The sequence below is a fragment of the Corythoichthys intestinalis genome, chromosome 10 (genome assembly GCF_030265065.1).
Source record: "Corythoichthys intestinalis isolate RoL2023-P3 chromosome 10, ASM3026506v1, whole genome shotgun sequence".
NCBI lineage: Eukaryota > Metazoa > Chordata > Actinopteri > Syngnathiformes > Syngnathidae > Corythoichthys > Corythoichthys intestinalis.
Window position 1 is genome coordinate 27810703 of NC_080404.1, and position 288358 is coordinate 28099060.

At 39.3% G+C, this 288358-nt stretch overlaps 7 protein-coding genes across 14 annotated transcripts; 3 read left to right on the plus strand and 4 right to left on the minus strand.

Moving 5' to 3' along the window:
- Nucleotides 1-23368: 23368 nt before the first annotated feature.
- olig3 (oligodendrocyte transcription factor 3) lies at nucleotides 23369-24867 on the minus strand. The gene has a single exon (XM_057848907.1). It carries the CDS (start codon nucleotides 24750-24752, stop codon nucleotides 23853-23855), a length of 900 nt encoding a protein of 299 aa, XP_057704890.1. The 5' UTR covers nucleotides 24753-24867; the 3' UTR covers nucleotides 23369-23852.
- Nucleotides 24868-70175: 45308 nt separating this feature from the next.
- Nucleotides 70176-91026, minus strand: si:ch73-52p7.1 (uncharacterized protein LOC100321084 homolog). Of its 3 annotated transcripts, none has more exons than XM_057848910.1 (2): nucleotides 90958-91026; nucleotides 70176-79114 (listed from the first exon to the last, which is right to left on the minus strand). In XM_057848910.1, exon 2 carries the CDS (start codon nucleotides 79071-79073, stop codon nucleotides 78351-78353), a length of 723 nt encoding a protein of 240 aa, XP_057704893.1. In that variant the 5' UTR covers nucleotides 79074-79114; nucleotides 90958-91026; the 3' UTR covers nucleotides 70176-78350. The 3 variants fall into 3 exon arrangements, with proteins under 3 accessions (XP_057704893.1, XP_057704892.1, XP_057704891.1); XM_057848909.1 differs by lacking the exon at nucleotides 90958-91026 and adding an exon at nucleotides 83678-84153; XM_057848908.1 differs by lacking the exon at nucleotides 90958-91026 and adding an exon at nucleotides 83182-83545.
- A 7975-nt stretch (nucleotides 91027-99001) lies between these two features.
- Nucleotides 99002-134568, plus strand: LOC130923052 (uncharacterized). The gene is made up of 7 exons (XM_057848456.1): nucleotides 99002-99229; nucleotides 108333-108456; nucleotides 108950-109131; nucleotides 114894-115087; nucleotides 126727-126886; nucleotides 129626-129741; nucleotides 129814-134568. The coding sequence occupies exons 1-7, from the start codon at nucleotides 99163-99165 to the stop codon at nucleotides 130117-130119; spliced, it is 1149 nt and encodes a 382-aa protein (XP_057704439.1). The 5' UTR covers nucleotides 99002-99162; the 3' UTR covers nucleotides 130120-134568.
- A 10946-nt stretch (nucleotides 134569-145514) lies between these two features.
- il22ra2 (interleukin 22 receptor, alpha 2) lies at nucleotides 145515-153557 on the plus strand. The gene is made up of 6 exons (XM_057848799.1): nucleotides 145515-145644; nucleotides 145734-145848; nucleotides 149199-149377; nucleotides 149463-149620; nucleotides 153233-153387; nucleotides 153478-153557. Exons 1-5 carry the CDS (start codon nucleotides 145581-145583, stop codon nucleotides 153380-153382), a joined length of 666 nt encoding a protein of 221 aa, XP_057704782.1. The 5' UTR covers nucleotides 145515-145580; the 3' UTR covers nucleotides 153383-153387; nucleotides 153478-153557.
- A 2619-nt stretch (nucleotides 153558-156176) lies between these two features.
- Nucleotides 156177-223694, minus strand: map3k21 (mitogen-activated protein kinase kinase kinase 21). 3 transcript variants are annotated; one of them, XR_009064610.1, is made up of 12 exons: nucleotides 222042-223694; nucleotides 172675-172855; nucleotides 172457-172605; nucleotides 172185-172360; nucleotides 167690-167930; nucleotides 163706-163828; nucleotides 162143-162223; nucleotides 161521-161671; nucleotides 161342-161439; nucleotides 160409-161188; nucleotides 158734-159073; nucleotides 156177-157446 (listed from the first exon to the last, which is right to left on the minus strand). XR_009064610.1 is itself a non-coding variant. In XM_057848135.1 (11 exons), the coding sequence occupies exons 1-11, from the start codon at nucleotides 222832-222834 to the stop codon at nucleotides 158790-158792; spliced, it is 3057 nt and encodes a 1018-aa protein (XP_057704118.1). In that variant the 5' UTR covers nucleotides 222835-223694; the 3' UTR covers nucleotides 157474-158789. The 3 variants fall into 3 exon arrangements, 2 of the variants coding, with proteins under 2 accessions (XP_057704118.1, XP_057704119.1); XM_057848135.1 differs by lacking the exon at nucleotides 156177-157446 and having other exon boundaries at nucleotides 157474-159073; XM_057848136.1 differs by lacking the exons at nucleotides 156177-157446; nucleotides 162143-162223 and having other exon boundaries at nucleotides 157474-159073.
- A 2589-nt stretch (nucleotides 223695-226283) lies between these two features.
- On the plus strand, nucleotides 226284-249022 carry pcnx2 (pecanex 2). Its single transcript, XM_057848325.1, has 40 exons — nucleotides 226284-226779; nucleotides 227713-227918; nucleotides 230539-230656; nucleotides 230755-230791; nucleotides 231207-231601; nucleotides 232288-232485; nucleotides 232608-233063; nucleotides 233135-233321; nucleotides 233416-233557; nucleotides 233647-233783; nucleotides 233858-233936; nucleotides 234025-234160; nucleotides 234360-234502; nucleotides 234618-234771; nucleotides 235435-235467; nucleotides 235532-235703; nucleotides 235792-235902; nucleotides 235980-236071; nucleotides 236143-236252; nucleotides 236738-236849; nucleotides 236989-237081; nucleotides 237196-237346; nucleotides 239319-239460; nucleotides 239529-239706; nucleotides 241315-241423; nucleotides 241526-241655; nucleotides 242228-242286; nucleotides 242399-242614; nucleotides 242678-242931; nucleotides 243000-243233; nucleotides 243680-243783; nucleotides 244320-244464; nucleotides 244847-245077; nucleotides 245165-245322; nucleotides 245405-245521; nucleotides 245682-245863; nucleotides 246132-246298; nucleotides 246371-246445; nucleotides 247201-247377; nucleotides 248599-249022. Exons 1-40 carry the CDS (start codon nucleotides 226627-226629, stop codon nucleotides 248752-248754), a joined length of 6249 nt encoding a protein of 2082 aa, XP_057704308.1. The 5' UTR covers nucleotides 226284-226626; the 3' UTR covers nucleotides 248755-249022.
- A 1796-nt stretch (nucleotides 249023-250818) lies between these two features.
- Nucleotides 250819-283024, minus strand: rgs17 (regulator of G protein signaling 17). Of its 4 annotated transcripts, none has more exons than XR_009064636.1 (7): nucleotides 282868-283024; nucleotides 279992-280320; nucleotides 266458-266588; nucleotides 257653-257721; nucleotides 257336-257588; nucleotides 256562-256882; nucleotides 250819-256492 (listed from the first exon to the last, which is right to left on the minus strand). XR_009064636.1 is itself a non-coding variant. In XM_057848327.1 (7 exons), exons 3-7 carry the CDS (start codon nucleotides 279992-279994, stop codon nucleotides 256694-256696), a joined length of 645 nt encoding a protein of 214 aa, XP_057704310.1. In that variant the 5' UTR covers nucleotides 279995-280148; nucleotides 280253-280320; nucleotides 282868-283024; the 3' UTR covers nucleotides 250819-256693. The 4 variants fall into 4 exon arrangements, 3 of the variants coding, with proteins under 3 accessions (XP_057704310.1, XP_057704311.1, XP_057704309.1); XM_057848327.1 differs by having other exon boundaries at nucleotides 250819-256882; nucleotides 279992-280148; nucleotides 280253-280320; XM_057848328.1 differs by having other exon boundaries at nucleotides 250819-256882; nucleotides 257336-257567.
- Nucleotides 283025-288358: the final 5334 nt, after the last annotated feature.

Sequence of the window (288358 nt, forward strand, 5' to 3'; positions counted from 1 at the left end):
ACCTTTTCGCTGAGGGAGTTAGTTGGATCATCTTCAAAATTGGTGAGACTGTTCAGGAGACATAAGAGATCTTAAGTTTTGAAAATGGTGCATTTTCATTCACGGGTCTGACCTGGGCGTGGTGCCAAATTCGGCCATTTTTTCGGCAAAATGACAAATTCAGTAAATGACTAATAGTTCCTTGACACAACGTTCAATCTTTTTCATATCTGGTATGTATGTGCGGTATCCCACCCTTAACACGAGTGCATTGAAATATTACCCATTAGGCCTAGCGCCCCCTAGTGAGAACAGGAAATGCCTTTTTTTTACGAGACAGGTTCCTCCTTCAAGGGAAAAAAATCTGTTGACATTAAACCTGCATCAGCGGAGCCTTAAGACCTGTGTTCAGGTGCCTGATGAAAAATATTGAGGTTTCGTTGAAGCGGCGGGGTCCAAACAGGAAAGTGAAAATGACCGTCAACAATTTGTCTCGCAAAAAACTTTGAACAGTCATAACTCAGCAGATATACAACATTTCTGCGCCAAACTTCCCGTGCTTGTTGAGAGTCATACCCTGAAGGGTCTTGTAAGGGTCATTTGCTTCAACTCTACAGTGCCAACTAGTGGCGACAGAAAGGAGTTTTAAAACAGGCCTTTCCTATTGGGTTTTTTCAACGTAGAGCAATGAAATTTGGGGAGTCCATACCTTATGCAAAACTGTTCCAAAAAGTCTCTTGCACCCATTTTCCAAATCAAACAGAAAATCGGGTATTTTGGATTGAATGTGAAATTTTTATCCATTTGTAGTACAGTTTACATTTGGAGGCCTGAACATGCACGAAAACTCACCAAATTTTGCACATACATGTGGCTTTGCGTAGATTTCGATAATCTTGCGACGTTACCAAAAAATGTAACAAAATAGCTCAGTGGCGCCCCCTTGAATTTTTCAAAAAGGCGTTTCCTCTTAGGTTTTTTTAACGTAGAGCAATGAAATTTGGTGAGTCGATACCTTGTGCAAAACTGCTCTAAAAAGTCTCTTGAGCCCATATTCCAAACCCAACAGGAAATTGGGTATTTTTAACGAATGTGAAATTTTTATCAATTAACAGGGTGCACATTTGAGACCTTGTCACAGAGGGAGTTAGTTGGATCATCTTCAAAATTGGTGAGACTATTCAGGAGACATAGGAGATCTAAAATTTTCAAAATGGTGCGTTTTTATTCATGGGTCTGACCTGGGCGTGGTGCCAAAGTCAGCCATTTTTTTTGGCAAAATGACAAATTCAGTAAAAGACTAATAGCTCCTTGATACAACATTCAGTCTTTTTCATATCTGGCATGTATGTGCGGGATCCCACCCTTAACACGAGTGCATTGAAACATTACCCATTAGGCCTAGCGCCCCCTAGTGGGACCAGGAAATGCCTTTTTTTTTAACTAAACAGGCTCCTCCTCCAAGGAAAAAAATATATTCACCTGAAACCTGCATCAGGGGAGCCATAAGACATGTGTTCAGGTGCCTGATGAAAAATACTGAGGTTTGGTTGATGCAGAAGAGTCCAACAGGAGAAGTGAAAATGACTGAAGCCATTTCGTCTCACCACAAGTTTTGAACAGTCATAACTTCTACAACATATCTGCGCCAAACATTTCGTGCTTGTTGAGTCATACTCTGAAGCAGAGGTTGCGCTAGACTTTTTCGTTGTCTGTCATTTTGACTGACAGGGTCATAAAAATCCGGTCATAATCTATTTTTACCCGTCACTTAAATTTTTAAAACGATGATAATGACATTGTGGTGACCCTTTGTTTGGCATAATTCACCTTCCGTACTTGTGTGTCCATTTGGCCGAGCGCGTTACCGGCTACGACAGTCACGTGACAGAGACACTTATTACATTGCATACCGCTTCAACATATTCAATAGTATTTAGTTTTCATTCATTTTAAATTATTATTCTGTCCGAACAAGCTCAACAGAGAATCCACACCGTGCCATCACACATCAAGCAGATGAATATGTAACTTTTTCTCTGCAGTGACAAAAACAGCTGACTGTGGCCCCAGTAGGTAGGCTACATATGGAACAATGAAATTAACAGTTCACCTGCTGTGGCTTGAACGTAGTCTCACACTTTCCTCCTGGTGCGCATGGACTTGAATTGCATGCCCGCTTGTGCAGTCCCTGTTTTTTCACCTCTTTTATCAACACCATCGTCGTTTTGGGGCTTTTTGAAGAAACTTCGGACACTCAGTTGCCTTGACATTTTTCAGAGTAAGGCCAACGACGTCATGCATCAAGAGAGACAATAGCTAATTAATATGCTCACTCGCCACCCTCTGGTCTAGGGTGTGAATTGCAACCGGTCAAAATGACGGATGGACTTCAGTTTTTTCCGTCACCGTTTTTAAAAAAATCGGTCAACGACGGAAAATATTCGGTTAACGCGACCCCTGCTCTGAAGGGTCCTGTAGGGGTCATTTGCATCAACCCTACAGCGCCAACTAGTGGCAATAGAAAGTCACTCATTTTTCTAATATGTCCAGTTCGTTTCAGGTTGGTCATTGTAGTTTCAAGACCTTTTGAAATACTTATTTTACGGCCCATGTCCACATGTCTCTGTCTGTTGCCGTGACGACCCTTTATTCGCTCCTTTTTTGCAGTACTCTCTCCAATAGGGGTTTTTATGTCTTAGGTGTGTGAATGTAAAGAGGCGACTTTCGAGCATGTTAGGTTCTAATGAGATGATTAGAGAGGACGATCTGCCACCACCCTGACCTGCACACTGTCCGAGTTGCGTGACGTCCGAGTTGCGCTAGATTGCGAGGGCCCGTTCAGTCCTGCTTGCAGGCCTAGTTATTATTATTTTTTAAAATTTTATTTTTCACTTGATTCATTCATACAGTTATAATTAATCGTAATTGAGACCTGGAGTCCAAATATTTTTGATAATTAAAACAAAACCAAAAAAATGTAGACATAGATTGGGTCATATAGGCCACAATATTAACATTGGGTGTACAAGTTTGATGTACATGACCCAAAATCCTATGTCCACTATGTGGATATCAAGTCTTCATGGGGTTAATTTTTTGTTCATTTTTTTAAATAGTAAAAATGTGTTAAGGCTGACATTGAATTGCACGCTGAGAAAAGGATAAAGAATTATATTAAATCCAGCTTTATTCATGACAGATACAGTTACACATAAATGAAATGTGTACTAAAATTTGTCCAGTTGGAAAATAACCATGATTATGAAAAACACATTCAAGAAAATATTACCAAAAAGAAATTACCAAACAATACTATAGTACAAATAAAAGTGTAGTGGAAAAAAAAGGAAAAACATTCTTTGTCTCGTATATTTTTTTTTTTTTTTTTTCCCATAACAAAATCTATTACTGTTTTTTCTGGACTGCAAATCACACTTTTGTCACAATTTGGCTGGGCCTGTGACTTATACTGTAGTGGAGTGGTTCTTAACCGGGGTTCGATCGACTTAGGGGTTCGGTGAGTAATACTCAGGGGTTCGGTGAAAGTTGAGAAAGGCAGAGCCCTATTTTGTACGGTGACTAAATCTAGTCAAAGTAGTGTTTTAGACCAGATTTTGGACCGGTTTTCCCTTAATTTACAGACTTTAAAGTGATCCCTCGTTTTTCACGGTTAATGGGGACCAGATCCCGCCGCGATAAGTAAAACAGCGAAGGAGCGCATCCCCCCTCCGGCCCAACTTTTTTTTGTGTGTGTGTGTTCAATATATTTATTCAGATTTAGCATTGGGAAGAGATACATATAAGACGTGTTTTTTCATTTTTTTTTCCCCACCGTAAAATTATTATTTTTTATATATGGCAGAAAACACTCAGGTGACTTTAAGTTCCGCTGTGAGACCCACAATTTGGCCAAATTTCACATTTGTCCTATACGCATGTGTCATACATCATTGGAATGCTTAAAATCTGGAGGAAGAAAATTTTTTAACATGAGGGCATTTAAAAAAAAAAAAAAAAAAAAAAAAAAATTGAACAGAAAAATCCTAATTGTAGGTGAGCGCATGAGAGAGCATAATTAAAGACGCCATGATTTTAACGAGATATTATCGCGTACTTGCCTCTTTTCGATCCAAAAACGCCATGTATCATGTATCACCGAGTGTCAAGACACAGATGTGAATGGCCACAATCTGATTTTGGGAGAATTTTATGGTTGAAACATGGTAATATAACAACGGTCGCGGTGCAGAAATCTGGAGTCTCTTATTTTAATATATATTTTTTTTAAAACAATTTTGACTTTTGTTTTGTGATGCATGATTCTTGGCACAGAAGTATTTGCGCACACGAAGAAGAGCGCAAGGGCATGCGCACACATGAGGAAGAATGCATTTTTTTCCAATGAGGAAATCCTGCAGCTGAGAGAGACCGAGGGGAAAGCCTGCGCGCACATTTGTTGCATATGAAGCATCCACGGAGTCAACACCAGTATATAACACCTTTTTGTGCTGTTTATCGTGCGTTTTCAATTGTGGTTGAAAACTAAGGGCAAGTTAATGTGATTGTTTATGATGATGTGCGGACACTAACTTATAAAAGCTAATCGTTTGTGTGGCTTGTTATTGCTGTATCAACAGCTAGTTATAAACGCAAATTTGAATTGCTGTTTTTGAAGATGAAACGGATTTCATTTCATTTGTAGTGGAGGTTCATTCTACAAGATGTTCATGAGCAGCTGAATAAAATCAACAAATCACACGGACATCTGTCATCGTCATTTTGGAGCTTATTTCGCTGTCCAGCTACGACTTAGCTACGTCTCGACGAGGACAGTACAATGGCGCATAGTACATGTTTTACATGTTTTAGATTCCGATTTACTAGAAATTTGGTTTACATCGCTAGGGTATTAACAGAACCTGTGCGTAAACCGGGGACTTCCTGTACTCTGTGACCTGGGCTGGCCGTGAATGAATTAATGGAGTTGATAACTTTTGAATAGACGTCCACTGTAGTGACCACTGTCCCTGAAAGGATTGAAGTATACGTTGACCCTAACAGTAGTACTATTGTTAATGAGTCAATGGTTATTGCTATTTCTTTGCATAAAGTGTGACAAATTGTACATGGTTTCAATGCTGTAAACACATCCTACAATATCGCTCTCTACCTTCTCATTTCTTGATTTCACCGGCTCGCCCAGCCTTGCCTAGCCTGCTGTGTAATCTGCCATTAGCCTGGTGCCCCTGGCCCACGTTCAGCTGGCGGTCAATGGCGTACGCTATTAAAGAAGCTGCCAGGTGGACTCGGTCACAGTTGGTGCTTTTCATCAACGTCAACAACACACTGACAGCTTGTTGTTGCTGTTGGAGAGCAAACAAACATGAATAAGACGCATGCACGCATCAGCGACATGCTCAAGAAATTAAAGATTTCAGTTTTTGTGTGTGTCGTGTGTACATACAGCGATATGAAAAGTTTAGACACCCCAGTTTGAATTCCATATTTTTCGAACTATGGTGTAAGTCGCACCTGAGTCTTACCAGCCAAAAAATGCATAATGAAGAGGAAAAATCAATATGTACAGTATAAGTTGCATTTTTGGCAGGCAACTTATCAGAAACGTAGAACGAACAATTTGCTTTAAAATAATAATGGTAAAATGGAGAATAACGGGCTAAATAAGCATTGGATAACATTCTATTAACAGTTTTTCAGATAACCATAGCCTAAAAAGAACACAACATAACAACGCAGAAGCTGCCAGAGTGGAAAAAAACATACCAGTAAGTTGCACTAGAGCAGTAGTTCTTAAACTTGCTAAAGGTACCGAACCCTACGGGTTTCACAGGTGCATTCACCGAACCCTTCGGAAGTCATAATAAAGCCATTTTATACGAATTCATAGCCTGGCAAGCTAACATCTAAATTAATTTCCGTTCAAATATCTTCCATATTTCTAATTGACTACAAATAATTTTGCTTTTTCTGTTGATTTTCACATTGGTAAATGAAATTAAACAAATTTCATTTCACATCGTTACCTTTTTTGTTTTCTACATTTTCATTTTATTGTCGCATCCTTGCATCACATTTTCATGGTGTAAAATGATGCAATTTAAAAAAAAAAAAAAAATCTACACGACAAGGCTAAATTACCGCATAATGGTTAAAACTGCTGACTTTTTAAACCTCCCTAACGATATTTTATGCCACCGGAGTTAGTTCGGCTCTTGTCATTGACTCATGTCACACACGGCGGTGTGCAAGTTTCGGCTCGTGGTTCCCCTCGTCCTGCTCGGTGCTGGGGATGCAGCTGGAGAATGAACGCCAAGCGGTTCTTCCAATCTTTTTTGCCTTTTGAAAACGAAAAATCACACAAAACTACCCCGACTCATGTCACACATGGCGGCTAGGGTGACAGCCTTCCTACCCCACCACCATGAAACTACCCGCCAGGTTCAGAAACTGTCTGAAGGTCCGATTTTTAATAAGTTTCCCATGTCATGATAATGCCTTTCTGTCCACTATATAAATTCTGCCTAGCATCAAGTGAACACACAAGTATTACAAGTAAAATTGTTATCTATGTTACTGCATTTGTTAAAGAGCCACATTTTAATTCCAATGATTCTTGTTGATGATACAACAAATGAATGTGCAAAAAAGAGCACATTAGTTGAGACAAATGTTATTTTCTTGGGACATAGCCTGCCTAATTTGATTTGATTTGATGTGATCTAGAAATGCCACTGCGTGTCTTTATATTTGTGTTGGCATGCCAGCTCCGGGTCTGGCAAAGCACTGCGCAACAGTCTTTCTCAGCAGGAGGAGTGTTGTGACAAAATGAAACACATTTCTAAGGAGGTTGAATCCGTGCTCAAGCCAAGAATGGACATTGAAGATAAAGACATCACATCTCCTCTTTGTCAAAAAAAAATAAAAAATTGTAGGGCTGTCAAACGATTAAAATTCGAGTCAACCACAGCTGAAAAATTCATTCATTCATTCATTCATTCATATAATCGTAATTAATTGCAATTCAAACCATCTCTAAAATATGCCATATTTGTAAATTGTTGGAATGGAAAGATCAGACACAAGACGGATATATACATTCAACATACTGTACAAAAATACTGTATTTGTTTATTATAACAATTAATCCACAAGATGGCATTAACATTATTAACATTCTTTCTGTTAAATCAGGGGTGTCCAAACTTTTTGCAAAGGGTGCCAGATTTGGTGTCGTAAAAATTTGGTGGGCCGACCTTGGCTGACGTTTTTTAAGTAGAACAATTAGGGCTGTCAAAATCATCGCGTTAACGGGCGTTAATTTTTTTTTTTTTAATTAATCACCTTAAAATATTTGACGCATTTAACGCACATGCCCGCTCAAACAGATTAAAATGACAGCAAAGTGTCATTTTCACTTGTTACTTTTGTTTTTTGGTGTTTTTCCGCCCTCTGCTGGCTGGATTTTATGGGTTTCAGCACTTTCAGGCTTCAGCATCATAATTATTATTGACATCAACAATGGCGAACTACTAGTTTATTTTTTGATTGAAAATTTTACAAACTTTATTAAAACGAAAACATTAAGAGGGCTTTTAATATAAAATTTATATGACTTGTACTAACATTTATCTTTTAGGAACTACAAGTCTTTCTATCCATGGATCGCTTTAACAGAATGTTAATAATGTTAATGCCATCTTGTTGATTTATTGTTATAATAAACAAATACAGTACTTATGTACAGTATGTTGAATGTATATGTCCGTCTTGTGTCTTATCTTTCCATTCCAACAATAATTTACATAAAAAATATGGCATATTTTATAGATGGTTTGAATTGCGATTAATTAATTTTTAAGCTGTGATTAACTCGATTAAAAATTTTAATCGTTTGACAGCCTTAAGAACTGTATATTTAAGCAAATTTTAGCAAGCCATTCTCTGCGTCACATTTGCTTTATTTATTTTTTTTCCTTTGCGGTGTTCTCTTTCAACTCCCGGGCTCTTGCGAAATACTACTGTGAAATAAACTAGCTTCAAGTTGCTTCAATTTCTCTCAACGTATCTTCCCTGTAATCTTGTCGTACATGTCAGCGTGTCTTGTTTGGTAATATCACCTCACATTGAACTCTTTAAAAACAGTGACTGTTTCTTTGCAAATGAGGCGGACACAGTTGTTGCGTATTTTAGTGAAGAAATAGTCCAATTTCCACCTATCCTTGACGCGTCGGCCATCACAGTCAACTTTCTTTTTTTTTTTGTTGATTGTCGTCATTTTAGAAAATTGGGAGCAAAGGGTCACATGGGGTAATGTTGCTTAGAGTGCTGCTGCCTTTTAGTGGGTAAATGATGAGTAGTATTTAGTGTGTAAGCTACTTCATATGCTGGTAGCAGTACTGCTGACCAACTTATTAAGTCTGTGTGCGGGCCAGACGTTATTGATTTTAGGACAGACGCTGGGGGCCGGATGAAATTTGACCACGGGCCGCATTTGGCCCCCGGGCTGTGTTAAATGGATCCACAAATAGAAAGACTTGTATTTCTTAAAAGATAAATGTTAGAACAACTTATAGTAATTTTATATTTAAACCCCTCTTAACCCTTTAACACCTAAGCCTATTTTGGCCGAATTTGCATGCATTTGATGTTGCCTTTATATTTCAAAGAAAAAATTGTTTACAATGGTCAAATTGGGTCCCTTTTTTCAGGACACCTTGAACTTCATGTCTAAACTGTTTTCTTCACTGACCAATTATAATCCACATTTTGGACCCAAAAAGACAAAAAAATCCCAAAATCTTTTTTCAAAATTTGTAATGTTGACGTCCCATTGACAACCAAACATGCTCGACCAACCGTTTTGAAGCTTGATAATATTTATTCAACTTGTTAGGATAAACATTCATTAGAAAAAAATAAGATTGTATAGTTTTATGTTTGACAATTCAACACAAACAGCAGGTATGGTCATAGGCGTTTTTGGCCTTTACACATACTATGGTCAAAACAGTCTATATAGTGTGCAAAATAGTGACAAAAAAAATGTGTATATATATCATCTAACACAAAAAGGGTTAGGAAGATATCTCTTTGTGAAGTTAGGTGTTGTACCCATCACCTTATCAAAAGTATATACGTACATGCAATCAAGCTTCTCGCACACACATCTACATAAAAATTGAAAAGATTATAGTGAAGAAAAAATATATATAACATTGAAAAAAAGTATTAAAAAAAATATTGACAAGTAGTTCAATTCAAAATGTTCAGGCATGCGGCCCAATAAAGTTTTTTTGCGCACTCAATAAAGCTTCTTCTTGAACAGGTCACGGAGCTGCGTCACACACAACGTCACACAACTTACTCTTTCACCGTTTGCGCTCTACTGTCACTTCTACTCGCCGAGACGCCGATTAATCAGAGGAAAACAACGACAAATGCGACTCATCTTCTTCCTTGAGTTAATGAAATAATGCATTAGCTTGTGCTAAATGTAGTTTTAGATTCATTCTGCACGTTTCAAAGTCGCTCGCTCAAACCAACCGGTGTTGTGCATTTTTCGGCACGACACTGGCCGCTGCTTGCTTCGCATGCCTCCCTTTCAATAGTTGGCGCCTTGCTCGCAAATTTATTAAAAATGATCACAATCGGTTCGTCCTTCCTGACATCACAACGACTCTTGAGATAAGTAGTCTTTTGTGCTGCTTTCGCTTTTGAAAAAAGACAAGAAATGATGGAAATATGGAGATGGATACATGGTCCATGCAGCGTTTTAATGCATATTTATGAGTGCAATAAAACTATAAAACTCAAATGACATTATCTCCCGTTTTTCTTGGCCGATTGACTTCAAATAAAAACTGGTGTGGACATCAACTTCTGCACTTTCAAACCAGACCAACCAGCAGCACGTGGGTGATGTAATTACAGCGTGACGTAGCTTCAAAGATGATATGCGTAGACGCGTCGTTGCCGACGCGTTCGGTGTTAAAGGGTTAATGTTTTCGTTTTTATGACATTTTTAAAATTTTCAATCAAAAAATAAACTAGTAGCTCACTATTGTTGACGTCGCCGAGCGGTGACGTCACATTGGCTCCCTGCCGTTCTTCCACAGTGTGTCTAACTACGTAAGGTAGTGATTGAAATACACCACAAGGTGTCAATGGCGAGTTTTAAATTACTTAGAAATCAAGCCAATGAGTGTGTTTTGTCCCTCGACTGATGCCGTAGTTCCCTGTTTCCATTGTACTTCACGGTCATTTGAGTGTTGGCTTCACAACATACGAGACCTCTGATAGTTTGTATATTGTGACTAAATATTGCCATCCAGTGTATTTGTTGAACTAAACGATTGAAGCGCTCTTCTTTTTGTGAACATTTTTTTTTTTTTTGAGATAGGAATATTACTTTTGATGTGCTTTCACTAAATTATACTTATGTTTGTTGTGAAGGAGTTGCCGAAGCTTATGCCAGTAAACTGCGCTGTCCAATGAACGGCTGTATCCACTTGCCTTTGCCTCTGAGCTCTCAATGTGCAAAAAACGGCGTCATTGTAATCTGTTTAAGGCAAAGCATGAGCGGGTCATTCCGCGCATGCGTTAAATGCGTCGAATATTTTAACGTGATTAATTTTAAAAAATTACCGCCTGTTAACGCGATAAATTTGACAGCACTAATATTTAGGCTAAGAACTGGTACAATTAAATAGAATTGGTAAGTTTTCAGTGATTCTGAAACCTGTTGTCCGAAATACAAAAGGCAATTTAGCGTGTTCTGTAAAGTTAGTGTATAATTTTCCATCAAAATGTCTCATTATCGGTGAGCTTTTCCGGAGCAATTCGCAAATTTGTGAATAGCGAACCGCAAATGTTCAGGGGTTCACTGCACAGTACTTGTTTTTTAATGGACCCCAACAGCTTGTTATTAAATATAACACATATCCGCTACTACACACGCACACATGTAAACAAATCATCCCTCCAATGAGATTGTTGAACCACATTTATCCTTGTCTGTTTTTCTAGACTCATTATTCCCGAGAGACTCGTTGCGGCCGACATATTCCAAACATGCGGTGGCCAGAGATCCACACACGTGCAAGCACGCATACACACAGTGGCGGTTGAACATTGTTTGACAATGCAGGACAGTTGGTTTTGAGCTGTTTAGGGGCAGTTGGAGCCTCACAGGGAGCCTCCAAACTATAGAGGCGACGGGCTGGCACGCCGACAAGCGCTTTCCCAGAGCACGTTTACGACTAAATGCTGAACGCCATCTGTCAGTCACTGTAGGATGAGAGCACTGATCACACACGTCCGCATACACATATACACGCGTGCTTCCGGTCTGGCTCAATGCGCGTCCATCACAGGGAAGTTGGATGAATCAAAGCGTGGGGCTGACTTGCATATTGAGAGCGACAAACAGTCTGTTCATCTGCATGCTTTTCATTAATAACTTTGACAACGACACGTGTTAGGTAACATGAGGAGCTTGTTTTGTACAGGATGTGACAAGGTAGAAATTTGTCATGTTAAGTGGAGTAGCTATCATGTTATCTAGTAGTAACATGTTGACTTTTTTTTTTAAAGATATCAAATCAGTCTATTTTTTATTGTGTAAGAAAATAATTAGCTTGAAATGGCTCACAATATAAAGTAGTTAAAAAATGAAAAAAATTTTTTTTGCCTATTTGAAAATGAGGTCATTTAGTGTCCGAAAAATCTTTTTATTTTATTTTATTTATTTTTTTATGGACACACCTTTCAGTTTAAAGGCATATATAATGCTATTGCTTTTGATTGTTCACGAATTTACTGTAATTTTGGTGCGACTATTAGGCCACACCCACAAAATTCATCAAGAAAACTGTACCGATTCACATATAGACCCCACTCACATGACGTCACAACCACGCCTCCTCGCCATATTGTCTGTCAGGTCATCGTGTTTACACATTACTGCTACGTAAATTCCTTCTATTATGGCGTGTTTTTCTGCTCGTTAACATTAATAATTATAATGGTGAAGGCGTGTGTGGCGGTTGGTTGCAGTAACAGAGAAGATAGACGGAGAGACTTGAAATTCTACCGTATTCCGAGAGACCCGGAGAGGAGAGCGAGATGGACTGCTGCAATTCGATGAGAAAACTGGGCACCAAACGATCACCACAGATTATGTAGTAGTCATTTTATATCTGGTAAGATGCATTTAATATATATTTAGAGGGTTTTGGGCTGACAACCACAATTAAGATCATTGCGAGGCTAATCGCCGACAACATACAGTTTCAAATTCAAGATGCTTATTTCTTCCGCCATCATTATATTTTGAATAATATTTAGCTGGTACCAAGTGAAAGAAGCTGGTCTCGTCTACGGATCATCAGTTAAACAGGTCTGTCCAAACCTTTTGCAAAGGGGACCAGATTTGGTGTGGTAAAAATGCAGGGGGCTACTTTGGCTGATTTACATAGAACAATATATTTAAACAAATTTTAGCAAGCCCTTCTGTGTGTCAAATTTGCTTTATTATTATTTTTTTTATTCATAATTTCAACAATCTCGCCTTTGTGGCGTTCTCTTTCGACACTCGTATTCGAAATACTGGTGCTGTGAAATTAAACTAGCTTCAAGTTTCTATAATTTCTCGCTGCGAATCTTCCCTGTAATGTTGTCGTACATGTCAGCGTGTCTTGTTCGGTAATATCACTATCGCGTCACATCGAACTCTTTGAAAACCGCGACTGTCTCTTTGCAAATGAGGCAGACACAGTTGTTGCGTGTTTTATTGAAGAAATAGTCCAATATCCACCTATCCTTGAAGCATCGGCCATTGCAGTCAACTTTTTTTTTTTTTTTTTATTGATTGTCGCCATTTTAGAAAATTGAAAAGGGTCACACGGGGTAATGTTGCTTGGAGTGCTGCTCTTAAAGTTTTTCAAAGTTTCGTGAGAATAGGCTGATTTTGTGTGTGTGGACATGATAGTTGTAGATATCAGGGTAGCAGATGTCAGGCAGAGAGGGCGAAGACAGCGGGTCGAAAAACATCGATTTAGGCATCAAATATGGATCTGGCGAATGGATAAACTGAAGCTTTTCCGCATAACGCCTTTTATGCAACGCAGCCAATGAGTTTACAGCATCTGAAAGCACCGGGGCTTCCATGAATTGCACTATAAATTGCACGACAAATTGAAACCATTGAGAATACAGATACACAATGACGGACAATATGGCAGCCGGATACAGCGACACGTCATTCTGTGACGTTGTTGAGTAGGGTCTATAAGCCGCACTGGACTACAAGCCGACTACTGTTGTCATGATACCAAAATGTTCAATTCGGTATCGATACTCAAAACAAGAAAAACTTTTCAAAACTACATAAATTAAAAAAAAAAAAAATAATTGAAGGGATCCACGGATAGAAAGACTTGTAGTTCTTAGAAGATAAATTTTATTATGAGTTAAAATAATTTGATATAAAAACCCCTCTTGATGTTTTTGTTTTTGTACAACTTGTAAAATTAGTTTAAAGAGTAAGTCAGCATTGTTGTTGACGTCGCAGGGCGTTGACGTCACATGGTTATAAACATGTAATCTGTTCAACCCTTTCAATTTGAACCCGAGAGGAACATTAATGAGCATGACAGCCCTGTCGATATTTCCCGAAACGAGCAGCAAAAGCAAAATGAACAGGAGAGACAAGTTGAGAGTAGGAAATAAATGGTGTTTTGCCAAAATGTGCTACAACCGGCAAAACATCCTACAAGAGGTGAATTTGACGCCCAAAATACTACCCTACGCTTTCAGCTTGTTTTGTTTAGATGCATAAGGACAGAACATACTAAAGATGCCTTAAGAAAATAATTAAATGTAATAATATCAAATAAGGGTGGTTTAAATATGCTACGTGACTAATGTGGTCAACAGATAATAATCTGCTTTAAAGCTACTACAAGAAAACAATGCTTAAAAGTATGAGAGGGAAACACCTGCAAAAAGTATTTTGAGGCAATGAAAAGGTAATAAAGACTCAATAAGTATATACATAGTTAATATTCAGCACTTTTGACTGATAAGCACATGTGTTGGATGTCTCGCAGCGTAAAAGGAATTGCAGTAACCCAGTAGTATTCGTCGAGTGACAGTGACAATTTACGTCATCACCCCGAGTGTCCATAAAACATGGCGCCCTCCGTAGGTCAAAACATGTACTAACTTTTGTAGATTTTTAAATAATTGGCAATATATGTGTTTCTAATAACACATTTTAGTAAAAGAAAACAATTGTGGCTTATTAAGGCCTACAAGTCTTTAAGTGAGGTTCCCTTTAAATGGTTTGAATTTTTTTTTTTCGCCATTAAAGATGATAGACGCGCAATCACATGCCTCTTAAAAACTACGTTAAAACCCTTTGATCACCAACAAATGTCCAATTCATTTGAACATTCATTCGCTGCCACCCTCCCACTTCAAAGGGATTGGATGTCTAGCGCCATCAATGGCAGCCAAAGAGTTAACAAGGAAAATGCAAATAGAGTATATCCTCCCTTACTATAAAGCAGGGGTCCCCAAACTAGGAAGAACCTAGAGCGGGTTATTTTGTTATTATCTATTTAATTAATAGTGTTATTATTATTATTATATTGTATTATATATTATATTACATTGTATTGTATTGTATTGTATTATATGATAGTATTATTTGATTTACTTTTGTTCCGTGAAGAATCCAGAAAGGGTTATTTGATTGTGGCTTTCTGAAAAACAATAAATTTTTACATTTAGGCACTCCTGCAATCGTCACATTTTTTCTGTTACAAACTGACCCCGGCCCCTAATCAGAGAAGGGAAAAGTTAAGTGGCCCTCATAGGAAAAAGTTTGGGGACCCCTGCTATAAAAAGAAGTGCTAAATGAAGTTTACCTGACAAAAACAAATTTTTGGTTGTGCAAAAACAAATAAGGAATGGCAAATTAATGAGAGCATTGATACTCTTCAATCAAAAATCGTATCCAGATACAATAATTCACCATCAAAACATCAATACTTTTCTCTACTTTTGAGAAATGTACTAAAGCGATGGAGATCATTGGCTTGTATAAAAAACTATACATAAGCCGCACCTGGACAATAAACAGCACTGGACTATAAAGAGTGGCTTATAGCCCAAAAATTACAGTAAATTATTTTATGGCTACTTTCACCGATAATTTTCTGGATTAGCAATTTAAAATATAAAGGACAGAAGGACAAATATTTTCTACACGTTTTCTGCATGGGTTAACTGCCACTCAATTTGTGAATTATTGGTTTTGTTAATTCAATACACTATTAAGCTTTGGGTCTCTTTGGAGTAAAAAATTCAACTTTTTTCTTAAGACGATTTAGATGAGCTGCCACTTTTACTCAGATGGTTAGAAATAAGTGGTATTATTAATGAGCAAATAAATCAGATGGAGAATTATAAAAAAGAATTGTAATAATAATTAGGAGTGGAAACCTCTTGTTACCGCACGATACGAAACAATTTGCAATACAAAGCTCACGGTACGGATGATCTGACAATATGGCGATACAACAAGTATCGATACATTGTTGAATATCCTAGAATGTTTTCCTGACCAAACAACTAATAAACAGAAAAACAAGCTTCTGCTGTGAATTGGAATGAGTTTATCACTAGTAGACGTCCAATCCATTTGAAGTGGGAGGGTGGCAGCGAATGAACATTCGTTCATTCGCTGCCACTTCAAACGGATTGAACGTCTATGGCCGTCAGTGGCAGCCAATGCCAGGCAATGAGGTAAATATGGGCCATTTGAGGTCATTTACCTGTTGATTTTTAGTTACTTTCCGTTAATTTTGGGGTATTTTATGGGTCACTTCCTGTTTATTTTGAGAACAGGAAGTGACCTGGGAATCACCCAAATGAATACGCAGTGACTCAAATTCAACAGTCAATGACCTGTAAATGAAAAGCAAGTGACCTGTAAATGCCCCGAAAATCGGACAGAATGACTGCGAATGCTCTGGTGTCGAATGAACGAACGTTCCCAGTCTAAATGGATTGGAGTCGAGTACCGTCAATGGCAGCCTTAGAGTTCACTGAGACGCTATTGTGGTGGAAGATTTTGATAGCAACTTGTTGGTTCCTTTTTTTTTTTTTTTTTTTTTTTTTTAAACATTGACACCTTTGTAAAACGATATCTCGATTCTGGGCATTAGCATATCGATAACCTTTTGGGATACAATGTATCACGATATATCACCATTTCGATATTTTGTCACACCCCTCTAATAATAATACCGCTGCATTAACTTGAATTTCCTGTGCATCGTACAGTAACAAACTTGTGTCTCTCAAGTGAGAAAATCAATTTGTGACTTTGATGTATGAGTTGCACTTTTGGTCACATTTATGGCCCAACTGATTGATTACTGTTGACGCGTGAATGAATGATTTTGATGTTGCAGCTGCCGTCTTTAAGCAACATCTTGGTCTTAAATAGCACACTTTGTGATCTATAAATAAAAAGACACCACATATTTTGTAGGACATCGCTTGTTGACATTTTAATTTGTTTTTAATGGTTTGAAATCCAAAATGCTTATAAATACACTGTAGTGGAGTGATGTGACACTTTATTATTATAGCACTTCATGTGCAAGCCTGACATCAACAACAACAGTAGAAAACAAGTGCACTATCCCCTTACTTCCCGCGACCCTGTCTTGGACAAAAGGCAGTGTCAACAGCACCATGCTAACGGTGCAATTAACATGCAAATGAGCGCTTGTCGCTAATGGCAATGGCGACGCGCTCTTATGATGGAAATATGCTTCCCATTTTGGCCCGTGCGATTTTAACATTAGTCAGCTGAGCGTGAGGATGGGGGGCCGGACTCCCGAGGCCTCCCCTAGGGCGGAGGCAGGTGCACCGGCCCCCTTGCGCACACACACACTTGGGACGAGCAGGCGGTTGTAATCAGCCTGGTTCAGCCTGTCATCCCGGTCAATAAGTTATCCCCTCAACTGCTTTTGTTCTAGGCCGCTGCCTCTTTATTCACACTCAATTCACTTTCTCCCAATGCCCTCGGGCGCACACACACAGCAAGTGGACCAATAGCAGATGTAAATCCACACACACAATTATGTGTGTGCATGGTCATGTTTTGTTAGGGGAGCTAGAAAGAGCAATATAAGTTGCACATTGGCTTACAATTCCTAGCGACAATGTGGTTAAGATGAGTTTTCACTTTTTCTTTTTTTTTTTTGTCTTAACGGTTTATATTAAAAAAAAACACACACACACACCCCATAAACACCTGGCATCCACTTACATGGACATCACATTTCGGGTCATGTAGGCCACAATGGCAATATCATGTAATCAAGTGTGGCCTACATGTCTCAAAATGTGATGCCCACAAACTGTTAATTAATCATTATTATGTTTAAAATAAATGAGTAACCTTAGACATTGACAGATTGTTAATAAAATCAAAATGTTAATGAAATTAAAAAGAATAAAACAAAAACACTGGTTATAGCCTCCAATGACACTCTAAAGTTTATTTCATTGTTTTTTCCAAGTATTTAACTCATTGCCTGCTATTTCTCATAGAAGTCCAATTCATTTAAACTGCAAAGACTGGCTGTAAATGTTCATCTCATAATGCCATTGACTGCGCGAGACACCCAAACCATTTGCTGCCAGCCTCTCTGTCACAATGGGTCGTGGGTCTCGCATCATTCAATGAGTTAAATGAGTGCTTTATCACGGGTTTATTGTGAACAAATATTTCAGTTAGGAGAACCAGTTATGATGGCATTAAACTTCACAACAGCCAATATTTTGGCATATAGGATCCAAACAAAATTGGGGGTATTGCACTGAATAGCTGAAGAATGAAAGCCTCTCGAGCACACAACTTCATTTTTGTTTTAAATTTTGTTTTTAGCAGTTTTCAGCTGATTTTTCTTTGACTTTAGGATGCAAACCATGAATTTAATATTTCTGAGGTTAGGGTTTATTACCAGGGGTGAAAGTGGTTAGAATTTCTTGCCGGAACTCCCAGACGTGAAGGTCGCCACAGAGCAAGATTTTTTTGGGGGGGGGGGCGGCTACTGAAATGTAAAGAAAACTGTTTTGGTCAGTTATTTCTATAACACATACAAAAACAGATTTTTATTCAAAATTGTATTTTTTTCAATGATTTACAAAATAAAAGTTAATAAAATACAGCTATAACCCCAATCTCCAGCTCCTAATTTTTATTTTCCCTCATTTCCTCACATACTAAATAGCCAAATCTCAAATTTAACTACTTAAGAACATGTGATGTGTATTAAAATCGAAGATAATGTAAACATTTTGTTGTTGTTTTTTAATAATAAAAATATAAGTAACACACATTAAGAAAAAAAAGTACTAATGACATATTACGCAGAGTGAAATGGAATATATTTTGAAGATCACGCAAACATTGACTTTTTTAAATCATAAAGGAAATGAATAAGTAGCCTAACATAAATGAACAAATTTAAATCCAAAGTGCACATTGACAGCTAAGATGTTCTGAACCTCCCCATCAGAGCATATAAAACTAAATATGACAAATAAGCCTCCTTAACTCTTTGCTTGCTCTTAAAGATTTGATCCATTTTCTGTTGCATTGCCCTTTAAAAAATTTTTTTTAATGCTGTTTCAGAAAACATGCACATTTGAACCAATCAGAGCTAACTATCTCTGGTAATCACATGTCAGTATGTCAGCCAATTGAACGGATAAATGAGTCCAGGTGTTTTGCTCTCCGCGTGCATTCGCACATTGACGTGACTTGTCATCGTCAGACTCTGATAACTGCAGCAGCTGGGGAAACCTCCATGCCGTCCGTGGAATAAAATAAAGAATATTGGTGGAAACGGATTACACGGCACAAGCACTTTATTATGCTTGTTGTTAACACTTGTGTATGTAAATCTGATGTTGGTAGATTGTTTTCTTCTTGCAGATGAAATGCATGTGTGGCAGTTTTGTATTTTTTTTTTTACATAGCGTTTTGACAGTTGCCATCATATTTTCGGAATCAAAGCACCGTATACAGGAACAGCGTTCCGGCCCTGAATCTTATACCGGAACTGCGTTCCAGCCCTGAATCTTATACCGGAACTGCGTTCCTGACTGTTCTGGCCCACTTTCACCCAGTAAAATTGATTGGTGGTTTGAAATGTTTTTCTTGAATTTATATTGATTCCCAACCGCCAGTTATTTTAACTTCTTACTGTTTCTCATAGCTTTACAACTCCTAGTAAAAAATTGGACGGTGGATTTCCATGTGTCCAATCAGTTTTTAGCCACTGTTGCCGTGTTAATCAAATCTGCCTTTCTTTTAGGAATTGTAGGAATTAGTAGTCTGTGTCAATTACGTGTACGTTTAGACATACAAGTGTACAACTGTATCTATAATTGGATTTTAAATGTACTACAAGTGAGATATCTGACGTCTTCATCCTCTAAATCAAGGGTCTTAAAACGGGTCCTCAAGGGCTGCTGTGGATCCTGGTTTTTCTTCCTACCGATCGAGCGCAGACAGTCTAATCAATTAAATTTCTGCTAAAACAAGCAGCACCTGACTTCAATCAACTGATTGCACTTGTAAGACACCAGATAGGTGAAAATGTCATCTTGCGGGTCGATTACATGGTGATTCTGCGACACCAAGACGCAACGATAGAGTTGCGGAATGGCCTCGCATATACATGGTGACAGCAAAAACGGAAGGCGAAGATGCAAACTTTTTATTCCAGCCTCCAAAGCGGAACGATTTGATTGCGGGCATTGCTCCGCAACCCTATGAATGGAACGCTATAACGTCAGCTCTCGCACACGTAACTTAAGCATGCGCAGTCGCTGATAGTAAACATTCAAAACAGTAAACATGGTGGAAGCTCGGCTTTAAATTACTGTTTTTATACCATTTTTAATCCAATTATAATCTATGTTCGCATTTTTGTGCCTTATGAAGCAAAAAAAAAAAAAAAAAAAAAACAAACGCATGGAAGCCATTGCTTCGAGTGGGCGGAAATGTCTTCCTGGCTGAGAAGGTTGTTGCCACGGAAGTGCATCATTGGCTGTCACCTTGTAAAACTGAAATACGGCCTGGAATGAATCATTTTTAAGTGGAATTTCCACATTGTTTGAATGTAGACGGAACCATGGTGAAACCATGTGAATGTAAACATGAAATTTGTTGCGTTCATGGAGCATCACCATGTAAACGGCCCGTTGTTTTGTTTTGTTTTGTTTTGTTGCAATGAAATCCTGTACCCACTATGTGGAATAGTTTGGAAACTCTTGCTCTAAATCAGGGGTGTCCAATCCAGTCCTCAAGGGCCACAGTGGGTCCTGATTTTTGTTCCTACCAATCAAGCACCAACAGTTGAACCAATGGGGTTTCTGCTAAAAAAAGCAGTGCCTGGCTTCAATCAAATGATTATACTTGTAAGACACCAGATTGTTAAAAAGGTGTCGTCTTGTTTTGTTGCAATGAAATCCGGCACCCACTGCGGCCCTATGTGGAATAGTTTGGAGACCCTTGCTCTAAATCCAGGGTCTCCACACCGGTCCTCAAGGGACACTGTGGGTCCTGGTTTTTGTTCCAACTGATCGAGTACCGACAGTTTAACCAATGAAGTTTCTACTAAAACAAGCAGCACCTGACTGCAATCAACTGATTACACTTGTAGGACACCAGGTCTATTGGTGCAAAGGTGTCGTCTTGTTTTGTTGGAATGAAATCCTGTGCCCATTGTGGCCCTATGTGGAAGAGTTTGGAGACCATTGGTCTAATAGTCATTTAGAGCAGTGGTCTCCAACCCGGTACTCAAAGGCCCGATGTGGGTTGTGATTTTTGTTGCTGCCGATCCAGCACAGATAGTTGAACCAATGAGCTTTCTGCTAAAACAAGCAGCACCTGACTGCAATAAACTGATTGTACATGTATAACACCAGATTGGTGAAAATGGGTTGTCATTTGTCTGGTTGGATTTAAATCCTTCACCCACAGTGGGCCTTTGAGGACCGGGTTGGAAACCACTGAGTTAGAGCAAAAGCTCATCTAAAGCTCAGGTGTCACATCCGGGCCCGCACGTCATTCTGCGTGGCCAACAAAAGCTAATCATATGCATCAACTTCATGTTTCTTGGTAAAATAGGAAAATTACAGATTGCCATAACTTTTTAAAACATTATAATACGTCAAGCATTTCTAATGCCAATTCTCCTATTCAAAAAAATAATAATTCATGGGGAAAAAAAACTTTTTACAAGCTTCTGATTTTTTAAACCAGGGTGTTACTGTACATGTAATATGAGGTGATCATACATTTTTATGGTTTTGCAATAATAATGGGAAAATGTCTACAATGTGGCCTTTGACAAAATGAGTTTAAAAACCCTAAAAAGCAAAAGTTATATTACAATTAATCGTAAACACACAAGAGAATGTCAGTTTTTGTCATACAGTTACATGTTGTTGTAGTGCAATTTTGTATTAGTGGTATCAATGACTGTGGTATGAAAATGGTGTTAAGGCCAGTTTAAGTAATTACATCCGCTGAATGTTTGGGATCTGTACCAGCTAATGAAGATGTTTTATTGTAGCATCATTACACGCTTGCACTTGTTTGTCTTTTCACCTGAATGCCGGCGTCCATAAGGTACCCTCATTTACATACATGCCTAAAACATGCGTGCGACATTAGTGTGATTTGCATACGCTGACTGTTTAGTGTCCTCGGCACCCTCGGTGAATGTAACACGGGCGGCCTTCGCAGTTGTTGGCCTCCTAATTAGGCGGAATTAAGAAGTATTCCTCAGCCCATTGAGGAGTCCATTTGCTTTGAAAGGCCAGCATAATAAACCTTAAGTCATTACTAAGCAGCTTCCCTTGACAACATCCTCCTCAGTGTAGTGCGCTTAAAAGGCCGTCGGAGCTACCCGCCTATTTACGTCCCATCTGCCAGCACACACACACACACACACACAAACACACGCAGGCGACTCATTCCTAAAGACAAAACCAGCAGCAGAAAATGAAGTCTTTCACTGCTTCTCAACTCACAGAAGGCCTCCTGTCCTTCTTCTGCCTCCCTCTATTATTTCTCTTAATCTTCATTTGCATGAGCCCCCTGTACCCCCCCAACAGAAATGTGTATAATCCTCTGCTTTTTAGCATCGTGTAATCCCACCACCTCTCTGTGATGTCATTCTCCCCTTCTGGGTCCCACATGAACAATTAGCTTGTAATCTTCACAAACATACATTCTGTCATTGCAGAGATGAGACATTGGGGGGCAGGTTGGGGGGAGCGCGGCACCCATGGGACCTCATGGACAAAACACTCTGCGCTCCCTAAGGTGGATCAACCCTCCAACTGGGTTGCATTCATGTAAATCTCCCTTCCCTTATTTTGCATTTCAGCTGAGTAAAAAAAAAAAATGAACCAAATGGGCATTTTGCAGTTGTTATGAGTTTTATTTGTCCTCTTTTAGCATAAGATTTTTATTTCGTTTCATTTTTTTCCCAATATAATCATGGTGCTTTGCATAAAAAGTACAATTTAATTTCAATATTACGCCTATGTAGAATTCACTCATTTGTTTATTTATTCTAATTGTTACTATTGTGGGTTATAAAATTTATGCTTGCTCGATTTTCCATTTATGTGAATGTATGTTATGTTAATGTTTAAGATTTTCTTGTTGAAAATATTGAGAGTATTTTTTTCACGAACTTTATTTTTATTTTATTTTATTTTATATGAACATTTTAAAACTTGAAAAAACATGCTGAGTACTTGCAGAAGAAAGAAACCAAGAAAACTTTTCAGTAAAATAAATTAATTTAGTTTACCTAAGTGTAAGATTTAATAAAGTAGGCCTGTACCATATTTGCAGTGTGTTCTATTAAAAAAAAAATTTTTTTTTTAAAGATTATTATTAAAGACAATGATATATAGTATGTCATTTGATTAGAAACATTTTCAAAGTCTCATCAGATCTAATAAATTATGTCTAGACCACAAAATCGCATCACTTGAATTCCACACTGCAGGCCCAAACTTTTAAGGATGATAATTGCAGGTTTTAACAATGTGGATGTATATGCATTTTGCAGGCATAAGTCCAAATTAATGAAAAGCATATTCAACATAATAGTGTCATTTTGTTGAAATATGTCATGCTTAAATGTTCCCACATAAAAGAGTAAGACATTAAATGCGATCCATAATTTTAGTTTTATTGAAATGTCATCCAGATCCTCTGGGTGATAATAATAAATATTTCATCAACAATGTAAAAAAATAAAGACACACAGTCTCTGGGCATAACAAATTGAGCAACATGCGCAACAATATGAGAAAACAATTCAGATGCTTGTACAAGCCACTAATGAAAAGTTAAATTATAAAATCATAAAGCCAGTGTTTCCTACATTTTTGCAAAGGGAGGGAAAATGAAATTTCAATGGGGGAACTCACTTTTTTTTTAGTGTAAATCCTTGGTACAAGGCACAAAGAGCATTCTTCATTTTCACAAAATAAAGAGAACGGAAATGTTCATGCACATTTTTTTTTCTTTTTAGTCTGTTTTTTTGTTTTGTTTTGTTCGACCTTCAAGTTTGAAATCATCGGTCTTTAGTGTAGCACGAGTCCTTGGTACAAGGAGGGAATCAACACATATTTTCTCATATGGACCCAACAAGAAAACAATTAACATGCACGAATCCGCGCTCGTCATGCCCTCAAAAGTCCTTGGAAATGATGGCCGAATTTCGGTATCATTTCATGCCGTCCTTGGCCTCCCCCGTGAGTCTCGTGAGGCCGGAGGAGGTGATGGGGATGTGGGTTGGAGGAGGAGGGGGAGGAGGTGGAGCAGGCGGCACCTGACAGATGGCGCACGGACACGGCAAGCCGGCCCAGTGCTGGAACCCGGAGCCCAGCTGCAGGCTCGGGGGCCCGGCGCCCGGGGAGCCTTTCATCATGGGGTGCGGGGCCCGGATGGAGGTGAGCGCGGGAAGGGTGGACGACGTGGTGGATGTCGCGGAGGACGACAGGCCGCCGCCCAGAAGCGGGTGGACCTGGTGTGCGGCCGCCGCTGCGGCTGCAGCAGCCGCCGCCGCGGCCGCCGCTCCAGGATGCGTCACCGTTCCGCAGTGGAAGGCCGAGTGTTGGCCGCCGTAGATCTCGCCCACCAGCCGCTTCATCTCGTCCAGGGAGCTGTTGAGCATGAGGATGTAGTTCCGGGCCAGCAGCAGCGTGGCGATCTTGGACAGCTTGCGCACGGAAGGTCCGTGCGCGTAGGGCATGACTTCGCGCAGGCCGTCCATGGCCAGGTTGAGGTCGTGCATGCGCTTGCGCTCGCGGCCGTTAATCTTTAAGCGCAGCTGGTACATCTCCTCCTCGGTCACCTGCTTCTTCAGTTTGAACTTGTTGCTTCCTCCTCCTCCGCCGCCAACTCCGCCGCTGCTGCTCTCCACCGATGACGAAGATGAGGCCGACTTGGACTCGGACATCTTGCCGCTCTGCGTGGAAGACGAGACGGGGTGGTGGTGGTGCAGGTGGGCCTGCAGGTGCGGGTGCAAGTGATGGAAGTGGTGGCTAGGGAGGTGCTCTCGGAGGAACATGGCATCCATGTCCGGGGATGAGGCTCTGCTGCTCGGGCTGGAGTCTGAATTCATTTTATGGATTGGCCTCCGAGGCTTCCTCCCCTCTCTCCCTCTCTCTCTCTTTCTCTCTCGATCCCCCCCTTTCTCCTTCAACGCTCACCTGCGCGCTTTAACGCAGCAGCTGTGTTTCTTGTCTTCCCGCCTGTATGGTGGCTCCGTGAGGTGTCACTGACTATTTATATGGGCAGCCACACAAAAGCCGCTTTGCTATTCATAACGCCTTGTTAGGAAGATGACGCGCCTCCTCTTTTTTTAAAGAGGAGGAGGAGGTGGCGCGCTTTGACTGTCCCACTGACCGCCGTGCGCATCCATTCAGCACCATTGTCAGGACACTGTTGGGGGACGCAAAGCTCCCTCCTCTACTTTCATTTTCACGCAAACGTGCACATTTTCTGATCTTTTTGGGGACAGGGATCAATGTGCAATTTTACGCATGATGGTCATGCACAAAAATTTTGTTTTTCTTATGATTCGTCCTATTGAACAAATCCTCTAATAAACTGAAAATGTTGAATAAAGTAGACTGCACTGCATAACCAGGGGTGTCCATTCACAAAGGGCCGCATGCAGGTTTTTATTCCAACCAAGGGCGTAGGTTTGCACAGGGATGGTAAGGACATAACACTACCAACATTTCAGGATGCTCAACTTGTCCCCACCAACTTTTAAGCAACCTTATTTGCATTATATATGTATATATAATGACTTGAGTTATATATGTAATTTAGAATGTCTTCCCAAATGTAAGAATAGAATTGACCCTACCATTATTAAGTGATTTGCATTATGTTCAGACTTACAGTTACATCTTTTGACTTGCTAAATGTGCCAGTCCATTTTTTCCCCCTCAAACGCACGTTTGGCTGATGACTTGACCCCCAACACACGCACTCACATCCCTCACAAAAATGCAACATGTCGACAACATGCCACCTCCTCCGCCCCCAGCGAATTTTTTTCGAGCAGTAGCAGCCACTGTAAGTAATCTAAAAAGAAATCAATGTTGCAGAGGTGGGGAACACACTACTAATTTTGCAACTAAATTTTGGTACTAAAAGTCCGACCACAGAGTTAACATTAAACTGAGAATTTGCTAACCTGAAAAATACAATTAGGAAGCTGTTAATTTACGGAACTTTTTTTTTTTTATCCCTGACTACAATTTTTTTCCCCAGTTATTTTTAATTTCTTTATTTAGACACACAATAGTTGAGTGGTCTTAAGACAAATGTTCATTTTTTTGCATTCCTGCATAGTTTAGGGATGATTAACGTGTGTGTTAATATAATTTATGTTCAAATATTGCAATATAATTTTGCTAATAAAATCCAGATATTTATTCTGGACGTTTTCAAAATGTTTTAGTAATTTTTCAAAACAAAGGTCTGAATCGAACGGTTTATCACCTGAACCAATACATATTAAAGTATAAGTCAATACAGATTTATTTTGTTTATCACCTGAACCAATACACATTAAAGTAAAAGTCAATACAGATTTATTTTGCATTGATAATTTAGCCTATCAATTAGGTTCATATTCATGAGAATTGTAGCCCTGACCCCCGTTCACCCAATCTGTTTGGTCTTACTAATGTCCTGTCCCCAGCAAAAAGTGGACACGTAGGTTATGCGGTTATATTGTCCCTACCAACGTTGAGACCAAACCTACGCCCTTGATTCCAACTGATCAAGAGGACACCTTTTCAAATCTGGTGTCTTAAAAGTGGAATCAGTTGTTTTCAGTCAGGTGATGCTTGTTTGGCCAAACTCTCAGTGCTAAAACCTGTACTACAGCGGCCCATGAGGACTGATTGGACAGCCTTAACCCTTATAGGGCAAGTGACAAAACTAACGAAATAAATTAATTAATAATAATAATTATTAATAAATTAAAAAAAAACATTTTTTAAACTTTACTTGACTTGACCTCATAAAGAACTTGTGTCCACAGATGTAGACATCAAATTTTGGTCATGTCGGCCACAATTGGTGCAAATGTAGCCAATAATGTGATGTCCATGCAGAATTAATACATTGTTATTACAAATAATTCTGTATTTATAAAATACTCACATATGAATTAATCAAATGTGAATGAAAACAAAATTAGTAAATGAATAAAATCAGAAATAGACTATGCCCCTCAATGTTATAGTTGATGTTTTAATTTGTCATAGATTATGATTGAATAATTTTGATTTTTAATATTTAACTCATTGGATGCCATTGACAACGACAGACGCCTCCATTCATTCAAACTGGGAGGCCTGGTTGTGATTACTTATGTTTCAGCGCCTATGACAGTGCTAGACGTCTAATTCCACTCAAAATGGATTGGGCGTCTTGCTCCGTCAATGGCAACTAATAGGTTTAAAGAGTGGCTCACCCTCATTGTGTGTATGATTTTGATGACTGTATTCCGTCCATTATGTGACTGTGTAGCCTTCAGAGTGAGAGACATCATTATAAAAGGTCAAGGCTCCTTTCCAGGCATTTTGTAGTTTTTATCTGATATTGTGTGACACAATGAATTTTTATTGTTTTTGTGATCAGTGAACTGAGATCTGCATTACAAGAAAGATTTTATTCTGTTTTTAATGATTGGTTTTAATACGAGTTTCACTTTTTGAAATGATTGAAACAATTTACAGTTTTCTAATTGATTATACTATACTATTGTTAAGAGTACCTGACAATGACCAGAAGGCAAACTCCAGCACCCTCGTGAAGATAACACATACTGTACGTCCCATCGCTCTCTTTTTCCATCTGTCTCTCCTTGTCTATCTCATTCTGAACATCCATTTTAATCTAATCTATGTATGAAGTAGCCTCTGGTGGTGAGGTACTTGCAACCACAGGGTGCATGTAGAAGAATGAAAACGAGTGGCAGCGATACTGTGCACTCTGCTGGCCATATGGCAGCATGTGGGCGTGAGTGCCGTGACCTGCCATACCCCCCTCGTCTGTATCGTCCTTCTATAAACCTTATTATTAGGCCTCAATCTTATTTGAATGGCACACCGGGGCCACAAAGTACAACAATGACTAATTGTCCGCCGTGTTATTTGCTTGCGTCTCAAGATTTGAGATCAAGTCATGTTGAAAAAGTGGGATTATGTTTAAAAAAAATAAGCTTGTTTTTTTGCTCATGTAAAGCAGTGGGTTTCACTCCTCTCAAAACCATTGGGACCAATATTCAATTTCAAAAGATGGGTTGTAGGCCTAAGTGATCTTTTAAAACAAGGCAGAGTTTTCAATGTTATGGTAAACATGTTTTGAATTGGAAATTTAAAGGATTTCAAAAAAATTTTAACACACATTCTTATCAAGTATTGAATGATGTAAACTATTTACTGTAGGTTTTTTAATTAGTAGTTAATTCATATTTTTTCTTACTTGCACCCATCTTATTTAATCAAAAAATAACATTTTGTGAATTTATTTTCTTCATTTTATTTTATTTTTTTACTTTGGGAAAAACAAAAAGATGGTTTCACCATGTTTATCAGATTCAAAGAATTTTAAAAAATATATATTCGGCAGGAACAATATTTATCACTAGAGGAGCACATGCAGAGAGCGCATACCCCCGCCTAAGTAGCCAAATTCAAAGCCAAAATATATTTGTTAAGTATGAAACAAGTTATAAAATTAAATTACCGTATTGGGCCGAATATAAGACGGTGTTTTTTTTGCATTGAAATAAGATTGAAAAAGAGGTGGTCGTCTTACATTCGCGGTCTAGACATTATACCAATTCACGATGCTAGATGACGCCAGATATCATTGAAGCGATGTTCTGTTATGACAGCTCTCAGCTACTCTCCCCAATCACGACGCTAGATGGCGCCAGATATCATTGAAGCGATGTTCTGTCATGACAGATCTCGGCTACAAGTTAAACCAGTTTGCATTATTTTATTGCAATGTTTTTCCTTATTCAGATTTGTTTCAAGACTACAACTACAGTTAGACTTCACTTTGATGGTTAATGCAGCTATTGCGATTTTGTTGTTTACATTTCAAAAACCATTTACGAATGTGACTGCACTTTACATATTTAAATGTTCAGATATTAAGATTTGAATAAGGCAAAATAACATGCTTTTTCTCCCAAATATATTGTTATAATCATTTGTTTCAGATGTACTGTAATTATTTTCTGTATAAAAATTAATTTGGTGTTCAAAAAGTCTGTTCTCAAACTTGAGTCTTGAAAAAGAAGGGGTCGTCTTATAATCAGGGCCGTTTTATATTCGGGCCAATACGGTAAAAATAAATGAAAATGTATTTTCTGACCTCTGTGACCTTTGATATCATTATCTCAAAGTGTAATCACGTCTTCCGCTGTATATTGAAAATATATCCTGCAAGTTTGATAATAATCCCTTAATTCATTCTTGAGTTATCTTGAACGCAAACATACAAACAAACAGTAGTACAGGACCAAATAAATAACCTTCTGTAGGTTTTACTTCCAGTGTCATGGCTCGAGTTAAATTCTTTTCAGTTTGTGCCCAAGTGTTTTTTGTCCATGTGATTAACCATTGCTTTTACCTGTTGTGGCCTGCTCCTTGTGTCTTGACCTCTTCTATCAACCACCTGTGTCTCATTGTCTCTTTACCCCATATCTGTATTTAAGTTCCCCATGTGCTGTCTGTTGTTGTTTGGTCATTGTCTATCCAAAGTGTTTATCCGGGTGTCGATTCCATTCCAGTGTCTATTTCTTCTCATTCCTGTTTAAGTAAGTTTTGATACCTTTGTTAGTACCCTGAGTTTTGTTTGCTTTGCTGTTTTGGATTCCCTTGACTTTTGTTTGAACTTTGTGGGGGGGGGGGATTGTTATTTTTCATCAAAGTATTTTTGAGTTCTCAAGAAACCTTCCTTTGCGTTCTTACTGCCTCCTTGTTTTCCTGCGTTTGGGTCCACTTCATCCACGAAACCTGACAGCCAGGAGGACGCACAATGGATATTTTTGTTTTGATTTGAATTTTGTCTGGAAGTAGTGTAATTGTAAATGATGTGGTATGATATATATTTGCAGTTAAAAAGAAATAAAAACATGCAGGATTAACTTTTTTATTACTAGAAAAACTGCATGTTTAAAACGTTTTGCATCACTCATGATAGCAGTGCTTGCTCAACAGACCAAAAATGAAAGTCCATTTTAAAATGTTTAATATTGTTATTTTGCAGTCATTTACAATGGTGGCAGATAGTTAGTAACACAAGAATTGAAGATGTTTATTTATTCTACTAAGTGTTTTTCCTCAAATTTACATTAACGGAGAACTGAAAATCAGGGCTGGTATTGACCGCTCTCAACAAAAAATCCCAAATCCGCTACCCCAGCCAGTCCTAGACTGAGACTAGACCAATGCATTACAAGATTAACTCATTGCAGTAGTATACAACATGTGAAAAAATAATATATACAGAAATAATAATCACAGATCTTATAAACTTTGGTCAAAATGCATAAAACTCCATGAAACAGAAATTTTATTTTTTTTGTTTAATTTTATTTAAATTAATGATCATTCTAGATATTTCCGTCGAGATAAAGCGTCCAACTAATTTTTGAGTCTGACACACACCATGTGTGTTTAAAACATCCCCCTATTTCCATAGCTGCAGCTGGTGTAAAAGTGTTGTACAAATAAACTTAACAGTGAATGTTAACTCAGGTTTCATATTCAGATGATTATTTAATGATCTCCAAATGCATGCAAAACTGCACAATTTATTGTCGCAAATAATAATATATTGAAATTAACATTGAATTAAAGTGAATGAAATGTTTCCATATTGAGATAGCACATGATCGTTTGTGTGTATGTGTGTGTGTGGTGAGGGCAGCGGCAATGGCGAAGGTTTACATAGGGACGGTAGGGACATAACACTAGCAACTTTTCAGGATGCTGAAAATTGTCCCCACCAACTTTAAAGCAACCTTATTTGCATTATACTCTATATGACGGAAAACACTCAGGTGACATGAAGTTCCGCTCTGAGATCCGCAATTGGGCTAAATTTCAGAATCGTCCTATATGCATGTGTGATACATCATTGAAAAGCTTAAAATCTCGATTTTCTGGGTGAAGAAAAATTTTGAACAGGAGGGCATTAAAAAAAAAAAAAATTAAACCGCTAAACCCGAACTCAAAGTGAGAGCATGAGAGAGCATAATTAAAGACACTATGATTTTAACGAGATATTATCGCGTACTTACGTTGTTTCGATCCAAAAACTCAGTGCAGCAAGTGTCGTGTGAATGGCCTCAGCTGGACTTTTTGGGGATTTTATGGGTGAAACACGGTAATATAACGAGTCGCAATGCAGAGATCGCAGACATCAAGGAGTGGTTAAAAGTTTTTTTTTTCACATATTTACCCTTTTAAACGTTTTTTTTCCTTTTTTCAATTTTTCTTTGGATTGATTATCATCTAAAATATCAGGGGAAATGCGACAGTACGAAAAAAGATACAATTAAGCGGTAGTTATGATGTTTTTCTGTGACATATTTACAGAGACTTTTTTTCATTGTGACGTAATTTGTTTAAAATTTTAATGTACACAAGCGAATAATTTTATAAAGTATCTTTTAAATTAAATATTAGACATCAAATAATGATTCTAAGCTGAAAATGATACATTTCGAATAATATAATTTCTTTTTATGGCTGGGTAGAAACAAAAGCGGTTGCGCGGTGTCTGTAAATGGGGGTCTGCAGGGTAAAACTGAGAAATTCAAAATAGTTTGGGGGCTTATTGCGCCATGAACCTGCTATGGCAGCATATAGACATATTGTTCTATCAAACACAACAGTTGTTTTGGCTTAAAATTCAGCAGTTTATTTTAAAGAGGACTGCAAGAGCAGGAAGTACTTTTTCAGCATTGCCTGTGTTTTCCGCCATACAGTATATGGGTAATTCAAATGGTCTTCCCATAAGGATAGAGTTGACCCTACCATGACGAAGTGAATTATTTTCCTGACGTTCAGACTTAGATTTACCTCTTTTTTTCCACTTTTTCCCCTTCAAACACACATGTGATTGACTGATGACTTGCATTTATTTAAAATGTATTTATTTTCTACTTTATTTAAAAAAGATTTTAATTTGCAGTCTATACAGACATTTTTAGATAATCATACATTCATCATATTCGAGGTGAAAAGTTTAAATTTTTTTGTTCAGTTTGGCTGTGGACGAAAGCAGTGGTGTTATACCTAAAGGAAGGCTCCATTTTTATTTATTTTTGTTATACCTTGACTAAGAGGGTTTTTTCATTTATTTATTTTGACAAATTGCGGAAAACACAAGACTGAAAAAGCAGTTTCTGCTCTTGCACTCCTCTTTAAAAGAAACTGCTGTATTTTAAGCCAAAACAACTGTTGTGTTTGATGGAACAATATGTCTATATGCTGCCATAGCAGATTAATGGTGCATTAAGCCCCCGAACTATTTTTAATTTGTCCGTTTTACCCCGAAAACCCCTGTTTACAGACGTTGCGCAACCGCTTTTGTTTCAACCCAGCCATGGAACGAAGGTAATTAATTATATTTATTACTCAAAATGTCTGTCGTTTTTAGCTTTGAATCTTTAATTGATGTCTCATATTTAATTTAAAAAAAAAAAAAAAAGACAAAAAAATTATTCACTCGCATATGTTAAACTTTTAAACAAATTATGTCACAATGAAAAAATGGCGTCTGTAAAAAAGTCACGGACATCTACCTTATAACTATCGCTTAATTATACTTTTTTTTGTAACTGTCGCATTTTTCCGATATGTTAGATGATAAATAATCAAGCAAAGAAAAATAGGAAAAAAAAAAAAACATTTAAAAGGGTAAATATATGAAAAAGAAAATCTCGACCACTCCTTGATGCCTGCGATTTCTGCATTGTGACCCTTGTTATATTACCATGTTTCACCATAAAATCCCCCAAAAATCCAGCTGTGGCCATTCACAGCTGTGTCTTGACACTCAGTGATACATGCGACATGGAGTGTTTGGATCGAAACAAGGTAAGTACGCGACAATATCTCGTTAAAGTCATGGCGTCTGTAATTCTGCTCTCACCTCCAGATAGGGTTTTGCTGTTTAAAAAACTTTTTTTTTTTTTTAAAAAAAGGCCCTGAGTGTTTTCCACCAAACTTCTTGGGCAGGGATGTTGTGACAAATTGTTTTTTCTTCTCCATTTCATCCTGTGTTAATGTTCAGTTTAATATTCTTTTAAACCCCTACATTTTCAATGTTTTACTCTCTGAGTTTTTAAATCCAGTTAAATTTAGTATTAAGTATGACTGGGATGTATGCATGGATGGGGTGGGGGCGTGAAGATACTGTACGTGTGCGCGTGTCTTAATTTTGATTAGATGTATTGGGATTTTATACTTTGATCAAAAAAGGTTCAAATGTCAGCAAAACTGGAAAATTCAGTTGCGGTCACATAGTGAGGTCTTCTTTTCATAATTTGGCATTAAACATGCCTGAAGATGACTGTAAAGTGCTTCCTGAGGGAAAACCTTATTCAGTTGAATTGTTGCTGTTTTGTTGCAGCTGGGTGAAGCAACAGCTCAAACACATTTCCCTCCGTCTGTCAGTCCGTTTGTCCGTCTGTCCACTTCACACCCTGACCCATGACACTTGAAATTATAATAAAGTCTGTGGTCCCGCGTGCTGCGCCATGAGATCACCCCGCTAGAACAGTTCAAAAGAAAGAAACACGCTTTGACGAGGCCCTCATTGTTGGCCCAACCCTAAAAAAAAAGAAGGGCCCTCCTCATAAAGGTGCGAGAGCAAAGCGGCGGGCCCGCCTTTGCTCTCGCCTGGTGGCATTTCAAAGTGTCAAGCTTTGAATACCAATTGCTTGAACTGGACATATGTGGATCCGCTGTAAGCCTGCTAATCCCGTCCCCAAGTGTTCCTTTGTGTGTTTGTGTGCACGGGGGAGCCTCGCCGCCCCCTGAGAGAAAGTGTTCCTAATCCGGCCAATGTGTGTCAATGAGGTGTGTGTGAGGAGGCTATCAAGTTGTGTGGAGAAAGTGCCTTGAGAGATCATTTACTCGCACAGAGTTTGTGATGCCGATAAAAAAAGGAACAGAACATTATGAGAAGAATGCCATTCTAGCTTTAAATCTCACTTTTTCTGATACCAACAGAAAATATTTTGGATTGACACTTCTCTAGGTGCTGCTGTTTTTCTTACCAACAGAGTTCAATGCTATTTTTCTAAAAAGTATATCAAGAACGAAAATATCTGCAATGTGACCAAATCTTCATTACCCGAGGACTCCATGTGAGCATAATTAGAAAACAAGTGCTGTGAACATGTTCTTTAAACGAGCTAATAACCGTCCTGGGTGGGCTTCGCATCCCACCCCAACCCACCCGGCAACCAGTATGCCCACCCCCTCTAACGAGGAGTGCAGGCTGTAAAGTGTGAATGGACGACGACTAACAGTAATTATTGGTCAAATGGTATCGGTGAAACATCTTCCAACCGACAGCATCCTGATGCTTCTTTCGAGATGTTTGGAGGTCAAGGCCACAGTGGAGATCAGGTCAAGTGTGCATTGCTTCCAAAAGTACACAACAAGTGTTAAAATATCTTTTTTTTTGCTTCAATACATAGAAATTAGGAATAAATTTCCCATGAGCGTTTCATACCTTTTAAAGTTTTTGTGATATTTTCACTTGTTGTTCAACTTAAATTTGAATCTTGTACGCACACAATTAGCACAACAAAATGAAAATGCTGTGATAAAATTAGACCCCTAGGCTATGAATACAAAATTTTAAATGGGTAAGAATCAGTCTAATCGAAAACATCATTTTAGATTTTCTGACGATTTCCTCTTACTCATTTTGGGCGGCAAAAATCATTACAACAAAAGATACGGTACATGTATTTAACAAGAAATAAAAGAAAAAGTTTTTTTTTTTAAATTCTTTAAAAAAAAAAAAAAAAAGTTAAAGATAGAACTACTATATAAGTATATGGCAAGAAATACTAAAGTACAATAAAAATAAGATGCATTTGTTATTAATATAAAATAAGTGGAAAGGATGTACAGTATGCGTGGAAAATAAATTTGATCATCCGCCCTGCGCTCCGTCACGGGTCGCTGGCTGGGCGCCGGTGTATCGGCGGGGTGTCGCCTGCACCGGCGGGGGACCCTGCCTTGCCTGGGGCTTGGTGGGCCGCTGGGGGTCCCGTGGTGTGTCGTGCCGGTTGGGGGGCTGCGGCTGTGGCTCGTGGCCCGGGTGGGCGGGTGGGGGTGGGTGTAGGCGTGGGGTTGGTGATGCGTCCCCTCCTGCCATCCCTGAAGGCCGGTTGATGGGTGCGCGGGTGGCCCGGGGGACCACCCTGGGTCCCGGGGGGGGGACGATGGCTCCTTTGCTGGGCTGCGGGAGGAGGGATGGGCTGCGCATGGCCCCCCGCCCCCCCCCGCCCGCCCTCCCTCCCCGGGCTGGCTGGGTGGGGGCCGTGGCTCTGGGTTGGCGCCCGCGCGGCTTTTCCGCCCGTCTGCGTGGCTGTCGCGCGCCCGGTGGGGCCTGCGTGCTGCTGGGTGTGGTAGGGCATGCTCTGGTTGGGGGTCCCGGTGCCGGGATTGGCGATGCGGCGGCGTAGGGTTGGTCGCCAACGGGCTTACACTCATAAGAGATTCACACGATTACTGGGTTCTAGATCACAGAACTGATTTGTGTACACTCTACCCCTTTCAATCACCTAGCTTATAGACACCCCCACCCCCATTCTCCTCTTTCACTGGCCAATAGGCCCCCACATGGTGTAAACCGGAAATACATCTCGCTGACGATAGCACCAGCATGTTAGTAACTAGTTTAGATGTTCAATGTATTTCTAGTTGTTGTTTGTGTATGTGTTTCTTTTCCTTCTTCTCTTGTATTTCTTTTCTTCTGTCCCCCCATAATCCCTTCCTGTTCGCTGCTTTGTCATAATAAAAAGGTATTTTGAATGATCACAATGGGAGTATGTCAGACTCTCAATGTGAAACATTAAAACTGTTCAGAATCCGGGCACTTAGACTTCCATTCTCTGTGTCAAACAGCTGAACAGGACAGGTTTAAAAAAAAAAAAAGAAAATAAATTTGAGTGTGCTATACCGTGAGGAAAATAAGTATTTGAACACCTGAGAAAATCAATGCAGCAGGGATTTTTCATCACTGCTCCAAACAGATCTTCTCGAGATCAATCAGGTTTTGCTGTCACTGAGAAACACAAAGTCCAAGCTTCTTCTAAAGATCTTCTATTAGGTTTAGGTCTGGAGACTGACTAGGCCCCTCCAGAACCTGGAAATGCTTTTTAGCCACTCCTTGGTTATTCTTGCTGTCTGCTTCGGGCCATTGTTATTTTGTACCCAGTCACGACCAATTTTCAATGCTCTAACCGAGGGAAGCAGGTTATAATAATAATAATAATCATGCATTTTATTTATCACGCACTTTACATTTGAAAAACAAATCTCAAAGCTCACATTGCCAAAAAAGAAAAAAAAAAAAAATAAATAAAAAGCCTAAGAATAAAAGAGTAAAAGCAAAACAGACACAAGCACAGATAAAATCAGATACCAATCAGATAAATTCCACAAGATCTCACAATACATGGCCCTGGTCATCCTCTCCTTAATACAGTGCAGTCACCTAGTCCCATATGCAGAAAAACACCCCCAAAGCATGATGCTACCACACCCATGCTTCACAGTAGGAATGGTGTTCTTGGGATGGTACTCGTCATTTTTCTTTCCCCAAACACTACTAGTGGAATTAAGCCTAAAAAGTTCAATTTTGATCTCATTTGACCACATGATTTTCTCCCATGACTCCTCTGGATCATCCAAATGGTCATTGGCAAACTTAAAACGGGCCTGGACATGTGCTGGTTTAAGCAGGGGAACCGTCTGTGCCATACATGATTTTATAACACGACTTTTTAGTGTATTACCAACAGTAACCTTGGAAATGGTGGTCCCAGCTCCTTTCAGGTCATTTACCAGCTCCTCCTGTGTAGTTCTTGGCTGATTCCTCACCATTCTTACGATCATTGAGACCCTACGAGTGAGATCTTGCATGGAGCCCCAGTGACTGGCTAAACATGACTGTCAATCTCCCAGAGACAGTCATGTTTAGCTTCTTCCATTTTCTAATAATTGCTCCAATGGTGTATCCTATATCACCAAGCTGCTTGGCACTCTGTCCAGCCTTGTAAAGCAGGGGTCCCCAACCTTTTTTGCACCACGGACTGATGTGATATCGGCCTGTTTTTTCATGGACCGGTGTTCTGCCAAATTTTGCACCCTTATAAAATTTGGCTTCCAAAGCTTTTGTGGCGGTGAAAAAAGCCCTTTTTTATATTCAGTTGGACTCTCAACATTATCCAACAGTGCTCAAAAACTATTTACATCATAAACATACATGTGCAACACGAAAATGGCGTAAATTAATGCCTAACGACGCGGCGAAGTCATAAAGTGAGAGAGCTGCATGCAGTTGTTGTGTGCAGCTAACATGGCAAACGTAAGTTAATATCTTTAAAGAAAGTTTGAAGTGTGTACTTTGAAATCGCCGCATTCGTGGTCATTTTTAATGTTACGCGCATGCCAAATTTGTCAGAACACCGGCAATGTGCAGCAGAAAAATACAGCAAATATAAAATAACATTTGTTTTTAGCCCCGTCGTGTTAAGTGCAGGGAAAATACAACTCACCCGCTGAATCAGTGGGAGGCCTGAGCTTGTCTCGTTGAGACGAGATGGTCCCGAGATGGGAGAGTGAGAGAAGCCCACTTCACAAAGATACGATGGTGGAAATTGTAGCACAGTTTTCAGTGTTGTCCTAGCGATGTCAGGATATTCCGAAATGACTTTAATCCAGAACCTCGGTAGAGCTGTCGTCTCAAACGTATGTTTAAGGTCGCTCTGATGTGCGATCTCTACAAGCTGATATTCATGTTGCGCAGACATGCTCGAATCACTCGGTTTATTCACATACGGGTCACGAATCCACTCCTTCGCAGTTCTTGGGTCTTAAGGATTGGGAAGTAGCATAGATTTTGTTTTCTTCGAGGTTGCAGGCTCATCAGGTTCCCTTTTCCCCCGTAAAAAAAAATCTGTCCAAAAAAGTCCGTTTTTCAGTCATTCTAGTGTGGGGGCTAATTATTTCCGGGAACAAATGTGATGGGCGACGACCTACGTCATACGTTATTATCGAGGCCAAGCGCACATAGATATACAAAACAAGTTATACTGCTAACAGTCCAGTCAATGCATTTCTATGACGACCTCCTATCCTGTAGTTGTATATCTAGAGTAGACAGGATAATTGGTGTGTTAAGCGGCACAGGCCAAAGTCAATTGGCCAGGATGCAGTCGTTAATAAATTATTTATTATTACTGCGCGGCCCGGTACCAAATGCGCCACGGACCCGTACCAGTCCGCGGCCCGGTTGTTGGGGACCCCTGTTGTAGAGTTCTAAAATTTTGTCTCTGGTGTCTTAGGATAGCTCTTTGGTCTTGACCATGTTAGGAATTGGAGTCTTCCTGATTGTATGGGGTGGACAGATGTTTATTTGCAGCGAACCGCCTCAAACAGGTCAAAAAGTCACTCTAAAAGTCCAACTCCACTCCAGTTATTCGTTGGACTTTTTAAGTGTGACTAACAGGTCTTTGTGGCTCACAAATCCAGCTAATAGACAGGTGTTCAAATTTTTTTTTTTTTTTTCAACAGTATAATATAATTGTTAAAAAAATCATACACTGTGATTTCTGTTTTTGTTTTCTTTAGATTGTCTTGCACAGTGGACAAGCACCTACCATGAAAATCCCAATCATGTCCATCATTTCTAAGTGGGAGAACTTGCAAAATCGCAGGGTGTTCAAATACTTATTTTTCTCACTGTATCGGGAAATTGGGACTAAATTGCAATGAAATTGTGTGTGTATACTGTGTGTGCGCATGTGTGAGAAAGCGAGAGTGACTGTGTTGAACTGTAATTATGTGCTTGCATCAGACTTTGCCTAAATTGCAAATGTAAAAAAAATGCAAAAATACATTAAAAAAAAAAAAAGTCAAACTAGAAATAAAAATACAATTGAAATGAATGCAATGAAATGAAACAATTTTTAAAAATGTATACAAAATTCACATAAATACAACACTGCAGATGCACCAAATATTTGTGGGGAAAAAGAATTTGAAAGTCATGCACGTCATCCTTTATCTAAGCAATTTTCCAGAGTTATGTCTCAATTTGATATGCCTCAGCAAATGAAAAGTTTCTATCAAAAATCAATAGCTCATTTTTTCCCTAATATATTTAAATAATTTGACTTAGAAACTTGAGCTAAATGATACCCATAGCAAAGCAAAATTGAAGATGGGATCTTGTTCATGTCTCATTTACATCTCTGAGAAGTGAATCAGCAATAATCGAGACCAGAGTGGTTTTCTCATTTTTCTCATATTTGTCTTATGAGAAGTCTCATAGTTAGCATAACATGAGAAGGTCTTGAGAATACTTCGACTGACACGATTTTTCAATAAAGTCTCACAGTTGTCTCCTTTTAAGAGCTCACCAAGAGACAACTGTGAGTACTTGTGTTGATCTCAAATGCGTCTAAATTTTTTCTCCTTACTTAGAGTCACGATCTCAGCAATGTCTCAGTGAAAGATATGGATGAGCAAAGTATTTTATTTCTTAAACTTGCCTCAAAGCTGCCTATTTTACTGATCGCACGACCCTATATTGTGCCAGTCACAAATATTTCTCAATTTGATCTCCTTCCAGTCTGCAATTGCTCATTTTGGGTTTTCAAGATTCTTTCATTGTAAGAAAGAGTAGTGTCTGCTCTGACATGTCCAATCACATCTTAATTAATCTCATGCCAAAATCCAAGCAAATATTATAATTGGTCAAATAATTGAATAACTTCTGGTTTATTTGGTTCATCTTGTTCAATGTAAAAATTAAAGATGTGAGCGAAAATTCTGCGCCGAAAACTATCGGCCGCTACAAATGCATGATCGTTTTTGGTTTCGAAGACCGAACGTTTACCATAAAATAGTGTGAAGAACCTTAGTCCTCTTGTTTGATGACGTAATCAAAACAGGCTACACGCTGGCTGAATTTGTCTCGCTAAAACTACTAGCTCACAGGCAACATGTCTGCGATTTGGAAGGTTGTTTTTTTTTGCAGTATCAAAGAAATATATAAATTATTAAAATAAAATGAATTTGCTAAATCGCTGCTAAACGCTTTTTCTGAAGTTGCTTTCCGTTGATGTGGCGCGTGCGTGGCTCAGTGGAAGAGAAGTTGTTACCTAACCAAGAAGTTGTGGGTTCAATTCTCCCTCCTGATGAATTCTTCTGAGTCTCCTTGAGCAAGACACTAAACCCCATGTTGCTGTGTCACCAGCAGGTAAATGAGGATAAAGTATCAAAGTGCTTTGAGTGCCTGAAAGGTCCTATACAAGTATAACTTCCTTTTCAATTAAGAACATTTCTCAATTATTGCACCAATCTGGTTTTGTCAAATCACTCTCCTTTGTCTCAATAATGTATTTGCTCATTTTGACTCATCACTTCAAACTCAGAAACAAATAAACAGAGAATGAGATAAATTTGAGATGAGATTGAGTAACAGATGAGTAGCACATTTTTGTTATGGGTAGTTTTGGGGTTTTGTATACTTTAAAGATAGGTTTTATCGGAAGAAATCAAAGTCAAAATCTCCAACAGCATATGAAGGAAACCAGTCAATCTGACATGCGTGATTCGTCACAACACATCATTTACCAACTACAGCGAAAAATAAGACTCGAAAGAAGTTTTCCCACCGACGCGTCTCGTGTGAATGCAAGTTGAAAGAGAAAATATCAAGCAGACTTTTGTCTTGTTTCACGGCGAGTAAACAAATCTTTCAGATTAAGCGCCAGCCTTTTAATTAATGATGATCAAACCGTGGGGAGCTTGTTAATCACACACCTCACAATCGTCCCCACTATTGAAGTCCTAATTGATATTTGCGGCGCTCGGGTGTTAATTAGGCACAAAACAAGTCAACGGGACTGGAAAGAAAAGGCCTTTGCCATTGAAAAATACTTTGATGCAAAGAAAAGAAAAGTCCGTGTACTGTAGTGTGAAATTGAGTTTTATGTCCGACTACCAGATTTCATGCCTTGAAGTGGAGCCTTTAAAAAAAAAAAAAAAAAAAAAAAACACGATCCGCACACAGTTGTACGCACTCATGCGTTGATGAGCTCGGCCTCATCCCCTTACCCGTCTTAAATCTTACATGTTAATCTCCCCTCGCCCCCTTCTCCCAGATACACAAACATGCTGTTCTTTCAGAGAGCAGCCCCGGCCCCCCAACCCTCATTTTCTGCTCATGTGCACCCATTGCGAAGGGCCCAAGCGGACACAAAGTGACGCAGGGAGACTGGAGGATGGGAGGAGTCGGATTGTGCTCCCCATAAAAGGAGAGTTAAAAGGAGAACCCTGTTTCAAATATGCTGGCTGGCTGCTTAAGTGTGTGTGTATATATGTGTGAGAAAGTGAGAGCCACTGTGTGGAACTGTAATTGTGTGCTTGCATCTCAGACTTTGCTTAAACATTTGAGTGTGTGAGACAGAGTGTGCAAAGAACATTGTGCAGAAATTGCCTTTGCGAGAGTGACAGAGCGACAGAGAAAGTGTGTTGAAGATACTGTAGACCAGAGGTGCCCAATACATAAGGGTGTAGGTTTGCATAGGGACAGTTGGCATATAACACTACCAACTTTTCAGGATGCTTTAATTGTCCCCACCAACTTTTACGCAACCTTATTTGTAGGAGTGGGAACCTCTTGGTACCTCACTATACGATATGATTTGCGAAATAAAGCTCACGAAAACGATGACCTGACGATATGGTGATACGATTAGCAATACATTGGTCAGGAAACCATTCTAGGCTATTCTACAAACAACTAATAAACCGAAAAACAAACTTCTGCTGTGAATTGGAATGAATTTATCACTAGTAGACGTCCAATCCATTTGAACTGGGAGGGTGGCAGCGAATGAACATTCGTTCATTCGCTGCCATCCCTCCCACTTCAAACGGATTGAACGTCTATGGCCGTCAGTGGCAGCCAATGCCAGGCAATGAGGTAATTTTGGGCCATATAAGGTCATTTACAGTATGGCAAATAAGTATTTAGTCAACCACTAATTGTGCAAGTTTTCTCACTTGAAAATATTAGAGAGTTGTCAACATGGGTAAACCTCAACCATGAGAGACAGAATGTGGGGGGAAAAAAACCCAGAAAATCACATTGTTTGATTTTTTATTTGCAAATCATGTTGGAAAATAAGTATTTGGACCTTGAAATGCTTCTTATGAAGCCACTCCTTTGTTGCCCTGGCTGTGTGTTTGGGATCGTTGTCATGCTGCGTTGTCAAACTGCGGATAATACGCATGGAATGAATAGAGCACAAACTATTAGATCGGACAAACAAAAGTTTTGTCAAAGGCTGAAAAATAGTGACACCAACCAAGGGCGTAGGTTTGCATAGGGAAGTTATGGACAAAATACAACTTTTCAGGAATGTCAAATTGTCCCCACCAACTTTTAAGCAACCTTATTTGCATTATATAATGTTTTGTTATATTGGTCATTTAGATTTTCTTCCTATATGTTGCAACGATAGAATTGACCCTACCATTATAAGTAGGGTTGTTCCGATCAATGTTTTTTTTGCTCCCGATCTGATCCCGATCATTTTAGTTTGAGTATCTGCCGATCCCGATATTTCCCGATCCGATTGCTTTTTTTTTTTTTTTGCACCCGATTCAATTCCAATCATTGCCGATAATTTTTCCCGATCATATACTTTTTGGCAATGCATTAAGAAAAAAATTAATAAAACTCGGTCGAATAAATACATTCAAAATACAGTACATAAGTACTGTATTTGTTTATTATGACAATAAATCCCCAAGATGGCATTTACATTATTAACATTCTTTCTGTGAGAGGGATCCACGGATAGAAAGACTTGTGACTTTGTATATTGTGACTAAATATTGCCATCTAGTGTATTTGTTGAGCTTTCAGTAAATGATACTGTAGCCATGCCCCAATGCATGATGGGAAGTGGAACCATGACTGTGCGTAGTGCTATCAATTGATATATCTTCTCTGCGTTGGGAAATAACTTAAGGTGTTAAGAAAAAGATCATTTGCTACCTTGCTTCCCCACATTGCTTCCCATGATATTTCTAATCATTGGGAGAGGGATTGTAATGCTTTAGCCAATTAAAAAAAAGGTTCCAAAGGCTGCCAAAATTCACTCTACTCATTTTACACTGCCTTTGATCTCTCTTTATAGGTAAAACGGCGTCATTACAGATTGAGCGTGACAATACGTGGGTGGGTCGTGCAGCGCATGCATTAATTGCGTTAAATATTTTAACGTGATACATTTTTTAAAAAATTAATTACCGCCGTTATCGGGATAAATTTGATAATCCTACCTTAAAGAGCATACGACACCAGAAAAAAAGTCTTAAATGGCATTATTATGTGAATTAGAATCATATTTTGAGACGATTCGACCATATACAACAATTTAGCAAAGCGCAGATGACGAGAAATGAGTCTTTTAATCTGCCGGTTAGCCACGCCTACAATTATAGGGCTTTAGCGTCCCCAACAGGTGGATGACGTCAGCGGTAGACTAGGCTCATCGGTTTTACTATTCAGCCCATTGAGGGGGAATTGTTCAGAACGAGGAAAACGAGACGAAGAGAGCTGCAAAATGTCATTGTTTCAGTCTCTCTACTCCCAATATTTTTACAGGATATTCTTTTTATCCAAGTATTTTCCCCAATAGCTATATAAATGGCTTGAGAAGGACCCGTCAGCCCGTCGAGGGGGAACTATTCACAATGAGGAAAACGCGACGAAGAGAGCGGCAAAATGTCATTGTTTCTGTCTCTTTACTTCAATATTTTTACAGGATATTCTTTTTATCCAAGTATTTTTCCCCAATAGCTATATAAATGGCTTGAGAAGGACCAGTCAGCCCGTCGAGGGGGAACTATTCACAATGAGGAAAACGCGACGAAGAGAGCGGCAAAATGTCATTGTTTCTGTCTCTTTACTTCAATATTTTTACAGGATATTCTTTTTACCCAAGTACTTTCCCCAATTGCTAAATAAATGGCATGGTCATGACAAATAACTTGTGCTAAATGGAATATAAAATAATAAAAATCCATTTATCCAAGACGACATGGCAAAATTACTCCATAATGGTCAAAACAGTCGACTTTACCTTTACTGTCACACCTGCCGAACGATATTTTATGACACCTAAATCGGACATATGTCATTTCCCTTCCCCGGCTTCGGAGAATGTAAACAGACCAGAAGGAGTGACAGCTAGCCGACATGCTAACCCGAACCGAGGGATGTTTCAAAGTCTTCGAAGTGGAAAATCACACATAACTAGCCTGGATTATTTGACATGACGACCCGGTTGTCGAGTTTCTTTGCGGATCGGCAAACCGCCCGGCGGAGAGCAATTTACAGTTCGTTCCCTGGAGGAGGGTGGCTGGAATTGTTGTGTAGCTAACGCGCTAACAGCTAACTGCTAATGAGCATGAGGATAGCTTTTTACATGCCTATTAATGATCAAACGTAAGTAGTCCTTTATTTAAAGGAATTTTATAGTGTTTACTTTGTAATCACTGTATTCGTATTTGACATAATACAAAACAAGATGTTTACTCACTTCCTTGTAAGTCCAATGGTCCCACAGTAAATATCCACGGTGAATGGGAACCTTTTGAAACTCCAAAAAGGCGCATACGCCTCTCCCGCATAAAGAATGATTTTTCTGCAGCCGTTTGGCTGGCGTGATGCAAAAAATAAAAGTATTAATCCGCAAAATCAGCTGAATCCTTCGTCCTCATACACAACAGTACACTGTAGCGTGAAGAGGACGTCTTCTACCGTACACGTCACAGCGCCCTCCTCCTCAATGCGAGACCGAAGCCGGAAGTCACTCATTTTCCTGGCGCGGGATTCAAAAAACTAAATAAATATAGCGATCGCTTCCACACACATCCAAGCGGTCCATATCATTCAGGAGCATAAAATACCGCGTGTATTATGAAATAAACATGCTTTTTCGTGTCACAAGCACTTTAAGCCTAAACTAAAGACTCTGGATGAGTGTAACATATTATGTTTGTAACGTTAAATACAATTAGAAAACGATTAAATTAAAAAATATATATATATATTTAAAAAAGGCATGGCCGATATTTTTTTGCCGATTCCGATACTTTGAAAATGACGTGACGGGATCCCGATCGATCGGGACATCTCTAATTATAAGTGAATTATTTTAATTATTTTCTGACTGACATTAACACCCTTATCACTTGCTGAATGATCCATGTTTTTTTTCCTCAGCGCACATTTGATTTGATGACCTCAGACAGAAAAATACCGAGCTGAAAATAAGACTTGTTTTAAGCAAAAAGCTTCTATATTTAATCTTTTAAAAACTTATTTGTCAGAAATGTTCTTAATTCAAGAACAGATATTGTTCAAAACATTATTTGAAAGCATTTTTTCTTGATTTGGTGAAAAACGACCGACTTTTAGATTTTTTGGCTTAATAAGAACAAATGGTAATATTTACTAAAAGTAATTCGAAGAATCTGACACATTCATCTGTTAACTAGCCTTTAAAACTCAAACAAGATGAAGAAAATTATTCGACTAGATTTAAGAAAAAATATCAGATTAAGATGTTATAATGTAAATTTGCAGTGTGAAAGTTGGTATAAATCAATACAGATTTATTTTACATTAATCATTTAGCCTATCAATTAATTAGGTTCTTATTGGTGAGAAATGTAGCTCTGACCGCCGTACACCCAGTCTGTTTGCTCTTAATAATGTCCCGTCCCCAGCAAAAAGTGTACATGCAGGTTGTGCTGTTACAGTATATCGTCCCTACCAATATTGAGACCAAACCTACGCCTTTGACACCAACACCACTTAACATGGCAGTCTGTTTTTAACTCTTTGCCAATAACAGGAAAATACATTGAAAATTGATACACGTTTTGCATTATATATACTTTGACGATATAACCTATCATAAAGTCGTTCTTGTCGCCGTCATCGTTCAAGCTCCTCCATGCCACTGGCAGTCTTCTCTCATACCAAGATTATCTTGCTTTTTTGTGAAAAAAAGCCAGACACGAAGAGTAAAAATTACACCATCCTTTATCATCTTTAATTCTTCGGAAGTTAATGACGCACCTAATATGATTTGTGCAATTGGTGGTGGAAACACATGACATTTTTGGTAGTGTCGCGACGGTAACAATTCTGCCATCGGTACTGATAGAGCACTAAAATGACATCGTATCAGGAAGGACTAGGAAAAAGCTACACACGAGAGAGCCTGTCACCCTTCCCAAGATGATAGACATCCAATCGTGTAGCATCCAATCATCCTGCCTACTGTTAGGGGCAGGAGGGGATCCCAGAGCAGACAAACAGGTTGTGGCAAGTAAAATTTTATTGGTGAGCACAAGTAAGAATGTGGCGGGTGTAGGTTGCTCTGCTTGGGGTAGCTGAGCTGGCGTAAGACATGGAAACTCAGAAGGAGGCAGGCGTGGAATCCGACAGGGAGCGCGCATAAAACAGGATCTGGGGCGAAAGCAAAGTAGTCGTGAGCAAGTGATCAGAGATATCATGTGGGAATGTGAGAAGCAACTGACGACGAAACCAGACGAGTTGATCGGGCGACGAGGTGGTACTTCCACTGAGGGAGATTCTCTGCACTTGTGGCTGCACCACCCGTCTGACATCCAACCTGCAATCAGATGAAAATGTACACTCCTGCCCAAGGCGTGCTAGGTCTCAGGAAGGAGGGGCAGAGGCCTTTACACCTTCTATTGTGCTGTATCACTAGGAGAGGTCCAATCCATTTGAAGTGGGAGGTTGACAGCAGATGAACACACTTTCATTTGCTGTCAGCCCAGCCACTTCAAATGAATTGGACGTCTAATGCTATAATAGCAGCCAGTGTTGTTAATAACGGCATTAGCGTGTGGCAGCATTTCTAACGCCGTTATTTTTTTTCAGTAGTGAGATATCTAATTTCTTTTCCCATCTTTGCAACGCTATTACCGTGTCAGAGGATGTTAAGTGGCACGTCACTACAATTTGGTTACATGACAAGCGAGTTGTCTAATTTTGTCACAACTTCCTGGAAGAGCGCAGTGGGGGGTGGGGGGTGGCACTGTTGCAAATGCAATGATGATTGACTTGGTCGCTCGGAGCATTAGCATAGCATTCGTGTTCTCTTTAGCATTAGCATTTAGTGTGGCGAGCATCATCTTAAACTCTCGGACAACTTTTTTTTTTTTTTTTTTTTTTTTTAACATACAGTTTGTGGCGTCCAGGTGGGTACAATTAAGTGAAAATATTGTACTACCAGCTCAGTATGCATTATCATCACCAAGATGGCATTGTCCTTGTAGACAATATATATATTTTTTTAATCACCAAAAATAGTCGCTTGCCCTAAACTTTTCTTGAAAGACGTATCCATGAACCTTGTGTGATGTTCTTTAATCAAAACAACTAGAGCAAAGATTGGAGAGGCAGGAGATTCAGAGTCTCACCTGCATATTGAAAAATATACGGTAAGTACTGCATATATGGCGGAAAACACAGACAAGACTGCACTCCTCTTTAAAATAAACTGCTGTATTTTAAGCCAAAAGAACTGTTGTGTTTGAGAGAACAATATATCTATATGCTGCCATAGCAGATTCATGGCGCATTAAGCCCCCAAACTATTTTTAATGTGTCCATTTTACCCTGGAAACCCCCGTTTACAGACATCGCGCAACCACTTTTATTTCAACCCAGCCATAAAAACTAAATTAATTATATTTACTATTCAAAATGTCTGTCATTTTTAGCTTAGAATCATTAATTAATGTCTAACATTTTGTTTAAAAAAACAAAAAAAAAAAAACGACTTTAAAAAGTTATTCACTCGCATACTTTAAACTTTTAAACAAATGATGTCACAATGAAAAAAATGGTGCCTGCAAAAAGTCACGGATAACTACCTCATAACTATCGCTTAATTGTATTTTTTGTTGTTGTTGTTATTGTAGCATTTTCTCCGATATGTTAGATAATAAATAATCGATCCAGACAAAGAAAAACTGAAAAACGTTTAAAAAAGTAAAAATATGCATTAGGCTTTATCATGGAGTTAGCGGGGGTTTATTTAGTCCAGTACTTCTCAAATGGTGGGGCGCGCCCCCCCAGGGGGGCGCAGAGCGATGCCAGGGGTGGCGCGAGTGACCTCGGGGAACATGCTTTTTTTTTTTTTTTTTTTGGCCGTACTAGAATAAAGTGTACTTGCACATCCACTCCGTGGGTGGCAGTGGTGCTCTCATTTTCAAAGTGCGTGCAGTATTTTTTAAGGTAAGCAAGAGCACACGGAAGAGACTCATGTAGAGCTGGACTCACGCTGCGACCCACTGTCTTCTCCGGTTCTCACGTGTCCAGCCGAGAAGTGCCGTTTTCGGCTTGGGATCGTCACGACCACCGCCCTCACCTACGGTTCTCCCTCGGCCGCCGAGAATGCGCTTTTTTCGGGCCGTTTGCCTTTTGGCTTTGACTTTCAATATAGTGGGAAATGAGGAAAGACCACTGTTTGCTGAGTCTAAAAATGATTATCGCGGAGTTTCTGAAGCCAAATCAGTTAAGACGCCACTTAAAGACATTAGACCTCAATCTCATTGATAAGCCGCTTGATTGTTTTTCAGCGAAAACGTGCCGAATATTCCCAATTGTCACAATCGTCCCGCTTTGTCAGTGTTATATCAGTAAACCAGTGATCACTGTGGTGAATCGGCGAAAATAAAAACTTTCCTTCTGTCCAAAGACACTTTTTTCCCCCTTCAGTTTTGTTTTTTTCGGTCAAATTTTTTTGGCATGTTGTCTTGAAGAGTAAATGTTTCTAATCAATTTGAATTTGTTATTATTTACTGATTTTATTTTATTTTTCAGTATCAAATGGTCAAAAATGTACCTTGAGTGTATTTTTACAGTTTGGATGTCACTTTTTTATTTATTTATTTATTATTTTTTACTTCAGGCAAATTGATACGCGTTAAGTCTTTTCTGTTACAAGCAAAACAATGTTAATAAAGTTATACTTTATTATAAGTTGATCTATGTTACTTTTTTCTTTAATAGAAAAAAAGGACACAATGTTAGGCTGAGGCGTACTTATAATAGTACTGTTTACAGTGGCGGCAGAGAGTTGGGGGGGGCGCGAAACATTTACGTCTTCCTTGGGGGGGCGTAACAGAAAATAATTGAGAAGCACTGATTTAGTCGTTGGAGTTGATTTGAACAAATTCCGTGCAGTTTGTCAGTTATTTGTTAGTTTCAGGGCTCCGGGGTGGCTAAGCTAGCGCGAGTCAATGGTGGTGAAATCAACTCCATCGACTAATTAAACCCCCTCTAACTCAAAGATTAAGCCTTATGTGAAAAATGTAATTACATGTGATGACATTTTTTTGTCATTTTTATGTTGAGGCAGCAAAAGGAGAAAAATTGGTAAAAAGTAACTGATAAGTTACTTTTAAAGTAACTTAGTTACTTTGATAATAAAGTAATCGGTAAAGTAACTAGATTACTTTTTTTGGTGTAATCAGTAATCAGGAATTAAATGACTTTTTTAAGTAATCTGTGACAACACTGGGTACGGTAATGCTATGTCATCCTTCCCGTACCGAACCACTTGGTGGAAAGGTGGCTAGTGACACTAAATACCTAAAAAAATGTGGCTGAAGAAGTGAGTTAAAGTGTGTGACAGAGAGAGGGAACATGATCCTCAGAGTGCATGTATGAGCGTGAAAAAAGTGTGTGTTTGAAATAGAGATCGATGTTCCTGCTACTTGGGCGACCACATGGCTTCGTCCTCTAACAATAATTGATGAGAAATTAACTTTGAAGTCAATACTTCCTTCTGATTGGCCTGTTTGCTTTTCGGGGGTGTTGCTTGACCAATTCCCCAGCACGTCACTTTTTGCAAAGCAACTTCATAAAGTCGCGGCTAGCTCTCTGGGAGCTAACACTTTAATATTTATGCGTCCGGAATCTTGCGTCGGCCTTTTTGCGACACGCGTGGCACACGCACGTCCGGTAGTAAAACGACACCAGGCGCCAACGACATTTTTCAAGTTTGTTTGACACATTTAAAATGCTAATAAGCCCTTTATTATGTGCTACATCAAATGCAAATGTTGCGTTTTACTGCCGCCGAGTTGGGTCCGCGTCGGCATTTGCATATCTTATGTCCGTCTCCTTCGCGTGCGCCGAGGAAGCGGGAGGGGGCGGGCGTGCCGACTCCTAATAAATAACATTAACAAGGCGCCTCCGATAAACGAGCCCCAGTAACACCGCCCCATTAACGAATGCGATGCGGCGGCCCGTTTAAACGTCGGCGTTTGACTCGGCCGGCATATGGCGCGCAAAGAGAACGACGATGCTCGCTGTCGCTGTGCGCAAATGTCACGGTTGAGCAGAAGGAATGGAAAAAAAACTAATTTAGTGGCAGACGCTTTATGATGTGGAGGAACTTGTCTATTTAGGACCAACTGGCGTACGACTGCAACTTGTGTGAGAGAGGAAAGTGTGTGTGTGTGCAGTATCTCCAACAGCAGTCAAGAGCATAGTTCAAACTCTTAAGCTTAATGTTTTGCTAAAAGTCTTAATCAGCACCCTTGCGGGGCTGTTAAGAGAATCGGGCGTAAACATTCCATAAAGCGTGTCATCATATTTTGCCCGTTATGGCGCCGCCATTGGCCGCCAAGGCAATACGTTAGGAATACGAGCGGCAGTGTGCTGACACTTGGAAGCGTCTGTCCTTTATCAGCCGTTTGGTGTTCTCAGGTGACTCGACACGCGTACCATCTTTAAAGGCAAGGGAGGCCTAATAGCAAGCGTTAAGAACTAAGCATTTGCCAATTGTGAATTACGTCACTGTCTGTATACCTAGAGAGCAAAAGTTCAATTTTATGATGATATTGATTCTCTGGACACCGATATCTGCTAATATTACAATGTCTGCGACGATATGATATATTGATCCAGATCGATTAATTGTTACAGCTCTACTAAATAGGAGTATATACAGGGGTGCACATAATTTTTTTGCCCAGGTTCTCAGAGGAGGACCTGGAGATGTGACTTGGTCCTCATTGAGCTTGAGAGCTGACCCGCCTAATGCGATAAATTTATGATAAGCTTTACTTAGAGCCAATTAACTTTAATTGATTATATTAACAATTAATGCCTGATTAACATCAACGGGCACAACAAAATTGCCATTACTTTGAAGTGAAATGTAAAGAAATAAACATGAACGCACCAATTCAAAATAAAGGGCATTATGCGGCTCCCACATTAACTCCAAGCCTTTTTAAAAGTGGGATGTCCTCCTCATAAGACCTCATTGAACGTGCATGTTTAGCTTTGTAAAATACGAGCAAAAACACGTTTGTCAGTGCACGGCGCTGTTTTCATTACCTTTATTCCGCCACTTGTCCATAGGGCGAGTACGGTGCTGTCTGACATTGATAGTTTGCTTAATTGCCACATGCTCTCTGTTTTTTTCGTGCTTTTCAAAGTTTGGATGGCTGAAATTCTTTGACCCTACATAAAATGCGCTGCTCTTATCGGCGACATTGGGATTCTCACGGCACATTTTGTACCGCATTTCCGTGCGAGCATTATTTACTTCTAGCCATGGTACCTCCTGCAGCAACTTTTCAGCTAAAGTCCTTTTTTCGGTAGCTCCGGTGACGTCTCTGTCGTCTGTCTGTCTTTTGACGGGAGTGGGGGAACACGGAAGTAATTACTCAGTGTGGCCTGCCTCTTCGACATTTTGAGGAGTTATTTTCTCGTGTCCGCTGCAAATACAGTGGTCAGCCATCGGTACGCAAAAGCGTATGGAAACCGTTGAGGGCCAGCGTGTTTGTCTACGTCCAGTACGCATGCGTGCATGTGGACCACTTATGTGCACCCCTGAGTATATAGTAGAACTCAGTGGTGGATCCTGGTCTTTCAATAAGGGGAAGCTCAAGATGTGTCCACCTGTGAGTGCTTTGTGATGGTGGAGGGGTTTTGCGGCACCCGCTCCTCAGTAGGGAAAGAAACTAGAGTGCCAGAAGTTACGTCTCAAAACACAAGCAGCTACAATAATTTTTTATTTTTTTTTTTATAACCACCAGAAATAGAAGCTCAATTTTTCGCTTGTTGTTTTTTAACAAATCAAGTGTCGCTAGGATTATTACGAACAACTCATAATAGTTATTATGTTATATATATTATTATTATTATCATCAACTCAGAACAACAGAATAAAAATTGAAAAATGCCTCCAATATGACAGGATCACTGACTCGCTCATTTCGCTGTCAATCAAAAAGGGATTCAGCCTCAGAGAGATCATCCAATCATCATGCAGAGAAACAGAGGGTCCGGGCCAGCTGAGCCCCACCCACTGCCCATAGACCCTCAGAGATGCACAATGTCCGATGGGCTGGATAAACCCAGCCTTTAGCTCAGGGGTGCCCAAGTCCGGTCCTCGAGAGCCCCTATCCAGCTTGTTTTCCATGTCTTCCTCCTTTAACAAACCTGAATCAAATGATCAGCTCATCAGAAAGCACTGCAGAAGCCTAACAATGATCCTGATTATTTGATTCAGGTGTGTTGGAGGAGGGAGACATGGAAAACAAGCTGGATAGGGGCTCTCAAAGACCGGACTTGGGCACCCTGCTTTAGCTAATGACTCGTCTCGTTTCGCTGGGGACGCACAGTGTCCACACTTTTAACCCTTTAAAACCTGAGTCTATTTTTTCCGAATTTGCATGTCTTTGATGTTGCCTTCATATTTCACAGAAAAAAAATGTTCACAATGGCCTGGTTGGGTCCCTTTTTTCAGGACACCATATTAATTAATTAATTATAATCAACATTTTGGACCCAAAAAGACAACAACAACAACAACAAAAACTTATGTTTGGGTCAAAATTTGGAATATTGATGTCCGATTGACAACCAAACCTGCTCAATGAAACGTTTTGAAGCTTGATAATATTTATACAACTTCTTAGGACAAACATTCAACAGAAAAAAATGAGAATGAATAGTTTTATATTTGATAATTCAATAGAAACAGCAGGTATGGTCATAGGCGTTTTTGTCCTTACTACATACTATGGTCAAAACAGGTTGTATGCAGTTGACCAACGGTGCAAAATTGTATATATATATATATATATATCTACACACACACACAGTGGGGAGAACAAGTATTTCATACACTGCCAATGGGTTTTCCAGCTCAGAGCAATCACCACTGGTAGAACTACTACGTGGTTTCTAGAGTCAGGTTATAGTAAATCATCGTCTCAGGCTTATCCAAATCAACAAGACCTTTAACCCTTTGTAGAGCAAGTGATTATTTTTGGTCAGTTAAAAATTGGGCATGTCCAGAGGAGAGATAGTGAGTATATTGGCAATAGAGGACATGAAGGCAGTTGGTATGAGAGTAATGGATGCAGAGGACAGGGTTCGCTGGAGACAATTTATTCACTGTGGCGACCCGAGAAGGGGAAAAGGAAAGGAAAAGAAGGACTTTTTTTTTTGTTAAAAATATATGTTTTAAATATATATACCGTATAAATAAAGTTGTAAATAATACCATGTTAACAAAAGCTGAATTAATTAAATTATAATGAATAAAAAGAAAAATACATACTGTTTACGGTCCCAAGCAACACTCTAAACTTGATTTTTTAAATTTAGCTCATTGCATGCTTTTTATAGACGTCAATTCATTTAAACCAAGACGACTCGCTGCGAAGGCTCATATTTCAGTGCCATCGAAAGTGCAAGACATCCAGTCCAATTTGACTGTTCATTCGCCCTACCCAGTCAAAATGGATTGGACGTCTAGCGCCATCAAAGTCAGCCATTGAGTTCGATGAGCGCCCAGGAAGGGTTTAAAAAAAGATAATTGCATGAAAGGTTTAAAACTAGTGCTGTCAAATTTATCGCGTTAACGGGCGGTAATTAATTTTTTAAAAAATTAATCATGTTAAAACATTTGACGCAATTAACGCATGCACGGAATGACCCGTTCATGTGTTGCCTCATACAGTTTACAATAACGCCGTTTTAGCACCATTAGAGCGAAAAGGCAGAGAAATGCGAGTGGAAACAGGCGCTCTTGGACCGTGCCTTTTATTGACCTAAGCTTTGGCAACTCTTTCACAACAAATGTAAGTATTGTGGCGAACGACGTGGGGAAGAATGACAGGAAAGGATCTTTTTCTTAACACGCTTAATTGAACACATCGCAGAATTTCTATATACCATTTGCAGCCACCACTGACAGACATGGTTGCCCAACTTCCCATCATGCATTTGGGTGGAGCAGTTTAGTCACTACAGTATCTTTTAGTGAAAGCACAACAAAAATAATATTCCTATCTCTCAAAAAAATAATGTTCACAAAAAGAAAAGCGCTCAATGCGAAGAGAACTGGCATTCCCAATCAAAATAGCTATGCAAAATACACATAAAAGTTACTCAGACTTTGCCTTGGCTAGATGTGTAATTAATTTCAGGGGCAGTTTACATGGCGACTCTGTGACATGAAGACGCAATGACTGTGTTGCGGGGTTGCCTCGCGTGCATATGGTGTCGGCGAAGAGGGAAGGCGAAGACGAAAAATTCTGAATCCTGCCTCCAAAGTGGAAGAATTCGATTGCGGGGAATTGAGGGGGACTATCTCCGCATGCATATCAAAGGCTCCTGCGGGGCGACACCGCGCCGATAACGTCAGCACTCGTACACATCACATTGGGCGAGCGCAGCGGTGCTACTAAACATCAAAAATGGCAAATATGGCGGGATGTCGGCTTTAATTGACTGTTTATTTAATATTTTTAAATTAAACATGTTGAATGTTTCCATTTTTGTGCCTTTTTGAACAAAAGAAGAATGCCATCGCTTCGATTGGGCAAGCATATTTTTTTCCGGGCTGAGGAACTTTGGTGGGGTCGAAGTGCATCATTCGCTGTCGCCATATAAATCTGCATTGACCCCTAGGGCCTGGCATGAATACTACATCGTTTTCATGCAGAATTGCAACATTGTTCGAATGGAGACGGGCCCATATAAATGCAAACATGAAATTTTTCTTCTTCTCGGAGAGTCACCATGTAAACGGCCCCTAAAACTCGCTATTGACACCTTGTGGTGTATTTCAATCACTACCTTACGTGGTTAAAGACAGTGTGGAAGAATTGCAGGGAGCCCATGTCACGTCCCGCTTGGCAATGTCAACTATGGCAAGCTATTAGTCTATTTTTTGATTGAAAATTTTACAAATTTTATAAAAACGAAAACATTAAGAGGGGTTTTGATATAGAATTACTATAACTTGTACCCAAATTTATTCTACTCGTGGATCCCTTAAACAGAAGGAATGTTAATAATGTTAATTCCATCTTGTGGATTTATTGTTATAATAAACAAATACAGTACTTACTGTATGTACAGTATGTTGAATGTTTATGTCCGTCTTGTGTCTTATCTTTCCATTCCAACAATAATTTACCAAAAAAATTGGCATATTTTAGAGATGGTTTGAGTTGCGATTAATTACGATTAATTAATTTTTAAGCTGTTATTAACTCAATTAAACATTTTAATCGTTTCACAGCCCTATTTAAAACACAAAATTATAAAATGTGAGTAACTGTAAACTGAGAGCATCATGTCATTGTGTCACTTCTGGTGTCAACCACTTGGGCACTAGGTACAGTAATTAAACAGATGCACGTACTACACAAAGAAGACTACTAAAATGGCAAAGTTGCCCTGGTTGTTACAATTTTCAAGTACAGTGGTACCTCTACATACGATCGCTTCGACACACGAACTTTTCGACATCCGACGTAAAATTTGACTCGCCATTTGTTTCTACATCCGACGACATGCTCGAAATACGACGACAATGGCAGCACCGCAGACGAATGCACGGCGGATTTTCTTGTGTGACAAATCAACACAGGTTTCAGAAAAGGTTGGTACAGGTGGTGAAACAAGGAAAAAGTTGATGCTTACCTTCGAAATGAAGATGCAAATGACAGAAAAATATGAGCGTGGGGTGGGCATCCGTGAAATGGCTCAACAATACATCTCCACGGTCCTCCTCCGACCATCGTTCGCCAGTCTTTATAAATTAAGCTGACAATTCTTATTGTCTCCAAAGAAATCGCCAGCTTCGCCACGTTTTCATCATTTCTTTTACAACTTATTCAACACAAAACGCCTGCTGTCTGCCGCAATTGATGGGTGTTCTCAAGAGAACATTCAAAGTGAAAGTGAAACTCAAGCTCACCGGTCTGTCTCTGGCACGTGAGCCCCGCGGTGCGTTCAGGTACACAAAAAAACGTCTGCCTTATTAGAACCTGATTCGTTACACTATTACAGGAATTATTATTATTCTTTTTATTACATTATTCCAATTTTGATTTATAATTTATTTGTTTTGCTACGTGTAATTGCCATTTGTAATAGCACCAGCAGTATTTTTTAAGGATTTAGTGCAGGTTTTTGGGCTGTGGAACGAATTAATGGAATTATAATGTATTCCTATGGGAAAATCCTGCTCGACATACGACCATTTCGACTTACAAACAAGGTCCTGGAACGGATTAACTTCGTATGTAGAGGTACCACTGTTATTATAGTATTAGTATAGTACAAATTCTATCTGTTTGGCTGGCCCTTCCTCCAGTGTGAAGATGCAAATACTTTTGTGGTTGTCTATTTCCTCCCACCGCTCCTCCCTACGTCTCGCGTCTTCTCCCTCTTCTCTCTTACGCAAGCTAATCCGCTCCACAGCCGTGAAAACTCTCCATGAGGGACACATGACCCGTTCTAATAGGACCGGTGCACCATGCGCGAACGCACAATCCCTTGAGACACACACATTTGGCCCCACACTCACAAAACGCACACACACACTTTATATTATCTTTCATTTATTCGCACACCGATGCAACACACACTCACCTTATCCCTCACTTACTCACATATAGAAGTGACTTTTAGGGTTATCACAGTGATTTGTTTGGCAACGTTTTTACTCGGAATGTCCTTCCATTTTGATCTGGGTTTGCACTTTGCAACAGTAGGGCCTCCAGACATTTTTCACACGGGTGGCCAGATGGGGACACTTAAAATCTTGGAGTGGCACACCAAAAGTAAAAGCCATATTTTTAGGATATTATTATACCTTTGTTGCTAAACTGACCACTAGAAAACTATCAGAAAGACTTGAAGGGAACCTCTGACCTAAAGACTTGTAGGCTCTAATAAGCCACAATTGTTCTCTTTTACTAAAATATTTTATTAGAAACTCAGAAAATATTGCCATTCATTTAACAATCTATAATATTTAGTACATGTTTTGGCCTACGGAGGGCGCCATGTTTTTTGGACGCTTGGGGTGGTGACGTACACTGTAAATTGTCACTGTCACTCAATGAATACTACTGGGTTACTGCAGTTCCTTCTACGCGGCGAGACGTCCAACACATGCGCTCATCAGTTAAACGCGGCGAGTACTTACTACGTAATTGTGTTTTTATGGAGTCATTTATTACCTTTTCATTGCCTCAAAATACTTTTTGCATGTGTTTCCCTCTCATACTTTTAAGCATTGTGTTTTCTTGTGGTAGCTTTAAAGCAGATTGTTGATCTATTGACCACATTAGTCACGTAGCGTATTTAATCCACCATTATTTGATATTACTACCTTTAAGTATTTTCTTATGGCATCTTTAGTAAGTTCTGTCTGTATGCATCTAAAGAAAAAAAGCTGAAAGCGCACAGTTGTTCAGTACTTTGGGTGTCAAATTCACCTCTCGCAGGACGTTTTGGAGGTTTAACACATTTTGGCAGAACACCATTTTTCCCCCCTACTCTTGTCACGTCTCATCCCGTCTTTCCTGTTCATTTTGCTTTTGCTACTCGTTTTATGAAATATCGATAATGCTGTAATGCTAATTAATGTTCCTCTCAGGTTCAAATTGAAGTTGTTCATGCATCATGTAACAATATCATACTGTACACTTTTTCAGCATGTTGTTCTCTATTGTATTTTTATTTTAAATTGCCTTTCAAGATGACATATGTCTTCTTGTCAGGACTGGACTCAAGGCAGGACTCAAATGCAGAGTTTTCTTGTTTAACAAAAATGTATTTATTTTACAGTATGGCACAACAAAAGGTCACTCCACTGTGGGAGGCAAAAATCTTATCATAAACACAAAGTAACAAATTAACTCAGAAATGCTTACAAAATATTCACAATCAAAAGGCAGGTTCTTCAACAAAAATTCACTTCACAAGGAAGGCAAAAATACTATCAAAAACAAAGCAGCAAACAAACTCAAAAACCTTACTAAATTCTTCAGGACTAGGTTCACGTGGTGGCTTTGGCTTTGGACGATAGCAGGCTGGAATGACACGTCAGCGGACGAAGACACTATGGCACAAAAGAAAGGGGAGAGTGACTATATATACACACAGAAGGTAATGGGGAACAGGTGGAACCTATTAGTGATTAGGGAGGAAGGGCAAGTGCTCTGAAACATGGAGGGAAAGACTTACAAAATAAAGCAGGAAATGACCATGACACGACAAACCTCACCACGGTGTGACACTTCTATGTGTTGGATTTTATCAAGTAAATTCCCCCCCCCCCCAAATGTACTCTATGCAACTTATATATGTATTTTTCCTCTTCGTTGGGCATTTTATGGCTGGTGCGACTTATACTCAGGTGCGAATTATAGTCCGAAAAATACGGTAAGTGCACGATAATATCTCGTTAACATCGTGGTCTTTAATTATCCTCTCTCATGCTCTCACCTCCAGTTAGGGTTTTGCTGTTTAAAATTTAAAATCCCCTCCTGTTCAAAATTTTTCTTCCCCCAGAAAATTGAGATTTTAAGCTTTCCAATGATGTATCACACATGCATATATGACAATTTTGAGTTTGGCCAAATTGGGGGTCTCAGACCGGAACTTCAAGTCACCTGATTTTCCGCCATATATACCGTATATATGTATAATTTTATACAAAATGGATGGGGGAAAAAATCACTTATTTAAATTGTCATAAATAATAAAGAATTAAAAATTACTAACAACTAAAATTTTTAAAAACCATGAGTAATAAAATAATAATTAATTATAACTTCAAAAAATAAACTAAAACACATTGTAATAAATGAAGAAGAAAAAAGAAGTATAAAGAAAATCAAATAAGTGTGGCCCATGTGTATTTTGTCTTGGGAATTTTAGTTAATTTATTGAGTTGAATTTTTATTTTATCACAGACAATTGTTTTAGGTTGTTTTATTTACCTGACGTGTTTTGGCGACTACTTTCATCAGTGTCATCAGAGGGACACACATGTCAGGTACAGTAAATAAAACAATCTAAAACAATTGTCTGTGATCAAAGAAAAAAATCTAATCTATAAGTGTAGACAAAATGAACTCAATACAACGATTCATTTTTTTATCTCATGACCTCACATTGCTTATCTCTTTGGCTGCCTTTGATAGCAATAGATATTGATCGATCGCTTCCAGCACCTCCCAGTTGAAATGGACTGGACGTCTATTGCCCTCAATAGGTGTTTTCAATGTCAATTTCCCTCTTCTACTAACTACCACAACACATAATCTGTGACCTGGGCTGGCAGTGAATGTGTAAAGTAAATGATAATTTATGAATAGATGTCCACTGTAGTGACCACTGTCCCTGAACGGGTTAAACAAAAGAACTACTGGCAGATCCTGACATATCTGAATAAAAGCAAGAATAGAAAGAATCATTTATTTGCTTTATATAACTGGAATTTTAAAACATAATCTGACTCGGAGTAGTGCAACAAAAACTCAAATGTTATATTGGTGTAATACAAACTTAATGGCAACTGTTACTAAAAAGCCATCCCTGATAATGATTACCAAGCAATACAGTATGCTTCACAACAGTTTTATTTGCCTGTTGCATTACTGTGTTTTTTCAAAGTCACGGTTAGTAAATCGCTAGATTTTGCCATAATCGTAAATTCACTAAGCTCGCCCCCCAGTCGCAAAATCACACAGTAATCAACCCGCACATACCGTATGTATGAAAATTTACAGGCAGACTTTGGACACATACAGTTGCTGCAGTTGTCCAGCTTCAACAGATGGCTGACAGCTCCCCGGACAGGCCTGCGAGGTGGCGGCAGGGAGCATGGATTGGGGGGGGTGATGGAAAACGGTCAAAAGAGGAGAGCTAGGAGGTGGGGGGATGATAGCCGCCTCATAGGAGGTTGACAGGGTGGGCAAGGGAAGGGCGGGGGGAGACATATGTCCACAGCTAAGGATTGTGCTGACAAGCTCTGTTTACATGCGAGATCACTTCCACAAACATGAGGGAGGAGCGCAACAGAGGCGAGTTTTTAAACTTTGAAGGAATACGGCAGTTGCACGTTAGAACAAAAACTTGGCTGACCTTATAGTGCATGGGATGACAGATGTTCCCAAATGTGTATTTCGGAACACCTGATTAAAACTCAAGGAGTTTTTCCTTTTGAACGGAATCAGAATTTTAGCCAACAGTAATAGCTAAAATGACTGATTCAATGCTGCAGTTTTGAGTCATCAAAATCAGTTCTTCTTCTTAGAACCATTTATACTGTACTATACAGACGGATGGCAGCAAATGGTTGACCTGAACATGGCGGCAGCGTTTTCAAAACATGAAACTTCATTTCTTCTTTCTATTTTGATCAGGACTCACTGAGCAGATAGTAGAGCATATGCCGATCATAGGTTGACCCACAAAAAAAGTCCTGAAACCATGCAGGTATTCTGCCATTTTTTGATTGAAACAGTCATTTTATGATCATTTCCTAAAACACTTCTTTGAGATTTTGTCCATTTACTAGCAAATACAAACTCGGTGTCATGTATAGATTGGCATCGCTACATTGCAAAAAATATAAATGTTGGTTGGTGCTAGGCATGTGCCGGTATGGTATTCTGACGGTATGATAACCTTAAGCCAAAATATCACGGTTTCACAGTATTGCAATTACAGCTCTAAAGTGTGTTACTTTGAGATATCTGGGTTTAAAAAATAACAAAAAACTAGTTTCCATTGAACATAATTTTTATTTTTCAAAACATATTAGCAAATTGGAACATAAGTATAATGTTATGTTAAAATAAAAAAATATATGGCGCAAAACACACACAAGACTGAAAAAGCAGTTTCTTCTCTTGAAGGTAATTATATTTATTATTCAAAATGTCTGTCATTTTTAGCTTTGAATCATTACTTGATGTCTCATATTTCCTTTAAAAAAATAAAAAAAAGACTTTAAAAAAATTATTCACTCACATATCTTAAACTTTTAAACAAATTAAGTCACAGTGGAAAAAAATGGTGTCTGTAAAAAAGTCACGGATATCTACCTCATAACTATCGCTTAATTGTATTTTTTTTTGTTACTGTCGGATTTTCTCCAGTAAGTTAGATGATAAACAATCAGTCCAAACAAAGAAAAAAATGTTTAAAAGGATAAATATATAAAAAAGAAAATCTCGACCACTCCTTGATGTCTGTGATTTCTGCATCGCGACCCTTGTTATATTACCATGTTTCACCCATAAAATCCCCCAAAATTTCAGCTGTGGCCATTCCCAGCTGTGTCTTGACACTCAGTAATACATGCTACATGGAGTTTTTAGATTGAAACAAGGTAAGTATGTGATATCTCGTTAAAGTCATGGCGTCTTTAATTCTGCTCTTTCATGCTCTTACCTCCAGATAGGGTTTCGCTGTTAAAAAACAACATTTTTTTAAATGCCCTCCTGTTCAAAAATTTTCTTCCCCCAGAAAATTGAGATTTTAAGCTTTCCAATGATGTATCACGCATGCATGTCGGACAATTTTGGAAAGTTGGCCAAAATGGGGGCCTCAGAGCGCAACTTTAAGTCACCTGAGTGTTTTCTGCTATTATATATATATATATATATTCTAAATGAAAATAAATGCACTCCTTTGGGTGTGCCTCAGCCCATAGCGACAGCTCAACATTTTTACCATCAGAACAAAAATAATAATTTTCCATAAAAAGCACGTGTGTATGACTCGTATCATGTTTACATGATACACACACTCGCTTTCTCAACACAAACAGTTGTCAGAGAGAAAAAAAACACATTGTACCACCGCTAGACACACTAACCAAGCTGGAGTTAACTCTCGTAGCTGGTGGGAAACGTTCATGAGTGTTTACTAACGTTTAATTTTGTATAAATGCGAAATCCTCGGCAGCCACCCTCCACAAACATGTTTTACATGTCGGTTGGGTAGGTTAGCATTGCTACCGAGGCAGATTTACACAACGGTAAAAAAAAAAATAAAAAAAACGTATTGAAACCAAAACGGATAAATCGTTCAACTTACAAGAGTAGAGATGACGGGAACACGCTCTCATTCCAGCAGAAATATGATCAAAAGAAATGCTTTTCCGACGAACCGCTGCAACCCAGCCATCCGCCGTGCCTTCGTGATCTGATATTTGGTCCTCCATGCAGGAAAACGGTGAGAAGTGAGTCCAGTTTTTCTCGCCCTTTTTTTTTGTCGCAGGAGACACTGTTGCACCCGGTAACACAACAATGCACACCCATATTTTCTTTCTAATACACCGAAGGAATTAGGTTAGCACTACCACACGTTACAATCCCCGTTGAGTCTGCCGGAAGGATATTGCCAGCATGGCGGGCTAGCCAAACAGTGACGTAGTACGTCCCATTCCCTATTAGTAGTTGTGAGACGTTTATGCTGCATTCACAATGCCAATGCAAATTGCTATTTGTGCTCCACACATATTTTGGTAAGTTTTCTTTCTTTTAATGGCAATTATGTTTCTCTTGTTGTATTTTGGGTAAGATATGTACAGAATGTACAGATGTATGTTATACAGTAAAGGCAAGTGGACACAGGCGTTCTTTGGACCGCGCCGTTTATTGGCAACTCCTTCACAACAAACATGCAGTGGGGAGAACAAGTATTTGATACATTGCCAATGGGAAAACTCATTGGCAGTGGGGAGAACAAGTATTTGATAAACTGCCAATGGGAAAACCCATTGGCAGTTTTGTTAAAAGTGGCGTTTAGTGAAAGCACAACAAAAATAATATTCCTATCTCTCAAAAAAAAAAAAAAAAAAAAATGTTCACAAAAAGAAAAGCACTTCAGTCTATAGTAATGAGGCCTTATTCTGACACACAGTTCAACAACAATGCAAAATGAACTGGCATTCCATATCAAAATAGCTATGCAAAATACACGTAAAACTTAGACTTTGGTCACTCTATTTTTATTAGTTATTTTTATTATTATTATTATTATATTAACTACTTTTGATTGAAAATTTTACAAATTTTATTAAAACGAAAACATGATAATAATATAATATAAAATTACTATAACTTGTAACTATAACATTTATTGTTTAAGAACTACAAGTCTTCCTATCCGTGGATCACTTTAACAGAAAGAATGTTAATGCCATTTGTGGATTTATTGTTTCAATAAACAAATACAGTACTTATGTACAGTATGTTGTATGTATATATCCGTCGTGTGTCTTATCTTTCCATTCCAACAATAATTTACAGAAAAATATGGCATATTTTATAAATGGTTTGAATTGCGATTAATTGCGATTAATTACGATTAATTAATTTTTAAGCTGTAATTAACTTGATTAAAAATTTTAATCATTTGACAGCCCTAGTATCATTTAATGAAGACATAAAGGTCAAATTTTGGCAAGACAAAAGTTCTGTCGCCGACAGAAAGTAGTGTGAAAACTGAACAAAAAATATACTTCAAATACAAAAATATGTTACATAACATAAGCGAATTAAGTAGTGGTGCTGTGAGATCCAAATTTAACATTTTGTATGACTTCCATGGGCTTCGGCAAGGATTCATACAGTATATTGATGAAGTCACAAGGAACATCAAAGAAAGCAGTCATGCATGCCTCCCAGAGTTCATCAACATTCTTGGGTTTCGTCTTCCATGCTTCCTCTTTCATCCTGTTCATGTCTGTTGACTGGGCTGGCCAGTCCTGGAGGATCTTCATCTTCTTTGCCTTGAGGATCTTTAAGGTAGAGATTGAATTATGCGATGGAGCACCGTCCTGCTGCAAAATTTGTCCCTTTTTATGGTTAGGAATGTAAGAGGCAGCTAAGATTTGTTGATATTTCAGACTATTTATGTTGCCTTCCACCCTGCAGATCTCTCGTACACCCCCATACTGGATGTAACCCCAGACCATGATTTTGCCACCACCAAACTTCACTGTTTTCTGAGTGAATCTCGGATCTATGCGGGCTCCAGTAGGTCTCCTGCAATATTTGCGCCAACTGTGGTGTAATTCAATGGAAGATTCATCTGAAAAATCCACCTTTTGCTACTTTTCCAGCGTCCATCCGTTTGACAGGCTGTGGGCCTTGGCAAATGCCACACGGTTTTTTAATTGTCTGCACCCTGAGAGATCTGCATATGAGCCATTTCTGAAACCAATTGAACAATTAAAAGTCAGGTTATTAAGTGTTGTTAATAACGGCGTTACAATATAACGGCGTTACTAACGGCGTTATTTTTTTTAGTAGTGGGTAATCTAATTAATTACTTTTCTCGTGTTGGCATGGCCGTTACCGTTACTGAGGACGGAAAGGCATGCACTACTATGCGTTATTATATTGGTCGAAAAGTCTGAGGGAGACGGACTCACCGAGACGACAGAGCAGTCAGGAGTTGGGAGGAGGCAAGAAAGTTGTGACGCCGAGCAAACGCGATGCTAGGTAGCTCCAATAATACATGTTGTAGCCGATAGCCTACAAACTACGCCCGCATGTTATGGTAGATATGGTAGACATGGTAGATATCACATATACTGTATATAGATATAACTAGATGCAAAATGACAGACACGGCACTAGATGCGTTAGTAAACAGCCGCCATCTTAAAGCAGTAGACTTTTTAGGACGGCTCTGTTGTAGAGAACCTTCCTAGCGAACCTAAGTAACTTTTTATCTAAAATACTTCTAAATCGGCAAAATCTTGACTTGAATCTATCTTTAAATGATGAAACAGTTTTAAAACTTTCATATGTCAAAAGTAGAGAGAAGTGAACTAATGCAATAATGGGAGCAATTTTAACAACTTTTAACAGTTGATTCAGGGTAAAGGGTAAATCAGGGTAAAGAATTGGGCTAGGGCCAATTGTCCTCAAAGCCCTTTAAACTTCACATTGTGACCTTTTTTTTGTTTGTTTTTTGTTTGTTTTTGTTTTTTTGAGGGAAAAAAAAAAAAAGTAATTATCACCAATTACTTTGCCAAGTAACTAATTACTCTTACATTCAGGTAATTGAGTTACTAACACAATTTTTGGGAGACGTAATTTGTAACTATAATTAATTACTTTTTTTCAGTAAGATTAACAACACTGGTTATTAACAATTGTCTCTACCAAATGGATAAGCGACAAGACCTTTGTCAGGGATTGTACTTCACAGTAATCAGCACATGTCTAGTTAGTGCTTTGTCAGTCGGGCAGAGCCGTAAAATCGCACGGAAAAGTGGAGTTCCGCAAGTTGCAGTGCTCCATCTGCACCCAAAAGACCCGACAATGAGGTGAACATGTCACTGCCTGAGCCCAAACAGAGGGATAGAGAACGGACAAGGGGGTGGCGGCTGAGGGGGGAGGACCGAGGAGGGACACATTAACAAGCTATAATCTCAACTGCCTTATCCATAATGCATTGTGTGGGCCAATTTACATGGTGCTGTTCCCTCTGGGGGAAAGGAGATAATCCATCATGTTACTTTATTAGCTCCCTCACACTCTCGCTCACTCACTCACTTTCTCTCTCACGCACACACATTGCGGCATATTTATCTCTCCCCGTCCCTCTGTTTTGCCACTGCCGATGCTTCAAACCGCTGCTGCCTCGATAAAACATCTCCGAGGCCGGTCGGGCAGACGGAAACTGGCAGGGTGGTGCCGTTTTTTTTTTTTTTCTTTAAATAATGATAACATCGTTGTAAAATGTGCTGCACGTCCGCAGGCGGTTTGAGTCGCCGCACATTCACAGTCTGGTCTTACTTTGCATTTTGTCATTCCTTTTCGTTGATTTAGTGAACCATTTAAATGTTTTTGCTCCTTTTTAATCAAATATGGTTGTCAGTTGAATTACTTTTGAAATTTAAAATAATACATTTTCTAATGTTATTCTGGTCAAATAAACATGAATTTTGTATATTTTGTCATAGTTTAAAAATGTGCTTAATCTTGAGACTTGCAATATAAGATAGTGGGTCATATAATTTACATTCGGAGAAAATTTAGGGCAAAAAATTTGGGTGAGATTGGCATAACAAGCATGTTACTTTGCAATTTGTCATTTTCAATTGTCTTCAACTGATTTCAAAATATAGATTGTGTTGAGGTCAAGCAAAAACATTGCTATCGGTTACTCATAAGTCGTTATTTTACTTGAATTTCTGTCACATTTGCATATTTTGTTTGACTTATTTTCCATTTAATACAGCTGTTTATTAAAATAAAAATACATTAGTAGTTACTTTACTTATCGTCATTAACTATTGACCTCCTCAATGTTATGATTTTTATTTTTAAAAAGCAATATACCTTTTTTAGTTTTTAATGTGCTTTTGTTATGACTTGAATTTCTGTGTATTTTTATGCAACTCTAATATTTGTTTAGTCTTTTGAGAACACTCGTAAGTATATTACAATGATGCCTTTTTATTTTCTTGTAAAATTCCTACTACTTGTTTTTGTAATTTTAGTTTTAAATGTAGACTGTATTTCAGGGCGACTTTAATTCGAAACATAGCGTATATTAAATCAGCTCCTGACGACCGCGCCATAAAAAATGCTTATTTACTATTTGGAAGTCATTTAATTTGGCAGAGTTTACAGCGCAGAGGCAAGTCCAGTTAAATTTGATTGTGCCACACTTTTTGAATAATTGATACTCAGACAGCTGGAGCAAAGATTACGACGAAAAATCCCGCTCCTTCAGAAATGTTTAAATTTTTGATGGTTTATCCTGACGCAAGCTGTTGTAGTCGAGCGTAATGATGTTAATTTACTCGCCTATCATTTGTTGGTGATTTGTTTTGTTTCCTAATGAGTTGTGCATTACTGTAATGTCAATTAAAATAGGCAAGTTAGAAGCAAAAAGATGAGTATTTTTCATCTTGGAAAAAAAGTGACAGCTGACATAATTTCCGAAGAACAGAAGTCTACGTGCAGTGTGTGTTTGTCCCTTGTGAATACAAGCTTTAGTCCACAAATTTATTGCCCATGTACTCACAAAATAAGCTTGTGTTTGCATTCATTTCTTACAAAATATCTCAACTGTAACGGTCGGTAAAGGTTTGTGCACACATAATTAGGGTTACATTAGTTTGGAATGTTTCATTTGACTAGGTTTAAATTTCATTTGTTGCTCCAAATTTGTTTCAGTGTTTTTGACTGCGGCCACGAAGGACCCAGCATTTAGCCGGCCTAACATTAAATCATTAAAATCAACACTGAAAAGCGCATGTGTAATTTCAATTGAAAATGAAGGATGTTTTTACTGTAATTATACTCAGTAAATTTAAGAGTATTCAAATCCGGCCCCCAAAAGTTCCACTTTGGTCTCATCCCTCCAGAGAACAGTATCTGAAAACCTTCGTGGTTTGTCCACATGGTTTTTGGTATACTGGAGTCAACTCTTCCTGTGCTTTGGAGTCAGCAGGGTGGTGCGCCTGGGAGTTCTTGCGTGGAAGCCATCGTTTCGCAGTGCGTCTTATTGTCTGGGATGAAAACTGAATACCTTCCTATGACATGTCCTGTCGTCAGCTTTCACTCGGGGATTTTTCTCCACCTTTCCCTTCAAGTATCACACAGCAGTTGCAGACAGTAACCTCTTTCTACCACGCCCAGGTAGCGTTTCCACTGTGCCTTTAGCTTTGAACTTGCGGACTATGCTCCCAATAGCATACACACGAATGTTTTTTTTACGCAAGGGTGCGTGACGTCACCATCGTAAACCATAAGGGGGTCAACATAGAAGCGCGCACGCATACAACCCATGCTTGTACTGCTTGTTTTCTGCCGGTAATCTTTCAAAAAGAAAATGCCAAGTAAACACTGTTGCTATGGAATTTGTTGAAACGACTCTAGACATTACGACCGTCCACATATGAAGGATATTTTCTTCATATGTTTTCCGAAGCCAAAAACTCACAGGGGAAAAATGTCAGCAACATTTTTTTGGGCATTTGTTGGATCCATTGCCTGTCACAGCCTGCTCCAAAGAAGTATGCCATTTTGATATTTTTTAGCATCGCATTTTGCCTTGCGGAAAAAATTAAAATTTTTGTACTTACTGTAATGGCCCGAATATAAGACGGTGTTTTTTGCATTGAAATAAGATTGAAAAAGTGGGGGTCGTCTTATATTCGCGGTCTCGACGTTATACCCATTCTAGATGGCGCCAGATATCATTGAAGCTATGTTCTGTCATGACAGATCTCAGCTACTCTCAAGTTTAACGAGTTTGGAGTATTTTATTGCAATGTTTTTCCTTATTCAGATTTGTTTCAAGACTACAGTTACAGTTAGACTTCACTTTGATGGTTAATGCAGTTATTGCAATTTTGTTGTTTTATCACAATAGATTGGTTTATTTACATTTAAAAAACCAGAAGCCATTCATATACGAATGTGATTGCACTTTAGTTTACATATTTAAATGTTCAGATATTAAGATTTGAATGAGGCAAAAAAAACATGCTTTTTCTCTCAAATATATTGTTATAATCATTTGTTTCAGATATACTGTAATCACTTTCTGTATAAAAAATAATTTGGCGTTCAAAAAGTCCTTTTTTCAAACTTGAGTCTTGAAAAAGAGGGGGTCGTTTTATAATCGGGCCAATACGGTATATATCACAATGGTCATGTAGGCCCATTTTCCTAAAATACAGATATTTAAATAAATTAGCCATGTTTGACCTTGATCTTTTTGTAGTTAGCCAGTTCATGCATACACGTAGCCCCTAAATTTAACACGTTTATATTTTCTGTTGTAAACAACCTTAGTAAGGAGGCAGTGTAAATAAATCAATAGAATTAAGATTTGTTATTAATGAAAAAAAATAAGTGTTCGTTGGGTGTAGCTGAGTAGCATTTGCGATCGCTACACAAAAATAGCAATATAAATTACCCCCAAGAACGGTCAGAGGCGTAAGACAACCAGAGGATATAATATATAAGAAAGATGGGGCATATGGTGGTAAAGGATAGCTCGTTGAAACAGGAGAATGTCATTTTCATTGGCGTAAGGCAATGCACACAAGAAAAAGGTGTCGATTAAAAAGCTACTGTACCTCTGGATCTCTTTTCCCCATCTTTTTCAGCCCTTGACACTCAAGCCATAGCTTTAACTGAACATTTATATGTTCTTCCACATCTTTACCAGTTAATTTGGCACCAGCGACATCATTTTCGGAAGAAGTTTCGTTAGGTTTAGCTCAGTAAACATCTCGTTCGTACGGTATGTACATGCATCTAGCATGGGGGACAAATGCGAGTTCGACCCCCCTGGCAACAGTTGCTGACGTCTTGAATATTAATGAGCAAAGGTGACGTGTTACGTGTGGTATGCTATTGTGTCTCTTGACATTTTTAGTCCTTTCATTATCTTTTTATATCCATACCCTTCCTTATGAAGTGAAATGACCTCCTCTTTGAACTTTTTTGACCATTCCTTGGACTTCACCATGTTGTAAAGATGTCATTAACTGCTAAGAAGAGCCATGTGTCACAGTCCTCTTAAATCTGCTTAATTGCTGCTCATTAGGGTTCCGTTCACATCTACAGATGTTTTCATCAGCTGTTTGGCAACACCTGATGGAAACCTTTGTTCTAAAGAGTGGTGGACTTGAGGGGTTAAATAATTTTGTCAATGAGGTAATCACAGAAGGGCAATTAGTAATGGGAATATTCGCAAAAATATTTTTGTTATTTGAGTTGTATTTGTCTATTGGATGTCATTATAAACAAGATGAGAAATGAATGTCAAGTTTGCAAAAACACTTATCCACTGTGGGGGGTTGAATAATGTTGAACATAACTGTATAAAGAATGTGTGCCTACTTTTGGCAAAGTAAGCAGTGTAATTTTGTTGTGGTTTTTAACATTATTTTGCTCATTATCAGAAGTCTGAGAAATATGCGATACTTAGAGCAACCATCTTTCCCTTTTCACTAGCATTACCAAGGTTGGATCAGTTGGTACATATAACTATTGAATCCAGAGGAGGATTATCACTCCCTAACCCTAATCAAATAATATCTATCGTGAGCATTGATGTCTTTTTTTGATTTGATAAGTATTTATTGTCATCATCATTGGTATCATTGACAGTTACAAGATGTGATATGATTAACCCGAAGAAAAAAGAAAAAACGAAGAAAAAAGACGAGGGCTGACGGGAGAAGCAAATGCTTATCAAGTCCCGTCCCCTTTAACCAAGGACGTACAATCAATACATGGTAGAGTAGGCATTGTACATTGCGTTACATGAGCACATGAACTTTCTTCCCAAAAGTCATTGATTGACCGTAACGCTTGGGTAATGTTGTCGATCAATTGTGAATTTTCTTCTTTAGTCATTTGCATTCATAAGAGTACCGTAGTTGAAACGTATTACTTTTTGTAATTTTCTATTTTAAATCCTATTCAATAGTAACTATCCAGGGCTGTAAGGCTCATCTGATTCCGTTCTGGTCAGTTCTGTAGGCCAAAAACATGTTGGGTTTTGCTTTTGCAGTGCTTAACTCTCCAAAAGGGTTCAATTTAACACTGTAGTATCATTAACAACTTATTAACAATTCATCAACCACTACTATCAACTCGTGAGGTAATGTTTTACACCCCGAAAAGATGTATTTTAATGGCTTCTGTCGTGGTCTCATATAAACACCAGAAAAGGATCACAATGTAACTTGATTTGTCACTTCCGATTTTGCGTTGAAGTCTTTGTAAACCTAAAATGTAATTTGAGCTAGTTGTGTGTTTTCTTTCTTTCTTTCTTTCTTCTTTTTTTTTAAGAACACTCATTTTTATATTAACCCTCTGATACATGAATTAAGAAATCTTTGGTCAAGATTCTTTTTTCCTTGATGTGTTTTTAATTCTTCTTAGGACATGAAAATAATGTTCAATTCAATTTCAAAAACATGATTTGTCTTCATGAAGTTACACTGGACCCCATGCACCTGCACACTCAACACAACACAATGTAAATTTAATATAAAAAAATGAATGTATTGTGACCCATTGATCTCTTTTATGCTTTTATAAACATTTCAACCATTTTTGGGAAATTTCAACACTTGCAACAGAGTAGGCACAATGCATAGCCCTGAACAAGAAAACCAATGAAACTTTTTGTTGTGACTCCTACACCTAAGCACCAATATCTTTGTTGTTGTCTGGCAGCCACTCATCATCACTGAAGCTGGACGGAATTTCCTAGGCTATTCTGTAGAATGCCTTATTCATTGCTGCTTTTGAAGTCTACAAAATAAAATAAAATGCACATAGTAATGCCAACTACAGCTAAGATAAAATGCATATAGTAATGCAAACTACAGCTAATCTGCACAAAAATGTATATTTTAAATTCACTGCTTATAAATATAACAATTACATACTAATAATTAAGACAGTCATAAAAACAGTGACGCAGTTATGTAAGACGTGTTCAAAAATATACAGGGGGATGCCTGATGTCCACTTCATTAGACACTTAGTTATTCATAAATTTCTATATATTATACACAAACATTTAATTTCCAGACAAATATTATCTTTCCCTACATTTTACTGTATATCATAATATTTAGTTTTACCACTGTAGCTCTTCCGGCATAGAAGTATTGTCGGATATGCCAGTTGTAGTCGACAGGGGTGGCAGATTGTCGGCTATCTTGAGCCCCTTTCACACATGGTGAAACACCGTGAAAATCCCGGGATTTAAACAGGCAGCCCTTGTATGTGAACGCAATTTCCAAGGTCGGCTGACAAGGAGATTACGAGGACATTTCACAGGTATCGTCTTTGTATAATGCCTGTGAAAGTCCCGGGATGAGGCTTATGTGAAAGCAAGCGTTAAATTCCCGGGTCACAGCACGATGGCTGATGACGTAAATATCATGGTTGGCCGATGGCCACTTCCTCTTTCTTCGCAGACAAAAAGCTGGAAACAAACATGGCAATTGTCACCATAGCAAACTGGAAAAAGCTAAATTAAACTGAAAACATAACAAAATTTAATTGCTATTGAATTGTAGAACCGAGGAAGCGAGTCCATCGTCCATCTTTGGAAATGTGTGATTTATTTTGTTGCCGATGTTCGGGTCCGCAACTGCGGAAACAAGGTTGTACCTCAAAGCAGAAAACAAAGGAGGGATGCGTTCAAGTATTTATTAAATACAAACAAAAATACGCGCTATTTCGGAAAAAGGGAAATAACACAATGGGTCCATGACAACAGGTCGACGGGGATCAATAATGCTAACCTAGTTAGTAGGCAGAGAGCTGATAAGAGAACAAAAAAATACACTCAAATACCAGCACAACATAGGGGATTTCAAAACAAGGGCGGTAGAGGTGTCGAATGGCACCCAGCAAGTTAATATCTTGGCACCCTCTTCTTGGATCGCCTGGGCTTAAATAAAGTCTTGATGGGCTTGAATTGGCTGCAGTTATGGCATCGGGAACGCTCCCAAAACACGATTTGACCAACATTGTGACAGCCGATGCCGACCAAAAATGACGTAATGTCCGGGTTATAAAATCGCACCAGTAGCCCAACACGGGACAAGCCTGTATAAGTGTCAATCCAACGTCATTACCGGGATATCTCTACATGCGTGAAAGCAATGACACGAGTAAATCCCACGTCACCTAACACCCGAAATTACTGGGATATTTTTGTGAAAGGGGCTTTGGATTCAGAGGATATTTACTTGCAGTAACACCAACTGACCACTGAATTGACCTCCATAGAGTATGGCAGCAGGGACCACTCTTGAGGTTGTTATGCAGTTTAACCATAGAAAACAATGCATTCAAGAGAACAGTACGATTGAGTAGCTCTACAATGTAGTGACCACTGTGCACCAGAGGGTTAATTTCATTTACAAAAAATGTTTGAAAAATAACGACATGAGCATCTCTTTATGAACATTTTAACCAGTTGTAATGGTAGACGGTTAAGTGTTTGGGCGACAAATAATTTTAAAAAAGATCACCAATGTAGTAAACAAGGCAACGTTCACATTTTTTAAATTTATTTTTTAAATTAATTTTCGGGAAAAAAGAAATCTGAATCGGAAACCCTTCTTAATCAAGGTTGAAATTCAGAGCCCGTTAGATAGAGAAAAACATGTCCACAAACACGCAGAACTTAATGGGGAATATGAAGTCATGCTAACATTTTTATGCAAGCAATTTAAACAGTCAAAATGTTTTCAAAAAGATAAATGTTCACAATGGTAAACACACACGCACACATGGAGTGACAGTGCTGAATCAAAATCATTGCAATTGCAATGACTCCGGTCTGGTCTGGTCTCTGTGCAGCGTTTAGTATCACAAATAAGTAATAATTTGCTAATGGTAACATTATGTTGAGTCAGTTTAGGGGCAATTAAAGTGAGTGATATTTACATATGCCTAATGAATCACCGGCCACGGCAGTCGAGGCCCTCGTGAATATTCATGCAGGCATTTCTCTTTCCTCACACCCCCCGTCTCCCCATGCCGCTCTGCCACCGTTTATAAACTGAATTATGGCTGATTTGCCCTTTTCAAAAGACCAACATGGCCGCGTCGCTCGCAAGGAGGCTCACCGACAATAACGTCTGATGATAAACTCGTTTTAGTGGCTTCGAGACGGGCAAATGCGGGCCCATTTACAGCTGGGGCCGTAATGAACGTTAATAAAGTCGAATTGTGATGGCGTGGCGTATGAACGCTTATACAGACATGGCTTCGTTTGACCTGTCAGGTGCGAGATCAACAGGCGGCATTAGCGACCATTCATGTTGAGCACATTTGTCATGCTAATGTGTGCGTCTCTAGCAGCAGGTGTGTATGCTTACACGGGTGTGGGACATGACCGAAGCAGAGGCCATTTGAGCGGATTAAGAGTAAGAAGCTGGGGACCAACTCCCTGGACTGGTCGTTGGTCAATCATAGGCCACATATTATGTCAGTCAATGACAGGGGTCATTCTGTAAACTGCACAAACGACAAACTGGTTGTCAGGGAGTAGCAGAGAACAGAGGAACGGACAAAAAAGCTTGCATGCATGTTGGAGGAAGCCTGAGAACCCCTAGCAGAACCAAAACTCAGCCTTGTGAGGCCTACTTGCAAACCACTGCGCTGGTTTAATTATGGAGAGGGCTGCGTTCAACCTCGCGTGCATCTGCTGCCATCTAGTGGTGTCTTTAGGTGAGTGACACATTGCAGGTCATACATTTTTACCATGGGTGAGCTAAGAAGGTTGTCAAAGTAAAAAAAAAAAAAACTTCAGTTATTTTATAATCAATTTCATCCTAATGAAGTAACCAATTGTTTAATTGAATAACTAAACCATCGATAAATGTAGACTATGAAATTATTTTTTGTGACGTTACTTTGGTACGACAGGTTGGGGGTTCAAATCCCGGTCAGAGCCTGGAATGACGTATGACAAACCTTTGGTCTTCAAATTTCCACATAGGGCCACAGTGGGTGCAGAATTTCCCTCCAACAAAACAAGACCACACCTTTTTACCAATCTGGTGTTTTATAAGTGTAATCAGTTGATTGCAGTCAGGTGCTGCTTGTTTTAGATGAATCAACATTACGTTAAAAGGTCTGTGCTTGATCGGTATGAACAAAAACCAGGACCCACAGCGGCCCTCGAGGACCGGTTTGGAGACCTCTGCTTTACACTCACTACATCAGGGGTGCCCAAGTCCGGTTCTCAAGAGGCCTATCCAGCTTGTTTTCCATGTCTCCCTCCTTTAACACACCAGAATGAAATGATCTGCTCATCAGCAAGCGCTGCAGAAGCCTGACAACGATCCTGATTATTTGATTCAGGTTTGTCGCAGGAGGGAGATGTGGAAAACAAGCTGTATTCTTCAAACTATGCAGAATTGTAATTTCATATAAAATCTTGATGATATTATCCCCAAATGGTATGAAGGAAAAAAAAAAATGAAGATCTAAGTACAACAAAAGAACAATTGGCAAACTCGTATAGCAAAAGTCTGCTAGCTTAAACGCTATAAAATGCTTTTTTTTTTCAGTTCTCTCAAAAAAATCATTCAAACACATATTCCCACAAAAAAAAGGCTAAATATACCTATAAACTAGGGATGCACGATATCCATGTTTTGAAACCGATATCGATAACTTCCTGCTCCCCAAGGCCGATACTGATATGATAACCGATAATATATATAATTTTTTAATGTATATCAATCAGTCAATATCGTTGCGATGTGTTCCCCTGAACACTGAGCACTGATCTAAAACAAACATAAACCCAACAGATATTGTGCTTTGTCAGCAAATAAAACATTTGGTGCAACGGGAAAAGAGACTTTTGTGGTCTTGGTCCATGAAACAACTTTGTTAGCCTGGCAATTATAGAACAGCAAGCCTATCAATAACCAAAAGGCCTCTCAATAACTTGTAAACACACAACTTATAACACTGTAAAATGCAAACATTTGCTAATTGCCATAGAAAGGTTTATACGTAACTCAGTGAAGGAAAAATACGGCCTCTAGAACAGTAACAAAACTTTGCATACTGGCAAAACAGGAGTGGAAACAAACGCACACATCCCAATCCGACACCAAAAATATTATTAAAAGGACCGATAACATATATTGTTATTGGATTTATTGAGATGACGTCCTAATTCCTATTATCGGACCGATAATTATCGGACCGATAATTATCGTGTGCCTTTACTATAAAATAAACTACGAAAGCATAAAAAAATTAACATCAAACAAAAACTTACCTTTTGTTGGTCTTAACAGGGAGCAGCTGAATTCAGCCATGTTAGATGAGTTATGTCCTATTCACTGTTGCCACTCGAGGGCAGTGTACCCACCCAAATCAATAAAACTAAATGCAAACACTTTCAAAACTAACCATTACAACACCATTCAAATTAAAAGAGTACTCGGAGCAGCAAAAATTTGATTCAAAGCTTTTTTTCTAATCAAATTACTCGAGTTAATCGATTAATCGTTGCAGCACCAGTTGCAAGGGCGTAGATTTGCATAGGGACGGTCGGGACATAACACTACCAACTTTTCAGGATGTTCAAATTGTCCCCACCAACTTTTTATAAACCTTATTTGCATTATGTAATGAGTTTAATTATTAGATGGACTACCCATATGTTGTAAGGATAGTATAGATAGAATATACACTACCACTATTAAGTGAATTATTTTCATTATGTTCAGACTTACACGTCCCCACTTCGAAGAGAAAAGATATTAGGTTTTTTTCGGCCAGCAGCAGCCACTGTAAGTAATGTAAAAAGACATCAATGTGGTGGGGAAAAAGCCACTAATTTTGCTACTGAAACTCCGACCTGCATCAGAGTCGAATAACATTAAACTGTGTGAACTTGCTAACCTGTAAAACTCGAGTAGAAAGATGAAGCGTCCTCCTGTATGTGTTTTCTACGGTTAACTTTAATTCAACTGTGCATTTAGTACATTTATTCATTAATTAAAATGTATTTCTTTTCTACATCATTTAATATTTTTTTATTTGTAGCCTATGCAGACATTAAATAGAAAGAAACACTTTTTTTTTTTTTTTTTTTACACTCTCTACCCAGTTGCTTACTAGCTGGTAGTTTAGTTTTTAACCAAAATCATGAGATGGGGTTGGATGTCCCAATTTGGATTGAGATGGTTGTCCCAAAATCAACAGTTCGAAAGATTCAAAGGATTTTTATTGTCACTGTACAGGGCACAGTGTAAAATACTTAACTTTTTTGCAAGCTCGCAGGTTATTGTTGTGGTCTCAGCCTGTTTCATTTCGAGTTACCAGAAGATGCAAAACATTTGTTTTCAAATCGGCTTGAAGGTGTGTCATGACTGTGTCATCTTACACCACAAGACAGGATTGTGAATCTGAGTATTGCGATTTAGATTGTTAAAGCCATATTCTGTTTTTATTGGATTCCTGGAGAACAGTTAAAAAATGGAAAAAAAAAACAAAAAACTTGTCAATGGCAGTGAAGATTCAAATTCAAATTGATGAAAATATTCATCAATAGATTATGGCAGTAAATGAGTTCACTTGGCTTAATTACCACTTTAAAATATGGCTTTTGGTTAGACCACACCTTTGTCAAGGTAACGACCGCTGCATGTTTGCCCTGTCTGAAACAAGGACGTAGGTTTGCATAGGGACCGGAGGGACGTAACACTACCAACTTTTCAGGATGCTCATTTTGTCCCACCAACTTTTAAGATACCTTATTTGCATTATAACAGTTCAGTTATGTAGGACATTTAGATTGTCTTCCCATATGTTGTAAGGATAGAATTGACCCTACCATTATTAAGTGAATTACTTTCATTATGTTCAGACTTACATTGACGCCTTTTCACTTGCTGAATGTGCCAGTCCACCCCCCGCACCGCCCCCCCAAACGCACATTTGATGGGCTGATGACTTGACTCCCCGGCCCCTCCTCCAGCTACGCAGACGCACACTCAACTCTGACTGAAATACAACATGCTGCCTCCTCCACCCCCTTCGAAGAGGAGGGATATTAGAAGTTTTTTTTCAGCAAGCACAAGCCACTGTATGTAATGTAAAAAGATGTCAATGTTTGTGTCTCTGAAAGTCCGACCTGCATCAGAGTTAGCATATCATTTATCTGTTTGAACTTGCTAACTTGCAAAACTATATTCATGAGAAATGTGGCCTTGGCCCCCGTTCAGTAATCTGTTTGGTCTTATTAATGTCCTGTCCTCTGCAAAAAGGGTACACGCAGGTTATGCTGTTATATTTTCCCTCCCCTACCAATGTTGGGACCAAACCAACACCCTAGGTCTGAAAGGTGTAAAAATCAGAATTGTTGTTTTCTGTCTGTATCAGATGTTTATGTTTGAGGTCATATCTTCGCCACAAATGGGAGTTGACTGTATTTACAAAGCGTGCGTTCAGTCTTCACTCGGTTCCCTCTTGTACACAAAGCTGACGTAGATAACTGAAGTTTCCGGCAGCTTTGGCAAACACAGGTCAGGGAACGGCAGTGTGCCGTCGCTGTCGATATGAGTTTGTACCGTGTACACCTTGACGCCCGCGGCACCGCCCCGTAGCACAGAACCGTGGATGACGCCTAGTCGGGCCTGCTCGTGGTACGCCGCTCCCCGCTCCCGGCCCAGGACAACGTGCTGCTCCTGTGGCGCCTCCCGCCACCTCCACCTGTCCGCTTCAAAATGGAGATCATTGTCGCTCTCGGGCTCCATGTTCGTTTGAGGCATGAGCGGGAAGTTGATGACGCTTAGTTGCTCCAGGTGCTGCACTGCAAAGTGACCCTCTGAAGAGGGCACGGCACTCTCCCGGGAACCGCCTCTGCAGTCCATCAGGGTGAGGTGGAGAACCTCAGAGTTGTTGAGGAGGCGAGCGGCGTTCCAGGGTGACGTGTACCACACGGTGAGACGGCGCATACGAAAGACGGGCGAGGAGTATGGCGTCGGGATGGCTTTGCATCGGCAGGTGGCCAGCGACGCCATGCTGCAGGCTTCTGGTTCCTTGCTGCACGCATAGTAGTAGAAACTGTCTTGCGTCACGTATGCCAGACGCATGTCCGATCTCTGCGGCGCCACCGACACCCACAGTAGGACGCACAGCAAGGGCGCCGGAGGGCCTAGAGAGGCCATCACTAATGTGGTTGCGGCTCTGTGACCATCTCGGCAGATGCCTGGATAAAGATGAAGAAAAAAATTGTTCTAAAAAATTTTTTTTTGAAGGTGAAGAAAGCATTTTTTTTTTCATTGTCGCCATATTTTGAATTATAGCATTCCTATTAGTGTATTAACAAACAAACAGACTGAGAGTCTTTCTCTTTCCAAAAGTTGTTACCATACTCAAGTTTGCACTGACATCTAAGTGTCATTGCACTGCTAATGGCACAACATATATTTATTTATTTATTGTCATCATCATCAGTATCATTGACAGTTATAAGATGGCGTTGTGATATGATAACCCGAGGGGGAAAAAAAACGAAAAGACAAGGGCTGATGGGAGAAGCATATGCTTATCAAGTCCCGTCCCCTTAGACCAAGGACGCACAATCAATACATGGTAGAGTAGGCATTAAACATTGTGGTAGCCTACATGAAGAAGCTTTTTTTTTTTTTTTTTTTCCTTTACATGAAATGTTCTTCCCAAAAGTCATTGATTCGATGTAATAGGTAAAGTTGGCAATCAATTGTAAGTTCATCGATTGGGGTCACATGCATGTCACAAAGTAATATACAGTGCCTTGCAAAAGTATTCGGCCCCCTTGAATCTTGCAACCTTTCGCCACATTTCAGGCTTCAAACATAAAGATATGAAATTTAATTTTTTTGTCAAGAATCAACAACAAGTGGGACACAATCGTGAAGTGGAACAACATTTATTGGATAATTTAAACTTTTTTAACAAATAAAACACTGAAAAGTGGGGCGTGCAATATTATTCGGCCCCTTTACTTTCAGTGCAGCAAACTCACTCCAGAAGTTCAGTGAGGATCTCTGAATGATCCAATGTTGTCCTAAATGACCGATGATGATAAATAGAATCCACTTGTGTGTAATCAAGTCTCCGTATAAATGCACCTGCTCTGTGATAGTCTCAAGTTTCTGTTTAAAGTGCAGAGAGCATTATGAAAACCAAGGAACACACCAGGCAGGTCCGAGATACTGTTGTGGAGAAGTTTAAAGCCGGATTTGGATACAAAAAGATTTCCCAAGCTTTAAACATCTCAAGGAGCACTGTGCAAGCCATCATATTGAAATGGAAGGAGCATCAGACCACTGCAAATCTACCAAGACCCGGCCGTCCTTCCAAACTTTCTTCTCAAACAAGGAGAAAACTGATCAGAGATGCAGCCAAGAGGCCCATGATTACTCTGGATGAACTGCAGAGATCTACAGCTGAGGTGGGAGAGTCTGTCCATAGGACAACAATCAGTCGTACACTGCACAAATCTGGCCTTTATGGAAGAGTGGCAAGAAGAAAGCCATTTCTCAAAGATATCCATAAAAAGTCTCGTTTAAAGTTTGCCACAAGCCATCTGGGAGACACACCAAACATGTGGAAGAAGGTGCTCTGGTCAGATGAAACCAAAATTGAACTTTTTGGCCACAATGCAAAACGATATGTTTGGCGTAAAAGCAACACAGCTCATCACCCTGAACACACCATCCCCACTGTCAAACATGGTGGTGGCAGCATCATGGTTTGGGCCTGCTTTTCTTCAGCAGGGACAGGGAAGATGGTTAAAATTGACGGGAAGATGGATGCAGCCAAATACAGGAACATTCTGGAAGAAAACCTGTTGGTATCTGCACAAGACCTGAGACTGGGACGGAGATTTATCTTCCAACAGGACAATGATCCAAAACATAAAGCCAAATCTACAATGGAATGGTTAAAAAATAAACGTATCCAGGTGTTAGAATGGCCAAGTCAAAGTCCAGACCTGAATCCAATCGAGAATCTGTGGAAATAGCTGAAGACTGCTGTTCACAAACACTCTCCATCCAACCTCACTGAGCTCAAGCTGTTTTGCAGGGAAGAATGGGCAAGAATGTCAGTCTCTCGATGTGCAAAACTGATAGAAACATACCCCAAGCGACTTGCAGCTGTAATTGGAGCAAAAGGTGGCGCTACAAAGTATTAACGCAAGGGGGCCGAATAATATTGCACGCCCCACTTTTCAGTTTTTTATTTGTTAAAAAAGTTTAAATTATCCAATAAATTTTGTTCCACTTCACGATTGTGTCCCACTTGTTGTTGATTCTTGACAAAAAATTAAAATTTTATATCTTTATGTTTGAAGCCTGAAATGTGGCGAAAGGTTGCAAGGTTCAAGGGGGCCGAATACTTTTGCAAGGCACTGTATATTCTCAGACATCTGTCTCTATCTGGGCACTGCATAATCTGGGTATTTCAGATGTAATATTTGCACAGTTACATTGTAGCATTTTTGCACTGTTAATATGTATGCACAAACTGTCATTTGCACTATCAGGTCAGCCTTCTGCTTCCTTATCTGAGTACTGGAAATTATCATATACTGTTGCATTCTATTATATTACCACTACATCACCACTTGCTGTTAGACACTTATTCACATTATTCCCAATCCGTGTTTTTATACAACCCTTGGCAAAAAGTATGGAATCACCAGTCTCGGACAAGCACTCACTCAGACATTTTATTTTGTAGAACAAACTCACGTAAAAAGCTTGAAAAAATACTTTGTTCAAAAGTGCAACTCTTTAGCATTTAGAAACACTAAAAGAAATGAATAAAAACATTGCGGTGGTCAGTAAGGGTGTAACGGTACATGTAATACTATTGAACCGTTTCGGTTTGTGGAGCTCAGTTCGGAACGGACGTGTACCGAACGAGTTTCTGACGTAATAAAACCCTTACTTTTCGAGGCTGTTAGTCGATCGGGTTACAGTTTCTTTGTGTAGATTATATTTACTCCGTCTTCTCTACTATAATGAGGACCAACACGGTAGGACAGTATAACACAGAAACATCAACGGCGCGACAACGTGGCTGCTGCGAGAACGCAGTGAAACGCGGGCGTTAGAGTCAATCAGCCAATGCACACCAGTTGCAGTGCGGCTGCATGTTAGATGCGTCCCAGAAGCGGCTCAACGCGACGCACGCGAAAAGAACGGCAGAGTTTATTATTTGACGTGAGACTCGGCCGTCCTGCGTCAATACTACTACCGGTAGCTAGGATCGGGCCGGAAGTCACTCGTGTAAAAATACGGTGGATCCGTTCGATTTTCAAACTAATATGCAATCGTAACCTACTTTTTGAGTCCATCAGATCTGTTGAGTGGTAGATCGGGGCACAGATGACTTGTGTTTGTTGATTTACTGCTGTCTTCTCTGCTATAATAATAACCAACACAGCCCCGTGTTCAATACAAAACCCTCCTACCACAACAAAGCAAGTACGAACTAATATTCACATAGGAACTAAAGTTATACAACATAAAATATACAATATAAATGAATACTACATCACATTTGTAAAATATAAACACATAATAAAATAAATAATAGCCCATTTAAATAAAATAAATTGAAATGAGCTAAAACACCTGTAATTAAATAATAAGAATAATACACACATCCTGCTTACACAATTAAATTTACTGATTTCTGTGTGGCGCTTTAACTTGAGAAAATCCACCAATAAAGCTTTTGAAAACCGTTCATAAGAAAAGTTTCATTGAGGCATTTCATTTGTAAAATACATGTTAAAATCTTTGTCATTGGGATTGCTTTTCTCTTTAGCACAGGACTTCTTTTTTCTTCTTTCTTTCAGAAAGAAAGGTGACCAATACACGGGTCTGAAACGCAAATTGTTGTTGGATTATCTTTAAATACCTGCTACTTTTTGAGCAGGATTCTAGCTTTGTATAGGCTAAGGTTCCTATTGCTGAAAGCACAAAAGTGTGTAATAAAAAACTAGCACATTTATATTTTGCACAAAAGTGTGTAATAAAAAACCAGCACATTTATATTTTGCATTTTGTTTTCTTACTGTACCGAAAATAAACCAAACTGTGATCTCAAAACTGATTTTTGTGTACCGTTACACCCCTAGTGGTCAGTAAATGTTACTTTTATAGAGCAAGCGCAGGGAAATATATATGGAATCACTCCATTCTGAGGGAAAAAAATATGGAATAATGAGAAACAAAGAAATAACAGTCAAAACACATCTCTGGTATTTAGTAGCACCACCTCTGGCTTTTATGACAGCTTGCACTCTCTGAGGCATGGACTTGATGAGTATTCTTCATCAATGTGGTGCCAATTCTCTTCGATTGCAGTTGCCAGATCATCCTTGCAGGTCGGAACCTTGCTGTGGACCTTTTTTTTTTTTTTTTCAATTTCCACCACAGGTTTTCAATAGGTTTGAGATCTGGGCTATTTGCAGGCCATGACATTGACTGGATGAGTCTTTCTCCAAGGAATTCTTTAATAGGTTTAGCTCTGTGGCCTAATGCATTGTCATATTGGAAAATGACAAACATATTTTCAATAAGAAAGCTGTCTAAAATTTCAATGTAGACTTGTGCATTTATTGAAAATTTAACCACAGCCATCTCCCCAGTGCCTTTGCCTGACATGCAGCCCCATATCATCGAGGACTGAGGGAATTTTGATGTTTTCTTCAGGCAGTCATCTTTGTAAATCTCACTGGAACAGCACCAAACCAAAGTTCCAGCATCATCACCTTGTCCAATGCAGATTCTTGACTCTTGACACTTTGTCCAATGCAGATTCTGGACTCTTGGCTGCCACTGATGACGAAAGACATCTCGTCCATTTCAAATGTATGTCTATAGACATCAATGGTAGGCGATGAGTTACAATATAGATTGCGATTCTATTTCTGTCAATGGCAGCCAATAAGTTATTACTGTTGCTTTTATGATACCAGTTTTATTGACTGACACTTTGTATGTTAAGTGGACTCAAATGGATTGACAGCGCATGCTTTGACGTTGACAAAAAATAACTTTGTGCAAATGGATTTAGTAATGGTTTGAAAAAAAAGCATCCTTAAAACCATCATATTTTAGATTCAACTATGCCAAATTGTCTTGAATCATTTGGAAAAAAACAGACTACTGCTGGCAACTTTTGTTCAAAGGAGGATTTTCTCGTTTTCTTCTGTCTCAAACTAAGGATAACAGATGGCACAAGCAGTTAAAAAAATTGTAAAAAGAATGAAAGTTTGCAACTTGGCTTTGAATTGCGTTGATGCCGACAAGAACAGCTGCAAGTGCGCAGTGAACATGAAAAGACATTAGTGTGGATGTGGTAGGAGTCTGGAAAGGAAACTAAGACACTGCAAAGTAAGGATGGATTACTACAACCGCCATGGCATCTGTTTTCATTGCAATTTTGTTTTTTTCTTGTGTGTGTGTGTGTGTCATTTGTCCATTGAAAACATGGACGACCGAGCTAAAATCTTCACCTTCAACTCTTCTACATTTAACGACATTTTTAATTTAACAATATATCGTCTATGTGTTGCTTAATTGTTTGAATTCAAATTATAAAATATATATGTATTTACTTAATTTTGACTGCAACTGGATGTGCTCTTCCTAATCAGTAGCACACATTCATTTGACTCCATTTACTGAAATGAAGTGCTATACTTTTCATTATTTTTCATCTCAGTAGTCTTTAATGAAGGCTTGTGTGTAAAATTTTCCATCTACAAACAATCGCAATTTAATGACTTCCCATGATTTCAGTCAGGCTTCTTTGAAAATTCTGACTATATCATGTGATTTCCAGTAAGTGGTGTTTCATCCAGTGGATGCTTGGCACAAGAGCATGTTTCTTAGTCGTTTAATATTCTCGCTTGCCAAAAAGTGGGACGCTGTGGAAACATCTGTTCTCAATCAGGTCTTTTGCCACTACTGTGCGATGCCTCGCTTTCTAGAATACGGCAAACATTAAAAAAAAAAAAGAAAAAAAGAGGCCTGCCGTGGAGCAATATGAACACCTGCTCACCTCATTAACTCTAATTCCTAAAACAATTACAATAAGAAAATAAATGCGTACAGATACTGAAATATTCGATGGAACAATGGGAAGCTATTCATAATGGTAATTTATAGCCGCTTATACAAAAAGTTTAGACTGTTATGAATGGAAAACAGTGCAAATTGTGTATGGATTGCTTCTCTTTATGAAAAAAATGATTTGAATTTCTGCATGCGTGAGAATTTTGGTGTGTGTAAAATTCCAAAGTAGAGTATTTATATTTGGAACAATATATTACATAAAAATGAGAGGATGAGCATTTGGACTTTTTTTTTTTTTGATGAGCACTTATGAGGATTAAAAAAAAATTGTACTAAAAATGCATATTGCCATGAATTAGTTGTACAATTTTTCAAGAAATGAATACATATTTTTTTAAAATAGAAATGCATTGTTTACTTCTGCTATTTGTATGGTGTTTTTAGCACATTGTATACCGTATTGGCCTGAATATAAGACAGTGTTTTTTTGCATTGAAATAAGCCTGAAAAAGAGGGGGTCGTCTTATATTCGTGGTCTAGGCAGTATACCCATTCACGACGCGAGATGGCGCCAGATATTATTGAAGCGATGTTCTATCATGATAGATCTCAGCTACTCTCCCCATTCACGACGATAGATGGCGCCAGATATTATTGAAGCGATGTTCTGTCCTGATAGATCTCAGCTACTCTCATTATTTTATTGCAGTGTTTTTGCTTATTCAGATTTGTATCAAGACTACAGTTACAGTTAGACTTCACTTTGATAGTTAATGCAGTTATTGCAATTTTGTTGTTATATCACAATAGATTGGTTTATTTACATTTCAAAAACCCGAAGCCATTCATTTGCGAATGTGATTGCACTTTAGTTTACATATTTAAATGTTCAGATATTAAGATTTGAATGAGGCAAAATAACATGCTTTTTCTCTCAAATATATTGTTATAATCATTTGTTTCGGATGTACTGTCATTATTTTCTGTATAAAAATTAATTTGGTGTTCAAAAAGTCTTTTTTCAGGCTTGAGTCTTGAAATAGAGGGGGTTCGTCTTATAATTAGGGCCGTCTTATATTCGGGCCAATACGGTATATATTTAAGAAAGAAAAAAAAAAGTTTTCTGATTGTGTCTTGACATATTAGTATAATATGCAAATATGCAGTCAAATTAGTGGAAAACTTAAATTACTTATAAAGGGTTTGATTTGTCTTTGTTAAAAATATCAGCATACAGTGGGGCAAATAAGTATTTAGTCAACCACTAATTTTGAAAGTTCTCCCACTTGAAAATATTAGAGAGGCCTGTAATTGTCAACATGGGTAAACCTCAACCATGACAGACAGAATATGGAGAAAAAAAACTGAAAATCACATTGTTTGATTTTTAAAGAATTTATTTGCAAATCATGGTGGAAAATAAGTATTTGGTCAATACAAAAAATTCATCTCAATACTTTGTTATGTACCCTTTGTTGGCAATAACAGAGGCCAAACGTTTTCTGTAACTCTTCACAAGCTTTTCATACAATGTTGCTGGTATTTTGGCCCATTCCTCCATGCAGATCTCCTCTAGAGCAGTGATGTTTTGGGGCTGTCATTGGGCAACACGGACTTTCAAATCCCTCCTCACCCCGTGGCGTCAAAATGATAACAAGAACGATGAGCAAAAATCCCAGAACCACACGGGAGACGTGGCTGGGTCTTTCAGCATGACAATGATCCCAAACACACAGCCAGGGCAACAAAGGAGTGGCTTCGTAAGAAGCATTTTAAGGTCCTGGAGTGGCCTAGCCAGTCTCCAGATCTCAACCCCATAGAAAATCTGTGGAGGGAGTTGAAAGTCCATGTTGCCAAACGACAGCCCCAAACATCACTGCTCTAGAGGAGATCTGCATGGAGTAATGGGCCAAAATACCAGCAACAGTGTGTGAAAAGCTTGTGAAGAGTTACAGAAAATGTTTGGCCTCCCTTATTGCCAACAAAGGGTACATAACAAAGTATTGAGATGAACTTTTGGTATTGACCAAATACTTATTTTCCACCATGATTTGCAAATAAATTCTTTAAAAATCAAACAATGTGATTTTCTGGGTTTTTTTTTCCACAATGTGTCTCTCATGGTTGAGGTTTACCCATGTTGACAATTACAGGCCTCTGTAATATTTTCAAGTGGGAGAACTTGCACAATTAGTGGCTGACTAAATACTTATTTACCCTACTGTATTTAAAAATCATCTAGCATGGATTAACTTTACATTTTTTTTCATGACAGATTTACTCTAAAATTTATGTAGGTTATATATATTTTTGTTTTTCATTAAAAAATATTGCTTTAAAATAAGTGCAATATGCATTAGCCGAAGTGCATTTTTAGGTGCAACTTTAATATTTTGCATGCACACTGTAGTAGCACTCTTACATTTGTCATCCGATATTGAACAACACTTTAAATATAATTACAGCTGGCTTTAGAATGCTTTCTGAGGGGGAACTCAAGTTCAAAGTTTTAGTAAAAAGGCTTACAAGTCTTGGTATGGCTTCTTGGCCACGTCCCTTCTGGCAAAAGTATGGAGGCAAATTTGACCACTGCATTCCTGCTCCGGCCTTGGATGAACTCAAACCAGAACACAGTGTCTTTTGGAAAATCTTTTTTCTCTCTTCTATATCCTCTGTAGACTTAACATTCTGTCGTTGTCTGGGACTAAATGCTTATATGACGGTTGTAGTTGTTTACATTGCATGTTGTGATCACTCGAACCAAATTACAGTCTGTAAAATGCCGCTGTCACATCAGCATGGCTAAATAAAGTTCGTGTGGTTGTAAACAAAATCTAAAGCTGGAGCAGCATTCATTCTTTTCACAAATCTAAACTCAACTGGAAAAATAGCGGAAGCCTGAAGGGAGTTCCTTTGTTTTTGCAGGTGGTTTTGACATGAATACATGAATATAACGAGCATGATTACATTAATACATTTTCAAAGGTCAAAAACCTAAATCAAATAGTAGGATAAACCACGTATTAGGAAGCACCTTATGGCTACAAAACTCCCGTCAGACACATGAAGTGCCTTTACATAAATACATTAAAATGAATGGGAATGCCACCAGCTCACACACATTCACACACACACACACAAAAAATGTCTTAATTTTTTTTAATGGGGATTATATGAATGGATGAATTAAACTGTTTGTGCATCCTTATGAGTTAATTGCAGCTGTACTTTCTCCTGTGTGTGTCACTTCTTGAAGTATTGTTTTAACGTCTGTCTATATGTGTTGCTCCACTATTCATTACTTAAAAAGGAACACAATACACAGGGACACAGATACTATTTGTTAGCCCGTGTGTTGTCATGTATTATTTGTTGGCTTAAGGATAACATGGCTAAGGCAAAACTATTTTTTTGTTGAAACACACAACCAAGGGCGTAGGTTTGGTCTCAATATTGGTAGGGCGATTTCACAGCGTAACCTGCATGTACACATTTTACTGGGGACGGGACATTAACAAGACCAAACAAATTGGATTAACAGGGGGTCATTTTTCTAAATTTTGCCACGTTTCTCACGAATATGAATCTAATTAATTGATAGGCTAAATGATCAGTGCAATATAAATCTGCATTGACTTAAAGTAAATTTCACACTGCAAATTTATAACGTGTATTTGCAGTGCATATGTGTTGGTTCAGGTGATACACCGTCTGATTGAAACCATTGCTTTCAAAATCTACTAAAGAAACATTTTGAAAACTTCTAAATTAAATGCCTGAATTTTATTAGCTAATTCAAATTGCAATATTTGAACATAATTTATATTAACAGACACAATAAATACAAACCTGCTAATAGTCTCTTAACTATCTCAGAATGAAAAAAATAAACATTTGTCTTAAGACAACTCAACATTATCTTAATAAATAAATATAACTGGAAAAACTTCTTAGCGTGTAACAAAAATAGATAAAAATGGAGCCGTCTTTCAGGTAAAACACTACTACTTTTGTCCACAATCACAGCCACAGCTCATGGTTTAATTAACGCTAACGGTAGAAAACATAGAGGAGGATATTTCTCTCAAGGCGGCTTCACACTCGAGTTTGGAAAATTCAAACAGATTAATGTTATGCTAACTCTGATTCAGGTCGGAATTTCAGTAGCAAAATTAGTATTATTACTTACAGTGGCTGCTGCTAGTGAATAAATACTTCTAATATCCCTCGTCTTCGAAGGGGGCCGAGGGAGGCAGCATGTCGTATTTTTGTTGGGCTGTGAATGCGTGTGTGTGTGTGGGGGGGGGGGGTTCAAGTCATGCGCCAATCAAACGTGCAATTGAGGGGAAAAAAATGGACTGGCAAATTCAGCAAGTGAAAAGGTGTAAATGTAAGTCTGAACATAATAATAGTAATTCACTTAATAATGGTAGGATTAATTCTATCCTTACAACATATTGGAAGACAATCTAAATTACCTATATAACTGAAGTTATTATATAATGCAAATAAGATTGCTTAAAAGTTGGTGGGAACAATTTGAGCATCCTGAAAAGTTGGTAGTGTTATGTCCCTTCCGTCCCTATGCAAATCTACGCCTTTACACACAACATATAATTCTATGAGTTTTATGCTTAGTAAACTAAAATTTGTTTTGAACCCCTTCAAGGAAAGTCTTCACTACAGTGGATATCTATCCAAAGGTTATCATTAACTTAACTCATTCACTGCCAGCCCCGGTCGTGGTAGCTAGTTAACGAGGGATATGGATATCGAAAACACCTAATAATGGCAAATAGATATCCAGTCTGTTTTAACTGGAAGGGCCTGGAAGTGATCATTCGACTGTCTATTGCAGTCAATGGCAGCCAAAGAGTGAAGTTATGTGAGGTCACAAAATATTTAAAAAACAAAATGAACAAGTAAATAAATGACATTGTCAGAGCAACATATGTACAGGCTACATTTCGAATTCATGTCTTTATTCTTTTATTTTCTATTTAGTACAATTTTTTTCAAATTATTTATTGAAGTTTAAAATTATTTTTAAGGATTTTTAATTCATTTAAAATTCTTTAAAACGATTGATTAATCATGGCTATTTGCATTTTTAAAATTATTTTTTAAATTTATGGCTATTTAATTTCTTTCCCCGAAATTCAATTAATACTTTCACTGTAATTTAAATGATTTATATAGATTTCTTTACTTCTCATTGCAAAATAGGTGTTGGTAAAACAAATTACTGGATGTCTAATGAGCTGTAAAATATTGTCACGTGGGCGGCAAACATGAGACCCCTGTCTTACATCAACATATCAAACTAAGAAATCAGCAAATCGATGTGTGTCAACCACATTTGTCATGTCAAAGCCAGATGTTTTCAGTCTATAGTAGGGACTTAGAAAAATGAATGAAATTCAACGTTCCTCTGTGGTTTCTAGACTTGCATGCTGGGGCCACATCAGATTGTCCACCTAAACTGCGGAGGATCAAATCACACTTCCACAGGCATGACCTAATACACACAGGAGATGATTCCTCATATTTGAGATTTAACACCAAATCAGCCTCTGTTTATGTCAATAAGAAGAAACCCACCAGTGGAACATTTTTATAATTTTTCTCCGCCTCTTTGACCACAACACTGTATGGGTTCCACTGCTTGAATCTAGAATTTGACTTTGCTTAGTCCACACGTCTTTAGAATGACTTTACAGTTCAAAGTGGGTGTTATGTAAAGTCTATATCGGAATTAAAGAGCTAGAGTACTTATGAGACAGGCATCCAAAGCAGCTGAATTGTTTCAATTTGACATGTTTATCAGCGCAAGAACATTACATAACAGACATAGAGGAATGCAATGACTAGTAAACATCACATTTGCTTCTCCCTCCATACACACACCCATTTAAAGTGGCATGCATCATTCCTATGTAGTAGTTTTTCAGTACTATAAAGTGTAACTCACCACTGAAGTGCTGCTGTGTGACTGCATAGGGGTTTGAAGCAGCACAGGAAGAAAAGAGCACACATTGGCCTGACGTCAGGATGTGGGAAGTATCCCGCAGAGGAAGCTGAAGTGTGTCCTGCCCTCACCAATTCATTAGGCACACCCATCTGAACTCTTTGGACTTTTGGCACCATGAAAAGATATTTCTATGCAAGGATTTATTGCTTTTATACTGGTAAAAGAAGTACACAACATAGTGGTCTTTATATTTTCAGTACACTTTCAGTACAATGAATGCAAGACTTTTGAGTCTGTTTTTCATGACCTTGTAGGTTGGCAATGAATGATCACATTTCAGTGTCATTGACAGCGAAAGAATTCCGTAAACGAATTAATGGTTGTGTATATGGGTGTGCATGGGAGTGTGTGTGTGTGTTTTCTAAAGGGATCTCACTATCAAAACTATCATTTCAACTTTTTATTATCAAATTATATTGATATATCATAAACAATAATTAAAATTTTACTTTTTTCACAATACTAATAGGCATCTACTGTAATGTGTAACATAAGGCAAAGTTTGACTTTAGTTGCGGGGGGGGGATTTTGATGACCCCAAAACGCAATGTCAGCGATAAAATTAACGTACATGTTATATGCTCGGATAGTAGCTTAGCACATGCTCGTACATACAGGCACCCCAGCTGTGTGTGTGTGCATGCGTGTGTTTTTTTTTTTTTTTTGTTTCCCATCATTTTTTATGGTTAAAATCTTTAGTGGAGAAAACTGAAACTTCACTTAGCATTGTAGCGGTGCTCTCTGCCGTTTTATGGTCCACATCTTCAAGCCTTGGTTCTCGCTCTGTAGTTATTGTTGCTTTTGAAAGCTTAGGTTTGAAAAAAATTACATATATGCATCTTGCCTCTTCTGCCCTCAGGTGTTTTTTGGGGGGGCTAAGTAAAGCAAATGACAGTCTCTAAGGTGCTAGTCATATGATCTGTTTGAAAAATAATTTTTTATCCATTATAAAAAATGTTTCTTTGTTCATTTCATCCATTTTTGCTCTTTGTTTGATTGCTTTACAACTTTTATAGACAAAATTTGACCGGTAAAGTCTTAATTTTAAATTCCTATATCGGAAAGTCAATTATATGCAATGACATTTCATGTCATGGGGGGGGGGGGGGGGGGTCTATGCCGTATGGATATAACACTCGGAAGTTGATTCAAGTTTTTGAATTATTATCCTGTACCTAACACAGCTGCCACTGGAAATTGTATCATTAGTCTTTAAAATTATTATAAGTACACCTCTGCATAACACTGTGTCCTTTTTAATATTAAAGAAAAAAAGTAATATAGATCAACTTACAATAAAGTATAACTTTATTAACTTTTTTTTTGTTGGTAACAGAAAAGACCTAAAGTGCATCAATATTCCTGAACTTAAAAAACAAAACAAAATTTATATCCAAACTGTAAAAATACACTTTTTTTTTTTTTATAAAAATAAAATCAATGAAAAATAATAAATTGAAATTGAGAATCAGCTCCTTTGCTATGGTTTGCGGTTATTTTGCACTGAGCAACCAGGTATGCCACCTTGTTAGGTTTTTTTTGTTGGTTCCCTCCTAGTGTGTTCCTGTGATTGCCCATTGATTTCACCTGTTGTGACTGCTCCTAGTGTATTGCCAACCTGCATCCTTCTGTGTCGCCCATCTGTTCCTCGTTGTCTCGTTACCCCTCGTCTCTGTGTGTATATAAGCTCCCAGTTTCTTTTCACTCCTTGTTGTGTCATTGTCTGTGTCAAAGTCAAGATTCTGTCCAAGCCCTCGTGTTCTAAACCCTCCGGTAAAGTAAGTTTTGTTTGAACCTTGCCTTCTTTAATACTTTTAGTTGTACTTTGTGTGTTGTTAGTTATTATTAAAACATTTTTTGAGATCACCACCACCTCCCTGGATGCCTTTTGATGCCCTGCATTTGGGTCCACACCAGCTGCCTGCATTTTCCCTGACAGAATGACGCAACCAATTGTGGACCCAGCGGGGAAGATCCGGCTCAGGCGTGCACGCCGACGACCATCCACCCGTTCCTCTGATTATGTTCTGCCTCGCCACGTTTTTTTGGATTCAGATTTTTCTAATTTCGAAGAAGATCACAATTTATATGATCTTCTATCTGACACAGACTCCGACCCAGGTAATGGCCGTAGTTCCTACACCCCTCCTTCGATACCACCATGTAAGGTGCCACCCAGTCTGCCATTGTACACCGTCCGGAAGCCTCTTCGTGCTCGTCCACGCCGACAGCAGTCCCGCAGGCAAGTGCCCGCGCCGGCTCCCCGCAGTCCTGTGCCGGCGCCGGCTCCCCGCAGTCCTGTGCCGGCGCCGGCTCCCCGCAGTCCTGTGCCGGCGCCGGCTCCCCGCAGTCCTGTGCCGGTGCCGGCTCCCCGCAGTCCTGTGCCGGCGCCGGCTCCCCGCAGTCAAGTGCCGGCGCCGTCTCCCCGCAGTCAAGAGCCCGCGCCGTCTCCCCGCAGTCAAGTGCCCGCGCCGTCTCCCCGCAGTCAAGTGCCCGCGCCGTCTCCCCGCAGTCAAGTGCCCGCGCCGGCTCCCCGCAGTCAAGTGCCCGCGCCGGCTCCCCGCAGTCAAGTGCCCGCGCCGGCTCCCCGCAGTCCTGTGCCCGCGCCGGCTCCCCGCAGTCAAGTGCCCGCGCCGTCTCCCCGCAGTCAAGTGCCCGCGCCAACTCACCGCAGACTCCTGCGACTCCGCTGCTGTCCCGCCAGCAGACTCCTGCGACTCAGACGCTGCTGTCCCGCCAGCAGACTCCTGCGACTCAGACGCTGCTGTCCCGCCAGCAGACGACGACGACGACTCAGACGCTGCTGTCCCGCCAGCAGACGACGACGACGACTCAGACGCTGCTGTCCCGCCAGCAGACGACGACGACGACTCAGAAGCTGCTGTCCCGCCAGCAGACGACGACTCAGACGCTGCTGTCCCGCCAGCAGACGACGACAACTCAGCACTGCTGTCCCGCCAGCAGACTCCTGCGACTCAGACGCTGCTGCTGTCCCGCCAGCAGACTCCTGCGACTCAGACGCTGCTGCTGTCCCGCCAGCAGACTCCTGCGACTCAGACGCTGATGTCCCGCCAGCAGACGACTCCTGCGACTCAGACGCTGATGTCCCGCCAGCAGACGACTCCTGCGACTCAGACGCTGCTGTCCCGCCAGCAGACGACTCCTGCGACTCAGACGCTGCTGTCCCGCCAGCAGACGACGACTCAGACACTGCTGTTCCGCCAGCAGACAACGACGATGACGACTCAGACGCTGCTGTTCCGCCAGCAGACGACGACGACGACTCAGACGCTGCTGTTCAGGCAGCAGATGACGACGACGACTCAGACGCTGTTCCGCCAGCAGACGACGACGACTCAGTTCCTGGTCCGCCCGACTCCGACGACGACTCAGTTCCTGGTTCGCCCGACTCCGACGACGACTCAGTTCCTGGTCTGCCCGACTCCGACGACGACTCCGTGCCTGGTCCGCCCGACTCCATGTTGCCCAACGACAGCCCCAAAACATCACTGCTCTAGAGGAGATCTGCATGGAGGAATGGGCCGAAATACCAGCAACAGTGTGTGAAAAGCTTATGAAGAGTTACAGAAAATGTTGGCCTCCGTTATTGCCAACAAAGGGTGCATAACAAAGTACTGAGATGAACTGAGATGACCAAATACTTATTTTCCACCATGGTTTGCAAATAAATTCTTTAAAAATCAAACAGTATGATTTTTCTGTTTTTTTCCCATATTCTGTCTCTTATGGTTGAGGTTTAACCATGTTGACAATTACAGGCCTCTAATATTTTCATATGTGAGAACTTGCACAGTTAGAGGTTGACTAAATACTGTACGTATTCGCCCCACTCTACATATATGGCAGAAAAGACAGACAAGGCTGAAAAAGCAGTTTCTGCTCTTGCACCCCTCTTTAAAATGAACTGTTGTATTTGAAGCCAAAAGAACTGTTGTGTTTGATAGAAAAATATGTCTATATGCTGCCATAGCAGATTCATGGCGCATTGAGCCCCAAAACTATTTTTAATTTGTCCGTTTTACCCTGAAAACCCCTGTTTACAGATGTCGTGCAACCACTTTTATTTCAACCCAGCCATAAAAAGAAGGTAAGTAATCATATCATTCAAAATGTCATTTTTAGCTTAGAATCATCACTCAATGTCTAATATTTCGTTTAAGATTATTCACTCGCATATTTTAAACTTTTAAACAAATTACATCAGAATGAAAAAAATGGTGTCTGTAAATAAGTCACGGATATATAGTGTATCACAAAAGTGAGTGCAGCCCTCACATTTATGCAAATATTTAAGTATATCTTTTCATTGGACAACACTGACAAAATGACACTTTGACACAATGAAAAGTAGTCTGTGTGCAGCTTATATAATGGTTAATTTATATTCCCCTCAAAATATAGCTATTAATATCTAAACCCCTGGCAACAAAAGTGAGCACACCCCATAGAAACTACGTACATCCCTAAATGTCCAAATTGAGTACTGCTTGTCATTTTCCCTCCAAAATGTCATGTGACTCGTTACAGGAGTGCTGTCAGCATTGCTGCAGAGATTGAAGCGGTGGGGGGTCAGCCTGTTAGTGCTCAGACCATATGCCGCACTCTACATCAAATTGGTGTGCATGGCTGTCACCCCAGGAGGAAGCCTCTTCTGAAGACAGTACACAAGAAAGCCTGCAAACAGTTTGAAGAAGACATTATAACAAAGCACATGGATTACTGTAACCATGTCCTATGGTCTGATGAGACGGGTGGGCTTTCTTATCAAAGGGTAAATAGGCCTATATAAATAAGAAAATCTCGAACGCTCGTTGATATCTGCGATTTCTGCATCGCGACCCTTATTAATATAACCATGTTTCACCCATAAAATCCCCCCTAAATCCGGCTGTGGCCATTTACAGCTGTGTCTTGACACTCGGTGATACATGCTACATGGAGTTTTTGGATTGAAAAGAGGTAAGTACGTGATAATATTTCGTTAAAATCATGGCGTCTTTAATTATGCTCTCACATGCTCTTACCTCCAGTTAGGGTTTTGCTGTTTAAAAAAAAAAACAAAAAATGCCCTCCTGTTTATTAGCCTATTTTAAGGTGGGGTGTCCCCCCTGGTGGCCGAAAAGTGTCATTTCATGAAATTGACTTTCCTACATATATATAATTTGTAAAGCATTAAAACTGCAACAAACATGAATGAAATTAATAAAAAAAATATTTATAATGGGTCAAAATTATTTCTCGAACAGATCATGTGACTAGCACCTTCGACGGTCATTTGCATTGCATATAATAAAAAAATAAAATAAAATTAGCGGATGGCCATTTTATTTTTCAAATGATTTATTTTTTGATTGAAAATATTTTTTTCGATTGAAGGAACTTTTTTGGGATTGAATGATTTAGACACAAATGTTCTACCCATAATATGGCCCAAACAAAAAAAATGACTGCTTCAATCAAAGAAAAAAGAAAAAATAACTTTTTCAATGAAAAATAGTGTTCAAATGCAAATTTTTCAATCTCAAATATTTTTTTGCATTCAAAAACGTTTTCTATGGATTGAATTTTTTCTTTTTTGATTGAAGTGATTTTTCAGTATATTTTGATTGAACCAACTTTTTTTTTTCATTGAAGCAACATTTTTTTTGACTGAATAATAAAGACACAAATCTACCTGCATATGGCTCCGCGCAGGGGATACCATTTTTGACTGGGGTACTACATTGGCACGACACCGGCGGGCGTACTATATTCAATGGATGACGAAAACTATAGCTGTCCTAAGCAGCCTGATTTAGAATTCCCAACATGCACAACATGTTGATGACCCCGAAACGCAGTGTCAGCAATAAAATTAACTTACAAGAATATTTATTATAATAAGTTGACAATGAGCGTTTTTTGTTTCCCATCATTCTTGAGGGGAATTCTAAATCAGGCTGCTAAGGCAATACTTTTCGCCAAGATAATCATCCATTGAATATAGTACGCCCGCCGGTGTGGTGCCAATGTAGTTACCCCAGTCAAAAATTATATCCCCTGGGCGGAGCCATATGGAGGTACATTTGTGTCTTTATTATTCAATCAAAAAAAGTTGCTTCAATCAAAATATATAGTCTATTTTCAACCCCCAAAAAAGTCGCTTCAATCAAAAAAAAATAAATAAATAAAAATAAAAATAAGTGTATGAATGGAAAAATACATTTGAAACTCAAAAAACTCCCCAAAAAATGCATGTGAAAGCCCAAGTATTTTTTTCATTGAAGCAACTTTTTTGACTGAAGTAATGTTGATTTGTGCCACATTTTGGCTAAGACATTTTTGTCTTTTATTATTCAATCAAAAATTAGTTGCTTCAAAAAAATATTTTCTAAAAGAAAAGTCACTTCAATCAAAAAAGTAAAATTTCAATCATAAAAAAGGTTTTTGAATGCGAAAAAATATTTGAGATTGAAAAATTTGCATTTGAACACTGAATTTTTCATTGAAAAAGTTGGCTTTGATTGAAAAAATCCTTTTTGTGTTTGTGATTATGGGTAGGACATTTGTGTCTAAATCATTCAATCCACAAAAAAAGTTGCTTCAACCAAAAAATAAAAAATTCAAAGAAAAAAATCATTTGAAAAATAAAATTGCACTCCCCTAATTTTTTTTTTTTTGGGGGGGGGGGATTATATGCAAAGCAAATGACCGTCTAAGGCAGGGGTGTCCAAACTTTTTGCAAAGGGGGCCAGATTTGGTGTGGTAAAAATGTGTGGGGCCGACCTTGGCTGACGTCCTTTACGTAGAACAATATATTTAAGCTAATTTTAGCAAGCCATTCTGTGTGTCACATTCGCTTTATTTATTTATTTTTTTTAATTAATAATTTTAACAATCTTGCAACTAGCCTTTGTGGCGTTATCTTTCGACTCTCGGGATCTTGCGAAATACTGCTGCTGTGAAATTAAACTAGCTTCAAGTTGCTTCAGTTTCTCGCTGCGTATCCTCCCTGTAATCTTGTCGTACATGTCAGTCTCTTGTTTGGTAATATCGCCTCACATTGAACTCTTTGAAAACAACGACTGTCTCTTTGCAAATGAGGAAGACACAGTTGTTGCGTATTTTAGTGAAGAAATAGTCCAATTTCCACCTATCCTTGAAGCGTCGGCCGTCGGAGTCCACTTTGTTTTTTGTTGTTGGTTGATGCCATTTTAGAAAATTGGAAGTCAAGGGTCACACGAGGTAATGTTGCTTAGAGGGCTGCTGCCTTTTAGTGGGTAAATGAGGAGAAGCATTTAATGTGTAAGCAGTACTGCTGACCAATTTAATAAATCTGTGTGCGGGCCAGACATTATTGATCTTATGACAGAGGCTGGGGACCGGATGAAATTTGACCAGGGGCAGCATTTTGCCCCCGGGCCGCACTTTGGACATGTCTGGTCTAAGGTGCTAGTCACATGATCTGTTCAAAAAATAATTTTGACCCATTATAAAAATATTTTTTTATGTTCATTCATTCTTTTTTGTTGCAGTTTTGTTGCTTTAGAACTTTTATGTATACATGTATATATATAAAGTCAATTTCATTCGACACTTTTCGGTCACCAGGGGGGGCCTGGTCCCCCTGCCCCCCCACCTTAAAATCCGCTTATGGTTGTACCCCCCTGCCCCGAAAGTCAAACTCCGCCTATGCTCCTATTAAAAAAAAAATCTTCCCTCAGATTGAGATTTTAAGATTTCCAATGATATAATCACACACTCATAGAGGACAATTTTAAATTTGGCCAAATTGGGGGTCTCAGAGCGGAACTTCAAGTCACCTGAGTGTTTTTCGCCATATATATATAGTGTAATACATCTATACAGTCTATTACAGTGTATAATGCATGAGAAAAACACCTTTAAAATGTAACGCCGAAGCGCGTGGGGCGTAGTTTGATTACTACGGTATTCTGGGATTGATTTGAACGGAAGGGAACAAACAGGAAGTCCAGGAAGGAAGCCGACCAGTCGTTGCCACCGAGAGTCGACATTTACTCCAGGCAAACGAGATACTGTAGCGTTAATGGAGGCTTGCTGTCTTTAACTTTAGCTTCAGCTTAGGTAGTATTGAGAAAAGCCGTCTGTGGTCACAAAGCGGCCATGGAGTGGACATGTTGGAAGCCACTTTTCGTCATTCTGTCCGTTTTAGCAGTCACGTTGGCCCGAGGTAAGACTGTTTAGCGTGACGTGACAAATGTGTGAATAGAAATGCGTCAAGTTATTCCAGTCGGGAAACGTCATTTTGAGGGATAAGTATATGCCTATTAATGATTAAATCGGAATTTTGTAACACAACTAATTTCCTCGGCAACGTCAGTCAGACAGTGAAAAAGCAACTGTAAATGAATTTCGTCAAGTCATTACACTACAATGGAGTTCATTTTAATGAAGCTGAGTATTATTATTTAATGGGTGAATGGGCTTGAGTGCACATTTTCAACTAGAAAATTGCATTAAACTGCGTTACTACGCATTGATGGTGATAATGACCCTGTATAGTGTTGTTACATCTAAGAGGTTATCCATTGGGAAGAATTTGAGCATTTTATCAACAAATAACGACGACAAACCCTCTTTCGCACCTAACACAATCAGGCTAACTCGTCAAGTTTACATAGGACATTAGGTTCAAACACTGTTGTGTACAAACACATAACTTCCTCTTTTTTTCTGCTTTCTCATGACTTGAAATTCACATTACAAACTGTTGTACATCCACACCATAGAAAGAAAAAAAAGTGCTCTAGTCAAATTCACTGGGTAATAAAATGTTAAATAACTCTGCAGGCGATAATGTGCCAGAAGCATAACACACAAAATGGACCTGTGTCATTGCTGGTTTGAGTTGCTGTCCTGCACTGTAAGAACTGTTATTTTTAGTGTGTCGCCACCATGGAAGGTATAAAAAAAATCGTCATTTTTGTACCACAAAAGAGGAAATAGATCAAAAGATCCATTAGATTTCTGTGGGAACGAGGCAAGTATGTGCTTGCTGTGGCTGCTCAGGCATGGCAAAAGCAGCAATGATCCTGAAAGAACCATAATAGAAAATGGTAGAATTGTTTGCCATCAAACCATAGAACAGTAGCACTGAGTGTCAAGACTTCAAGAGTTAACATCCAAATATCGTAAAATTAACATTATATTACAAAGACTGGAGTAAAGAACAGTTACCGTTGGTCTAGCGTGGATATAGTAATACTTGGATATTCTGGACATGTTTGGCTGTGTTGTCTTGAAATTGCAAAATCTCATAGTATTAGTGTGGTGCCTTGATACTAGGGGTGTAACGGTACACAAAAATCTCGGTTCGGTACGTACCTCGGTTTTCAGGTCACGGTTCGGTTCATTTTCGGTACAGTAAGAAAACAAAATCCAAAATATAAATGTGCTAGTTGTTTATTACACAGTTTTGTGCTTTCAACAATAGGAACATTAGCCTACACAAAGCTAGAATCCTGCTCAAAAAGTAGCGGGTATTTAAAGATAATCCAACAACAATTTGCCTTTCAGACCCCGCGTATTGGTCAGCTTTCTTTCTAAAAGACGAAAAAAGAAGTCCTATGCTAAAGAAAAAAACGATCCCAATGACAAAGATTTTAACATGTATTTTACAAATGAAATGCCTCAGTGAAACTTTTTTTTTTCTTATGAACGGTTCTCAAACGCTTTATTGGTGGATTTTCTCAAGTTAAAGCGCCACACAGAAATTAATAAATTTAATTGTGTAAGCAGGATGTGTGTATTATTCTTATTTAATTAAAGGTGTTTTAGCTCATTTCAATTTATTTAAATGGACTATTATTTATTTTGTTATGTGTTTATATTTTACAAATGTGATGTAGTATTCATTTATATTGTATATTTTATGTTGTATAACTTTAGTTCCTATGTGAATATTAGTTCCTATTTGTTTTGTTGTGGTAGGAGGGTTTTGTATTGAACACGGGGCCGTGTTGGTTATTATTATAGCAGAGAAGACAGCAGTAAATCAACAAAGACAAGTCAACTGTGCCCCGATCTACCACTCAAAAAGTAGGTTACGATTGCATATTAGCTTGAAAATCGACCGGATCCACCGTATTTTTACACGAGTGACTTCCGGCCCGATCCTAGCTACCGGTAGTAGTATTGACGCAGGAGGGCCGCGTCTCGCGTCAAATAATAAACTCTGCCATCCGTTTCGCGTGCGCTGCATTGAGCCGCTTCTGGGACGCATCTAACACGCGGCCGCACTGCGACTGGTGTGCATTGGGTGATTGACTTATACGCCCGCGTCTCACTGCATTGTCTCGGCGGCCACGTTGTCGCACCTTTGAAGTTTCTGGGTTACACTGTCCTACCGTGTTGGTCCTCATTATAGTTGAGAAGACGGAGTAAATATAATCTACACAAAGACACTGTAACCCGATCGACTCACAGCCTCGAAAAGTAAGGGTTATATTACGTCAGAAACTCATTCGGTACGCATCCGTTCCGAATCGAGCACCACGTACCGAAACGGTTCAATACTATTACATGTACCTTTACACTCTTAATTGATACCGTAATTTTCGCACTATAAGACGCACCTTACTATAAGCCGCCACCCACCAAATTTGGAACGAAAACGGCATTTGTTCATAGATAAGCCACACTGGACTATAAGCCGCTGCTGTCCTCACTCTATTATGGTATATTTACACCAAAAGCTATTAACCGGTAACACTTTTTAGACAGTAGCATCATACGACTGTCATAAGACCCAATAAACCACCATGTAGCTTTCAACAAATTGGCTGCAAAGCTTCATTGCTTCAAGAAGCTTCATTTGGCCATCACTGCTCCCTTCGGGGAGACAGTCAACCTCTGCTGCTGCCTGCTGTCAACACTGTTGTTGTCCAACGTACCTCCTAGCATGCATTGCAGCGCTACAGATGAAAATAACCATCAAAATTCACGTTCTGTGGTAATTATTTGTTCAGTTACTGTTCCAGTTGTTTCATTAATCACTAGTTATGGTATTTGGTGAAACTTTATTTGACAGTGGCACCATAAGACTGTCATGAGACAATCATAATTATGACATGACACTAGGGCTGAACGATATTGGAAAAAACTTACATTGCGACTTTTTGAGGGTTTGCGATATACTCACCGGCCACTTTATTAGGTACACCTGTCCAACTGCTCGTTAACACTTAATTTGTTATCAGCCAGTCACATGGCAGCAACTCAGTGCATTTAGGCATGTAGACATGTTTTAAGACAATCTCCTGCAGTTCAAACCGAGCATCAGTATGGGGAAGAAAAGTGATTTGAACGTGGCATGGTTGTTGGTGCCAGGAGGGCTGGTCTGAGTATTTCAGAAACTGCTGATCTGCTGGGATTTTCACGCACAACCATCTCTAGGGTTTACAGAGAATGGTCCGAAAAAGAAAAAATATCCAGTGAGCGGCAGTTCTGTGGGCGGTAATGCCTTGTTGATTCCAGAGGTCAGAGGAGAATGGCCAGACTGGTTCGAGCTGATAGAAAGGCAACAGTGACTCAAATAACCACCCATTACAACCAAGGTAGGCAGAAGAGCATCTCTGAACGCACAGTACGTCGAACTTTGAGGCAGATGGGCTACAGCAGCAGGTGGCCACGCCGGGTGCCACTCCTTTCAGCTAAGAACAGGAAACTGAGGCTACAATTCGCACATGGTCATCGAAATTGACAATATAAGATTGGAAAAACGTTGCCTGGTCTGATGAGTCTCGATTTCTGCTGCGACATTCGGATGGTAGGGTCAGAATTTGGCGTCAACAACATGAAAGCATGGATCCATCCTGCCTTGTATCAACGGTTTAGGCTGGTGGTGGTGGTGGTGTAATGGTGTGGGGAATATTTTCTTGTCACTCTTTGGGCCCCTTGGTAGCAATTGAGCATCGTTGGAACGCCACAGCCTACCTGAGTATTGTTGCTGACCATGTCCATCCCTTTATGACCACAATGTACCCAACTTCTGATGGCTACTTTCAGCCGGATAATGCGCCATGTCATAAAGCTGGAATCATCTCAGACTGGTTTCTTGAACATGACAATGTACTCACTGTACTCAAATGCCCTCCACAGTCACCAGATTTCAATCCAATAGAGCATCTTTGGGATGTGGTGGAACGGGAGATTCGCATCATGGATGTGAAACCGACAAATCTGCACCAACTGTGTGATGCCATCATGTCAATACGGACCAAACTCTCTGAGGAATGCTTCCAGCACCTTGTTGAATCCATGCTACGAAGAATTGAGGCAGTTCTGAAGGCAAAAGGGGGTCCAACCCGTTACTACCATGGTGTACCTAATAAGGTGGCTGGTGAGTGTATATTGCAATATTAAACTAGAAGAATGTTCACCAGATGACTTATAGATTAGACTGTTTTTCCTGAGTTTTCCCCTTGTTTTCGTATTATCCTTGTATTGTTAATTTTTTTCTTTATTTTTTATTGTTTAGATAATGTATTCTTCATTATTAAAATGTTAGTTTTTGTCATTTTTTTATTGTTGCGTTACAGAGTTAAGGTGATTCAATTTACTTTAATTGTACTTATTTATTCATTAGTCATTTATTTAAGAACTGAAAGTGCAGAAACCCTTATTAACCCTAATAAATCAAAAATAAGCCGCACTGAACTATAAGCTGCAGGATTCAAAATGAAGGAAAAAAATATCGGGTTTTAGTCCGAAAATTAAGGTATAGTCATCCAAGTTGGAGGTTTTAAATTTTACAAGTGAACACATGCACTGGAAAGGTGGGACTGTGGTATTTTAGTAAATGAAACATTTACTCATTTACTAGTGGCCAATTTGTGAACATTTTTGAATCAATGTCACCTAGATATTCCCATTTTTCAAATGCATTCATTATAAACACCCGTTCTTCAGGAAAAAATGTGCAGGAGCTGAGCTTTTCTACAGATTATTGTGTACATGTATCCATTCGTGCCAAAATTTAAACCAACAATTCAGTGGTTAAACAGCATAGTGAGGCTATCAAATGTTTGAGTATTCCCCTAAAGTTCAGCACACATCATAAACACTTGACTGGGGCTTTCCAGGGAAAACGGTCTCCCTCTGCGTTGGCTATGACTTGTGCGTCTCATTCTCACGGTGGACCACAGCACAAACCTTCAGCCCACTGTCCTTGAACGCCTTCTTGTTTCAAAAGCATATGCAGCTTATTTAGCAGAATATTTACACTAAGGTCCACCTTGGAGCTTAACACACAAGTGCTTGCGGACAAGAAAAGGAATAGTGGAAACGTGTAATTTTCAAGTATAAGTGAAGCCACATTACTGGTAATTTACAACAATTGTATAAGAGGAAGTGAAATTGAGCGTTGCGGTAGAACAGGTTTTGGCATGTTAACCTCACTGTTGCAGTTGGCCTGTCTCTGCCCTATCTCATGACATGTTGATATCTGCGTGTGTATCTTAAATAACAAAATGAAAGTGAAAGAACTAAAGGGAATCTCTTGTGTTGTTGATGGAACCCGGTAGTATTTTTCACATGACCCTGTGCGGAAAAATTGTGATAAAAAATTCTTTTGCATGACAGTCAGTGTTTCCCTGGAAGCCCACGGCGGCCCACCATAATTTTGGGAAAAATACAAAAAATAATTTAAATTTAACATTAGACATTAATTTTTGAAATTAGGATTTATGTGGATTTATGTGTTATTATAATATACACTTATTAACAAAAGTTAAATGTAGAATCTTACAAAAAGGCAGTTTTGAAACGAACAAAAATAAAATGCAATTCGGTGCAATGTTATAGTGGGACAGGTTTGTTCACATATCAACCATAAGATGTCGCCATTGTGCTTTTACGCATATCCTCTGATGTGGTCAGTTAAAATACGTATACATTTAAATGTTCTTTTATAGCACATTTTAAGCCTGGCGGGAGAGAAGCCTGACTGCACAGCAGTCAAATAAAGTGTTATATATAGGCTATCGATTTGCTCCTGCCTAGAATCGATATATCATTTTCAAAAGATGTCACTTATAGGCGAAGATTGAAGGGGGAAAGGGGGGGCAGTGCCCCCCGTTGGCCAAAAAATGTCATTGCATGTAATTGACTTTCTTAAAAACGAATTTAAAGGGGAAGTTCAGGGTTTTTTTGACATAAGGCCTAAAAAGCCTGTGACAGCATAAAAAAAATCTTAAATAGCATTATTACAGTGGGGTAAATAAGTATTTAGCCAACCACTAATTGTGCAAGTTCTCCCACTTGAAAATATTACAGAGGTCTGTAATTGTCAACATGGTTGAACCTCAACCATGAAAGACAGAATGTGGGGAAAAAAAAACAGAAAATCACATTGTTTGATTTTTGAATAATTTATTTGCAAATCATGGTGGAAACAAGGTATTTGGTTGATACCAAAAGTTCATCTCAGTACTTTGTTATGTACCCTTTGTTGGCAATAACCGAGGCCAAACGTTTTCTGTAGCTCTTCACAAGCTTTTCACACACTGTTGCTGGTTTTTGGCCCATTCCTCCATGCAGGTATCCTCTAGAGCAGTGATGTTTTAGGGCTGTCGTTGGCCAACACGGACTTTCAACTCCCTCTGCAGATTTTTTATGGGTTCGAGACCTGAAGACTGGCTAGGCCACTCTAGGACCTTGAAATGCTTCTTACGAAGCCACTCCTTTGTTGCCCTGGCTGTGTGTTTGGGATCATTGTCATGCTGAAAGACCTAGCTAGCCACATCTCATGTTCAATGCCCTTGCTGATGGAAGGAGATTTTCACTCAAAGTCTCTCAATACATGGCCCCATTCATTCGTTCCTTTACACAGATCAGTCGTCCTGGTCCCTTTGCAGAAAAACAGCCCCAAAGCATGATGTTTCCACCCCATGCTTCACAGTGGGGATGGTGCAATTCAGTATTCTTTTTCCTGCAAACAAGAGAACCTGTGTTTCTACCAAAAAGTTCTATCTTGGTTTCATCTGACCATAACACATTCTCCCAGTCCTCTTCTGGATCATCCAAATGCTCTCTAGCGGACCGCAGACGGGCCTGGACATGTACTTTCTTCAGCAGGGGGACACATCTGACAGTGCAGGATTTGAGTCCCAGGCGGCGCATTGTGTTACTGATAGTAGCCTTTGTTACTGTGGTCCCAGCACTCTGTAGGTCATTCACTAGGTCCCCCGTCTGGTTCTGGGATTTTTGCTCCCCGTTCTTGTTATCATTTTGACACCACGGGGTGAGGAGGGAGTTGAAAGTCCGTGTTGCCCAATAACAGCCCCAAAACATCACAGCTCTAGAGGTGATCTGCATGGAGGAATGGGACAAAATTCCAGCAACAGTGTGTGAAAAGCTTGTGAAGAGTTACAAAAAACGTTTGGCCTCTGTTATTGCCAACAAAGGATACATAACAAAGTATTGAGATGAACTTTTGATATAGACCAAATACTTGCAAATAAATTCTTAAAAAATCAATGTGATTTTTTTTTTTTTTTCCACATTCTGTCTCTCATGGTTGAGGTTTAACCATGTTGACAATTTCAGGCCTCCCTAATATTTTCAAGTGGGAGAACTTGCACAGTGAGTAGTTGACTAAATACTTATTTGCCCCACTGTATGTGAATTAGAATCATATTTTGAGACGATTCGACTATATACAACAATTTGGCAAAGCGCAGATGGCGTCTTTTAATCAGCCGTTTAGCCCCGCCTGTCGTTATAGCGCTCTAGCGTCCTCAGCTGGAGGATGACGTCGGCAGGGTCACGATTTTTAGCTGATTTAGAATTCAGCCCATTGAGGGGGACGATTCAGAACGAGGAAAATTGCGACAGAGGGCAGCAAAATGTCATTGTTTCAATCTCTACTCCAATATTTTTACAGGATATTCTTTTTATCTCAGTATTTTCCCCAATTGCTAAATAAATGGTATGGTCATGACAAATAAGTCTTGTGCTAAATGGAATATGAAATATTAAAAATACATTTATTCAGTACGACAGGGCAAAATTACTGCATGATGGTCCAAACTGTCGACTTCTTGCATGTCCCGAACGGTATTTTATGCCACCGGAGTAAGTTAAGCTTTTGTCATTTCCCTGCCCCAGCTTCAGAGACGGAGGAAAGCGCTTAAACAAAGCAGGAGGCGTGACAGCTAGCCGACATGATAACCCGAACCAAGCGGCGTTTCCAAGTTCTCTGCCCGTCGCCGGGGATAAAAGGGGAAACGCCAAAAATGACAAATCACACAAAAGTACCCCAACTCATGTCACACACGGCGGCGAGATTGTCTTCACCGATCGGCCAGCCCACGGTGGAAAGAGAAGGGGAAAAGCCGAAAATATAAACAAAACAGGAGTATTATTATCACCCACAAAATGCAAGCCGCCTCCTTATTAAAACGTTTGCCATGATCTCAGTATTTGACATGAAATAAAACACGAAGCTTACTCACTTAGTAATCCGTCCAATGGTCTCTTGATTGTCGGACTTGTTTTGTTCATCCCGGTGAACAAGAATCTTTTGGAAATCCAAAAAGCCTCACACCACTCTCCCTGGTGCAGCAACAAAAGCCTGCAGCACATTGGGCTGGCGTGATGCAAAAAATAAACAAATGAATCCGCAAAATCAGCTGAATCCGCAGTCTATCTGCATGCTATGATGCAATGGCTGTATTCGGACATGCTGACCCGGATGACGTCATTCTTCCTCAACCAGAGACTATAGCCGGAAGTCACTCATTTTCATGGCACGGGATTAAGAAAAATTAATAAATAAAACCACCACTTCCACACACATCCAAGCGGTCCATTTCATTCAGTAGCATAAAATACCGTGTGAAATATGAAATAAACATGCTTTTTGCTGTCATAGGCACTTCACTCTCCAAGTTAGCGGGGGTGTAAGTAGTTGTTGGAGTTGATTTCAACAAATTCCGTGCAGTTTGTTAGTTATTTGTTAGTTTCAGGGCTCCGGAGTGGCTAAGCTAGCACATGTCAAATGATACTAACAGATCTAACATAGTCAAATAAATGATTTCCTAGTCCATGTATAGATAATTAGTGTATCGCCATATCGTAAGATCATCATTATCGTGAGCCTAGTATCGCAAATTGTATCGGATTGTGAGGTTCCCATAGGTTCCCGGCTCTAAGTTCGGATGAAATTCTGATAATTTCCGAAGACTTGAGCTATCTGATCAAACCGTATATCAGCGGGTCACTGGCCCACATTGCCCTCCAAATCAAGAATAATACTGTATGTATTTCCTCAGTGGCACCCCCAAGCAATGTGATTCTGCACTGCGGGAATCTGATCAACAAGCTGTCGTGGGGCTACGACCACCAGCCCACAGGACTCCGGTTCCGGGTGGATATTGGCAGAATGTTCTCTTCTGAGTATGGCTCTTTTATGCTTTGAGTAGTAAAATGTGATTTGGTATCATACAAGCATGGTTGGGTGATAAATTCTGCAATTTTTTTGACAACAAAAAAAAGAGATTTGGATTTTTTTTCCTATTCTTTTTTTCTCCCCCCTAGTAACTGCAATTTGCAGCTTTGAATTAAAGTGCAAAACCTTAAATGCATGTCCGATGCTTAATTGACAAAAGATAAATTGTGATTGTGTGTTATGTATGAAGGAAAAAAAACAGCTCCCTTTGGTTATACAGAGAATCTTGTGGTGGTGAAACATGGGTCGCAACAAGAGGGGCAACCCCTGTGTCCTAAAAAATTATTAGTTATTTTTTTTAATTGTCTTCAGTTAAAAAAAACAAAATAGAATTCAGAACATTGATTCATGTCCCAGGCCTAACTGCTACTTTGCTGAAAAGGGAGTTTCTACTTTTAATCGCATTGACTTGTATAATGACAAAGTATTTTAATTCTATAGTAAGATTCCCCCGCTGTGGGTGGACCTGCCCGACCTCCAGGCGAACGTGTCCTTTCTGTCGAACCAGATGGATGACTACTTCCTGTCTGTGACTGCCGTCCTCGACAATGAAGAGTCTGAGCCCGCTCCCGCTGACGGCATCTCCTTCAGCTACGACGTGAACTCTCCTGCCCAACAGAAATGTGAGATCATCGAAGTCTTTTCAGTGTTTCCCCTAGGATTTTTTGAAACTGCGGTGGTGGGCTGCATCGGAGTCGGACTGCCTCACCATGTCGTGCCACGACAAAATTGCGTCATGTCATATGACATTTTTTTTTCACATTTTGCTTCCCAAAAAGAACCATAACAAAGATCTATTTGAAATATTTCATGAGCCAGGCTAATGTCGTAGCTCACAGCTACGGTTCATGTACGTAAAATGCATAGCCGATTACAGTTACATCACCCTACGTAATAATTCGACTGTTTTTTCTCGTAGCAATAGTATGACTTACATTTCGTAGTCCTTCTTTTTCCTTTTATTTGGCCTTAATATGTACGACATTAACACACCAATAATAGTACTTCTGTTAATGGACCAATGGCGTAAGTTTGCATAGGGACGTTAGGGACATAACACTAGGAACTTTTCAGGATGCTCAAATTGTCCCCACCAAATTTGAAAGGGTATGAAAACGCAAAGGTGGTGTGAGACATCAATAGAACCGTTATGTGCCAAGATAACAAATATTGATAAAGTTAACAAAAAAATCAATCACATTAATGAGCAATTATCGAAAATAGATTGTAAATGACGAACATTTCCGAAAGTGTTCCGGAAACAGCCGAATGGGGCGGAATGGGTCATAACAAGGAAAACAAAGGTCGAGGCAGGTGCCATCGATGTTTATCGACGAGAGAGTTGCGTTCGTGTTTTATAAAAAAATCGCTAAAATGGTTCAAACCTGTCATGATATGTGGTTTACAAATAGCCAATTGTCGCAATGTAGTTCCCATGAGTTCCCGAACGCGAGAAAAAGAGCTGGACTACGCAGACAACGAGTAAAGTTCGTCAGTGCTAAGAGGGCTAATTTTGCAATTTTACGGGGAAAAGGGAACCTGACGAGCCAGAAGATGTGCCTACAACCTCAAAGAAAACAAAATTTATGCTACTTCCCAATCACTATAGACCCACGAACTGCAAAGGAGTGAATTCGTGACCCGTATGTGAATAAATCGAGTGATTCGAGCATGTCTGTGGAACAGGAATATCAGCTTGTAGAGATCGCAAATCACGGCGACTTAAACGTACATTTGAGACAACAACCCTACCGAAGTTCTGGATTAAAGTCATTTCGGAATATCCCGACATCGCTAGGAGCGCGCTGAAAACTGTGCTACAATTTCCAACATCGTGTATTTGTGATGCTATCTTCTCTCACTCTCCCATCTCGGGACCATCTCGTCTCAACGAAACAAACTCAGCCCTCCCACTGATTCAGCGGTTGAGTTGTATGTTTTTTCCCTGCACTTAACACGACGGGGCTAAAAACAAATGCTATTTTATATTTGCTGTATTTTTCTGCCGCACATTGCCGGTGTTCTGACAAAGTTGGCATGCGCGTAACGTTAAAAAGGACCGCGAATGCAGCGATTCCTAAGTACACACTACAAACTTTCTTTAAAGAAAGGAATATTATGTTTGTCATGTTTGGCGCACACAACAACTGCACGTAGCCCTCTTACTTAACGACTTCGCCGTGTCGTTAAGCGTTAATTTACGCCATTTCCGTGTTGCACATGTATGTTTGTGATGTAAATAGTTTTTTAGCACCATTGGATAACATTGAGAGTCCAACTGAATATAAAAGAGGGCTTCTTTCACCGCTTTGGGAGCAAAATTTTATAAGGGTGCAAAATTTGACAGGACACCAGTCCGTGAAAAAAAGACCCAAATCACACCGGTCCGTGGTGCAAAAAAGGTTGGGGACCCCTGCTCTAATCCCATTCATATTTGTGTCGGTTGGCAGAGCGAAACCGATGATAGCATATTAAATGATAATTATTCTATACATTACTTTATTTTGCGGTCACGGTGTATCAGCTTCACAAAAAGAAATGCAAAACAAACCATTCGGTGATTCTGTTGCCGCCGGTGTTTCATCAGTGTGATTGCTCCCCTCAATGATCCTTTCATTAGGCTGCATTGGCTTTCGTTTGGGCTCAAATTGTTGATAACCCAAAACACCAAAGAAAGGTTCATAACTCTCCTCGTCACCATTAGAAGAATGTTCGTTACGTCGGATTCGTCGCTGCAAATAGAAACAAAATTGTCCGCCATCATCGCCGCCATTCAGTACTAAGCACTGAGCCGGTTGTTTCCCTATAGTGACGTCACGCACACAATATGCTAGATTTCCGGCCTCTCGGGGGTGGGTCCTTTTAGCTTGACAATCGACCTGATTTCTATCATTTTCCTGGTGTTGCGATGTGTATAATTACACGAAGTGGCATGATATGAATTCAAAAGGCATGCGTTGATGGATAAATTATGGAATATTAGCATTTCCCCAGGTGTCGTCATACCCTTTAAGCAACCTTTTTGCATTATATAATGAGTTCAGTTATAGAGGTCATTTAGATTGTCTTCATATATTTTGTAAGGATAGAATTGACCCTACCATTATTCAATGAATTACATTCATTGTGTTCAGACTTACGCTGACACCATTTTTTCCCCTTCAAACGCACGTTTGATTGGCAGATGACTAAATTTTCAATCTACTAGAAATAAGTGAAATTATCTGCCAGTGCTTTAAGTAAATTTTACTCAGATTTCTTGAATTAAGATTATTTTCAGACAGCTATTTTTGAAAGCATTTTCCCCCTTGATTTTGTTGAAAAATGACCAACCTTTAGATGTATAGGCCCAGTAAGAACAAATGGCAATATTTACCTAAAGTAAATTGAATAATCTGACCCATTAATCTGTTAACTAGTCTTTAACACTCAAAACAAGATGGAGATAATTATTCGAATAGATTTCAGAAAAATCATTGTATTAAAACATTCTAAATTTGCAGTGTGAAAGTTGGTACGTCAATACAGATTTATTTTTGCATTGATAATTTAGCCCAGGGGTCAGCAACCCTGGTCCTCGAGTGCCACTATCCAGCTTGTTTTCCATGCCTCCCTCCTTTAACACACCTGGATCAAATAATCATGATCGTTATCAGGCTCCTGCAGAGCTTGCTGATGAGCTGATCATTTGATTCAGGTGTGTCAAAGGAGGGAGAGATGGAAAACAAGCTGGATAGTGGCACTCGAGGACCAGGGTTGCTGACCCCTGATTTAGCCTATCAATTAATGAGGTTCAAATTGGTGGTGAGAAATGTAGGCCTGACCCCCGTTCACCCAGTCTGTTGGATCTTATTACGGTAATGTCCGTCCCCAGCAAAAAGTGCACATGCAGGTTATGCTGTTATATCATCCCTACCAATATTGAGACCAAACCAACGCCCTTGTAATGGATCCATTTCAAGGAGTAGGGGGAAATTCTACTTGCCTTGTAAAGAGATTTACTAATTTCGGTGAGAAGGTGAATATTTTGTTGTTGTTGTTGTTGTTCGTGAGCTCCATTTCCACACAAACACACATTGCGGTACCAATTAGCTCAGCAAGGAGAGTAATTTTTCGAGTGTCCCAGAGCTCGCGAAACTTGGATAAAAAGAGCGCATTTATCAAGGTTTCGTCAGCCGTGATTGCGTATATCCGTCCGTTGAAACAGCCTGGTAGCAGATACAATATGCCGCTCTGCTATTGAACGCGTTGTTGACACATTAGCGCAGCGGCGCTCTGACACGCCGCTCGGCGCAAATTCATTCAAACTTGCCTTTCCATTAAAGACGGCAGTCCACCGCTCACTTTCGCCGAAAAGTCCGATCCAAAATACTGTAATGCCCCGGATGGGGGAAGAAGGAGAGGAGTCTGTATTGGCTTACCCACTTTATTGTGGCAACAATAATAAAGAAAATAAAAGCGGGCTTCCGTGACATGCGACCGCTATCTCGCTTCCCTCTACGTCATAGCTCTTCGTCCGAATGTCTCTTAAAGTGAATGTGACACAAAAAAGCATGTTTATTTTATAATACACGCGGTATTTTATGCCCTTGAATGATATGGGCCGCTTGGATGTGTGTGGAAGCGATCGCTATTTTTATTTAGTTTTTTGAATCCCGCGCCATGAAAATGAGTGACTTCCGGCTTTGGTCTTGCATTGAGGAGGAGGGCGCTGTGACGTGTACGGTAGAAGACGTCCTCTTCACGCTACAGTGTACTATTGTGTATGAGGACGAAGGATTCAGCTGATTTTGCGGATTAATACGTTTATTTTTCGCATCACTCCAGCCAAACGGCTGCAGAAAAATCATTCTGTATGAGAGAGAGGCGTATGCGCCTTTTTGGAGTTTCAAAAGGTTCCCATTCACCGTGCATATTTACTGTGGGACCATTGGACTTATGAGGAAGTAAGTAAACATCTTTTTTTGTATTATGTCAAATACGAATACAGCGATTACAAAGTAAACACAACAAACTTCCTTTAAATGAAGGACTACTTACGTTTGATCATTGATAGGCATGTAAAAAGCTCTCCCAATGCTCATTAGCAGCAGCACGTTAGCTGCACAACAACTCCAGCCACCCTTCTCCGGGGAACGAACTGTAAATTGCTCTCCGCCGGGCGGTTTGCCGATCCGCGAAGACAATCGACAACCGGGTCGTCATGTCAAATAATCCAGGATAGTTATGTGTGATTTTCCGCTTCGAAGACTTTGAAACATCACTCGGTTCGGGTTAGCATGTCGGCTAGCTGTCACGCCTTCTGGTTTGTTTACATTCTCCGAAGGTGGGAAGGGAAATGACATATGTCCGATTTAGGTTTCATAAAATATCGTTCAGGAGGTGCGACAGTAAAGGTGAGGTCGACAGTTTTGACCATTATGGAGTAATTTTGCCATGTCGTCCTGAATAAATGCATTTTTGTTATTTCATATTCCATTCAGCACTAGACTGTTATTTGTCATGACCATGCCATTTATTTAGCAATTGGGGAAAACACTTGGATAAAAAGAATATCCTGTAAAAATATTGAAGTAAAGAGACAGAAACAATGACATTTTGCCGCTCTCTTCGTCGCGTTTTCCTCGTTGTGAATAGTTCCCCCTCGACGGGCTGACTGGTCCTTCTCAAGCCATTTATGTAGCTATTGGGGAAAAATACTTGGATAAAAAGAATATTCTGTAAAAATATTGGAGTAGAGAGACTGAAACAATGACATTTTGCGGCTTTCTTCGTCGCGTTTTCCTCGTTCTGAATAATTCCCCCTCAATGGGCTGAATAGTAAAACCGATGAGCCCAGTCTACCGCTGACGTCATCCACCTGTTGTGGACGCTAAAGCCCTATAATGGTAGGCGTGGCTAACCGGCCAATTAAAAGACTAATTTCTCGTCATCTGTGCTTTGCTAAATTGTTGTATATAGTCGAATCCTCTCAAAATATGATTCTAATTCACATAATAATGCCATTTAAGACTTTTTTTCTCATGTCGTATGCTCTTTAAGGGGGCCTCACAGAGTTACGGGCATTACAATGAGCGCCTTGAAAGGTGGAAAAGCGCTATATAAGTATAACACCATTTACCATTTACAATGCACAATGAATAGGTTGCCGCTGAACCCTTCACACTAGGCTGCCGCTAGTTTGAAACGGCCTTAAATTATTTATTTATTCATTTATTTCTAAAAATCTCTTTTGCACGACGTGGCAATTTTTATTTTGGTGTGGCGGTGCGCCACAATAATTAATGTGTTGGGGAAACCCTGCTTTTTGGTTTTGTGCATACCAGATATGAAGGAGTTTGAGTCTAAATGTTGACATTGACTGACATTTTTTCCCCCCGTGCAGGTTCTTTAGACCTTCCACCTGTGACCATGTTTGAACAGCAGGACCACTTTCTGCTTCTCAACTTCCAGCATCCGTGGCTGATATACCAACATGGCCTTCCTCGCCGCTTGGACTCCAGACGCAAGAGGAAGAGGAGACACGAGCAGCCGGACAACCATCTGCCAATCTTCAAATATGACGTCACCCTCGATGAGGTAGAGCTCTGAAGATGGTGGTTATCAAACTGTGTGGTGGTCTCTAAGACAAGTTGTAACATTAACGAGTCCAAAGTTTGTGGTTTTCAAGCAGTTTACGAAACTGTAATGCTAAACTTACAAAACTAAGAAAATTATACATCGTGTGCACTAAAATACAAAATACATTTAGTTTTCAAATGCCTGCTTGCTAAGGGTGAAAGTGGCAAGAATTTCTTGTTGAAAATCCCTGACGTGAATGTCGCCCTGGAGCCAGAATTTTTTTTGAAGAGTGAGGGGGTCAAATCTCCTAAAACCACAGAAATGCAGACAAAATTGCTTTTGGCAGTTACACCTACCGTAGTTTTTGCACTATAATGTGCACCTGACTATAAATCGCCACCCACCAAATGGCATTTGTTGATAGATAAGCCGCACTGGACTATAAGCTGCAGCTATCCTCAGTGTATTATGGGATATTTACACCAAAAGAAATTAACTGGTAACACTTTATTTGACAGCGGCATCATATGACTGTCATAAGACCAAATGAACCACCATGAAACCTTAATTCAATTGGCTGCAAAGCTTCATTGCTTCAAGAAGCTTCATTTGGCCATGACTACCCCCCTGGGTGAGACATTCAACCTCTTCTGCCACCTGCTGTCAACATTGTCAGTGTTTCCCATAGGATTTTTTGAAACTGTGGTGGTGGGCTGCATCGGAATCGGACAGCCTAGCCATGTCGTGCCACGGCGAATTTTACGTAACGCTACGTTACCCTATGTAGCAATGCGACTTTTTTTCTTGTTGCAATAGTACGACTTGCATCTCGTAGTGACTCAGGGTTGGCAACCCAAACTGTTGAAAGAGCCATATTTGACCCCCCACCAAAAAAAAAAAAAACAAACAAACTGATACAGTATGTCTGGAGCAGTAAAAAATTAAAAGCTTTGTACAAGCCTTATAATTATCGATACTAGCTATATTAGCCTACTATAGAAAAGACTAAGTTGGCTAGAAATACATAATAAGCCTTCATGATTAAATGTTTATTTTCCCTGCAGTGGATCCTATAGCGCACCACGTGACTACTCTGTTGTACGATGCCACCACAAGTTTAACTTCATTACAATATTAATGAATTGAAAGAATGTTTGTGTCATGTTTGTCCTCCTAGAAATCCTATTAAGACAAAAAATATGTTTCCCTCCTCCATCTTTTTCCATTAGAAAAAAAAAAAAAAAAAAGCTCCGAAGAAAGAGCCGCATGCGGCCCGAGAGCCGCGGGTTTCAGACCACCGTCGTAGTCCTTTTTATTTGACCCTCATAAGTACTACATTACCACAACAATAACAGTCCTTCTGTCAACTGACCCATTTACAGGACTGGGGGAATTCTAATAGCCGTGTAAAGAGTTTTACTTGATTCGGTGAGAAGGTGAATAGTTTTTTCCCCGTTGTTCGTGAACTAAATTTCCACACAAACGCATATCGAGGTACCATTAACTGAGCAAGGAGAGGTATGAGAGTCATTTTTCGAGTGTCCCAGAGCTCGCGAAATTGGGGGGGCGCATTTATCAAAGTTTCGTCAGCCGTAATTGTCTGAAGTTGGCTCGCCGGTGTTGTGCCGAAAAATAGCCACTCCACGCGAAATGTCCCCTCTGACGGGAGCGCCCACACGTCACTCGTACAAACAGCCTTTTCTTACCAATCGGTGGACACGGAAACGACGTTCTTGTACCGTGAATATGTATCATTTTACTCTGCTTGAACTAATAAATATTTTACTGTGACCAACGCTCTGAATATAGAGCAAGGCTTTATTTTGGGCCCCGCCTCTCCGCGCAAGTTCAATCAAAGTTTGCTTTCCGTCCAAGACGGCCGTCCACCGCTCACTTTCGCCGAAAAGTCCGATCCAAACTATTGTAATGCCCCGGATATGGGGAAGAAGGAGAGAAGTCTGTATTTGCTTACCCAATTGATTGTGGTAACAATAATAAAGACAAACAATAACAAAATAACAGCGGGCGGCTACGACATGCGACCGCTGTCTCTCGCTATCTCGCTCGTTCTCCCATTCTTCCTACTCGTTCCCCTTGCGTCTCTTAAGGGGGGGGGGCTGCATAGTTACGAACATTACGCTACAATACACAATGAATAGGTGTCCGCTGAACTCCTCCCACTCGGCTGCCGCTAGTTTGAAGCGGCCTTAAGTAAATAACTAAATAAAATACTACTCTAAAATGCTACTCTACTACCCGCGCGAGCGAGAAGTAGAGTGGAGTGGGCTACAGCTGTGTAATCGGCTGACTGACGCATCTGATTATCTTTTTTTTTTTTTCGGCGGGGGGAGGGGGGGGGCAAACGAGACTGTGGCGGGCCGCCACACTCTCATTTCATTTCATTGGTGGGAAACACTGATTGTTGTCGTCCAACATGCGACCTAGTATGCATTGCAGCGGTACAGATGTAAATAACAATCAAAATTCATGTTCTGTGCTAATTATTTCTTCAGCTATTGTTCCAGTTGTTTCATTAATTGCTAGTTATGGTATATGGTAACACTTTTTTGACAATGGCGCCATAAAACTGTCATTAGACAACTATAGCTATGACATGACACTGTCATGAGCATTAATGAATGCTTATAACAGATGTCATTTAGTGTTATCCGGCAAATTATCTCACTTATGAACAGATGTAAAAGATCCAAACTGGACATAAATTTCGTTCGTAACATAATTTCCCGGACGACACTTAATGACATCCGTCATAAGCATTCAGTAATGCCCATGACGGTGTCATGTCATAAATATTACAGTCTCATTAAGCCAATGTCAAATAAAGTATGACCAAATACCATAACAAGCAATTATTGAAACAACTGGAACAGTAACTGAACAAATAATTAGCATAGAATATAGATTGTTATTTACATCTTTAGCGCTGCAATGCATGCGAGGAGGCATGTGTTGCCTATTAACCCAAATAAATCAACAAATAAGCCCCACTGGACTATAAGCTGCAGGATTCAAAATGAAGGAAAAAAGTGTCTTAGACTACGAAAATTACGGTAACCTATAAAGCATACCAAGAAAAACTGGTTTTACACATGATTTAAGCTAATGTGTTTCACATACTGTCACCAGACGTTCATGAGAAACTTATTTTAATTCAAAATTGTATTTTTTCAATCTCCTTCTTTTCCTTTTGGCTTTTCAGTGATTTGCAAGATAACAGTTAATAAAAACAGCAGTAACCCCAACCCCCAACTAACCCCCAACTTCTAAAAACAACTAATGAACTAAAAACAAGCTTCTGCTGTGAATTGGAATGAGTTTATCACTGGTAGACGTCCAATCCATTTTAACTGGGAGGGTGGCAGCGAATGAACATTTGTTCAGTCGCTGCCATCCTTCCCACTTCAAACGGATTGAACATCTATGGCCGGTAGTGGCAGCTAATGCCAGGCAATGAGGTAATTTTGGGTTATGTAAGGTAACCTGTTGATTTTCAGTTACTTCCTGTTGATTTTGGCGTATTTTATGGGTCACTTCCTGTTCATTTTGTGTTACAGAACAGGAAGTGACCTGGGGATCACCCAAATGAATAGGCAGTGACTCAAACTCAACAGGAAATGACCTGGAAATGCCCTAAAATGAACAGCAAGTGACCTATAAATGCCCTGAAAATCTGACAGAATGACTGTGAATGCTCTGGTTTCTAAATGGATTAGGTGTCGAGCAAGGCAGCCTTAGTTACTGAATGTTACTGACACTATTATGGTGAAAGATTTTGGTAGCAATTTGTTGGTTCCTATTTTTTTTTAAAGACATTGAAACTAGAGCTGTCCCGACTAGTCGACATAGTCGACGTCATCGATGACGTAAATCCGTCGACGAGCACAACATCCCGTCGACGGTTAATAAAGGGTTAAAAAAAATTATGCGTGGAAAGTTCAGAATGTCGGACGCTCTGTATGCAAGCGGGGAAAGCGGCACAAAGCCAAAAAATGCGCACCAGAGTGTCCAAAACATTGACTTATTTCAAAGAAACAAAGGACGGTAGACTCTTCTGTCCTGTCTCTTCAATGCCGAGCTTGGCTGCACGTTGGCCGTGAATAAACACCTCAAGCGCCGTCAACCAGTTTGTAAGGCCATCGAACTAACTAACATGTTTTATTGAAGTTTCTAAGCCTGTAGCGATATGCAATGAGTCCATTTATCGCACGGCAAAATAAAAATGAGGGCGGTAATTTTCACGGCTGCCTTTTATCGCTGCGCGCATGCGTGCTTGCATACATTGGTGCGTGTGTGCTGATGGCATATGAGACTCCAGTTCCTTTCTCTTATCAACACGCTGTAGAATTAAAGTTCAGACATACAAAATAAGAAAACACATCTATATTAAACACCGTAACGTTAGCACTGCTACACTGAGGTGAATGGGGGGAAAAAGGCAACCTACCGGTACTTTAGCCTGCTATAAAACATTGGCAGTCGTCTCGTGAAAGCAAACTTGCGGGTAAAAGGTGACACTTTACACATGAAAAATTGCTGGTTAACAGTACAGTGGTACCTCGAGATACGATCGCTTCAACACACGATCTTTTCGACATCCGACGTAAAATTTGACTCGCCATTTGTTTCTACATTCGACGAAAAGCTCGAAATACGACGACATGGCAGCACCGCAGACGAATGCACGACGGATTTTCTTGTGTGACAAATCGACACAGGTTTCAAAAAAAGGTTGGTACAGGTGGTGAAACAAGGAAAAAGTTGACGCTTACCTTCTAAATGAAAATGCAAATTATAGAAAAATATGAGCGTGGGCTGGGCATCCGTGAAATGGCTAAACAATAAATCTCCACAGTCCTCCGACGACCATCGTTCGGCAGTCTTTATGAATTAAGCTGACAATTCTTATTGTGGTAACATCTCCATATAAATTGCCAGATTCGCCACGTTTTTATCATTTATTTCACAACTTATTCAAGACAAAACACCTACTGTGTGCTGCAATTGATGGTGTTCTCAAGAAAACATTAAAAGTGAAAGTGAAACTCTCAAGCTCACCGCTCTCTGTCTCTGGCACGTCAGCCCCGCGGTGCGTTCAGGTAGCACATAAAACGTCCGCCACATTATAACCCGATTCATTACATTAATACAGGAATTATTTTTATTATATTATTCCGATTTTTATTTATAATTTATTTGTTTTGCTATGTGTAATTGCAATTTGTAATAGTACCAGCAGTATTTATTAGGGATTTAATGTAGGTTTTTGAGCTGTGGAACGAATTAATGGAATTATAATGTATTCCTATTGGAAAATCCTGCTCGACATACGACCATTTCGACTTACAAACAAGGTCCTGGAACGGATTAACTTCGTATGTAGAGGTACCACTGTATTTGCAAACGAAAAAAATGACTGAAAAAATCTACTACTGACATTACATGCAATGACAAAAAGTGCTTTTTTTGCGGAGTGTAAAGCTGAAGTTAGCGGTTTAGCCAACGTACTTCCTAGGAACATTTCAAAGTAAAAGCATATCATGTTTGTCATATAAATAGCGATTTCTGGAGTTAATCCCACATACTGTACTTCCGAATTCAGATTCTACACTAAGAATACTTTAAAATGACACCCTTTATGAAAAATCTGATTGGCAATGAATAATTATTATAAAACTATTATATATAGTACTATACTATAATATTAATGCTAGGTGTTTTTTCAAGAATTGTTTTTAATCATGTTGGAAAGGCGAAGTCAGTGTTCTGAATCTGTTTACATTCCAATCTTTTGCACAAGTTAATTCTATCACCATTTGAACTCATTGTTTATTTGTGATTTATTAGTCTTATTTTCGTGTTTATTTGTACTTTAATAAATAATTTAAGTGTTCCAATATGTTTTTGTGAATTCACAAGCGTCAACAAAAATTTCATTGCTAAATTAGTTAAAAAAAAAAAAAAAAAAATTAAATTATTAGATTAGTCGACTAATCGTAAAAATAGTCGGCTGACTAATCGGGAGAAAATTTGTCGTTTGGGACAGCCCTAATTGACACCTTTTTAAAATGATGTCTTGATTCTTGCAGAAGCATATCGATAACTTCTTGGGATACAAAGTATAACGATATATCACCATTTCGATATTTTGTCCCTAGTATGCACACTTTATGCTGCAAAAAAAACAATTTATGTCTTACATCCGCTGGCAAAAATATCACAAACTTAAGCTGCCAAAAACAAGTTTTATCACAATAGCTTTTCCTACAATTGTTACCGCTAAGCGCTACACTTCCTCCCAGTGGCAAAATTGTAGTTCTTTGACTAGAAATGACACTACACACTACACTAAGAATATTGAAAATTTCAACAATATAAATATCAGAACTATTTTTCTTTTATTTGTGGAGAGATCACAATGGGATTTGGTAGAAACAGTATATTCTATGGATGTACATACTAGTAGAGTATATGCCTCGATCCTTAAAGCCCAATTTTTATTTATTTATTTATTTTATCAGGGCTGATTAAATGCTGACTCCTGTAGGTTTGGCGTCATGGCCAAATGCATATGTGATTGGTTATTACAAATATTTTTACTCCTTATGTAAACCATGGTACTATTTGTTCATATGCAATAGATACATTTCAAAGGAAAAACATTTTTATTCAATACTGGGGGGGGGGGGGGGGGGGACTTCACATGGCAACCAGTAGTTAAAATTTTGTTTTTGCTTGATGTGCACCCCCAATTTCTTACATTGTTGAGAATTATCATTGACTTTGTATGTTAATAGTTATAGAGCAAGAGTCCCTAATGTTAATTGGAAAAATGTCTATCATCCCTGAAGGAGCAGCTTGTGCAGTTTTTTGTTGTTGTTTCTGTTCTTTTAATTATGTTTGCGAGAGGCAAAGTATTCAGTTCTGACAATATTCTGTTAAAACTAAAAGTAATCCAGTTTTTAAGATTGGTCGCCAGGAAAAAAAATAAGATGTATATATTATACATATTAGATCAATGAATATATAAATATACAGTGTCCATGAAGTCTCTATCATTTAAAAAATTGATTAAAAATGCAATTGATTAGATATTTTATTCAGATTTGTTCTATTGTATTCAGTGTTTATTAAAGTTTTTTATTACATTCCTCAGACGAGTTTTTTTAGTGATGAGGCAACCTGTAATGTTTCTGGGAAACTGAATAAACACAATGTAAGAATATGGGGATCAGAAAACCCCCACTTGACTAGAGAAATTGAGCGTAATAGCCCAAAGGTGAATATGTGGTGTGGGATCATGTGCAGTCGAATAATTGGTCCATTTTTCTTCATCGAGACATCAATTTCTCCAAATGTTTACCTTGACCTTTTAACTGAATATGTGGCACCACAACTGAATGAACTTCAAACAACCATCATTTTTCAGCAAGATGGTGCACCACCACATTGGGGGCTGCATGTTCATGAGTTCCTCAATCAAACATTTCCAGACCGATGGATTGGAAGGGATGGGCCAATGGCGTACCGCAAGCAACACGTCACTTCCGCTCATTAATATTCATGACATTAGCTACTGTTGCTAAGTAGGGACAAGCCACCGTTTGTCCCTAATAGGAAATGAACGGAAATCGTGTACGAAGGCGATGTTTACAGAGCTAAACCTACCAATTCTGTCCGAAAATGATGTACCTAGTGCCAAATTCACTGGCAAAGATGTGGAAGAACATAAAAATGTTCAGTTAAAGAGACAGCTTAAGTGTCGAAGGCTGAAAAAGACGAAAAAAACGAGCCGACCTAAGCATAACTTTAGCTTTTTTATCGACGCGACTGACGATGACATTCTCCTGTTTCAACAATCTATCCTTTACCATCAGCCCTGTCTTTCTAATATATCCTCTGGTTGTCCTACGTCTCTTACCGTTCTTGGGGGTAATTTAGTTAGCTTTGTGTAGCGATCGCAAATGCTACTCAGTGACAGCCAACGAACACAACTCAATTTTTTCATTGATAACACATCTTAATTCTGTAATTTATTTACTCTTTCCTCTTACTAAAGTTGTTTTTTTATATATATAACAGAAACGGTAACAGTGGCAGTCAGATACCATTGTAATTCTTTTCAGGTCATTCATTGTCAGACATAAGCAGTACGGCACAACGTTACGCAAAAAAAAATAAGTTAAAAATATAAAAATGGCTTACCACTTTGTCCTCTGAAAGACCATGCCAACCCAACATAATGTTTACTGCATATGAAATGTGAATGGATTCACCGAGCTGGTGTTAAAGTCCGCGCAAGTTGATTCGGTCTTCACATTTTTTCCTCCCGAGTTCTTGGTTTCCGGAAACGTATGAAGAAAACATCCTTCATGTGTTGTAATGTCTAGAGTCGTTTCTACAAGTTCCAAAAAAGCAATGCGTGATCGGCATGTTCATTTTTGAAAGATTACCGGAGAAAAGTAGCACAAATTACGTGTCCATGCGAGGGCGGGTCTATAATGTCCCACTTTGGCTTTACTTCCGCTTTACGATGCGACGTCACGGTCTAAAAATAGCCTGCGTGCGGTACGCCATTCCTTGGCCGCCACGTTCACCAGATATCACTCCACTGGACTTCTTTCTATGGGGCTTTGTTAAAGATATCGTGTATCGAACAAAGATAAGGGACATTACTGACCTTAAAGCAGTAATGTGAAGTAAGGTTGGCCAACCATGTTTTTGAATAATATCAATGGCTAAACAATTATAAGCATATTTTCGGTATTTTCTTTAACGCAACCCTTCAAGATTCTTTGTTTAACCCATAGCAGGCCCTTGACAAAGAAAATGCTTTTCTTCGGCAATCTTCGGAAATCACACCGGGAAGTGCGAGGGAAGTCCGCCATAGAACAGTATTGTTTGTTGCATTGCTTCTTGGAAAGATGCCACGGCGGTGTGTGGCGATGTTTTGTTCTCACTCAAACGAAAAGTTGTATGAGTGGCGAAAGGATTGTAGGGCACGTAAATGGACATCTTTCGTTCGGACGAAGCGAATGAATTTCACGCCATCGAGTAGTGTTCTCTGCTTCAAACACTTCGAAGATGCCTGCTTCCTTAACCGGTCTGCTTATGATCAAGGATTTGCCAAAAAGTAAGTGTGATTTTTGGATAGATGACTGATGACTTTGTCAGAGCAGAGCTGCCAACTGTTGTTGAATGTACAGTAGAAGCTAGCGACGTTAGCCGAAAGCCAACTCGTGGCAATAGTCGTGGCATAGTTGTTGTGTTCGCTAGTGTTACGTCTCAAGGACGGCTCGCGAAGGGCGTAACATAAAACGAGCCACACAGTTTAACAAGTGGTACAAATTTATTTACACAACAATCAAACTCGCAATGAATATGTACAAAATGTGGATGAAGCGCAGCTTCAGGGTAACCCCAGGCCAAAACAACAAACAAAAGCAATCTACACTTGAACCCCACCCGCTAACTAAACCCTGATCATGAAAAAGAACAAAGAAAAGACAGCCACTAACCTAGCTTCTTACGCTAAACAAAACAGGAGAAAACGGGTTGAACAGAAATGACGACTTACCCCTACTTGCTTCAGTGCTCTTATTTACAGTGGTGAACAAAAACAATCCAATAACGAATAAACACAAAAGACCTCACCGAAAAAGCGGGAGTGTATCGGACTAGCGATCAAATGCAAACGAGCGTGAATGGCGAGCAAACAGCTGGCGAGGAGGACCGCGGCAGAATGCTGTCAAATGCAACCTCCCAGAGCGTTGACAGCGGCAGGTTTGTTTGCGTGCTGGCATTGAGTCAATCTCGCAGCGAATCAGCGAGCGGCTCAAGTCACGCAGTGAATCATGGGAAATGTTGTCTCGGGACAACACTGAAGTGGTGCTTTGTAATCTGTTCGCTTGTGTGAAAAAACTACATTTCCTACAGTTCGATACCTTTGTCAACAAAAAGCTCATAACAAGACGCTATGCACGATCTGTTTAAGAGACACTGGGACTGGAAGTAGTAGTAGCTGGTAGTACGAGACGAGGCGGAGATGAGCGAGAAGCAAAACTTAGCGGTAGAATGTGGCGGCAGTCCGCTATTATTTGGTTTTCTTATTGTTGCCACAATAAAGTGGAGAAAGCCATCAACGACTCATCTCCTTCTTTCCCCCCAACGTTTTTATATTGTTATTTTATATGCACGAGAGCTGCCGGATCTGCCAAAATGAACATGCAGTCTGATTATTATTTTTTTATAAACAATGGCATCAGATAGACAAAAACATAAAATTATGTGCAAATGCCTGCATCCTCAAATCATGAAAATAATAACAGCCTATATCTTACCAATGTTGTAATCTCGATGGGTCTTGTCTCCATTCCATGTCAGGTAGTCTATGCACGTTGTTTGCATCCTGATTAGCGTCTGGCTAATACATGTTAGGTCCAACATAAAATTCCAACCTCCTCTTCTTCCTCCAACTCTTCAAAAACTTGGATCTCCTCCCTTGCGCTCGATCTATCGCTTACATCGCTGTTTGAATCATTGTTTGAAGGGCTTTGTATGGCGGCCATATGGAGCGCTGCCATCGCTGTTTTCGGTGTGACGTATCACTTCCGGGTTCGTCCCCTTTCAGGCTCGAACTTCGGAAACGCGATTATTTTGTCAAATATACAACATATAAATTATTTTTTCATGCTTTATTTGTTGGACAATGTTTAATTACTTTAATTTTGACCCTATTTGGCATGTTATGAAATTACTTCACATTTCTGCTTTAAGCTAAGGATTACTGAAGCCATTGCCACAATTGATGGGGCTGTGCTACAGCGAACATGGCAAGAAATTGAGTACCGTGTTGATGTGCTTCGTGTAACTAATGGTGCCCATGTAGAAGTGTATTAAAAGAGGTTTAAAAAAAAAAAAAAAAAAAAAACTTCAATAAACGCTGAATACAATAGAACAAATCTGAATATAATATCAAATCAATTGCATTTGTAATACATTTTTGAAATGGTAAGGAGACTTTATGGACACCCTGTATATCGTGAGGAATTTTTTGGCTGGATCTTCCAGCCCTAATACTGTACATCAATATGATGATGAAAACTTGCTTCGTGGAACTAATGGTGCCCATGTAGAAGTGTATTAAAAGAGGTTAAAAAAAAAACTTCAATAAACTCTGAATACAATAGAACAAATCTGAATAAAATATCTAATCAATTGCATTTTTAATAAATTTTTGAATTGGTAAAGAGACTTTATGGACACCTTGTATATATCGTGATGAATTTTTTGGCTGGATCTTCCAGCCCTAATACTGTACCTCAATATGATGACCAAAACACTCATTAAAAAAAAAAAAAGAGCATGACCATTTTTGTGCTCGTGTTGCTTTGGCGCTATCTGGTGGCGTCGTTGCAGAGAGACTTTTTAAAATTTTCATATACTTCAAGTAGACTTAGAAATTTTGGACAACTTGTAGATTTATAACGTATTGGTTGCCATTGATGCCGACTGGTGTCTAATCTGCTTTGACGAGAGGTTCAGCCTCACCCTGTCTATCAGCATCATGGCAGCCAATGCGTTGATCATTTGTGTATCTGGCACACTAAAGTGTTCACGTCTCATTCCCTCCAATGCAGAAGGAGTTTGCCAACCTCCACTGCATTGAGGAAGTGTGCCAAGACAAGCTGCCCGTGCCGGGCGGTCCGCAGCAACACTGCGCCACCATCAGGGGAGTACTGGAGAAGATCAGCGTTTACGGCACGCAAGACTACTGCGCTCTGCCTATGCAGGAAAACAGTTGAGTCGAGGGCATTCAATGTTAGCATTAGGGTTGTTCCGATCATGTTTTTTTGCTCCCGATCCGATCCCGATCGTTTTAGTTTGAGTATCTGCCGATCCCGATATTTCCCGATCCGATTGCTTTTTTTTGCTCCCGATTCAATTCCAATCATTCCCGATAATTTTTCCCGATCATATAAATTTTGGCAATGCATTAAGAAAAAAATGAATAAAACTCGGACGAATATATACATTCAACATACAGTACATAAGTACTGTATTTGTTTATTATGACAATAAATCCTCAGGATGGCATTTACATTATTAACATTCTATCTGTGAGAGGGATCCACGGATAGAAAGACTTGTGACTTTGTATATTGTGACTAAATATTGCCATCTAGTGTATTTGTTGAGCTTTCTGTAAATGATACTGTAGCCATGCCCAAATACATGATGGGAAGTGGAACCAAGACTGTGCGTAGTGCTACCAATTGATATATCTTCTCTGCGTTGGGAAATAACATAAGGTGTTAAGAAAAAGATCAATTGCTACCTTGCTTCCCCACATTGCATGATATTTCTAATCGTAGGGTGAGGGATTGTAAGGCTTTAGCCAATTAAAAAAAGGCTCCAAAGGCTGCCAAAATTCACTTTACTCATTTTACGCTGCCTTTTATCTCTCTCTATAGGTAAAACGGCGCCATTACAGATTGAGCGCGACACTGCGTGAGTGGGTCGTGCAGCGCATGCATTAATTGCGTTAAATATTGTAACGTGATACATTTTTTAAAAAATTAATTACCGCTAGGGATGGGAATCGAAATCCGATTCCAATTCGGAACCGGTTCCTAGTGTTTCGAGGCCTCGACATAACAATGAAAAAGCCTTAACGATCCCTTTAACGAGTCCTGAAGACGCATATTGCGTCGTGACTGTCTTGTTGTCCAAACGCATCAAACTAGCATGGCGCCAAGAACCACCCGCTCCAAAGTTTGGCTACACCTCACCAGGAAAGAGGGTGAAAATGAAAGGTTACGATTGTTTAGCACGAGCATTGCAGCCGTAAACATAACAATGACAGCACGTAGGTTCAAACGCTCGAAAGTGTGTCTTCACTTCACGAGGAAAAATTACAACAAAACGACTTGCAATCATTGCAAGGTGGAGATAACTGCATCGGGAGGGAATAGACTGCACTGTCCTCACCGAGACAGCTATACAGCTAGCTAAACTCCGAAATGACAATACAGAAGACGTTGGTATAATTTGCTGACTTTATTCAACCATCACTTGAAGAGTGAAACTAAAAATAGAAATGAAACAAATCAATTTCGTCCCCAATAACAAACAGGTTTACATCAACGTAAATCAGCGATGATTAGCTGCTAATTCAGTAATAACAAAACAGTTAGCATGCGTTCGCTAGCATTAGCACATCGTTCAAACCATTACACAACTGCATTTAAGTGTCCGATCGCGAGTGGAAACACAACAACAACAACACAAAAGATGATACATACAGGCATTGCCTCTGTAGATATTTTACAAGCATTAACAAAGAACGTAGCGTCGTAGCAGTGCTTCCCTCTCTCACTAACTGGCTCACTCGCTTAGATGCGCATTCCTTCTTCTTCGCGTGTAAGCTCGCTCTTCTTCACGTGAGCGCGTTCTTCTTCGCGTGAGGAAGCGTAAGCGCGCCCCCACTTGAGCGTGAAAGAGCCATAAAAACTAAAAGGCATGCATTTCAATATACTGGTAAATAATACACTTTAACAGAGGTCCCCAAACTACGGCCCGCCCCGACATTTGGTCCGGCCCCCTGAACAATACCAGAGAGCATTTTGAATTTTTTTTTTTTTTTTCTCAATAGTGTTATTTATTTTCTGGCCTTTTTCTGTGAGGAACTCAGAGAGGGTTATTTGGTTATTATCTATTTGATTAATAGTGTTATAATTATTAATTGTTATTATTTTTATTTTATTTACTTTTGTTCCATGAAATATCCAGAAAGGGTTATTTGATTGTGGCTTTCTGAAAAACAATATTTTTTTACATTTAGGCACTCCTACAATCGTCACACTTTTTCTGTTACAAATTGACCCCGGCCCCTCATCAGAGAAGGGAAAAGTTATGCGGCCCTCACTGGAAAATGTTTGGGGACCCCTGCAAGTTTAACACATATTGCTAACGGCAGACCAACGACCTATATACCAATATTTTTTATTTCTATTAGAAAAATGTTTCAGTAAAATGTTAAACATTCTTGTGCATTTGCCACTTATTGCCACAGTTAATGTTGAGGCTTTGGGCCTCTTTTGACCTTGTTGTGAGTTTGTAAGGTTGTGACTTCTGATTAAACAAACTCAATGCCAATCAAAACGTTTGTTCTTTTTTTTTTTTTTGAATCGATAAGAGAATCGATAAAGAATCGAATCGTTAAGCAATATCGATAATGGAATCGGAATCGTAAAAATCCAACCAATTCCCATCCCTAATTACCGCCGTTATCGGGATAAATTTGATAACCCTACCTTAAGCCTAAACTAAAGACTCTGGATGAGTGTAACATATTATGTCTGTAACGTTAAATACAATTAGAAAACGATTTAATTAAAAAAGATATATATATTAAAAAAAGGCATGGCCCATATTTTTTTGCTGATTCCGATACTTTGAAAAGACGTGATCGGACGATTGGAACATCTCTAGTTAGCATGTGATGTGATTAAAAAAATTGGGTTTATTTTTATGCAGAAAGTATAGTCATCCCTGTGGTGGTGTCACTGCTGCTCGTGGCTGCAATCTCCACCGTCCTCATTATGATCTGCTGGAAAAAGGCCAGACCCTCGTCCGAGCTGCCGGCCTCTCTGGTGCGTTCTTTTTGCCGGCACATGATCGGGTCCGTTTGATGTCTTTCTGATTTCTACATGTGCGCCTCGCAGCGCTTTGACGGAATCAAAGAGGAGACTAGTCCGGAGCCAGAGCCTATGAGGGCTTCCAGATCAACTACCCCGCTGCTGGTGACAGCGGAGTCCGAGTCTGAACCGTCCGGCGAGCCCGAACCGTCCGGCGAACCCGAACCGTCCAGTGAGAATGATGCGTATGACATAGAAGAGGAAGATCAACAGGCATATTTGGACGGAGAGCAAATAGAGGAAGATGAGGAAATTTCAAATGACCACGCCTACGAAAGACGCAACATTGTGGCGAGGCTGTCGCTTGACGAGGATGCAGAAGGCTACCGTTGACGGTTTGACTTTTCATAACTGTCTTTGGAAGATAAGCACCTTAGCGCAATATCTATTAGAAACATTAAAAGGTCAACAGTGCTTGAATCCCCTCAATAGAAACCCTTATGACAGCATTAGCTTGGAAAGGTGACACGAAGTGAAGATTTGCGCTCCACTGTATCGCTAAGCTCTCTTTAAGTTCTCAAACTCCTAAACCAAGTATTTCTAAAGACTACCTAATCAATTTTACACACATTTAAGCAGTTAAAATTGCAAATGAATAATGTAGGGCTGCAGCTATCGATGATTTTAGTAGTCAATTAATTGAAGAACAACATAGTTCGAATAATCGAGTAATCGGAAAAGGAACATAAAAAATTAAAATACCTGAGCTGAGCCTCAAACGGTATAAAAAAATAAATAAATGAGGATCTATGTACAACAAAAGAACAATTGGCTAACTTACATAGTAAAAGTCCGATAGCTTAAATACTATAAAATGCTAGCGTTTTTGTTTTTTACCATGCTCTTAACAAATGGTTCGAACACCTATGCCCACAAAAAAATGGCTAAATATACCTATAAACTAAATTAAAAAAAAACATTAGCGCAAACAAAAACTTAGCTTATGTTGGTCTTAACAGGGAGCAGCTGGATTCAGCCATGTGAAATGAGGCGGACTAGAGGGCAGTGTATTCAACCAAATCAATACAACTAAATGCAAACACTTTCAAAACAAACCATTACAACGCCACTTTAATTAAACGAATACTCGAAGCAGCAAAATTTAATTCGAATATTTTTTTTCTAATCGAATGCTCGAGTTAATCGATTAATCGTTGCAGCACTAGAATAATGTAAAATACAACAACAACAAAAAAACCTGGTTGTCAAACATTTATTTCATTGAATTATATTGCAAAACAAGCGAATTTTAACAAGCAGACTACAGGCTGAAGACTTTGCGTGCATGCCCTCTTCTGGCTTACTTGTAACCCAAAGGCGCTGTGCGCACATAGGATTTGTGTATAGTTGTGAGTTAGTAGGCCAGTTGAGGGCCTGCTGTCTAGCTCGTAACCTAGAGGCAAAGCAGGCACCAATAAGTCTGTAATTAATTTAAAAAAAAACATCCGGCTACAAGGTTTGATAGATGCTAAACAGCTGCAAATTTCGATTTGTTCATGAATGACGGAGGAGTAGGATTACATACATTGCCAATGGGTTTTCCCATTGGCACTGTATCAAATACTTGTTCTCCCCACTGTAGTTAGCGTCCACAAGAACAACAACCCGAGTGGCGACTTGACAGGTCGTCAGCCTGTAAGAGTTAAACACTAGAAGATAAAGTGTAGTAAAGATTCAAAAGGACATCTATTGCTGTTAGTCGCAATAATGACTTTTTTTTTTTTTTTTTTTTAAATTAGTTTGATGAATAAATGTAATTATGTATATATTTTTAATACTTTTTTTACTTTGTTTTGTAATTTGCTCTGAAATGAGCATTGCCCATGTAATTATGTATCGTTAACCTTTCCAATTGTGGAAGCAGCACTTTGTTCAGTACACCATTAACATGAACCAAGGGCGTAGGTTTGATCTCAATATTGGTAGGGCTGATATTAGAGGTGTGCAAAATTTCCGATTCTTAGATTATTCGCGATTCGGCCGTGGAAGATTTGAGAACGATTCACAAACATCCAAATTCCGATTATTGAAATATGCCAAGTAAAGCGGAAGTACAACACACAGCGCGCCGCGCGGTCAATGAGCAACGGAGCGAGAGTAGCTAAACATCATGCTTCTCATTACCCGGCCCCTCGGGAAATGCCAATGCTCAACTCACGACTCTAGCTCAACTCATGCCACGAGATAAAAAAACACAACAACATACCTGACTGCTGCTGAAAAGCTGCTACAGAAGTACGTCATCCACATAATGTTAAGGTAGACATCATTTATATAGGACTAGATGCACTACGGTAGCGGTAGCATTACCAGCACATCTACAAAAAGCTAGATGCGGATGTAGTAAACGGCCGCCATCTTAAAGCAGTACACTTCCCTGCAAGGCTGTTGTAGCGAACCTTCCAAGCAAACCTAATTAACTTTTTATCTAAAATACTCCTAAATCGGTAAAATATTGACTTGAATCTATCTTTAAAATAGTTTTAAAACTTTCACATGTCGAAAGTAGACAAAAGGGAAATTATGGATTAACGGGAGCAATTTTAACAACTTTAACGGTTGATTCACAACATTAAATTAATTGAATGTAGTTTAAAGCTGCTGATACAGAATGGGGACTGGAGTTTTTTTATTTACTGTTAATTTTGTATATTTGTTTACTGCTATATGTTAACTTGATACTGAAATAGTAGTTTGGTTTAGCCTGAGAGTATTTTTGAACAATTTTGGAACTAATATACAAAACATAAAAAAAAAAAAAATTAAAAAAAAAAAAAAAGGAGGGGGGTGCATCAATAATCGTTTTAGAATCGAATCGGAGCATATGAATCGTAATCGAATCGTTAGGTGCCCAAAGATTCCCAGCTCTAGTTGATATAATAGCACCACCTGCATGTATACTTTTTGCTAAAATAAGACCAAACACACTGTGTAAACGGCGGTCAGGGCTACATTTCTCACCAATAAGAACCTAATTAATTGATAGGCTAAATGATTAATGCAAAATAAATCTGTATTGATTTATACTAACTTTCACACTGCAAATTTACATGATAACATCTTAATCTGATAATTTTTCGTGAATCTAGTCGAATAATTTTCTTCATTGTGTTTTGAGTTTTAAAGGCTAGTTAACAGATTAATGTGTCAGATTCTTCCGATTACTTTTAGTAAATATTACCATTTGTTCTTAAGACCAAAAATCTTTCACCAAATCAAGAAAAAAATGCTTTCAAATAATGTTTTGAAAAATATTTATGCTTGAATTAAGAACATTTCTGACAGTTTTTTTTTTTTTTAAAGTAAATATAGAAGCTTTTTGCTTAAAAGAAGTCTTATTTTCAGCTAGGTATTTTTCTTATTTCAAGAAATCTGAGTAAAATTTACTTGAAGCACTGACAGATAATTTCAATTATTTTTAGTATATTTACACTGAAAACAAGGGAATTTTAAGTTTCTTCAGTTTTAAGGAGATCGGTTTTTGAAGTGCATATGTATAGGTTCAGGTGATACACGGTTTGATTCAAACCTTTGTTTTCAAAAACTACTAAAGAAACATTTTGAAAACTTCCAGAATGAATGTCTGGATTTTATTTGCAAAATTAGATTGCAATAGCTGTGTATTAAAATGCAAAGAAATACAAAATTGTGAATCATCTCTTCACTATCCAGGAATGTAAAAAAATTAACATCTGTCTTAATACGACTCAGAATTCTCTTTCTAAATAAATTAAATGTAACAAAAAAAAAAAAAAAAAAACGTTTTAGTTAGGGAATAACAAAAATAAATAAAAATGGAGCCTTCCTTTAGGAAAAACACTACTTTTGTCCACAAGCACAGCCAAACTCAACAAAAAATGAAAGCTCCTTTGGGCTGCTTCAAGACCACATAAGCAAATCATCAGCCAATCAAACGTGCGTCTAAGGGGAAAAAACATGGACTGGCTCATTCAGCAAATGATAAGGTGGTAAATGTAAGTCTGAAAATAATTCACTTAATAATGGTAGAGTCAATTCTATCGATACAACATATAGGAAGACAATCTAAATGACCTATATAACTGAACATATTATATAATGCAAATAAGGTTGCTTAAAAGTTGATGGGGACAATTTGAGCATCCTGAAAAGTTGCTAGTGTTTTGTCCCTACCGTCCCTATGCAAACCTACACCCTTGACATGAACACAACACCACCTGCAGCATCCCGCCAACTCCAATCAGTGTGTGTTTTGCGTCCTATTTGATTTTGTTGGCCAGTCAGGAACAAGTTTTTTAACACAACAGCACTGAAGTTGCTAAGGGGAATCTACTCTGCGCTTGCGTTTTCTTTGATTTAACTTTAACTTGACTTTCACTAAAACTTTTTGCTTAAATGGTCAAGGTTGATACTTGTTGCTGTTAAGAATGTCACTTGCACTTTGATAATGCCACCGAGGACTGACTTCACTTAAGCTAAAATTTTGTTTCAGATTGGGGGAACAAAGGGAGATGTCCAAAATTGGCATGAATCAATGGATTATTATTATTATTATTATTTTTAAATATTGTCAGTTTGTCAATGTTTAAATGATGAGGATTTTGGGTTCTGGGAATAGTTTTTACACTTCTGTGACAGGCTAAGTGAAGCGCTTTGTTTATTGTTACATACTTATGCTTTTTCAATTTTAATGTGCCAAAACTGAAGTTGTCGATGAATCTACAGCAGTATCTGTGCTTGCTACTGTTTTTTCCTGTCTTGTGTATGATTCATGGACTGAATAAAGACAATATTCAACCATTACGACTATAATAACGGCTGCCATTGACTCTGACAGATGTTGCCAGCCCCTCTCATTTGATGTTAACATCAATATCGTGAATTTAGACATCACAATTATGAAATCGCCAAGGACACGTGTGCTTGACTGACCCAAGATCTGTTGCGCTAAAGAATAAATCTGCTAATTTCTGCGCCGATATACAACCCCTGGCAAAAAGTATGGAATCACTATTCTCGGACAAGCACTCCGACATTTCATCATGTAGAACAAACTCAGATAAAAAGCTCGAAAAAATAATGAATTACGGTAGTTCAAAAGTGCAAATCTTTAGAATTCAGAAACGAATAAGAAATGAATCAAAACATTGTGGTGGTCAGTAAATGTTACTTTTACAGAGAAAGTGCAGGGAAATATATATGGAATCATGACAAACAAAGAAATAACAATCAAAACACATCTCTAGTACGTATTTAGTAGCAACACCTCTGGCTTTTATGACAGCTTGCAGTCTCTGAGGCATGGACTTGATAAGTATTCTTCATCAATTTGGTGCCAACTCTCTTCGATTGCAGTTGCCAGATCATCCTTGCAGGTCGGAGCCTTGCTGTGGACCATTTTTTTTCAATTTCCACCACAGGTTCTAAATAGGGTTGAGATCTGGGCAATATTTGCAGGCCATGACATTGACTGGATGAGTCTTTCTCCAAGGAATGCTTTAACAGTGGCATTACACATTGTCATCTTGGAAAATGACAAAGATTTTTAATTGAAGGGATAAGAAAGCTGTCAAAAATTTTAATGTAAACTTGTGCATTTTGAAGATTTAACCACATACATCTCCTCAGTGCCTTTGCCTGACATGCAGCCCCGTATCATCAAGGACTGAGGGAATTTTGATCTTTTTTTCAGGCAGTCATCTTTGTAAATCTCATAGGAACACCACCAAACCAAAGTTCCAGCATCATCACCTTGTCTAATGCAGATTGTTGACTCACTTTTTAAACTTTTAAACAAATTACTTCACAATGAAAAAAATGGTGTCTGTAAAAGTCACGGATATCTACCTCATAACTATCGCTTAATAACAGTGCCCTCCATAATTATTGGCACCCCTGGTTAAGATGTGCTTTTTAGCTATAATCATTTTAAATTCAAATAATATGGGACCTTCATGGAAAAAAAGAAAAATCCAACCTTCAATACAAGTGCATTCATTCAGTGGGGAAAAAAACCCCATATAAATAATTATTTGACATCAAATTATGTGTGTCACAATTATTAGCACCCCTGGTGTTAATACTTTGTACAACCCCCTTTTGCCAACAAAACAAGGCCTGGGGACTGAGGTGGCCATGGGAGGAGCTTGATTTTGTGTCTGGTGAACCATTTCTGTGTAGATTTGGCCCTATGTTTAGGGTCATTGTCTTGCTGAAAGACCCAGTGACGACCCATCTTCAGCTTTCGGGCAGAGGCAAACAGATTTTGATTAAAATGTCCTGGTATTTCAAAGGGTTCATGATGCCATGCACCCTAACAAGGTTCTCAGGGCCTTTGGAAGCGAAACAGCTCCACAGCATCACTGACCCACCCCCATACTTCATAGTGGGTATGAGGTGCTTTTCAGCATGCGCATCTTTCGTGGCACGCCAGACCCACTTAGAGTGTTTGTTGCCAAAAAGCTCAATCTTGGTCTCATCTGACCAAAGCACACGGTCCCAGTTGAAGCCTGGGACCGTGTGCTTTGGTCAGATGCTTGGCCTGGGTCTGGCGTGCCACGAAATATGCGCATGCTGAAAAGCACCTCATACCCACTATGAAGTATGGGGGTGGGTCAGTGATGCTGTGGGGCTGTTTCGCTTCCAAAGGCCCGGGGAACCTTGTTAGGGTGCATGGCATCATGAATGCTTTGAAATACCAGGACATTTTAAATCAAAATCTGTTGCCCGAAAGCTGAAGATGGGTCGTCGCTGGGTCTTTCAGCAAGACAACGACCCTAAACATATGGCCAAATCTACACAGAAATGGTTCACCAGGCACAAAATCAAGCTCCTCCCATGGCCATCTCAGTCCCCAGACCTTGTTTTGTTGGCAAAAGGTGGGTTGTACAAAGTATTAACACCAGGGATGCTAATAATTGTGACACACATTATTTGATGTCAAATAATTATTTCTTTATGTGGGATTTTTCCCCCACTGAATAAATGCACTTGTATTGAAGGTTGGATTTTTCTCTTTTTTTCCATTAAGGTCCCATATTATTTGAATTAAAAAAAAAAATTAGAAGCTAAAATCACATCTTAACCAGGGGTGCCAATAATTATGGAGGGCACTGTATATAATTTTTGTTACTGTTGCATTTTCTACGGTATGTTAGATGATAATCAAACAAAAGGGGGGAAAAAAATGTTTAAAAGGGTAAATATATGAAAAAGAAAATCTCGACCACCCCTTGATGTCTGCGATTTCTGCATGGCGACCCTTGCTATATTACCATGTTTCACACATAAAATCCTCCTAAAATCCAGCTGTGGCCATTCACAGCTGTGTCTTTACACTCGGTGATATATGCGACATGGAGTTTTTAGATCAAAACAAGGTAAGTACGCGATAATATCTCGTTAAAGTCATGGCGTCTGTAATTCTGCTCTCGCGCACTCTCACCTCCAGATAGGGTTTTGCTGTTTAAATTTTTTTAAAATGCCCTACAGTTCAAAATTTTTCTTCCCTCAGAAAATTGAGATTTTAAGCTTTCCAATGATGTATCACACATGCATGTAGGACAATTTTGAAATTTGGCCGTAATTGGGGGTCTCAGAGCAGAACTTCAAGTCACTTGAGTGTTTTCCGCCATATATATAAAATTACAGTATATACCAGGGGTGGGCAAACCGGTCCTCGAAGGCCGCAGTGGGTCCTGGTCTTTGTTCCAACTGACCCAGCACAGATAGTTTAACCAATGTGGTTTCAGCAGAAATGAGAAGCACCCGACTGCAATCGACTGATTGCACTTCAGATTGGTGAAAAGGTGTCCTTTTAATAGGTTGCAACAAAAACCCGCACCCACTGCGGCCCTTTGTGGAATAGTTTGCCCATCCCTGGTATATACACTGCTCAACTTCTCCCAAAAAATGATTGCAATTACAAACGCTTTGGTAGTAATATCTTCATTTATTTTGCTTGCAGCGAAAAAAACACAAAAGAGAATGGTAATGATTTCTTTTTTTTCCATTTTACACAAAACTCCCCAAAAATGGGCCAGACAAAAGTATTGGCACCCTTTCAAAAATCATGTGATGCTTCTCTAATTTGTGTAATTAACAGCACATGTTACTTACCTGTGGCACATACCAGGTTGTGGCAATAACTAAATCACACTTGCAGCCAGTTAAAATGGATTAAAGTTGACTCAACCTCTGTCCTGTGATCTTGTGTGTCCCACATTGAGCATGGAGAAAATAAAGAAGACCAAAGAACTGTTTGAGTACTTGAGAAGCAAAATTGTGAGGAATCAAGGGCAACCTCAAGGCTACAAGTCAATCTCCAAAGACCGGAATGTTCCTGCATCTACCGTGTGCAGTGTCATCCATAAGTGTAAAGCCCATGGCACTGTGGCTAACCTCCTTAGATGTGGACGGAAAAGAAAAATTGCCGAGAGATTTCAACTAAAGATTGTGCGGATGGTGGATAAAGAACCTCGACTAACATCCAAACAAGTTCAATCTGTCCCGCAGTCCGAGGGTACAACAGTGGCAACCCGTACTATTTGTCGGCGTCTGAATGAAAAGGGACTCTATGGTAGGATACTCAGGAAGACCCCACTTCTGACCCAGAGACATTAAAAAGCCAGGCTGGAGTTTGCCAAAACTTACCTGAGAAAGCCAAAAACACTTTGGAAGAATGTTCTCTGGTCAGATGAGACAAAAGTAGAGATTTTTGGGAAAAGGCATCAACATAGAGTTTACAGGAAAAAAAACAAAAAACGAAGCCTTCAAAGAAAAGAATATGGTCACCACAGTCCAACATGCTGGAGGTTCCCTGATGTTTTGGGGTTGCTTTGTTACCTCTGGCACTGGACTGCTTGACCGTGTGCATTGCATTAAGTGGCAGTGCATTAGGGCCTCCTAGCAACTCGCCACCCCGTACGGCTGGTAAACCCGCCTATGCCAGGAAAGCCACTGATGATGACACGTTATGTAAATTGGTCTTCACGTGTTGAGCTGGTGGCTGAAGAAGTGTGATGGCTGACATTTAACATCTTCCCCACGGAAGCAAACATTTGACCGAAAGTGTGAAGCCACGCAAGTTGACGTATATGTCAGCCGGTTAGCTTTTTCTTCCCCTTTGCATTTTGTCTGCAGAGTGGAAGTAAGACGTGCACGCTTCCAGTAACTGGCTTTACCGCTCTTTCCTGGCATTTGTTTGCATGTCAAATCAGGATTTCTGGTAAATGTGCTCATTCTAGAATGTAAAATGAAGTAAGTTTATTTCAAAATATTTGGAAGATATTTAGTCAGGAAAAATGTGTAAATGTTAAATACAGTATATATCATTTTGGAATATTTTCTTTGTGTACTAGTAAATTTTCGAAATTACATACCATAATAAAAAGGTTCATTCAAAATATTTATTATATGGCGGAAAACACTCAGGTGACCACAAATTTAGCAAACTTTCAAAATTGTCCGATATGCACGTGTGATACATCATTGGAAAGCTTAAAATCTCAATTTTCTGGGGAAAGAAACATTTTGAAGGAGGGTATATAAAAAAAAAAAATGTAAACAGCAAAACCCTATCTGGAGGTGAGAGCACGCGAGAGCAGAATTACAGACGCCATGACTTTAACGAGATATTATCGTGTACTGACCTTTTTTCGATCCAAAAACCCCATGTAGCATGTATCACTGAGTGTCAAGACACAGCTGTGAATGGCCACAGCTGGGTTTTGGGGGGATTTTATGGGTTAAACAGGGTAATATAACAAGGCTCGCGATGCAGAAATCACACGACATCAAGGAGTGGTCGAGATTTTCTTTTTCATATATTAACCATTTGAACGTTTTTTTTTTTTCAAATTTTTCTTTGCTTGGATCGATTATTTATCATCTAACATATCGGGAAAAAATGCGACAGAAACAACAACAAAAATACAATTAAGCGATAGTTATGCGGTAAATATCCGTGACTTTTTTTACAGACACCATTTTTTTCATTGTGACATAATTTGTTTAAAAGTTTAAAATTTCCGAGTGAATAATTTTTGAAAGTCGTTTTTTTAAAACGAAATATTAGACATCAATTAATGATTCTAAGCTAAAAATGCCAGACATTTTGGATAATAAATATAATTAATTGCCTTGGTTTTATGGCTGGGTTGAAACAAAAGCGGTTGCGCGACGTCTGTAAACGGGGGTTTTCAGGGTAAAACGGGCAAATTAAAAATAGTTTGGGGGCTTCATGCGCCATGAATCTGCTAAGGCAGCATATAGACCTATTGTTCTATCAAACACAACAGTTGTTTTGGCTTAAAATACAGCAGTTTGTTTAAAGAGGAGTGCAAGAGCAGAAACTGCTTTTTCAGTCTTGTCTGTGTTTTCCGCCATATATATTTTTCATTAGTATTCGTATTGTACATTTGAGCGATTGATAAAATATTTTACATTTTTTAAATTCAGGAATTAAAATATTAAATGAAGCCTTTAATGCACATTCTATCTAACCTACCGTAGTACTGTTGTCCTTACAAGGAGTCGTCTTTTGTTCAAGGTTGTTGAAAGATATGGGCAGTGAGTTTCTGTTCTCTTTCCCTTTCCTGATGTGTTCCTAGTGTTTTGATCTCGAGGGTTCGGGGTAGGGGTGTAACGGTGCTAAAGATGCACCGATACCGATACTAGTATCGGCAGGGGGCGCCGATCCGGCCCGAAATGGTGGTATCGGTATCGGCGAGTACCAACAAAGACGGCGCCGATACCATTTACCGGTCCATTATCATAACATTTGACCACAGCCTTTTTCTCCTCCTGGCGCTCACTACACTCTCTCTGTGTTGTGTGATGACACGTGAACACCAAGCAGCTATCGCTATTGGCCTGCTCCAGACCAATGAGAGCGGGCCAATAGCCACTCCTGACCAATCAAAAGGGGGCTTTTTCATATGGACGAAAAACAAACCAGGAAATATGGCGGCGCCGCGGCGGTCGGGAAGTATTTCCAAATAGAAATTCTGTCGGTTAAAATCAATGGCTGCATGCAAGATTTGCGGCCTGAAAGTTTGGAGATGTGGAGTTAAATCGGCCAGTTTCAATACCTCGAACTTGATAAAACATTTGAAGACGAAACGTGAACGAACACAACGAGTTTGAGCCTGCAAGAGCAGGACTGCTATCCAGAGGAAGAAGGCCGCTGGACCGGAGCCACAATCTCTGGTCAGCTCACTTCGTCTACTTTACTTTTATTGTCTTTTACTGAAAGAAATGCCGCAGTAATTTGGGAAGTGTTTCCAAAGTATTGTTGCCACCTTTCAGAAATAGAAATAAGGGACTCCCACCTCCCGAAAAAAAGGAGAGACGGGATGCTGTGGTCAATTATTATTACTTATAATTGTTAGCGTCCGCAAATGCGGAAACAAGGTTGAACCTCGAAGCAGACAACAAGCGGGGGATACATAAAAGGGTTTAATGATTGCAAACAAAAAATAACACGCGATCGCGGGACAGTAGAAATAACAAAAGGAGTCTGTGACAGCAGGTCGACGGACAAACTAAGATGATAGGCAGCGGTTACAAACGAGAGCAGCACACTAACAGAAAAACCCAATGCAGGGGCATAACAAGCAAATGTAGCGAGATTATTGTGCCAGATGTCAAATAGCGATCAGCAAGGCAAATATCTCGGCAGCCTTCTCTGAGATCACCCGTGCTCAAATACTGCGTTGATCAGCCTGCATTGGATTCAAGTGCCACGCCCAGCAACAAAACACAATCTAACCAGCAGCAGAATGTGACAATAATTTCATGAAAGTTGCACTGTTTGGACTTTGAGAGGTTAAAAAAGTTTATTCAGTTCATTCAGAGTTTATTATTATGAATTTATTTTTACTTTCTTACTGTTGGGCTAGTATTATACATGTTTTATTAATTTCACAAATTTAGCACTATTTTGGCCTTTGAGAGCGGAAGGTTTATTCAACTATTGTCTACTAGGGTTTAGTGTACTTTTTCCTATTTTGCAAAGGTAAGCAACAGCCTGACAAAGCCTTGATAACAATGATTTCACATCCAATTATGTAACTCTTTGGGAAAAAAAAAAAATTAAGAAAAAAAAAAATATATATATATATATATATATATATAATCGGGGTGGTATCGGTATGGTATCGGTATCGGCCGATACTGCACAGCCAGGTATCGGCATCGGGGCCAAAAAATGGTATCGGTGCAACACTAAACGGTACACAAAAATCTCGGTTCGGTACGTACCTCGGTTTTGAGGTCACGGTTCGGTTCATTTTCGGTACAGTAAGAAAACAAAATGCAAAATATAAATGTGCTAGTCGTTTATTACACACTTTTGTGCTTTCAACAAAAGGAACATTAGCCTATACAAAGCTAGAATTCAGCTCAAAAAGTAGTGGGTATTTAAAGATAATAATCCAACAACAATTTGCCTTTCAGACCCCGCGTATTGCTCAGCTTTCTTTCTGAAAGAAAGAAGGAAAAAATAAGTCCTGTGCTAAAGAGAAAAGCAATCCCAATGACAAAGATTTTAACATGTATTTTACAAATCAAATGCCTCAATGAATCATTTTTTTTCTTATGAATGGTTTTCAAAAGCTTTATTGGTGGATTTTCTCAAGTTAAAGCGCCACACAGAAATTAATAAATTTCATTGTGTAAGCAGGATCTCTGTATTATTCTTATTATTTAATTACAGGTGTTTTAGCTCATTTCAATTTATTTTATTTAAATGGGCTATTATTCATTTTATTATGTGTTTATATTTTACAAATGTGATGTAGTATTTATTTATAGTGTATATTTTATGTTGTAGAACTTTAGTTCCTATGTGAATATTAGTTCCTACTTGCTTTGTTGTGGTAGGATCGTTTTGTATTGAACACGGGGCTGTGTTGGTTATTATTATAGCAGAGAAGACAGCAGTAAATCGACAAAGACAAGTCAACTGTGCCCCGATCTACCACTCAAGAGATCTGATGGACTCAAAAAGTGGGTTACGATTGCATAGTAGTTTGAAAATCGACCGGATCCACCGTATTTTTACACAAGTGACTTCCGGTCTGCCCGATCCTAGCTAGTAGTATTAACGCAGGAGGGCCGCGTCTCGCGTCAAATAATAAACTCTGCCGTTCTTTTCACATGCGTCACGTTGAGCGGCCTCTGGGACGCCTCTAACACGCGGCCGCACTGCGAATGGTGTGCATTGGCTGATTGACTTTAACACCTGCGTTTCACTGCGTTCTCGCGGCGGCCACGTTGTCGCACCGTTGACGTTTCTGGGTTATATACTGTCCTATCGTTTTGGTCCTCATTATAGTCGAGAAGACGGAGTAACTATAATCTACACAAAGAAATTGTAACCCGATCAACTCACAGCCTCGAAAAGTAAGGGTTACATTACGTCAGAAACTCGTTCGGTACGCCTCCGTTCCGAACTGAGCACCCCGTACCGAAACGGTTAATACAAATACATGTACCGTTACACCCTTGGTTCGGGGCAATTCTACTTGGGGGCACCTGCGTGGGTCTCTCAGGGGCGTTTGTCCTGGCCAGCCAGCTTTTAATTTTTCTTTCCTTAACATATGTATTTATCTTAAGTTTCATTTTGTTCCTGAATTGTGTGTCGTCATCTCCTGTTCGTTAAGAGAATAAAAGGACCCGTAAACAGAGAAAATGGACTTTTTCTTCAATTTACTTATACTATGAAAAATAGAATTCTTGATAATTCAAAAAATACATGTATATAATTATAATTGCTCACATTCACATTTTTTAATGACAAAAAATAGGTACTGATACTTGCCCAATAAAGGATTATAATCTTAAATATAAAAAAAAAAATATATATATATATATATATATATTGCGGAACACACAGACAAGGCTGAAAAAGCAGTTTCTGCTCTTGCACCCCTCTTTAAAATAAACTGCTGTATTTTAAGCCAAAAGAACTGTTGTGCTTGATAGAACAATATGTCTATATGCTGCCATAGCAGATTCGAAGCGCATTAAGTCCCCGAACTATTCTTAATTTGTCAGTTTTACCCTGGAAACCCCCGTTTACAGACGTCGCGCAACCGCTTTTGTTTCAAACCAGCCATAAAACGAAGGTAATTAATAATATTTATCATTCAAAATGTCTGTCATTTTTAGTTTAGAATCATTAATTGATGTTTAGTATTACGCTTAAAAATAAAAAAAAAAACTTTAAAAAATTATTTCCTCGCATATTTTAAACTTTTAAACAAATGACGTCACAATGGAAAAAACGGTGTCTGTAAAAAAGTCACGGATATCTACCTCATAACTATCGCTTAATTGTAATTTTTTTGTTACTGCCCCTTTTTTCTGATATGTTAGGTGATGAAAAATTAAAGAAAGAAAAAAAAAAAAAGTTTAAAAAGGTAAATGTATGAAAAAGAAAATCTCGACCACTCTTTGATGTCTGCGATTTCTGCATCGTGACCCTTGTTACATTACCATGTTTCACCCAAAAAATCCCCCAAAAATCCAGCTGTGGCCATTCACAGCTGTGTCTTGACACTCGGTGATACATGCTACATGGAGTTTTTTGATCGAACCCAGGTAAGTACGCGATAATATCTCGTTAAAGTCATGGCGTCTGTAATTCTGCTCTCGCGTGCTCTCATCTCCAGATAGGGTTTTGTTGTTTAAAAAAAATGTCTTTTTTTTTTAAATACCCTCCTGTTAAATGTTTTCCTCCTCCAGAAAATTGATATTTTAAGCTTTCCAATGATGTATCACACATGCATATTAGACAATTTTGAAATTTGGTCAAATTGGGGGTCTCAGAGCTGAATGTTAAGTCACCTGAGTGTTTTCCGCCATATATATATATTTTTTTCTAGAACAGGTTAAAGTCTTAAGTGTCAACTTTTGAACCATTGCCCCTGAAAGTGTTGAACATGTTTAACATTTTTACTTTATAGGCAATCTGTTTCTGTAATAATATCTGTTCAACAACTGTTTTTTTTAATATCAGAACATTTTACATTAGTGTGTTCAAATTGATTTGAAGTTTTTATTCATTTCAAAGTATAATATTATCTTTTAGATGACTTAAAATACTTTTTCCATACAGATGAATAATCTTTGTTGTACTTGCTTGAAAGTATGTTTTTTCCCTGAAACAATCATAGAATATAAATAATTAAAACTGTAAGGACAATACATTACTGAAAATGAAATAACAGTGGATCAAAACTGACCACCAATGGCATAAAATTCCTCAAATAATGAATCTTAATCTTCACAGGATATATTATATATATATATATTTTTAATTTATTTTATTTTATTTATTTATTTTTTTTTAAGTGTCATTTCTGTTGTTGTTATTTTGGGCAACCTCAAATATAGTTCAGCAATTCTTGCTTTAAAGTCTGCCGACTCCCATTAAACAGGAATTTTAAAATTGTATTAGAGAATTTGTAATCACATCTTATTTTTATTTTTGTCCTGCCCGCTCTGAAAACTTAGTCCCCCCGAGTTTTACAGATTGTACGATAGTTGCATTAAAGATGGAAAAGGTTTTTTAATGATTCAACATGTCCTTACTTTAGAAAAACCTGACATTCGACCGGGGGGGTGTAAACATCTATATCCACTGTATATACCACAAACGTGCCAGCATGTTGCAAAAATGCTTAGTTGTTGTTCACGTGGACTTCTGTAAAAGGACGTGGTCTGTGGTCTCCAAGTTAAAAAAAGAAAAAGAGGAAGATGGTGCATATTAAAGGTTGGAGGCTCCAGCGTACATTAACACAGTCGACAAAATGAATTACATGCTGATAGGAGCCCTGATGCTGCTTAACGCGTCAGCCTGTTTGACAGTGCCAGGTAAATCTGTTTATGTCAAATGCTGATTTTGACTCTATTTTTGATTGTCTAATCATATTGAACTTTGCTATCATTTGTTGTGTCAACAGCATCGCCGGCTCCTCCCGCACACGCCATTTTTGACTCTGTGGATTTTAAGGATGTACTCCGCTGGACGCCATCTGCCAACAGCAGCGATGTTCGCTACGACGTCCAGTGGAAGATGTGAGAACATGAGCACTTATGCAAATTACACGCACACAAAATCACTAGTTTCTTGGATTTTGGCTGCATGTTGGTTGCATTGCATGCAGTTAAAATGACTGAACCGTATTTACTAAATCTACTATCACTATCTAAAAGATTACAGAAAGTCCCACAGGGCTCCATTGTAAGACCCTTAATGAGTCAACAAGGAGAATCATATTTTTAATAGCTAGTAGGCAAATACATTCATCATGTTGCGTACATTACTGGTAACTTTGTTTAAAGTATTCTTGCCATTTTTTGTTAAATTTTACACAGCATATTCAAATAATGAAATATAAAAATGCATGAACTTGTTTGTAATTCTATAGCTTTTAAACATTTTGAAAGCGTTTGAAAAGGAATGAAGATGCTTTGGTCACATTAAAATGGGAATTCAGTATTTCACATTTGTACTTAACCCCTTCAGGGACAGTGGTCACTGAGGTGGACATCTTTTAAGAAATCATTATTAGCTTAACTCATTCCCTGCCAGCTCAGGTCACAGAGTAGGTGTGGTGATAGTTAGTAAAAGAGGGAAACTGATGTCGAAAACACATATTGACAGCTATAGACGTCCAATCGGTTTCAACTGGGAGGGTCTGGAAGCGATCATTCGATGGATTGGACGTCTATTGCCGTCGAGGGCAGCCAAAGTGTTTAGCTATGTGAGGTCGCAAGCGATTTATAAAACACAACAACAACAACAACAACAAAATCCTAGAGGAAAATAGCCATGGTCCACACTTTACCCTCGTGTTGGTTTGGGGTCGGAATTGACCTGTTTTCAAGTTTGGGTATGCAAAAATCAATAGTACTTTTGACATGCTCAAACTTGAAAACTGGTCAGTCTTGACCTGAAAACAATATGCTGCAAAGGTTTAGTATTTTCAGGCCAAGTTAAATCACAGATCAGATTTGATCCACTAGCAGATTTGTAGTACAATACAAGGGTTTACCCCCACTTCTCCTTGTTATTATATATATATATTTTTTGAAGTTTTAATTTTTGAGAAAAAAAACTATATTTTTTTATTACTCATCATTAAAAAAAATAAAAATAAAAAATTCAATATTTAAATGTGATCATAATTTTATTCCCCCTCAACCCCCCCATTGAATTCATTTTTATTTAAGGTTATTTATATATATATATAATTTTCGCACTATAAGGCGCACCTGACTAACAGCCGCCACTATTGAAATTTGACATGAAAACCACATTAGTTCATAGAAAAGCCGCACTGGACTATAAGCTGCAGCTGTCCTCACTGTAGTATTGGATATTTACAGTTTTACACCAAAAGATATTAACCGGTTACACTTCATTTGTATACCGCGGCATCATACGGCTGTCATAAGACTAAATGAACCACCATGAAGCTTTGAACCAATTGTATGCAAAGCTTCATTGCTTCAAGAAGCTTCATTTGTTCTTCACTGCTCCCTTGTGGGAGACATTCAACCTCTGCTGCCACCTGCTGTAAACACTGTTGTCGTCCAACATGCCTCCTAGTGTGCATTGCATCGCTACAGATGTAAATGGCAAAATTAAATATCAAAATTCATGTTCTGTGCTAATTATTTCTCCAGTTACTGTTCCAGTTGTTTCATTAATTGCTAGTTACGGAATTTGGTAACACTTTATTTGACAGTAGCGCCATAAGACTGTCATTAGACAATCATAATTATTCGGGTTGTTCCGATCATGTTTTTTTGCTCCCGATCAGATCCCGATCGTTTTAGTTTGAGTATCTGCCGATCCCGATATTTCCCGATCCGATTGCTTTTTTTTGCTCCCGATTCAATTCCAATCATTCCCGATAATTTTCCCCGATCATATACATTTTGGCAATGCATTAAGAAAAAAATGAATAAAACTCGGATGAATATACACATTCAACATACAGTACATAAGTACTGTATTTGTTTATTATAACAATAAATCCTCAAGATGGCATTTACATTATTAACATTCTTTCTGTGAGAGGGATCAACGGATAGAAAGACTTGTGACTTTAAATATTGTGACTAAATATTGTCATCTAGTGTATTGTTGGGCTTTCAGTAAATGATACTGCAGCCATGCCCCAATGCATGATGGGAAGTGGAACCATAATGGGAAGTACAACCATGACTGTGCGTCGTGCTACCAATGGATATATCTTCTCTGCTTTGGGAAAGAAGTTAAGGTGTTAAGACAAAGATCAATTGCCACCTTGCTTCCCCACAGTGCCTCCCATAATATCTCTAATCATTGGGAGAGGGATTGCAAGGCTTTAGCCAATTGAAGAAAGGCTCCAAAGGCTGCCAAACTTCACTCTACTCATTTTGCGCTGTCTGTTATCTCTCCATATAAGTAAAACAGCGTCATTACAGATTGAACTCGACAATGAGTGAGAGGATCGTGCAGCGCATACATTAATTGCGTTAAGTATTATAACAAGACATATTTTTTAATAAATTAATTGCCACCGTTAACGGGATATTTTTGATAACCCTACCTTAGGGCCTAAACTAAACACTCTGGATGAGTGTAACATATTATGTCTGTCACGTTAAATACAATTAGAAAACGATTTAATTAAAGTATATATATATATATTAAAAAAAAGGCATGGCCGATATTTTTTTGCCGACTCCGATACTTTGAAAATGACGTGATCGGCGTCCCGATCGATCGGGACAGCTCTAATATTTATGACATTATTGAATGCTTCTAACAGATGTCATTTAGAGCTGGACATAAATGAGTCAGTGACATGATTTGCCGGATGACACTTAATGACATCTGTCATAAGCATTCATTAATGCCCATGATAGTGTCATGTCATAATTATGACGGTCTTTTGATGCTGCTCTGAAACAAAGTGTTAACTATTAACCCAAATAAATCAACAAATAAACTGCACTGGACTATAAGCCGCAGGATTTATTTTTATTGCCCATCGCAAAATAGGTTTCAGGCAAAACTAATACTTTACTTTGATTGGTGTGTGAAACAGTTAAATTGTTGGTCTTCTAAGTCTCCTGAACCTAAGTGATATATTTTCATTTTGAAAATACTGTAATGCTTTTTCATTTGATCATGTGAGCAACAAACTTTGAATAAGACATAATCACATAATTTTACATGAAAAAATATGTACTTTAAACATGAGCCCAAAATGTACCTATGCACAATGTTAATAATAAATCAAACTTTTCATTCAGTTTCTTTAATTCAAAATACAATTTTAGAGTTGCATGGAACTCAATCAGTGAAAAGTACACACCGGACATTGGATAGCGCGCGATGTAGCGTAATGATTTGTGCTGTCCCTCGTCAGTTATGGTGTTGCGGAGTGGTTGGACGTTGCCAAGTGTCAGGGCATTCGAGAGCCAAGTTGCGACCTCAGTGGTGTCACCTCCAACCCCCGAGAGTGGTACTATGCTAGAGTCAGAGCCTCCTCCCCACCCCAGTCTTCCAAGTGGGTCCTTTCCCCGAGATTCAGCCCTCGACTGGACAGTGAGTAAATCTATCTATGAACTTTTTTTTTTTAATTTGCTCATTATAAACAGAACAAACTGTAGTTTTTTTCTCCACGCTTCAGCCAAAATCAGCGCACCTCAGCTGGGGCTGAATGTTAGCGAGCAAGGGATTGTGGTCCACGTGCCAACTCTTCAGGCCCTGACCAGGAAGTTGCAAAGCAGTCGCCTTCACAACACTCTGATCTACAATATATACCTGCTCAATCAAGCGGGCCAAGAGGTAAATCGCAACCACAATTTCTGTTTCCTCACTCTTTGCCAGAGTGGTGTTTAAACTTCTAACAAACCCCACCAAGGTTGCCAGATGGGAAAGACAATGTTCACCCTAATCATCCCATAAAAAACTGCCCAAATTACCTCCTCACTGGTCCGAAAGTAGGAGAGGCGGGGAAATGTTTTCCCCTACATATTCTTGAAAAGCACCATACCAGTATTCATTCATACAACATATAAAACACTATGTTTGATTTTAATCATAATACGGGACAAAGCATGTCCCTTGTAAGCTTTATACGGGATGCGTACCTTTGTAATCAAATACGGGACGATTCCGTTTTTCAAGGGACGTTTGGCAAACCTAGCAGGAAGGGACACATTGTGGTGGAATCAGTGCCGTTTCGCTGTTAAGCATCATAGGAGATGTAGTTCTCAAATTACTGTATTATTTCTATTTCAACAAACACAATTCCAGAGCTGATTCTGAAGCGTATTCTTTGAAGAGTATTTGTACAGCGATGTCAAAAGCAAATCCACTTCTCACAAAGAAATGATTCGGAACCCATCAGAATATGAAAAAAAATTTTTTTTTTAATTACAGTGTATCTCACGCATGTTTACGTTATGTGATTTGTAGAATTCTAATGAATTTGACCTGGTACCTACTTGTCAGAAATGACATGCAGTTCATAGCTTCACACGTTGTGGGGTGCTAAACAGCCAGATATAGTGTAATTATATCAAGGAAGATGCTGCTCTTAGAAAGCAATGTAGCTGAACTTCAATGGTTAATTCAAGGGTGTAGGTTTGCGTAGGGACGTCACATAACACTACCAACTTTTCAGGATGCTCAAATTATCCCCACCAACTTTTAAGCAACCTTATTTGCATTATATAATGACTTCAGTTATATAGGTCATTTAGATTGTCTCCCTACAGTGGGGCAAATAAGTATTTAGTCAACCACTAATTGTGCAAGTTCTCCCACTTGAAAATATTAGAGAGGCCTGTAATTGTCAACATGGTTAAACCTCAACCATGAGAGACAGAATGTGGGGGAAAAAAAAAAAAAAAGAAAATCACATTGTTTGATTTTTAAATAATTTATTTGCAAATCATGGTGGAAAATAAGCATTTGGTCAATACCAAAAGTTCATCTCATTACTTTATTATATACCCTTTGTTGGCAATAATGGAGGCCAAACGTTTTCTGAAACTCTTCACTAGCTTTTCACACACTGTTGCTGGTATTTTGGCCCATTCCTCCAGGCAGATTTCTTCTAGAGCAGTGATGTTTATGGGCGTTCGTTGGATAACACGGAATTTCAACTCCCGCAGATTTTCTATGGGGTTCAGACCTGGAGACTGGCTAGGCCACTCCAGGACCTTGAAATGCTTCTTACGAAGCCACTCCTTTGTTGCCCTGGCTGTGTGTTTGGTATCATTGTCATGCCGAAAGACCCAGCCACATCTCATCTTCAATGCCCTTGCTGATGGAAGGAGATTTTCACTCAATATTTCTCGATACATGGCCCCATTCATTCTTTCCTTTACACAGATCAGTCGTCCTGGTCCCTTTGCAGAAAAACAGTCCCAAAGCATGATGTTTCCACCCCCATGCTTCACAGTGGTTATGGTGCAATTCAGTATTCTTTTTCCTCCAAACACGAGAACCTGTTTTTCTACCAAAAAGTTCTATTTTGGTTTCGTCTGAGCATAACACATTCTCCCAGTCCTCTTCTGGATCATGCAAATTGCTCTCTAGCTAACAGTAGATGGGCCTGGACGTGTACTTTCTTCAGCAGGGAGACACGTCTGGCATTGTGTAACGTCCAATTTGTTACTGTGGTCCCAGCTCTCTGTAGGTCATTCACTAGGTCCCCCTGTGTGGTTCTGGGACCCCCCCCCCCCCTTTTCTTGTTATCATTTTGACACCACGGGGTGAGGAGGGAGTTGAAAGGCCGTGTTGCCCAACGACAGCCCCAAAACGTCACTGCTCTAGAGGAGATCTGCATGGAGGAATGGGCCAAAATACCAGCAACAGTGTGTGAAAAGCTTGTGAAGAGTTACAGAAAACGTTTGGCCTCCGTTATTGCCAACATAGGGTACATAACAACGTATTGAGATAAACTTTTGGTATCGACCAAATACTTATTTTCCACCATGATTTGCAAATAAATTCTTTAAAAATCAAACAATGCGATTTTCAGGTTTTTTTTCCCCACATTCTGTCTCTCATGGTTGAGGTTTACCCATGTTGACAATTACAGGCCTCTCTAATATTTTCAAGTGGGAAAACTTGCACAATTAGTGGTTGACTAAATACTTATTTGCCCCACTGTATATGTTGTAAGAATAGAATTGATCCTACCATTATTAAGTGAATTACAGTGCTTTCATTATGTTCAGACTTACGTTGACCCCTTTTCACTCGCTGAATGTGCCAGTCCATTTTTTCCCCCCTCAAACTCATGTTTGATTGGCTGATGATTTGAACCACTAGACGTCAATGTTGTGCAGGTGGGGAACACACAACTAATTTTGCTACTGCTACGGTGCTTGAAGTCAATTTTACCCACTTAGATTTCTTGAAATAATAATAATTAAAAAAAAGCTAGCTGAAAATAAGCTTGAAATAAACTTATTTGAAGCAAAAAGCTTGTATATCTAATCTTAAAAGAAAAACTTGTCAGAAATGTTCTTAAATCAAGAATAAATATTGTTCAAACCATTATTTGAAAACAATTTTTCTTGGTTTAGGTGTAAAATGACTTTTAGATGTATGGGCTCAATACGAACAAATAGTATTTACTTTAAAGTAAGTGGAAGAATCTAACGCATTAATCTGTTATTTGGCCTTTAAACACTCAAATCAAGATGGAGAAAATCATTTGACTAGATTTAAGAAAAATTATCAGACTAAGACATTATAACTTATAAATTTGCGGTGTGAAAGTTAGTATAGGTCAATACTGATTTTGCATTAATCATTTAGGATACCAATTAATTAGGTACAAATTGGTGAGAAATGTAGCCCTGACCCCCATTCACCCATGTTTGGCCTTATTAATGTCCCGTCCCCAGCAAAAAGTGTTCATGCAGGTTATGCAGTTATATTGTCCCAACCAATATTGAGACCAAACCTAGTACACCCTTGGTTTAACTACAAGTTACAGTTACAAGTTTAACTGTTAAAATGAATCCAAACACTTCCTTACAAAAATGCCACATTTTCACAAAGGTAATCTTAATGTTATCAACCCATCCAGTGCATATTTTCTCCAGCCATTTTTCTCCAATTAGGCAGGAACCCGCCCATCTCTGTGGTAATGTATATTCAAAAAATGCAGCCTATCAGAAAAGAGTTTAGGGGGACAGGAAAAAAAAAGTAGTGATACAAAAACATGATTGAATATGTATGCTGCCTAATGTAAGTAGCGTTGATGTTTCTATATGACTACTCTTACCAAGGGGACACCATGTGGAGAGGGGTCGGATTGTTGTTTTAGAAATGTGATTATAAACACGATCATTGGAAAGTAGTCAAAAGTAAATCTGTCGAGTTTGTTAATGATAATCATATACGTAAATAATTATTTTTGGTCATGTTTTATAGGAGGTATTTAAGCTACGTTGCTGCTCAGGTAGTCTTCTGGTGAGCAAAGTCAAGCACAAGACTAAATATTGCTTCCAGTCACAGAGTGTCCTACAAATGCTGGGACGTGACAGTGCACGTGGACCCGCAAAGTGCATCACCACGCTCTGAACACGGTAACGCACACGCATTGATAGTTGATACACAGCAAACTCGATCAATGTACTGCAAATAAAGATTTAACTGTGTGTTTTTGTGTCACACAGAGCTCCTTAGGTCACATGACCGCCGATGATCCGTCACAACTTCCAAGATCATCAAGCGTTTGATTGACACTTCAAGCCAAGAGTGAAGACTGCCTATTTAAATTTGGTATTTACAAACTGAAAAAGTGCATGAGTAATGTGTTCGCTGAAGTGTGTACATAAATACATACACAAGTGTCCCATGCTTTTTTTACTGTAAAATGTCATTGAAATGAATGACGTACAGAATGTGCAGTCATTCTTTGAACCATAAACAAAAATGTGAGGTTTATAGTTGAGGTTAGGGTGTCAAATTAAGCAAAAGCATTGTCAGAAAAATTCGCACACTGTAAACTGAAAACTTGAATTTTGAACTTGTGCTCCATTGGCACGCTCATAATTCACAATGTACAAATTGCCAAGCTGAATAGGGAATGTCAAGAATTCAACTGCCAGGAAAAGAGAAGATTTAGTTTCATTGTTTTTTGCACAAAGAACTGGCTAAATATAGGCTATTAAAGTGATTTAACTCGAGACAGTGACATGCTATGACACCACATGCCGTAGACAAACATTTCTGCCTCGAAGATTTAACTGTTATTGTCCATGTAGTTTATTAAGATGTTTACGCAATGGGGTTTGAGTGAAAAACAAACAATAACGGACAAGTATAAATGACATATCTGAAGTCCGTGTTTGTAACACACACACACACACACACGCACACACACACCCACACACACAAGAAAACACTTATGTTGCCAGAGTTCATACCAGGCTTATAAAAAGATATAGATGGTGCAATCAATCATTCTAACTAGGGCTGTCAAACGATTAAATTTTTTAATCGAGTTAATCACGACTTAAAAATTAATCGTAATTAATCGCAATTCAAACCATCTATAAAATATGCCATATTTTTCTGTATATTATTGTTGGAATGGAAAGATAAGACACAACAAATATATACCGTAATTTCCCGAAAATAAGGCGCACTTTTTTTCCCCAAATCCACTTGTAAAATCGAGGGTGCGCATTATACACGGGTATATGGATGGAGACAGAAATAAATACATATAAATATGTATATTTTAAGACTTTTTCTTTATTGACACTGCCGTGTTGAAGAAAACGCATACGGTGATCTGTTGCCGCCATTACGGTATATTACGTCACCATTTGTTTTGGTAATTCTTCACTCTGATTGGTCGAATGACTTCAGTGAGTTCGTTTCGTCTGCACTGTTATGAGCTCCTTTCGTTTTCCCACTTCAGTCGTCACTTTTACTTTACAGTATAATTCCAAGGAAGATACATTTGCGGTATTTCATGATGATGAAACGAGCAAGCTACACGGCAGCCTTCAAAAGGAAAGTAATTTCCGTATCTGAGGAAGCTGGAATTCGTGAAGCGGCAAGACGGTATGACGTCGGAGAATCGAGTGTGCGGTATTGGAAATGAATGAAGAAGCAGCTGGAACAAGCAAAGTCATCAGCAAAAGCAATTGGTAGGGGCAGAAACGCACTTATAAGAACGCTTTAGATGTTCATGTATAATACAGATATGGCTGTTTTGTTTTCTCACGGGTTCTCTTAAGTTGGAGAAGTTGTTAAAGGTTGTTACAGTAATGTTTTGCACTACCGGAACGGTATTTATCACTGTGCTATGCTTGTGCTGTGTTATGTTTGTTTATAATTTGTTAAATTAAAATGACATTTCTGTATTTCTACATGAGCTGTTTTCTTGTATTCTACCGTATTTATTGGTGCTAAAATTAGGGTGCGCGTTATACACGGGTACAAGAATTTTCCCTAGATTTTGCAGGTAAATTGGGGGTGCGCATTATACACGGGTGCGCCTTATATTCGGGAAATTACGGTACATTCAATATACTGTACATAAGTACTGTATTTGTTTATTATAACAATAAATCAACAAGATGGCATTAACATTGTTAAAGCAATCCATTGATAAAAAGACTTGTAGTTCTTCAAAGATAAATGTTAGTACAAGTTATAGAAATTTTACATTAAAACCCCTCTTAATGTTTTCGTTTTGATAAAATTTGTAAAATTTTCAATCAAAAAATAAACTAGTAGGTCGCCATTGTTAATGTCAATAACTACACAATTCTCATGGTCATAAAATCAGTCGCACCCAAGCGCAAGCAGAGGGCAACAAAACTCCAAAAAACACAAGTAACAAGTGCACATGACCCTGTGCTGTCATTTTAATCTGTTTGAGCGGGGCATGTGCGTTAGTTGCGTCAAATATTTTGACGTAATTTAAAAAATGAATTACCGGCTGTTAACGCGATAATTTTGACAGCCCTAATTTTAACATGAGTCAAAGGTAAATGCTGTGTTTTAAAGCCAGCTTTGTGTGGCAATCTCTGGTTACAGCAAGGGAAAACTTGTGGTCGTCTTCCACATCTGATGTTGGCGCTGTGTTGAACTTTCTGGGGTTAAGGTTTAAAAACTAGGGAAGAGGTTTGAAACATGTTATAATTTGAAACTACTTTTAGTGTTTCAAAACACGGTTTCTATCAAGGATCTCAAATTCTGGTTATGGATTCAAATTAGGCTTAGTTTTACATAAGGATTTAAAAGCAATCAGTGGCAGGCAGCGGTCAGTGTTTCAAAGTACAGGTAGGGTTTCCAACAAGGAAATTAGGGTTTCAATCAATCAAAGAAAGCAGAAACGTGAAGTTTTAATGTCAACTTTATTGAAAAATGTTGATACTCTTGATCAATCAGGCAATGAAATACTGTGATAACAATAATAATAAGAAAAAAACTGAAGGACCAATGGGTAACGTGTGTGTTGTACTTTGTGTAGCATGTCATCCGACCGGAGGCTCAAAAAAGGCCGACGTCACACGGAGTCTTTCTCTACTACACGACTACAAATCACAAGCAGCGGCTGCTCACATTTTGGTCGGGAACAAACGTTCTACAATGTCCTTTAGTGCAGTCTTGCGCTCGTTTTGTGCCTTCATTTTGGTCCACTTGGCAGAAGCTCCGACAGGAAAATAGACATCAAAGATGTTTACAACGGAATGTTTGCTTGCTTTACATAGGTTGGCCCTCAGGTCAGGTCCCATTGTACATGCATGTACACATTCAAATGGGGGGTTCACATCAGCGATAGGTACAGTTTCTACACCCTGGAGATAGTCATGGTTACTACTTATTTCTTATTGCTGGTAGGATCGAAGAATATGGGGCAAATTGAATGAATGATTAGAGGCAGAGCATCTGTTTTTAGGAAATCCAATTACAGTACACTACTACTGTACTAAGGCAAATAATGTGTGGAGGAAAAGACTCACATTGCCTAATCCATCAAATAAAGCGTGATTTCATAATAAAAATTGTATTTACACCATTCTAATCGGAGATTTCTTACAAAACGTTTTTTTTAATTATTATTGTTTAATAAAATGAAACCCTTTAGTTGATCCTGAGGAAGCCATTTTGGTGGCTAATATCCAAATATTCCATGTAAAAATAAAAAGAGTGACTGGGCCACTTTGAGGTTTAAAAATCCAAACTGGAGTTCAGCCCACACGGGACACGCAGGTCACATAATACACTGTGAAACAAGAAAATCTTCAGAACCATGTTGGAAAAGTTATCATGCTTATACTTCGAAAAATCTTTCAAAACAGTCACTTGTTTTCCTTCAGATTCTTTCATTGAATTGGTGCTTTTTCGACCTGCGTTACCTTTTCAGGCCTGTAGATGGCGCTCCCGATGCCATGCTGCACAGGGAGGCTGTCTGCATCTGGGAGAAGTTCTGAGCAGCACATACTGGCAAGTAATTCCCTTAAATAAGGTGGGATTTCTGAAGTAAGGACGATTGCATACAAATTTACCCATAGAAAAATAGATACTGTATAAATACAAGAATGCAGGGCTGGCAGTGAAAGATCATGTCTCAGTGCCATTGACAGCGATAGACATCCAATCTAATTGACTGCTTGTCCTTCCTAGTTTAAAAAAAAAAAAAAAAAAAAAAAAAAAAAAAAAAAAGATGGTCATCTATCATTGTAAATGGTAGCCAATGACTTAAAAACAACAACAAAAATAAAAAACATTGAGAAGCGACATCAACATTTTCAAGAACACGGGATTCACAGTGGCCAGATCTGTCGTGTCATTTTCTTCAATTTGTGGAAATTAAAACTAGCAGCATGATAACCAAATGCAAGAGCAACATAATGCAATTATTATGTTTCCCCACAATTTTCTATCACAACTGAACAGTGTTGGTTCATGTTACACTTCCTGCGGCTCACCTAAAAAAAGGGCATCTCATATAGAAAATATTCACCTCGCCATAAAAGTTTTAAAACATTTTTTCGTATGGTTAATTTTGGGGTGTTTGGTGTGTTATTTTGAGGCGAAAAAAATGTCTGTTCAACAATGGAATAAGTTTGTTCCTTGAAAGTGCTGGAAAAATGAGGTGCTGTATAGGAGTGGGAACCTCTTGGTACCTCACAATGCGATATGATTTGCGACACAAAGCTCACGATAACGATGATCTGACGATATGGCGATACAACGATTATCGATACATTTGTAGAATATCCTAGAATGATTTTCTGACCAACAACTAAAAAAGAAAAACAAGCTTCTGCTGTGAATTGGTATGATTTTATCACTAGTAGATGTTCAATCCGTTTGAAGTGGGAGGGATGGCAGCGAATGAACGAAAGTCTATGGCCGTCAGTGGCAGCCAATGCAAGGCAATGAGGTAATTTTGGGCCATTTAAGGTCATTTACCTGTTGATTTTCAGTTACTTCCTGTTGATTTTGGGGTATCTTATGGGTCACTTCCTGTTGATTTTGAGATACAGAACAGGAAGTGACCTGGGAATCACCCAAATGGATAGGCAGTGACACAAACTCAACAGGAAATGACTTATAAATGCCCTAAAATGAACCGCAAGTAACCTGTAAATGCCCTGAAAACCCGCAGTCTAAATGGATTGGGCGTCGTGCACTGTCAATGCAGCCTTAGAGTTAACAGACACTATTATGGTGGAAGATTTTGGTAGCAACTTGTTGGTGCCTTCTTATTTATTTTTTTTAAAATATTGACACCTTTTTAAAACGATATCTCGATTCTTGGCAGGAGCTTATCGATAACCTTTTGGGATACAAAGTATCACGATATATCAACATTTCGATATTTTGTCACACCCCTAGTACTGTCACTACTTTCCAGAAGCATGTTTTGTGGTAAGAGGCAGGAAGTATGACAGGAAGTGTACCTGGTCGAATCCGTTTTACGCGCTACAAGCATTTGGAGTTAGGAAGTGACGGCTTTCTAGGAGAGGAACTCTTTTTCCAGCTCGTATAAGGTGGGCCTGCCCGGCGAGCTCTGGATGCGGCACAATGGCACTGTACAGTCGCGGTTCTGGCCCTCGGCGTCCATGTCGAGCAACGAGCAGGCCTGCGCTGCCTTCTCGCCCGAGTAGTGGCCCAGCGAATAGCTCTTGCCCAGGTGAGCGACCAGACCTCGCGCGTGCGGCTTAGCCCAGAAGGAGACGGGTCGCGTGTCTCTGGTCTTCTTGGGAGCAGTTGGAGGCGGCAAGCTGGGAAGGCCGTTCGCTGCAATGTCAAATGCAAAAGTAGTAATTTTTTCTTACTTAAAAAAAATGGATGGAAATATAAAGGTAAAATAATTGCATTTGCCTTGCTATTCATAGTTGAAGAGGCAGAAAAATCATGACTACATACCGCACTCTTTCTGATTGATAGGTTTCAACTTCAAATAATCATGAAGTGATTCAAATCAAAAGTGACAAACTCAGATCAAAAGTGATCTGTTAAATGTTTGGTTTTTGGAGGTTGAGAAAGGAAAAGAATACAACCACACGATGATAAATCTCGAATGTCGTATGACAGTCTTTGGCATAAACAACCGTAATTTTAAGGCGCACCTGACAATAATGGGCACACCACCACTCCCCATACACACAAATTTGTCTTTGTTCATAAACTGTACGGGACTGTAATCTGTAGATGTCCACATTGGAATATGGGACATTTACACCATTACAACAGACAAGCTGAGAGTTTAATGAAGGCAAAAGTCTACACAAGCGGTTGACGCAGAGAAATATTGAGGTTCCCAGAAGAAATTGACAAGTGGTAACTGGCATTTTTTGTTGAAAATAAGTTACATGGTTTTTAGTGAAACCACTTGGCTGTCATTTATCATCAAGCGTAACTTGAAATTGAGGAAGGAAAGGAATGGTCTGTCAATCTAATGGCATTGGGAGGGGCTTTCCAAACAGGAAAGGGTTAGTTATCGACAGCATTAAATTTGAATGCCTTGGTGACGGGGTAGGTGGCAGATGCGACCCATCCAGCCCCCAGCTGCTTTTCTAAGCAGTTGGGAAAAGCACTTTTTCATATCTCTCCAAATAAATGATAAATCAAAAACCACACGTGAATTTTCCACCCCCGGTCACTCAGGCGTCATTTTGCTTCAGGCAAACTAGGAGAGCCCTTCCCAACGCCATTTGATTGACAGACCATTCCTTTCGGTAAAAGCAAAAGGCAAAAGCAAAGGCGAAGACGATGACAAGCGAAATAGAAAAGGCAGAGAAAAAAAATTGCCATTGTTTTTTCAGTTTGTTTTTCATGACAAAAAGTAAAATTCAATGACAAAAATTGCTTGTCTTTTTCGGGTGTTTTTCAAATAAAAAAAGTCAATGACGAAATTTGTCATTGTTTTTTCCATTTGTGATTTTCAATGACAAAAAGTAAAAGTCAATGATAAAATAAATTTTAATATTTTCATTTATTCATACATTTATCTCTTTATATTTAATTATTTATTCATTATTTTTTTCTTTTTCTGGCTGACTGCACAGAAAATCAGAGGTTTGTAAAAATAAAAAAATATGAGATTTAATTACCTAGGTCTAGCAAACTCACCATCATGGTTGTTGTATTTTTTTCTGCGGAGGCGTGTCCCCATGTTATGGTTGGTCACCTCCGCCGGTTGACTTTGGGTTTGTGGCGGTGTCGTTTGTTTTTTTTCTACAGGCGGGGGCGGAGCAGGCCGAGGGGTCTCGACATGTTGACTGACTGGCACGAGGTCAGCCTTGGTGGGGCTGCACCGCGACACCTCCGCCTCTGACTGGAGCAGGCACTTTGTGGACTTGCATTCCACGATGGCCGACATGGAGACCAAGTTGGCGTGCGGGTTGGAGACGTGGGTCGGCGAGATCTCATCTTTACGAGAGCGGCTGCCGTTCGGCGGGGAGGTGCTGCGTCGGAAGCGGGTGGCGCGCTGGAACAGGCCCTCCTTCTTTTTCTTCTCCTCCCGCGGTGGCTCGCCGTCATCCTGAGCATTCTTGAGTGCCTCGCGTATGTCGTAGCCAAGCACGACAGAGGCCAACAGTGAGCCACAGCCGTACAGCACAGAATCCATCTTGCGACGACCCGACGCCCTCTTAAGGCTGTTGGTGGGCGTGAGCTGTGGGGTTGTGGAGGCCGAAGAGGTGGACGTGGTGGCGGTGTCTTCTGGACTCTCGGCCGGGCCACCCGGAGACACCGGCCTGGCCGGACCCTCCCCTACGATGCAGGGGGGCTGCTGCTCGTCCCGCCATAGAGGTAGATCCAGGTACACCTGGTTGGGGAATTTGAGCTGCTTTGGTTTGGAGCTGCTGTCGGAACACTCTTGTGTGAAGGACTCATCTCTACCACCTTCTCCTGGAAGGCAGAAACCTGAATCATTTCAATTAAGATCTCCAATTTTTTTATACACTTGCTGACATATTCTATTATCATTTGAATCAATTTCTAAAATTACATCTACAAGTGAATTACTGCTAAAAACATGAAATAAAAGACAATTACACACACCCTGTTCAGCAAAAAGGGAGGCAAGTGGGACAGGCTTCTGCGACTTCACCAGACTGGTGGACCATGATGGGTTGCTGCCGTCTGAGAGCGGACGCACTCTAAAGAAAATGAACACACATGTGAAACATTCCCCAAAAACCTAAATGACCAATCAAAAAAATAAAACAAAATCAGTATACCTCTCTGTGGCAGCAGGCCTTTCTTTGCTTTGCACTGAACTAGGGCCCCAGGTTCTCCCCTTCTTCTTGATACCCCTCCTCACATCGTCAAATTCTTCCTGCCTTAAGGTGGGGCTACGACCCCATGTGCGGTTGCTCTCATCCTGCGTGACTGTGCACAAACAGGAATTCAAAACCCATCAGTACGTGGCATAGTAAACCCACATAAAAGAACAAAGCACAGGTAGATTAATATTGGCTGGTTAACACCCTCAATGTGAGTCCCACTGATTAAAAAAAAAAAAAAAGCCAGAAAGTTGGTGTTATTAAAGGCTCATGCTTGTTATGAGTAGGTTTGGACAATTAAAAAGTTTTTTAACGGCTTTCACAGGTCAAAGCTTGTCCCCTCCGCTTACATTATTAAATGGCCACAAACAGTCTTGTTAGGGAGAGAGGTCCATCAACAGGCCAGAGAGAATACGATTATTGACATCCAAACATAAAAGAATACACAGATCATGAAATTATCACAGGGATGAGACCGTTTTGAACAACAAGCTAAAGGGATCCTCCAGAAGCAAAGTCTTGATTCATTTAAGGATTTAGTTAGCGGCGTCACTTTGGCACAATGGCTTGCCCTCACCGCCGAACCACGAGAGCTCGCTGCTCAGATCCACGTCTTGCTGGTAAACAAACAATGTATCCCTCTCCACAGGGCACGTCACTGAGGAGGGAAATAGTTAAATTGTTTTTTTAATGAAGATTAAAAAAAAAAAATCACAGCTTAAATACCAAATTATTGTTAGCCTATTAGCAAAACTGCCGAACTTTTTTTTTTTTTTTTTTTTTTAATGTTAAAAAAAAACAAAAAACCTTTCTTTATGTCAGTAGAGAATGTCATTCATGCTGTTCCTGGTAATTTCCTAAAATTGAATGAAAGGAACTTTTTTCAAAAACGTTCAAAAATATCTTAGGCAGTTACTGTTTTAGGCTAACTAACCATAAAGATTCAAAGTAACCTTTTTCAAAAAGATTCAAAAATATCTTAGGCAGTGATGGTTTTAGGTATTGCTAACCATATTAAAAATGAAGGCATTTGCTCAAATAGCAGCAACTTCAGTATTATTGGTGCCACAGCCTTCTTTTCCGTGCTATTGTTCAACAAAAACTACAGACAGCCGCCAGTGGTAGTGTTAGAGTTGGTACGATGCCTGTGCATCAGGAGTATTTAGCAATATTAGGACTGGTGTGTGAAGCCTCGCCTTGATTTTTTGTTAGTATTTTTTACATCACATTAGAGGAATGTCCCCCATCATCAGCCCCCATCCATATTTGTGAGCATCAGATTTTGGGTCATGTAGGCCACACTTCCTTAGATATGAGTGCTTGCATGAATTGTTGTCTCTCCATGTGCCCTCTAATTGGCTAGCAACCGATTCAGGATGTTTCCCGTCAACTTCCCATACTAGGTTAGGGTCCAGCACCCTCGCGCCCTTCGTGAGGATAAGCGGCACATTAGATGAATGAAAGGATGAAGGAATAAAAAATTAGAATTTGAGTAAAATGTTAATAAAACAACAATAAAACGAAGAAACTAATTAATAATAACACTCTTAAGTTGATGTTTTTTTTTTTGTTTTATAGTATTTAACTCATTGCCTGCCATTGATGGCGATACACATCCAAATAATTTGCACTGGGAGGACTGGCTGGATTGTTGCTATCATTTCCCAGTCAAAATGGTTGGGACATTTAACGCCGTCAATGGCAGATAACAAGTCAAAGGAGTGCTTTATAAAATGTTAAGTTAGGCTAACGAAAACTATACGCCTCAACAGACGAATACAGTTTGCACTGCTGCCATTCGTAGAACAGTGATCCATACTTGGCGATGTGCGCCAATGGCTAATCTGGGCAAACTGTACGCACGTCAGAGCCGATCACCAGCCGCCAAGTGGAATTTGTTCCAGTTGTTGCATGGCTGTTGGTGCGTGACTAACAACATTAGCAAACTGTTCAAACAACTGGCTTTGCCCGCTTTTGTTCATATGCGCCTTGTCACCGCCAATGTTCCCCTCTTGCTTTTCCCTTTGGCCACTAGTTGACATGCAGCCGTGTAGTACGTGCGGGTTGGGCACTCGCTCTGTGTTGGACCTGGCGGGGAAACCCAAAAAAGCGAAAAAAAGAAAAAGAGGAAAAAACTCACGTTGAATAGCTCGTAGGCGGGGTATAAGTGTGGGACTGCTGGGAGGAGAGGAGCTGGTGCTGTGAAGGCTCCGCCTCTTGTCCATGGAGGGCGAAGCCTGCACTGTGATTTTGTGCTGAAAGTCTGGAGAATGCATGGAAAGAGAGATGAAGGCTTGTTACAAGAGCGCCAAAGAGCGAGTTTACACATTAACATATGCCATTCATTTAAAAAGAAGCTTACAGTAGCATTGTCAATTGATAATCAATTTTTTAAATGTACAAAATTGAAGGGGAAAATTTGTAGAAGTTGTAAATTAAATACAACTTAATGTCAACTGGCATTCTAACTAACTGTTTTCCCCGCATAAAAAGGAGACTTTTAGAGGCTTTCCTGCTGCAAAATTGTTGAATGATTTCATGTTTGCAAAGGGGTACATATTACTTCTGTAAACAAGCACATCCGATTTAAAATTAATGGGTTTGCAGCCATGTCAAAAATAAGCAAGTATTCTTCATGGCATAAGCCAGGTATACAGAAAAAATCTTGAGTACAGGCAGTGGCAGTCTTTTTTTTATTTTTTATTTTTTTTTAATTTACAATATTCTACCCAGGCAGCTAGTTACATACGCTGCAAAAAACCCTAAACCCTAACCCTAAACCCTTAAACTGTGAAAAGCCACTCTGAAAATAAGATACTGAAAATAAATGTAGTCTTTGAAAGCACTGTAATCACTAGAGGTGTGCAAAATTTCCAATTCTTAAGATTATTCGCGATTCGGCCATGGAAGATTCGAGAACGATTCACAAACAACCAAATTCCGATTATTGAAATATGTCAAGTAAAGCAGAGCTAAATCACAGTCAGCGTGTCTTCGGGACGCAATGAGGAACGGCCCGAGAGTAAACATCATGCTTGTCATTACCCGAGTTAGACAATGCTCAACTCACGGCTCTGGCTCAACTCATGCCGCTAGATGGAAAAAAAAACACTATGCTAGGTGGCTCCAATAATACCTGACTGCTGCCAGCAGCTGCTACAAACTAGATCCACATAATACTATGGTAGATATCTTATGTAAATAGAACTAGATGCGAAATAACGGACTCGGCAGCGTTAACACATGTAAAGAGAACATGCAAATGAGACTTGCCGGCGTTAGTAAACAGCTGCCATCTTAAAACAGTAGATGTCCGTGGAAGGGTGTTGTAACGAACCTTCCAGGCGAACCTAATTAACTTTTTATCTAAAATACTCCTAAATTGGCAAAATCTTGACTTGAATCCATCTTTCAAACAGTTTTAAAACTTTCACATGTCGAAAGTAAACAGAAGGGAAATTATGGAATATCGGGAGCAATTTTAACAACTTAAATGGTTGATTCACAACATTAAATGAGTTGAATGTAGTTTAAAGCTGCTGATACAGAATGGGTACTTGAGTATTTTATTTACTGTTTTGAACTGTTAACTTGATACTGAAATAGTCGTTTATTTAACAGGCATGAAAATGGGTCAGGGGTTAAAAAGGTGAGAAGGGTGTGGAGGAAATATGTTCCAGTACACTGTACACCCCAACAAAATATTGAGCTCTGTCGACCCACACTGTGTTTCAGCAGGGCCGTGCAGAGACCGGTGGAGGGGCGGGTGCTCGTAGATCAAAAGGAGCACATGAACAAGTATTTAATACACCTTAAAACAACATAACTTCAATTTTAACCAGCTTTAGATAATAATTGGCTGCGACTGTGACATACTTTAATTGGGAGGGGGCAACAGTGAATAGAAATCAAAACTGTCATCAACACTTTCTGGCTGTGACTCAGTCAGTCTGCCTCTTTTCTTCCTTCAACCTCTGCATCTGAGAACAAACCACATCAGTTGGTCACTGACCCACCAACAGCACAGTTTTCTTAAAACTATTATTTCATTATTATCCATACTTAACAACTCTAGCAGCTAATGATTAATAAAGCAATGACATAAAAATCTTATAGAAAAATAACATTGTAATTGTGTTTATAATTGTATTTAATACCCGACTATCCTTGCAAACTTGTTCTTACCAGGTCTGCTATTCACCCAGCTGATGAGGTATCCACTGCCTTTAGCAGCCTCATCTAACTAATTTTTTTATCCCTCAATCTCCCTTCCCTACGACGCATGTCTATGTAATGAAATATAAATATTTTAAAAAACAGACTCCCCAGTGGCTTTTAGTTTTAAAGCTTTCTTAATTTCTTTCTCTCTCAATAACGATTTGTGTTTGTATTATTCAATCAAAAAACAAAGTTATTTCTATCAAAAACAAAGTTGCTTCAATCAAAATACAGTATATACTTTTAATCCCCAAAAAGTCACTTCAATAAAAAAAATTGTTTTTGATTGCAAAAATAAATTTGAGACAAAAAAAGCATTTGAAAACTATTTTTCTTGATTGAAACAAATTTTTCCATTGAAGTAATGTTGTTTTGCATTTGCATTTGGGCCACATTTTGGCTAGGACGTTTGTGTCTTTATTATTCAATCAAAGAAGTTGCTTCAAACAAAAAAATATATATAAAAAGAAAAACTTTGCACATGTGTCAATCACCGTTTACCAAAGCCTGAGAGGGTTTGAGTAGACTCACTATGAAGCATTTAATAAAGCCAAGCATTTTCTTACTACTTTATTCTTGTTTAAAAATAATTCGGTGGGGCAGTAACATGTTTAAAACTTATCATAATTCTTACATTTTGAAGTGCTTGAAAATCATTCATAAATGATACTTTGGTGAAAAAAGTGAAAAAACGTCTTATATATATGTATCTTTTTTCCAATGTAAAATCTGAATAAATGCATTGAACACGCACAAAAAAAATGGGGGGGGGGGGGGGGGTGCGCTACTTCGCGGTTTTCACTTATTGCGGCGGGTTCTGGTCCCCATTAACCGTGAAAAACGAGGGATCCCTGTATTTCTGAAAAGCTTTAAGAAGCAGGACTCATTCCCACCACTCGTCGGGCCGGTGTTGTGCCGACACCGGCCGTCAGCTCAAATCCAAGCCGAAAATAACGCGTCTCCGGCGGACGACGGGAGCGATGTGAGGCGCCCCCTCCATCCGAGAGCATGCCGCTTAATTTGACTCAACAGTGTGTTTCTTCGTTTGTATTACCGCTAAATACACAAGCTTGACGCCAATTTAACGGGAGCTATTTTTTTTCATGGGAGATTTGGCTAGCTCTGGCAGTGTTCAACGCAAGCTGCAACGAATGGCAGTAACTTTTTTATGTGAAAACGATTGAAACCATTACTCACCAACTTCAATCTGCTGGCAAATACAGGCAAGTGTGTATGCTGCGCTCTGGTCTGCCCCGGTGTGGATAAGTCCTGCTTTTTGTTTTCGCAGCTTTGCAATGCAATGAAAGGCTCTCCGAGCACTCCATGTACAGTAAGGAGTGCGCGCGTTTGGAATAATGGAACGCAGCTTGGGCCGATGATTGGTTCTCGTCAGCAAAGCATCTAGAAGGATTTGCTGACTGTGCTTTTAAGTGCTCAGTTTACGTACTAAGTTAATCACATGATGATAAAAATAATAATAATAATTAAATAAAACCTCCCGACCCCCCCTCCTCCCAAAAAGAATTTCTCCTCGGATCTACGCAATTCACGTAGGTCGCCCTTTTTGACTTCAAAACGGCGAATTTCGCCGAAAGGTGAGAGATTTTCATGCCTGATTTAAGCCTGAGAGGGTTTTTGTACAATTTTTGTAACTAATGTATGAAACATTAAAAGCAGCTAATAGCGTGGGGGTGCATAAATATTCAATTTATAATCGAATCGTTGCCTTGTAATCGTAATCGGGATCGAATTGTAAGGTGTCCAAAGATTCCCACCTCTACTAATCACCATGACAATGCTCAACTGTTACACCTTGAACTTCCAATGCATTCTTCCATATACAGGACCTTCATGCTTCAAAGCCATGAATTCCAAGTTATGACGTCCATTTGATGACCGTACAAACCTGAAGGTAAGCTGATGCGGTTGCCGTCCTTCAGCTTGAGGCGGGATCGCTTGAATTTGCCCTTGCGCTTCTTGACGTTAGGCTTGTCCTTGTTGAGCTGAAAGATGAGGATGTTGAGCTCCCGCTCTAGCACGTTGATCTCCCGCTCGGCTAGCAGCTGCTCGCGTTTCTTCAGCACCTCCTCGTGGGACTTCTGCTGCAGAGCGGCTCTCGTCAGCTCCTCTTCCCGAGAACGTAGCTCCTGGTAACAGAATGAAAGTCACCATAAGTTGGCATCATCAATACACACCTATAGCGGACTTGATTTACAGTCTCATATTTGTATTGATCAAACTTCCAAGTCCAAATTTTATTTTAATTGAAGTGTTGTGTTGTCCTCTCTACTCTTTCTTCTAGCTATTCATTTTTCTTTTAATTGCTACAGGCTGCGTAATGACCATAATACCCACTGGATGATTTGTGGAAAGCAGCTTAGTGGAGCAGGCCGTCAAGCCACCCACTAACTGAAGAGCAGATTACTCGGTGGATGCTTACGGGAAATGTGCTGATGCGGCAGCTAATTCACTTAATCACACTGAGCTATATGGGAACATGTCACTCAGAGACGATCATGCAATTACAACAGACTTTGGAAATGTAGAAAAACAGGGCGGCATGGTGAATGACAAGGTAGCATTTCTGCCTCACATTCTGAGATCCAGCATTTAAGCCAGGCCTCCCTGTGAAGTTTGCATGCTTGCCCCATGCTTTCGTATGATTTCTACAGGTACTCTGGTTTCCTCCCATACCCCCAAAACATGGCTGGCAACCAGCCACAAATGGCGTTTCCAGTCTCCTGATGACAGCATATTTTTCACTGATACCAACAACCTCCCTACTGCTCTAACGATTAATGTTACTTCATAAATTAACTGATTGGTCATAATTGACAGCGACAGACGTCAATGAAAAAAATATCATTCAATGCCAGCCATTCCATTTCGGATGACTGATTACTCAAGTAAAAAAAGTATTTGGTGAAAAGAATAATGAAAAGAAAAAGTAATGAGTAATATTGTGAATAACTGCTTATGATTTTTTTTTTTAAACGATAGTATTTTTTTCTCAGCAGAAAGTTATCTATATGAACTGCTATTATAATACTTTGAAGGAGAAAACTAACCACATTAAGCCAAATACATAGAAAAAAATAATTCCAGTGAGGTAAAAAAAAAAAGAAAAAGAAATGAAGCATCATTCATCCAAACATTATGAGTGCCCCCTAGTGGAGAAAACATTTCCTATTGTGAAACTAAAAGGATCATATCTCCAGTTTTCCATAAAACTGGGAAAGAGGTTAAAATCCACACTTTGAAGTCATGTTGACGGCAGCACTCTATGTCAAATATTTAATGTTTTACAGTGATTTAAAGACGCCACGTGATTGAACAGGCCGGTGTGGTTATAGAACAGCAAGCTTAAGTCTGATTGGTATAATGGAGTCATATGATTGATTATTGTTCCGATGTCTCATTTATGTCTCTGGCAGCACCACTGTTGGTGCCGGGCAAAAACAAAAAAAAAAAGTAAAATCTAATATGTAAAATAAAAAGGAGAAATGTAACAACTAGTGTAGCCCAAAGTAGCTACTGCGTAAGAGTAGTGTTTCTTTTTCACAAACCTACTCAAGTAAAAATTATAGCTTAGTAAAACTACTCTTGGAAGTACATTTTCCTCAAAAAGTTACTCATGTAAATATAACGGAGTAAATCTAACGCGTTGCTACCCACCTCTGGTTTTTTCTGTATTAGCAGCGAATGATAATCGCGGATTTACGTTGCTGTGAATATGTCTGTCAATGAGGTCGAGACGGATTTATTTCATTTTCATTTTTAGTTTCACTCTTCAAAGTGTTGATGTCGGGAACAGCTCAATAAAGGCAGCACAACACACAGAACTCTGGCATCATCCTTTGGGAGTTCAGCTCATTGTCAAGCTTAGACTGAACACTAACGTCTTAGCGAGGACAGAACAAGCGCGTTTATGGCGCGACTAGGCATGTGCCGGTTACTGGTTTCACGGTTTACTGTGGTGTGAAAACGTCGCGGTTTCAAAACCACTAAAATTGTCCGTCAGACCGTTGTACTGTATTCGCTAGGGTTGTTCCGATCATGTTTTTTGCTCCCGATCCGATCCCGATCGTTTTAGTTTGAGTATCTGCTGATCCCGATATTTCCCGATCTGATTGCTTTTTTTTTTTTTGCTCCCGATTCAATTCCAATCATTCCCGATATTTTTCCCGATCATATACATTTTGGCAATGCATTAAGAAAAAAAATGAATAAAACTCGGACGAATATATACATTCAACATACAGTACATAAGTACTGTATTTGTTTATTATGACAATAAATCCTCAAGATGGCATTTACATCATTACCATTCTTTCTGTGAGAGGGATCAACAGATAGAAAGACTTGTGACTTTGTATATTGTGACTAAATATTGCCATCTAGTGTATTTGTTGAGCTTTCAGTAAATGATACTGTGGCCATCCCAAATGCAGGATGGGAAGTGGAACCATGACTGTGCGTCGTGCTACCAATTGATATATCTTCTCTGCGTTGGGAAATAACTTAAGGTGTTAAGACAAAGATGAATTGCCACCTTGCTTCCCCACATTGCTTCCCATGATATTCCTATTCATAGGGAGAGGGATTGCAAGGCTTCAGCCAATTAAAAAAAGGCTCCAAAGGCTGCCAAAATTCACTCTACTCATTTTGCGCTGCCTTATATCTCTCTATATAGGTAAAACGGCATCATTACAGATTGAGCGCAACAATGAGTGAGAGGGTCGTGCAGCGCATACATTAATTGCGTTAAATATTTTAACGTGACACATTTTTAAAAAATTATTGCCGCCGTTATCAGGAAATTTTTGATAACCCTCCCTTAAGCCTAAACTAAAGACTCTGGATGAGTGTAACATATTATGTCTGTAACGGTAAATACAATTAGAAAACGATTTAATTTAAAAAAAAATATATATATATATATATATATTTAAAAAAGGCATGGCCGATATTTTTTTGTCGATTCCGATACTTTGAAAATGACGTGATCGGACCCGATCGATCGGCATCGCTAGTATTCGCTATTTTTCATGTGTCAAAAATGCAGCCAGAAGTGGCTTGGCGCGGCAGCACTCACCCCCTCCCGTTTGTTGCTGTGTGTGAAAGTGACGCTATCGGCTAGACAGCCAGTGAACCCCAAATACTCCAAAAATAAGACAAACTTTTGTTCAATTTATTGAGCTCTCAAATCGTGGTAAGTGGAATATACAAAATGAATACATTTAAAACGTTGTACAATTGTATTTTTCCATGTGTGAGTAGCTTCAACAGATTAGCATCATGAAAAAGTTTGCCAAAAACAAAACACACATTTTCCTTTCAAATTCAATATACAAACTAACTAAAAACTTACAAAGACAAATATTAGCCTAGGCTTAGCTGGGAGAGCAACTTCGTCGAGTGTTACAGCCGCAGAGTGAGAAAACAAGCTTGATTCGCTTGAATGAAGGGGAAAAGGGGATAGCATCAAAGATCGCTAATTGCGAAAGATGCTCTTGCCCTAAGCACAAATCCACGTTCGCTGGACCAATGAGAGGTCTCACTCCCAATGTTGTTTTTTTTTTGTATGTTTGTTTGTTTAGATGAAACCTTTCCACAACAATATTTACACTTTAAACTTAGACATTTTTAACCTAACTTATTAACTTGTGAATTCTTTATGTTTTTTAACACATAAGCATGACATCATGTAGACTAGAGCTGACACAGTGGCTGAAAAAGGCGAAACTTCACTTGAGCTTTTCCACCCTCAAAAACAAAGTCATGCAGTAGAATTTTTAAATTTTTTTATTCAGAAGTGTTTTTACTTTTTTATAGAAATTATTTTGTTCTTGCTCTAATCTTGAGCAACTTGAGCTGTGGCTGTGGGTATAGTCTATAAGTTATATTTATTTTAATTTTATTTAAAATATTTGGGTTTTTTTATTGATAATTTATTTAAACAATATATTCATGTTCCAATTTGCAACTATGTTCGGAAAAAATTTTTAAAATCCTGTTCAATGGAATTTTTTTTTAACCCATACATCTCAAAATAACACATTTTGGAGCTATAATTGCAATACCGTGATACCGTGGAACCGTGGTATTTTTGCCCACGGTTAAAGTACCGTCAAAATCTCATACTGGCACATGCCTAGGCGCGACATAAAATTTTGTGCTCGTGGGAATTACGTATCTTTTATAATACGTATTATTGTTCGTTGTAGGGAAAAAAAAATGTAATATGAACCATTCTCCGTGTCTAAACAGCTGAAAAGAACAGGTAACTTTTTTTTTTTTTTTTTAAATAAAAACTTTGTAAAATGAGTTTTTCATGTACCGAAGCTTTCCTATTTTGGGATACCACTGTACTACGTCATCTGCGATCCTTTCCGCTTTACCTTCTCTTTGGTCCTGAGCTCGTCAAACATCTCCTGAATCTCCACACGCCAGTCGTCCTGCATGATATGGAAAGAGTCCTGCGGCATGGTGGCCATCACTGCCTCCTCGATGGCAGACAGCTGTTCCAGGATACAGGAGAATGAGGGGCGCACGTGTGGGTCTTGATCCCAACACTCTGAAAAATATAAGACAAATAGGTGTAGCTATTGTCATTGAAAAAAAAAATATATATATATATATATATTATTTTTATTTTATTTTTTTTACATACCTTCCATAAGCCTTGCAAAGGGTTCGGGGCAGGTGGAAGGAATTGGTAATGTTAATTTATTGACAGCCACGCCATAAGCAACAGCCAGGCCATCAATTCCCCTGTAAGGCACCTCCCCTGTTAACAGCTCCCACAGCAAAACGCCATAGCTGCGAAAACAAGCAATACTGTCAGAAGATGCAGATTGGCCTGGAGTATCATCACACCAAAAACATTACCTCCAGACATCACTGCCTTTAGAAAATGTAGACGACTTGATGACCTCAGGGGCCATCCAGGAGTAGGTGCCCGCCGCAGACATTTTTGTGGTCTTGTGCCACTCCCGGGCCAGGCCAAAGTCAGTGATCTTCAACGTCTTCCTTCCGATGTCGTCATTTTCTATTGTTTCAAGTAATAGAACTAAAGTCAAAGAGACAGAGGAGAGAGATTGATTATATAATTTGCTGAAGAGAGTGGAAGAAGAAAGCTGTAGACCAAAGGCCTCCAAACCGGTCCTCAAGGGCCGTTGTTGGTCTTGGTTTTTGTTGCTACCGATCGAGCACAGACAGTTTAACCAATGAGGTTTCTGCTAAAACAAGCAGCATCTGACTGTGATCAACTGATCACACTTGTAAGACGCTAGATTAGTGAAAAGGTCCCGTCTTGTTTTGTTGGACTGAAATCCTTCACCAACTGTGTCCCTAAGTGGAATAGTTTGGAGACCTCTTCTGTAGACCAGGGGACCAATTGCAATTATCAGGCACAAAAAACATGAATCATATTGATTACTACCGTATTTTTCGGACTACAAGTCGCACCTGAGTATAAGTCGCACCAGCCATAAAATGCCCAACGAAGAGAAAAAAAACATATACAAGTCGCACTGGAGTATAAGTCGCATTTTTGGGGGAAATTAAAATCCAACACATAGAACAGACATGTCATCTTGAAAGGCAATTTGATATAAAAACACAATAGCGAACAACATTCTGAATAAGTGTACAGTGTACAGTGCATGAACAACGAAATGCGAATACACTGTCCTAACCAGGACGCTATGGCTCGGTCCTGGCTATTCAGCGGGCTAAACTCCCAAATGACGATGCTGGATGTCCGTATAATTTGCTGAATCAATTTCGTCCTCGATACCAAACAGGTTTGCATCAATGTAAATAAATGTTAATTAGGTGCTTTTACAGCAATGACATGACACAAACGGTTAGCATGCGTTCGCTAGCATTAGCACATCGTTCAAACAAATACACAACTGGCTCTAAGTGTCCGATTGCGGGTGGAAAACACAACAACAACAGAAAAGATGATACACACAGGCGTTGCCTCTGTAGAGATATTTTACAAGCATAAACAATGAACGTAGGTTCGCAGCAGTGTTTCTCTCTCGCTAACTCGCCCACTCAGTCAGAGCTACGTAGCTGTCGGTCTTCTTCTGGCGTGTGAGCGCTCTTCTTCACGTAAACAAGTGCGCCCCCACGTGGGCGTGAAAGTGCCACAAACTAAAAGCATGCATTTCAATATAAAAAAGTCAATAATACAATTGAACACACAATGCCACAGGCAGAACACGAACGTGGCCATAGCTATTAAGTTATTAAGATAACTATAGCATAAAGAACATGCTAACAAGTTTACCAAACCATCAGTGTCACTCCAAAACACCAAAATAACATGTGAAATGATATCATAATGTGTTAATAATTTCACACATAAGTCGCTCCTGAGAATAAGTCGCACCCCCAGCCAAACTACGAAAAAAAACTGCGACTTATAGTCCAAAAAATACGGTAGTATATTATCTCAAATAACTCAGAAAGACATTCAGTGTGAAATCTTTGCACAATTTGTACCTTCTGCCATCTAATGGAACTTCATTTAATTTTGGTCCAAATTAAATTGGATAATGGTTCACTTTACACCGGGGTACCATGACACCAATGTTGTCTTTGGCAGCCATTTTAATTTTCATCTTAATCATTTGGGCGATAATACTTCTTAGTCTTAGTCATATTTTAGTCATTTCTAAATGTGTTTTTCTTCATCTAATTTTTGTTGACAAAAATTCAGAGTAATTGTCTAATTTCAGGCAATGTTTACTCAAAATGTTTTTCTGTAAAATTCAAAAGTTTTAATCCCCCAAAAAATTAAGTTTTCCCAACAATTTTGAATGAACATGAACAAGACTAGCATATATTGTAGCGTCTACAAGGACGACGCCAAACTTGGTGATAATACACACTCAGCAGGAAAACAGTACATTATTTTCAATTAGGGGTGCACGATATCCATTTTTTGAAACAGATACCGATATCGATAACTTCCTTCTCCTCAAAGCCGACATCGATACGATAACCGATATTATAACTTTTAAATGTATATTCACCTGAGTTTTTGAACACCTGTAGGTAAAAAATACTAGTGGTGGATTCAGAATAGATTTGCCTTTGACATAACCAAAGTTTTCATGATGACATGAACATTATTATAATGAACAAAACAAAGACAAGAACAGTTTTGACTTCAAAAAAAGTGCCCATTTTAATATTTTTCAAATAAATATATTTTGAGTCAATCACAATCAATCAGTCAATATCATTGACCATGTGGTCCCCTGAACAATGAGCACTGAACTAAAACAAACATAAACCCAACAGGTACTGTGATTTGTCCACAGATAAATCATTTGGTGCAACATGAGAGAAGACTTTTGTGGTCTTTGTCCATGAAACAACTTTCTTAACCTGGCAATTATAGGACAGCAAGCCCATCAATAACCAAAAGGCCTCTCAAGAACTTGTAAACATAACACTGTAAAATGGAAACATTTGCTAATTGCCACAGTAAGGTTTATCACTCGGTGATGGAAAAATACGGCCTCTAGAACAGTAACAAATTTGCACGCTGGGAAAACACGAGTGCAAACAAACACACACATCCCAATTCCCAATCCACCGACACTGTGCCAAAAATATTATATATTATCGGGCCTTTTAATAATGTTATCAGATTTATTGGGATGATGTCATAATTCCTATTATATGACCAATAATTATCGTGTGCCTCTATTTTCAATGAAATATACCTACCTGGATGCCATGAACCGTATGTAAAAAAAAAATAGAAATAAATAAAACGTTGTCCGAGAGTTTAAAAGGACGCTCGCCATTAACATTAGCCTAATGCTAAGCTAATGCTACATATTCTATTCGGTGTCTCTCGTGAGACGAAAACTGGCATTCAACTCGTTATGTTTTCGTCTCACAAGCTTAGCTTAGCTTGTTATCATCTTGTCATCGTCATGAAAAAATTGTTCATCGACGAAATGTTTTCGTTATCGTCATCGGTGACAAAAACAACACTGCATGACACCCTGGATGGTAGTCTGAATGGAGTCGGTTTTGTAGAGAATGAAACATGGTGTAATCACTTACAGTGGATGGATTCCATGCCAAAGGGGACAATGTAGCACGCACGAACACACTAGTAGTGTAACTATTGATACTAGTATGTGTTTTAACTTTGAAGTGGATGAAAAAAACCTGCAAGACAGTTCCTACAATTAAATTTGCCTAACGGAGTTGCTGCCAGCAGTTATAGTCAAATTTCATCAAAGACGTTCCAAATTTTGATCCAACATATCAAGCACAGCTATAACAAAAAATGCGCCAAAAATCTCACGGCTAAGTGTTCTGGTGAAATATAAGTGCTAAAAATGTTCTGAGGTGAAAGCAATATTGGCGAGAGTAAAAAGATAATGTGGGTGCGGAAATGATAGTTGATATTCAATGTGGCCAAGAGCGGTGTGCAGGCCATTTGTAACAGCAAAAGCCAAGAACTGACAGCACCACAATGCATCTCACCTAAGGCTCCAAAAATGTTAAAACACATTAAAGTTGGAGGGAACCCTGAAAACCCACCTGGGAACTCAACACCTGGCCTCGCGTGAGAAGTACAGACTAAAACATGCGCCAATGATATGATGTTCCATTGAGTCTTGAGGAAACCAGTTTTCTCTTGTAGTCCAAGATTCAGATCTTTTAAAAAATAATGCTCTAAGTGAATTACAGTATGTGTTTGTGTTATGCTCAATAGATGTCATTTGAATATTTATTGTTATGTTTGTATAACATATATTTTCAAACGCAGTTATGTCAAGACAGTACATGTGCAGACAGAAAGCAACCTGGCTATTCCGATTGAACCGTATACACGGCTTCTTATCAGAATGGTAAAAGGAATATACCACCATTGGCCCTTTTATTTTGATTGAAGGGTTTATATACCAAAATTTCACCGAATATAACGCGCATTTTTTTTTTTTTTTTGCAAAATCAACTTGTAAACCCATGGGTGCGTATTACACACGGGGACATGGATGGAGACAGAAATATATATATATTATATATATCTAAAGACAGATTTTTTTTTTTATTGACACGGCCATGTTGTGTTACAGAAAACGTATGCGGCGATCCGTTGCCGACCATTACGGTACATGATGTCACCATTTTGTTTCGGTAATACTCATTTCGGTAATACCACTCTGATTGGTCGTAGGGCTGGGCGATATGGCCTTAAACATGTATCACGATAAATTGAGCAGATTTATCTCGATAACGATAAATGACGATAAATTCGCCCAAGCGGACTGTTATATAATTTGAAAATCTGAATCAATGCATGAAATACAGATTAACTATTTCTTGTTGATTTATTTACCAGCATTCAATTTGATATACTGTATTTAACAATTGTACATGCAGTCTAAACATTAAATTTATAAAAATTAGGGCTGTCAAAATTATCGCGTTAACTGGCGTTAATTAATTTTTTTAATTAATCACGTTAAAATATTTGACGCAATTAACGCACTTGCCCAGCTCAGACATATTTAAATGTCACTAGAGCAGTACTTCTCAAATGGTGGGGCGCGCCCCCCCAGGGGGGCGCAGAGCGATGCCAGGGGGGGCGCGAGTGACCTCGGGGAACATGCTTTTTTTTTTTTTTTTTTTTTTTTTTTGCCGTACTAGAATAAAGTGTACTTGCACATCCACTCCGTGGGTGGCAGTGGCGCTCTCATTTTCAAAGTGCGTGCAGTATTTTTGAAGTAAGCAAGAGCACACGGAAGAGACTCATGCAGAGCTGGACTCACGCAGCGACCCACTGTCTTCTTCGGTTCTCACGTGTCCGGCCGAGAAGTGCCGTTTTCGGCTTGGGATCGTCACGACCACCGCCCTCACCTACGGTTCTCCCTCGGCCGCCGAGAATGCGCTTTTTTCGGGCCGTTTGCCTTTGACTTTTAATATAGTGGAAAATGAGGAAAGACCACTGTTTACTGAGTCTAAAAATGATTATAGCGGAGAAGCCAAATCAGTTAAGACGCCACTTAAAGACATTAGACCTCAATCTCATTGATAAGCCGCTTGACTATTTTTCAGCGAAAATGTGCCGAATACTGCCAATTTTCACAACCGTCCCGCTTTGTCAGTGTTATATCAGTAAACCAGTGAGCACTGTGGTGAATCAGCGAAAATAAAAACTTTCCTTCTGTCCAAAGACTCCCCCCCCCCCCCTTCTATTCAGTTTTGGGTTTTTTTCAGTCAAATTTTTTGGCATGTTGTCCTGAAGAGTAAATGTTTCGAATCAATTTGAATTTGTTATTATTTACTGATTTTATTACATTTTATTTTTCAGTATCAAATGGTCAAAAATGTACCTTGAGTGTATTTTTACTGTTTGGATGTGACTTTTTTTTTTTTTTTTTTTTTAACTTCAGGCAAATTGAGATGTGCGTTAAGTCTTTTCTGTTACAAGCAACACAATGTTAAAAAAGTTATACTTTATTATAAGTTGATCTATGTTACTTTTTTTCTTTAATAGAAAAAAAAGGACACAATGTTAGGCTGAGGCATACTTATAATAGTAATATAGACGAATGATACTATTTACAGTGGCGGCAGAGAGTTGGGGGGGCGCGAAACATTTACGTCTTCCTTGGGGGGGCGTAACAGAAAATAATTGAGAAGCACTGCACTAGAGTGAAAGGCCCACCTGTTAATTGTGTTTTGCGGAGTTTTGCTGCCCTCTGCTGGCGTTTGGGTGCGACTGATTTTATAGTGTAAGTAATTATTGCCATCAACAATGGCGGGCTACTAGTTTATTTTTTGATTGAAAATTTAACAAATTTTATTAAAACGAAAATATTAAGAGGGGTTTTAATATAAAATTTCTATAACTGATTTAGAACTGATTTATTGTTATAATAAACAAATACAGTCCTTATGTACCGCATGTTGAAAATATATATCCATCTTGCGTCTTATCTTTCCATTCCAACAATAATTTAGAGAAAAATATGGCATATTATATAGATGGTTTGAATTGCGATTAATTACGATTAATTAATTTTTAAGCTGTAATTAACTCGATTAAAAATTTTAATCGTTTGACAGCCCTAATAAAAATGTATTGTAAGCAATAAGAATTCAAGTATGAACATTTATAACAGCGTGTATGACTTGAACAATGTACATTGTCAAAATCAATATGCCTGTGCAAACATGTAATTGTAACACAAATGACTTGCAGCTTGAACAGTACACTTCAAAAAGACAACTTATTGTTAATGGCTGCTGTGATATAATTATTAAATACAAGTGTTTACTTTATGGTTTAAGGGTTTTTTCCCCCCCAGTGCATTTTTTCATAAATGCACGCACAATAAAAATAGCTGGGGCCATTTCTCGGTCATTATAAGTTTCGCCGTTGGATTGTACTTTATGCAGAATTCTTTACCATCACAAAAGCTATCAGAGGAATCACACACACAGACAGATAAAAAATAACGCCACATAGTAATTGCTAGATGCAGTCCGTGCCCAATCCACTCATTAAGTTCAGCCGTTTCGACCAGGTTAGAGCCTCTATCCGACTCCATAACGTTCATTTGTAGCGTTAGCCGCTAGCTAGCGTTAGCCTGGCTACCAGTAGAAAGCACTGAAAGCACCATCTCCGGAAATCGTGAGAACAAAGGAGGACAGCGGGTGAAAGCCCGTCTGGATGCCACCAAGAGTCTACTAAATGTCGGTTGAAAGTTTGGTGAATCTCCCTTAAGCCACACTCCATCACGTTTTGCTTGTAGCGTTAGCTGCTAGCGTTAGCTTACCGGGCTTTTGTTTGATTGGCTTCCTGATGATCACGTGACTCCCTACGTAAGCACATTCACTGCTTTCTTAAAGGGGAATGAACATAGACGAACAACACAGAATCAAAGCGGGATGAAAAGACTATTTTCTTGTTTTATTAATTTACCGAATTTACCGACATGGTCAAAATTACGTCGGTCATCGTTAAGAATTTCGGTGACGGTAAATTTTCGGTTTACCGCCCTGCTCTAATTGGTCGGATGATTTCGTCTGTGTTAAATTCTGCTTTTTTCACTCTTCATAAAGCACAGAATTTAGTTTCTTGAACTCATTTGAGTCAACGTCTATTGCAACTTGGACCATAACAAACGTAACACAACACAGACTTCCTGTGTCCGTCAACTATATCTGTCCTTCGGGAAACTCAAACCCAAATAACAATAGTTCCTCTTGTTACAGTAGCAATGCACTCGTTACGATTTCCGACTTCGGTCCCCACTTTTATTTTACCGTATCAATCCATGGAAGAAATATGTATTCATCATGATGAAACAAGCAAGTTATACAGCAGCCTTTAAAAGAAAAGTCTAGGGCTGTCAAAATTATCGCGTTAACGGGCGTTAATTACTTTTTAAAATTAATCACGTTAAAATATTTGACGCAATTAACGCAGATGTCCCCGCTCAGACAGATTTAAATGACAGTACAGTGAAACGCTCAATTGTTGTTATGGAGTTTTGCCGCCCTCTGCTAGCGCTTGGGTGAATGTCCATCTCGCATATTGCCTCAAACAGATTACACTGAGGCCGTTTATGAACATTAAGAGTGAAGAGAATGCCACCGGCCGCTTGGGGGCAGCGCCGTTCCATACTCATGTTATTTCTTCTAATCGTGGGAGAATTAGTAGTTGTGAGACGTTTATGCTGTATTCACAATGCAATGCAAATTGCTATTTGTGCTCCACACATATTTCGGTAAGTTTTCTTTCTTTTAGTGGCAATTATGTTTCTCTTGTTGTATTTTGGGTAAGATATGTACAGAATGTACAGATGTATGTTATACAGTAAAGGCGAGTGGACACAGGCGTTCTTTGGACCGCGCCGTTTATTGGCAACTCCTTCACAACAAACATGCAGTGGGGAGAACAAGTATTTGATACATTGCCAATGGGAAAACTCATTGGCAGTGGGGAGAACAAGTATTTGATAAACTGCCAATGGGAAAACCCATTGGCAGTTTTGTTAAAAGTGGTGTTTAGTGAAAGCACAACAAAAATAATATTCCTATCTCTCAAAAAAAAAAAAACAATGTTCACAAAAAGAAAAGCACTTCAGCCTAGTAATGAGGCCTTATTCTGACACACAGTTCAACAACAATGCAAAATGAACTGGCATTCCATATCAAAATAGCTATGCAAAATACACGTAAAACTTAGACTTTGGTCACTCTATTTTTATTATTGTTATTGTTATTTTTATTCTTATTATTATTATATTAACTCTACTTTTGATTGAAAATTTTACAAATTTTATTAAAACGAAAACATGATAATAATATAATAATAATATAAAATTACTATAACTTGTAACTATAACATTTATTGTTTAAGAACTACAAGTCTTTCTATCCATGGATCACTTTAACAGAAAGAATGTTAATGCCATTTGTGGATTTATTGTTTCAATAAACAAATACAGTACTTATGTACAGTATGTTGTATGTATATATCCGTCGTGTGTCTTATCTTTCCATTCCAACAATAATTTACAGAAAAATATGGCATATTTTATAAATGGTTTGAATTGCGATTAATTGCGATTAATTACGATTAATTAATTTTTAAGCTGTAATTAACTCGATTAAAAATTTTAATCGTTTGACAGCCCTAGAAAAGTCACATCCGTTTTGTTTTCTTCTGGATTCTGGTAAGTTGGAGAAGTTGTCAAATCATATTATTACCGTACGTATTGTCAGTTTACGGTAATGTTTTGAACTACCAATGTGCTATGCTTGTGCTGTGTTTCACCAGTCAGTAAAATGATATTTCTGTATCTGTACACGAGCTCTGTTTTCTTGTATTCTTCTATTTATTGGTGCTAAAATTAGGGTGCGCGTTATAAACAGGTACAATAATTTCCCCTAGATTTTACAAGTAAATTTGGGGTGCGCGTTATATGCGTGTACCCCTTATATTCGGGAAATTACGGTAGTACATTTAAGATTGATTTGATCATTTCATTCATTTCATGTAAACCTGGCTTTTGCTGTCGAGAGGGAAGTCCAAGGTCAGTCAGTGTGAGATAAGCAGTGTTGGGCACGTTACTTTAAAAAAGTAATTAGTTACATTACTCACTACTTCTTCCAAAAAGTAACTGAGTTAGTAACTGAATTACTCTATAGTAAAAGTAACTAGTTACCAGGGAAAGTAACTATTTCCGTTACTTTAAAAAGAACTTGTTGTATGTCAAAGAATTTGAAATTTTCTGAGCAGTATTCGAGTCAGTGGAGTAGAGAAGAACAGACAGGTAGTTAACTTGTTAGGTGCTTCAGCAGATTTGAATTGCTTATCACAGATGTCGACAAAAGCGGTGTGCCGTCCTCAAGATGGAAGCAGAATTATTGCTGGCTGACAGTGGGAGATGGGAACGAGGCTAGCATCAAGTGTAGCAAACACAGAAACGTTACCAAACTTTGGAAAGCATTGTCTAATTGAATGAGCAGGGACAGCCTGGAGTCATAAGAAGTACGTGCTGTAATATTCTGATACAGAATTATCCGAAGCACCCTAAAGTGCACACGACGCCAATATTGTTTTTCTCACATGATGCGGGAGTGAGTTAGAGACACGGCCTGCCGAGAACCGTACGTTTGTGGTAATGTTGAAGTTATACAGTATGTGCTATTAAAGAAACAGAGTGCCAGCACGTCCTTTGCGGTATATCTTTGCTAAGAAAAAGCACAAAACAAAACACGTGCGCTATTCTCGAACCTGAACGCACCCCAAGTCTTGGATGACAAATCAACAGAGCAGAGAGTCGACTCGACACGGCTGTTAGTTTCTTCAATTTATTCAGAGTAAGTAACGCACCGCTTTTGACCGTCAGTAACGGTAACGGCGTTGTAACGGCTGAAAAAGTAATTAGTTAGATTACCCCGTTACTGAAAAAAATAACGCCGTTACGTAACGGCGTTATTTATAACGGCGTTACTCCCAACACTGGAGATAATGCAGCAAACACGTGCTCAAGCACACACATTAAAGCACCATGACCTTTGAAGATAAAACAGAATTTGAGAAATACAAATAAAAAGTGTAGCAAAATACATTTGACAAAAGAGGACATCTGAGATCAACTGAAAGGGACAGGGGCGCTGGAAGTCACTTAGAACAGGGAGTTCTGATTATCTTATTTTGTTTTCCCGACCTAAAAACAGCCGTTTCGGTCCAAATTTGTCACACTTTTTCCCCATACAAGGCGTGCACAGAGGCAGTTACACATGCATGCTGAATAGTTTACGTACTACTAGTAGGCTACTAGAAAGACAGCGTTCTATTTCACCAACAGTGTGTGTTGGAGTTTTTGTATTGGAAATAAAAGCGCCTGTGAATTATAATGCAAATCCCCGCAGCAAGATGGCGAAATGACACATGAACACATTTCAACACTAAATGGCCCAATAAGCCTAGGTTTAACACCCACTTCTCACAACACTAAAAAAAAAATGCACAAGAATATCCAACAGCGCTCTGCACGGCGGCAGCTCAACAGCAACGACAATAATACGGCTACAAGGCAAACAAGTTCTTCACGGTCTAAATCTGCAACTAACTTTTCCCCGCTGGGCACTATTATAAACTATTATAATGATCTTCATTTTCGACCTCGAATTGAATTTAAGAACATTTTTTAATAAAGAAAAAAAAATTTGCTAATTCATTTTTGCACCATGTTAACAACCTTTTTGTCAACAGTCAACTTTTCCCTTCCAATCATGAGTTATTCAACGTGACCTGGTAGCAAGCAAGTTGTCAGATGGTGACCATAATAACAACAACAATAAAGTTTTCAAAATACATGTTTAAGTTAAATACGCTAAAGTTTAAATGCTTTATTGATTATTATTAAAAAAAAAAAAAAAAAAAAAAAAAAAAAAATTTTTTTAAACATCTACCAAAACATTTTTTTCATCTTTTTTTTTTTCTCCAACACCAGGGCATGCTGTGGCACCCTCAGCACCCCACTTTCCATGCCACTGGAGAGGGAGAACAAAATAAGCAAAATTTCAGTGGTGTTTATCACAATTTTAAACAATTTGCATCATACTTGACATGCAAAATTTAAAACGAACACAAACTGCCAATAATTACTCCCGAGTATTTGCTTTTGCTATAACTGAAAACCTCGCAGGGACAGACGTAGCAGCACATTTGCCACTGCTTGAGCATTACGCAACAAAACCTAGTTGTGTCAATGAGTTCGGAATTATGTGAAGCGGGAGGCTTGTCTAAATGGAATTATATTGCCTCAAATGGGCAATAAAGAGAGCAATCTGGCAAGTGGAGGACAAATTGCTACTTGGCCAAATTCAGATAATGACTATAGTAAAACTAAACTGTTTAATCCAGTCTCTTTGACCTGTCAATGTATGGAAAAAATAGACTATCCCATAATTATTCTCACCATCGAATTTTAAGTTGTCCATTATACACACTTCGAAATCTTATGCATTTAGGGCAAGGTTCTCATCCTTCCTCCATCTATATTATACCAATCATGACTTTAAACATTGTTGCAAGCCTAAGATCCTATAGAGTTTGGATATATTTTTGTTAGGGCTAGGACTGTCACAATAATTACTATATTGGTTTATCGCCCGATGTACTGTATAAAATGGCTGACAATTGTATAATGTTGTGTATACATGTCATTGACTAAAGATTCCCCACAACGAGCCGGGCGGTTAACCTAAAATGTACCGTTCCTGAGATGTTTTACGATAACAGACGTAATTTTGACCATGTCGGTAATTTTTTTTTTTTAATTAAACAAAAAAATTAAAGTCTTTTCATCCGGCTTAGACTATGTGTTGTTTGGCAATGCTTATTCCCATTTAAGACACGGACTCCATCTAGCAAACAGTATGTTGCGTTATTTTGCATCTGTGTGTGTGTGTGTGTGTGGGGCGGGGGGGACTTCTCTGATATGTTTTATGATGGTAAAATGTACCATTTACATTCCGATCATCTTTCAGCATAAGGTATAATCCAACAGTGTAGCCTATAATATGACCATTTAATGGCCACAGCTATTTTTCTGAATGTACTCACAGACGGACACACTTTGAGCTTCCCTCATTGGAAGACCAGCATCCGCCACTGGTCGGTACTGATACCAATACTATCTGTCGATTCTGATGCTATAAATAATATTCTGTACACACACATATATATATATTAGGGCTGTCAAACGATTAAAATTTTTAATCGAGTTAATTACAGCTTAAAAATTAATTAATCGTAATTAATCGCAATTAATCGCAATTCAAACCATCTATAAAATATGCCATATTTTTCTGTAAATTATAAATATATTCTGTAAAATAATTTGTTGGAATGGAAAGATAAGACACAAGATGGACATATACATTTAACATACGGTACATAAGGACTGTAGTGGGCATTTCACTCTACTGTCATTTAAATCTGTCTAGGCTGTCCTCACTCCGAAGCGTCTACTTTTTCCAAAGGTAGACAGCTAGTGAACAACGCCTTAATAATCAGACTTCTTCCTTTTTCATCTGATTTATTAATAAAATGGCCTCAAACCATTGTCCTCTTTAGACCGTAGTGAAACTACAAAAAAAAGTACACAAGCATTGCATTAGCAACAACGTTAGCTTAGCACGCTATACAGGTTCACTAAACATAAACAAAAAGCGTCTCATACAAAAAATATAACATTTCGCTTACTTACTAACATAATATGTACATTCTTTACAACAACCATACTTACGGACAAATCTTGTCCAAGGATCATATAAGCACAACATTAGGGCTGCAGCTATCGAATATTTTAGTAATCGAGTAATCGACTGAAAATTCTATCGATTAATCGAGTAATCGGATAAAACAAATATATTTTTAGGTGAAGAGCAATTATAAATATACATGAGAAAACAAGACATTTCATCTAATTTTGAACCATTTTCAGTCAATCAATGTCTTTATTTTCGATGTATATTGTTGAAAACAGCCAACAATTGCATCTCAGATGGAACTAGAACTAAAAAAAAAAGAAAAGAAAAAAAAGACTAATTCACTGCTTTCACTCAAAAAACTTTAGATCTTATTACAAAAAAAATTATATATATCTTACCTAAAAATGCCGTTATGCTTGATAACACACATCACTTAAAAGTTTGGATTTTTCCCCACGTCTTTCAATTGAATTTCTCTTTGTGTCAAGCCATTTTTAAGTTCTAGTTAAGTTTTAAGTTAGTCTAAACTGCAAGTCCTGATAGGATTTTGAGTTTTTGCAGTGTTCAAAATAAATGTGTGATACAGGCTGTATTGGAGCACATTAGCACCAGTGCTACTTGGTGTTTTATCCAACAATGAATACTGAGCTAAAATTGATAGTTAGCATGATTAAGTTTTTTTTTACACCCTCATCACTCCACAATGCTATGTTATGTTAAAGCCTGTATGTAAGACACGTTAGCCAAGCATCGACAGTGGTCATAATTAATAGAAACCTAGCCCTCCGCAGGGCTAACGTTACTTCAGAACAGTAACGTTAATCTTATTTATTAGCGCTTAGCGCTCTTTATTAGCGCTTAGCGCTGTACTGCTTTAAGATGGCGGCTGTTCACTAAAGCTGCCCAGACGCGGCCGAGTCTGTCATTTAGCATCTAGTTCAACATACATGTGATCTCTATGAGACGCATGAGACGCTACCTGTACCAACGTAGCATCGTGCGGGCTAGTATTTAGCAACGTCGGCGTCGTTTGTGGCGGCGGTCGGCTGCAGTAAGTTCCCCCCCCCCCCCCTTCTTCCTCTCCGCACGTGACAGCGCGTTGTCCCGCATTAAAAGTGGTCCGAGCAAAACGTGATGCTTAGAGCTGTCAAAATAAACGATTACTCGAGGTGAATAAAATTACTCGGATCAGTTTTTAAACTCGAGTTACTCGAGTTGCTCGAGTACTCGTTTCAGCTCTACACAACATTACAACGTAGGCGTCAGCCCGAGACGTCGTGCAGCCATATTGAACTGGCAAGAAAGCAATAAACCATGTCGCAAAGCGACCGCAAGAGTTCGCTGTTACACAGCACAAAAAACCTTGCTGTAAAACTTACCAAAAGGCAGAATACTGTCTGAGCGGGACATGTGCGTTAATTGCGTCAAATATTTTAACATGATTAATTTAAAAAATTAATTACCGCGCGTTAACGCGATAATTTAAATATATATACACATACTGTATATATACCTATTAGCGCTGTAACTATGCAAAATCTCACGATATAATTTGTATTACGAACCTTGACCCGTGCCTGGATATACCAAACAATTTTTTGTGTGAAAAATATTTAAATTACATGAATACAAACATTTTATGGAACAAATCACTTAACACTAGGATGCAAAATGAACAAATAAATACAAATATAACAATTTTCTACACCCCCCCACCAAAAAAAAAAAGTATCATATATATTATATATATGGCGGAAAACACTCAGGTGACTTGAAGTTCCGCTCTGAGACACCCAGTTTGGCCAGATTTCAAAATTGTACTATATGCATGTGTGATACATCATTGGAAAGCTTAAAATCTCAATTTTCTGGGGGAAGAAAATTTTTGAACAGGAGGGCATTTAAAAAAATAAAAAAATAAAAAAGTATGTGAGAGCAGAATTAAAGACGCCATGATTTTAACGAGATATCACGTACTTACCTCTTTTCGATCCAAAAACTCCATGTAGCATGTATCACTGAGTGTCAAGACACAGCTGTGAATGGCCACAGCCGGATTTTTGGCGGCTTTTATGGGTGAAATATGGTCATATAACAAGGGTCGCGATGCAGAAATCGCAGACATCAAGGAGTGGTCGAGATGGTCATTTTCAAAAGTTTCATTATCTTATTGAACTTGTTCCAAATGGTCTGCTAGTTTATTCATCAAACTCTTATCCCCCTTATAGCTGCTTGAATTGGAAACTCCCACTCATACTTCCCCTCAATTTCTCTCCATCACACCTTTAATTCAGGATTGCACCATCATATGAAAGGGTGACAATAGAGAATGATATAATCTTAGCGCATGGCTGGCATTTGCACCTACTAAATGTATCTCAAGATAAATTTACATCACTATGAAACAGCTGATTAGATAATATAAGGATTGGAAGGGATTGAAAGTGATAGGTTTTTGTTAGAAGAATCCAAAAGCCAAGCATGTTTTTAGAAGATATGATAAAGAATGACTGTAATGGTTGTTCTGTGGTAGTCCAAAAGGTCTTCTGTTGACAAGTTGGTATTTTTTTTTTTTTTTTTTTCTGCTCTGGAGTACACGAGAACTTAATAGTGATGTCAAAACATCATCATGGCGCGTTGAAGATAAAATGTAAATAAAAAAAAAATACGAGAAGACAAAGCTTGTTCTTTCCCCAAAAATCCATAAATAAGCTGCTTCTTTAAGAGAAATAAAGTAACAGCTTTTCGTCCGAAAATTATATTAGTATATTAGTTTTTTTTCCTCCCCAAAAAATCTTGATTCCAAGTAGGAGATCTCACCAAGCTACAACTTGGCAATGTTGAAGCAGTATTTTGGTGTTGTCCATGTTAGAAATAATGAGGTTATTGGGACCATTACCTGCCCGGGGCACGGTGGAGATCCTCTACCTAGACCTCAAACAAAGGGAATTTCATTACAAACAGGTTTCACTGGAGCTGTGATATATACCTACTTCCTGTTTGAATGTTCTGTTTGAAAGCTTGTATAGGTTCATAATGACTTACGATGGCTTGATTACACAATCCAAGAGAGGAGCCTATAGGACAGTATAAAAATGACTTGGTTTGTCACACCATGTTGCTTCTGTCTTTATTCATCCCTCTAAGTCTACATGGCTTAAAGCTGACATTTTACAGAATTTAGCATTTCATTTTAAATCATCAAACTGTCAGCATTCTGTAGAAGACAAAAAAAGCCTTCTATCATTCAGGGTTTCTGCTCCAAAAGTAGTGCAAAGTATCCCCACTGGCATAACCAGACCTAACTGTGTCAACGTCACCTAATTGCTAATAATACCAGCGTGGGCCTCAGATGCCCCAAAAAGCCTCCAAAACATTGACCGAGAGGGCAAACGTGTTTTGGGATGAATTGAGGTTATTTCAAAGCTATCAAACCTATCCTCACATAAATGCCCAGTTCTGCCAGGCATGATTTTTATGTGTCCAAGCAACTGGATGTAAATTTAGAGTGAGGGAAAAGCAAACACCATAGTTTCTCTCCTCTGTAGTGGTCGCAGTAGTCAATTTGCCAGCCGCCATAAAACATTTTAGGAAGACGAAAACAAAACCGAGCAAAGTTCAGATGACTGGTAGACTAAATAGAAGTTGCCTAAGAAACTTTACATGCACTGACAACACACCAAAAATGTGTTTTATTTACTCTGTATAAGTGGTCGTTTCAATAATCTTAGTTCCAGTGGCTGTGACATATAATGACAAATATCCGTAAACCTTTCAAGATATTATGAATCAAAAAATAAGTTGTCTGATACTGCTGCTTTAAACTAGCAACTTAACTTTTTCCTCTCTGTTGAAAAAAGAAAATGTTTTGATGAATACAACAGTGAATGCAACTGGAGATGGCTGTGCCCCCAAGGTGGACCCCACCCTCTCACCAACACCCTACATCTAATTCCCCTTTCCAAAATGGTATCTACAGGTAGAGCCATCTTTCATGCTGTAGAAGTGGAAAGATCAGAAGCAAGGGGTGCTGCCTTCAAAGTAGCTCCCACGCTTCTTCCCATTGCTTAAACCCCTGAAGCTAAAAAAAAAAAGAACAAAAAGTACTTTTTCTGGGCTCAACACAACCAGATTTTTTTAACTCAACATACTGTATTTTAAACCCTTCTGTTTAAAAAGAGCTAATTTTGGATAATATTTCTGACAGTTTTTTTTATTTGGCAGAATAAAATGTTGTCACTAATTTAAAGTACAGTACTAATAATGTAGAATAATTGTAATTCAAATGAAAATACAGTGATACCTCAGCTCACGAACGCTTAAGCTCACGAACTTTTCGCCTCAAGAACATTAAATTCGCGAGCATATAGTCTCTGCTGACGAACTAGTTTTCGGCGGACGAACCAAACCACGCGGTCGAACAGTGCCACGAGAAGCTGACGCACGCTCACGACGTCCCAGTTCGTCCCCTCCCTTTCGTTGCGTGCGGACGTGGTTTGTGTTTGATAGACATTTTGGACCATATTGAGTGTACTTTTGCTATTATGGGACCGAAAAAGACCCCACCACAGGCTAGTGTTAAGCCTAAGAAGACATTAAAGAAAATTACGATCGAGCAGAAGAAGGAGATCATTGAAAAACACGAACGAGGTGTGCGTTTGTGTGACTTAGCGTCCCAGTACGCTAAGTCTAGAAAATTATGTTTTATGGGGACCTGGGAACGGATTATTCTCATTTTAATGGTTTCTTATGGGAAATAAATGTTCGGAAGACGAACTTTTCGCCTTACACACACTTTCTGGGAACCAATTATGTTCGTGAGCTGAGGTATTACTGTATGTGGAGTACAGTTTCATGGCCACGAAATATTACTGCCCATATGAATTTAAAAAGCGTAGCACAAAAGCAGGCAAAAAAACAAAACAAAACGAAAAGAAACAAATTCTTCACTTTCTGAGGTTCTAATGGGTTTAATTAAAAAGAATAATGTTTTTTGACTAAATATTTCCAAAATAATCTGCAGGAAAATGACTGCATGAGTCTAAAAAGGAAGGATTAAATGCTGGGAAACATATCTTTAATGGACGCACTTTTTGTTCCTATTTGGAAAAGGATATCTTACAATTTTTGTTGTTGAGACAAAGGCTCAACCTAAGCGTACAGTTATGGGGCCCTCCACAAACAAATCAAGTCTGCTACTGGCAAAGCATTAATTTAGAAGGCCTGAAGTATATTATATTTTACTGCTTTCTTGATATCATTTTAAAGTAAGATGAAAAATAGGTTTTTCATTGTAATTAGTCAAAATATTTAAGGCAGATGCAAGGGAAAGATAGTCTTGAATGTCGGCTTAGTCCAGTTTCATGTCGGACCTGCTGTTAAAGAACTTGTTTCTTGTTTTTAGTTAATAATGCTGAAGATAAAAATCACGTGTGGAAAAAAAAAAAAATCAAAAATTGTAATGCCCTTGTGTGTAGTAAATGTGCCGGCCGACGCTGCCTTTTAAAAAATGCTTGCTCATGAGCTCGGAGTGTTACTGTAAATTGTAGTTTAGTTGTTCAGAGAGCCACTCTCCTGAAATGATCTGGACTCGACCATAAAAATGGCAAGGGTCAGGCAAGATGTTCGAGTTTAGCAGACAAGGGATTTACAAATGTGTTCGACAATAAAGCGTTCAAGAATTCTAAGAAGGCTAGCATATGCTGCCTCTCAGAACACTCAGAGTTAGGGGATCAGATTGAGTTTCTGAACATGCCCAATGTCAGCTCTTCACAAACACAACATAACCATCGAAGGCTTCTTGTGTTTTTAGCGGCATAACTGAGCACTGATGTAACACTGGCCCTGTAAAAACTCAGACTGATGCTTGCTAACTTAACGTGGCGGTATTTTGCTAGTTGTGCCAACACACTTAAGCTTGAGAGCGCGATGCTTCCTGTCGTAAGCAGAAATAAGGCTGCTGAACATTCCCCGCCTGGGCATTCCAGCCGGTGGGAAAAGGATCAGGACCAGTGGCCACCTAAATCCATTTATCATGGTCATTTGCGCTTTGTCTGTCCTCGACCCCTCCCAATTTGCTTGCATTTTAAGCATGAATTAACCCGTAACCGGGCTAATTATAGCCTCACAAACGTAAAAGGTATGAGGCTGGTACCTTTTGGATTCGACTGTGTCTACGTTTGCCTGGAAGGGGGTTGCATGGGAGGGACTATAGTACTGATTGGTTGTTTGGTAGGGCAGCCCATGTCAGCTGTGGGCCCTTTTCCTTTTCACCCTGCACCACAACAATAGGTGCAGTCAGGGAGAGGTCGTAAAAGACACAGTGAAAGCATCTCCACTCCTCCTCTCTCCCCTCTGCCCCATTCTCTGTCACAGAAAAGACAGACAGTAACTGTGTCACCGGGGGAATTGTGGGAAAAATTGCCCTTCAACACCTAGCAGGCCCTTCTGTAACTTTCCCACTGAGCCTTTGTCCACACTACACGTACACAGGTATTTAACCATAAATAGAGGTGGGAATCTTTGTGCACCTAACGATTCGATTACGATTCAGAGGCTACGATTCGATTATAAATCGATTATTGATGACACCACTTCACCCCCCAAGCTATTAGCTGCTTTTAATTTTTCATACATTAGTTACAAAAATTGTATAAAAAGCCTCTCAGGCTTAAATAAACGACTATTTCAGTATCAAGTTAAAAGTTCAAAACAGTAAATAAAATACTCAAGTTCCCATTCTGTATCAGCAGCTTTAAACTTCAATTAATTTAATGCTGTGAATCAACTTTAAGTTGTTAAAATTGCTCCCGTTATTCCATCATTTCTCTTCGGGCTACTTTCGACATATGAAAGTTTTATAACTGTTTTAAAGATAGATTCAAGTCAAGATTTGGCCGATTTAGGAGTATTTTAGATAAGTTAATTAAGTTCGCTTGGAAGGTTCGCTACAACAGCCTTCCAGGGAAGTCTACTACTTTAAGATGGCAGCTGTTTACTAACGCTGGCAAGTCTGTAATTTCACATCTAGTTTTCCATACATGTCCTGCTAGTGCTGCTGAGTCTGTCATTTGTCATGAAGTTGTTTATACATAGGATATCTATTATCTACCATAGCATTATGTGGACGTACTTTGTAGCGGCTGTCAGCAGCAGTCAGATATTATTGTTTTTTGTTTTTTTTTTTTTACCTTGCGGCATTCGTTGAGCCAGAGCCTTGAGTTGAGCATTGTCATTACCCGGGTAATGAAAAGCATGATGTTTGCTCTCTGTCTGTTTCTAATTTCGTTCTGAAGACTCTGTTTTAGTTCCACTTTACTTCACATATTTCAACAATCGGAATTTGGATACAGTGGTACCTCGACATACGATCGCTTCGACACCCGATCTTTTCGACATCCGACGTAAAATTTGACTCGCCATTTGTTTCTACATCCGACGACATGCTCCAAATACGACGACATGACAGCACCGCAAACGAACGCATGGCGGATTTTCATGTGTGAGAAATCAACACAGATTTTCAAAACGTTGGTACAGTTGGTCAAACAAAGAAAAAAGTGATGCTTATCTTTGAAATGAAAATGCAAATTATATAAAAATATGAGCGCTGGGGTGCGCATCCATGAGCTGGCTCAACAATACAGCTCCACGGTCCTCTTCCGACCACCGTTCGCCAGTCTTTCTAAGTTAAGGTGACAATATTATTGTGGTAACGTCGCCAAGGAAATCGCCAGCTTTGTCACGTTTTTATCATTTATTTAAGAACTTATTCAACACAAAACGTCCATTTCCCTCCGCGGTTGACTGTGCTCTTGAGAAAACGAAAGTATTATCTCTACCGCACTGCGGTGCGTTCAGGTACAGCAAAAAGTGTCCGCCACATTAGAATCAGATTCGTTACATTATTTACAGGAATGATTATTAATTATTATTATTATTATTATTATATTATTCCGATTTTTATTCATAATTTATTTGTTTTGCTATGTTTAATTGCCATTTTTAATAGTACCAGCAGTATTTATTAAGGATTTACTGTAGGTTTTTGGGCTGTGGGACGAATTAATGGACTTATAATGTATTCATATGGGAAAATCCTGCTCGACATACGACCATTTCGACTTACAAACAAGGTCCTGGAACGAATTAACTTCGTATGTGGAGGTACCACTGTATTTGTGAAACGTTCTCGAATCTTCCACGCCTGAATCGCAAATAATCTAAGAATAGGAAACTTTGCACAGTCCTAACCATAAACATTCTTTTAATTGGGTTAATAGACGTTTCAATAAGGCTTTAAAACAGGGATGTTATCAGGTTTCAATGAGTCCCAGGGGCACACATAGTAGTTAGGGTGGGTTCCTAGAAAATTCAGTGGGTCACCAACAAAAAAACCAAACAAAAAAAGAATCAGTTCTTATATGATTCTATTTCTTAATTTTGTAATGCATGGATTTAACCAACCCTCTTATGGTGATTATGATATGATGGATAATTAGCAGGTACGTTTTCAAAATACCTGATCTTAAATTCACTTATTACCCTCGAAAGTCATAGACATTCAATGATCAATCATGTTGTTATTTTCTCATGTCAGTGCCATTATTTAAAAAATAAAATAAAAAAAAAAACACTTAAAGCGGTTCGAACAGTAAGTAGGCTACTGACACTTCTTAGTTTTGGTGTTGTGATAATTTGACAAACTTACTGTGTAGTCAAAATAAAAACACCATATTTTTATATTTTAAAGCAACTCTGGTTCATCTGCCACTGTCATTGGCAGTCAACAAATTAAAAACTATTCAGAATATATAATATTATAAATATATAAAAATAATTCATGGCACAATTGTCACAGTGGCACGTGATATTTAATTTTTGTAGCAACATAAAAGAGCACTCAAATAGCTAAAATTCTGACCATCAACAAGTTACATATGAGTATTTTTCTTTCAGGGCATATTTGTGCCTCAACCTCTTCTGCCTACTCGATAAAGATGACCACGTCAATAATGGACAAAAGGTCTTGTGAGAAACTGGATGTATGCGCATGTATACAGTACTGGCACGCGAGAGGGTGGCTTTTTTTTTTTTTGGCCACACCTTTTCAGCTTTCGAGATAGCTTTATTGCTCACTGGTTTGTTTGCATAGCAAGTCACACCTTGAACAACATGACTGGCCACCTCGTTAACCCACATTCTACTCACTTAATCGGTCCCACTTGGACTTCACTTCCAGGCATGCGTACACTGCACTCTTACCGTATTTTTTGGACTACAAGTCGCACCTGAGTATAAGTCGCACCAGCCATAAAATGGCCAACGAAGAGAAAATAAAAACATATACAAGTTGCACTGGAGTCTAAGTCGCATTTTGGGGGGAAATTTACTTGATCAAATCCAACACATAGACAGATATGTCATCTTGAAAGGGAATTTATTTAATATAAAAGTACAATAAAGAACAACATGCTGAATAAGTGTACAGTGTACAGTGCATGAACAACGAAATGCGAATATACTGTCCTCACCAGGACGCTACCGCTCGGTCCTGGCTATACAGCGAGCTAAACTCTAAAATGACGATGCTGGACGTCCGTATAATTTGCTGAATCAATTTCGTCCTCGATACCAAACAGATTGCATCAACGTAAATGAATGATAATTATGAGCTTGTACAGCAATGACACACACAGTTAGCATGCGTTTGCTAGCATTAGCACATTGTTCAAACAACCACACAACTGGCTGTAAGTGTCCGATTGCGGGTGGAAAAACACAACAACAACAGCAAAGATGATACACACAGGCGTTGCCTCTGTAGAGGTATTTTACAAGCATAAACAACGAACATAGGTTCGCAACCGTGTTTCTCTCTCGCTAACTTGCCCACTCACTCAAAGCTGCGTCTTCTTCTGGCGTGTGAGCGCTCTTCTTCGCGTAAACAAGTGCGAGTGTGCCCCCACTTGGGCGTGAAAGCGCCACAAACTAAAAGCATGCATTTCAATATAAAAAAAGTCAATAATACAATTGAACACACATTGCCAAAGGCAGAACGCAAACGTGGCCTTAGCTATTAAGAGTTATTCAGATAACTATAGCATAGAGAACATGCTAACAAGTTTACCAAACCATCAGTGTCACTCCAAGACATTAAAATAACATGTGAAATGATATCATAATGTGTTAATAATTTCACACACAAGTCGCTCCTGAGTATAAGTCGCACCCCAGCCAAACTATGAAAAAAAAAAAACGACTTATAGTCCGAAGAATACGGTACTAAGCAGTGCTTGCAACAAAGGACTAAAACGATGCTTGTCATGCACAAACGCATACGGAAGATTTATTTAGGTGATTACGGTAATTTTGTACGCCCGTCGTTCACAATAAATTACGGAAGGTTTTGCAAGTTAGTGTGATGTTGTGCACTTCATTGATGTTGTGCACTTCATTCACAATAAAACAGGTATGTCCATGGGATCACCCATGAATGGGTCAGCCTTATCCCAAATTTATTATATACAGTAAGAAAACTTAAAAGTGTAATAAAGGACTCCCACAATCTTTGCACGCATTTTAGTACAGTGGTGCCTTGACTTACAGGTTTAATTAATTACATGACATTGCAGGCAATTAAAACAACTTATTTTAAATAATCTTTCCTTTTTTAAACAAATGTAATTGGCATTAATTATTTCAATCCTTGCGCTTCTTCTGGTGTGTGCACTTGGCTATCGGTGAACAAAGTAATACAAACATTCGCACACAAATGAAGAGTTGATTTTACAAAGGATAAGGAATGATAGGCATGTGAGTAATGTTATACTGTTTACAAAAGTTTTGCAACACTAGCTTTCCAATGTCTTCTGCTCAAAATTGGTCTAACACTGTTACATGGAAGGTATTGGTGAGCATGTATGCTGTATCAGCACTAAACTTTTTGGATACTACGTCACAGTGATTTAATGCAGCTTGTTAATGCAAAGGTAGTACAAATAATTTGGTAGTCCACCACGTATTTGTGGTAGGATTTATTTGGCCACTTTATTTTTGTTTTACTTTATTCATGTACATATTCCATTAATTGTGTGTTTTTTATAAAAGGTATATTTTAGATAAGATCATGGAAAATTGACATTGTCATATAATTTTACGAAAAAAAATATATTAAATATTATTACAACATGCCATCAAAATATAAAATTACCTATATCAGGATATAAACAACTTTCCATATTACAAACCTTGGTTATACTGTAGTAAAATGTCCTCTTCGACTCGTATAAGTGTATTTAAAGAAATCAAAAATTTCCACTGTGTAAAATCGCCAATGATTTTTGACGATTGCAAAAGAGATCATATTGGCTGATTAAGCAGGTGAGCCCTAACAATATTAAAAATATCAAACCTAGAGAGCTTATAAACATTACAATTTGCAACAAGCCTCTCCCTGGTCTTATTTTGTTTCCTCATACCTTAACTGAACAGATATGAAAAACGAAACAAAAAATACCATGCGTTCTATTAGATTTGAGCTGTCACTTTGCCTTCCATGTGTTGTTGTTCAACTCATATTATATAATTTTATGTCCATCATAAGTTGTAGACTAAACACCAAGTCACAGAACTTCACAAACACATCAGTGGAAAAGAAAAACGGTCAAGTAAACATGAACCATAGACTTCATTCAGATGATGAAGTCAAACAAACAAACAAACAAATGACTCGAATGAAGACTTGAAAGTTAAACATAGGTTATGCCTCATGGCTCAAACCCAAGTTTTAGTCGTTCATTTGTGAATATAATATGCTGGTACACATACCAGCACTCCTTGTTGTAGACTGATAAGCATGCAAGCATGGGTAAGGTTGTAACACAAACAGTGCAAAACACATGAGTAGGGATGTCTCGATAATATAATTTTGCACCCAAGTCAGAGTCATCTGATTTTGAGGATCTGTTGATACGAACTGTGATCTTTATCTCAACAATTTATTGAGAAGAACCAAAAAAGTAGCACATTCTGTTAAAAATATTATTAATAGGCCCGATAACATATTTTGTTGTCGGATTTATTGGGATGACATCATAATTCCTATTATTGGACCGATAATTATCGTGCACCTGTAGTAATTATATATTATTAGAATTGCCTATCATTTTTTAGCTTAGAATCATTAATTGATGTCTAATATTTACTTTAAAAACAAAGACTTTGTAAAATTATTCAGTCGCATATTTTAAACTTTTAAGCAAATTACGTCCCAATGAAAACAATAGTGTCTGTAAATAGATCATGGATATCTACCACATAACTATCGCTCAATTATATTTTTTTGGTTACTGTCGCATTTTCCTCAATATTTTAGATGATAAATAATCGATCCAAACAAAGAAAAATTGGGGGGGAAAAAAGTTTAAAAGAGTAAATATATGTATAAGTAAATCTCGACCACTCCTTGAGGTCTGCGATTTCTGCACCGCGACCCTTGTATATTACCATGTTTCACCCATAAAATCCTCCAAAAGTCCGGCTGTGGCCATTCACAGCTGTGTCTTGACACTCAGTGATACATGTTACACAGAGTTTTAGGATCGAAACAAGGTAAGTACACGATAACATCTCGTTAAAATCATGGGGTCTTTAATTATTATCTAGGGTTTAGGGTACCCCCCCCCCCCCCCCCCAAATTTCCTCCTGTTCAAATTTTTTTCCCCCCAGAAAATTGAGATTTTAAGCTTTCCAATGATGTATCACACATGCATATAGAACAATTTTGAAATTGGGCCAAATTGGGGGTCTCAGACCGGAACTTCAAATCACCCAAGTGTTTTCCGCCATATAGGGCTTATACATTAGGATAAAAATTTTTAACCGAGTTAATCGCAGCTTTAAAATTAATTGTAATTAATCACAATTCAAACCATCTCTAAAATATGCCATATTTTTCTGTAAATTATTGTTCAAATGGAAAGATAAGACAAGACGGACAAACATTCAACATACTGTCCCATAAGTACTGATTCTGTTTATTATAACAATAAATCCACAAGATGGCATTAACATTATTAACATTCTTTCTGTTAAAGGGATCCACGGATAAAAGACTTGTAGTTCTTAAAAGATACATTTGAGTACAAGTTATAGTAATTTTATAATAAAACCCCTCTTAATGGTGTCATTTTAATTAAAATTTGTAAAATTTTCAATAAAAAAATAAACCAATAGCTCGCCTTCGTTGACATCGCCAAGCGGGACGTCACATGGGTTCCCTGCCGTTCTTCCACAGTATGATTGAATACGTAAGGTAAGTTTTAAATTAGATATCTACCCAAGGCAAAGTTTTATGTGTATTTTGCATAGCTAGTTTGATTGGGAATGCCAGTTCTCTTTGCATTGAGCGCTTTTCTTTTTGTAAACATAATTTTTTTGAGAGGTAGGAATATTATTTTTGTTGTGCTTTCACTAAATGATACTGTAGCAACTTAACTGTTCCGCCCAAATGCATGATGGGAAATTGGGCAACCATGACTGTCAGTGGTGTTCAATTAAGCGTGTTAAGAAAAAGATCGTCTCCTGCCATTCTTGCCCGCGTCGTTTGGCACAATACTTACATTTGTTGTGAAAGAGTTGCCAAAGCTTAAGCCAATAAAAGGCGCGGTCCAATGAACGCCTGTGTCCACTCACATTTCTCTGCCTTTTCACTCTCAATGTGCTAAAACGGCGTCATTGTAAACTGTTTGAGGTAATGCATGCACAGAATGACCCGTTCATGCGTAAATATGTGAAATATTTTAACGTGATTAATTAAAAAAATTAATTACCACCGTTAATGCGATAAATTTGACAGCATTAATATATGTATGTATGTACTGTGACTGTGTATATATATATATATATATATATATATATATATAAAGAGTGTGACAATATCTGGATACAGCGATATATCGCGATATTTTGCAACCCGATCGATTATCGATATGCTCCCGCCAAGTATCGATACTTTTATTTAAAATATTGGCCATACAATGGAGTATGGATGCTGTAAACTGCTCAATGTTTGTTGAGCAATCCCTTGGCAGTCCACTAGGGGGGCTCGGGAGTGGTGGTGAAGGTAAAGTGTGCACAAGTCGTCGAGAGAAGAAGAGAGGAAGCTCCAAGTGGGTAGAAAAAATAAAAAAGCTTCGTGAGAATGGTGGAGGAAAAAATGAGAAAAATATTGCAACAAATCACACATGGGGACACACTTTAGATTTTACACCAATAAGAAAGGAAGTAAGGTGAACAAGGACTTTGCTGTATGCAAGGATTGTCTAACAAAAATAAGGTTCACTGGCAGCTGTTGACGAAGTGCAGACTGGATTTCTTCACTGCTTCGCTTTCATCACTTGAGGTAAGAAAGTTTTGCAATGTAATTGATTTTTAATTTACATGTATTATTTTGATGACATTTGGTGTTGAATTATATAAAATAAACCAGGACCCTAAACTGGACGAAAAAGAATTTCGAACGAGCTCACATGAATTTACCGATTTATTTGAAATTATTTGAGAACCACTTTCCATCTAGTTTACTACACAAACTGTTATTACTACCATTTTGATACAATAAGCTATAAAATGGTTTGAATAGCTTCCAAGATAATTAAAGTGATGTGCATGATAATTAATGTAGCCTACATGTTAAAAATAGGTAATTATTGCATTTTTATTTCAATACATTCCATTCATATTTTTTTTTATTCACTCAATACTTCCAACAAAAAAAAATCAGGATTTTACCTCAAAAGCTATTAAGTAGCTAATATTTTTTGTTTTATTTTGTTGTTTTTAAGGTGAGGACGACTGACTGACCAAGTCTGACATCTCAAATGCTGAAGCAGATAGTGGAAGTGCTCAAACCAACACTTTTGGCAACAAAGGTCATATACGAAGAAAATACCCACCAATTTTATCACTGCCCCACTCCAAGCTCAACTGCTGACTGACACCTACAGCACTGTTTTTTTTGTTTTTTTTTTAAGATTTAAAACTTTAAAGAAATTAAGGGTGCCATTCATCATGATTTCTACAAGAGATATAGAGGAAACTAATCACAACCACTGATATGTGCAGGAGCACAATTTGCAGTAGATTTATATTTTACTGCAATACAGCACAGAAAAGGTGTCACTGTTTAATAAATGACTTAAACAGTATTTTTTCTATTTTGAAATATCTTTTTTTTTTCTCCGTTTCAACAGTTGTATCGTAGAATATCATGCACCCAATTTCTGACCAATATATCGATCATCGCTGTATCGTGATATCGTGGGATAATCGTTATGGTGAGCCTTGTATCGCGAATCGTATCGTGAGGTGCCCTGAGGTTCCCAATCCTAATATATATATATATATATATATATATATATATATATATATATATATGTGTATATATACACACACACATACAGTATATGTGTGTGTGTGTATACAGTGGGGCAAATAAGTATTTAGTCAACCACTAATTGTGCAAGTTCTCCCACTTGAAAATATTAGAGAGGCCTGTAATTGTCAACATGGGTAAACCTCAACCATGAGAGACAGAATGTGGAATTAAAAAAAAAACTGAAAATCACATTGTTTAATTTTTAAAGAATTTATTTGCAAATCGTTGTGGAAAATAAGTATTTGGTCAATACCAAAAGTTCATCTCAATACTTGGTTATGTACCCTTTGTTGGCAATAACGGAGGCCAAACGTTTTCTGTAACTCTTCACAAGCTTTTCACACACTGTTGCTGGTATTTTGGCCCATTCCTCCATGCAGATCTCCTCTTGAGCAGTGATGTTTTGGGGCTGTCGTTGGGCAACACGGACTTTCAACTCCCTCCACAGATTTTCTATGGGGTTGAGATCTGGAGAGTGGCTAGGCCACTCCAGGACCCTGAAATGCTTCTTACGAAGTCACTCCTTTGTTGCCCTGGCTGTGTGTTTGGGATCATTGTCATGCTGAAAGACTCAGTCACATCTCATCTTCAATGCCCTTGCTGATGGAAGGAGATTTTAACTCAAAATCTCTCAATACATGATGTTTCCAACCCTATGCTTCACAGTGGGTATGGTGTTCTTCGGATGCAATTCAGTATTCTTTCTCCTCTAAACACGAGAACCTGTGTTTCTACCAATAGGTTCTATTTTGGTTTCATCTGACCATGACACATTCTCCCCGTCCTCTTCTGGATCATCCAAATGCTCTCTAGCGAACCGCAGACGGGCCTGGATGGGTACAGGCTTCAGCAGGGGGACACGTCTGGCAGTGCAGGATTTGAGTCCCTGGCGGCGCATTGTGTTACTGTGGTCCCAGCTCTCTGTAGGTCATTCACTAGGTCCCCCCGTGTGGTTCTGGGATTTTTGCCCACCATTCTTGTTATCATTTTTGATGCGACGGGGTGACATCTTGCATGGAGCCCCAGATCGAGGGAGATTATCAGTGGTCTTGTATGTCTTCCATTTTGTAATAATTGCTCCCACAGTTGATTTCTTTACACCAAGTGTTTCACCTATTGCAGATTCAGTCTTCCCAGCCTGGTGCAGGTCTACAATTTTGTTTCTGGTGTCCTTCGACAGCTGTTTGGTCTTGGCCATAGTGGAGTTTGGAGTGTGACTGACTGAGGTTGTGTCTTTTATACCGATAATGAGTTAAAACAGGTGCCATTAATACAGGTAACGAGTGGAGCCTCGTTAGAAGAAGTTAGACCTCTTTGACAGCCAGATATCTTGCGTGTTTGTAGGTGACCAAATACTTATATTCCACTTTAATTTGGAAATAAATTACTTAAAAATCAAACAATGTGATTCTGTTTTTTTCCACATTTTGTCTCTCATCGTTGAGGTTTACCCATGTTGACAATTACAGGCCTCTCTAATCTTTTCAAGTAGGAGAACTTGCACAATTGGTGGTTGACTAAATACTTATTTGCCCCACTGCATATATAAGTACTGTATTGGCCCGAATATAAGTCGGTGTTTTTTTAAATAAGACTGAAAAAGTGGGGGTCATCTTATATTGCGGTCTAGACGTTATACCTATTCACGGTGCCAGATATCATTGAAGCGATGTTCTGTCATGACAGATCTCAGCTCCTCTCAACCAGTTTGCATTATTTTATTGCAATGTTTTTCCTTATTCAATTTGTTTCAAGACTAGTTACTTCAACTTCACTTTGATGGTTAATGCAGTTATTTCAATTTTGTTTTATCACAATAGATTGGTTAATTTTCATTTCAAAAACCAGAAGCCATTCATTTACGAATGTGATTGCACTTTAGTTTGCATATTTAAATGTTCAGATATTAAGATTTGAATGAGGCAAAATAACATGCTTTTTCTCTGAAATATATTGTTATAATCATTTGTTTCAGATGTACTGTAAGTATTTTCTGTATAAAAATTAATTTGTTGTTCAAAAAGTCTTTTTTCAAACTTGAGTCTTGAAAAAGAGGGGGTCGTCTTATAATCAGGGCCGTCTTATATTCGGCCCAACACGGTATATATCTACAGTGGGGAGAACAAGTATGTGATACACTGCCAATGGGTTTTCCCATTGGCAGTGTATCACATACTTGTTCTCCCCACTGTATATCCTTTGTTTTTCCACATCAAGTCATCAAGTTATTATTCACATTCTGACTCCTTTTCACTATTATTCATTATCGACACATACTTCAACATCATATTTGTTCATTACTGTCAACAACTGGTCTTACGATAAATATCGAGCAAAGGTTTGCTAGCAACCAAAAATGTAGGGGGGGGGGGTCAGAGAGCCTATATTGAAGCATAACATCATTCAGCTACCACTGGAAATCCATGTTGCTGATACAGAGCTGAATATTACATTAGGTGACCTTTTAAACTCGCTATAGCCCAAAAAAAAAAAAAAAAGCAGTAAAAGTCTTCCATTTGCTCATTGCCATTTGAAGACGATGCCTACTTCATAATAATCATTTGTTAACAAATGAGACTCACTTTTAAGGTCGCACAGGGATCATTGTGGACTCCAAAGAAAGGGGAAAAGTTTGAAAGTCCTTAAAACAGAACCTTGGCCAAAAAGCAGACCAAGGGAAATAATAAAGGGGCAATGGGGAGGGGAGGAATGGCAAGGGACGGAGAAAAATAAGTGAGTAAGGAGACTAACCCCCTCTAGTTTGTGGCAATAAAAGAGTACTGCTGCTCTCTGGGAGATTAAATATGAACGGAACAAAACAAAACGAGGGCTTTGGGAACCTCCGAGTCCTCGCCATTCTTCGGGCTGCAGTAGCCTAGCAACCGCTGCTTGACCAGTCCATTGTGCAGACGTATGTTAAGCTTTTATCCCTCATTAGCAACATTCCTCCCCGCGGGCCGGGATTTTACAGATTAGCTGGAAAAACACAAAAGGAGATTGGGCAAATCTTCCTGACTTCCAACATATTACTTTACAGGCTAATCATTGATCAAATAGTGACGTTTGTCCAGCATGCAGATGTATGCACTAGGAGTAGATAAAATGACAGGCAAAGTAACTGTCAACTGAGGTGGGCCGTTCTTCTGAGTCCTAACACTCGTCTGCACACACAAAAAAATACATCAAACAATCCATCCCCGCAAATTATCCACATTAAATTATTCCTACTTTTTTTTGCTGGAAAAACTATCCATCTCACCACAGGGTGCCTTCTTCTGTGGAACTCGACACACACACACACACACACACACACACACACACATTAGACAGAGTATCCTTGTACTGTCTACCTGGGTTCAGGTGAACCAGAGAGCAACAAGACCAAGTCAACTGAGCTGAGGAACTACTTCACAAAACAGGATGTTATTTTTGTTAACCTTGTGCTTCTAGAACCTTTTAAGACTTGACAATAGGCCTGAACGATATTGGGAAAAAAATATCATACTAGAAGAATTTTCAACAGATCACTTGAATAGCTCTGTTTGGTATAGGCCTGAATGATATTAGAAAACATTATGATATACAGTATATTGCCATGGCTCCACACTTACATTTAGCATTGGTTGCACCTAACTTTTTGTAGGCGGACCCACGTTTTTCATTGCATCACCTTTAATGCCATACTTTTAATCACTTATCATAACATTCATTTAATTCTTTCATTCATTCATCTTCTGAACCGCTTATCCTCATGAGGGTCGCAGGGGCTTATCACAGCTATTTCCAGGTTGAAGGCGGGGTACACCCTGAACAGGTTGCCAGCCAGTCGCAGGGCACATATAGACAAACAACTATTATTATTATTATTATTATTATTATTAAACAACCATTCACGCACACACTCACACCTACGGACAAATTGGAGTGTTCAATCAGCATACCATGCATTTTTGGGGGCGGGGCGATGTGGCAGGAACCCGGAAAACCCACACAGGCATGGTAAGAACATGTAAACTCCACGCAGGAAGGCCGGAGCCGGAATTGCACCCACAATCCTAGAACTGTGAAGTGGACGTGCTAACCACTGTCCCACCATGCCGCCTTGATAATGTGAATTATTTTTAAACAAGAATAACGTAGAAAAATGCTTGTCTTTATTAAATGCTTCATTGAGTAAGTCCACTCAAATTCACTCACGCTTTGACACACTGCAGAGAACAGTCTTTTACTTACAAACTGAATGAGTTGGCACCGCACACTTTAGATCAACGATGTTTAACATATTTGTCCCTTTGCTCGTAGAGCTACTGAGGCTTCTTTGGCCAGATCAAAGATACTAAACTGTCAATCATCGCTAAACAATAAGTACCAAACACTGATCCTCCGACAAAATGGCGTGATCAGCCCGATTTCCAATCATGTGATCGGATCAGGGACATCCCTAATTTATATAATCCAGTTTAATCCAGGCTTGCGGTATATAAAAGGGATCCAGGACCTGCACAGATCTTGAGCGCGAACCCGGTTTAAATATATATTCATATATTCATACTTAAACCTTGTTTATTTATACCTCCTTTATTTGGATAAAACAGAGAAGGTGCTGTGCATGCCTGCGCACGTGAACGTCGTGGCGCCGCCCCCTTTTTAATCTTCCCCTCCCGCCCTGGTGCCTTTCACGAGTCCGTATCCTGGCATTTCCTTTACTATATGGAGCAGCAAGAAGTTAAAAACAAACTAAAGTTGGGCGAATTGAAATTGAATTTTGGGCACGGGCCTACAAATAAAACATAACATTTCGAGGGGAGGTTCAGGCTTACGCCTACAAATAAAACTTAAAATTTCTTTTTTTTTTCGGGCTCCGGCCTGCAAATGAAGTTAATTGATCGGGCTCAGGCCGGGTCGGGCTTTAAAGTGTGTATGACACCAAAAAGCATGTTTAATTCATATTTCACGCGGTGTTTTATGCTCCTGAATGAAATGGACCGCTTGGATGTGTGTGGAAGCGATCGTTTTATATATTCAATTTTTGAATCTTGCGCCATGAAAATGAGTTACTTCGGGCTCCAGCGGGTTTAGGACGAATGCGAATGTGACGTCACCCGGCTCAGCATTTCACAAGACAGCATTGCTTTATAGCATGCAGATGGATTGCGGATTCAGATGATTTTACGGATTATTTTTCGCATCACGCAAGCCAAACGGCTGCAGGCTTTGTCGCTGCACCAGGGAGAGGTGTGTGAGCCTTTCTGAGTTTCAGAAAGTTCCCGTTCACCCAGAGATCGGCCAAAACAAGTGTGCGACAACTGTGGGACCATTGGACTTGAGGTGAGTAAACATTGTGTTTTGTATCATGTCAAATACTGGGATCATGGCACACGTTTTAATGCGGAGGAGGCTGGCATTTTGTGGCTGACATGCTCCTTGTCCACCGAGAATGCCACTCGGCTGACGACCGGCGGCTTGTCGCACATCCCCCCGCCGGGAGAGCGCTATACTCGGCTTATTCCCCTCTTCATGTGCCCGATGTTCTGTCAAATTTTCCACCCGATCAGAAATTGCAACTTTGTGTTAAAAATTGCCGCAATAAAGCGATTACAAAGTAAACATTACAAACTTTCTTTAAATAAAGGACTATTTACTTACGTTTGATCATGGACGGGCATGGAGAAACGATCCCCTCAGACACATCCTGCCATGTTATCTCCACAACAACTTCATGCCGCTCTCTTACTGTTTGTCTACGCCATGTAGTAAGCATTCATTTACGCCATATTCGTGTTGACCATGTGGCAGCTACGTGCTCCTCCGACGTTGGCTGGTTTGTCCGGTGATAATTCTCCAGCTGCTTCCCCGGCAAACATGCTCTCCTGCTCGCAGCAGGGGAAGAGTTGTAACTTGCTCGCCGACGGGCGGGTTGCCGATCGGCGAAGACAATCCACAACCCTGCCACTGTGTGATATGATCCCGAGTAGTTTTGAGTGATTTTTCGCTTCGAAAGCAGGGAGTAGACTTTAAAACATCACTCATTCGGGTTAGCATGTCGGATAGCTATCACGCCTCCTGGTTTGTTTACGCTCTCCGAAGCCAGGGCCGGTGAATGACAAAAGCCTGACTAATTCCGGTGGCATAAAATATTGTTCAGGACGTGAGACAGTAAAAGTGAAGTTGACAGTTTTGACCATTATGGAGTAATTTTGCCATGTCGTACTGAATAAAATCATTTTGAATATTTCATATTCCATTTAGCACACGACTGTTATTTGTCATGACCATACCATTTATCTAGCAATTGGGGAACAATACTTCGATAAAAAGAATATCCTGTAAAAATATTGGAGGAATTTAAAGAATGACATTTTGCTGCTCTCTTCGTCGCATTTTCCTCGTTGATTCCCCTTCAATGGGCTGAAGTCTAAATCAGATGAAACCATTCTTCTGTCGACGTCATAATCCTGTTGGGGACGCTCGAGCCCTATAATGGTAGGCGTGGCTAAACCGCAGATTAAAAGACTAATTTACTCGTCATCTGCGCTTTGCCAAATTGTTGTAGATAGTCGAATCATCACAAAATATGATTCTAATTCACATAATAATGCTAGTTAAGACTTTTTTTCCCCTGTCGTACGCACTTTAATACCCTCGGGCCGGGTCAGGCTGGATTTTTTTAGGTCTGATCTAACCTCTACAGCACACTTGCTTTTATAAATTAAAACATGTTTAAAAAAAAAAAAAAAAGACAAATCAATTGCACATTCTGCGGTGAAACTATTGCACATGCGATGTCGATGTTCAAACAATACATTGTTCAGGCCGACTTGACATGTCACTTAAGGTCCCTAATGTGATCATTTTTTTCACACGAGTTAAACAACAAACTTGTTAAAAAGTATTAAAGAAGCAATTTAAAAGACAAAAAAAAATCCTTAACGATTGAATTGTGCATTAAAATCTATGTTTGGATGGTTTTCCTCAGCAGAAATGAGACCAGATGACCTCACACAAAATAAGTTGGGAGGAAATGTATAAGTGATATACTGGACTGTTATTTTCTGAAAATTATAGTCGAGACACAATTTTATCGAGCGATAAGATGAAATTCGAAGTTTAAAGTAAGTTAGAAGAGGAATAAATTCCGTGAGGATTCCAGAATAAAATTGCTGTTCGAGCCAGGAGTAATTTTACTTTTTCTAGCCATAACTTTAAAGTAACGCTGGGAGCACAATGTTTAAATATTGCCAAAAATGCATTTGATGCATATTAACAATAAACAATCCGTCTGTCTTCAACCTGCATCACCTCTGGGTGGTGGCGCAAGCAATGATGGCGGACAGCGGAAGTTTAAAAGTGGGATTAAAACATTGAATTGAGCAAATTTGGTTTATGATCAAAAGGACAGCGGAGTGTGGCTCAGAGAAGTTCAATCTATTTGATTCAGTAAAGTACTATCTGACATGACAGTGGAATTTTAGACGTCATCAGTGCATTTGCAGAGCCAGTACAACTCCGTTGAAATATAATGATTTTCAGAATGTCAGAAAGGAGCAAAAGAACTGCATTTTTACCATCATAAGTGTAAAATTATCCCATAATTTGGACATTTTCTGGTCTTTTTCTATCTCCATATCCTACTTTTGGCTAACTTACCGTATTTCTATACAGAGTGATGTGTCTGTCTGTAGTAAAGGTAAAACGATCACCGTGAAGCTTAGGGGTAGAATTTTTCTTCAACTCTTTTGGCCATCAAATTCTTTGTGTTATTAGATCAAGCTCACCATGGTTGCCTTCCACCAGGCTCATATCTTGTCATTCAAGACACAATGTGATAAATATTCTCTCATTGTACATATTTTAGTAGGAATTGAACTTGCTTGTCGTTTGTTTAAAAAACACATTGAAAATTGCTGGTAGGGTCAGATGAGTGGCTAAATTAGTAATGACTAGCTTTGTACTGTATATTAGGGCATTTCACCTCAATTTTATTTATAGAGCACTTAAATAAACCTCTGAATAATAATAAGAATCTATCAAACACCCAGCCTCATGTAACAGTAGTGCTCTGAAATCAAGTTCATTTTCCCATTCCTCAACGTGTGTCTGCCAGGCGTGTTTAAAGGGTAAATAGTTTTATTATATTTTAGTTTGAACTGATAAGTTTTTTTTTTTAACACTTGTATGCAGATAGCAATGCAGAGTCAAAAAGGTTTTGAGAAAACAGGGCTTTGCTCACTTGCTACATCAAACTACAATGCATGAAGCTGTTAAGTTTTTTTGTGCCCGCCGTCTTCGTGAAGTTCGCGGTGAAGTGGCAGGACAAACACATTAACTTGTGCGTTAGCAGCTCCACGTCCACTAAAGGGGGGCAGAAGCGGAGCGGGGTTTGTTTATATTCACCAAACACCCGATTAGTTGCGGCCGTTTTAAGTCTTTTCTCTCCATCTGGCCTCTAATTAACAGAAAGTAAGAAGCAGCTTGGTAAAAAAGGTGAATAATGATTGCTAACCTGATTATTTTGTAGTTCTTCATTTGACCGTAAATATTTCTGTGCCAGTAACAAAACAAGTTATTCTACAAACATGAAATAAACTTAACTGAAATTCATCTTAAACTGTTGGAGTAAAGGACCTAGTTTGGCATGTTTGCACAATCCCAGAGAGAATATATTTTTACGCATAAACCACTGAGCCCATCAGGGCTCAAGGGCTGATAAGACTGTGAAAATACTGTGTTTGGAGTCATATTACACAAACCAACATTTAGCTTCTAGTCGGTCAGTGGTGTCAGCAAGGACACAAATTGGATTATTCATTTATTATTCAGTTTGAGAACGGCAGTTTTTAAGAGCAGTTGCTATGACTGAATAAAATGCTTCATAGTTTGGCTTCCAAGCAGTTCTTTTTTAAAACCTTAAGAATACGTTCTCTGGTCTCAAGCCATTAAGTTTTGTGATATTTACCTTATCCCTGATTGGTCGCGCCAATGACCACAGAATCAAGGTATAGCGTGAGAGTAATATATGGAACACTACTTTTTGCTGGTAACTTTAAAAGTTATACTGAAAAACGATTTCCTCAAATTGTGTTTTAAAAATTGGGATACACTTTATCCATGATTTTTCCTTACTTTCTCGCTTAGAAAACAAAACAGCACCACTTAATAATAACTAATTAAACCCGATTTAGGGCACTTTTACACTAGCACTGTTTGGTCCTTTTGAAAGGGACCAGAGCTCGTTTTCTCAGATAATCTGCTTTGTTTTGTAATGTGAACGGACATCTGAATTCTAGTTAAGACCAAACAAACGAACTCAACTCTGGTCCGCTCAAAAATCGCATGCTTCACTTGTGATTTTGCAAGCGGAGCAAGGTACGCTAATGCTACATTACGTGCAGTGTCACAGCACCACGATGTGATGCTTCACACTCCCTCCCCTCCCTAGAAGGATGTATTCTCTCTTCTAAATTTGCCCAATCAATGAGTGCGCCATTTGCCCACGTGATGCTACTTGGAAAGTTTGGTTGGCCCACTGTGAATACTTAACCTTTTCAACAAGTCATTTGCTAGTGTTGTTAGGAGGTAGCTCTCCAACCGGACCCTGGTCCTTGTGGTCTAATGTGAAAGTGCCCTCACATTTATGATAGCTTTATGCGCTCAGTCAACACTTAAGTTGGGCCCGATGATAGCTTTATGCGCGCAGTCAACACTTAAGTTGGGCCCGAGCCAAAGAACCTGTGGAGACTGAACAACAGCCAATAAGAAAGTGAAATGAAGAGGAGCTCCTGTTTAAGTTTCACAAGTCTGTCACCACAATGAAAACAAGACACACAAGTACTTGGTTATTACCGCAGTCTGGGTGTGCTATGGCACCATGCTGCCTCACAGGTCATGTGTGGCCTCAGGGTTTTGCAAATTAATATGTTACATTGAGTTCACAAGACGCAATGTAGAAAAGTAGGTGAAACAGCCGTCAAGCTTGGACACAGCAAACAGATTAAATGGGTGAGATCCATCAGGAGGGCATGCAGTTTTAAAACTTGGAGAAAACTTTAGGCAGCAAAATAATCACATAGGCAAAAATTACTCCAGGATCAACTTTTCACCAGTGGTGGGGAATGTACACGTTTCCATATGGATTAACATCATGAAGGCAGAGCTCCGAGGCAAAAACTCTTGAGTCTTGGACTATTTTTGTGCTCTACATACACAACTTTGGTGACATATTCCTGGTATAATTTGGAAATAAAAGACCTCTGTCAAGAAGTGCTGCGATCACAATAATAGTAATAATAAGAATAATCTGCTCGTTGGTCAAACAGTCTGAAATCACCTTATTAACATTCCCTGCGCCAAAGTTTGAGTACTGCAATCTAGAGCTGAAACGAATACTCAAGCAACTCGAGTTCAGAAACCGATCCAAGTAATTTTATATGCCTCAAGGAATAGTTTCATTTTTCCAGTTCTAAGCATCACGTTTTGCCCAGGCTACTTTTAATGCAGGACAACGCGCAAACGTCAAGTGCGCGGAGGAAGAAGCAATAATATCTGACTGCAGCTGACAGCCGCTACAAACTATGCCAACATTGCTAAAAACTACACCCACATGATGCTACGGTGGTAGCATGTAGCGTCTGATGCGTCTCATAGATATCGCATGTATATAGAACTAGATGCAAAATGACAGACTCGGCGGAGTTAGTAAACAGCCGCCATCTTAAAGCAGTAGACTTCTTAGCGCTAATAAATGAGATTAACGTTACTGTCCCTTGCTCACGTGACGTCAGACCTGTGGAGGGCTAGGTTTTTATTAATTATGACTACTGTCGATGTGTGGCTAACATGTCTTACATACAGGCTTTATTTAATCTGTAAAAACATGGCGTTGTAGAGTGATGAGGTTGAAAATAAAAACATAATAAAGCCAACTGTCAATTTTAGCTCAGTAGTCATTGCTGGATAAAACACCAAGTAGCACTGGTCCCTAATGTGCTCCAATACAGCAGGTATCATACATTTATTTTGAACACTGCTGCAAAAACTCAAAATCATGTCAGGACTTACAGCTTAAACTAACTAAAAACTTAACTAGAACTTAAAAAGAGCTTGACACAAATGGAAATTCAATTGGAAAACGTGGGGAAAAACATCTAACTTTTAAGTGATGTGTGTTATCAAGCATAATGACATTTTTAGGTAAGAAATACATTTTTTGAGTGAAAGCAGTGAATTTTTTTTTTTGTAGTCACATCTAAGATGCAATTTTTGGCTGTTTTCAACAATGTAAATCGAAAATAAAGACATTGACTGACTAAAAATGGTTCAATATTAGATGAAATATCTCGTTTTCTCATGTATATTTCTAATTGCTATTTACCTAAAAAATATATGTTTGATCCGATTACTCGATTAATCAATATAATTTCCAGTACAATACTCGATTATAAAAATATTCGATAGCTGCAGCCCTACTGCAATCTAGGGCTGTGCAACCTTGGCCATAAAATTATCACATTTTTATGCCTGATACAGTCAGATCTCAATTATTTAAACTTTTTTTTTTTTTTTTTTACTTACCGTAATTTTTACACATAAGCCGCCACCCACCAAATTTCACACGGAAACGGCATTTTTCATAGATAAAACGGCAGTGGACTATAAGGAGGAGCTGTCCTCACTGTATTATGGGATATTTACACCAAATGATATTAACCAGTAACATTTTATTTGACAGCGGCATCACAAGACTGTCATTAGACCAAATGAACCACAAAGAAACTTTGAACCAATTGGCTGCAAAGCTTCATTGCTTCAAGAAGCTTCATTTGGCCATCACTGCTCTCTTGGGGGAGACAGTCAACCTCTGCTGCCACCTGCTGTCAACACTGTTGTCGTCCAACATGCCTCCGAGCATGCATTGCAGCGCTGCAGATGTATATAACAATCAAAATTCAAGATCTGTGCTAATTATTTCTTCAGTTACTGTTCCAGTTGTTTCATTAATTGCTAGTTATGGTATTTGGTAAATGGTGTTATACTTATATAGAGCTTTTCCACCTTTCAAGGTGCTCAAAGCGCTTTACACTATCTCGCCATCCACCTACTGGTGACGCAGACACTTTATTTGACAGTAGCACTATAAGACTGTCATAAGACAATCGTAATTATGAAAAGACACTGCCATGAGCATTAATGAATGCTTATGACGGATGTCATTTTGTGTCATCTGGCAAATTATCTCACTTTTGAATGGATGCAAAAGATCCGATCTGGACATAAATGAAGTTAGTGACATAATTTGTCGGATGCCACTTGATGAAATCTGTGATTACCAATCATTAATGCCCATGATGGTGTCATAATTATGAAGGTCTTATGGCAGTTTTATGACCCCGCTGTCTATTTAAATAAAATGTATTAACTATTATCCCAAATAAATCAACAAATAAACCGCACTGGACTATAAGCCGCAGAATTCAAAATGAGGGAAAAATGTAAAAGCTAATAGTCCAAATATTTTTTTTTACTTTTTACACAGGAGCTTCAATAGTCTTCAATGGAAACATAAATGAGAGTAAACTTTTTATTCATACTTAAAGTGATCTTATCACTGTTTTTTCCACACTGATTGAATCTTGTCAAAGAGTATTCAAAAATCAATTACCAAGACTCACACAGATCCATAACGATTGAAATTATGCAATAAAAATACGTTTTGTAACTGTTTGCCACTGCATCGCTGAAACCCCTAAGTAGTCTCGGGCAAGGATTTCAGCAGATGCTATAGGACTCAATGTAAAATAGCAGTTGAGACTCGTTGACTATCAACAACAAGTCACAATATAAAATTGAAAGTGGGTCAGAGGAGGATATAAGTCCCAAAAATGATTCTGGGGAGATTTTATCATAATAGTTCAAACCAGGGGCAGAAATTCACCATAACACAGCGCAAGTAAGCGGGTGAGCGCTAGGGAGCGAAAGAGCGCTATACCCGGAAGCAATTAGACTCCCATTATCATCGTATCTCGGGCACCTGAATCGTAAATATCTTACATTTACCCCTCTCGACTCTACACAACAGCAAGGATAGTAATTGAAAAACTAATCATTTATCACAGTGTCTGTGTTGGAGCAATTTCCTGCATTACACGTATTAGCCATCGTTCTGTACACAACCTTTTATATTTTTTACAATTAAAATCGATTAAATTTCTTGGAAAAGCCGCTATCGAAGCATCCTGGGCCTCCATTACACCTAGGCAGTTCCCACAGACTGATTGCCTCTATGCCACGCCGTATTGAAGCAGTCATTTCTGCAAAAAGATTCCCGACCAAGTATTGAGTGCATACCTGATATAATTAATTGAAGGTTGACTTTTTTTGTATTAAAAACATTTTTTTGTATTGGTCGGATGAAAAATGCTATTTTTGGGGGGATAGGGATTTTTGGTTTTTCTTGACTTTTTTGCAAAAATCACCAATATTAAAACAATAAAAGGCTTCAACTACTTCAGTTGTGTGTAATGAATCTAAAATATATGAAAGTCTAATGTTTATCAGTACATTACAAAAAATAATGAACTTTATCACAATATGCTAATTTTTTTGAGAAGGACCAAGATATTTAGCAGCACTGAATACTCTCTCTCGCAAACAAAACTTCTCTCAGTACATACAGTAGGGCAAATAAGTATTTAGTCAATCACCAATTGTGCAAGTTCTCCTACTTGAAAAGATTAGAGACGCCTGTAATTGTCAACATGGGTAAACCTCAACCATGAGAGACAGAATGTGAAAAAAAAAAAAGAAAATCACATTGTTTGATTTTTAAAGAATTTATTTCCAAATTAGAGTGGAAAATAAGTATTTGGTCACCTACAAACAAGCAAGATTTCTGGCTGTCAAAGAGGTCCAACTTCTTTTAATGAGGTCTAACAAGGCTCTACTCGTTACCTGTATTTATGGCACTTGCTTTAACTCATTATCGGTATAAAAGACACCTGTCCACAACCTCAGTCACTCACACTCCAAACTCCATTATGGCCAAGCCCAAAGAGCTGTCGAAGGACACCAGAGACAAAATTGTAGTAAATTGTAAATTGCATTGACCTGCACCAGGCTGGGAAGACTGAATCTGCAATAAGTAAAACACTTGGTGTAAAGAAATCAACTGTGGGGGACAATTATCAGAAAAAGGAAGACATACAAGACCACTGATAATCTTCCTCGATCTGGGGCTCCATGCAAGATCTCACCTCGTGGCGTCAAAATGATAACATGAACGGTGAGCAAAAATCCCAGAACCACACGGGGGGACCTTGTGAATGACCTACAGAGAGCTGGGACAGCAGTAACCAAGGCTACTATCAGTAACACAATGCGCTGCCAGGGACTCAAATCCTGCACTGCCAGACGTGTCCCCCTGCTGAAGCCAGTACACGTCCAGGCCCGTCTGCGGTTCACTAGAGAGCATTTGGATGATTCAGAAGAGGACTGGGAGAATGTGTTATGGTCAGATGAAACCAAAATAGAACTTTTTGGTCGAAACACAGGTTCTTGTGTTTGAAGGAGAAAGAATACTGAATTGCATCCAAAGAACACCATACCCACTGTGAAGCATGGGGGTGGAAACATCATGTTTTGGGGCTGTTTTTCTGCAAAGGGACCAGGACGACTGATCTGTGTAAAGGAAAGAATGAATGGGGCCATGTATCGAGAAATTTTGAGTGAAAATCTCCTTCCATCAGCAAAGGCATTGAAGATGAGTCGTGGCTGGGTCTTTCAGCATAACAATGATCCCAAACACACAGCCAGGGCAACAAAGGAGTGGCTTCGTAAAAAGCATTTCAAGGTCCTGGAGTGGCTTAGCCAATCTCCAGATCTCAACCCCATAGAAAATCTGTGGAGGGAGTTGAAAGTCTGTGTTGCCCAACGACAGCCCCAAAACATCACTGCTCTAGAGGAGATGTGCATGGAGGAATGGGCCAAAATACCAGCAACAGTGTGTGAAAAGCTTGTGAAGAGTTAGAGAAAACGTTTGGCCTCCTTTATCGCCAACAAAGGGTACATCACAAAGTGTTGAGATCAACTTTTGGTATTGACCAAATACTTATTTTCCACTATGATTTGCAAATAAATTCTTTAAAAATCAAATAATGTGATTTTCTGTTTTTTTTTTTTTTTTCCCCACATTCTGTCTCTCACGGTTGAGGTTTACCCATGCTGACAATTATAGATCTAATATTTCCAAGTGGGAGAACTTGCACAATTAGTGGTTGACTAAATACTTATTTGCCCCACTATATAATATTTTAAAGAGCAGACCCAAAAGTCTAAACAATATTAAGACAATATATAGATAGAATAAATTTAATGAAATACAAATTGAAAAACTGCAATTGACTGTCAACCAATTGAGAGTGCACCCCACACCCGCCTGTAATTATCTGGGCTGGGCTCCAGCACCCCTACAACCCTCGTGAGGATAAGCGGTACAGAAAATGAATGAATGAATGAAACTATTGAAAATTTTCAAGAAATTTACTCGAAAATCCAAGGTATTTATAAAAAATAACTTTGGCTCACAAATTAAGGCTCTTTTGGAGGTACGTGTGAAAAAAAAAAGTATACGACTGAGTTAGGCCTGAAATCATCAAAACTCAATTACAGTAATTGCACAGTAAATGAAAATTAAGTCGCATAACCGCATGCATGTGTTAAAATTCCTCGTTTCAAGCGACAAAACAGGTTGTCTGACAAGAGGGCTCACCATCTGTGTGAGCACCTGGGTACATTCGTTCAAGGGGTATAAATCAATGACATGGTTGAACTATCTGGTCAATCATCCAATTTTTGTTTCTACGTGGGTGGGGCAATGCAGGGACAGACAGAAACATAGACACCCAACAATGTAGCTTCGGAGTCATGAAGAGTAAACGATGGGAAAAATGTTTGTTTCAAGGCCAAATGCAACAGTCTCTGTGTGGGAATATTCTGGCAGCAAACCAAATGACCAGGGTGACCCCACTAACATGGACAATCCAGAATTCTGACTTTGGTTAAAGATCATTGAAACAAAAAGAAACAAAACAACAAACATACATGCATCCGCATATGAAACACAACCGCCTGCTCCAATTTATCCAGTTTGGGACAGAACTGAATAAAGATTTGCGGAGCCTTCATTAATATAAACTTGACCCTACTCCTAAAATTGCTAGATATGGAGACGGACTGTTCTGACATCTGCTTGCTTATTGGTAAGCCCCGAATTTTCATTAACCCTAACGGGTTTAGAGAACAAAGGAATTACAAGTTGTGTTTTTAATGCACAATAAGTGTCATTTTCTTTATTTTTGCAATTTGCATCAATGTTTATGTCAACAGGAGTATAGAAAATGGCGGGAAAACCATTAACATTGAATTCTTTTAGAGGGACTAGTAGAGCAGGGCGGTAATCCGAAAATTTACTGTTAGCGAAATTCTTCACAATGACCGGCGTAATTTTGACCATGTCGTTAAATTCGGTAATTTAATAAAACAAGAAAATATAGTCTTTTCATCCCGCTTTGACTGTGTTGTTCGGCTATGTTCATTCCCCTTTAAGAAAACAGTCAGTGTGCTTATGTATGGAGTCACGTGGTTATCAGGAAGCCAAACAAACAGAAGCCCGGTAGGCTAACGCTAGCGGCTAACGATACAAGCAAACGTGATGGATTGTGGCTTAAGGGAGGTTCGCCAAACTTTCACCCGACATTAAGTAGACTCTTGGCAGCATCCAGACGGGCTCTCACAAGCTGTCCTCCCTTGTTCTCACGATTTCCGGAGAGGGTGTTTTCTACTGGTAGCCAGGCCACAGGCTAACGTTAGCGGTTAACGCCACAAATGAACATGATGGAGTCGGATAGCAGCTCTAACTTTGTCGAAACGGCTGAACTTAATGAGTGGATTGGGCACAGACTTCATCTAGGAATTAGTATGTTGCATTATTTTGTAACTCTGTCAGTGTATGATTTCTTTTATAGCTTTTGTGATGGTAAAGCATTCAGCATAAAGTAAAATCCAACAGTTAAACAGTTAATATGACCATTTAATGGCCCCAGCTATTTTTCTGTATGTGCTTGCTTAATTCTGTGTCATTACTGCCATCATAAAATCTTAAATGTTTCATTTGCTGTAGAGCATATAGCTTTAATGTGTGTGTGTCTGCGTGGGGGTTCATGTGTGTGTGCATGTATTAAAAATGCACTGGGGGGGGAAAAAAAAAAACTTGAAGTAAACACTTGTGTTGAGTAATTATGTCACAGCAGCCATTAATAATAAGTTGTCTTTTTGAAGTGTACTATTCAAGCTGTAAGTCATGTGTGTAACAATGACATGTTTGCACAGGCATATTGATTTTGATAATGTACATTGTTCAAGCCATACAAGCTGTTATAAATGTTCATAAATGAATTCTTATTGTTTAAAATAATTTTTTATATTCTAAATGTTTAGACTGCATGTACAATTGTTAAATTGAAAGGGGGTAAATAAATCAACGAGAAACGGTTCATTTGTATTTCATGCATTGATTCAGATTTTCCAAATTATATAACAGTCTGCTTGAGTTAATTTATCGTCATTTATCGTTATCGAGGTAAATCTGCTTAATTTATCGTGATACGTGCTTCAGGCCATATCGCCCAGCCCTAGGGACTACTACTCACTACCTGCATTCACACCTTGTTTGAAGGATTAACTTGCTCTTGGCTGATCACCAAAAATGAACTCCAATTTTTCTTAATCAATGGTCTTAAACAAATAATTGCCCATGTCTGCACCAAGGGCTAACAGTTTGAACAAAAATAGGCTTAGTGGTCTTTTCATTTAATCAACCTCATTTCAGTTGACAAAATGCTCATTTCTGATTAAGCTTGTCGCAACATGCAATAATTCCATTTATCGCACGATAAATAAAAATGAAGGCGGTAATTTTTCCGCTGCGATTTATCGCATCGCGCGCGCGCGTGCGTGCGGCAGACATGCTGTTAAAAGTTTGTCTTCCTTGTTACCAACTACGCAAAATGCATCTTCATTCCAGGTCCGGTAAAAAATAGCGCCAGAGCCAATCGTTCCCATTATATCCTATTGTTCAACGTACTCCTAGCGTCAGTACTCCAGATTGACTGCGGACCATCTCCAGCGTGCCGGTGTTGTTGACGTGTGGGCGCTCCCGTCAGGGGTGAAATTTCACGCGGGGTGGCTATTTTTCGGCACAACACCGGATATTTACAACGAAGTCCGCCAAAACATTGTTACGGACTTGGCTGCTATGAACAACCTTGCTTTGACAACGGACAGTTGAAAGGACATGATGAACATTGAGTGGCAAATTAAAAGCGCTGTACTTCAAACTCGTCCTGTTTATGAAAGTCGATTGTCATATGCTGGTGTTGTGCAGGAATGAGAGACGTGACTTCTGTGGCATTTGCTAACTTTTTTAATGCGCCCACACACTAGATATCATGAAATAGCAAACTAGATGTGCTGCGTCCCATGCCAATGGCTACGTGAGGCAAAAGTGATTATGGGACACGTAGTCCATATACTACATCGATTAATTATAAACCGCCATGACTGAATGGAAGTTAAGAAGGCCAAATCAATCCATACCAGTGACTATAGATAATGCCGCAAATATTGTTAATTCAGTACGTGACACAGATGGATTCGGACCACAAATAGGATGTCTTGCTCATGTAGTAAACTTAGCTGCTAAGAGAGCCGTAGCAATCAACAGTGTGCCCCGTCTCACTTTACAAACAGTAAAGATTGTTCTCAGCACTTTTATACAGTTTCCTCAGATCAGTAAGAAGTAAGCACATAAATATTATGCACTAAAATGCATGTTTATATGGTGCCAATTAAATGTTTGCTCGTTAGCAAAAAAAAAAAAAATCATTTTTTATTCCATAGCATTAAATGTATTGAATTGGATCGAAAATTGTGTCCCCTGTATTGAACCTTGACTTAACTGTATCGTTGCATCCCTATGGAACACCATAGCAGAAGCTATGAGGGGAAATGTTTTCATTTGCCTAAATGCTTAAGTTATTTTTTTCTTGAAAATTACATTTTATTTATTCTGTGTTTCTATGAGGTATTAATATTGTTGTCTTTTATTAAAGAGGCATGGTCTATTGTTTTTAGTTGTGATTTCTTAAAAAGTATTTTTGAATTTAAGAGTAAATATTTATCGCGTTTAAATGGGTATACTTGATCTATTAATATATACTGTATTCTCACTGTGTTATTGTAAATCGTTTTTTTTTTTAAATTGGGGGGCGCAATAATATCGCACATCGCAATAATTTATGAGATAAATTATCGCACACTAAAATTTGTTATCACGACAGGCCTATTTCTGATACACATGCTTCAGACTTAACTCATTGCCTCCCCCTTTAGCCACACGCTTGGTTAAAACTATTTGAATTGCCTCATGGCTCATCTCATATGGCAGGAACATGCGTGTGTTTACATTTGTCTAATCACTGCCTTTATTTGAACAACATTTTAAAGTTAGAGTGGGGAGTGTGGGGAAACGGAGGGGGCGGGGGGTCTAGGAAGGTGTGCTTGACGTAGTATGTGTGCTAAGGGACAGAAGAGGGGGAGAAAACCAGCTGTGCAAACTTACTTCATTTCACATCCTCTCGAGGGCGCACAGACTCACACGCATACACAGATTGAAAGTGCAACTCCACCTAATGCCCTTAATAGGGAAAAGCATTGTCCAAACAAGTTTTAAATAAATTATATTGGAACTATTTTTTTCTGACTTTGGATTTCAAAATGAGTTATTTGTCCAGTCAATTGTCATGTATATGTCATAATATAATAAAACATTAGATATATACACAAATACACACAAACATACGAGTAAGTACCAAATATGACTGAATTGAGTCAGCTTTGAATAGGGCTGCAAAGGGGTGGTCAATTTTCAGAAAGATTTTGATAAATTGGCATGCGAAATTGAGCTTTGAAATTTGAGGCATTACTAATTAAACACAAACTTTATGAGAATCTGTGAGAAATAATAGGAATATATGGAATACCCTAAAGCAGTGGTTCTTAACCTGGGTTCGTTCGAACTCAAAAGGGTTCAGTGAGTAAGTCTAAGGGGTTCAACGAAGGTAAACGCAGAGCTTTATTTTCATACGGTGATTAAATCTGGATAAAGTGACTATTTATACCAGGTTTTGGACTGGTTTGTTCCCAATTTACAGGCTTAATCCATTTCTTTTAACAGCAAGTCCTTGATCTGATGGGTGGAGAAACTGGTTTGCTCAGTGGAAGGTTGACTCGCACTTGGTACGAGGGAGTACAACAGACAAATTTTGACCTATATATAAAACATGCTGTCAAAATGAACATAATTTAGAACGGGAATGGCTAAATTATTAGTTTGCTAGCTTAGTTCAATCGGTTTTTAATTTGAAAAAAAAAAAAAATTGCTTTATTATCTAATTCCGTAGGGTTTGGCGAATTCACATGTGAAACTTGTGGGGTTCGGTACCTTTAGCAAGGTTAAGAACCACCACCTTAAAGGAACGATAACCTATTAAAACAGTCATTTTGCTTTGTCACATGCATACACCTGTGTAAAATATATACCTTTCCTTGTCCATTAATGTGCCCCAGTTTCTCAATTTTCCTCGTTTATTCAGGTAATGGTGTAGTGTAAGCTTGTTTGTATCTAAAGTTTTGGATTGCATAGGGAAGAAAATAGGCCAAGCAACGTCCCAGAACTATAGGAAAACTTTAGCGATAGGGCAACTCGTACTGTATATCAAGACACCACTGGACTTCCATCAAATCTGGTTGCTTGATAGTGCCAGTCTCCATTTCTAGTGTTCCCACGTGTTCCAATGGGAAGTTTTAAACTTTAAACATTCTTGGACTTTTGAGATTGTGCTGCACTTGGACACAATTTTTGGACATGTGGTGTTCGTTTTCGACGAAAATTGTGACACTCTAGGATTGTACTTACCGTTGCTGGATTTCAGGTCTCGGTGGATGACCACGGCCTCCTCGTGCAAATAGTGCATCCCGCGCGCTATCTGCACGGCCCAATTAACCAGAATGTGCGGCGGAATTCGCCTGCCGGTCAACGCCCGGTTCAGCGTGCCTCCTCGGGCGTACTCCATGACTAAGCACAAGTTGGGCTCGTCCAAGCACACCCCCTCCAGCTTGATGATATTGGGGTGCTGCAGCATGGAGAATAGTTTGGCCTCCTGCTTGACGCTGGCCGCCGTAGCGGTAATGTCCTCGTCAGGGTCCTGTCTGGCCGCCTTCACGGCCACCTCCTGACCCTTCCATGTGCCGCGATACACTTTGCCGAAGCCTCCTACGCCGATGATCTCCTCCAGCACCAGCTCGGTGAAGGGGATCTGGACAGGGGAAGCCGGAACCCGCTCCCGCGCGCTCGCGACGGGCAGACGGTAAATGGCAGGCTGGTAGGTGACATAGTTGGAGGGGAAGATGCCGACCCGGTGGTTGATCTTTCCGGTCCACCAGCCTTCGTCGCCGGATATGGCCGCGTCCTTGGACAGGACCTCGACCACGTCGCCCCGACACAGACTGAGCTCGTCCTCGCCGCTCGCCTCATAGTCGTACGCGGCAGTCCACAGCGACCGCGTCGGGCAAAGCGGGGCCGAGTGAGCCCACGCGTGCGTGGGGGAATCTGTCCAGACATGTTCCCTGCTCCCTCCAACACCACCGCCACCATCACCGCCGCCCGGCCGCCCTTCACCGTTTGGGAAAGCGGCCTGCGAGACATCCATTTCTCGGTGGCCGTAATGGCACCATAGGGTGCGGGGCGCAAGAGGCTAAATTAGAAAAGCAAAATGTGACTTTTGGAACTCAGCATGTTGTTGATTTTACTGGATGAAAAGGAGGGGAATTCCCCGCCTGAGCTTTTGACACCGACCAAAGTCCCTCGGCGAGGAGCGTCCCACACGGGGCTGTAACTTAATCCCACAGCACTGTCGACACCCGGCTACAAGTGGCTGGCTTAATGCTTGCCTAAAGTTAACAAACAGCCCCGAATCTACTTAACGTATACTTTCAAATGAAACAACGTGCATTTCCGGAGTAAGATATTTGAAACGTCAAAGTGGGGAACGATTAAAAAACAAAAAAAAATATTTAAAAAGTGTCCCACTTGTGTTTGATGCTAAAGCTAAAGCTAGCACCGTCGAGGCTTCGCCACAGGTGTCGCGGGGAAGGAGGTGCACCTGCCCCGGCAATAAGGATGCGGCCGCCGAGCGACGAGTCACTCTCAAAGTCGAAGTTTAATGTTGCACTGTCCGGCCATAACGTGGGTTGCTTAAGGGGGGCTACTCCTCTCCGTTGGTGACGTTTCCAAATAATTTCTACAGCATTCCACACACACACGCGCGCGCGCAGCTAACGGACTAGCTCGGTTAGCTTGGTCAAGAGCGATATGGTAAGTGGTCAAAAGTTGCTCCTCTCGGCTTTACAACTACCGGGAAGTCCTCATCGGTAGGCGGCGGGTGAGCTCTCAATATCCCATCAAACATCCTCGGCAACAAAGTAGCAGTGGGGGAATGTTGCAAAAAAGACCAAGGGGAAAGGAGGGGGTATCAAAACAACCCCCCGTGGAAGCTCATTGCGAGTCGGAGTTTGGAGCACGAAATGTGGGGGCGTCACAGCGAATGGGAAAGTGACGCCGGTAGGCGGGGCTGCGATAGTGGACGCGCTTTGATTGGTTAATTTTTTAACACGTGACAAGATAAACAGCAAGGGGGAGGGGTGACTAACCAAAGGAATGTGAGTGGAGAGCGCGCCGAATTCAGGGAAAAGATAGCAAGCATGGAGTGCATAATAATGCACATTGTGTATGCAAATTACATGCAGTATTTAGACAACAGACTTCAAACTCAAGGCCCGAGGGCCAACTCCGGCCCTCTGTATTTTGTGTCTCGTTAAAGCAAATCATGCAGAAATACTACACTACTTTTCTTTTTAAAAATCTGGACTATCATTGCAAATGGTTTTTATTTTCAATTAATTTTATCTTTTTTTCAGAACCCCGTTTAAAATAAATCCAATTAACTTTGTTTGATGACTTTGAACATAATCCATTACTGTCCCTATGTAATAATAATTATTCACTCATGTGATCTTGCGGTCATAACAGTCCCCAAAGAGAAGCATAAATACTGAGTGGCACGTCACAATAAGGATTTGATTTTTAATTTTTTAATTTTACTATCACCTTTTATAGACAACCACTGTCAAATAAGTATTAACTAAACTGGAGCATCACCTTGAGCTAATCTCCACCAAAGCAGCCAAATTAAAAACATCACTATATTTCTTCAAACATTAACCATTGATCCTTTCTCTTCTTATCAAATCGCCTACTCTACAAATTGGGAGTTAAATAGGCTAATCTGTTATCAAACTGTCACAAAATACCTTTACTAATCTCTGTGACATTTGACCTCATTACTCAAAAATCCACCATTTTCATAACGCAAACATCCAGTTTGTTTGATAATAATCCCTGTTTTAGACTGCAGGGTTCACTAAATCCGGACCTCGGTGCCACTTTTCCTGTCGTGTTTTCCATGTCTCCCTCCTCCAACACACCTGAATCAAAATAATCAGGATCATTATCAGGCTTCTGGAGAGGTTGCTGATGACATAATCATTTGATTCAGGTTTGTTTGGGGAGAGAGACGTGGAAAACACGACAGGAATAGTGGCACCGAGGTCCGGATTTAGTGAACCCTGTTTTAGAGTTATCTTGTAGACTAACACACAGACAAACAGACATACAGAATCGAACTCTTTCGTAGGTCTCACATAGAAGATAAATAATGGCAAGACGTAATCATGAACAAATTAATAAATATATATTTAATCAATGTAAAAAAATGAATAAAAATATCAAATTGAAAAAACCTAATGCAATTAACATTCTTAACAATCATCCCCGCGCTGCCAGTATGTATTTGAATGACATTAATTTGGCTCAGGTTCAAAGTAAAAAGTTATTTATTTATATTAACAGTTAAGGAAAGCCAGTTCAATAAGACAAAGACAAGCACACTAATCGTGGTGTTTTATGACATGATGTAATATATACAGTGCTGCTCAAAAGTTTGTGAACCCCCTCAACATTTTGGAATTTTCTATTATTTCAACCTGATTTCCTAATCAATCAATTCAGTAGTTTTTTTTTTGTTTTTTTTAAACAGTTGTGTTGTCGAGACTAAATTAAAAAGAGTTTTCATCAACTGATGTAGGTGCAAAATTGAACTGTTTGGTCACAACCAAAACCGCCATGTCTGGCGAAAAGTCAACACTGCATACCACCAAAAGAACCTTCTCCCAACAGTGAAGCATGGAGGTGGGAATGTCAAGATCTGGGCTTGCTTTTCATCCTCAGGACCTGGACAACTCCACATAGTCCAGGGAATCATGAATTCTGAGGAATATTGTCAAATCCTAGAACATAACCTGACGCCATCTGTTTTGAAGTTAAAGCTTGGCAGAAGGTGGATCATGCAACATGATAATGATCCAAAGCATTCCAGCAATACAACCAAGGAATGGCTGAAAAAGAAGAAGATTCGTGTTCTGGACTGGCCCAGTCAAAGTCCTGACCTAAATCCCATTGAAATGCTGTGGCGGGACCTGAAGCGAGCAGTTCATGCCAGACGCCCATCAAACCTCTCTCAACTGACTGCGTTCTGCAAGGAAGAATGGGCAAAAATCCCCCAAAGTAGATGTGAGAGGCTGATTAGTCACTACAGAAACCGTTTGGTTGAGGTAATCTCTGCAAAAGGAGGCGCAATATCCTATTAACTGAAGGGGTTCACATACTTTTGCACACATGATATCTGAGTTTTTCTTAAATCAACCACTTTTGTTAAATAAAGAATGACAATATAACTATTTCTTTTGTTTCAGTCCATTATTTGGAATGTCAGTATTGTGGATTTGGGTATAACTTAACATTTAATAAGGTTATTTTAGTTTTTTTTACAAAAAATCTGACCATCGCTGTGGGGTTCACAAACTTTCGAGCAGCACTGTAAATGCATGAGTTGTGAAGGCCTACATGCAAGACAGATTATACTATTCTGTGTGTATAAACAGTGAAGGTGGGAATCACATAATAGAAGAGGAAAGGGGGAGGAGGGACTGAAGAGAGACAGGGAATGACGGGAGAGGAGGCGGGCAAATCTGCGCATCTGTCGAGCCAGTGAGGACGAGGGGCCAGAGCAAGAGAGAAAAAGTGAGAGAGGGAGGGAGAGCGTGATGAAGGCGGGCAGAGCAGGATGAGGATAGCATCGTTGGGGATGATTCATCCATCGACGCCGGGATGGGAGACGGCAGAACTGCAAGGTGCAGGAGAGCCGAGCCGTGATGTAGGAGCCGCGCCTTTGTGGCAACATGGAGGCACGTAGCACCCGCTGAGGGAGAGAGCCTCTTTATTGTAGCCTAGCAGCATCATCAGCACCATTCGTCCGACAGACCTGAGCGGGGTGGAAGAGGAGGAGGTGGAGGAGGGCGAGGAGGAGGAGGAGAGGGAGGCTGAGATGGGCTCCCATGTTGCTCAGACCCTGCGTCAGGGCGTATGGGCGTCTCTGACTGGGGGCTGGTATCACGACCCGGAGCAGAAGAAATTCAACAACTCATGCCACCTCTATCTGTGGATCTTCCTGCTCATGCTACCACTGTCTCTGCATCTGGTGAGTCGGGCCCTTTTATCTTTCTAACACTCTCCATTGTGTGCTTTGTGAGAAAAGGAAGGCGGCATTGTCGCAGTGTGTTACCCCCTTGGTGTATGCAGTGGCTCGATGGATGGCTGCTCCTGCATGTGACAGCATAAATAAACTGGTGCCATATACACATGCTCATTGTCTGCATGTGAGCCATGGAACTCCATAGTAGAGTAGTGGTGCGAGACAGAGAGCAATGGTAGTCTTTTAAAAATAAAATAAATAAAAAGAAGTAGAAGAAGGTTCAGGCTAACCAAAACAGTAGCACGTGCAGTCACATTGTATGGGATCAAATTGCATTTTCCTTGCGTTTTTTTTTTTTTTAAACAGGAGAAAAACATTTTAGTGTCACCCCACAATATTGTGTGTGTCCACAAACACCCCTAATTCATTTTAGTAAGTATCGATGTTCATATACATCCATGTTCACTCACTGATTAATAAACAAAGTAGCAGAATGTAAAGTCTTTATGTGAAATAAGGCCTGGATTGTTATTGCATGTGGTAAATGTGTACTGAAGACTTTGTCATTAAAAGTAATAGCGTCACAAACCTGTGAAAATCCATGTTAAGACAAATAAGCACTTCCCTCGACAAATGTCCTCTTTTTTCTGTCAGGAAACCAAAAAAAATTCTGTCATAGTTTTCATTATGATATAGACTATTTTCAGTCATTGTTGTAGTGCCAACATTTCTAAATACATATCCTTGTCAAAAAAGGGCTATTATTCAATATAATTCAATGCAGCAATATTTTGAAAATCATTTTAAACCGTTTTAGACATTTTTACTGTGGTAACTGATTTCAAAAGTACGCAACAGAATTTGAGTTTGGGACTCCAGAAAATCATTTCACCACATACTTTGAGTTGACCAAACAACAATTGTTGTCCACACATGCAGGCCTTGCCTCCTACCACCATGGCCCTGAGCATATACTGTGCTTCCGTCACCGTCTTCTTCGTGCTGGTCAAAACAGCCAACTACCGGCTGCACGTACTGTTTGACGAGGGCGAGGCAGTGGTCCGTAGCAGCCTCTCGGATCTTAGCAGGGCCGCAGACAAGAAGAGTAACACTGCCTCCGATGCCTGCCTGCCCTCCAACATCAGGTGAATATTGGGAGACAAACAAGCGTTTACCATAGACTTCATAATGATATATCATCATAATGAGAATGATATATCATTATGAAGTCCATGCACTTACATTAACATCTTAAAACAACTTGAAGCATTGTGTGAAAAAGAGTGCAAATATTTTTTTAATTTGAGAGTATCTGTATAGAACATACAAATTCTACACAGAAAATTCCAGATTTGAATCCAGACAACCAGAAAAAAAACACTGTTTCTAATGCTTACCCACAGGTAAGCAATATTAAGACTAGCTCTCATGAATTATGCATGAGAGCCCTTTTTTTGCAACTATTTTTGTCACTTCTCTATTTCTCCCTCTGCCTTTTGTTCACATCAAATCTTGTTTTGTAATCAAGTGAATCTGAATGCCACTGAAATTCCGTCTACTTCCTTTCAATGACTCACAGCACAAAACAAGTCTCTTATCCCAAAGACTGTGTCTTTAAGACATAAGCAGCTTTCAGTACCAGTACCAACCATTTGTAGGCCTATGCAAACATTTAAAAGTGAACTTTCTATAAAATGTCCCTTATGAAATGCAAGACAATCATTAGTATAAATTAATACCATATAAAACACAGGTGCTTAAAGTATTTAAGTATGCAATTTGTGACTTTCTTAGACCTCTGGTAGTGGAGAAAATAATGTTTGAGCACACAAAAAATGACGGCTTACAGGCGCAGCCATTTTAAGATGTCCTTCATACCCACGCACATTCAGTGGGGCAAATAAGTATTTAATCAACCACTAATTGTGCAGGTTCTCCCACTTGAAAATATTAGAGAGGCATGGGTAAACCTCAACCATGAGAGACAGAATGTGGAGAAAAAAAAAACAGAAAATCACAATGTTTGATTTTTAAAGAATTTATTTGCAAATCATGGTGGGAAATAAGTATTTGGTCAATACCAAAAGTTCATCTCAATACTTTGTTATGTACCCTTTGTTGGCAATAACGGAGGCCAAACATTTTCTGTAACTCTTCACAAGCTTTTCAAACATTTTTGCTGGTATTTTGGCCCATTCCTCAATGCAAATCTCCTCTAGAGCAGTGATGTTTTTGGGCTGTCGTTTGGCAACATGGACTTTCAACTCCCTCCATAGATTTTCTATGGGGTTGAGATCTGGAGACTGGCTAGGCCATTCCAGGACCTTGAAATGCTTCTTACGAAGCCACTCCTTTGTTGCCCTGGCTGTGTGTTTGGGATCATTGTCATCCTGATGCCACATCTCATCTTCAATGTCCTTGCTGATGGAAGGAAAATTTCACTTAAAATCTCTCGATACATGGCCCCATTCATTCTTTCCTTTACACAGATCAGTTGCCCTGGTCCCTTTGCAGAAAAACAGCCCCAAAGCATGATGTTTCCACCCCCATACTTCACAGTGGGTATAGTGTACTTCGGATGCAATTCAGTGTTCTTTCTCCTCCAAACTTGAGAAACTGTGTTTCTACCAAAAAGTTCTATTTTGGTTTCATCTGACCATAACACATTCTCCCAGTCCTCTTCTGGATCATCCAAATGCTCTCTAGCGAACCACAGACAGGCCTGGACGTGTACTTGCTTCAGCAGGGGGACACGTCTGGCAGTGCAGGATTTGAGTCCCTGGCGGCGCATTGTGTTACTGATAGTAGCCTTTGTTACTGTGGTCCCAGCCCCAGGTCATTCACTTGGTCCACCCGTGTGGTTCTGGGATTTTTGCTCACCGTTCTTGTTATCATTTTGACGCCATGGGGTGAGATCTTACATGGAGCCCCAGATCGAGGGAGATTATCAATGGTCTTGAATGTCTTCCATTTTCTAATAATTGCGCCCACAGTTGATTTCTTTACACCAAGCGTTTTACCTATTGCAGATTCAGTCTTCCCAGCCTGGTGCAGGGCTACAATTTTGTCTCTGGTGTCCTTCGACAGCTCTTTGGTCTTGGCCATAGTGGAGTTTGGAGTGTGACTGACTGAGGTTGTGGACAGGTGTCTTTTATACCGATAATGAGTTAAAACAGGTGCCATTAATACAGGTAACGAGTGGAGCCTCGTTAGACTTCGTTAGGCCTTGTTAGAAGAAGTTAGACCTCTTTGACAGCCAGAAATCTTGCTTGTTTGTAGGTGACCAAATAAATTCTTTAAACATCAAACAATGTGATTTTCTGTTTTTTTTTCTCCCCACTCTCTGTCTCTCATGGTTGAGGTTTACCTATGTTGACAATTACAGGCCTCTCTAATCTTTTCAAGTAGGAGAACTTGCACAATTGGTGGTTGACTAAATACTTATTTGCCCCACTGTACACAATAATTGACTTGAGCACAGGTTTATGAAATAATTGGATATTAATGACAATGAGGAAGGGCAGGAAATGCATACTCATATTTCATTGGCAAACGCAGTAAACATTGATAAAATGTATGCCCCCATGTCAGGTAGCCTCTTCCTGGAAATACCGGGAAATCTTATTGACTTTCCCCATTATAGACATCAGAAAAGCAAAATTCTGTTTTTTTATCAATTTATTGTAACAAGATTATTTCTGCTGGTATGGACAGAACAAAGGTGTTGTCTTTCCCTTTAAGTAAGCTTCTTACCTTGTCCAATAGAAAGAGCAGCACCGTCCCAGACAGCGTTGCCATGACCATGCTGACTTGCAAGCGTCCTAGTCAGGTGATCCAGGTAACCGTCAAACAGACGGAAACCGACACAGGACTGATCGGGGTGGTGAGTGGTAATCGCTGCGCATAGATGCACACTTGCTAACATGAAGGCGAACTTAATGGTAGGAGGGAATTTTATTGAGGTATTTCTCCTCCATACAGGACGGTTCCAAATCAGATGAGGGGAAGACGGTAGAAGGTAATATTCTGCTCTGAATATCATCTTCTGAAATTCAGTAAAACCTTTTTTGAATTAACTCATTGGCTTCCATTGACAGCTGTGAATTGAAACGAGTTAATTACTAGTTTATCACTAGTAGACGTGCAATCCATTTGGAGTGGGAGGGTGGCACTCCCATTTCAAATGTATTGCACGTCTACTAGTGATAAATTCATTTCAATTTGCAGCAGAAGACTGAAAAGAGCCACATCAATGGATGTTTCTCGTCACCAAAGGCAGTGAAAGAGTCAATATATAATGAAAAATGTCTCATTAGGATATATTTTCAACGTTGTGATGATTTTGAAGAATCACCATTAACATTCTTTCAGTCTGTGTTGAACTAATATAGGCTTCTCTATAATTGCTACAATTTCTGTGACCTGCAATGCAGACTGTGCCACAGAGGAAAGACCAGGGGAGACAGTCCCACAGCCAAGGATGGAGCCTCCCCCAGAGGACTCCACTGTCAAGGATCCTCCTTTGCTGCAGGCTCAGCAGAGGCCCACATCCCTCAAGGAAAGACAGGAGAGTCCGTCTGTGGAATTAATCGCTGAAAATATGGAACAAGCAAATGATGAAAGACGAGAGGAGGAGGCCAGTAACGAGAAAGAGGAAGCATGTGGAGAAACAGTTGAAGGTCTTCCCCCACCTGAAGGAAATGAAGATGACGGCAATGTGAAGGAGAGCGAAGGGCAAAAGGAGCCTTCAGACGCCAACAATAACTCACTGGAGATCCATCGAGAGTGCACTCATGAACTCATCGACATTACAGATCCAGCTATACAGGCACTGCGATTTTAGAAACTAAATGGATTTACAGTATGTATTGGTTGAGCAGAAGTCGTGAAGTGGTAGTAGAAAAGAAAAAATAATAGTCACGTGTTAGTCAAGGGGATAATGAAAGATGATTTAATCGGTTGTTGCTTTATAACAAATGACTTACTGGCTGACTGATGTACTGACTGAGTCACTGATTCATTGACCAACTGAATAATTCATTGACTGATTGACAAGCTAACAAACTTCATTAAATTGACTGAATGCTAGCCTGACAGATTGAGGGACAAACTTATTGTCTTGGCTGATTAATTGACGAAGTAACTCACTGATGGAATAATAGACTACTAACAGACTAAGTTATTAACATAGCTAACTAAAAGTAACTCACTGATGGAATAATAGACTACTAACGGACTAAGTTATTAACATAGCTAATTAAATTACTGACTGACTAGTAAACTCACCAACTTATTGACTGATAATCTTACAGATGAACAAGGAACTCACAAACTACTTGACAGACCAACTGAGTAACTTACTGTTTTAATAACTAGTTAGACAGCTACAGTATCTGACAAACCAAATGAATGATTCATTAATAAGCTCAATAGCTGAATAAATGAAAAACATGAGTTTTGTCCATTTGTGAGGTTAGTAGACCACCGAATAAATGTCTTTGTCTCTTCTGCCAGGATGAGCAAGGGGAGGAAACGTACTGCTCTGATGAAATAGAAGTTGTCCTTACAGACAGCTCTGCTCCAGTGCCATCGTCCCCTCCTCATCACCTGGACGTTGATGCGGTCAAGATCGTCATCACCATGAATTGTGATCCCCGCACCGCCGCTCAGCTGGAAGATGGTGTCAAGCAGAGCCTTTTGGAGAACGTCCAGGTGAAATAAGCGCCATCACGTTTATGGGTCCTATGCATTTGTCATATTCACGGTACCACCAAGTAAGAGGAGACCCAAAGTTTGTAAGTCGTACCCTACTGTTTCAAATGCATGTATCACAGGCACAAGAAGGTGCAGGAGAATGCCACATCAAAATCCCAGTCATCACCTTTGACCTGCCTGAGGATGAGAAGCAGGAAATGGAAGATGCACAGGAAAAAGAAGAAGCAGACCTGTTAGAGGATGAGACTGTTTTGAGACAGACAGCGAGCCAAAATGAGAAGTTCTACTTGTGCAGAGACACTATAAGCTCAGATTCGGCCGTCTTGGAAAGTCCCCATCTGGATGGAGAGAAAGGCCCCACTAGCCCACAGCAGACCAATGACAACAGCTCGTCCGGAACTGACGTCCACCACGATAACACTGACCCTCCCATTTCCAGCGCAGACCCTCAAGGTTTCCTTCGTCTGCCACCTGCTTTGGGCCGCTACGGTCCCGGAGGAAGGACGCACTTACGCGGGCTGAGCATGGACAGCGGGAAAGATGCCGTGCTGCTCTCGGACCGCTCCCAAAACACAGTATGTTGGGATAATTCGCCTTGTCTTCACCATACCTTGTACTGTACAAACTCCCCTCTTCTATTTGTTAGACCACTATGACCACCTCCAAGTCAGATTTGGAGGCAAAAGAAGGCCAAATTCCCAACGAATCAAACTTTTTGGAATTTGTTTCCCTGTTGGAGTCACTCAGCACCCGAGTGATCGCCAGGGAAGAAGATGGATCAGAGTTCCAGGTAGAGGCGGGATGCTCCGTGGAGATGGAAAAGAAACACTCAGGTTTGTTATCTTTTCAGTCTTTACATCCATATTTCAAACACTTCTGGGAAGACCTAGCCCAAAAATCTCTTCATAACAATGAAATGCATCGTAGAGGATACGGGTGCATCATCCAAAGCAGACGAGCCCAAAGATATCAAACCACACAGCAAAGCAGAACGACCTAAACCACCCACCAGTCTGGCTCCAGACAAGTCTGTTCTGCCAATCCACATTCCTATTGTCTCACCAGATAGGTATTAACAAACACAATTTCAAACCACAGTACCACACTAATTCAGGCACTTTTAAGAGTTACTACCTTATGATTGTTTTCCACTTCCAGCCCGCAGACGGAAAAAGATCCTGACTACGACTCTCTGCCTTCCCAAACGTCCCAGTCGGAAAGTTCCATGCTGCAGGTCATTTGTCGACCAGAGGCTACGAGCAAGGAAGAAGCGTACACCTTTCACACTGTGCACCGTGAGCCAATAACTATTTCAGATTTATTAAGTATACAGAAATTACCGTTTTTGATTATAAGTTTGCTCTTTCAGGAGAGAGGCCACGTAAGCTTTACGCTGAACGAGCTCTCAACCTGCCGCTGGGAGCCGAGCTGATCACTGGCAACATGTGGTATGATGCAAACATGAAATAACAGTTCTGGTCAAGTCAGGCCTTTTGAAGATATTAACATTAGTTAAATTTCTGTGTGCGTGTCCAGTGACCTGCTGTCCACTTCTTCTAATTCGGAGTGCCAGGACAGTGTGGTGGCCGGTCACGCTGACTGTCCTTTTCAACGTCGCATAATTCCTTCGCACCGACTTCGTCCCAGGAGGACGCACCCCGAGATCTTTCAGGTGTCCATCAGTCAATGCCCATATATGCTCCTAAGTGCCCCTAGAATCATTGATTAGAAAAAATGATTACAAATTTGGTAAAAATAGACTAGGAGACCAACAAAATTCAAACCGTTGTAACATATTGAACAAACTTTGACAATCACTGATGTAGATTTATTTTTTTTCTCCATTAAATTCATAAATGCAACTTGTTCAGGAGGAAGACTCTTTAGATGACTCCTCAGAGACATCCACTCAAGAGAAGCCCACCAGAAAGATTTACTACAAGCTCAAGCTGTTTCCCGGCAAGTGGGTCAACATTTTATACGACAGACTCACATTGCTTGCCCTTTTGGACAGGTAAGTGGTTTCTCGTGGGATGAGCGCAATGTCAAATCAGTGTATTATAATACTCTCTTCATTCACAGAAATGTTGTTTTAAATGACTCCAAGATGAAGGCTTTGGTTTGTGTAGGAACCAAGAGGTTCTGGAGAACATGGTGGCTGTTTTCATGGCTTTCCTGGTTTCCTTCCTGGGTTTTGTGCTGCTCAACGACGGCTGCTTCAAAGACTTTTGGGTCTTCCAGTTCTGTCTGGTCATCGCAAGCTGCCAGTACTCCTTACTGAAGGTAAACAAAGGTAGTAAACGGACATTAAAAAAACACTATAAAATGCAGTTTCAGGAGAAATTGCGTGGGCATGCCTTGGTCTTTCCCACGAGTCAGTTCGTGTAGTTTTTTTGATCACTTCTTTTAATTTTAGGCGTTTTTAGGTCACTTCCTTGGCAATGGCACTTAAAGATTAGCATTCCCAGCCAGTCCCCCAGTTTAAATCAATTGGATTTCAATCGCCGTCAATGGTGGGCAATGAGTTCATTTTGGATCACTTCTTTGTTCATTCTAGGTTACTTACAGGTCTCACATCCTGTTGGAAATAAATGGGGATGTTTTTGTCAAATTTCAGTGGAACTATGTTTTTGGCAAAAACTGTATAAAACTGTTGTGCGCCTTGATTTCCTCTTTTTTTTTTTTTTTTTTGCTATGTGAATTATGTGAATTGGGAATAATGGAGGAAAAGATACATGTACAAACTTGAATATGTCAACGTTTTTGCCATTGAAAATACCCCCCCCCCCCCCAAAAAAAAAACCCTGTGCTTTTGCAAAGCATTCCCACAGTTAAATTAATCGAACTGTAAACTGTAGATTGTGCATTTATGAAATTACATCTCGTCTATTTTGTATAGTTTAGGGGCAAAATTGTAACTTCTCGGCTATGATTTTTGTTTTGCAGAGTGTTCAACCAGATGCAGCTTCACCGACACATGTGAGTTATCTGTGGTTTCAAACTTGATACATACTAGACAGAATGTTTGTGTTTGTATGTGCAGGGTCACAACCAACTCGTGGCTTACAGCCGCGCTGCCTACTTCTGCATCTTTTGCTCGCTCATCTGGACTCTGGAGCAGCTCCTGCGCAAGAAGGACCTACCCGTGTCCACCTTGTATGGTGTCACCATTGTGTGCCACGACGCGTTGCGCTTCTTACAAAATCTGCTAGTGGGTACGGACAAACCAAGGCAACAGAAGCGCTCGAACCTGGAGCCACATGTTTGTGTTTTGATCAAGTAGTTGGTTGACTTTCATAACAGGTTTTACACATTGCTTCCCAATCATGTTCCTGGTTGGCCTTTTCCCGCAAGTTAACACCTTCACCATCTACCTGCTGGAGCAGATTGACATTCACTTTTTTGGCGGCACAGGTCAGTTGGCCCATGAATTCAAGCGGGTGGAACTTGCGTTTGACACAGGTTTAAGTGTTTCTTTGCTGTCATTCCAGCTGCTACTAGTCTGATCTCGGCAGTGTACAGCGTCGTCCGCAGCTTGGCGGCTCTGTCTCTTCTCTATGGCTTCTGCTTCGGGGCTCTCAAGGTAGGAACCAAAAACAGACTGGAGGCTCCTCTACTGTGAAGCTCTAAAATTTTTCAATGTGTGGGTCGCAGGAGCCTTGGGACGAGCAGCACACGCCGGCCTTGTTCTCTGGTTTCTGCGGCCTTCTGGTGGTCTTCTCTTACCACCTGAGTCGGCAGAGTAGCGACCCCTCTGTCATGCTGTGAGGAATAGTTCAACGTTCTTAACTGCCTTACAACAAAATGAAGGAAGGCACGACTAAATAAATACAACCACCTGATTCAAGAGTAAAAATTATTCACAGAAATAATAATAATAATATTTGCACTTGGTTTATACAGATGTAAAAGTTAAGAATACCTTTAAAATGCAAATAAGTTAATTAAAAAAAAAAGCTACTTTACACAATTGTGTCAATTTTACAATTGGTTTTCCAACAAATTATTCATTTATAGAGAATACTTTTAAAATGTAATTAATTGAAATATATGTACGGTATATTAAAAATAAATTAAAAAAAAAACTAAATTCTAGAAACTAAAATTAACAAACACCAGGTACTTCTTATATCATAAGAATTCACAAGTAGTGTACTAGTACTAGTATATTTACTTTTTGGGGCGGCGAGTTTGATTTTAATTTAAAATAAGTGAATATAAAAAAGAGAAAATATTCTGTTCTTTTCAGATCCCTGATCAAATCCAAAGTGATGCCCCAGTTGGTGGAAGGTGACGAACAGGAGGAAGGTCAAGACGCGGACATCGAAGACCCTCTGCCTAAGAAGTTGCGGAATTCTATGGTGGGCGTCAATTCCTTTTCATCAGGCCTCTTGCAAGCATTTTCCAAGAGTTGTGAATATTATGTCGGTGTTGATTGTCTTCTGAGCAGTAAACTATGAATTCTTCATGATGTTAACAACAAATGATGAATCTCCACAGAAGGAGATTCTTCTGTCAGATGTGATCGTGTGCTCGCTGGCGTACATCTTGACTTTCGCCATCACAGCAAGCACAGTCTTCCTGTCGCTAAAGGTAAAACTTCTTCAGTCTGGTCACCCACCAGTCATAATGTAAGAAGAAGATGGATTCAGTTAGTTTCATGAACATAAAACTAACGCAAAATACTACATATTATTTTTGTGTCAGCCCTTTGTGACCATCGTACTGTACGCGTTGGCCGGCACGATAGGCTTCGTGACGCACTACCTCATCCCCCAGCTGAGAAAGCATCACCCCTGGCTGTGGATCTCGCACCCGCTGCTCAAGACCAAAGAGTACCACCAGTTTGAGCCCAGAGGTCAGCAGCAAAGCAGCTTTTATACGCTCGGACAAATATTTAAGATGATGAAACAATTCTTCTACGAAAATAAAGTATTTTAATTATCATTTAGATTTGATTTTAACTTAAAATGTAAAGAAATGTAAAAAAAACGGGTGCATAATTTTCTAAATACTGTATTGCTGTATTTAATTATTCTAAAATGAATTAACATTTTAAAAATGTGCAATTGCCACACAGAATTTTTTCAAAATGTCATTTTAATTTTCATTTAGATAACTCCTTTTGATAAATTGTTTTGTTGCTACATATTTATTAAAAATGTTAAAGTGAGTTTAGGCAGTCTTGTAAATTGATAATAAAAAATACAATTTATAATTTTGAACATATATTATATATATAGACACTACCGTTCAAAAGTTTGGGGTCAAAGCGACCCCAAACTTTTGAACCGTAGTATATCATATGGGATGTTTCATTATGTACACTACGGTTTGACCCAAAACTTTTGAACGGTAGTGTATTTTTCAATATTAGTTTGGTTGATTGGCTATTTTCTTCCTACATTTAGTATATTAATTTCAAATTTAAATAAACATTTGATTATGAATTAAACCTTTTTAAATCAATGCATAACTGATTTGTTTAATTAAGTAATATCATTTAAATACATTTGTAAATTTTGATTTAAATTTGCAAACAATGTTTTAAATGTGTGAAAATGTGTAAGCAAATATATTGAATTAAAAAAACATTTCCCCCCATACGCTGAGTTTAAGGGGTGGCTGAGGGGGCCAGGCCCTCTTGGTGGCCGCAAAGTGTCATTGCATGTAATTGACTTTCCTATTTATGATTTTAAAATTAAGAGTTTTCCGGTAAAATGGTGTCTGTAAAAGTTGTACAGCAATAAAACAAACAACAAAAAAGGATTAAATGAACGAAAACAATTATTTCTATAACAGGTCAAAATTATTTTTCGAACAGATCATGTGACTAGCACCTTAGATAGTCATTTGCTTTGCTTAGCCATAATCACCTGAGGACTGAAGAGGCAAGATGCATATATGTAATTTTTTCAAACCTAAGCTTTCAAAAGCAACAACAACGGCTGAGCAAGAACCAAGCATTGAAAATGAGGACCAAGAAAATCCAGAGAGCAGCGCAAAAATGGTGAGCGGAGTTCCAACTGCCCCACTAAAGACGCTAATTGTACAACAGAGCCACCACCGCTGTCTTGCCAATTTAGTTACCCCCCGTCAAAAAATGTATCCCCTGGCCCCGGGAGAGCACACACACACATTAGTTATGAGTTATGTCGACTTAAACAATTGATTGAAGCTTATTTATTAAAGTTTATTAAACTGAAGAAACTCCATACAGGGCTTGAATTACAGTAATAAGTTATAAGTCATCCTACGAGTAAAACAGTAAAACATCGCCTTTTTTACATTATGTATGTTACATTATACGACAGACAAAAATAAGATTTTTTTTTTTTTTTTTTTTAAATGAATGGGCCATGTTTTAAAACTTCGTACATAACTACATCACCAAAACACGGAAATCATGCAAATCAGTACAGTGCAGTGGCTCCGCTCAGGGGATACAATTTTTGACAGGGGTAACTACATTGGCAAGACACCGGCGGGCGTACCATATTCAATGGATGACGATCTTGGCAAAACGTATCGCTGTCCTAAGCAGCCTGATTTAGAATTTCCCTATAAAAAATGATGGGAATTGGGAAATTAAAAAACACTAATTTTCAACTTATTATTATATATATTCTTGTAAGTTAATTTTACTGCTGACACTGCGTTTCGGGCTCATCAACATGTTGTGCCTCCACTGCCCCAAAGCCTAAACTCCGCCTATGTTTCCCCCCCTCATTAAGTTACACAGTATTTGAGTTTAAACCTAAAATCTTTGAAAAGTTAGGGAAAGTGTCTTGTAGGGACACTAACAACACGTCTGTTTTTCTGTGTTCAAGAGGACGCAGTACTGATGTGGTTCGAGCGCCTTTATGTGTGCCTACTGTGCTTCGAGAAATATGTGGTGTACCCCGCCATCGTACTGAGCGCGCTAACCAATGATGGTTTTGCCCTCAGCCACCGCAAGAGGCTTGGCATCCAGTAAGACGAGCCTTACCTTCACCCGCCCGAGGGTGGCGGTCTCGCTGACGCATTTTTTCCACGCACAGTTTCGACGTCCTGCTGACGACTGTGGCCGGGATGAAGCTCCTGCGCTCCTCCTTTTGTGACCCAAGCTTTCAATTCCTCACCTTGCTCTTCACACTGGTCTTCTTCCATTTCGACTGCCCGCATGCCTCCGAAAGTTTCCTTCTCGACTTCTTTGTCGTATCCATCCTCTTCCACAAGGTGAACGGCCACACCTAAATGCATGCAAGTCACAGAATATTAATTAACTGGCTTCAAGGAGTTTCTATAAAATGCTATGTCAAATCCATCCTGGAGCGTTGTCACATATCAGTTTCTCATTTTTATATTTGACAGATGTCATTTTGGGGGGTGGGTGTTACAATTAGTTATTTTTAAAATTCAAATTTCAAAATAAAAAAATCATAAAATAACTGATCAAATATTATCATAATCTTGACTGCGATTTACCAGGTTTGCTCGATCTTTTTTCTTTTTTTGTACGTTTAGCTTCGCACATATGCTTTATAGATTGAATTTATTTTGGGTTTTATTATTTTTTTATTTGTTTACAAAGGTTTCATGAGGTCAGAATAAGAATGTTTTTTTTTTTTTATTCCTTCTTAAATGTGACATCAGTTTTTGGGCATTTTGTCTGTTGTTTTCTAAATGAATACACAATTAAAATGAATCAAATAGTAAACCGATATCCTGGTATTGTCCAAGTCCAAAAACCCGATACCGATATCAAACCGATACTGATATGTGCTGTCGTGAACTTAATATATTATGGCTGATTGTATTGTGATGCCCCGCTGGATGCACAGATTTTTGTATTTTATTACTTTTCTTAGTGATGATTTATGTCTGGTGACGCAGTCGATATATGTGAGTTTATAATTAATTATTTTTCAGTCATTTATTGTTCATTTAATTTTTGCACCACAAATGCAATTGGTCTGATCACATAACAAATCCCAATCATCTTAGTTTGGAGACATCTAATGGTCAACAAGCATAATTGCTGTGCTAAGCTGCGACCAGCCCTTGTACAAAGGCCGAAGGCTTCCACATTCACTTTGAAGGCAACATACATATTGGCTCAAAACCGAAAATAAAAAACCAATGTCGATATTATCTGATATCACTTATGTTTCTATCGACCGATCAACTCTATGAAAAACAGTACTTTTTTAAATAAACAAATGCCTTTTTTAATGATTTCCTTAAAAGTGTTTTTGGGGGTGGGTTGAGGATTCTGCTTCATGCTAGTGATAGGTTGTTTAAAACCAAATGCCATTCCTTACTCATTTAATACCATTAACTGTGATGACAGACATCAAATCCGTTTCAACTGGGATGTCTGCCTTTGAATGACAGTGGGAAGTTTGTTGATCTGTTTCCTGAGTTGCAAGTGGTATCATGCCAAAGTTACTTTGTGGTTAAAATAAAAACAGCAATTTATTTAGAACTCTGGTTCATCTACTACACACAGTCTTTTGTAGCCAATGAGTTTAATTCATGAAATAACATAAAAGCTATTATGACGGTAGAAAGGTTGTTGATGTGTTTCCTTAGTTTGGGTGTAAGTCCTTGAAATGACTATTAAATAATACTATTCCTAATGAAACATTGTCACAGATTTCTTCAAGTGTCTCTTTTACGATAAAATAAATACATTTACTGTCTGTGTATAAATATGGTAACTATCCCCAAATAATATAGTATGTAGCTAAATAAGGTGACCAAAATATTTGAAAATGCTAATCCACACACTGAAATTGTTTTTCATATGTCGCTAATAATAAAATGTATTTGTTTTGGGTCTAGATGCGTGAGCTGCTGCTGAAGCTTCACTTTATCCTGGTCTACATCGCCCCCTGGCAGATCGCTTGGGGCAGCGCCTTCCACGCCTTTGCCCAACCCTTCGCAGTACCTCGTATCCTCAGCTACAATAGTACCTGTGTGTGAGTGTGTGTGTGTGCGTTTGTTTGTATCACCATTAGAACCACAGGTTAGTTCTTGACTGGCATATGAACAGACTCTGCGATGCTGCTTTTGCAGACTCTGATCACCACAGTCTTTTATACCCCACTGGCCCCGTTTCTGGGTAGTGCCATCTTCATCTCCTCATATCCGCGACCCATTAAGTTCTGGGAGAAAAACTACAAGTAAGGCTGGAAGCAGACCCATTTCATCAATGATTAATTAGATATTTGACATTTTTAAGCTTTCTTTTCAGGGATGCCCAACATCGTTTTTGTTGTTTTTTTTTCTCTCGTTTTTTTGTTTAGGTTTTTTTCTCGTTTTTTTCTCGTTTTTTTTTTTTTTTTTTTTTTACTATTCTTCAATTTGTTTTATTATAAATCTTTACAAAACAATGATGGTAATAAAGAAGAGTTTTCATTTTGTTAAATAAGTGATGTTTGAAAAACGATTATTAGTCATTTGTGCAGCATGACATTTGCATTAACGTGATATAGTTTCAAACGAGTAAAGAACTTTGCTTAAGCTACACTCTTAGTACACTGTGGTAGATGTGGTTACATTTCCTGTTTCATGTGGGAAAAATCCAACTAACGCTATAAATACATTGCTGTTAGTTATAAGAGCAATAATACATTTGACTTAAAAGCGCCTTTCAAAACACTCAATTTCACTGTACAAGAAATAAAAATTAAAATTGGTAATTTTAGTCACCAGAGATAAGAAGGTACTAAAACTAAAAACTTGTCGCCTGCAGTACGAAGCGCATTGACAACTCCAACAGCCGCCTGGTGTCTCAAGTGGATAAAGAGACAGGTGAGTTCTTAGCTACTTTTTACGATCTAGTTAACCTCTCCATCCAGTGCTTCTGAGTTATTCTTCCTCCTGGAACAACAGTTGTGCCATTTTTACGACCTTCTCCTGCCAGGCTGCGACGACAACAACCTCAACTCGATCTTCTACGAATACCTGACACGCTCGCTTCAGCACTCGCTATGCGGCGACCTCATGCTGGGCCGCTGGGGTAACTACAGTGCCGGGGACTGCTTCATTCTGGCCTCGGACTACCTCAACGCCTTGGTACATCTTATCGAGATCGGCAACGGCTTGGTCACCTTTCAGCTACGCGGGCTGGAATTCAGGGGTATGGAGTTTGCTCAAAACTGTGCTTCGGTGTCTTTCAAATTGGTTGATTGCCTTTTGCCAGGAACCTACTGCCAGCAGAGGGAAGTGGAAGCCATCACTGAAGGTGTGGAGGAGGACGATGCCTGCTGCTGCTGTGAGCCGGGTCACTTGCCCCATATGCTGTCTTGCAACGCCGCCTTTAACTTGCGCTGGCTGGCTTGGGAAGTAACGGCCACCAAGTACCTGCTGGAGGGTTACAGCATCAGTGAGAACAACGCCGCTACAATGCTGCAGGTCTATGACCTCCGCAAGCTGCTGGTCACCTACTACCTGAAGGTACTCGTCCAAACAAGAGATCATTCATTACTAGTTATACTTCCTTAGCAATCTCTTCCTCCCTCTAGAGTGTTATTTACTACCTAGTGCACTCCCCAAAGCTGACCACCTGGCTGAAGGACGCCACCATTCATGAGGCACTGCAGTCTTATACAAAGTGGCACCACATCGAGCGAGACCCCCAGGTGTTCAGCGTCAAGATAGACGAGGACTACGTACACTGCTTGCAGGGGGTGACGCGAGCCAGCTTCTGCAATGTGTACCTGGAGTGGATCCAGTACTGCGCTGGCAAAATGGAGACGGTATGAAAGCAATAGGGATTATTTAGGTCTATGACTTTGTAGAACAGCAGTAAGATTTTGAATTTCCAGTGTGGTGTTCAACATTGATCGTTCTATGCTACACGTTCCTGGTACACAATGATAGTAAACTGAGTACCAACTGCTTTATTTTGGCCATTTGTCTACAACATGTGTGTCCAAAACGGTCCTCAAGGGCAAGTTTCGTTCTAACCGATCTAGCATAATCTCTGGGAGATTAGAGTTGACGTGCGTTTTCAGAGCTAGTCACAATGCTCACACCTGTACACTAACGCTTCCAAAAACCCCTAAACCATTTTCACAAGACAGTTGATCAAATAAATTGCCAACAAGAAAGAATCCATTCCTAGGTGGTAGGTGCCAACAATCCATGTAGTGTACTGTATAGTCTATCTTTTTCTTGAATCATGATGTTTATTTGTGCCCAGCCTGTCGACAGCGATGAAGACTCCCCTCTGGTGACTCTGTCGTACGCTCTGTCAGTTTTGGGAAGACGATCACTTGGAACAGCATCGCACAACATGTCCAACAGGTATGTAACTGCATTTTTTTATTTGTGCTGTTTTAGATTGGTTGTCTGCTCAACAATCCAGATCTTGTTATCCTAAAAGTGAAAATGGTTGAAGTTTTTCACATTTAATCCGAAAGTCGTCTGTGGTTCTGAAGTGAGTGGGGGGTGTCCAGTACTGAGTTCATTGGACCACTGAGATTCAGGTCAACAGACCAAAACTTAACAGAGATTGAAAAATGTTTCTCAGTTTTTGTTCCCCCCAGCAAGCAATTTTCTGTAGCGCTTGTCATCTCTGGGGTCATGGGTAGATAATTCCTGTTGAGTTTGGGCGAGGCACTCTGGAGAGTACAACAGGGGCACATACTGTATAAGCAACTTTTTACACTAACATTTACAATAACAGACAATTTAGCTTTTACAAAAATGTCTATGACACTTGGAAAACGAGCAAACATCGAAATTGAAGTTTGAAAGCTCCACCACAAGGGGGAATCAGAAGCAGATGAATATTCATTGTCTTTTTTCGTGATGGTCTTCGTTTCCTTTCTCTTGTCAAGCCTGGAATCCTTCTTGTATGGTTTCAACACACTGTTCAAAGGCGACTTCCGCATCGCCACCAAGGACGAGTGGGTTTTTGCCGATCTTGACCTGCTGCAGAAGGTGGTGGCTCCTGCTGTCAGAATGAGCCTGAAGCTCCATCAGGTACAAAGCTGTACAACCTAAGAATAAGGTTTTATATGTGACATTTCTGACTTACTAGTGAACATCCAAGTAACTAACAGTCTGAGAACCTTAAAAATCATAAAAATCATAAAAAAAAAAAGAAGAGCCAGTCATAGTTTTTATAGTTTCATAGTTTTGCCTTAGTTTTCATGTAACTGGCTACTTAAACAACAAAGTATATTGTAACTAATTGGTTTACTAATAACCGAGTAACAGGGGGGAAAAAAAGACAAATTCATTGACCACTACACTAATCAATTGACTGACCACATAACTAATAATCTAACATACTGGCTATATGAAAAAAAAAAAAAAAAAAAAAAAAAAGTAGTAGTCAGTCGGCCGCTCGTCCTACTCCCAGGACCACTTCACCTGTCTGGAGGAGACTGAAGAGGCATCCATTTTGTACGAGGCCATTACAAACTACCGCGGCAGCCTGGTCATTTGCCACGAGAGTGACCCGGCCTGGCGCAAGGCGGTGCTATCCAGCTGTGACACGCTGCTCACGCTGCGCCACATGGTGGACGATGGCACGGATGAATACAAGATCATCATGCTCTACAAGCGCCACCTCAGCTTCAAAGTCATCAAGGTAATAAAAGGAACTTTCCATGGAATCGAGAACACATCTCTCACAATAAATGTGGAGTTTGTTGTCCTACTTCAATTCTTTTGGTAGATCAACAAGGAGTGCGTGCGAGGCCTCTGGGCGGGCCAGCAGCAAGAACTGGTCTTCTTACGGAATCGCAACCCGGAGCGTGGCAGCATTCAAAACTCTAAGCAGGCATTGAGGAACATGGTCAACTCGTCGTGCGACCAGCCACTAGGCTACCCCATGTACGTGCTGCTTGAGCGCCCAAGAGAAAAGAATGATGTTCTGGAATTCGATGGGTGGGTGTTGCTTTATGGATTTATCCAGGTACGTGTCGCCGCTGACAACGTCATACGCGGGAACGCACCGGATGCTGCGCACTATCGGAGGTGGGGCATCCAGCTTGGATGCCATTCGATCCTGGCTGTGCTCCAAATGGCTCAGGTTTAAAAGAAGTTCTCTTATCAACCATTTTGAGTTTCTGCCAGTTTTGTCCGACTCAAAAAGTGTAAAAAAGTATAGACTGTCTGCATGTAATAGTTAAATCGGACAAGGCTTGTGCAAATTTGCCCAATCTGGTATGTCACGTACTGTTTGCCATCAGAGTGCGCAAGGACAACCTGAACAGCTGCAACAGCGGTGTCAATGTGGATGATGGTGACTGCGGCACAGGAGGTTCATCATCCCTGAGCCACAACCGGCCGTCTTCGGTAACCTCAAACAGTTTGAGTGTTTACCAGCAGAGAGCCCCTCGTACCACGCGCAGTCACCGGCACCACAACTCGGGTACAATAAATTTTATGGAATCACAGAAACTGGGAGAGGATTTAGTTTAGAACTATGGAAAAAAATAACCGAATAAGTAATCCACTGAGGCAATAACTCACTGACTAACAAAGGGTTGCATTGACTGAATAATGGACAATCATAGATGAGCAAACTGACTAACCAAATAACTTACAAGCCAACTCACTGATCGTTGTAGTAGAGCGTGTCAAAAGCTACGGTTTCTATTGATTTTTTTCATGGTTGTGTGACAACATTTGTTGTGCAGCAAGGAGAGAGTATCGAAGCAGGTCGGTGCAACCTCAGACTCAGCGCCCGCCAGTCAGCAGCCAATCGGGACCCATCGTGGACTCGGCCTCCAATCATGGCCTGGTCCAGCGTCTGTCCAACAGCCAGTTGTCCTTCAACACTTCCATAGCCTCCATCTTCTCCCAAGTAAACTCATACACCACTCATGGTTAGCTTTAGTTTATGAAGTAACACAGCAATTTTTTCCCCCTTGCTCAGGTCCCTCGTCTCTCGGGAAATGGCGGGATTAACTCACAGCTCCAGGCAGCACAGAATCAGCAGCGTTCCAGTCAGGTAAACGTTCGCTACACTACTTTTGCGTAGGTACCTAAGCTTGGAGATTCAGCTTTCTAATGTGAACTCTGATGTGGACATAGAGTTTTCTCCTAAATAACATAACTAGAATGTAATGAAAAAAACAGAAAAAACAACAAGAAACAACTAGCATAGAACATGAACTTTGAAAGTTATTTACATCCCAAGGACCACCATACCTGCTGGGAGGTAGGAGTCAGTTCTTATTGGTCTTTTCTGCCCACAAAGGTTGATGGGTAATTTGTCAGGGTACCGTAACTGAGAGTTGTGATGTTCCAGGTCGAGCTGGCTGTGTGCTGATCACTATAATAACACCTTACTCTTGGAGTCATGCAGTTTATGAGACATTAGATTCCTGTAAAAATAAACAGTGCCTACATATTTTGTCCCCACGTGATTTATCACATTGAATTACTTATTCATTTGGAGCGTAATATAGTTTAAAAAAAAAAAAAAAACACACAGTATATGGCTAAAATGTTGGAGTAGCTTTGTTCAAATAGTAAATAAAATATAACAAATATCAGATCGGGACTTGTTGATCAGGACATCCCAAGACATAATATGTAACTGCTTTTTGAACTACCTTTTGAATTCATTTTCTAACCAAACAGGCAGCAAAAAAACAGTATTTCGGATGACATAAATGAGTGAAGTTCCACCTACCAAGTTCTCTGTTTAGTGTTTTGGATGATCTTGTGTCATGTTTTAGAGAGCTCTGTGCTTCTCCACAGGTGTCGTCCTCCTCCTCCACCCTGAGTCTACTGTTCGGCAAGCGCAGTTTCTCAAGTGGCCTGGTTATCTCAGGGCTGTCCGCGGCAGAGGGGGGCAATACGACCGACACGCAGTCGTCGTCTAGCGTCAACATCGCTATGGGACCCTCACACCGGTCAGGGAGCAGGGCCACGCAGGTAAAACCCATGAGGGCATTATAAGTATTATTATACAAGTATTGGTATTATTTCAGTTTTAAGGTTAACCTGAAAAGGGAAAAAAAATCAATTAAAAAACTTATGGATTTTTATACAGCAAACCAATGCATATTCATGGCTTGGCATTCACATTTTAAATGGAACACATCTATCATTCTCTAGAGGCATTATTATGATGCCAAAGAAGTAAACTAAAAGTGAGTCCAGGAGTTTTGTTTAAACAAAATTGATACTTTGCCACCATTTTGGTACAAAGGAAGTACAGTATGTTCAAGATTTTCGTTGAGACGAAAGCAGTGCTATGGCACTATCTTCGTCCCGTAAGATCGATGTTGAAATGAGTTGAAGTGAAGTGACGTGTTTTCATTTACAGAAAAGAAAAGGCTTTACAGCGGCCATCTTTTTGGCTGTGGTGCTTTTTTTTTTTTTTTTTTTTTTTTTAAATCAGTTTTTCTCTCCAGTCTTACAGAATACTGAAACTTTACTTCACTAATAGGATACATTACTTTTGGTAACACTGCAAATGTTGTCCCTTAGATTATTATCTATATCCTACAATTTGTATGTGTTTGGATCAATTTTAACCCCTTCTTACCTGAGCATGCTGTTGATGGACATGATGCATTCGCGTCTCTAAACCAATAAATACGCTGAATTTAGCTGCTATTCCCACTTAAGGGAGATGATTGGATGAAACTTTACCCATCGAAACCAAATCTTGAGGTTTGGCATGTCGTCTTTGCTATTTTTGGCTCTTTGAAAATGGCTAACCAAACAGGATAATGTAAAATGCTCATTCCTCATTAAAAACACATTAACATTAAGAATAACAATTAAAGCATGAAATATCCTGGACAGAAAAAAATTGCACTTTGTTTTGGTGTTCGAGTAAAGTAAAAATAAGTTTGTTTTTTTTGCCCAGCAGAAAAAATGTGGGTCTGAAGGAGCATACACAAGCAGAACTTTTTTTTTTTTTAACTTATATTTTGTCATGACCATGAATTTTCAATTCCTTTTGAGCTTTTTTTATTGCTAAAGTAGGGAGATAATTGATAGATAATGCTATATAGCCTATGCTTATAGGTCATGCAGATCTTTTTTTTTTTTTTTTTTTGCTCAGCTATGGTTAACTCATGAGTTTAAAGATCCACTGTTTTCTACCTGTGCAGTAAAAGTTTTCCATCCCTTGCCTTTCATCAGTGGACTTCCGAGCCTTACGAAAGCATCGACGAGACAGTTCCCGACGCCGCTGTCGAACAGTTACACGACCGGAGCGTTAGCCAGGGGTTGGAGAAGATGCCCTCAGAGGACATCGCCTCGACAGCTCCTGAGGCAACGGATGAAAAGACTGTTTGAGAACGCGTATATAAGTGTTCTCATTTCTAGAGAGGACTGAACGATTTATTCTTGTCCAGTAGGAGACCAACCGTAATGCACAGCGACCTGCCTCCACATCCTCAGCATGTGCTCTCACCTTTGTTCTCTGAATGTACTGTCAACACTATCATTGATACTGTCAACAAAATAAAACATGTTTTTAACTTAAGCCTCTCAGTGGTCTTTCCATACAGGCCGGAGGGTAGGGGACTGTGCAGTCGTTAAATCTCTCATTTTGTCTTCCTGAAACGTGCACAAGACAGATGATTAATGATATCCTTTTACCCTTGAATAATTAAGAGATTTTCATTGTGATATCTTGGTTGTTGAAAATATCATCTGTAAATTCATTGGCTACCAGGAGTGAAATACAGCGTTCCGGCCCGAAATCTCATGCCGGAACGCTGTTCTAGCATACGGTGCTTTGATCCTGAAAATATGACGGCAACTGTCAAAACCCCCTTTTTTTTTTTAAATTAAACCCTGCCACACACGCATCTCCAATAAGAACAATTTACTAACATCGGATTTACATACACAAGTGTTAACAACAAGCCTGATAACGAGCTTGTGTAGCGTAATCGTTTCCAAAGATATTATTCATGTATTCTACATAGTTCTTCCCAGCGTCTCTCTGTATCTGACAAGTCGCGTCGCCCTGCACATGCAGGCAGCAAATTTAAGAAGAAAAAAAAAAAGAATATAACGACTCTGCTCACCGTTCACTTGGCTGACATACTGACATGTGAGCATGGATAGTTAGCTCTGATTTGTTGAAATGCACGTTTTTTTGTTTTTTTTTTAACGAGAAATAGAGGGGAAAAAACAAGCTTGTTGAATTAATGGGGCAATGCAAAGGAAAATTGATCAGATCTTTGCGAGAAAGGAAAGAGTAGATGAGGTTTATTTTATTATGTGATATTTGGGAGTGTTACAACATCTATGCTAATGTCCACTTTGGACTTACTTTTGTTCATTAATGTAAAGCTACTTTTTAAAATTTATTTCCCTATAATTAAAAAAGTCAATGTTTGCTTGGTCTTCAAAATATATTCCATTTCACTGTGCATAACGGAAGTCATTTGTACTTATTTTTGTTAATGTAAGTTACTTATATCAATATTCAAAAGAAAGAAGTCAATGTTTACATTATCTTCAATTCAAAAGAGCATCCTATGTTTTTGAATAGTTACAATTGAGGTTTTGCTTTTAGATTGGAGGAAAAATAGAAATTAGATGGATTTTAGATGGAATTGTGTAAATCAGTGAATCAATAGCATTTTTAACGGAATACAGTTTCTCCTTTATGCCTTGTTTCAGTGTAATGCAGTGTGAAACCTTTTCTTTTTCCGAGCCACTTATCCTCACTATGGTCACGGGGGCACTGGAGCTGATCCCAGCTAACTATGGGCAGCATGCGGGGTACACAGCCAATCGCAAGGCACAAGGAGACATACAACCATTCGCACACAGTCATACCTAGGGACAATTTACAGTTGATAGAGTGATCTGCCTGCCATGCATGTTTTTGGGATGTGGGGGGAAACCGGAGTACCCGGAGAAAACCCACGCAGGAACAGGGAGAAGACACAAACTCCACACAGGAAGGCCAGAGCCCAGGATTGAACCCTTGATCTCAGAACTGTGAGGGGAACGTGCTAACCGCTGTCTGTGTGAAACCTGTTATGTTTTATTGTTATATTTAGTTGGTTTTGGGTTTTTTCTCATGATTTTCCTTTTTGATTTGAAACCTTTTTACCTTAAACATTTTTAAAAGTTTAAGTAAAAACACGTCCTCACTTTCATTACTATTATTAAATTTTTTTTCATTTATGTATTTATGTATTTTTTTGCTGACATGCATACATTTTATTAGGGGGTTGGGGGATCATTTTTTTAAAGTCTAAATTTGGACTTTTTCACTGTACAGTCAAAAATTATGTAGATACAAAATACCGGAAAGTAGCTCACAAAAACACAACATAATTAAATAGAAAAATATTCCTAGTCTGATCCCAAGAAAGACACCATGACATATGTGAAAAAGATCTAATAAGTATTTATTGTATTTTGTTACACTCTCTAGCAGCACTATGCAAATGACAAGATATTCAAGGGCAGTTACAACAGATTGGCCTTTTGTCGTAACATAAAGTGTGTGGTTTTTCGTGTAAACAAAGACAAGACTGAAAACCGCAGATCAAAACGGACCACAGCTTTCACACAGCAGACAGGACTCATTGAGAGGCCTCAATACCTTTTCTTTAAAAAGCCCCACTTTTAAGAAAAATGGAATAATGCAAAAAAATATGAGTGAACTTTTTTTTTTTTGCAGGGGCCAAAGCTTACAATTTCAGTTGCAATATAATAGCTCTTATTTGTCTGTCATCAACCACCAATAAATATTATCTTCTATCTGCAGGATATTACATCTGAAGGTTTTATGGAGACAACACTGAGAAATGACAAACACTTGTTGGAAATGATAGGAACACTTTACCATTTTTTTTTTCATCTCACCTGATGACAATGACTCATTTTTGGCACCTCCTCCCGTTTTTTGTGGCGGCATATACCATTAAAAATTGAACAAACATGTATAAATGGACATCTACATACAAAAGTACCATTGTTTTGTTACATCCAATTGAACCGTCATGCAAAGACTTGCCGAAAGCAACACTTATCAAAAGTCTGTCACAATGTATGCTGTTGCCAGCGCTTTCTTGAGGTACGCATTTACACAGCAGGATGAGACCGCACGTCCACAACAACGTCAGGACGCGCCAGATGCTACACTTGAGGGCTTCTCGCATCTCATGGCACTTTCGACAAGTGCTCAGCAAGGCTAGGATGTCGGTCGAATTCCTTTCGATTAAAGTGAAAGACCACAAAAGCTTGCATCACTCTACAAAAATGTTAACTGACTGCCCTTTCACTAGATGAAATCCCCAACACTACGAGATGAAAGAATTACCTGTACATCAAGCTGAAACTAGCGTTGGACTGTTGTTGGATGTCGGCGTTCATTAGAAGTTATTGGGAGGCGAAAATATAACAACAATAAGAAGTCTGTGTCAAGGCAACGTATCTAAAGAAAGTCTTTGTTGTTTTTGTCATCATCGTTGCTCTCAGTTTTATTTTTGTCCGATTTTGTGAAAGTCGTCGCCTTCATTAGGCTGCCCTGTCAGACATTTCTCAAAAAGTAATTGTTTGTCCGACATTGTTGCCCTTGGTATGACATCGTAAAAGAAGTCAGTGTTAGGGAAAAGTCCGGTGTCTGTTCAACTTTGGGAAACTGTTACTTTTGATTGAATTTTGTATTGGACATTGCTGGTAAGAGGTCGGTGGCAACAGTGTCAGAAAGATGTTACTGTTTGTCCAACATTATCCACAAAAGAAGTTGGTGGATTGTTGCTGTCAGTCCAACTTTGTCAAAGAAGTCACAGGTAAGTCGTTTTTGTTGGTTGGATTTCATAAATATTTGTAATTGTCTTTCTCATATTCTTGTCAGTAAAATTATTTTGTGAAGTTGTTAAAACAAATAGCAACCAGTAAACCAACAAAAGTCGTACAAATGGACCAACCGCGAACCACCTCGACGAGGCCAATCGTTATTATGTGACACTCAAGAATCAAGTATGCATCAGTGAGTAAAATACGAACCTCTCATTTTTTTTTTTTTTTTAATTGTCTGCATACTGCAGTACTCGAATACATACTCATACAGTATCGTTTGTAGCAAATAACTGAATTATTTCATTTATTTAGCAAAAAGCATGCTGAATAGAAAAAAACCTTTCTATTTTTTTAAATTCCTGGTTTTCGTCTGCGTTCTTTACATCATCTCTTGACCAAGAGGTTTAGGCATCGAAATCAATAAAGAGACAAGTGATCGCCTAAAATCCATTTGTCGCACACCAGCCAAGCGCGAACTTCAAACTAAAACGGCAGTGATGTTGCCGCTCTGCCCGCAATTGGTGGTATTGCGTGTCACTGAGAAGACGTGAAACCACGAAAAATAAAAGAGACACATTTTGAAATCTCGGGGAAACAGAGCATCTTATTACAACGGCACGACATCTAGTTTTGCTCAAAACCAGAAATGGAGAGCTCTCTGATGTCGGTAAAACCTAAAATCAAAGCTAGTGATGTGAACAAACGAATTTGACACATATCAGATATTTTTTGATTTATAAAGGAAAAACGAGAAGCCCATTTCAAATGGATGCAACCCTCAGCAATGCTACTGCATCGACACACTGATGGTTGGCAAAGATGTGGCCACAAAAACAGTACATTTGAAGGTCAGAAATCAAGATTTCATGCTCTTAGTTAATATTAAAAAAGAAATAACATCTTTTCTGGGATCAACAAGAAATCTAAATTTCACAGGAGGATGATTTTACAAGCTTGTTAGCACGTTTCAGCCCTTCAAATCTTTCATCGATGTAAAAGTGACTGGACAGCAACTGCTGGGAATGGGTAATAAAAAGGTCTCATTTTACTTTTTTGATTATATAACTAAAACCCCTCCATTCGTAAATGCTACTGTTCTTCGTAACACGCCAGCACACTGCCACATAATCAGACAAGATACATTTGTTTTTTTTGTCATCACGAAGGCATACTATTTTATCTGTATATTAGTTGATTTATACAGCTATCCATATATATATCCATATCTTTGTATGTGTTTATATATATATATATATGTATGAAAAAACAAAAATAATCGCACATAAGCGTACATTTTTGCTGAGTGAGATTGAAGGACATCAGCAAAGGGCAATGTAAACCATGGTCCATCTTTCAACGGGTGCGGGTGGAGCCTGCGCCCTTTCCCTAAAACACATTTGCATAGGCAAAAATGGGATTAGCCCTTAGACAGTGGTTTCCTGAATTATTTATAGAGATGCAAAAGTTCTACTTCAAAATCAACACGGACAAATAAACAACAATAACAACAAAATAATGTTTAGGCTAAACTTTCGCGAACGCACCCACGTCCCTAGACGCCGTCGCTCATTATACATTTTTGTCTGTGCACATTTTGTAGTTACAGTGTTAGGCTTCAAGTAGATCTAAAAAAAAATACATAGAGAACTAGATGTGAAATAAAATTATTCAACATGAGAGGTAGTGAAAAGCCTACAAAGATGCTTGTTGTTTGCTTTCATCAAAGGAGAAATAGAAATGATGATCATCATCATAATAGTAAATGTGTCAGTAAGGCCAAAGCTTTGCAAAACTCCCTCCTTCCCAACAGGACACTTCAGCTCTTTAAAAAAAACAAAAAAAACAAAAAGAGCAAAATGGAAATGGCCGCACGACGCCACCGCATCGCTTATCCCGTTCATTGCTTGTAAAATCCACAGCTGGTCAACACAAAAACAAGCACTTAATCCGTGTTAAAGTCACAATAAATTAAACGGGGGGTGGGGATGCCGGGCGGAAGAGCGTCAGACACGCCCCGCTCCTGTTCTAACTCTCCCGAATCTCGAACCTTCCGGCTCGTTTCCCAAATGCTTTTAACACGGCACCACTATACGCATAAACTCAGTACTGTATATTTATAAATGTAAACTTGATTTAAATTGCACCATTTCTATTTTTTTTCATTGTTTATCTGCTTGGTGGTGAGACATTCTTGTGTTAAGTGGCGCTTATACTCGGCTAAAATCTTTTTCCCCCCTTAAAATGGGGGGGGGGGGTAAAAAGTTGAATTATTATTATAATGATTTAACAGGACGCATGCATGCACAGTGAAGCAATATCCATTACTGATGTGGCTGGCTGCATGTATTGCCAAAGGTTAAATATGTTCTAGCTCTACGAGGAACTCGTAGGCCATAAAGAGGCCTTTGTTTTCATTTAAATCTGGATGAAAAAGCTTTTGTTGTAATGTTCTTTTTTTTAATTCTCAAAAACAATACTTTATATTTACTCTATTAATTGATAACATTGATGACTAGTACGTTTGAATTTACAGTGAACCCTCCAAAGTGAACATTAAAAGAACATTAACTGCTCTGTAAGAAAAACTGCTTTCCCCTAGAAGGCTGAACAACAAAAAGGTATTTGCAGAGTGATACTGTCACATTGTGGCTTTATGGTCGTTTTGGGAATTATAGTTTGTCAAAAGTAAAACGCTTAAGAAAAAGCAAACTTAAAAACATATTGCCATGTACCAAACTGGACCACTTTTGGAGGTTCACCGCAATCTATCCCATTAGTTACCTGCTGGTCATTCCAGTTGAAATAGATTAGACATCTATCGCCGTCAATGACAGCGAATGAGTTAATCACGCCATGAAGCAGTGCAACCAGCGCTTTATATTCACTCAAGCTGTTTTCTGGGGAATGTACATGAGCAACAACTACCTGACGTCAGCTATATGACGTTGAGCTACAACCCCTCAGAACGCCGCTCAATACAAGACTGAGACGAGTGAGTCTCCCGTCCCAATACTAACACCAAAACTTGGCACGACAACGTCAGGTAGTTAGATAAAAACAGTGTTTCAATGTATCGAGTAGTGGCACAGTTTTTACTAACATTTTAGAAACCTGATAGATATGCCATCATCTATCTAGCCGCCAATAAAACTGGAGTTAATTCAATACCAGACAAAAATAAAATTATAGCACAATACCTCAGTCATGCACTTTTTACCGCATATCCGCAGTCCGGGCAGGAGGGAAAAAAACTGGTTACCAGGACATTTGGCAAGACCTCGCCCTTTCGATTTGTCCTTAAAATTCTTTAAAGCAACACATTATCATGCGTTCAAAATATTTATTTGTTGTTTTTATGTTTTTTTTAGAAAACTAGACCAAAGAGTGTAGGGCAGAGGCATGCTAACCTAGCAGCTTGCTCTACCACCCTTGGGGGCATGTTAGCATTGTCACTAACATAAAATATGCTGGCTAAACGAGCAGACTCCACTTTCGCGCCATTGACATCATGTGTGGCACCCACTTTACTGCAGACGTCATTATAAAGCCTTACAGAAAAAAGGCTGGGGGCTCATTTTTTTAACCGTGTCCAGTGCCTGAACGTAGAAGACGACTGCCGCTGTGTTTTTTGTTTGTTTTTACCTGTGCTTGTCAGGCAATGAGAGTGCTAATGGGAAGCAGGAAAAGAAGGGGATTGTCTGGATTAATTGTGGTTGCTTTCCGAGAGGGAAAAAAACCTCAAGCAGCGCCGCTTGTGCTGCCTGTATTGTTTTTGTTCAAAACACGTGTGAAGGCATTGTCGGGTTACATGTAGCTGCCCAACCACAAGTCTAGCCCTTACTTCTCCCACGTAAAGAAGAAAAGTGCTCAAATGGACGGATGGATGGAAGGAAACACATGTGTGCGCTGATTTCAATTTGGACGCCTTCCCTCAAATAAAACTGATTAGAGCTCTTGTAGTTTTCCCTTTCTGGAAAGAAGAAAAATTGCAAAATGCTTGCAGTTGATGGCATTGGATAGCCTTACTCTCATTCGCTGAGAACAACATGGGGGAAAAATGGGTTACAAATTAAAAATGAGGCGTAATTATTACAGTACAGGAATAGTTGGCATGTCCGTTCTCTCTTACGTACTCTTGCTTGCTCTCTCTCCCTCACTCTTTCTTTCTTCCTGGTCCTGAGGAGTCCAGTCTAAGGTAACCATCGAGACATCTGCACAACAATCAGCGGCCGGCCACAGCGGCCTTGTCTGATTTGACCTAAAAGCAACCAGCAAACTCACGTCACCGTCTAGAAATTGCTTGAAAAATATTAAGAACAACAATAACCAGCTATTTCGGATGTCGTTCAGTCTTTTTGCAATCAATAAAGAGTTTGTTTTCCAAACCGGACTTCTGGCACCATAGTTTACGTAGTAGTCTCGACGAAGGGCGTCGAAGGTAAGGTGGGGGTGCGGGTCTTTAAGTGTCGAGGCAGGTGCGTCTCCTGTTGGCGAGGAGGTCTCTGTAAACGCTGGAGTTGAGGAAGCGGGGGAAGGAGTCTCGGTGCATCAGCGTGTAGATTTGGAGCTGCGCCTCCTCGTACATCAGGCTGCTGGGCTCGGCCAGGCTCTGGTTGATGCCCTCACGTACCCGGGAGTCCAAACTCACCTGAATGATGTGGAAAAACAGAAGGCATTTGCACTTTTTTCCCCCCTTAAGTATACAGTTTATGATCAAAGTGCATGGCTCAAAATATGTCATTGAAGGGACTGACAAAACCTTTATTGTGTGCATCCCTGTGGAAAGAATCTTTTTTTTTTAAATAAATTGAAAAATCACAGAATTTCATTTTTCTGATGTATTATGGAGAAAAATGTAAACAAAAGCCATTTGTTCCAGTTATTGGCTGACAGTACTATTTTAACCAACCAAATGCGAGCATTCCAGATTGAATAGATTGGATGTCTATTGCTGTCAATGTCACTGAGCGAGTTGTTAATAAAAGCGCAATCCCAGCTACTTCCAGTACTACTTAGTTCATCAGCTTCCACATTCATACTTTTTATCAATTATGTAAAATCATTGGTTAAAAAATGGTTGGACATTGCAAAAAGTTCAAACCTCTTTCGGGGACAGTATGGACACATAGTCTTCATATATTAGTCGGGCTTTCTCGTCCACCACGGACGGATCAGTCTCCTTCCTCAACTCGTCGCAGGCCAACCAGAACAGGAGGTTGTCCTCGCTGTACTCCGACCTCAGAAACTCCTGAAATATCTCACGGCCGTCCAGTGAACGCAGCATCATCTCAAAGCTCCGAGACCACGACAGCACCTCGTCAAGGCTGGGGTGTCTGCGGCGGCAGTGGGACAAGCTAAAGACCAAGACAACACTGTCGTGACTACACAAAGCCAAGGCCGACGAGTCTTTGGACTTACTGTTCTTCTGCAGCTTCAATACTGTCCATCTTTGTGCAGGTCTGACTTCTCTCCATCCTGTCTTCACTCCTGCATGGAAAGCAGGAGACAGGCTTTTAACATTGTGTCCAGATATGATCAAGATGACACATTTGTCCACTAGACATGATCCGATTACCGGTTTCAAGGTACAGTGGGGCAAATAAGTATTTAGTCAACCACTAATTGTGCAAGTTCTCCCACTTGAAAATATTAGAGAGGCCTGTAATTGTCAACATAGGTAAACCTTAACCATAAGAGACAGACTGTGGAAGAAAAAAAAACAACTGAAAATCACATTGTTTGAGTTTTAAAGGATTTATTTCCAAATTAGAGTGGAAAATAAGTATTTGGTCAATACCAAAAGTTCATTACAATACCTTGTTATGTACCCTTTGTTGGCAATAACGGAGGCTAAACATTTTCTGTAACTCTTCACAAGCTTTTCACACACTGTTGCTGGTATTTTGGCCCATTCCTCCATGCAGATCTCCTCTAGAGCATTGATGTTTTGGGGCTGACGTTGGGCAACTCGGACTTTCAACTCCCTCCACAGATTTTCTATGGATCTGGGGACTGGCTAGGCCACTCCAGGACCTTGAAATGCTTCTTACGAAGCCACTCCTTTGTTGCCCTGGCTGTGTGTTTGGGATCATTGTCATGCTGAAAGACCCAGTCACGTCTCGTCTTCAATGCCCTTGCTGATGGAAGGAGATTTTCACTCAAAATCTCTCGATACATGGCCCCATTCATTCTTTCCTTTACACAGATCAGTCGTCCTGGTCCCTTTGCTGAAAAACAGCCACAAAGCATGATGTTTCCACCCCCATGCTTCACAGTGGGTGTGGTGTTCGGATGCAATTCAGTGTTCTTTCTCCTCCAAACACGAGAACCTGTGTTTCTACCAAAAAGTTCTATTTTGGTTTCATCTGATCATAATACATTCTCCCAGTCCTCTTCTGGATCATCCAAATGCTCTCTAGCGAACCGCAGACGGGCCTAGACGTGTACTGGCTTCAGCATGGGGACACGTCTGGCAGTGCAGGATTTGAGTCCCTGGCGGCGCATTGTGTTACTGATAGTAGCCTTTGTTACTCTGTTCCCAGCTCTCTGTAGGTCATTTACTAGGTACCCCCGTGTGGTTCTGGGATTTTTGCTCACCGTTCTTGTTATCATTTTGACACCACGGGGTGAGATCTTGCATGGAGCCTCAGATCGAGGGAGATTATCAGTGGTCTTGTATGTCTTCCATTTTCTAATAATTGCTCCCACAGTTGATTTCTTTACACCAAGCGTTTTACCTATTGCAGATTCAGTCTTCCCAGCCTGGTGGAGGTCTACAATTTTGTCTCTGGTGTCCTTTGACAGCTCTTTGGTTTTGGCCATAGTGGAGTTTGGAGTGTGACTGAGGTTCTGGACAGGTGTCTTTTATACCGATAATGAGTTAAAACAGGTGCCATTAATACAGGTAACGAGTGGAGCCTCGTTAGACCTCGTTAGAAGAAGTTAGACCTCTTTGACAGCCAGAAATCTTGCTTGTTTGTAGGTGACCAAATACTTATTTTCCACTCCAATTTGGAAATAAATTCTTTAAAAATAAAACGATGTGATTTTCGTTTTTTTTCCACATTCTGTCTCTCATGGTTGAGGTTTACCCATGTTGACAATTACAGGCCTCTCTAATCTTTTCAAGTAGGAGAACTTGCACGATTGGTGGTTGACTAAATACTTATTTGCCCCACTGTATGCCGTGGAATGAAAAAGTCATGGTTTTAAAACCGCAGAATTTTCCCGTCATACTATCCCTATGGTATTAGCTATTTTTTATGTCCCAAAAATACAGGGAGAAATCCCTCGCTTGCAGCTGCAAGGCTCAATGCTCCCCCACCGTTTGTTGCTTAGTGTCAGTAAGTCAGCTCAGCTGTGCTACACGATGGCTGGAGGATTTGAAACTCCTGAACTTTTTCCCACCGTCGAAGAAAACAAAATTGTTGGTATGGGAATACTTAAGCTACAGAAAAGTTACAGACGGCTGTGGCTTAGAGGAGGAGGGCCAACCGACATGTTAAACATGTTTGCAGAGGGTGGCTGCTGAGTAGGCAATACCTCCAATATGATTTCGCATTTATACAAAATCAAAGGTTAGTAAACACGATCATGAACGTTTCTGACCAGCTATGAGAGTTAACTCCAGCGTTATAATCTTACAAAGTATAAGCTTTTTTATTATTAAGATTTTCTTTTCTGTAAAACGTATATATGTATAATTATTTGTTCAGAAAATTGTTTACAAAAATACAATATGTTGGAAAAAGTAATCTTGTGAGAACAAAGTTGCAATTTTATGACAAACTTTGATGTTTTATAATTGATGACACTGAAATTTCTATTCTTCAACGAAAAAAAGGGTTGTCATAATAATTGGAAAGTACAAATCAATTTCACCCTCTAAAAAGAATTTTGAGGAAATGTTTTTACAAGATTAAGTGTTAGTCAAAAGCTTTCTTGAATCAGAACTTCATTTTTTGAGGAAAAAAGTTTCATTATGATATGGCTATTGTCATTCAAATAATGGTTACGATTGTGTGCAGTCAATATCTGGGTTAAGCTTCCTCCTCAGAGCTGTGTATTTGTTGAACTCCTGCTGACCTCTACACACTCCATATCTCACTACAATACACTAGTTTACAAACAACTCACTACACAAAAACGAATATACACACTGTTTTTGTGTTCTTATATCGCACACTTATGCACTTTAGTTTAATTTGTCATCTCAATATCCCTTTATATTTCTGTTCTTGCTTTATGTGAATAGAATTAATACCTAAACCCCTGGTAACAAAAGTGAGTACACCCCTTTGAAAAAACATACATCCCTAAATGTCAAAATTGAGTACTGCTTGTCATTTTCCCTCCAAAATGTCATGTGACACGTTGCAGGAGTGCTGTCAGCATTGCTGCAGAGATTGAAGAGGTGGGGGTTCAGCCTGTTAGTGCTCAGACCATACGCCGCACTCTACATCAAATTGGTGTGCATGGCTGTCACCCCAGGAGGAAGCCTCTTCTGAAGAGTGTACACAAGAAAGCCCGCAAACAGTTTTCTGAAGACATGTCAGAAAAGCACATGGATTACTGGAACCATGTCCTATGGTCTGATAAGACGGGCGGGCGTGTGGAAGAAATATGTTCCGGTACACTGTTGAGCTCTGTCAACCCACACTGTGTTTCAGCAGGGCCGTGCAGAGACCGGTGGAGGGGCGGGTGCTCGTAGATCAAAAGGGGCACATGAACAAGTACTTAATACACCTTAAAACAACATAACTTCAATTTTAACCAGCTTTAGATAATAATTGGCTGCAACTGTGACATACTTTAATTGGGAGGGGGCAACAGTGAATAGAAATCAACACTGTCATCAACAGTTTCTGGCTGTGACTCAGTCAGTCTGCCACTTGTCTCCTTCAACCTCTGCATCAAAACTTCCTTCCTCAACTTGTTCATCTGAGAATAAACCACATCAGATGGTCACTGAGCCACCAACAGCACAGTTTTCTCAAAAATAGTATTTCATTATTATCCATACTTAAAATCTCTAGCACCTAATAATTAATAAAGCAATAGCATAAAATCTTATAGAAAAATAACATTGTAATTGTGTTTATAATTGTATTTTATACCCGACTATGCTTGCAAACTTATTCTTACCAAGTGTGCTATTCACCCAGCTGATGAGGTATCCACTGCCTTTAGCAGCTTCATCCAACTCTTTTTTTTTTTATCCCTCAAGCTCCTTTCCTTACAAGGCATATCTACGGTATATAATGAAATCTAAATCTTAAAAAAAAAAAAAAAAAATTCGGACTCCCCGGTGGCTTTTATTTTCAAAGCTTTCTTAATTTCTTTCTCTCTCAATAACTAGGGGGGTGGATTTGTGTCTTTATTATCAAACAAAAAAAAAGTTGTTTCAATCAAAATATATATTTTTAATCCCAAAAAAGTCACTTAAAAAAAAAAACAACAATTTTTTTGATTGCAAAAATAAATTCAATCATAGAAAAAGTTGGCACATGTGTTTATTTATTTATGGAATTTTATTGTCATCATCATCGGATGTGTCAAACTACTTCGCAGTTTCCACTTATTGCGGCGGGTTCTGGTCCCCATTAACCGCGAAAAACGAGGGATCACTGTATTTCTGAAAAGCTTTAAGAAGCAAGAATCATTCCTACCACTCGTCGGGCCGGTGTTGTGCTGACACCGGCCGTAAGCTCAACTCCCAGCCGAAAATAACGCGTCTCAGGCGGACGAAGGGAGCGATGCTAGGCGCCCCCTCCATCCGAGAGCATGCCACTTAATTTGACTCAACAGTGCGTTTCTTCATTTATATTACTGCTAAATACACAAGCTTGACGCCAATTTAATGGGAGCTATTTTTTCATGGGAGATTTGGCTAGCTCTGGCAGTGTTCAGCTGCAACGAATGCCAGTAACTTTATTATATCGCAAAATATGAAAACGATTGAAACCATTACTCACCAAATTCAATCTGCTGGCAAATACAGGCAAGTGTGTATACTGCGCTTTGGTCTGCCCCATTGTGGATAAGGCCTGCTTTTTGTTTTCACAGCTTTGCAATGCAACCAAAGGCTCTCCAAGCACTCCATGTACACGTAAAGAGTGCACGCGATTGGAATAACGGAACGCAGTTTGGGCCGATGATTGGTTCTCGTCAGTGAAGCATCTAGAAGGATTTGCTGACTGTCCAAGTGTCACTTTTTTAAAGGACCGATTTCTGAATTGCTCAACTTTGCAATGCAACCAAAGGCTCTCCAAGCACTCCATGTACACGTAAAGAGTGCACGCGATTGGAATAATGGAACGCAGTTTGGGCCGATGATTGGTTCTCGTCAGCGAAGCATCTAGAAGGATTTGCTGACTGTCCAAGTGTCACTTTTTTAAAGGACCGATTTCTGAATTGCTCAATTTACGTACTAAGTTAATCACATGATGATAATACAGTAATAATAATTAACTAAATAAAATCTCCCGACCCCCCCCAACCCCCCCCAAAAAAAGAATTTCTCCTCGGATCTACGCAATTCTCGTAGGTCACCCTTTTTGACTTATAAACGGCGAATTTCGCCGAAAGGTGAGAGATTTTCATGCCTGACACCAATTTGATGTAGAGTGCGGCGTATGGTCTGAGCACTAACAGGCTGACACCCCACGTCTTCAATCTCTGCAGCAATGATGACAGCGCTCCTGTAACGGGTCACGTGACATTTTGGAGGGAAAACGACAAGCAGTACTCAATTTGGAAATTTAGGGATGTACGTTTTTTTCTAAGGGGTGTACTCACTTTTGTTGCCAGGGGTTTACATATTAATGGCTGTATTTTGGGTTGTTTTAAGGGGAAAATACATTAACTATTATATAAGCTGCACACTGCTTTTCATCGTGTCAAAGAGTCATTTTGTCAGTGTTGTCCTATGAAAACATATACTTAAGTATCTGCAGAAATGCGAGGGGTGTACTCACTTTTGTAATACACTGTACATACCCATCTGTAATATACATGTTCACAGTACTACCTTTTTTAAAATGGAATGTTATGTAATTTGAATTTATTTATTCATAGTTGTATCTGTACTTGTTGCTTTTTTGCATTTATGGTTAAATGCAAACTGCATTTTGTTGCGCTGTTCTTGTACATGTGCAATAACAAAGTTGAATCTGAATCTAAAGTCAATATAAAAGTACACTTCATGTTCATTCTTTTTACTCTGTTAAGTGTGATTTTTTTTTTTTTGTCATTCTTCCAGTGTGGCTCTAATACTTATATTATTTTTTTCCAACATCGAAGCTATATTTTGCTCAAAGGTCAGTAAACGTGTTCTTGCACATAGATTTCAGCAGATGTGCAGACAAGTCAGTCTGTGAGCTTGTGATCAAGGCAAAAACAACGCTCGCCTTATTTGTTGCTTGCCATTAACGCTAGCACACAATGTCAGCATTCACATTTAAATTACATGGTAATTTAACAAAAATAAGTAAAAAGATAAAGAACTATCTTAATGGCTTGTGGAGTTACTTGTGATGATGATTATTATTATTGTGATCATGATTTAAAATTTTGTGTCCACATGACAATTTTTTGCAAAGGGGCTGGCAATTCAAATTTTGGCAGAAAAGTTCAACGATAGGCTTTGTTGTCTTTTTTTGTCATATTCAAAGAAAGTAAATACAAATGCAGTGGAAAATAATGTGAATAGAAGTGGTCACGGCGGCAGCATATCATTCTTGGTTTGTATTTCTTAGCTATTAATCATGTTGCGAGACATGCGTGATCCTCAAGTGAGCAAGACAATCTACAGCAAACATTGCCACGCATCCAGTGAACAAAGGCTTCCTGTCAACATGCTAAACACACATGCAAGCCTCCCTCCATCCACCGCAGCTCTGTCACACTTGCCTTGGTCCATAATGCAACAGACACTGCTCCGTCTATTTTTGTCCCACCATGGAGGATCTCTGCTTCCTTTCGCTGGCTCTTGTCAAAGTCCCCATTGTGCTGCCTCTAATAGGGTAAGCGGGCCACAGCCCCCAGGCGCCCTCACAATACAGCTAAATATACAGGCTGTTCTTCACAGCTGTTTTGCATGTGATGAGAAGATCGAAATAGAAGGGTATTGTATGATAGCGGGTGAGGACCGGGTTAGAGGAGATGAGCGAAGGGGGAAGGGAGATGGGGAAGTTAGATAGACCAAGAGGAAAAAAAATACGTAACTACTTGCACAGCAAAAAAAAAATCAACCGCTTGCTTGCTTGCTTGCTAGTAGGAAGACTCCTTCGAGGGCTGACAAGCTGCTACCTCTTCAGATAGAGTGCTGTGACATAAGCTGCGCATTCACCATTCACTAGCCTAAAACGACTATTCATTCACTGATCCCATTGATCAAGCGTGCGGCCCAAATGAGACAGCTGGAGGAGCTGGAAGCCACTTATTGGAGGCACTTGCTGTCTTGCTAATGGGCAACTCAATGAGATGCAACTAGGGGTGGAGTTCAATTGATTTACACCCCGCGTGGACCAGTGCGTATACACAGCAAAAATGGAATCCCCCCATAGTTTTACAATGCATCGATAGATACCGTAATTTCCGAACTATAAACCGCTACTTTTTTCCCCTCATTTTGAATCCTGCTGCTTATAGTCTATTTATATGGGTTAGCAAGTAATAAGACTGCCATAAGACCATCATAATTATGACATTACACTGTCATGGGCATTAATGAATGCTTATGACAGATGTTATTAAGTATCAATCTAGCAAATTTTGTCACTAACTCCTTTTGTATCCAGATCAGATCGTTTACATCCATTCAAAAGTGAGATTATTTGACGGATGACAATTATGGAACAGTGTTCCTTTTGCTAAACTTGAAAAACTTGTGTCCTCGGTAGCCAAACGTTTCCAGATGGTTGTAAGAAGAAGGGAGGTCTCAAAGTGGGGGAAATGGCCTTGTCCCAAATTATGGGAGAATTGTTGACACTGTAAAAATAAAAGTTAATAAAACTTATTTTTACCTTAAAATTATACATTTTCTCAGTTTGACCTGTCAACTACGTATGTTCTATTCTGAATAAAATATTGAAATTTGGCAAACATCTATCGTAGTGCTGTCAAAATTATCGCGTTAACGGGCGTTAATTAATTTGTTAAATTAATCACGTTAAAATATTTGACGCAATTAACGCAGATGCCCCGCTCAGACAGACTTAAATGACGGTACAGTGAAACGCTCACTTGTTAATTGTGTTTTATGGAGTTTTGCCGCCCTCTGCTGGCGCTTGGGTGCAACTGATTTTATAGGCTTCAGCACCCATGAGCATTGTGTAAGTAATTATTGACAACAAAAATGGCGGGCTACTAGTTTATTTTTTGATTGAAAATTTTACAAATTTCATTAAAACGAAAACATTAAGAGGAGTTTTAATATAAAATTTCTATAAATTGTACTAACATTTTTCTTTTAAGAACTACAAGTCTATCCATGGATCGCTTTAACAGAATGTTAATAATGTTAATGACATCTTGTTGATTTATTGTTATAATAAACAAATACAATCCTTATGTACCGTATGTTGAATGTATATATCCATCTTGTGTCTTATCTTTCCATTCCAACAATAATTTACAGAAAAATATGGCATATTAAATAGATGGTTTGAATTGCGATTAATTAATTTTTAAGCTTTAATTAACTCGATTAAAAATTTTAATCGTTTGACAGCCCTAATCTATCGCTGTCAATAGCATAGAAACATGATCATTCAACATCAGCCAACTCAGTTAAAATGGGTTTGATGTCTATCGCCGTCAATGGCAGTGAATGAATTATATTTGTCTTTGTCATTATTGCTACTGTTCACATACCCCAAAAAATGGATCCACATTCTATTCAGTCAAAGCAGCGTCACTACCAAAGCATTCAACATACAGTATATAAATACTCCACCCTCATCCCAGCATGAGCAATGCTTTTTTTTAAATTCAATTATTCTCCACTTAAGCCTTCGGCTATCTAGCCAATAATGTCCACTATAACAGCTGCCAGTTTCATTAAAGGAAACTCCATCCACAAGTTTAAAATAGTTGCTCACCCATAACGAGAGCCTTTTCACTTTGCAGGAGACGCACCAAAGTGCAAACCTGAGATACACTCACTTTTAAATGTACTTTGTTGGGGAACATTCCTGCATCTTTGGCCAGCAGAGGACCTACCAGAGACACTTGCAGCAGCCGCACCAGCAGAGGCAGCAGGTGTTGGGTCGGGGCTGTCCAGGGACCTGTGGTGGTGCCTCGATTTGCGCCGCCTGCCTTTTTCTCATCTCCACTCCACTCACGCTCCGGGGCTTTGGAGCACACAGAACACAGAAAACACCTTTTACTAAGGAAAGGTTCAACAATTTGAATAGTTCACGGAGTAAAAAGTTGAAAACTCCCCTAAAGCCGTTGTTACTTTTAATCTGTGGCTGGCACAAGGCATCATTAGTGGGGATGTCCCCGATTCGATCATGTGATAGGCAATCGAGCAGATCGTGCCCTTTTACATAAGATTGGAATCCAGTGAAACGGATTGGGTTTAAATGATTTTTTAATTTTTTTCAAGAGCTAAAAAGTACCAAATAATCCAGAAATACAACGGCAATGCCAAAAGAAATAAAAATACATATGCTTTATAGTCCTCGACACCCCCAGAAAAAGCGTAAGAGTAATTAATGTAAACGGTACACTACTGTATTTTTTTTTTCTCGGTATTGGACCGGGACTCGGTATCGGCGGATTCTCAAAATCAGGTGACTCAGACTCGGACGCAAAAATATGCGATTGGGACATCCCTAATCATTAGTACTTGCTGCCTCTGAAAGTTCTTCTATTACTGTATTTTGACTGTGGCTCCCAGTTACCCATGATAAACCCAGTTTAAGGTGAGGATGAATCAGTTTGTTTTTATTTACTGTATGACTATGACTTATTTTTGTGATGTATCACAGAATTTTCAACATCTTTTTATATGGTAGCTGACACTAGGGGAACACAAAAACTTTGGCTAATATATCCGTCAGGCATGCAAATGGGTCAGGGGTTAAAAAGGTGAGAAGGGTGTGGAGGACATATGTTCCGGCGTTCTGCCAAAATGTCTACATCAGCGAAATGTCCTATATGAGGCGAATTTGACACCCAAAGTACTACCGTGCACATTCAACTTGTTTTGTTTAGATGCATACAGGCAGAACGTACTAAAAAATGCCTTAATAAAAAACTTAAATGTAGTTATATCAAATAAGGACGGTTTAAATACGCTACGTGACGAATGTGGTCAAAAGCTTTAAAGCGACCACAAGAAAAAAAAAAAAAAAAACACAATGGTTAAAAGTATGGGAAGGTAATACATGCAAAAAGTATTTTTGAGGGAATGAAAAGGTAATAAAAAACTCAATAAAACAAAAATAGTGAGTACTCGCCGCCTTTAATGATGTGCGCATGCGTGCGAATGTTTGCGCAAGAGCACTGAGCAATGTGTAGGACGTTTCGCCGCGTAGCAACGAATTGCCGAACACCGGTACACTGTACAACCCAACAAAATACTGTATTGAGCTCTGTCGAACCACACTGTTTCAGTAATCTGCAGGAGGCACCACAGACACATATACCTTGTGCTAGCCATGTTTTATTTCGAAACAAAGTTTACTTTGAAGCTAAACGAGTTAGGTGTTCAACACTGCACGAATGTCGCACTGAAAAAAAGGCACCACACGTCCCTGAAATACCAATTACAGTGATATTAGAAAGAAGCTTGTGTTTCTTCTTTTAAATTACCGTTAAATACACAAGCTTGACGCTAACTTAACGGGAGCTATTTTTTCACCGGAGATTTGGCTAGCTGTGGCAGTGTTCGACACAAGCTGCAACAAACGGCAGTAACTTTGTTATACCGCATAATATGAAAAAGATTGAAACCATTACCCACCAAATTCAATATGCTGGCAAATGCATTCATCTAAAAAAATATTGGGAGTGAGACCTCTCCTCGTCCAGCGAACGTGAATTTGTGCTTAGGGCAAGATCATCTGTCGCAATTAGCGATCTTTGACGCTATCCTTTTTTTCCACTTCAAACTCACTCAGTGGCTGTGAGACTTAAAACCTCGACGAAGTTGCTCTCCTAGCTAAGCCTAGGCTAACATTCGTCTTTGTAAGTTTTTAATTAGTTTTTATATTGAATTTGAAAGGAAAATGTGTTTTGTTTTTGGCGAACTTTTTCATGGCGCTAATCTGTTGAAGCTACTCACACATGAAAAAAATACTATTGGGCTCGAGCGTATGACGTGGCACTCGCGAGATTTCCGCCCCTATCGCCATGTTGGAAGCAGGAAGTTCGGTGTCAGAACTCCGGGAAGCATAAACAGTGAGGCATTTCGACTCAGGTCGCTCTTTAAAAATGACTGGAAATTATTGTTCGGTAAAGAATTGCAACAACCGATCGAATAGAAAGGAGAATGTACAGCTCGACGGAATCCCACTGAGTTTCTTCCGGATCCCTACATGGAGAAATATCTTAACTTACCAAACGTCAAAGAATGGCATGGGTGGCCTCAATCAGAAGGAAGAGCATAGCGTTTGATTCTTCAGTTACACACAGAGTTTGCTCTATGCACTTCCACTCCGGTAAGTTAATTTCGTTTGTCTATGCAAATTTCGGTAACTTTATGCCCTAAGTCGGCCCCTTGTTAGCTATAGCTACAGCTAAACAACTAGCATGCATACATGTGCATTGTCTTCATAAGACATAATTCCTGTCGTTTCTAAATGAAAAAGCTGTAACACGTTGCCGTGAGATAGTGGCAAAGAATTTGTACACAGGTTACATTGTCTGCAACAAATCTGTTTTCTAAAACACAGCATTGATTTGTCACTTAACTATCACAGCTCAGCACAGCACAAGTTCAGATGTTCATGACAATAAAAATGTAAACACACATTGCCTACCTTTGCAAGAACGATGGTGTTGTACAATGTTTTAAATGTATTAATTTTGTATATTTCAGTTACCACGATTTGAGAACTCAATAAATTGAAGAAAAGTACGTCTTGTGTTTTGTTTTTGGGTTCGCTGGAATAGCGTCACTGACACACACCGCAACAAACGGGGGAAGGAGTGAGCGCTGCCGCGCCACTTTTGGCTGTACTTTTGACACCCGAAAAATAATAGCAAATCCCGTACTACAGTGTGACAGATCATTTTAGTGGTTTTGAAACCACGACGTTTTCATACCATGGTAAACCGTGACACTGGTAACTGGCACATGCCTACTCCCGACCCCCCCCCCTTTTAAAAAGTTTCTCATCGGATCTACACAATTCACGTAGGTCACCCTTATTGACTTCAAAACGGCGAATTTCGCCGAAAGGTGAGAGATTTTCATGCCTGATCTGTGTTTTAAGTGTGTGGCCACTGGCCTGCCCACCTATTATAATCTCTTGTTAGTTGCCCGTGTTCGAAAATGTGTGTGATGTATCGTGATACTTTGTATCCCAAAAGGTTATCGATATGCACCAGCCAAGAATCGAGGTAACGTTTTGAAAAGGTGTCAATGTCTAAAAAAAATAAATAAAAAGGAACCAACAAGTTGCTACCAAAATCTTTCACCATAACAGTGTCTCAGTTAACTCTAACGCTGCATTTACGGTGCACGACGCCCAATCCATTTAGACTAGGAACGTTCGTTCATTCGAAACCAGAGCATTCACAGTCATTCTGTCTGATTTTCAGGGCCAATTCCAATTCACAGCAGAAGCTTGTTTTTCTGTTTATTAGTTGTTGGTCAGAAAATCATTCTAGGATATTCTACAAATGTATCGATAATTGTTGTATCGCCATGTCATCAGATCATCGTTATCGTGAGCTTTGTATCGCAAATCGTATCGTATCGTGAGGTACCAAGAGGTTCCCACTCCGACTGAGCAGCACATTCAGGTGGATTTACCTCAGAGACCAAAATAGAGCAAGATAACAGGCTATAAAACAGAAGGATCAAGTGGTGTTTAGAATGGAAAAAGGCAATGATCGACAGGTGTTGTTTAGGCTTCAAAACCTTCATTTGAGCCCAGCAGCTTTAATGAGGAAGTGGCATATATTTATGGATTTTTGGGGGCATACGAGCTTCATGTTTTCTCGTTTCCGTTCACTTTAAATAATTCACATAATGAGTCAGCGTGTCATGATGACCTTGCTAATTGAGATGTGTTCCCTAGTCTCTACAGACTAGCGCATGTGTTTCATTACAACACTCTTGAGTTCCTGTGTGTATCCACGTATGTATCTCCAACACACCCTTAGGTAGTGACTCGGTTTGTGAGAAAACTATTATATCTTTTGGACTATAAGCTACTTTTTTTTCTCTAATGCGCTTCATATTTCTCAAATGAGCTTAATATTTTCTCGTTTAATATATTTTTTAAAATGTTTTCATTTTTTTTTGGGCGGCACGGTCCGGCGCATCATGATGACATTGCCACTTAGTCAAAGTTCAAAGTCTCTAACCACTACGGCAAATATTCCATCATGAGAACACTGTTGACTTCCTATGGATATCAGCGTCTGTTCGGTGTATATTCTGTCCTCCAATGCACCCTTAGCTACTGATAGCTTCATAGGCTTTATTTATGAGAAAACTAGTTAATTCCAGGCACATGCCGACTTGTTGTCATGACCATTTAAGTCTAAGCATGAATGATTAGACATTTTAAAAGAATGCATATCCAAATTTTGACATGTATTACTCTCGCTGCTAAACTAGTGACGAAAAAGTTTGCTTTGTCAGACTTCCATCAAAAATCTCTAGGGATTTTATAGGTGACTAGGATTCCGTCTGATTCTATATGCTACTTCAAAAGAACAATTTTAAAAGGATGAATATCTATGGTATGCTACATCAAGGGGACGCTATGCTAGCGCCGATTAGGTGTTTTTAACCAGCACTCAGAGGACTTCATTTTCCCGGAAGGCTCAGTCTGGTGCCTAACCTCATTACAGAAGAACAGTTTAAGTGTTATGACTTAGTTTTGATTTAAATTATGCAGACTGCCACAGTGCGCTACAACAAAACTGCTATGCAAGGGCTATTACTCATAGTTGTTAGCCCTGTGTATGTGTGCCACCAATAAATCTTAATAAAGAAAGGGGAAAAGGTATGGTGATCTTGGTGGGAGTCATCGAGCATGCATTTTTTTTTTTTATTAATAACAATTACATTTTTTTGGTGTATTTTTTATTCAGATGTGGTTCAAGACACCATGACAAATGCACTACAATCATAAAAACATTGATTTAGAATGTTTATATTTTATCCAAAGAACTTACCCGCAAACAGTGTGCATATTTAGGAGCTTGTTATAGATAGCTATTATATAGTTATAGAGACGAAATAATACATAGGTAAAGTTTAACATCTATCTATTTTGTGACCAACATTGCGATAGAACCTGAGAAATTTAGCATAAGGTTTTGGGTGGCTTGCGATTTACAATTAAATTACATCTCTAATGTCTTAGATTATCTGTGCAAGAGTTCCAGTCATCCAACTGGGGACAGACTCTTTGAGAATGTACTAATGAAACTTATGGAAGCATTTTGGACATTTATGGAAGAACTGTAACAACGGGCAATTTCCTTACGTCACTGTCACTTGCTTGCTTGTGTCACTCTAATGGCATCAAGACTTCAGTGGCATTGAGTGAGTGATGGACCTTCCTTTCCTTAGAACTGGATCACACAACTGATGTTTCCCTCAAATGATTCATTAACTTTTTGCCAGTAATTGCTCATTTTCCAAACAAAAGCCAATGTTCATAAGCTAAAATGGGCTATTAGCTAAAAGCTTTTTCTCCGAATGACTCTCCTTCTAGACTTACTACGTAGAAATGTCAAATGGCTCAACTCGAACTTTTCTAGTGTTATGACAATAACACTTGTGGCTTATAGTCACCTGCAGCATGTGTATATATACAATGTATATATATATCTATCCGCGACCCTCGTGAGGAATAAGCGGCATGGAAAGTGAATGAATGAATGAATGAATATATATCTATATATATCTATATATGTCTACAGTATATACAGCATATTAGGGCTGTCAAACGATTAAAATTTTTAATAGAGTTAATCACAGCTTAAAAATTAATTAATAGTAATGAATCGCAATTCAAACCATCTCTAAAATATGCCATATTTTTCTGTAAATTATTGTTGGAATGGAAAGGTAAGACAAGACGGATATATACATTTAACATATTGTACATACTGTAAATTCTGGTTTTGTTTATTAGAACAATAAATCCACAAGATGGCATTAACATTCTTTCTGTTAAAAGGATCCATGGATAGAAAGACTTGTAGTTCTTAAAAGATAAATGTGAGCACAAGTTGTAATAATTTTATATAAAAACCCCTCTGAATGTTTTCGTTTTAATAAAATTTGTAAAATTTTCAATCAAAAAAATAAACTAATAGCTCGCCATTGTTGACGTCGCCGGGCAGAACGTCACGTGGGCTCCCTGCCGTTCTTCCACAGTGTCTTTAACTACGTAAGGAGGTGATTGAAATACACCACAAGGTGTCAATGGCAAGTTTTAAATTAATTAGAGATCTAGCCAACAAGTGCGTTTTGCCCCTCGACTGACGCTGTAGTTAGTTAGGTTCATTGTACCTTACGTTCATTTGAGTGTTGACATCATAATTTACGAGACCTCTGATAGTTTGAATTTGTGACTAAATCGTTCCATCCAGTGTATTTGTTGCGCTAAACGAAATGTTTGAATAGAGTTTGACCAAAGTCTGAGTAAGTTTTATGTGTATTTTGCAGAACTATTAGGATTGGGAATGTCAGTTCTCTTTGTATTGAGCGCTTTTCTTTTTGTGAACATTTTTTTTTTTTTTGAGAGATAGGATTATTATTATTGTTCTGCTTTCACTAGATGATACTGCAGTGACTTAACTGTTCCACCCAAATGCATTATGGGAAGTTGGGCAACCATGACTGTCAGAGGTGGCTGCAAATGGTATGTGGTCTGAGTTGTATTCAATAACGCGTGTTAAGAAAAAACATCTCCTGTCATTCTTCCCACGTCGCTCGCCACAATACTAGTAGTTATTTTGTTGTGAAAGAGTTGCCAAAGCTTATGCCAATAAACGGCTTGGTCCAATGAACCCCTGTGTCCACTCCCATTTTTCTGCCTCTTAGCTCTCAATGTGTAAAAACACGGCATCATTGTAATCTGTTTGAGGCAATGCATGAGCGGGTCATGCCGCGCAGGCGTTAAATGCGTCAAATTTTTAACGTGATTAATTTTAAAAATTAATTACCGCCCGTCAACGTGATAAATTTGACAGCACTAATATATACTGTATATACTAGTTTATATACAAGTATTAAACTCTTCTCTCACCCTCGCCCCACTTCCCCTGGCAGGGTATCTGATCACTGGTAGCGCATAGCTGTTCATTGCTCGGATCTTGTTCTTGCCATTGAGCTGACTTCGCAGGACTGCCTTACTCGTTGCAGCTTTCCTTGTGGCCCCTTCATGTTTACCATTTGCCTATAGTATTCAAAGGTATTTGTAGTGCTCCTCAACATCTACTATCCTACCCTCTGGGAGTGCAACCCCCTTTGTCTGGACTACCTTCCCTCTCTTTTTCACCATTCGGCCACATTTCTCCAGTCCAAATGACATTCCGACTTTCCCACTGTGGATCCTGGTGGTGTGGATCAGTGAGTCAATGTCTTGCTCGCTCTTAGCATACATCTTGATGTCATCCCTGTAGAGGAGATGATTGACGGTGGCTCCACTCTTAAGTCGGTATCCATAGTCAGTCTTGTTGATTAACTGGCCGAGTAGGTTCAAGCCTATGCGGAACCGCAGTGGGGATTCTTTCGTATATGCCACATTTGATGCAATGTCAATTGGCTAAAAGTTGGCCTCATGGGTGGTCTGCCACAGCCTCATTGAGTTTGCAACAAAGTCTCTTAGTGTGGTGTTGACCTGGTACAGCTTTAGGCATTCCAGGATTCATGGGTGTAGCACCCTTCTGGTAATCGATCCAAGCATTGCACAAGTTGGTCCGTCTGGTTTTGCAGTCTCGGGTGACAGTTCTATCAACCAGTAGTTGGTGTTTGGTTCCTTTGGTGTTCCTACCAATGCCTCACTGTGTCTCTCATGTATTGATCCATGTGCCCACTTACAGTGGGGCAAATGAGTCAACCACCAATCGTGCAAGTTCTCCTACTTGAAAAGATTAGAGAGGCCTGCAATTGTCAACATGGGTAAACCTCAACCATGAGAGACATAATGTGGAAAAAAGAAAATCACATTGTTCGATTTTTAAAGAATTTATTTCCAAATTAGAGTGGAAAATAAGTATTTGGTCACCTACAAACAAGCAAGATTTCTGGCTGTCAAAGAGGTCTAACTTCTTTTAACGAGGTCTAACGAGGCTCCACTCGTTACTTGTATTAATGGCACCTGTTTTACTCATCATCGGTATAAAAGACACGTGTCCACAACCTCAGTCAGTCACACTCAAAACTCCATTATGGCCAAGACCAAAGAGCTGTCAAAGGACACCAGAGACAAAATTGTAGACCTGCACCAGGCTGGGAAGACTGAATCTGCAATAGGTAAAACGCTTGGTGTAAAGAAATCAACTGTGGGAGCAATTATTAGAAAATGGAAGACATACAAGACTGATAATCTCCCTCGATCTGGGGCTCCATGCAAGATCTCACCCCGTGGCGTCAAAATGATAACAAGAACGGTGAGCAAAAATCCCAGAACCACACGGGGGGACCTAGTGAATGACCTACAGAGAGCTGGGACCACAGTAACAAAGTCTACTATCAGTAACGCAATGCGCTGCCAGGGACTCAAATCCTGCACTGCCAGACGTGTCCCCTTGCTGAAGAAAGTACATGTCTAGGCCCGTCTGCGGTTCGCTAGAGAGCATTTGGATGATCCAGAAGAGGACTGGGAGAATGTGTTATGGTCAGATGAAACCAAAATAAAACTGTGGTAGAAACACAGGTTCTCATGTTTGGAGGAGAAAAAATACTGAATTGCATCCAAAGAACACCATACCCACTGTGAAGCATGGGGGTGGAAACATTATGCTTGGGGCTGTTTTTTGCAAAGGGACATGGACGACTGATCTGTGTAAAGGAAAGAATGAATGGGGCCATGTATCGAGAGATTTTGAGTGAAAATCTCCTTCCATCAGCAAGTTCATTGAAGATGAGACGTGGCTGGGTCTTTCAGCATGACAATGATCCCAAACACACAGCCAGGGCAACAAAGGAGTGGCTTCGTAAGAAGCATTTTAAGGGCCTGGAGTGTCCTAGCCAGTCTCCAGATCTCAACCCCATAGAAAATCTGTGGAGGGAGTTTAAAGTCCGTGTTGCCCAACAACAGCCCCAAAACATCACTGCTCTAGAGGACATCTGCATGGCGGAATGGGCCAAAATACCAGCAACAGTGTGTGAAAAGCTTGTGAAGAGTTACAGAAAACGTTTGGCTTCCGTTATTGCCAACAAAGGGTACATAACAAAGTATTGAGATGAACTTTTTTTGACCAAATATTGACCAAGTATTGACCAAATACTTATTTTCCACCATGATTTGCAAATAAATTATTTAAAAATCAAACAATGTGATTTTCTGTTTTTTTTTTTTTTTTTTTTTACCACATTCTGTCTCTCATGGTTGAGGGTTACCCATGTTGACAATTACAGGCCTCTCTACATATTTTCAAGTGGGAGAACATGCACAATTAGTGGTTGACTAAATACTTATTTGCCCCACTGTTTCTTAGCTGCTATGATGGCCGACAGGAGCTTCCATAGGATAGGTTATCAGCCAATAGTTGGATCGGCTTGGTCCCTTCAGGGGGTCTTTTGGGATCAGGATTGTTCGTCTCTTGGTCAACCATTCAGGGTGGGTCCAATCCTTCAACAGTTGGTTCATTTGTTCTGCTAGGTGCTCATGGAGTGAAGTTAGTTTTTTTAACCAACAGCTGTGAATCATGATTGGGGCAGGTGCTGTCCAGTTCTTTATACCTGAGATTCTTTGTTTTATGTTTGCCACTGTGATGGTTACTTGGCCTTGGTCAGGGAGGGTGCTGTGTCTGCTCTTGGCCGCCATTACTGGGGTGTTTGCACACCTATAGCAGCCCAGTGTCAGTCAATGTAAACAGTAACGTTAGCTGCTGTTGTCTGTGTGCTGAGGGCGGCCAACCTCAGCAATGGTGGTCGTGGTACTTCCGGTCGTTTTGCTCAGATTAGTCAATAGATATAATAATAAAACCTGATAGGGAGTCGCCATTGAAATCCATTGCAGCTAGCATTGAGCATCTATTTTTTATATCTATGTCCGCTTGTCTCCGATAATGACGCATCAGATTTGTTCTCGGAAATAAAAAGCCCACATGTTAGAGAAGATGACTGAAAACCAGAAGTATTTGGACAGCTTTTTTTTTACTGTGGAAAAGGCCATCTGCAGAGCCAGAAGACGAGCCTACAACCAAGTCACTTCTGCGTAATATGTGGCTAAAAGTTAGCAAACGAGGCAAAGAAAGTGAATGCACTGTGAGCATCATAGTTCGTGGCAAACCATATTGTTTAAGCCAAGAAACCTTTCACAATTGGAGAACTCATTATGCCTACGATCAAGGATATTTGCCATCAAGTTTTAGGTGAGGCCACTGTTAAAAAAGGTATGGTGAGCTACTTCTCCCTGCACTTAATGCTTGTTTTTAGCCCTGTCGTGTTATTTTATATTTATTGCAATTTTCTGCTCCAGATTGCCAGTCCGTGAAAAAAGGCCCACACCACATCGGTCCATGGTGCAAAAAAAGTTAGGGACCATTGCTTTATAGTACGAAAATTAAAGTACACACTTTCCCACAGATATCGTGCAATGATGATCAGTAGCTGATTGATCAAAGCACACAAACTTAAACTTTGCCTATGCAGTTAAAGGTTTCATTATGTCACTTTACATGATTTTCATTGTTAAAAAAACACCCTGGAGGTCAATCAAAAGTTGCCCAAGTTGAACATACAAGGATGATTTAGGTGCACTCTGTTTTCCACCTTGTAGACGCCGTGGAGCCCTGCCATGTTCGTCTGGGATTTCCCTTGACATTTCACATCCTTGGAAGGTAGAAGTGAGCAAGGCCTTGAGCGGAGGGGGAGGTAGTGCTGATACAAGTGGAAGAGGGAAACGGAGAGAGACCCACTTGAACATCACACTGCGGCCTTTCTCTACATACCAGATTGCAGAGAGCAATGCAGGCGAATCTAAATAAAATGCCTTTGTTTAAGAAGTCATTTCAAGTGCCTCAGACAATAACGCACAGTGCAGCCTTGTAATTTGATTTTTTTTAAGCGCCTGGCGAGAGAGGCAGCCAGCTGGCGGGCTCGTTTTAAGTTAAACGGACCTGGGAAAGCCTCCTCACACTGCTGAGCAAACGGTGCTCTCACAGATCCAGGTTGTTACATCACCAATGTTGACATAAATCTCACAGATGAGGTGAATAATTCCAACTGAATGTAATTAAAGTTGCATCTGATTAAAACATAAAAGATTGCAAGGCTTACCTGCTAGTATTAAACCTGTCATCAACACTTTTGATATGGAAAAAGAGCAGCAGGGCAAATCTATTCATTGCTGAACATATAGAGTTCTCTGTCCCCCGTCACCTGGTCTGAATAAGAACATACGATGGAAAGGAAAATAAGACGACGGGCTGTCTGATATGCAAATGACATTGCCTGACCAATGGAAAATGCATCAGGTATTTAGCAACCAAGCAACGCGTATGAAAAAAAAAATTAAAACGGTCCAGCTTAGGGTACCGCAGCTTTGGTGTAAAAATGGCTACATTGTGATGAAAGGAGGCTACATTTACTGCACTAGCAAATACTAACAGGACAGGATGAAAATAGTAATTGTGGAACGTTTCTGATTAGTGAACATTTCTTAAAGCCAACAACCCTGACCCTTGCTCCTGATTAGGAGCAGATTTGTTTTTTTGTTGTTGTTTTTTTTTTTTTGGTCAAAGGCCATATGAAGAGTCGTAAAAATGTGTGATGGCTTCTTTGTGTCCATTATGCAAAATATGGAAGAAGGAAGTTATAGACAAGCAGGCCAGTGAGCCCACCAACTGCAGTGAGTTTGAGTGAGAGAGCATTGCTACGCAGTGGCCGACAACATACAGCTAAGATGAAAAAAATATTAGTTGAAAAACAAAGTAACATTTAAGTTAAAGAAAAATGTATGTGTCACAGTAGGAAGTCTCCACAAACAACCTGAATTATATATGTGTATTGTTCAACCATAGCTTCAGTTAAGGAGACCTGCTGCGACTGAATATCCAAGAGTTTCTAGCTTAGTTTCGAGCTTCAACGATTAATCGATTAAGTCGAGTAATTTGATTAGAAAAAAGCCTTCAAACCAAATTTTGCTGCTTCGAGTATTTGTTTAATTAGAGTGGCGTTATAGTGGTTTGTTTTGAAAGTGTTTGCATTTAGTTTTAAGAATTTGGGTGGATACACTGCCCTCTAGTGGTAACAGTGAACATGGCATAACTCATTTAACATGGCTGAATCCAGCTGCTCCTGTTAAGACCAACATAATGTTTTTTTTTTGTTTTTAATGCATTCGTAATTTAGTTTATAGGTATATTTAGATGTTTTTGTGTGTTTGAACAATAAAGAGTATTGTTTAAAAAAAAAAAGGAAAAAAACACATTTTTTCGCATTTGAGCTTGCAAAATTTTGCAACGCAAATCATCCAATTGTTCTTATGTTGTACTTGGACCCTCATTTATTTATTTCGCAGTACTGTTTGAGGCTAAGCTCAGGTACTTTATTTTTAAATAAAAAATTCTAGTTCGTGTTCGCAGTTAATGCACTTTTGGGAGTGCAATCTTAGCAAGCCTTTGTTTTACATCACCTAAAATATATTCTGCAACGCATTTAATGTTCCTAATCCGGTTACTCGATTATTTGAACTAACTGGTTGATAGATTTATATGCTATTAAAATAATCAATAACTGCAGCCCTAGTTTCTAGTACTTCAAATTGTGCTGCTAGGAAATATGACAGTTTGACGGTCAGTTGGGTTTGTATTTTACTCAGTATTTCTTCATAATAATAAGCCACTAAAATTCAATTCAGACTGTCGTTATGCACGTTGCACCAGGTGTCAGTGCACTTCTCGAGAACGCTGTTTAGCGAGCAACAGGATAGGAATACAGAGATTTGAATACTAGCAATTAAAACAACATTTTCTTTGTTTCGTTTCATTAATGCATTTGTAGAGTCGATTTGGTGTTGAATGGTTCCTAAAATCGTTGGGAGAAAGAACGTTTTGATTAATTGCATCCCAGCAGAAAGAATCTTGTTTAACAATTTGAGAGGGAAAAAAATTTTTTTTTAAATTCATTTTCATGATGGGTATTGGTGGTGGTGGGGGGTCTTAAAATTGTTTGAGTAAGCATTTCTCACATGAAGGTTATTTATATTAGGTCTTGTCTGTCCCTTTAAAGTCAGAGAACAAATGAACACTTAAAAGGAACGAAAAATTGTTTTGGATCCACAGGTTTGAGATATCGGCCCCCAATATTTCAGTCCCATTGACGCCTAAAAATATGGACTTCACTGTATCAAAGAAATCTGGTTCCACAAGCACATCTTACCATGAATTAGTGAGTTCTTGAAAACAGGTCAGACAGTGTGGTCATGGCGTGAGGTAATCGGTTGCCTGACGATAGCGGGGCCACTCGGCAGAGAGTCTGATTGGCTAACGGACTGCCTGTGTGGCTGGCGGGAGACTGGAGGCAAGGCGAGGAGGTCCTTTTTCACCAACGGCAAGAACGATAGTTGTTTCACCATCCCTGACCCGAAATGGCCAACGGAATTCTCCCTCAGTTCACACCCACGTCTTTGGTTTCTCTCACCGGCTATCCTTCTGACATTCCTCCGTTCTCTGCGAATTGGTCGTTTGTGCACTTGGAAAGTACTGCATCTGAGGGGTGGGGAAAAAAAAAAAAACATACACTGAAGCAAATTTGAAAACTAAGTACTAGTTTTAGGCCAATCTTTTACACAACCAAGGCAGTTAAATTGTCATGACTGCTTGTTGTGCCAGTACAAAAACACTTAAACAGATCTTCACAAAATTTGAGAGGGCGGGGTGGGGGGAGGGCACATTCCAACACCTTCATGGATTTTCCAAATCTTTTTTATCACGGAAATTTTGCAAATATATCACTGTAAAGGTGAATTGAGTTTGAATTGGAATGGTTACCAGGTTATCTATTAACCATGGTAAAATGCTAATGTTTTAAAACATTTTAACAAAGGAAACTGCCTAAGTGTGCGGGGGGACTCCCAGCCTGCACACCCAATGTTTTTAGTTCCGAAATCCTCCTTTAACCAGAATCTGATACAGATGGCAGAAGTGAAAGTACCACCAAAAAAACCCTTTACAACAAGTTGTATGTTATGCTTATGCCAGTGTAAACCTAGGACCTCTGTGAGTGTGATAGTTAATAAGATTTGAAAAAGCACTACACAAATTTGGAAACTAACTAAAAACAAGTAACAATTCAACCACAGAAAAGATTACAGATTTCTTATTCATGAATTGACTTTCACAATTTAACAGTCATTTTTCATCCAAAAACTCCTTATTTTTAGAGAAGAGTGCAGGGTGGCTACCATCATATGACACACGTTGGCCTGATAATGTTCCAACTGTATAACCATTCCTCCTGAACACCAAATATATCGAGTAGCCCCAGATGAAACCAAAAAAATACTTGTCCTATTTTCCATGAAGAAGGATTTTGCCTAACCAACATGTGAAGATAAGCCTTTTTTTTTGTGCTGGCAAAAGTTCCCAGAAGGAAAATCGGTTGTAGACAGGCTTTAACAACATGCTGTCTAAAATAATAAAAGACTGACTGACAGGAAATACGATGTTTCACACTTTAATTTATGGCTTCCCCAAATAAGAGTTGAGTTCCAAATATGGGGTGTGTGTGTGTGTGGGGGGGGGTTTTAGGTGTATAACATATAGGATTTCTTTTAAGTTTAAGTCTGGGTAAGGAATTAAATTAATAAATGACTGTTGAGGAAATCCTACAACATTACAACATTTTGTATTGTCCGTACTTATCTGCCACTAAATCATTGCTTTCAAAAAGATATATATGCTCACTTTTAATTATTTACTAGCAAGTAAAATCTTAGAATGAGTCCTCACTCTGTACAACACATTCTTGCCATTCAAAAATTTGTGGAACTCAAAGAGAAAATAATTTGTGTATAAAAATCCAACCTCGAGGCTTATTTAGACACCACACATAGATGTTACTTTGTTTTGATAACTTCTGTCATGTGATTGTTATGTCCCATTAGAACAATTTTATTGAGAACGCATCGCTTGGAGAGTGGTAGTTTTGATGACACGTGTTATTGTTATGAAGCACATGCTTACGCCATTCCATTGCATGCAGTTCCATCACTTTAAAACATTGACTGTACAATACTAAACATTAGGCAACATGAGCCTGTGATTGTGATGCCAAACAGTTTGAATGAGATTTTTTTTGTACAATTTTTGTATAAAGGTTGTGCTATTAATGTGGTCTGTCCTGTAGAGCCCCTAAGTAAATTACAGAAGGCAATTAGACTGATACCAGGTTTAGTATGCGTATCCCATGCTAGTTTGAATAACCCAGAGGCAAGTTGAACAATTGTTGCTTTTTGTTCAGCAAATTAACCTTTAACTGATGGAGTCTTGAAATGTATATTGTGGACCAATTTGAAAAATAGTTTCAAGACCCAACATGATGTTCTTCATATTTGTCTCATTTTACCTGGATCACTCGAAGAGTCTCTGGCAGCCATCCCAGTAGCTACAAATGAATTGCACATCTATCACCGTCAATGGTAGCCAATGAGATCTAACAACGATCTGACAGATAATGATGGTCTAATCATGTAAATCAATTCCTATTTGAAACGTTACATACGCCAATGGTCTGAGTAGAACCAAGTACAAGCATAATCAGGAAAGTCTGAGCATAACCCAAGGTTATGAGGAACCTCTCATTCGTTTAAGGGACATCCTTGGCCTAAATAACATAGGTTTGTGAATATTCTGCATCTGCCTCAAGGCCCCCTTTTTTCTTGAACCTGCTCTTAATAGGGAACTACCACCACCACAACAACTACTACTACTGCTGCTGCTACAACTACTACTCCTTCTTCTCGTACTAGCTCCACTGGCTAGCCGCCGCTGCTGCAAAACCACCCGAGCGCAGCATCCAGCGGGGCCCGATGAAGTCGTTCTAGGCAGGCGGAGACGGACATTAGTCCAGCGACAACAAGCATCGCTGTGGCTCGTTAGCCGCCCGAGAGCCGCTATCTTCGGGAGGAGGGGGAGGGAGCCGAGCGGGCGAACTAGCAGCCATGCTAGGCGCCGAGCTAGCTCCTCCGCCGCCGCCGCCGCCGGTGTGTGTGTGTGTTCGGATTCAGAGAGCGCACGAATAAAGAGTCGTCTTACCGCTCGGGGTCGGAGTGTCAGTGTCCCGGTGTGGTGGGTGCGCACATGACGGTTTCCCGACGCCGCTCGGAGGGCATGGTTAACGGGGCTTTAGCCGCGGAACGTCCATCGCCGCCGTTCTTCCGTCCATCCGCCCCACTTCAGCACCGAACGACACCGAGCCCTTGGATGCATTGCGCATGCGCGCTGCTCCCTAGTGCTGCAGCCCATCATCATAAGGGCTCTTCCCAGATGTTTCACTCTGACCCTTTACTATTGTTTATATCATCGTTTTCAAATAGTCCATGAGATCAATGTGTCAAGTGAAAACACAAAATATTGGGCCCAAAATTTGTCTGGGTACACAAATGTGAATACACACTTTAGCACTCATCTGAAGATGGAAAAGCTCTTCTGGTTACTTTCCCCAGAAAAAGTTATCGACACTGACACTTTCCACCGTTTAGGAAATGGATGTTCCAGCACCGGTAATTTTCGAGAAAGTAGGTTTTCTGTAATGTATGCATGTCTGTATCATAGGCGGAGTTTGACTTTTGGGGCAGGGGGCGGCACAACATGTTGATGACCGCGAAACGCAGTGTCAGCAATAAAATTAACCCACAAGAAAATATATAATAATAAGTTGAAAATGAGTGTTTTTTATTTCCCAATTCCCATTATTTTTTTAGGCGAATTCTAAATCAGGCTGCTTAGGACAGCTATACTTTTCGCCAAGATCGCCATCCATTGAATATGGTACGCCCGCCGGTGTCTTGCCAATGTAGTTACCCCTGTCAAAAATTGTATCCCCTGGGCAGAGCCACTGCGCTGTACTGATTTGCATGATTGGCGTGTTTTGGTGATGTAGTTATGTACGAAGGTTTAAAACATGGCCCATCCATAAAATAAATAAATAAATAAACTTTTTTTAATGTCATGTTTTTTGTCTGTCGTATAATGTAACATACGTACTGAATGTAAAAAAGGCGATGTTTTACTGTTTTATTCGTAGGATGACTTAAAACTGTTATTACTCTAATTCAAGTCCTGTATGGCGTTTCTCCAGTTTAATAAACTTTAAGAAGCTTCAATACATTCTTTAAGTCGACATAACTCATAGCTAATGTGTGTGTGTGCGCTCCCACGGCCAGGGGATACCATTTTTGACGGGGGGTAACTAAATTGGCAAGACACCGGTGGTGGCTCTGTTGAACAATTAGCATCTTTAGTGGGAACTCCTCTCACCATTTTGGCGGTGCTCTCTGGATTTTCTTGGTCCACATTTTCAATGCTTGGTTCATGCTCAGTCATTGTTGTCACTTTTGAAAGCTTATTGAAAAAATTACGTATATCCATCTTGCCTCTTCTGTCCTCAGGTGGCTTTGGCTAAGCGAAGCAAATGACTATCTAAGGTGCTAGTCACATGATCTGTTCGAAAAATAATTTTGACCCATTAAATAATTTTTTTTTTTTCCGTTCATTTCATTCATTTTTGTTGTTTTATTGCTTTACAACTGTCATAGACAACATTTTACCGGAAAACTCTTAATTTTAAAATCATATCTAGGAAAGTCAATTACATGCAATATCACTTTTCGGCCACCGGGGGGGGGCCTGGCCCCCTCAGCCCCTCCTTAAACTCCGCGTATGGTCTGTATGTACACTAATAGCCGTTTATTGGGGGGGGGGGGGGTGGATTATGACACCCACACTATTATCAGTAAAAGTTAGTGTGGCAATTTTCCCTACGTTTTTGAAATGGTTAAACACGCACACACTTCGTTGCGCTTGCACCCATTCTTTCCCGATGAATAGGCTCCAAAATGTTCCTCGCACCCAGGGGGATGTGGTTGTTTCAACACTCAGTGTTTTCCTGATGAAGGTTCCAACACCCACATTTTGTGATGTGGGCGTTTTAAAACCTATACTTTCCCCTGAAGGAGTTTAACTTCCACACTTTTGTCACACCCACAAATAGGTTTCAAAAATCTAAATTATTCCATTACAACATGTCACATATAAATACATATAAAAAGAAGTTAGTCAAATAGTAGTTTATCAGTGCTGTTGACTGTTCTCTGCAGCAGCACAAGGGGGCACTGAAGCCCTGTACTGTCCATAGCTAGCACCCATAAGCTTTTCAACTACATTTTGCCTAACAATTTAAACAAATAACTGATTCTTGAGAGTCAGGACACAGCAATTTCGAAATAGTTATTTAATTAATTTATTTATTTATTATTATTATTAAAGAGAAACTCGGACTTAAAAACTTGTAGGCTCTAATAAGCCACAATTGTTCACTTTTACTAAAATATGTTATTAAAAACACATTAAATATTGCCATTGATTTAATAATATTTAATATTTAGTACATGTTTTGACCTACGGAAGGCGCCATGTTTTCTGAGCGCAATGGACGCTCGGGGTGATGACGTGAAAATGAAATCACACATCAGAATTGTTTGAGAGTACTTTGGTTCGAGTCTTTTGGTAGTCTAGGATGCCTCAGGTGTGGATCGGTCCTTGGATATCTCAGATTTTTTTCCCCCATGAATTGTTTCAGAAAATTAATTTTATATTACGATACTTTAGTTTGCGTGCCCAAGTGTCCCCAAGAAGTGGACCCATTCTTGGATAGCTCCCCATTTTTAAATAAAGGGACTTGCAGTTTAAAATGTTTCTTTTGTAGTTTTTGAAAACAAAGGTTTAAATCTAACGTTATATTACGTGAACCAATTCACATAAAAGTTAGTATAAATCAGTACAGATTTATTTTGCTTTGATCATTTTGCCTATCAATTAATTAGGTTCATATTCATGAGAAATGTGGCCCTGACCCCCGTTGAATAATCTGTTTGGTCTTATCAATGTCCTGTCTCCAGCAAAAAGTGTACATGCAGGTTATGCTGTTATATTGTCCCTACCAATGTTGAGACCAAACCTACGCTCTTGACTACTGGTGTTCTGCAATTCCTTGCGCGGTGAGATGTCCAACACATGTGCACATCGATTAAAAGCGGTTAGTACTTCTATTTGTGTTTTTATTGAGTCTTTTATTACCTTTTCATTGCCTCAAAATAATTTTTGCATGTGTTTCCCTCTCATACTTTTAAGCATTGTTTTCTTTTGGTAGCTTTAAAGCAGATTGTTGATTTGTTGACCACAATAGCCACGTAATGTATTTAAACCACCCCTATTGCGTTTAAGTTGCTTTTGCTGCTTGTTTTGTTCAATATCGACGGTTCTGTCATGCTCATTAATGTTCCTCTCGGGTTTAAATTCAAAGGGCTGAACAAAGACATGTTTATGTCGCTAGAGTCATAATCTGGAAGCCCAGCAGTGTTACACAGTGACGTCACCGCGCTGCGACGTCAAAAACGGTGGTGACCTACTAGTTGAACTAATTTTACAAATTGTATAAAAACAAAAACATCAAGAGGGGTTTTATTATATTTTGATTCATAATAACATTTATCTTTTGAGAACTAAAGTCTTTCTATCTGTAGTTCCCTTTCAAGAATTCTCCCTACCGGTATATTGATTAGACTCAAATTTTCATATAGTTAAGGATTTGAGTTATTTAACCTTGTAAAGGTGCAGGCTGCACATTAAAATGCATTTTAAGTGGAATCAGATGGTTTTTTTCTTTAAAACATTATTTGTGTCAGTGTCTCTGTCAGACACATTCAAAATAATATAATTATAATTATTTTAGGCCAACAAGAATGTTGATTTTTGATGGATGTATGTTGAAATTGTGTTTCAGTACTCTGATATGCAAAATATATATTAGAGATAGACCGATTATCAGCTGGACCAATTATGGGCGCCGATATTTGGAAATTTGACGTATATCGGTATCGCCCTTTCCTGAAATCTAATGGGCTGATATGAAAAAATCTATTTAAAGCTTTTACAATTTCGGCTCAGATGCAGCCGTCTCCTGCACTAGTATTCACCCTGTCATCTGATTGGTTAAATTGACACTGGAGTTACACTTGTATTATGCCTTTCCACCTTTTTAAGGCCCTCAAAGCACTTCGCACTATATCCTCATCTACCTACTTGTGACGCAGCAACAGGAGCAATGTGGGGTTTAGTATCTTGCTAAAGGATACTTAGACGAGGTCATCATGGCTGGGAATCGAACCCATAACCTCTGGGTTGGGGAATGACAACCACTAAACCATATACTGTATATATGTTTATATATTTATATATAAAAATAACTGTCCATATGTAGTTTTGTTGCAATCACCACTGTCAGGAGAATAGAAATGGTTCCTTTGTCACTATGTCATTGCTTGATTTAATAAGGTTCATAAAAAAATTAAATCTGACGAAGTTGACAGAAACTGAGGACACAGCTTTGATTGGCAGATATTGATAGTAGTGATGCACGATAATGCATTTTTCAGCCGATACCGATAATTTCCTCCTTGTTCCAACCGATAACCGATAATGTCAAGCCGATAATTTTATTAAAAGATTTATGTAAAATTTTCAAGTATACACAAGAGAAAATATTACTGTGCAAAAATATTATTGCTCTTTTTTTTCTAACATCAAATGTGAACAAATAGTAAATTCCAACATCTAAATAAAGACAGATTGTCTGACATTGTGTAATGGTAAACTTTTGGCAACAATTACTTAGAGAGTAAATACATAAGTTGCACAAAAATGGCTTTAAAAGTAAGCCATTCCTAACGTATAACATTACTACACATCCTTAAAACTAGTTAAATTCCTTTGTTTTCAGTGTAAATCTATCGGAAATAAGTGAAATTAACTGCCAGCAAGTATATTTCACTCAGATTTCTTAAAGAAAAATAGCTAGCTGAAAATAAGTTTAACAGCCTTATTTTAAGCAATAAATTATTATACATAATCCTAAAAAAAAAAAAAAAAAAAAAAAAAAACATCAGAAATGTTCTTTATTCAAAAATATGTATGGTTCAAAACATTATTTGAAAGCAATTTTTTCTTGATTTAGGTGAAAAATGACATTTTTTAGATGTTTGGGCTTAATAAGAACAAATGGCAATATTTAGTTCAAGTAATTGGAATAATCTGGCGCATTCATCTGTTAACTAGTCTTCAACACTCAAACAAGCTGGGGAAAATTATTTGACTAGATTTAAGAAGAATGATCTGATTAAGACATCATAAATTTAAAGCGTACTGAATACATTACGGACTGGATGACTTCTTTGTGTGATTTGGTGCATGTTAAAATGATCAACTAACCACTGTGCCGTCATGATAAACATGCTTTCTTGACATCAATTGTGTAAATGTCCGTGGTAAAACTGATGTGATCGGCATGTCTTTCACGAGGAATCGTGGTCGTATAAACTGCATTATTTTTTTCATTCAGGGGTTTGGCTATCGGGTCATTTCGGGAATTTCCTCCCACCTGTGCCCTTCAGTCCGCCCGGCTGCCAAATTAGCACCCGCGCCAGGCCTCTGTCTTGAACTGGAGTGGCGGCGGCAGCTAAGTTCGTAC

What these genes read in the sequence shown, in the direction of transcription:
- il22ra2 (XM_057848799.1), top strand. Translation starts at nt 145,581, where the DNA reads ATGAATTACATGCTGATAGGAGCCCTGATGCTGCTTAACGCGTCAGCC. An exon ending in AGCCTGTTTGACAGTGCCAG is followed by an intron (nt 145,645 to 145,733) that starts GTAAATCTGTTT and finishes TTGTGTCAACAG; the next exon opens with CATCGCCGGCTCCTCCCGCA. An exon ending in ATTCAGCCCTCGACTGGACA is followed by an intron (nt 149,378 to 149,462) that starts GTGAGTAAATCT and finishes TCCACGCTTCAG; the next exon opens with CCAAAATCAGCGCACCTCAG.
- map3k21 (XM_057848135.1), bottom strand. Translation starts at nt 222,834, where the DNA reads ATGGATGTCTCGCAGGCCGCTTTCCCAAACGGTGAAGGGCGGCCGGGC. An exon ending in AGCTCAGGACCAAAGAGAAG is followed by an intron (nt 167,931 to 172,184) that starts GTAAAGCGGAAA and finishes TTCTGTTACCAG; the next exon opens with GAGCTACGTTCTCGGGAAGA. An exon ending in CGAGCTCTCGTGGTTCGGCG is followed by an intron (nt 161,672 to 162,142) that starts GTGAGGGCAAGC and finishes GTTTGTGCACAG; the next exon opens with TCACGCAGGATGAGAGCAAC.
- olig3 (XM_057848907.1), bottom strand. Translation starts at nt 24,752, where the DNA reads ATGAATTCAGACTCCAGCCCGAGCAGCAGAGCCTCATCCCCGGACATG.
- LOC130923052 (XM_057848456.1), top strand. Translation starts at nt 99,163, where the DNA reads ATGGAGTGGACATGTTGGAAGCCACTTTTCGTCATTCTGTCCGTTTTA. An exon ending in CTCTCCTGCCCAACAGAAAT is followed by an intron (nt 109,132 to 114,893) that starts GTGAGATCATCG and finishes CCCCCCGTGCAG; the next exon opens with GTTCTTTAGACCTTCCACCT. An exon ending in CCGAGCTGCCGGCCTCTCTG is followed by an intron (nt 129,742 to 129,813) that starts GTGCGTTCTTTT and finishes TGCGCCTCGCAG; the next exon opens with CGCTTTGACGGAATCAAAGA.
- si:ch73-52p7.1 (XM_057848908.1), bottom strand. Translation starts at nt 83,218, where the DNA reads ATGCCTCAGAGAGTGCAAGCTGTCATAAAAGCCAGAG. An exon ending in AGCTGTCATAAAAGCCAGAG is followed by an intron (nt 79,115 to 83,181) that starts GTGGTGCTACTA and finishes ATCTTTATCCAG; the next exon opens with GCATCTGCCGAGATGGTCAC.
- pcnx2 (XM_057848325.1), top strand. Translation starts at nt 226,627, where the DNA reads ATGGGCTCCCATGTTGCTCAGACCCTGCGTCAGGGCGTATGGGCGTCT. An exon ending in TACCACTGTCTCTGCATCTG is followed by an intron (nt 226,780 to 227,712) that starts GTGAGTCGGGCC and finishes CCACACATGCAG; the next exon opens with GCCTTGCCTCCTACCACCAT. An exon ending in GATGGAAAAGAAACACTCAG is followed by an intron (nt 233,322 to 233,415) that starts GTTTGTTATCTT and finishes AATGCATCGTAG; the next exon opens with AGGATACGGGTGCATCATCC.
- rgs17 (XM_057848327.1), bottom strand. An exon ending in GGCTGCTGCAAGTGTCTCTG is followed by an intron (nt 257,722 to 266,457) that starts GTAGGTCCTCTG and finishes CTTTCCATGCAG; the next exon opens with GAGTGAAGACAGGATGGAGA. An exon ending in ATTGAAGCTGCAGAAGAACA is followed by an intron (nt 257,589 to 257,652) that starts GTAAGTCCAAAG and finishes CTTGGTCTTTAG; the next exon opens with CTTGTCCCACTGCCGCCGCA.